We start from the raw sequence: 288,358 nt of genomic DNA on the forward strand, positions 1-288,358 counted from the left end.
CAGGGATCAAACCTGCATCCCCTGCCTTGGAAGGCGGATTCTTAACCACTGGACCACCCGGGAAGTCCCAAGATGGTAAATTTTATGTTAAACATTCTTATCACAAGAAATCTTTAAGAGGTGATGGAATGTTTATTACCATGATTGTGGTGATGGTATCAAAAGTGTAAGCATATGTCCAAACTCATCAAAATGTACACATTAAATATGTACATTTTGTGTATATTAATTACACCTCAATAAAGCTAAAAAGTAGAAATTATCTTCTAAAGTGAGTTCTTAGCAGCACTCAAAGCAGTTGGCCACCCCTACTTGAAATATTTTCCTTGTTCGATTTCTGGATAGCCCACATTTCTGGTTTCTTTCTTCCATCCTGGCTGACCTCTCTCACTTTTACTGTCTCCTCCTACACTATCTGACCTCTAAATGTTGAAATTTATTTTTTCTATGCAGATGTTCTCCCAAGGTGATCTTAAATGGTTTATAAATTCTCAGATTTATACCCGCATCCCAAATCAGAGCCAATTTGTATAGAGGGAAGACTGTGAAGACACGGGGAGAAGACAGTAATCTACAAGTCAAGGAGAGAGGCCTCAGAAGAAACCAGCCTTGCTGACACCTTGATCTTAGACATCTCACCTCCAGAACTGTGAACAAATTAATTTGTCTGTTAATCCACCCAGTCTGTGGTCCTTTGTTATGGTAGCCCTAGCAAACTAATAGAGATTTTGCTACCAGGAATTAGGGCACTGCTCTAACAAACATCTAAAATTGTGGAAGTGACTTTAGAACTGGTTAATGGGTAGAGGCTGGGAGAGTGTTGAGGGGCATGTTAGAAAAAGGAACGAAAAGAGAAGATTTGGAAATTTCTCAGCCTTTCTATGTTGCAAAAAATGAGAAAGAGTATTCTGGAGGGAACATCAAGGGTGTGACTGGACAATCATTCACTACAGGGGCACAACAGTAAGCTTGAACTGAAAGATGGAACAGTCAGAGAACTTAAATATAGATTGATAGAGGTTACACAATCTGAGGAACAGAGAAAAAGAATGAAGAAAACTGAGCAGGGCCTTACAGAATTGTGGGACACCATTAGGCATACCAGCATTTGTGTAATGGAAGTAACTGAAGGAAAGGAGGGAGAGGAGCAGAAAAATATTGACTATATAGTGGTTGAAAACTTCCCAAACACTATGAGAAACATTACGTATCCAAGAAGCTCAATAAACTCTTAGCATGACTGAAAGGAGGTCTACACCCAGACACATCATGGTCAAATGCTGAAAGCTGATGGTATATGTCCAAAGGAATTGAAAGCAGGAAGTCAAACAGATATTTGTATGCCAATGTTCATTGAAGCATTGTTCACAGAAACCAAAAGATGGAAACAACCCAAGTGTCCATCAACAGATGAATGGATAAACAAAAAGTAGTGTACACCTGCAAAGGTATTTTATTCAATCATAAAAGGGAATGAAGATATGATACATGCCACAACATGGATGAACCTTGAAAACATTATGCTAAATGAAATAAGTGAGATACAAAAGGACAAATATTGTATGAATCCACTTACATAAAATATCTGGAATAAGCAAATTCATAGAGACAGAAAGTAGATTAGACATTACAGAAGGTTAGGGAGAGGGTGGAATGGAGAGTGTTGCTTAATAGTTACAGAGTTTCTGTTTGGAGTGATGCAAAAGTTTTGGAAATAGTGGTGAAGACTGCACGACATTTTAAATGCAATTAATGCTACTGAATTGTACACTTTAAAATGGCAAAAATGGCAAATTTCATGTTAAATACATTTCACTACAATTACAAAATTAATAATGTAATGTACCAAAAATCATTGAATTGTACACTTTAATGGATGAATTATATGATTTGTAAATTATATCTCAATAAAGCTGTCAAAGTAAAAGGATGGAAAAAGATAAACAGCAACAATAAGAGAGCTGGAGCAGCTATGCTCATATCCGAAAAAATAGATTTTAAGACGAAAATTGTTAACAGGAAGCAAAAACTGACAGAATCTAAAGAAGACAATAGACAATTCAACAATAAGAGTTGGGGACTTGAATTCCCCTCATTCAATAATTGACAGAATAAATAGGCAGAAGACTGATGAGGTTATAGAACATTTGAACAACATTAAAAACTAGCTGGACATAATAGACATCTATCAAACACTCTACCCAACAACAGCAGAATACATATTCTTCTCAAATGCACATGGAACAGTCTCCAAAATAGACCATATGCTGTGACATAAAACTTGTCTCAATAGAACTAAAAATTTGAAGTCATACAAAGTATGTTTTCTGACCACAATGGAACTTGTGAAAGAAATTTGGGAAATACACAGATACATGGAAATTATTTTCAAGTATATAATTGCCTAAAACTATGGAATCTACCAAAAAAAAAAAAAGCTACTAAAACTTAAGTGAGTATAGCAAGATTTCAGATACAAGGCCAGTATGCAAAAATTAAATTCCTGTATCTAGCAATAAATAATTAAATTGAAATTTGAAATACCATTTACAATTGCATAAAATATGGATTTTCTAGGCATAAATTTGACAAAAGGTATTCCGGCCTATACAATGAAAAGTATAAAACATTACTAACAGAGGGCTTCCCTGGTGGCACAGAGGTTAAGAACGCCTGCCAATGCAGGGGATACGGGTTCGGGCCCTGGTCCGGGAAGATGCCACATGCAGTGGAGCAACTAAGCCCGTGCGCCACAACTACTGATCCTGTGCTCTAGAGCCCGCGTGCCACAACTACTGAAGCCCACCTGCCTAGAGCCCGTGCTCTGCCACAAGAGAAGCCACCGCAATGAGAAGCCCACGAACTACAACGAAGAGTAGCCCCCGCTTGCCACAACTAGAGAAAGCCCACGCACAGCAACGAAGACCCAACGCGGCCATAAATGAATAAATAAAAATTTATAAAAACAAAGAAACACTTTAAAAATAAATAAGTAAAACATTACTGACAGAAATCCAAGATTGCCTAAAAATACATACTAGTTCTTGGATCAGAAGACTCAGTTGTCAGATTTCCTCAAATTGGTCTGTAGCTTCATGAGAATCTCAGTGAAACTCCCAATAGCCTTTTTATTTTGGAGAAATCAGCACCAACTTAACATTTTTGAGAGCCCACAAAATTCTCAGCACTCAGATCCAGGATAAGAATGATTGGGGAAAAAATAAAAGAGACTATGAATAAGACCCCCAAACTTCAAGCATTCTGGCTATCATATAATTAAAATGGAGATTTTGTTGTTTTGTTTTTGTTTTTCAGATCTTTGTTCACTAGCTTCCCCTTCCCTTACACTGGACTCCCTAAGGACTGTTAAAAAACAAAACTCAACAGAGTAAATTTAAAAATCTAATTGGCTTTATGCAACGATTCATGAATGGGGCAGCACCCCATCCAGCAAGTAGAGAGGAGCTCCGGGAAGCCGCACAAACAGAAGACTGTTAAAGGCAGAAAGAGGGGGGCAACGAGGAAAGAGCAGATTACTTCATTTTTCTTTGGGGGATGGAAGGGGTCTAGACAGGCTGATTAACTCACTAACGCCGACTAGGAAATTCCAGACTGACTTTAAGATTACATTCTGCCAGAGATTGAAACTGGAATAAGTTTAGGTAGTAAGTTTCAGTTCGGGGCTGATGTGGGCTTAGCACAAGTGACTCCATTTTGGGCCTGTTATCTTCCTTTTAACAGATTGTATATATCCTCTAAGTTTCTCCACTAGATTGTGACAACTAAAAACTGTCGTTTGCCACCTGGTTCTACAAGGATGAAGTCAGTAGCCACTGCAGTCGCTGACCTTCAACACCTCCAGAAGGGAGTTCAGGGCTGAGATCAGGATGAGGTACCCTGTGCTCTGGGGAAAACTGGCAGAACGGGACTTCAGATAATTAGATACTTCCAGGTGAAAATTTTTATGAACCCAAACTCTTGCATCTTCGCACATTCAGAAAAGCACTAAAACCATTAAATCTCTTCTGACTAGCAGCAACCTTCTAGGGAGACGCGTGCTTGACTGCATGCACACTTGGACCAAAATCATCTACCCACTGACCTCGCCACCCGCCCCACCTTTTCAAAGCACGTCCTCAACGCTGAGAGGAGGTGTCCCAGGGCATAGCCCTCAGTGAGTCCCCAAATAAAACGGAACCACAGCTCTCACGGTGTGGGTTTTCTCCAGTGGTCAACTGTAACCCTCCGAAGGTCAGGGCATTTTGCCTTTAGGTGTGTCCATCTCCGCCCCTCCCAGATCCTACCAGGTATCTGATGGGCATCGGGCCACCGCTGTAGAATGGGGTCATGTGTTCTGGGGCCCAAATCAGTAGGACCTCCAGAGCCACCAATCAGCAAATTGTGGAAACTCGGTGACAACTGAGTGCTTCCCTCTCCAGTTGCAGTTTAAAGTAGGCGAGGCGCGGGCCCCCAAACTACACACCTGTGCAGACCCCAATAGAAATACCGCAGAAGCTGCCCCCCAGGTCCAGTCCTTCCCGACCTTTGCAAGCGAGTCAGGTCGGGAGTGACCACGCGGCCCCGCCCCCCCAGGCCGGCCGTCCGCACGGAGCACGCGCGGCCCGCGGGCCGGAGGTCAGCTCGGGCCGCCCTCTGCCGCGGCCAACGCGGCGTCGGGCGGCCAGGCACTGTGACGCGCGGGGCGACCGGCGGGGCGGGGCGGGGGACGGGGCGGCGCGGCGTGGGCGCGCACGCGCCTGAGCGCGCGCCCGTGGGCGGGCAGAACTCGGCGCTCGCACCGCCTTGGGCCGCGGCCCGGCGCCCGCTCCGCCTTCCGCTTCCGACGCGCGGTCGGTGGAGCCGGTGTATGTGCGGCAATAACATGTCGGCCCCGCTGCCCGCCATCGTGCCCGCCGTCCGGAAGGCCACCGCCGTGGTGAGTGCGGCGCTGGGGGCCTCGCGAGGGGTCGCGTCGCGGGCCGGTGGGCGGCGGGCCGGGGCTGGGACGGGGCGTGCGGTCCGGGGGGGTTCGGGCGGGGTGGTGGGCGCCGCCCGGTCGGGCTGTGTGCGGGGGGCGCGGGGGCGCGGCGGGCGGGCGGGCGGCCCCGAGGCCCAGCGCCCCCGGCCCCGCATCCCCCGGGCCCTGCGCGCGGATCCGCCCCGGGACCCCGGAGGCACCCGCTTGAGCTGACGGCGCCCCAACTCCAGGTGTCTCTGGAGCACGTTGCTGCCTTGTCTGTGCATGAGGGAGATGCCTTGATTGTGTCACCTTGCACGCCTGTCCTCAGTTAAAGAAGTTTGAAGATTTAGTGTCCTTTTCGATCAGAGGTGCTGTTCCTTAGGAAACTTGTGCGTGAGGATCTCAAACTTACTTTTAGCCGCCGGAAGCTCCCTTTTGGGATGGAGAAATTCTACTGCACGCGTGAGAACTTTCATGGTTTGACCTGAAAGAGAGAAAACGATTTTTCTTGGAATGTGATCATTTGCCCAGAAGCCTGTCTAACTGGGACCTCTTTCAGTGCTAAAACCCCACGTTAATTATCTTAGGAGCTGCACGGAGAGACGTTAAGTGCTTTTGCCCCTTACGCGAGGTCTGTAGAGATTGATTAATTTGCTGAAGGTAGTGTTCTGTGATTCCGGCCTCCACCTTAACTGGGGCTCTGGAGTGTGTAACAACATTCCGCTGGGTTTATTTAGGCATTGCTTACTCATTGTTCCTCTTCCGTTCTAGGTGATTTTCCTTCATGGATTGGGAGACACAGGGTAGGTACCGTTGTTAGTACCCTAATGAAACGGGTCATGCAACTCTACACGAGCAAAGAATTCTAGGATTGTATAAAAATAGATTGATAGTCATATTTCGTACAGTCCAGTCATGAGATAGAATCTTTTCTTTTTTTGAAAACCCCCAGAATTTTCCCCTCATCCTCTTATTCTGTCATTCTTCACCTCCTGCGTCTGGAACATATTAAAACTGCAAACTCCTCCTTGAGTTGCCGTGGGTAGTGGATACCAGCGATGGGAGGCATGTTTGTAGAGATGCAAGTGAGAGCTTTCCAGAGGAGGTAAAATTTCAGGGCAGCTTGAGGAGAACTAGTTGATTTTGATAAGTGAGATAATAGCAATGTGAACATTCTGAATGAGAGCTCCGATGTTCCCTGAAAAGAAAAAAATCAGTTGAAGGGCAGGGGATGAAGCTCAAAGATTTGTTTGGAGGCTTATCAAACACATTCTGTTGTGCTAACTGTAGCCACGTGGCTTATCTTTCACTCAGTCTCGTTCTATATTGAGAGCTTTTTAAAATTTAAATCAGTGGTTATCTGTTTGAAACTTCGATCAAATTGTTGTTATAACATTGTTACAAAATTGAAGAATTGGAGGAAAAGTGAAGATAAATAAATTTTGATAAGATAGCCAAGAAACTATTAAATCTTTGCAAGGAGGCACTGGGCCAGATTAATTCTTAAAAGTGATTCCTAATATCCTTTTATGCCTCCCAAGTAGAGGTACATGACACATGCCTTGCATGGAGTTATGGGAAAGGTTATAGGACTGTTTCTGGCCATCAGGTAGTCCTATGAAAAAGACAGACTTACTTTACTATTTATTTATTTATTTTACTAAACAGAGGTTTTAGAAGAGCTCTGTTTTATCACCAAACCTTTCTTGATGCTGAGACCCAGGGAGGATCTTGCTCACCTGTAACTTTCCCAATAAAGAGCTTCAAGGTCTGAAGAATCAGTCCAGGGGTTAAAAGCTTCAGTTGTAGAAAGATTCTCTGTGGTCCCCAGTTTAGCCAGATTCTTTAGACCAAAGTTAAGAGTGAAAGTGATGAAAAAAATGAACAATGTGAGATTAGAAACACCAAGAGCAGCCATGACATCTTGACTAAGAATTAAGTTTATATAAAGAATTAGAGGTCTCCAGTTCTGACAGTATTTACTTTGGGGGATGGCACGAAAGAAAGCTGACGCTAGATTGCTTCCATGAGCACATGACGAAATTCAGAACCAGCCGATGTGACAAGTGGCAATTCAATGTTTGAGATACTTTTTGGAGAACTAAAGTTCTTTTGTCAGGTTAACGTAGAGGGTGATGGGGATTAAGCAACTCAGCTATGAAAATGGGCAGCTTTGCCTTTCTTGGTTAAGGTTCTTTTTTGCAGGACCAGCCAAGGTGTGCTGTCTGGTAACTTGGGTCTTGCAGTCTGTGTTCTCATGAAAAGTCTCTGATGGCCAAATAAGATTGGGGGACCCTGTATAATCCTATATTTTCTCAATTCTAATATGTCATTTCCCCCACATTTTTATGTTACTGAGATGGGTATTCATCTTACGACACGTGTGGTTATTGTGGTGGTGATTTTTTTTTTTATTTTTTATAAAAGGCTTTTTTTCAGTGGTGCCACTTAGATTATATCTTAGTGTCTAGGAAATATGATATGGCATATTCTCCTCTAGAAGATTTACTGGGTATACACTAGCATGTTTAAAGCTCTGAAAAGTTCTGCAGGAAACACATCGGACCACAAAATTGTTTCTATGGATAACATGTATAATAAAATGTTAGTTCAAACTATATTGCATAAGATCAGTTTTCCTTCCAAAATAAAAACAGCTTGTCTTATGATTATGAAAATGTTACATTTGTCTTGTAAAAAAAAATTCAAATGCAAATATGCTTGAGAAGAGGGTGAAAAACAGTTGAACAACCCAGAGATACATATTTATTTTTGATAGCATTTTAAAACTGTTTTATTTTGAAATGCTTTCAAATTTATAGATGAGTTGCAAGAATAAAACAGATCCCTCAAAACCTTCTACTCAGACTCACTGAGCTCTATCGAATATGTTACTGTGTTTGCCAAAACTTGGGAGAGTTAATTGCCGATGCCATGATTCTTTATTTCCAGGCTTCAACATGTATCTCCTAAGAACAAGCAGAGTCTCTTGTGTAACCACAGAAAATTACCAAATTCAGGAGACTCAGTGCCATTTAACATTGTTATCCAGTCTAGTCTGTCGCCTAACAGACCTTGGCAGCTGCCCCAGTCGCGTCCTTTGCAGTAGTCCTGTCCGCCGGCGCTTCCATCCCAGCCGCGCTGCCCTGAGCTGCTGCAGCTCTTCAGCCTCTTTTAATCTGGAACATTCCCTCGGCTCTCCTTTGGCGTTCGCGACATGGACGTTTCTGCAGGGATCAGGCTGGTCCCTCCATTTAGGTTTGTTTGACATTTCCTCACGATGACGTTCAGCTTGTGCATTTTTGGTACGAACACCATGTACATGGTACGGCCTGTTAACTGCATCACGGCAGGAGGCAGGTGGGGCCGTTCATCCCATTACTGATGCCGACCTGGAGCACGCGATAAAGGTGGTCTCTTTCTTCCTCTGGGTCTCTCTGTGGCACCTGTTCTCCCTGTGTAGGTAGAGTGAGTCGTGGGGAGATGCGAATCGTACATCAGACTTTCACCTGGTATTTTTAGCGTCTGTGGATGACTCTTGCTGGAGTAGGTTGTACTGTGATGTGATTTTCTAATTCTGCCACTCCTTTGATGTCTATTAGCTTGCCCCTCCCCACTTGTGTAGTTTGGACTCGTAGATTTACTTCATGGGTTACATTCCCTCGTTGTTGTTATGTAAAATTTTTAACTACTTCTTTTAAAATAACTTCAAGTTTACATGAAAGTTGCAGAAATAGTATTTAGAGGTCCTTCTACCTGTCACTCAGATTACGCAGTTGTTAACATTTCTTACACACTTGAGAGTAAGTTGCAGACATGTTGCCTCATGACCCCATAGAGCCACTTCAGTGTGTATTTTGTAAGTACAAGGACATGGCCACTTAGCCATGGTGTAACCACCAGTCAGGCCGTCAACATTGATCTGAAGCTACCATCGCATCCAGCAGCCCCACTTGCGTTTCCCTGGGTTGACCCAGTGGTGTCCTTAATGGGTCCAGGATCTCAAGTTAGACTGAGCTGTCACGTCTCCTGGGGCTCCTTCAGTCCTGAGCAGTCCATTTTCTTGTCTTCGGTGACCTTGACACTTTTCCCCTATGGGCCAGTTCCTAGGTAGGATGTCCCTCAGTTCGGGTTTATGTGACGTCTCCCTTTTGGCAGAGACACTGCAGAGGTTGCTCTGGTGGTCCTGGGACCACACTGTGTTGATTTTTGTGCCTTTGCTGATGATACTATGTTTCATTATCTGGTTAAGGTAGTGTCTGCCAGGTTTCTCCACAGTAAAATTAATAAATATGATTGCACTTAGAAAGTGTTCTGTGGGGAGATACTTTGATTTTATGAAAATATCTGTTTCTCACCAATTTTTCACCTGTGGATTTAGCACCCATTAACGATTGCTGTCTGGATCTATTATTGTGATGGTTGCCAAATAATGATGTTTTAAAAAATTCCTTCATTCAGTATTTATTCGTTGGCAGTCTACAGTATTATTTTCAATCCTCTCCTTGTTTGACCTCTCAGTAAGATCTGACCCACTTAACCACTTCTGCCTTTGAAACTTTGTTTTATAAACTTTTACAATCTCGGCCTAGAAAAATCTCACACAGATGGGCAATACAGACCAGCGACGCCTGGAATATATGGAGGGGAAGGAGGGGTTTCCATGAAGAGGGCCCGGCTTTCTCCTTCCCTGCTCCCCTTCGTCAGAGCTGTGCTTTCCGGTGTCACAGTCAGCTGTGAGGGGAGGGAGTGTTTCCGTGCATGAAGCATGACTATGGGTGGGGCACCTGGGGGGAGGCAGGTCCCAACCTGCACTGCTGGCCCAGAACTGCCAGAGCCCAAGCCAGCTTTCCGCGGAATTACGAATACGGGCAGGGGGACGACTAGGAAGAACCCCGTGGTGTTGGGCTGGAATCGAGGAACTAGTGTAATCTCAGACTTTTTAACAAGTTCCCAGACGGTACCACATTTTTGAAAACCACTGGACTGAATGAACTGTTTGAGGCCACACTTCTAGATAGAGACAGAGTTGGGGCTAGAACCCAAGATTCCTACTCGTTTATTATTTACTAAAGTAATTTCCTTTGTTGCTTGTGCTTTTGGCTTCACGTCTAAAACACCATTGCCAAGTCCAAGGTCACAAAGATTTTCGCATGTTTTCTTCTAGGAGTTTTGTAGTTTGATCTCCTACGTTTAGGTCTTTGCTATATTTTGAGTTAATTTTTGTACATGGTGTGAGGTAGGAGTCTAACTTCATCCTGTTGCATGTGGGTTTCCACTTATTCCAGTTACTTTTGTTGAAAAGACTGTTCCTTCCCCATTGATTTGTTTTGGCACCCTGTTCAGAAATAAACTGACCATAAATGTGAGGGTTTATTTCTGTATTCTCAAATCTATTTCATTGATTTGTATGTCTTTTCAGGGTCACGATCTTTATTACTGTTGCTTTTAGAGTTAGCTTGTCGGTTTCTGCAAAGCCAGCTGTGATTCTTTAGAGATTGCGTTGACTGTGGATCCATTTGCGGAGCACTTCCATCTTAAGAATATTAAGTCTTCCAGAATGCGGGATGTCCGTTATATAGATATTTTTTCATTTCTTTCAACATGTTTTGTACTTTTCACACTAAAGTCTCACATACACACACACACACACGAACCCACATGGAAACACACATATGCACATGCATGCACCCATATATAACTTCTAGAATAGTGCCTGGCTCAGTGTCAGTGTTACATAAGTGTTAATGTTCATAATGTTATTAACTTTTCTGTATTTCCTTAACACTTTGGGGGAAGGTGGATTAAAATAGAGAAGTAGTTAATAGAAAAGCATTTAACATTTATTTCAAAACTATTTAATCCAAAAACGTGTTAAGTTACCTTTATTTTACCCTCTAATAGAGGTAATATGTGGAAAGTATCAGGTGTAATGTCAAGTGTAAAGATGCAGGGAGCTGTATGTATGTATAGTATGATCCCACTCTTGTAAAATCTGTATCTATTTCTCAAGTGATATGCATGAAAAAAATTGGAAGGAAATACGTAGAAAGATTAACTGTTTATTTCTGGCCAGAAGGATTTTGATGACGTCTCATATTATGTTTTTAACATATATATGTACATATACGCATAAGGAGAGAATGTTAATTAAAGTTATTTTTTCAACTTCTTTTTCTTTTTTTTTTTGGCTGCATTGGGTCTTCATTGCTGTGCGCGGGCTTTCTCTAGTTGGGGCGAGCGGGGGCTACTGTTCGTTGCGGTGCGTGGGCTTTTCATTGCGGTGGCTTCTCTTGTTGTGGAGCACGGGCTGTAGGCGTGCCGGGCTTCAGTAGTTGCGGCACGTGGGCTCAGTAGTTGTGGCTCACGGGCTCTAGAGCACAGGCTCAGTAGTTGTGGCGCACGGGCTTAGTTGCTCCGCGGCATGTGGGATCTTCCCGGACCAGGGCTCGAACCCGTGTCCCCTGCATTGGCAGGCAGATTCTTAACCATTGTGCCACCAGGGAAGTCCCTAAGGTTGTTATTTTTAATGGTGTACTAATCATGGAGAAATATCAGACAGCTGCTTTACTTTACTTCTCTGAGGATTTTTTCTTCATATAAAATGAATTATATCATCTGTCTTGCCTACTTTGTTAGGCACATTGTTGGGAGGTCATAAAGAGATTAAAAAAATGTATTTTATAAATTATAAAGCCCAGTGAAGTATATGAAAGAGAAAATACTGCTCTTCAGGAATCATGAGAGATCGTTTTTATCCGCAGGTAAAGCTGAAATCATAAGCTTTGGGTTATTTCTAGGTTGGTAGTGGTCTTTTAAGGGGTTGAAATTTACCCTCACAGATTTACTCTTCTGTTATTAACTTACTGGAATTTAAAGCAGTATCTAATGGCGTTATTCACATGGTTTCTCCACCAGGCATGGGTGGGCAGAAGCCTTTGCAGGTATCAGAAGCTCCCACATCAAATACATCTGCCCGCACGCGTAAGTATTTTCAGTTTTCGGGCTTGGGATTCAGAGTCTGGAGAGGAACAATCGTGATAGCTTTACTTTTCCAGCAAAGCATTTGAATATTATAATTTTTATCTTTTAAATGTTCAGCTTCAAAATAAAGATTAGTAAGTTCTGTAAAACTAAAATGTGTCCTGGTTACATTGAATATTTTTCTTATCTTTTTTGTTGCGAAATTTAAAATAAAGCTCTCTTGGAGATCAGTTGAACTCACAGCCAGAAAAATTTTTGTAGACATACAAGCGCCTGTTAAGTTCTCAGGACATCCACGAGCTGTCTCTGAAGGGGATTTACCTGTCAGGTTTGGGAGAAATCTCTACTACCTTGAAAACACGCCTAAATTTGATCAGTTAGAGACAATGTGATGCAGCATGGAAAGAACAGAGACTTTGGAGAGTGTTAGGTTTGGTTGTGAATTCTGAAAACATTTGTGGGTGTCAGAAACTAGTAAGTTTTGAGCAAACTCAGAAAATCACTAAGATGAACAAGTCTTAGGTCAAAGTGTGCTGAGAAGCAGTAGCCATGGAGAAACAGGTGGGGTGAGATACATGCTGATAGGTTAGTAATTCATCCTCGGAAGTGGTCGTAGCAGCAGAGTCGATAAATGTGAAAGAGGAAAAATATGAGATTACGTAAGAAAACATTCCCTCCTCTTTTTATCCTAAATGGGTTGCTGTGTCCTTATTAATCTGACTCATGCCAGAGACAGAATTCTTTTTTTTTTTTTTGTCTTTATTGGAGTATATTGTTTTACAATGGTGTGTTGGTTTAGTTTCTGCTTTATAACAAAGTGAATCAGGTATATGTATACATATATCCCCATATCCCCTCCCTCTTGCATCTCCCTCCCACCCTCCCGATCCCACCCCTCTAGGTGGACACAAAGCACCAAGTTGATCTCCCTGTGCTATGCGGCTGCTTCCCACTAGCTATCTGTTTTACATTTGGTAGTGTATATATGTCCATGCCACTCTCTCACTTCGTCCCAGCTTACCCTTCCCCCTCCCCATGTCCTCAAGTCCATTCTCTATGTCTGCAAGACAGAATTCTTGATGGTGTTGGAATTTCTGCTACACTGTTATTGGCTCCAGGATTGAATTTAGTTTAAGGCTATTTCCCAACCTCGGGAAGTTTATGTTCTCATGGAAATTTTACTAAGACTTTGTGACCTCTAAGGTAGACTTGTTTCATGAGTCAGGAGGATGGTGGTGAGATGTAGTTAAGAGTGTATTTGTTTTTCTTTCCTTTTGTACCTAGCTGCATTCAGGTTGTCCAGCAAGTTTTTCATCACAGAATTGAGTTGGGTAAAATGGACACTTAGGCAAGACTTATATTTCCCTTATTTATTTAGAGGTCTCTTAAACAAGCAGGTACATAGCTAAGAACTGGAAAATAAGCAAAAATGTACTTTGAGCCTATGGGAATTGATGCCACCGTTTCTGTGCAGTAAATTGCTTGTATCCTTAGCCCCTTAGTCAGAGGCTCAGAAATTTCCATCTGTCTTGGTTACTGTTTTCCTTCTCGTGTCTGGTTTGAAAGTATCAAGTAAGGATGTTGAAGAAGGGAGATGTGGTTTATTCGCCGAGCTTAGTCCACTCCAGCTGCGGCTCTGTCTTAAGAACCATCTGGAGGGCACGGAGAACAGGACTGTGCAGGTGTGCGTGCGGTGAGGCAGCTCGTCTGTTCAAACTGTAGCGTTCAGTTTTGTGAGAGCCTCGAGGAATCATCTTCAGTTGATGGAATTTATCAGGTTTTGTACTTCGGTATATTATGCTTATTCTTCCTTTTCTTTTTCTTCCCCATGTAGACCGGTTATGCCTGTAACATTAAATATGAACATGGCCATGCCTTCTTGGTAAGTAAGACTTCACTTATTCAATAAGAACTTTTTACTTATACTTTTTTTTTTTTATCAGAAGTGCTTTTGCATCTAGCAATTTTTAATTAATTATTTTTAAGTTGCAAAGTTACATATGTAACCTTTATTCGACTATTTCAGGTTTTATATGTTAGATTTGTGGTAAACTTAAGGAGCTGCACCAACAGGTAGAGAAACAGGAGAGAATGGGTGGAGAGAAATACCGTGGAGAACATCTCTTACTGCTTGATAAACCTTTGTTGATTTCAGTAACCAAACGTGTGGACGCGCCCGTGTGGCATCCACTCTGGTGAAGCCGCGGCCTCTCCACCTCCCACCTTCTTGCCTTCCTGGAGAGCTGGCCAGTTTTTAAGGAAAGCACTTCCTGTTGAGCCCTCTCAAGACATTCATGATGTCAGGCATTCCCTGTGTGCTTTACAGTTGGTTCTTTGTTCTCTGAGCCACTTCCAGACCATGCTTTCTTCCTGCTGCTCTGAGACTCTGCCATCAGGTCTGTTCAAAACTGATGACTTTGACAGCTGATTCCTATTCTCCTTTCCCCTCTAGCTCCTGCCACCGTCTTAGCTTTCGGGTGACTAGGGGATCCAATGTCAATGACCCATTCACAGCCTTGACCGGCTTGTCACTTCCTGGACTTTCCTCTTCCCGCTGACGTTTTCCTCTCTCAGCTTCAGGCACCCACAGCATCCCCTGGGCTTTGTCATCTGGAACTGTTCCATCTCTGAAGGCACTTACTTCAGACCTGATTGTCAAGCGTAGTTGTTCCTCCTGTGAGTTTGCTCCCCCGTCTCTGCGCTGCCTGTTGAGGCCTCGTGGGGCCTCCAGCCTGCCGCCACCTTGTCCTCTGCTTGTTCCCACTCACCTCTAACCCACCCTGCACCTTCGTTTTTATCTATTGGACATTCCTTGGCAACTTTTACAGGTTCTTGCCTACCTTGACCTTTGATTCTTCCACCTTCCCTCTCTGGCAAAATTCCTATCCAGAAGCAAAATTTCTACCTCACGTTGCTCGAGACCATAGCGGAAGCACCCAGCGGGTAGCGAGGTAGTCGGGGCCAAAGGAGGGCCGCCCAGCCTCTGGTCTGAGGTCGCTGCAGTGCGTGGTGACAGGTTTTGCAGAATGTGGATGGAGGTGGCCTGTGTGCAGTAGGTGTGGGCCGCGCGTGCGCAGGTGCCGTGGTGAAGTAGCTCCTTCCAGACGGCTGACTTACGATGCACTAGGAGGGAGGCGAGGGGCTGGAGTGTATTCCAAAGATCTTAGGGCTGTGGTTTGAGACTCCTGTGTGGGTGTCAGGTCGGACTAGGTCATTCTTCAGGTGTTTCTACCTTAAAATTATGTGGTACTGTGACTTTTTAATAGAATCTGTATCTAGTTGGTGTGAAGGGAACTTACAGGATATCACATTCACGCAATTAAGTTGACCGTTTGGCCTCCAGAGACAGTTTTTTTTGTTTTTTGTTTTTAATATTTATTTATTTATTTTGGCTGTGCCAGGTCTTAGTTGTGGCATGTGGAATCTTTTAGTTGCGGCATGCAGACTTCTTAGTTGCGGCATGTGGGATCTAGTTCCCCGGCCAGGGATCGAACCCAGGCCCCCTGCATTGGGAGCGCGGAGTCTTACCCACTCGACCACCAGGGAAGTCCCCAGAGACAGTTTAATTTGAGTTTAATGTTCTAGAGAATATCTTTGGTTAGCCTTTTTTCTCTAAAATTACCATCTTCTTATCAAGAGTAGATATTCTTAGAATTGAATGATTCTTTTAGAATTTTGCCTTATTTTCCAGGTTTGACATTATTGGGCTTTCACCAGATTCACAGGAAGACGAAACTGGAATTAAACAGGCAGCAGAAAGTGGTAAGTAAGAAAAGTTTTATAGTAGATTCAATCGTGGTAGTGTTGTTGATGAAATACTACATAGCTATCTAAACTCAGGTGGCGCTGTCCTTCCTTTCTGATGGCTCACTGTCTTGTTTGACTCGTTAATTATGGTCCGTGAAGGTGAGGTGGATGGGGAGGAACGGCATTTATCAGACTTGAGTGCTGTCGGATGCGTCGTTCTGCTTTGATTGACGTAGGCAAATGGAGAAAATCGCAGCGTGTTTGATGGCTGTGGCCAGTTATTGTCATTAAAGAGATTTGAAATAAGGACAAAGATAAGGCTACACATGATGTCATGATATATAATGAAAATTGTGGCAATGGTTAGTTTTAGTGAGGGGCCCCTGCTCAAACACTGCTGGACCTGCCAGGCGATTCCTGTAAATCATCTCACTGGGCACTCCTGTAACAGTGTTAGCTCTGCTTTACAGGGTCTCCGGTCACGTCCTCGCTTATGAACATGGTAACCCCGCTTACTTGTGGGGTGAAAGCATAAAGAACACTGACTTATCGGGAGAAGTCTGGTTTTAGCCCATGTACAGGAGCACGTGTGTCTGACACGTATATACTGACACACTGACAAGCAGACAGCGCCATGGCCAGGCCGGCCTCCCTCATGACCTGGGTGGTGACGCGGTGGCCTCGATGCGACAGGCCTGGCTGTGAGGCGTTCGTTACAGACGCGAGGTGATAGGTACCCAGGGAACCCTGCGCGGTCTTCCTATTTTTACATTTGTTGGAAATTTTCAAAAATCGTTTAAAAACCAAAAACGGTAGGTAGGTTCCTTTTTAAAAATCTTTTTATTTTTTAGAAGAACTCTTAACTTTAAAACAGGGAAGATGCATTCAGAACATATTGGATATTAAGGAATGTCAAACCAAGGACACTGACTTTTAGGATCATCAAAAAGTAGATCAAAGCTAGACTCCTAGAGCTAGGATTTTGTCAAAATATAATAGGTGGTAGAGCTCGTGTCGGGTCTGGGGGTGAGTTGTCAGACCCTGGGAACATAGGGAGGGTGGGCCTTGTGGCGCGGACGGCCAGGCCCAGTGGGTTGCGGGGTGAAAGTCCCGTCTGGGGTAGGGTTGGCCCGTGGCATTCTTTGTGTCTGACGTGATGTGTGATTGGAGAGAATCGGGTTGAGACCCAGAGTTAGGAATGAGGGGTGTCTCCATTTGGTGCCGGGAAGATGTGCCCATGAACAAAGAAGAAAGGGCTCGGGGTGCGTCCAGGGCCTGGAATCAGGACCCGTCACTCCACAGCTGACTGCGGTCACCATACGTGGTTTAACTTTATCTCAGCGCTTGGTGTAACCAGAGGAGTGAAGCCGTGTGAAACGGAGGGAAAGTGGCCCCAGCTCCCTGCCCCTCCCCAGCGCAGGGCTGCTGCTGCCTGCTGCATCTCCTTTCCCGCCCGGGCCCTGCGGTTCCCCCTCAGTAAAGCCTCAGGCTTCTCAGCAAGGCTTTCGCCTCTTTACCCCTCTCCTCTCCTCTAGCCCGTTTTCCCCACGCTCACCAGGGTACCCCTTGCTTTTCAGGCGATTCTAACTAAGAACTAAATTTATACAGAATGAAAAAAACATTTAATTTGGGCTTTGGGGTTTTTGCAGTGTTCTAATTAAAGCAGGTTTTAGGTTTTTGGTAAAAAGGAAATATAAAGTTGGAAAGTTTCATCTTAAGAAGATGGAACTTACACATATGTCAAAAATGAGAGGAGATAAATTTGTAAAAGGTGCAGTTATCCCCAAAACATAGTATTATAAAGAAAAAGGAAATTCTAGGAGTTAATCAAGTAATACAGTTAATGATGCGTGTCAGAGTATTTTGCAGAAACAAAAGAATTCATTTGATTTTTCTCCCGCATTGTTTACTGGCTATAGGGAAAAGTATACTGTATCTTTTCTTTTTTTTTTTTTTAACAATATAGTGAATTGTTTAAACAACGTCAGGCACAAACCATGTAAACTACTTAACTACCTACGATTTAAAAATAACAGCTTTTAGGTACAAATGCCTATGGTTCATTGAAGAGCGAGAACTGTAAAATGTATATGAGCAGAATGGACCATGGATAAAGGACTATCCGTGTCCATCTGCTGATGAGAGAAAAAACTGGTTTACAGATTATGCAACAAATCGTTGAACAGTTTAAGTAACAGCTGCAAAATCTGAGTTTTTGAAAATCCATTCTAGTTTTGTATTTTAATAGAGTGCTCCAAGTTTTTCACTTGTTTCGACCTTTAATATACTTTGTGCTTTTCTGTTATTAATTTTTTTCCTATTTAAATTATATCAATGGGCTTAACTTTGAAAGTATTGGTGATTTAACTTTTATGTTATTTTTAGTAAAAGCTTTGATAGACCAAGAGGTGAAGAATGGCATTCCTTCTAACAGAATTATTTTGGGAGGATTTTCTCAGGTAAGATAAAAGTTTGGGTGATGTGTCAGCATCATCAGTATATTTATCTAGAAGTCTGTAGTTTCAGTCGTTTTTCTATGGAGGAGTCCTGTTTTTAGGAGATGTTACAGAATCTGATATATTACTTACTGTTAATGCTGATTAAGTTTGAATGGACCAGAAATAATGATTGATTAATTAGAGAGTACGTCATGCTCTTTTCCTTTTTTAGTTTTCTCTCTTCAGTGATAGCCTTCACCCTACAGATTATGTCTTGAAAGTCAATTTATTAAGGAAACTGATTGGAACCTGGAATGTATTTTTCTAAAATAACTAGTACACATGCAGTAAGGTCTGAGTTAACACTCTGTACCTCTCTGAACAAAACTCTGCCTAAACGCAGGTGTTAAGTCCCCTTCCCAGGAGAAGACGAGCAGTGGAATAATAAGGTCGAAGAACAGAGAATTCCTTCCCTCTGTTTGTCACAGATTCCCAGCGGTCGAGCCCTGCGGACTTCCCTGTAATCGCAGTGGGGTGAGATCGGGGTGGGGACTCCCACGAAGCGACCCCAGTGCAGGGGCTGCGCCGGCCGCTCCCTGACCTCCACTGCATCTGTCCTGGTCCCCGGGTCGGGGGTGCTTCAGCCTCACCCCGTGTTCCGGGACCCCTCAGTGGTTCCCATTCCTGAGTACATGGTGGTCGTCCTTGGGAGGGGAGCGAAGTCAGTCTCGGTAGCACCACTCTGTCCTCTTCCCTCTTCTTGTCGTGTAAGATAAGTTTTAGATAGAAGTACATGATGTTTCTTTTCGGCATCTTTCTTCTCTTTCTGTACTTGTTCTCCTGCCGTCTATACGTTTTCTACAGTTACATCACACTGAGTTTACATCTTCATCTCAGCTCATCACCTGCTTGCCGTGTCACTCACCCCGAACTGCCCTCGCTGCCAGTCTGTAAATCCCCTGGGTCAACAATTTAGCGTCCAGACTGCCTGAATTAGGGCAGTGTCAGAATTATGGAGTCATTTAGAAGTTAGAATTCAGTAGAAACACAGGTCGTTGATATAATACAGTAAAAAGACGTGTTATTGATTTGGTATGTGTCGAAACTCACAGGTAATGTACGTTGTACTACACACTGTGACATAAATATGGGTACAAAAATGAATGCTTCATTCAGACAGGAGTCTGTCTATGAGATTCGTTGATTGTAGTTTGCAGAAACCAACTCCTAACACCTTAGGCAAAAAAGAGTAAGTTACGAGTCTGGGGTCACATCACGGAGGCCACGGATGAGAATGAAGCAAGGCCCCAGGAGGTACCAGGACTCGGGAAGCCATCGGGGCTGTCTCTCACCTGTTTCTCTGCCCGTCGGCTTCACTCGCCTGTCTGTCTGCAGCTGGCCGTCTGCTGCCTGTGGCTTCTCCCGTTCTTGAGTTTACATGTTATAGTTCCAGCCACACAAAGAGAGACTGACGGTCTCTGAATTTCAGTTTTAAAATCTCTCAGATGAGAAAGAATCTCAGGTCCTCTCGTGGCCCCCGTGAGCCGTGGGCACGGGTCAGCGGGCACGCAGGCCCCAGGATACGGGTGTTGTGAGCCGGCGGCCTGTGCTCCAGAGGTGTCCGCCGCGGGGTCCTTCTCGTGAGTTCTTGTTTTGGAAAGTATTACCAGTTTAAGACCAGATTCGATTTTCTACCTACAACTTTGCCGAGGAGGAGATAGTTACTCTAGGGGACTTCCCTTGTGGTCCACTGCTTAAGACTCCGCGCTCCCACTGCAGGGGGTGTGGGTTGGATCCCTGGTTGGGGAACTAAGATCCCACATGATGCACGGTGCAGCCAAAACAAAGAAAATAGTAACTGTAAGTTCAGAGCGTCCCTACAGCATTGTCAGGGCAGCAGCGGGCTCTGCCGTTGGCTGGTTGGGCAGTTGCTGTGGTCTCACGACGGTCTTCAGTGTGGAGGGTCAGGTCCTTGCGGACACGGCGGGGTGTGCATGTATTTCTACCAGTTTGCCTATTGTATTGGGCGTCAGCCACCCACTTTGATTTTTTTATGAACGGTGTTGATAACAAGAATCACTCCCGTTGCTGCCAGCAGAAGTTGTGTCCCACTGACTTTCCCTGTTGTCTTTCCAGGGAGGAGCTTTATCTCTGTACACGGCACTGACCACACAGCAGAAGCTGGCCGGCGTCACCGCTCTCAGCTGCTGGCTGCCCCTGCGGACTTCCTTTCCACAGGTGCCTGGCCCACGCCTGCAGCGCGGCAGCTGAGCTGAGGGATGGCAGATGATGTTGAGGACACCGTCACGTTATGATTATTAATAAACTTAATTTTTTAAAGCAGTTTCAGGTTCACAACAAATTGAGCGGCAGGTACAGAAGGTGTCCATGTACCCGCGTCCCCGTACACGCACAGCCCCCCATCAGCATCCCACAGCACAGGACACATTTGGTATAAGCAGTGAACCTACGGTGACACGTCAGTGTCACTCAAAGCCCGTAGCCTACATCAGTCATCCTTTTTTAAAAAGAATTGCCTTAGACTTTTGTGATGTACTATTGCTAGGCTTTATCTGTATACTACGCTGCCTTTACCGTGGGTTGCATGGAATAGAATAAGAAATGAGTCCTTAAAAAAAGAAAGGAAGAAAGGGAGGGAGAGGGAAGGAGGAAGGAAGTCTTTATTGTCATAAATTCTATATTTGAAGTCTTTGGTACATTTTAAGATATATATCAAAATTAGGGCTATTTTTTACACATAGAAATGATGTTTTTGAATGCTCAGTATGTTCATTGCTTGGTAGCAGAATTTTATTGTAGAATATAATTTCTAAATACTCAACAGTATAAAGCAAGATATAGTACACATGGGGGAGATGGACGTTACTTTATTTTCAAATTCATCCTTAAACCTAGGGGTTTTTTTCTTATCACTATATAGTAACCCTTTGGTGTCTTGCACGTAGTAAGTGCTGTTTATTAACTTTCTTATTCAAATCAAATAAGAGGGACTTCCCTGGTGGCACAGTGGTTGAGAATCCGCCTGCCAGTGCAGGGGACACGGGTTCGAGCCCTGGTCCGGGAAGATCCCACGTGCCGCGGAGCAACTAAGCCCGTGTGCTCGCTGCAACTAGAGAAAGCCCGTGTGCAGCAGCAAAGACCCAACGCGGACAAAAATTAAAATTAAGTAATTAATTAATTAATTAATTAAATACACATTCTTAAAAAAAAATTAAAAAATCAAATTAGAGCTGCAAAGAACATGACTCAGCTGAAACATACTTCTCGTGTCCAGCCGCCCGAACATACGATTAGGATACAATGTGTTTCAGGAACTGATTCATTAGGAAGACATACAGTACACGGCAGGGTAATCATATGTCCTATAAAAGTTTAAATAAAGAGATGGGGGGGGTATAAGGATGGGAGGAATTTTATTTCTGTGGCCAAATGTAACCTGTAATGTGAGTAAGCACGTGTTGTATGTGCCTAGTGTAATGCTCCACACACCTGAATAAATAATCCTGGTCCTGTTCTGGTTTTTTGCAGGGTCCCATCAGTGGCGTGAATAGAGACATTTCTATTCTTCAGTGCCATGGAGATTTGGATCCTTTGGTTCCCCTCATGTTTGGTTCTCTTACTGCTGAAAGGCTAAAGACATTGGTAAATCCAACCAATGTAACCTTCAAAACCTATGGAGGCATGATGCACAGTTCATGTCAACAGGTGAGTGTTTGGAAGCAGTGATTATAGAGACACGTCTGCAACTGTTTGCATGTGGTATTTTTAAGATAAATAACATTTGACTGCTTGGGGATTTAAAGAAGTTAATTAATGAATTCACATTGAACCATAGGTTAGTAGGACTTAGATCAAAGTTTATGCAACTTAATTCAACAGACATTCACTCATTTCTTATTACATGTAAACACTGTAAATAATTCAAGGACAAATAAAAAACATTTCTCTGTTAAAATCTAAAGTAGATTACTTAAAATGAGAATTTTTAATAGGGAGAAGGATATATATCCAAGTAACTATATAGAAAGCAGAATGCGATATGTGTTATATTAGAAGTTTTTTAAAAGTACTCTGAAAAACTGAGATGGGTGATCGTAAGAATGAGGGTTGTCAGGATAGGTTTGGAGGCTTGCAAAGGACTAGAATAAAAATCAATTGCTAAGCACTGAGACAGTCCAAGTTAACATTTTTTGCAACTGTCAGCTGGCGAAATCATTTGCTTCGGGACAGAGAAGGCAGGTAGTAATATGACTTACCCAGAAAGATGGGGAACCTGGGATTCTAGGTGTTACTGAGAACATAGTTGAGCCCCTGATGATGCGTTGAATCCTGAAAGGGCGACACGCCGGGTACCAGGAGGGAGGGGCTGAGGGTCCAGAGCAGTGGTTTTCAAAGCACACCCGGCGCCCCCGGAGCTTAACAAACACACAGATGCCAGGACTCCAGACTCGGTGCCTCTGAGTCAGCACATTGAGGCTTCAGGAGCAAACGCAGGCGGCTGTGTGTGTGTGGATGAGACTCTGTTCACCACACTGGAGAACACTGGACGGATGGTTCGGGGCAGGAAGGGACAGGAGGTGGGGCTGGAGGAGGTGGTGTCGCAGGAGCCCCTGGGGACCACACAGCGGGTGAGACAGGCCACCGCCGTGCCGTGCCTTCTTTGCCGAGTGAGGAGGTTGAAGGTCCTCTGCATGCTCATGTGTGGGTCTAGGAGGCTCAGCTGTGAAATACTAGGGGTGGCAGCAGGAAACGTGTTTGAGGGAAGTGAGAAAGCTGGGCCAGACGCAGGAGGTGTCGAGCAGTTTCCTCTGTGATGGATTCACCTCTGCGTCTCTCCAGGCCTGCCTTGGGGACCTGCTCCCCTCAGCCTCAGCTGGCTGGTTGTGTGTGAATCCTTTTGAAAGGCACAGAGCATTTGGTGCTGTTGATTTAGCATTTCATTCTAATGAGGGAGTGTTAGAAGCTGGGCGCGGACACTTGGTTGATGGCAGTTGTGTACGTGCCAAGTCTTCTCTGCGTGGTTACTGTCACTTTTAGACCCCCTTCCTCTCCCCCCGCCACCCCCAGTGTTTTATTTTGTTCAAGCAGTGCAAATGCAGACCATTTTCATAGGACGTCATAATACGTGAGAGGGATCATTGAATTACAATAATAATCATCGTAGGAAATGTTTTCTAATTTCTATCGGCGCCTCATTTCTCTTTCACCACTTTTTATGTAATTGTAGTAAAAATGTGGTTTTAGTTGTATTTAGTGGGGATTTAATTTCTGATTTGTGTAACTGCATATTAATAATCTCTTTATTCCAAACAGGAAATGATGGATATCAAGCAGTTCATTGATAAACTCCTACCTCCCATTGATTGACGTCACTAAGAGGCCTTGTGGAGAAGTGCACACCAGCATCATCGTCGTACCCGATCTTGAAACCTCTGATGTTTGCAGTGTTAAAGTGTTTTGCAAATACACACCAATGACACAGACTAAATAAATCTCCTCGTGGGAAATTTATGATCTTTTAAGTTTCTATGTATGTATTGGTATAACATGATCCAGCATATATTAGTATTAAAATAGGTGAAGCAGCTAGCTTCTTTCTCTCATATGTAATTCAGCAAAATAATAAAATACTGCAACCAGATTTTTTATTACATCACTTGAAAATTATTAGTATGCTTAATGAAAACTTGTTCAGGTATAAATGAGCAGTTAAGACATAAAAAGTCTATGCATGCTGTGACTTAGACTCTGGACTTATTCCCAAATTACTTAGTCACCATGCAGTATCTGTATTTTTATATATGTGTTCATATGTGCTTAATGATTATAATACATAATAAGAATGAGGTGTTATTACATTATTCCTAATAATAGGGATAATGCTTCTAAGTGTCAATAAAGAGAAATATTGCTGTCTTCAATTAATGGCCCTTTTATTTTGGGGACCAGGTTTTTCTTTCCTGAATATAATTTCTATTTAATACTCTTTTTTCCTCCCTAGAAAAGAAATGTGTTCTTTCTTCTTTTTTATCCTTCATAACAGACCAAATATTGCCTACTTGCCATAGACATCTGCTGTCAATACGTGCTGTAATTTGACATTCTTAATCACAGACATGACGGCACTGAAAATGTATTTATACTTGTAGAAAGAAGCCAGACATCCCTTCAAAGTTTCTACACTATTTCTTAAACTGGACCTTTGTCTGCAGTTTAGTCCTGCAGAGTTACTCGAATCTTTAGTCCAGGTAACGAGAATAATTCTGTGGTTGTATATTTCTGTAATTAACTGAAAGAATAATTAGGTCATATTCTACTATGTTCTGAAATATTTAAGACTGATCTTACAAACTGTAATTTCTAAGATGATTTGTTCTAAGATGATTCTCCTCATAGCATAGAGTTTTAGTTTACTTATTTTGCACATGTTTGAAACCGACTGCTGTAGGAAATGAACAATCCATTTGAAAAATTTGCTTTACTTTTATCTGCCAGTGGACTTATTTGAAATTTTCACTGTAGTCAGAGAGGATCTTTTTAAGTTAGTTTCTGTGCAAACATAAAAGTAGCAATTATTTGATTTTAAATAGATTTTTCAGATTATTGGTTAACATTATTTGAAAACAAGTTTATGGGTAATAAAAGTTAGTCAGAACTCAATACATGTGGTGTAGTTACCACCCAGTTTAATATGTAGCAAAAATGTACGCCTGATATTTCTGAACTGTTGTTAATTTTTCTGCTGTATTCCAACTGACTAGAACACCGTTAGGAACGCATCTTTATAAATGGGTGCTACTTGATGATGGAAATGATTTCGTATGGACAGTGTAGGATGTTAATAATGAAGCCATACGTTTATGTCTGGATTTACAGTTTTTAAACAATCATTTACTAAAAGTCATTTTGCTTTTATCTTGAAGAATATAAACTGTTGTTTCACTTACACAAATCAGCAAGATCTAATTTATGGCAAGAAATATTCCATTGAAATGTGCTGTAACGTGGGAAAATGTAAATCTTTTTCACGGTTTCTATCAATGTGAAATAAAATGTAATTCTGACTTTTCTGTGACTGGCTCTTTGGAATATTACTTTTAACATTTGGGTTTCCTTGGAATGGCTGTCTGTAAGGAAAAGGAGGAAAGCGACAGTGTAATCCCAGGAACACACATTGAGAGGGAAGTTTGATGGTGGTGTGGCCCCCGCCTGGCTCTTCTCCAGGCGGGGCCCAGGCTTCCTATTCCTCAGCGTTATGAACAAGCTGAATCAATCTTCAGTTTGATTTTCAGTGTTCCTAACCTATTTAAGAAGTTTGGTGTTTCCCTCTGTCTTCTCCTTCCATGTAGTAGTCATGGGATTTTTTAAATTAGTGTCACAAATCAGTTATCAAGTAGTTTCTTCTCCGTTTATCTCACTGCTGATTTCTGACTTTCCCCAGTAAGGAATCCCGTCTGTTCTGCCTCTTAAGCAGTCCTTCAGCTTCTGCTTTTGAATAAAGTGACAGCTCACATTTTTGCGAGGCTGCTTGTTCCATTTTGGGGTAGCCCTCGTGGTAAGAGAGTTCTGTACTGTAATGCTGTCTTCAACTTCAGCTCTTTTTTAGATTTATCCTTCTTCACAGCAGCATTGTATTTCACGTGATAATCTTTGATTTCATCATCCTTTTGAAACTCTTGGTTCACAGTCAGATGTGGTCAGAGCGTGGTATTGTTTACGTCTGTCGACAGGTAACGACAGTGTCTATGTATGTGAGTCACTGGGAGGTTTGCCTACTACTGCAGTCCTTCTTATTGCTACTTTTTAGAAGTAGATACGTGACACCCTCCTAACAACATACCATTTTATTCATAAAATTTACTAAAAAGTGAAAATTTGTTTATTCGTGAAGTACTTAATATATTCCAGGCAGGCACTGTACTAAGCATTTTATATCCTTTCCTCATATAATCTTCACATCAACCTTATCTTCATTTTACAGAAGAGGAAACTGATCCCTGGAGAGATGAACTGTTTGCCTGTGGTTACAGAGCTATTATGTGTAAGAGCCAGGGTTCAAAATGATGTGCCTTAATTACTTTGTGGTCCCCTGCCTTGCCCTGTGCCCCTGTGAGGTAATTTAAATGCTTCTAAACATAAATAAATGAATAAATAAATAAATAAATACAACACAAACTTATATTTCATATAATTCAAAACACCTAGAAATGCTAAATAAACTAGGGTAAAAATCAGCTTGCCCTAAAGAAATTGCATCCTGCGGTACCCAGAGAGAACTGAAAAGGGACCTAAAACCCACACAGCACACTTGACTCGGGGTCTCAGAAATAACTCACCGTTATGAAGCTAGCACCCTTTTAAGGGCTGCGCTCTTTGTCACAAGGTGAACTGGAAAAAAGTCTGACTGCCAGGAAGCGATGGGGAAGCTTGTCTGTTCTGGCTTGGGCTCCGAGTGAGAGAGAAGGGAGCTCTTCACTTGAATTTGTTTAACCAGAAGCTTGCCCTCATAGATATTTGGATTTTGAATTTATACTATTAATGTGGCCTGGAAACACATAAGCTTCTAAGTTAATATCAACAATTTCCTTGGGGACTTCCCTGGCAGTGCAGTGGTTAGGCCTCGGCACTTTCACTGCTGGGCTTGGGTTCGATCCCTGGTCGGGGAATTAAGATCCAGCATGCTGCAAGGCGAGGCAAAAAAAAAAAAAAGAATTTCCTCAGACTGGCTCTGCCCCTCGGGCACCTGGAAGAGGCAAACAGATTCTTTTTATTTGTTTATTTATTTAGGCGGGCTTCTCATTTCGGTGACTTATCTTGTTGCAGAGCACGGGCTCTAGGCATGTGGGCTCCGTAGTTGTGGCGCATGGGCTCAGTAGTTGTGGCTCACGGGCTTAGTTGCTCCACAGCACGTGGGATCTTCCCGGACCAGGGCTCGAACCCGTGTCCCCTGCACTGGCAGGCGGATTCTTAACCACTGTGCCACCAGGGAAGTCCCCAAACAGATTCTTTATGGAGAGTGACATTCTGAACCCAGGCTGGTTAATTTAGCCCTGCCAAAAGTGAGCTCAACACCCCCAAAGGATGAAGCCTATGAGAAAACTACCTACACAGGAACAGGAGGTGACACAAAAGGTAAAGGGATCATTGGGCTCTCAGGAACTTTAAGGGGATAGATGGTATGAGAGAGTTAACCAACCAGAGAAAAGAACAGACAAGTGAGAAGAAGGACACAGTATCAGAAAATGCAGCTTTGGGGACACGGGTTCGAGCCCTGGTCAGGGAAGATCCCACATGCCACGGAGCAACTAAGCCACAACTACTGAGCCTGCGCTCTAGAGCCCACGTGCCAACTACTGAACCCCGCGCGCCTAGAGCCCGTGCTCCGCAACAAGAGAAGCCACCGCGATGAGAAGCCCACGCACCACAACGAAGAGTAGCCCCCGCTCGCTGCAACTAGAGAAAGCCTGCGCGCAGCAACGAAGACCCAACGCAGCCAAAAACAAATAAATAAATAAATTTATATTAAAAAAAGAAAATGCAGCTTTGAAAAAGAAACGTCTAGAAGTGAAAAATAACCACTCAAGTGAAAAATCTTAATGGAGAAGCATTATTTATGATGGTAAAATATTTGAAACAACCCAACGTGGGATAAAAGTGGACCAGCTAAATAAACTGCCCTCCACCTACACAATGGATTGTTACACTGCTATAAAAAAAGAATGAGGATGCTCTGTATTAATTTGGGAAGGATTTAGAATACATTATTGATGAAGAAATAATGTAAAAAACACAGGGGAGGAAATAAGACCATATATTTGACTTGGCTAGAATTTGCATTAAAAGAAAACCTCCAATGCGAGGAGGATGCAAAGGAGAATCTCATAAAAGTGGTTATGGATCGGGGAACAGATGAGGCAGGTAAGGAAAGGAGGGGAGCAGGCCGGCCTTGGATGTGCTTTTTCTATTCTTCAGATTTTTTACTGTGGTAAAATGTAACAAAATTTACAGTTTTAACCACTTTAAAATTATACAGTTCAGTAGCATTAATTACATCCACATTGTTGTGCAACCGTCACCACCATCCACCTCCAGAACTTTATCAACTTCCCAAACTGAAACCCCATACTCCTTGTTCTTCAGATTTTTGAGTTGTAATATCTGACCTACAAAAAATATTCAAATGGATGAATTAAACTGCATATTAGGGACTTCCCTGGTGGTCCAGGGGTTAAGACGCCACGCTCCCACCACGGGGGCCTGGGTTCGATCCCTGGTCAGGGAACTAGATCCCACATGCTGCAGCTAAAGATCCCTCATGCTGCAACTAAGACCTGGCGCAGTCAAATAAATAAATATTAAAAAAAAACAACAACTGCATATTAGACACAACAGACGTGTATGTGTGTGAAATTGTGTATGAAAGAAAGCTCTGAGGAATTTACTCAGAAGAAATCCCAGCAAGCAAAAGGGGAGGGTAAGAGACTAGAAAAGTAAAATTAAGAGGTCCAATATAAAGTTTAATGGAAGTTGCAGGAGAGAAGAGAATGGGAGAGAAGCAATACATGAAGATAAAATGACTGACATTTTTCCAGACTTCAGGAAAGGTAAGAAATCTCAGGTTCAGGAAGAAAAATGAGTTACTAACAGGATAAATAAACTAAGTCCCTAAAGAGACATTTCATGGTGCAAAGCAAAACTGCATACCATAGAAAAAGATCTTAATAGCAACCAGAGAGAGCCTGCTTTCACTGTCACACAGCATACTTAAGAAAAACACCACCAGAGGTCAGAAGATAATGGAATAACATCAAAGTGGGAGAGAAAAGGACAATTGGGAACTTCTACAGAGGTCAAACTCATTTCACAGTGAGGGCAAAAGAAAACCACTTTGACATAGAAAGTTTATGAGAAAAAGAATACTGACAGAACTGTTAAAAGGTGTTCTTTCAGAAAAAAAATGAGCCAGAGGAAAGGAGAGATGCAAAGAATGGGGAAAGAGTGGTAAACATTTGGGTAACTAAACAAGCACCGACTGCATGAAACTAATACTAACTTGGGAGCTGAAACACGACAAAAATGGAGTACCTGCCAAAACCAGTTGTATTTTATATACTAGCAAGGAACATGTAAAACCAAAATTTAAAATACAATACTACTTATTATTGCCCAAAAGAAAAAATACCTAAGTGTAAACCTAACAAATCATGTATAGGATATGGAGGCTGAAAACTACAAAATGCTGATGAAAGACATCAAAGAAGATGTAAATAAATGGAGACAAACATCGTGTTCATGGATTGGAGGACTCAGTATAGTAAAGATGTTACTTCTCCCCAAATGGATAGAAAACTTAATGCAATACCTCTCAGAATCCCAGCAAGATTCTTGTAGCTATACACAAGATTATCCTAAAATTTATATGGAAAGGCGAAGAAACCAGAATAGATTAAACAGTATTGAAAAAGAAGAAAGTGGGAGAAATCCATTGGATTTCAAGACTTACTATACAGTGACAGAAATCGAAACTATGTGGTATTGGCAGAGAGAGACACATAGATGAACAAGATAAAGCAGAAATAGCCCCACACAAGCACAGCCAAATGGTTTTGGACAAAGGTACAAAAGCAATTAAACGAAGGAATGATAGTCTTTCAACAAATGGTGCTGAAGCAACTGGACATCCAAAGCCAAAGAAATGAACCTTGAACTAGACCTCATACCTTATACAGAAGTTAACTTAAAATGGATCATAGACTTAAACATCAAATATAAAACTATAAAACTTACAGAAGAAAACCCAGTAGAAAATCTTCAGGATCTAGGGCTTGAAGTGTTTCTAAATAAGACAGCAAAAGTATAATACCTCAAAGAAAAAAATTAATTGGACTTCCTCAAAATCTAAAACTTTGGCTCTTTCAAAGACCCTGTTAAGAGGATGAAAAGACAAATTAAGACCGGGAGAAAATATCTACAAACCACATACCCACATAATCCAGTACCTATAATATATAAAGAACTCTCAAAACTCAACAGTTAAAAAAAAATCCAATTAGAAAATAGGCAAAAAAACATGAAGAGATACTCACTGAAGAGGCTACATGGATGGTAATCGAGCAGATGAAAATACATTCAACATCGCTAAACCATTAGGGAAGTGAAAAATTAAAACCAAAATGAAATATCACTATATACTTATTAGAACAGCTAAAATAGAAAATAATGTCAATGCCAAATGCTGGTGAGGATGCAGAAAAATTGAGCTTTATTTCATCCCCACCCCTACAAGTTTGAAAGCTACATATCGTTGTATTCTTTTTTACTTAGCCTTACATTGTGAAAATTTAATCTAAATGGAATGACTATTTCTCATCTATTTTCCGAAAATAGGAGAACCATAGAATATTTCAACTTCTGTCATCCCTCCCATTGTATATAAGAAACCCACAACTTTCCTTTTGAAGCATTCATAGACTGACAGGGAATTATAAAGATAGTACAGAGAGGTCCTGTGTACACTTCACCCAGTTTTCTCCATTGGTTACATCTTACATATGTAAGATGAACAGAGCCTAAGAAATCTGTGGGAACCCATCAAGTATATGACATACACATCATGGAGTCCTAGGAGAGAAGAGAGAGGCAGCAAGAATATTTGAAGGAACGACGGCAAATCTCTCCCCCCACCCAAATTTTGATACCGTTACCACCAGATTTGTACTACGGTTCCACTATCTCCACATCCTTGTCAACACTTGTTTTTATCCATACTTTAATTCTAACCATCCTAGTGGATGTGAAATGGTATCTCATGCAGCTTTAATTTGCATTTCCCTAATAACTGATTGTGTTGAGCATATTTTAATGTGCTTGTTGGCCATTTATACATCTGGAGAAATGTCTAGGCCTTAGCCCAACTTTTAACCAGGTTGTCTTTTTGTTGTTGAGTTTTAAGACTGCTTTATATGTCCAGGACACTAGGTTCTTATCAGATATGATTTGCAAATATTGTTTCCCATTTGGTGGGCTGTCTTTTCTCCTCTTGATAGCAATCTTTGATGTGCAAACCTGTTTAATTTTATCAAAGTCCAGTTTATCTGTTTCCTTTTGTTCCTTGTACTTTTGGTGTCATACCTAAAAATTGCGAAATCCAAGGTCATGAAGATTTATCATTGCCATTTTAACAAAATTAAGTGTTTCCAGGTTGCCTCTTGTAAGCTCTGTAAAACTAACTCTTGCCCCCAACACCCCTGGAAAAGTGTGCCACTGCTTGTGAGGCAAGGTACTCCCCAACCCATGGATTGTTTTCCTTTGGATAAAGCACATCAGACTCACCGCTAAATTGTTTCAGTTTTGTCATTTGGCAGTGTTACGTGTATTTTACCACAGTGAAAGTATAGTAAGCTGATTCTTTGGAAAAAAAACAAAAATGACAATTATTAGAGTAAATGTACAAAACTGCAAACATAAATGGCGATTTGTACATACTCATTAACTGATGCATCAAGTGGACAACAAACTGAGGTATAAGTATTTGAACAGTAAAATTAATTTCGGGCTAATGGGCCCACATAGAACTTCACATCTGCCGTTATAGAATACACATTCTTTTTCAGGACATATAAAATATTTATAAAAATTGATAAAACAAATCTCAGTAAATACCTTAGAACCAGTAACTTTGCAATCGCATATTTTCACTGCAATTTAAGTTGGGAATCAATAATAAAAAGACAATTTTAAGATGAAAATAAATAAATAAATAAAAAGGGACATGGTTCAAGTTACTCTTTCCCCCAAATAACTGAGGTAGAACAAAACCTGACATCATAGTATAGAAAAAACATTATTAGGTGGTGAATTTTGACTAATGATGGTTAAATTGGGTGTGGGGATAGGTCTGCAAACTGCACGAGATGGTAGTCAAGGGCGTTAATTGGGCAAAGACCTATTGAAGGAGCCTATACTCTCCAGTATTGATCATTTCAATTCTCCACCTTGGCTTTATGTTGTTAGTCATAACCCTTTAGGACGTCAACTTCCTCACTGACCTTCAGAGCAGGAGAGATGCCTTCATTAACTTCTTTGATGAGAATGTTACTGTCAACTATTACTCAACTGTATTCAAGGTACTGCGTCCAACATTCTGAGTCAGGAAACAAACAAGACTGGGTCTCCGGCTTTACGGCGCTTACAAACGACTTTAAAGAGGAAGCGCTTACAATGGTCACATTCCTACGATAAAGGCCTATTTAGGGGGATGGGTAATCTGATTTCCAGGCAGCCGTCGACGGCGGGGAAAATGCTGGGGTTCCGACTGACTGCAAAAGCCGCCCACGTTCCAGCGTCCAAAGCCGCCGGGCTCGGCGCCCCGGGGCTCTCTGCGGGCGCCACAGCCCGGGGAAGGGGGACCGGGAGACGGGGAACGGGGAACAGGGGGCGGGGCGGGGCCGGAGGGAGCGCGCGCAAAGCTCGGCCGCGCCGCCCGCCCACTTTCACGACAGCCGGGGAAGGCCTGCGGCCCGGCGGGCTTGTTGCCCGGCTGGTCGGCTGTCGATTGGAGGCCCCTGCTCGGCGCGCGCGGAGCTCGATTGGCGCTGCCTGAGGGGGAGGAGCGCCGCTGCCGCCGCCGCCGCCGCCGCCGCGGGCTCCGTGAGTGAGGAAGCGCTTCGGTCAGGCCTGCTGAGGGCCGTTGCCGACGCCTGGGCTCACCCGCCTCCCCGCCAGCTCCGCTCGCTTCCCGTCCCCCGCGGCCCGGCGCGGGGCAGGCCTGCCGGGGCCATGGAGGACGAGGTGGTCCGCATTGCCAAGAAGATGGACAAGATGGTGCAGAAGAAGAACGCGGTGAGCGCGGCGGGCGGCGCGGGCCGGAGGGAGGCCGGGCGGCGGGCGGGGGCCAGTCGGCCTGAGGGGGCTCCGGGCCGCGGTGAGCGCGGCGGGTGCCGCGTGACGGCGGCGAGGCCCGCGCTCTGGGGAGGGGGTCCTGGGGAGAGGGGGGGGCTTCGTGTCCCGCGGCCGCGTCCCGGGCAGAGGTTCTGGGGGGCTTCGTGTCCCGCGGCCGCGTCCCGGGCAGAGGTTCTGGGGGGCTTCGTGTCCCGCGGCCGCGTCCCGGGCAGAGGTTCTGGGGGGCGTCCTGTCCCGCGGCCGCGTCCCGGGGAGAGGGTCCTGGGGGGGGGGTCCCGGGGAGGGCGTCCGGTCCCGCGGCCACCGGCGCTGGGACCCGCCCTGGGCGCCCGAGGCCCCTCGTGATGAGCGCAGCCCGGTAAACTCCATCGAGGCGTCCTCCTCGTTATTTTAAACGTGACGGTGGCAAAGCCTCACTGGTTTAGCTGGAGAGTGCAGAGAGCCCTCCCTGTTTGAAAGAATTGGTTCTCTTTCCCGGGCTCATCGGCCAGCAGCGAGAAAACAACATCAAACAGAGGTTTGTGATCAGTTTTAGACGTGAAACTGTTAAAGCAAAACGTGAATTTCCTGGATCTTATATTTGAGGAAGGCTGAACATTCCCTTGATAGTCTCAACTACCCTGCATGTTTGCTTAGCAATTAAAAAAGGTGAATTACTCCAGTGTACTTGGCAAGTTGCTAAACTTTTTTGAAAAAGTGGATCTTGTTAGGCCGGGGAGTGCGGGGAGCTGTGTTTAAGGCGCTGCCGCCGACGAGGCCGTGCTGCCGGCTGGATTTGGACACATGTCGTTGCTGGTCCGCTCTCAGTGGCTTGCGGTTGCTACCGGTGGCGTGTTCTGTTACTGATAACGTGTGCACGTGAACGTGTTCTCCTGTGGTTTGTATGAGGTGCTCCTGTTTCTGCATTTCTGTCCACCTGTGTGGGCCACTCTCAGTCCCTTGCTTCCGAGTCGTCTGTTTTCCGCTAAACTTCTGAAATTCTAAGTCCAACGAATGTGAAGGAGAGAAGGGCTGCTCTGGTTTGCACAGCACTTTGGAGCTACAAAGCGTCTGTGCAGAATTCTTTGGGGACTCACGACAGCTGTGTTGCATTCATTTTACAGAATAAGAAACTGAGTCAGACCAAGCAGGTCACCTCCGTAAATGAGGTGTGCGTTGTGGATTAAGCCAGGACCCGAGTTTTCTTCTGGGCAGCATGCAGAAGTAGTGTTAAACACCGAATTCGTAAGGCCTCAGACTTGGTGTGCGCCTCTGTTCCTGTAACAGGTGCATTGCCCGGCGTGCAATTTCATACCCTGTTCATCTGTATTTGCAATTTTGGCTTTTTAAAGTATTTCCTGTTTGTTTTCTGTTCCAGACGTTGCCTGTGCCACTTATTTTTTCTGTTGGTACAGGCCTTTCATTCCTCACTGCGAGTGGTGAGTTCTGTATATTTGATGGGCTGAACGTTTCTGTTATTCTGTTTAAACTGGCAAGTTTTTTTTCTTTGCCTAGAGAACCCTAGACTCCCCTAGTAGAAGCTGGCTCCTAGGGAAAAAGGCCGTTTCTTGGGTAATTTTTTTTTTGAACTCAGGCTGTAAAATGTGTACCTTTTAATCATCTAGTGCACTAGGTGTTTTTGTTTGTTTCCTTTCCTTGAAATAGACGTTTCCTAGAAATGAGGAATTCCTTAGTGAGCAGGTATGGAGAAGACCAGTTTGTATTTATCTGCAGTTCTCAAATTATAAACACATAATGAATGCGTCAGCAGGAGAATGAGGATAAGCTCCGCAGATAATCCTCAAGTCTCATTTTTCTTCTCAAATCTTATATTTCTAGTAGTGCAGAACTTTACCAGTATAAAAACTTGCCCCCCCAAAAGAAAGGTAAAATTGACTGGCTCTTTTACTTTTTTTTCCTTCTCTCTTTTCCTGTCTGTCTTACAGAAATTCAAATAGGCAAATGAAATAGAGAAAGGGAAATGGTCTGAATGACTCTCCCTCCCTGCCCTCCAGAGCACATCAGCGGCCCATAAATAGTTTTTTAAGTGTGCAGTAAGTTAACAGAAGTCATTCTGGGGGTTTTAGGACTATGGTAGATTTGTTTCTCTTCTCTGTGTGTCTGGTTTCCAGATTTTCTCTGTGAGTTATTTTTTATATTATTTTGATACTGTGAAAAAGTAAACTTTGCTTGAAAAGTAATAGTTATCCTCTGAATTGAACTTTAAGTGCTGTTATTAGATATTGTTTTAATAAAACCGTAGGTGTCACTTTTAAGTAATAATAAAACAGCTACCATTTATTGAGCTATTACTCTGAGCTAGGCATTCTACTAAGTTACCTACTTTATCTCATTTATTCCTCAGTTTATTGAGATAAGTACTATCTCTATTCTAAAAATGAGGAAATGAAGTATTTAGAAAGTTAAGTGAATTGTTTTAAGCCTAATAGCTACAAAGAGGCCAAATGAAGATGTGAATCTAAATCTATTTTGCTTCAAAGCCAGTACTACTCTGTTCAACTACAGCATCTCTAGGAGACCCTTGCATCTGTATCTGAACCTTGCCTGGGTACAGTTGTACGACCAGGGCACTTGCTGTCATGGGGCAGACGGGCTTCCCTAAATATCCCAACAATATCTTGACCTGGTACTACCCAGGGTGTTGCCTCACGTGTGTACTTGATCTTAAACAGTACACACTTTGAGGCCATGATGAACCACGTGAATTAGTGCCAAATTTTCAGGTATTAGCTTTTTTTTTTTAATAATGTATTTTTAAAATTTTATTTATGTATTCATTTTTGGCTGCATTGGGTCTTCACTGCTGTGCGTGGGCTTTCTCTAGTTGCAGCGAGCGGAGGCTGCTCTTCGTTGTGGTGCGCGGGTTTCTCATTGCGGTGGCTTTTCTTGTTGCGGAGCACCGGCTCTAGGCGCGTGGGCTTCAGTATTTGTGGCGTGTGGGCTCAGTAGTTGTGGCTCGCAGGCTCTAGAACGCAGGCTCAGTAGTTGTGGCGCACGGGCTTAGTTGCTCCGCAGCATGTGGGATCCTCCCGGACCAGGATCGAACCTGTGTCCCCTGCATCAGCAGGCGGATTCTTAACCACTGCGCCACCAGGGAAGCCCCAGGGTATTAGCTGTTTTTTACATAGCTTTTTTCTTGTCAATCTGACTTTATCAGTAAGCAAGTCTTTGACTCCTAATCTTGGTTCAAATCCTGGCTCTTCTGAACTTTAGCTGTGTGATCTTAGGCAAGCTTCTTAACATCTCTAAAATGTTTTTCTTGGTAGTAAATTGGAGATAGTTTAGTAAAGATTAGATGAATATGAAATTGTTGGCAGTGCCTAGGATATGGTAAAGGCTAAAAAAACTTCTGGGTTATCTTTGTAAAGGATTTATAGCACTAGACTGTAGAAAGAGGAGTCAGGTGAGAGCGTAGAATTTTCAAGCTCACGGACACATTTTGTGGGATGTTGAGGTTTGTGTATTTTTTCTGCACTGAAGGCTCAGGGCTGAGTAGAATTAAATTGCAGAGAGAGAAACTGAAACTAGGTGTTAGAATTTCCTAGGAGCAGGGATACCTGAAATATGTACATTTCTAAGTCTTTATTGTACCTGGGTTAGAAAGAAAACTTTGGTTTCCATATCAGGGTTAGATTAATTAGCATAAATTGAAATTTAGAATGACTGCACAATTTTTTATAACAGCTTTATTTAGCTGTACATTACAGTTCACCCTTTTAAAGTACACAATTCAGTGGTTTTTAATATATTTGCAGATTTGTGCAGCTATCACCACTATCTAATTTTAGAACATTTTCATCACTCCAGATAGAAACTGTCCATTAAGTAACCACCATATCTACCCCAACCACTAATCTACTTTAATAAAATAAAAATAAAAGCTTTTATTTTTAAATTTTTATTTATTCATTTTTTGGCCACGCTGCGTGGCTTGCAGGATCTTCATTCCCTCACCAGGGATTAAACCCAGGCCACTGCAGTGGAAGCACTGAGTCTTAACCACTGGACCGCCAGGGAATTCCCACAAGCTTTTAATTTTTATGAAGTTGAATTTATATATTTTTTCTATTGTTGCTTGTGCTTTTGGTGTAGAATAACTACAAATTTGAGGCGACATAGTAAATTTATATTTCCTAGTTTATAGTGATGTTGCTGAGCTGTAACTCACATATTTATAATTTGTTTCCTTTTTAAAAAAATAAGTAGCATCTTAATTTTTTAGACCTTAAAATCTCATCATAATTCTTAGTAAGAATTGTTTTTGAGTTGATTGGGCTTAAATAATGCTCTCTTAAAATGCTGGCTTTATGGCTCTTTGAGAATATTGTTATGGTAGAAACAGATAATTTTTATATCTTTTATACCTCTTATCAACCATCTCCTCTGTTAGGCACTCTAGATTGATACTTCATATGTGTTACATTACCTCATTTGACCATTTTAACTACTCAAGGTTGGCGTGTTATGCTCATGTACATATAAAGAAGCTGAAGCTTGAGAAGGCCAAGTAACATTCCCCATATCTTATAATTTGGAAATGACAGAACATGGATTTGAATCTAGATCAGTCATATACTTGTAGCCCGTGTTCTCAACTGTATATTCCATGTTGCTCCTTCTCTCTTACGTCCCTTTGAAGAGAAGGATTTTTGTATCCTGTACAGTCTTGTATATACTGGGTTTTCAGTATACATTTTATAAAAGTACTTCTTTCTGATGACAGGTAGGAGTACCACCTATGTCATATGGTAGTGTGGTAGCTATTTATTTTTTAGCCAGTACTATGAACTAAATTTGACTCTGGAAGTTAAGGTAGAATCTTTCTTTCTCTTGCATCATTGTCTATAGGAGATGCTGCAATCTAGTAGACTTGACCTTTAGAGGCAGGTGATGATTGGGGACTGTTTGGTAATGCTGTTCATCGGAGTTCACAGAGCAGAACTGCCACGGGGGTTGGGGGAGGGGTTATGGCATGGAAAGAGCAGTGGTGTAAGGGTCAGGAAACTGGATTCTTGTCCCTTTACATTACCCATCAGTGTGGCCTCGGGCAAGTCACTTACCTTCTCTGAGTTTAAGGTTTTTTTCTTGTATAATTGAGGGTTTGAAGCAGATGCTGAAAGGTTTCTGCCTATTTTTGAATTCGCTGAGGTCAGAAAGGGTTTCTGTTGTGCTCATTGCTGTGTCCTCAGCACAGAGCAGAGCTTGGCACATGGTGCTAGTTGGGTATTTGTTGAGAGGCAATAAGTGTCCTTTGACAGAATGGGGTAAATCTCACCTTTTCTAGTTAGTAATCATGTGACCTTGTGCAAGTTTCTTAACTTAACCTGGGCTTTAATTTCCTCCTCTGTAAAACGGGGACGATAAGATTCCCTGCTTCCGTAGGGTTTATTGTAAAGATGAAATGAGATACTGCGTGTAAAGTGTTTAACACAGCGCTTGGCACACAATGACACTCAAAAGCTTTTGTCACTGAATTAATATACGATCATCTCTTTTTTGCCCTTTCACTCACCCAGATCGTGAAAGTTGTTTATTTCTTTTTTTATAAATTTATTTATTTGTTTATTTTTGCCTGCATTGGGTCTTCGTTGCTGCGCGCGGGCTTTCTCTAGTTCCGGTGAGCGGGGGCTACTCTTTGTTGCAGTGCTTGGGCATCTCATCGCGGTGGCTTCTCTTGCTGCAGAGCATGGGCTCTAGGCACGCGGGCTTCAGTAGTTGTGGTGCGTGGGCTCAGTAGTTGTGGCTTGTGGGCTCTAGAGCGCAGGCTCAGTAGTTGTGGCGCATGGGCTTAGTTGCTCCGTGGCATGTGGGATCTTCCAGGACCAGGGCTCGAACCCGTGTCCCCTGCATTGGCAGGCGGATTCTTAACCACTGCGCCACCAGGGAAGTCCTATCTTCCTTTTTAATTGATCCTAGGTCAGAAATCCTTCAGAAAGACCATGGAGACATGGGTAGAAGAAAAACATCTATGGTAGATAAGGATACAGGCCCACAGTCTCGCCATCAAAACCTTTAGAGTCTGATATATTTGAGAATTCCAAATTTTTCAGGTTTATAAAGATGATGTAGTACAAACATCATATATTTCATGATATCCTCAGTGAGATCTGGGCAGTTCCCAGTAATCAGATATTAGCATTTCTGTAGTGAAATGCAGCATTTTCGCATTAAGTGGGGTAAGTAGAACATAAATAGCTTTATGCATCTGTTGAGATGGGATGTTGCTGCCAAGCGAGTTTACTGAAGATCTGTGAGAAATGAGAAGTCTTGGTTTTCAAGGGATTTTGGTTTGGGGATTTGCAGATACGGGATTGAAGATACTCGCTCACAAAAATGTCGTGCCTATACAAATTCTTGATTAATAGTAAATTTAAAATCAGTGTTTTATTTTTTAACAACTCTAATGTTTTACTATTTTTAGTTGCTTCTAAAGAAAAATTATGGAATTTTATGATCAGAAGGAATCTGTAAGCAATGGATCATTAACATCCTTCCTTCATAATAGTCTGTTTCATAATTTCTTTTGAACTTAAGTTTTTATTTATGAGGTACTGGGTTAAATTAAAATGATGTCTCTGTTTGTTGCCAGAAGAAAAGTTAATACTGTTTTATTCTCTACAGCCAAGTCTGTCTGTCAGCTTTAAATGGAAAAATTATCTGACTGGAAACCTCTGCTTGATTTTAAATTTAAGAAATGTACTGATACCATGAGGTTCCATGCTTGTTTCTTCCTTTGGGGTGCGTATGAGGGATGTGTTGCAGGGCTTTCTGTTTTCCCTGGGTGTGCTGTGTTTCACTGCTTCGTAGGGTGCTCGTTTTCATATTTTAACATTTCAGAAAGCAGAATGAGTTACACATGTTGCTGGCCAGATGGCCGTTGGGATGTACTTTCACAGGCGGAGCATCAAACCCAGCATTGACATTTGCGGAACGGGTGTCGGTGGCTTGGAAGCAAATCTGAGAGAGTAGTGGCGTGCTCTTCGACCCTCGAGGGACCAAATGGTAGCAGAGAAGCGGGGGCGAAGGCAGTGAGCCCCGCGCACCTCAGTGCCCACAGAGAGCTAGTGGCTCTGAGCTCTTTTATGGATTCTTTTGTGAAGTGTTGTGTTACTAGTGTTTCGATAACAACTCTTTGTGGACTAAACAGATATTATTGAATCTGAGTCAGTAAACAGTTTATAAGCATTAGACTCTGAGTGCAACGTAGTTTTAGAACCGCCTTAGCCAGTTTTGATTATATTTTTCTTTTTCTGTATGTAAATGGTGATACATGATAAAAATTCCAAGTCTAAGAGAATTGCAAAAGTAAAAAGAGGTGATAAAAAAGTTTTCCATAGTTTAATAGTTTTTTTGTTAGTGGTATGTAGAATAATGATTTGTCCAAATATAGTACATTAAGTCACTATTAGACTAAACGAAATATGACTGATTAAGTGGATGTATTAGAGGAGCTGAAATATGGCCGATGGAATGAATATCAGATTGGAACGTTGGCCACAAGCTGCAGGTGGCGCTGTTGCTTCTCCCCTTTTAACCTTAGCGCTCTCCATAAAGCTTCCAGGTTTGTTCCGTCTTCCTCAGCTACGTGGGAGCCTTTGATTCTAGGTGGCACCTGGCAGTGGACAGGCCTGCGAGCTTCACGCAGATCTTAACTGTGGATTTCCTTTCAGAATTTGCTTTTTACTGCTTTGCAAGAATCAGGTAGACAGCAGTGTTCTTGTGCCTGAGCAGCGAGGTACAGCGGCCTCGTGAGGGTTCCAGGGAAGTGATGCCCCTCTCGAATGCTGGAGGTGCTGCGGCATCCTGGGGACCCTCCCCTCCGCCGCCACTCCCACGTCCCCAGGCAGCTGCCCTCCATGAGTTTCGGGGTGTGTTGTGCCACCACAGTAAGAAACATTTTATGTTTGTAATTGGGGCACATATAGACAAATACTGCTGAAAGTAAACTTTCACAAAACAACACTTACGTGTGGTTATAACCCAGTAAATGCATTTTATGATCCTCTAGTGAGTCGCAACCCCTGTTTGGAAAACTCTTTCTCTCTCTCTCTCATCTATATATCTATATACCATTCTCCTCACATGAATAAGTGAGCCCTAGTGAATTGTAGATAGGAAAATATAAATTTAGATCTCTAGTTACTCCTTGCTTTACTATCTGGGAAATTCAATTTGAAATTATTTTATTTTACAGGCTGGAGCATTGGATTTACTGAAGGAGCTTAAGAATATTCCCATGACCTTGGAATTATTACAGGTATGTGCTAATATGTATCATAATTTTTGAATAGGTATTTTTGTATTTTCCTGTTATGGTGAAACATTATTAACTTTCGTTTTTTTAAGATCGTAACATAAATCAGTAGTCTACTAAGTTACCATTGTAGAAAAATGTTGCCTTTCTCAGGAAGAATAAAACATACCCTCTGAGGTTGACAGTAGGAGTGAAACTCACTATGAAAGGAAATTGGACTCTTGGCCCTGACTTGACGTCCCAAGATTTCCCTTTCTGGATCTGCGGTCGCCAGCTGTGCTGCGTGAAGCTGGCCTGAGGGTGAGGGTGCAAGGGTCGCTCGCTCTTCTCCCTCTCTCAGCGCCGGCCTGCCCTGTGCACAGTCGGGTGTCTGGTCGTCATTGTGTAGAGTCATTACTCAAGTCTTAATGTTGCAGCAGGACTAAAACATAAAAATACAACTTTAACACAAGTCAGAATGTTAAAAAGGAAACTGAATTGTGAGATGAATCTGGCTATTTTCTACTACACATTTCTTATTATCCATGAGTGCCGCCTTTGATATTTCCATTCCATTAAGTCAGAATTTAGGGAAGGGTGACAGGGGTGTGTACGTGGTTGAGGAAAAAAAAATCACATGTATTTTCACTAACATCTAACTGAAATCGAGCATTTCTTTCAATTATGAAGGCAGTCAACCACAGTTGAATTAGTATTTATGACTAACTGAAAGAAATCACAGATATTTTAACCTCATGTTGTAGATATACGTGTTATAGATATGTTGACGTGTGTTTTTGCCCGTTATTATGGTAGCTCTTATATGTTATGCTAGATCTTATTTAATGTTTTGATAAAGGAGCATGTGTATTACTGTATCACATTTAAGAAAACATTTTGTAACTTTATATAACTGCTTTTCTTTGTAATCCTATGTATTTAATCCATTTTGAAAGCATTCTGAGGAGGAGTCCATAAGCTTCAGTTTACCAAAGGGATCCATGGTGGGGAAAAAAGGTTAAGAATGCCTCCTCTAAGAATAGAACCAAGAGGAGAAAGGAAGCAAGCCATTAAGTCCTGTCTTCTCAGTTCAGATATCCTGTCCAAGGATCTGCAGGTCTGGCAAATCAGTTCTGAGAATGACCTTGAGTTTGTGTCAGTACCTCACCACCTAGTGTGGCCTTATCCTAGCAGTTCTGTGTGGGGATAATCACATCGAAAACAACAGTAACCTCAGTGTTTGTTTAAGAGATGTGTAGTTTTATAGAGGGTGTGGAGTTTGGGTAGGGTTATCATTTGTAATACACTTTGATTTTTTTATATGCTTCAATCCTTGGAAAGTTTATGTATTTATATAACAAACATTTGAGTTTTTATTAGGATTAGAAATTGTGTTGGGGTTATAAAGATGAATAAAATATGGTCTTTCCCCCTCATTGAGCTTAAAGTCTAGTAGAGGAAAACTGCTACGTAAACAAACAGAAAGGTATAGTTGCCCGGATAGAAGTCTGTATAGGATTTACAGTAAGTCCCCTACATAAGAAAGAGTTCCGTTCTGAGAGCTCATTCATAAGTCTAATTTGTTTGTAAGTCCCACAAAGTTAGCCTAGGTACCCAACCAATACAATTGGCTATATTGTACTGTACTGTAATAGGTTTATAATACTTCTCACACAAATAATACATAAAAAAAAAAACACAAAAAATAAAACATTTTTAATCTTACAGTACAGTACCTTGAAAAGTACAGTAGCGCAGTACAACAGCTGGCATCCAGGGGCTGGCATCGAGTGAACAGGCAGGAAGAGTTACTGACTGGAGGAGGGAGAGGAGGTGGGAGATGGTAGAGCTGAAGGATGGTCAGCAATAGGAGACGGAGGGCAAGCTGCAATGTCACTCACACCTGACGCTGATGGCACAGGTTCTGGGTCCTTGCTGGATTCAATTCTATCTACCCTCTTGAAAAAACGGTCCAGTGATGTTTGGGTAGTAGCTCTTTTTTTCTCGTCATAGATGACATGGTAGCACTGGATTGCATTCTGAACGGCCTCTGCAACCTTCGTGTACCATTCTACGTTTGGGTCCTGTGCCTCAAAAACTAACAGTGCCTCCTCAAATAGAACTAACTTATGTGATTGGACATGCGAACACCCGTTCGCATCTTTGCAAGTTCGCAACTTGAAGGTTTGTATGTGGGGGATTTATTGTATTTGTTATAGGTAGGGCAAGAAAGAAGCACAAAGAAGTTTACTTCTTAATCTGATTACTTAACCTGGGAGGCTCAGGAAAGCCTTCATATGGTGATAAAGTGTAAACTGAGTCTCAAAACATGAATAGGTTCTCCCTAGGCAGATAGGACCGGGAAGGGTGTTCCAGCAGAGAAGGCAGGATGTGGAAGCAGCACGACATGTTCAGGTGGAGGAAGTGCGGCACAGGGCTGCAGCTGCGGTCCTGAGAGCGCCCTGCCTGGCGGCGTGGCGCGGGGGGCGCGTGCCCAGGCTGGCACGGAGGAAGGGTCGGGCAGCTTGTGGACTGACGCAGGTACTCAGGGAGCAGTGATGAGGGCCTGAGCTGAGGGCGTAGCAGTGGGAGCGGAGAGAAGGGGTACTTGTTATTGAGGGACAACCTACAAGAATTGGTAGCCGACCAGGTCGGGGGGGGTGAAGGAGAAGGTGGAGTTTAGGATGATTGAGGTGTTTGCCATGGTGACTGGGTAGATGGTGCCATTTTACAGTAAAGCAAAATTCAAGAAAACCTAATGTGGTGGGGTTGGGATGGGAAGGAAATAAAGGTGGAAGGGTAAAGAGATAAAGGATAATTTTGGATCCATTGGGTTTTGAGATGCCTGTGAAACAGATGTAGATTCTGCTATGTAGCTGAGTTTATATCCTAGAGCAGTGCTGTCAGATAGCTTCATAGTCCTTTCCTCTTTCTACTTTCTTCTGCTCTTCCCAAAATACCTCCTAAAAGGAAGAAACAAACTTACTCAAATAATCTTAGTGTTTCACTCTACCTCCACAGCCTCGTTTCTTATTATTCTTGACCGGACAATCTCTCCCTTAAGTGAGCATGTTTATTACAGACCCCTGTGTTCTCCTTATGGGTTTTCTTAGGTTTTAAGCAGAGCTTAGGTTTGGTCTCTTTAGTGATCAGAACATTCTGTGATAATTAAAAAGCAGTCACCCTACAGCACACGGTTTGTTCATAATCTCCTTATACCTTTGCTCGCCTCTGACCACCTCCTAAAGTCCCATTTTCTTTGCCAATCCATGTTGATCCCAAGCTCCAGAACTGTATTAGTGACTCAAGTTATTTCCTCCACTCATTCCAAAATTGGGTTTTCTTCTAGGCGGGGGTCGGGTGCTGGGGAAGGAGGGACGCCACGGGCATCGGGGCGGTAGCAGTCAGCACGTTAGCGGCATCCTGTGGGGCAGCGCGGAGACCACGCGACTGAGCTGTGCCGTACGCCCAGGCCCCTGCCTCTGGAAGGTTTTCTACATTGAAGTGCCTGCCACACCAGCTAACAAAGTAGTGTTTTAGAGAAGTTCTAAAACATTCTAAAGTTCTAAAAGTCTTTTCTTCACTGAAAAAAGTTCTGAGAACATACTATTTTCTACAGGGAAGAAGCCACTTTCTGTGGGAAAAAAATCCCCAAAACACTAATCTCAAATCATCTTGGGGTTTTAGAGCCATGAGTCCCCTGTGTCTCTCTGCTGTGGAACCTTCATCCGCCTTGCTCAGCTCTCCAAGAGAGAACACAGGGCACTCCAGCCAGACACACATTCTAGATTCTTCAGCAACTGTCCCGATTCTCTTCGTTGAGTACATTGAATAATTTAAAAGGAAATCTTAAGGACCCATTTATTTCTCAACCTTAAAGTTTATAGCAGGGGTTCCCTTCTCTTTTTTTTTTTTCTCACTAACAATTCCTTTTGTTATTTTTTTCTTCCATATCCATATTTTGAAAGATTGTCTACTGACAACCTGAACTTACTAAATAATTTACCATTTTTTATTTATCATCCATAATTGGCCTGTCATAGCCTTTGTGTTCTTTAAGCACAATTTGAAAACTGTTGATGTGTTGGAAAGAACATGGACTTCGGAGGTGACAGACCTGGATTAAAATCCAGTTTTCCAAGTTAGTAGTGGTGTGATGCTGGGCAGTTACTTATTGATACTTCCGGTCTGTTCATCTTTAAAAACAGGGATAATGATCTCGACTTTAAAGGGCTGTTAGGAAGGGTAATGAATATGGATGCTCCCAGCATAACGCCGGGCACGTAGTGTCGCCACAAGTCAGATTATCTGTGTGTGTTCTGTGACGTCCATTCCTAATATCTGTGATTATGTGCTGGTGTTAGACCTATGTGGGTGGTGGTATTTGTTTGGGTGTCCTTATAAGTTGCAACAGGTGGTGTACAGAGTAATCTGTAGGAGAATGTAGAGAAGCAAAGTGCGTGTGTTAGCCGTGGTTGCATCAGCCTGCCTTGTGTACAAACACAGACACTTTATCTTCTGTTCTTCTCTTGTGGGAAAGACTGATTTCGTTTTGCTAGTTAACCAGCCTTACTTTAGCAGCAAGTCACATGCTGGCAGGTCTCAGTGATGAGAACCTTGATGCGTCTGATGTTTGATTTGAAGATGTCTGTGTCTTAAGTCTACAGTCTACCACTAAAAGAATTCAGATAATTGATTTTTTTTTCTGTTCTAAAATGGAAACAGGCATCTGGGAAAGAAGAAAAGGAAACAATGAATTGCCTGAAATAAAAGCGCTTATACGTATTTTTTTGTCATTGCCTTGCAGTCCACAAGAATCGGAATGTCAGTGAATGCTATTCGCAAGCAGAGCACAGATGAAGAAGTTACATCTTTAGCAAAGTCCCTCATCAAATCCTGGAAAAAGTTATTAGGTATAATAGAGCTTCCATTACATATATTTATGATGTTCGGGTTTCTTCAGACATTGGGTTGTTGAATTTTTTTTCTCTTAATGAATATAGATGTTTTGAAATCAGTGCCTTATAATACGGGAGGGGGCTTTAGTCTGACTTCCTTGAGGGTTCTACTTTTTAAACTAGTCAGATTTAGCTTTCTTGTTTTTCAACACTTAAAACTGAATTGCCTCTTTAAGAAGAAAATTTTCCTCTAAGGGGAAGGTGTGACACTTTTGGCAAAGGTTTTTGAAATAGTTTTCTAACTTACAGAAAATTTGCAAGAATAATAAAAATAACTCAACGTGTCCTTTTTCTAGATCATTAATTTTTAACATTTGTCATATTTGTTTTGTCATATTCTCTCTCCTCTGTATGTATATACTCTCACACACACATTATTTTTTCTGAACCATTTGTGAATAGGTTGCCGCTGTCATGCTTTATTTACTCTTTAGTACTTAAGTGTGTGTGTTCTTGGAACAAGTTTATTTTCTTATGTAATCATAATACAGGAAATTCAGGAAATTTAACATTGGTGCAGTACCTTACTCTGCAGTGCATGTTGCAGTTTTGTCAGTTGTCCCAGTAACCACTCTTCCAGCTTTTCTCTCCTCCCGAACAGGACCTAGTCCAGGGCCATGTAATCTAGTCTGCCAATGTGGAATAGTTCTTTTAGTACATTGACTTTTGAAGAACGCACGCCCCCTCTCCCCTCCCCCCTTTGTGGTTGTGTGTGGGTTTTTGTTTCTTTGTTTGTTTTGTTTTTTTGGTCTGCACAGCGCAGCTTGTGGGATCTTAGTTCCCTGACCAGTGATTGAACCCAGGCCCATGGCAGTGAAAACGCGGAGTCCTAACCACTGGACCACCAGCGAATTCCCCGCTTTGTTTTTAATAACATGTTCCTTATTTGGGCTTTCTCTGGCATTTTCTCATGACTAGATCTGGTTGCGCATCCACAGTTGAGGCACTGCATACGTGTGTTGTGTCTTTCCCAGGTATCGCGTGCAGAGGCAGGGTGGTGTTAAGGTTGAGACCCAGGCGAGGTGTGCACTGCATCGTTATGATTTTTCCTCTTGTGTCTAGTAGGAGTTCTGTGGCGGTCACTTTAAGACCCTCAAACCGTCTTGCTCCCCATCGGACCTTCCCCCCCGCCCCCCCGTTTAGTACCCACTGATTGTGGCCGAAACCACCCTTTACAGTGACAGTGGCAAAGTTATGATTTTCTAGCTTTTCTACTTCTTCAGTATTTATATATCATCATTCTATAAGAAAGAACCCTCCTTTTACCTCCCAGTTCTTTTTCTATTATTAGTGTGGGCACGTGGATTCTTATTCTATATAATGGATTATAATCCATTACTGCTCATATTTATTTTGGTATTTACACTGTCCCAGCTTTGACCTGTGGGCACCCCTTCAGACTGTCTCCTGTGTCCCTTTGACAAGCTCCCTTCAGTTGTGTGTGTTTTTTTTTTTTTTATCTCTTTCTTACACTCTGGCATCACAAAATATGTTGGACTTATCTAACCCAGCCCTGGAATGAGCCATTTCCCTAGCAGTTATCAGCCTTATATGGAAGAGAAAATAGAAAAAGTGAAGCTTTTAAAATTTCATAGACAGCAATAGTAATAATAAAAGACTTATTACTTACAAGAGCTTGGAAACTAGGAGCCAAAAATTGTAAAGCCTATAAAATTTAGAAAGTCTAATCTTAAGAAAACTAATGTAATATATGATCCTGTATTGGATTCCTAACCAGAAAGAAACATTGCTATAAAGATCATTATTGGGATAATTGGCAGAATTTTATAAGGTCAGTGGGTAGGTAAACGATCTTGTATCATTGCTGGATCTACTTACGGTGATTATATACATGAATTTCTTTATTCTTAGGGAATTCATAGTGAAGTATTTAGGGATAAGGGAGCATAGTATCTGCTACTTATTTTCAGATGGTTCAAAAGAGATGTCTTTGTGCACACAGTGGTGCGTGTGAGTGTGTATGTGTTTGCACATGCGTGTGTATGTACGTGGCAGGGGGTGGAGGATGAATGAGCGAGGAAGGAAGCGTGCCAAAATGTTAACAGTCGGGGGGGGCGGTCTGAGTAAAGCTGTTTGTAATGTTCTTATAACATCTGTGCAACTGTCAAGTTCTTTCCGAATAAAAAGCTTTTTAAAAAAGGCTGATCTTTAAAGACAGACTGAAACTCTGTATTTCATTTAAATTTTAAATTAATTCCACATTAAAATTAAATAATAATTAAAATTAGCAACAGAAAGTTGATTAAGGACCATATATGTACATTTTTATTTCTGGAAAGAATGGTTTACGTTTTGTGGGAGAAAAGAGTGGACATTGCAGTTATGTTCATTTAATCTTAAAGAAGTTTTACTCTTGTATACTTATTGGAGGTATCTAATATCAGTACAAGTTCCTCTTTAAAAATGTTATTTATCCTAAAAGATTTACATGTTCATTAAATAAAATTTGGAGAGTTGGAGGAGGGAAAAATCCTTATTAAATCCCTCTCTAAATACAACTGTCAGTTAATATCTTGTATTTCTCCTCTTTTTCCTCCTGGTGCATGAATTTTGCTTCAACTATAATTTTACTTATGCTGTGTATACTTATTTATATTGTCTTTTTAGTGAAATTTTTTTGTATTTTTCCATCATCGTAGCTCATTTTTATTGGCTTCAGAATAATCTACTGGGTGATGAATATCTCTCTGTTTAAAGCTTTTTCTTTAGATTGTTAGCTAGATTTCTGGAAGATCTACTACTGCTTCTAGGTGGCACAGTTTTGAATACTTAAGATATGCCAAGCATTGACCTGTATTAGTGCACTTAGTTCTCCTGACGATCCGGTGCGCTCAGTGCTATTGTAACCCGCATTTGGTGATGAGGCACCGGAGGCACTGAGAGATGAGGCACCTTGTGCGCAGTTGGATTGGTGGTGAGTCGCCAGGGTGGGATGTGATCTGCAGACAGTCTGAGCCCAGAGCTAGAGCACTTCCCCGGGGTCCTGCTGTATTACCCACGGCACTCTGTTCATGACTGGTCATACCTCTACTGCCCTGCCTTCTCAGAGGACTGCCCCAGTACACACTGCACTAGAGCTGCTTTACTGCTCCCCCATCACTGGACCCCTGTTAGTATCGCCTGGTTATATCACCTCTCCGAAGCTTTCTACCTGTTACTTTGGGAATACGTCTTAGTCCTTGCTATATTCTGTAATGTCATTATTGATCTTTGTTTTCTACCTCACAATACTGTAGCGTCTTTAGGCCTTCCAGGGGAATTATAGAATAAAGGGGGCAATAAAATTGGTGTGTGAGAACTGACGTGTGTCATAGGGACTTGAATTGTGTTTCAGGTTTGGTCACCCTAACATTTACAAGTGAAGTTCTAGAATTGTGATTGGGACCATTCTGGGTCAGTCAGCGTCATCCAGGTTGGTGTATTAGGTCATCTGGTGACACTCATGCCTCACCGCCAGAGATGTGGATGGCATGATTTGGGATGGGAGCTTGAGCACAAGGACAGGCTTAGAGTTGCCTAGGTGGTCCTGCCACACAGTTGAATGTTTGTTCTTCTGTATCCTGTACAGAGGGATGTGGAGAATGGAATTATTTATGTAGCTCTTATTTATGTAGCTCATGTAGGGATCAAAATGTAGATCAAAGTGGGTTACACAGTAGATCCAACAATTTTCTGAACCTAACTTCAAGGCTGTTTTGGTTGATTTAAACATGAATGTTTCTTTTCAGTGCTGAACTATTGCCTTGACCCAACCTATTTTACGTACTTTATTTCCCCATGTCTAATTGCTCATTTCCTTCAGTCTTAAAGCTTTTGCTTTATTAGTATTAATTATCTGTATTAGTTTACAGATTATTTAAGGTAGAGGAGGTGCTGGGTAGGCGTAACTAATAATCCTGAGGTATATTCTTTGAAAATGTTGTTTACTATCCCTGAAATATTTATTTGTATTTTGAGTACCACCTCAAACTTTTTGACTTCATGAAAAATTATCAAAACGATATTGCTGTATATGCTTTGCACTTTCAGTTTTTTAAACGACAGTGCTAATGTTTTTCCATATTCTTTCCTTCCCTTGTTCTGAATACTTTTCTCCCTTTTATGTTACCACTGGCGTATGAATTTATGGTTCCCCCCCGATGAAGGAGTTTATTTGGGAGTGCCGGCTGAGCACCCACGCACATATGCTAATAGAAGAGCTTGCATAAGCTTCATTTACTTGCGGAAAACTTAGGATTCTAGCGGGGGCTTTTTTGGTTGCATAAATAGCTTGATAACATGTAGCAGTCCCATGTTTTGTTTTGTCTTGTTTTGTTTAAACAAGTGCTGACAACTCAGGAATTTCATAAATTTTCAGATGGACCAGCAACAGATAAAGACTCTGAAGAAAAGAAAAAAGATACTGCAGTTACATCACAGAATAGCCCTGAAGCAAGAGAAGAAAGGTATTTCACTTTATGGAAACTCATTTATGTTGAAAGTCATAGTTTTACTTGACCGTCACTTCCTCCATGGTCTTATGATCCCATGTCTGTACTCCTCTTTCTTTTTTCCAGTCACACGGAATCAGTATAAATGTATATAGCCAAATATCTAAGGTTTCTTATAAGATTTCTTGGTAATTTAAAAGAGAGTTAGAAGATACTACGAAAAAGAGAAATGATTTACATTGCACTTGGCGAGTGTAGTTGGATGGGCCCTGGGGTGGCACTGGGAGAGCTGGGAGTGGGGGGACTGACTAGGTGACTAGGGTTCATGTGGTTACTTCCTTTATTTGCCACATTTCTGTTTTAGATATTTTTGTCCCTGAATCCGTTTCTCCTCTTCATGGTTCTGTGTTCCTTCCCGATTTAGCTGTTTGTTGTAAGAACTTAAAACGTGTTCAGTAATGAAGAGTTCAAGTTATTCCTTGGCCACTTAAGAGGCCTTTGCATTTATTCTTTCCTGTGACACGTAGTGAACTGTGCCGTGTCCCCGTGTTGACGCGATCAGGGATGTGCCTAGTATTCAGTAGATTAAATACAGACCCTCTGTTCTTGGGAGCCTTGACTTTGACTTAGAGCAGTAGTTCTCAAAGGGCCGTCCCCAGGAGCAGGCCTGGCAGCTTTGCGAAAAGCAGGTTCTTGGGCCCTACCCTGGAATTACAGAACCAGGGTTTCTGGTGGCGGTGCCAGCCAGTGTTGTAGCAGGCCCTCCAGGTGACTCTGGCGCACGCACACTTCAGGCCGCCGGCTTGAACTTCATTTGCTTCTCAGTATTTTCCCCAGGCTGGTAACGCGTTCCTCATGTTTTGTTAGTCAGCAGAGTGATTAAGACCCCTACGCTGTGTGTTATGTGTAAGTGCTAACTAACTTGATGCTAAAGACAGGGTTAGACACCAGTTGTTAATAAAGTTCATTCAGTTCTTTCCAACTATTTTGAGATGATCTTGGGCTTGTAGAAAGTGGAACGAATAGCGCAGAGAACTCCCAAATTGCCCCAGTGATATTTATATATGTATACGCATATGTGTGTATAAATGCATACACACACGAGTTTTATTTTGAACCAGACAAGAATAATTTACAGACATTATGCCCTTTACACCCCTACATGCTAAATACATCAATGTGTCTTTTCTAAGAACAAGGACATTTTCTCACAGATAGCCACAATACAGATATCAATATCTGAACATTAACATAAATCTGATACTTTTTCCTAATCTGCAGGCCTTATTCATATTTTAGCATGTGTCCCAATAATATCTTTTGTTGCAAAGGAAAAAGAATTTTCCAAAATATCATCTTGGGTCACATTGCATTTAGTTATCATATCTGGCTCCTTTAATCTAGAGTAATTCTTCAGTCTGTCATTGTCTTTCATGACCTTGATGTTTTTGAAAAGTACAGGCCATAATTTATGGATTTTTTAACACATGCTTTCAGCTGTGTTACATTCAAAGTAATGAATGATTTAATGCCTTGAATATAATATATAAAGGTACAGACAAATATTTTAAATAGACAGTGAAGGAGGAGTGAGTTCTTAGTATATTTTCATCAGTTTTAAGTGATTGAAGTTTAGGGATAGAGCCTTTCTACAAGAGCATAGGGTTATTTTGTGCGAAGTCTGCCGAGGTAAGTGATTGGTATTTCCATACACACACACACACTCACTCATTCAAACAGTGACGAAAAAGTATAAAATATTGAAGAAGTGAGTCTGAGGTATCATCTAAAGGAAGATAGAAGGTTAGATCTAAGTGAGTTGCAGGTGAGAAGGGTTTTACGCCTTGGTGTAAGGATTTAAGGAGAAAGTGGTGCGGTTAGCTGCTTAGAACGTCAGAAGTGGTGCCAGAGGTAGTGACGTGAGGGAAGAGAAGGCCCTTCGTCCTCCTGGCAGCTCCCAGGGGCCACGGGCACAGAGTGAGCTCGTCCTTGAAGGAGCCGAGAGTGGCGTTTTTAAACAGGGCGTGTTCATCGGTGTGCGCTGAAGGCTGGGTACTGTGCCCCGGGGCACAGAGAGGAGTGAACTGAGTGAATGCTCACCTTTGCTCGTGAGAAGCTCGGGCTGGCGGCGGGAGGCACAGACCTGTGTGTAGACGGCACTCTGGGAGACGGGCAGCAGGACTCAGGAGGCCTGCCTGCACCGTGGCCGCCCTGCCCGCGTGGGCTGTCTGCGAGCACGGCCGCTTACATCCGTGGGGTGAAGGGCTGGCTTCGTCTGGAAAGGTTTGTGGCAGAAATCTGCACTGGGATAAAGTTAACTGAAACCAGTCAGAAAGGTATTTTGCTAAGAATCTAATGTAAGAAGTTAATCAGAAGTAGTGGAAATGATTAGGTTGACTGGAAAAATTGCCCAACTGTCCTGATTGAATTGATGTTTCTGGGGAGAAGTTAAGAGACGTTGTATTTTCACAACTACTTCTCACTACACGTGGTTTTTATCCCGAAAGGGGTGTTGTACGTGTAAACCTCACTGGTTGTCTAATTGCAACAGGGTTTTTCCAGCATTTTCCCCTCTGTTTTTGGTGGAGAGCGGTCATATTCTCTGGTGCCATCCCCTTACCCCTCTCATAACCAAGATCCTTGCTTTGCAGTTGTTGTATTGAGCTGTAATGTGTATTTTCTGTATGAAAAATATTGTTTAATGTTTAAAAGGATGATCAAGGTTAAAAAAGTAAAAGGACATGAGATTTGTGTCATCTTTATTAAAATTTTAACTTCTTTTTAATCGATATGCAGGCAATTTTTTTTTCATGTAAGAGTCACTGAAATACTGTTTCATTTATTTATGCCCCAAATTTTTGTTTTTAGAGAGTGATAGTAACGATGTTCACTTTAAGAGAGTTTTCCTGACTTCTTTTTGGTGTGTGTGTGCGTGTACGTGTACTTCAGTAGCTCCAGTGGCAACGTAAGCAGCAGAAAGGATGAGACAAATGCCCGAGACACTTACGTTTCATCTTTTCCTCGGGCACCAAGCACTTCTGATTCTGTGCGGTTAAAGTGTAGGGAGATGCTCGCCGCGGCTCTCCGAACGGGAGGTGAGTTTTGCGTACGCCTCGTGAGTTTCGGCGGTCAGTCCTTTGACCACTGCCACTGCTGCCCTGTCCGCCTCCTTGTGTCTGTCCTCCCGGTGGGATCCTGATGACAGCTGCTCGCCACTGCCCAGCTCAGGGAGGGCTTGCTGTGAGGGGGTTACAGGTGGCAGAGCGGAGGGCGCAAACTGGGCCTCTGCTTTTTACTGTGTATTGCTGAGAAATGGGTTCCTTCTAATATATGGATGTTTCCCCTGATCTGTAGTAATTTAAGCTTTTCTTCGCAGTCTTTTTTCTCCTCACGTTTAATCTGCAAACTAAGTACTCTACCCTCAAGATTGGGAGTTAACAATACTGTATTTGGGTCCCATTGTTAAATGTTAGTATGACATATAGTAAGTTTTATATTCATAATTTCATTTCCTACTTTTTTTTTAAGTGGAAAAGAGATCTTGAGTTATATATGGGAGCTTTAATTTAATTTGGAGGTACTCATTCTTATGTAAAATTTTGCTTTTAAAAGTGTCATGTATAGAAATATTTATCCTCCTATACAAATTCATCCTTTCTCTTTTCTACTGTACTGAACCACAGTTAGTATGACCTAGTTTTCTCCTTACTCTGCCCTTTCTACTCTGATTCCTTTACTGCCTCTTTATATCTTTTTTCTTTTTCTTCCTAGTTTCTTTTTATTTCCTTCTATCCCTTTGAATATTTGCATAGGAGTCTTCTGATTATGTCCGTATATGTGACTGGCAGATGAAATGAATGGTTTCTTGGCATTGAAGCCTGAGTCACAGGAGACAAGACAGTTCTTTATAACTTTCTCTCCTCTCTGCTGGAGCAACCAGAATTTATGGAGTTGTGAAGTGAGGAATTGCCTGCTAGATGCATTACTTCCCCGCTCCTGAGGGATAAGGAGCCATCCCTGCAGGAGCCCTTTGGACATTAGGTGAAGCCAGAGGAGGAACATAGTGGGTAGTAGAGAGACAAGATTCCAGTGAAGCTAAACTGAAAGGATTCTTTGTGCAGGGCAAGTGGGGTTGAAGAAATAGGAATACAGTTTAATTGACCCTGTATTGAGATTTTCTTTTAATGTGTTATAATCACTTTTTCATGACAATTCTCTGTGCCTGTGTTTAGATGACTACATCGCTATTGGAGCTGATGAGGAAGAATTAGGATCTCAAATCGAGGAAGATATCCTTTGCGTGTATATTCATAATTGTTCTAAGAAATCCGCTAGATTATTTTTTCTTTCTGTAAAGAATTCAAAGTTTTATTCTTCAGTTTTTATCTTGACTGTTTTGTTGGGAAAGGGGAGGGCCGTCCGTGTCATTTTATTCTTCTTGTTTTCCTGTCATTCAAAAGTAAAACACATAGTACTGATAGTATTTTTATTTTTCTGCCTTGCAGATTGAGAACGTAGCATCTCAATTGAAGTGCAGAAGGGCATGGAAAACACACATGCTAGTAAATGGGAAGTAGGGTTTCATCTTTGGTGTTTCTCAGCAAAGCGTGTACGATCCCCTGAGCTCATTATCCTGGACAGGAGTGTGTTCATGCTGGGGGCCTTGGGAAGGGCTCTGGGAGAGGGAGGGGTCTTGCACGTGGGTCCGGAGAACAGGGAACCGCTCGGTGACAGTGTGACTGCGGGACTGTCCTGGTTGAGGAAATGGCCTTGTTAGAAAGGGAGCTGCTCTGGAGCTGGGCCCCTGCTGTCGCCTGTTCTCTTGAGAAAACCACCTGCTAAACTAGCTTCTTGCTGAGCCAAGGAGGAAATGATCCCTCAGGGCTACTGTGAAAGGTTTTCTCTCAGAAGGCCCTCCAGGGAGCTGTGTAGACTTTTTTTTTTGGATTTTATTTTATTTTATTTTTTTAATAAATTTATTTATTTGTTTGTTTTTATTTTTGGCTGTGTTGGGTCTTCATTGCAGTGCACAGGCTTTTCATTGCGGTGGCTTCTCTTGTTGCGGAGCACGGGCTCTAGGTGCGTGGGCTTCAGTAGTTGTGGATTGCGGGCCCCAGAGCGCAGGCTCAGTAGTTGTGGCGCACGGGCTTAGTTGCTCCGTGACATGTGGGATCTTCCCGGGCCAGGGATCGAACCCGTGTCCCCTGACTTGGCAGGCGGATTCTTAACCACTGCGCCGCCAGGGAAGCCCTTATTTTTTTAAATTTATTTATTTTTGACTGCGTTGGGTCTTTGTTGCTGCGTGTGGGCTTTCTCTAGTTGCAGCGAGCGGGGGCTACTCTTCGTTGCGGTGCATGGGCTTCTCATTGCAATGGCTTCTCTTGCTGCGGAGCACGGGCTCTAGGCGCACGGGCTTCAGTAGTTGTGGCACGTGGGCTCAGTAGTTGTGGCTCACGGGCTTAGTTGCTCCGCGGCATGTGGGATCTTCCTGGGCCAGGGATTGAACCCGTGTCCCCTGACTTGGCAGGCGGATTCTTAACCACTGTGCCACCAGGGAAGTCCCTGTGTAGTCTTTTTGAGACTTTGAGGATCCTTGGTAGAATGCAGATTTGCCAAGGGAAAGCATGTGTAAGTTCAAGCTCTTATTAAGTTTTCTCACTCAGATTGCATATCTGAGTTACATTTTGAAACCCTTTTACTTTGTGTCTTGCTTGGCATTAAACATTGAGAAAGTATTGCTCATTCATAGCATAAAAGTATGATCACTATTTTTTGCCAGTTACAGATCAAGAAATCAGGCAGAAACAGTGCCTTGTTAACTTAATCTAAATTGGAAACACTGCTTAGAACTTTCAGGAATTCTTATTGTGGCAGAATAGGAAAAAGTTATCTTATCTTTATAACTTAACCTTTTTTTCCTTAATGGCCTAGTACCTATCTATCAAGAAATAAGGAATACGGACATGAAATACAAAAATAGAGTACGAAGTAGGATATCAAATCTTAAGGATGCTAAGAATCCAAATTTAAGGAAAAATGTGCTGTGTGGGAATATTCCTCCTGACTTATTTGCTAGAATGACGGCAGAGGTGAGTATATTTGTACATTTCTGTGACGGTATTCCATGATATCAAGTGTCAAGTCTATGTAAATCATGAAGTACTATATAAATACTACATATTAATAAATTGTTATTAGCTATTCTAATATACTTATATATACAGTATACCAGACAAATACTTAAGGTGATTGAATCTGTTGGCATCAGTACTTTGTCCCTTTCAGAACTGTGCCGTGATCTTTGGGTGATTGCCTTAATAAATTATTGTCTAAAAACAAAAGTGTTTTTTACTTATTGTAGATTCATGTAGAATCAAAGAGTCGAATCTCTAATTGCAAACAGACTTTGTAACCTCTAAGCTCTTTTCATGGTTAAATACTAAAAAGTTGGTTATATCTTATTGACTATTCCTTATATTTATTTACAAAATGGTGGAGAAAATGGAATTCATTGTCTGCTATGTATATTTGTAGCTGTTCATAGATAATAGCTGCAGTGTGTCTGCAGTCTCACTATCTCACTAAGCATCCAAGACAGTGAATTTGTCTTTCTGTATAGCTAATAAAAATTGTTATATTTTTAAAATTCATTTTTTAAAACCTCATTAAAATAATTTAAAACTTTCACAAAGTAGAGAACAAAGTATAATGAAATCCTATATATCCATCACCCAGGCTTCAAGTATTTTAAATAATTAGTCACCTTCTTTATCTATCCCTTTTTTTGTTTTCTTTCTTTTCCCCTGAATTATTATTATTACTATTACTTTTTTAGAAACGACATCCAGGATTTATTTATTTATTTATTTATTTTAATAATTTTATTTATTTTTGGCTAGGTTGGGTCTTCGTTTCTGCGCGCGGGCTCTCTCTAGTTGTGGAGAGCAGGGGCTACTCTTCGTTGCGGTGCGCGGGCTTTTCATTGCTGTGGCTTCTCTTGCTGCAGAGCACAGGCTCTAGGCACGCAGGCTTCAGTAGTTGCAGCACGCGGGCTCAGTAGTTGTGGCTCATGGGCTCTAGAGCACAGGCTCAGTAGTTGTGGCGCACGGGCTTAGTTGCTCCGTGGCATGTGGGATCTTCCTGGACCAGGGCTCGAACCCGTGTCCCCTGCATTGGCAGGCGGATTCTTAACCACTGCGCCACCAGGGAAGCCCTCCCGTGAATTATTTTCAAGCAAATTCCAGACATTATATCCTTTTACCTTTCTATCCTTGGGAGATATCTTTAAAAATATGGTATTTTTCTTATGTAACTACATTGTCATCATGACATTTAACAAATCTAATGATAATTCCTTGGTATATCTAATACCTAGTTCATGTTCGTATTATGTTCCTGATTGTACATTTATTTTGTATCAGGATCCAAAGTCTAGATGCTACCTTAAGTTTGGTCTCTTAAGATTTTGTGTGTACATATTTAAATCTAAAGCAGTTTCTTCTGCTCCTGCCCCTTTTTTTCATAACATTGACCTGTTGAAGAATCCAGTTTATCTCTTGTATATCTCACAGTATGAATTGCCTGTTTCTTCCTCATGATGTTATTTAACTTTTCTGTCCCCTTTATTTTCTATGAACTGGAAGCTAGTTCTATAGGCTTGGTTACATGCAAGTTTAACTTTTCCTGCATAAATTCTTCATCGGTGGTCCTTCTTATTTCATATTGCATCACATCAGGAGACACATACCTTGTTGCTCTAAGGGTGCGGAAATTGATCAGGGGTTGGTGTACTGACAGTCTGATCCCTCTGTTGTAAAGTTCTGCATCAGCCTTTCATCTATGTGTTCATCCACTGAATCGGTGATTTCATTAGGAGTTGCAAAATAGAGATTTCTAAAATTGTGTCATTCCTTTCACATTTATTAGCTAGATTTCTTTGATAAGCACTTTCCCTGAGTCGAAGGCTCTTGGTTACACTGTTGGTAAGAAGAGGAAAGGCAGGGTAAATGTGTAGTTCTTTCCTTTTGGTTAATAGTTATCAGAAGGAGGGCTTGGCGCCCTACTAACTGCCAGTGGGGGCTTTTGCTGCCGTTTTTGCAAGCGTTTGTGCTCTCCTTTTTTAAGTGTCATCACAGACTTGTGACTTCTTATTTATCCAGTGGGGATTGGTCTTTTCAGTCATTCGTATTGTTGGCTGAAGAAATCATCCCCTCTGGCCAGTGGGAGCTCCTGCGTGTAGCTCCTCTGTGACTTCTTATTTATCCAGTGGGGATTGGTCTTTTCAGTCATTCGTATTGTTGGCTGAAGAACTCATCCCCTCTGGCCAGTGGGAGCTCCTGCATGTAGCTCCTCTGTGACTTCTTATTTATCCAGTGGGGATTGGTCTTTTCAGTCATTCGTATTGTTGGCTGAAGAAATCTTCCCCTCTGGCCAGTGGGAGCTCCTGCATGTAGCTCCTCTGTGACTTCTTATTTATCCAGTGGGGATTGGTCTTTTCAGTCATTCGTATTGTTGGCTGAAGAAATCATCCCCTCTGGCCAGTGGGAGCTCCTGCATGTAGCTCCTCTGTGACTTCTTATTTATCCAGTGGGGATTGGTCTTTTCAGTCATTCGTATTGTTGGCTGAAGAAATCTTCCCCTCTGGCCAGTGGGAGCTCCTGCATGTAGCTCCTCTGTCCGTGTGACTCACTCACAGTAGTCAGGTGGTTTCCGCGCTTTCTGGCACAAGATGACTCTGACTTACCTTGTGCTTTTCTTGACTCAAAACTGGAACCAGACATTCCTCCAGAGGCCTCTGGTTCCTTTTTCGGTAGTGGGCGGGGGGTGCAGTAGTAGAGACCATAGTCTGGATCCTAGAGGTGCTCATTGCTACAGGCTTACGTTGTTTATAAGCCTTTGAACAGTAATTAAATCCAGTTTTCACATGCAGACTTATAAGTGTTTGAAAAAATTTTAAGAGTAAGCAAACTCTTATGAGTTCTTTGAGGAAAAATATTAATTTTTCACTTTTAAAACTTTAAAAGTTGATTTTGATCTTGTTAGTATTAAACTAAGGGAGCGTAAAAAGCATTCCGTATATGTATAGAAGATGCCCGTAACTGAGTGGTATTGCCACCTTCCGAACAGGAGATGGCCAGCGATGAGCTCAAAGAGATGCGGAAAAACTTGACCAAAGAAGCCATCAGAGAGCATCAGATGGCCAAGACAGGTGGGACCCAGACGGACTTGTTCACATGTGGCAAATGCAAGAAGAAGAACTGCACTTACACACAGGTTTGTGATTGTTTATAGATTCTTATTTTCATACTAAGAATGCTTGCAACTCCTATTTCAAAACAAGTAGTAAAGATAATTACCAGTATTTTGATATTTTTTGAGAGGAGATATCTCTTAAGTATAACAGTGCATTCTTAATACTAGCAGATTCCAGTTAATTGAAAATAAGTTGAAATAGTTATACTTCCATAGAAATTGTTACTGTGAAAGCTGTACAAACTGAAATTGATTAAATATTATAGAATTTAATAAAATGGCCATGTTTTTTCTCTAAGAGCTAATAAGCAGTTGATTATTGGTTAGTATATAAACAGGCTACAATTCTTTTTATTTGGCACGATCATGTAATTTAGGGAAAGTTCTTTGCTCTTCCTCACTCGGAGCCTGGGTACTTTTAGGTTAACTGCTTTCCAGATATTTATTCCTTTTTTGCAACATATTGATGGCTTTTATTTTCATATATGATGTGACTGACTTTCCTTTTTGTTCTTGAACCGCTGAAAAGAGCCGCGTTATAGTTGTTTTGATTGTATGTGCATATGTGACAAAATTTTTTCTCACTGTCATTAATTTCATTTGCTAACTAGGCTGTTTGTTCTATGTCTGTAATCCGCTAAATTCAAAATGTTCCCTTTAAAGAACAACTAATTGTTTCAGGTTACTAGAGAGACTTAGGGGATTGAATTTTTTGATTGACAGAAAATTAAGCACTTTATAAAAATAATGTTTAGTTTATTTGTTATTCTGTAAGTATACCTACTTATAGAAAATTTTGAAAATACAGAAAAGTATGAACAAGAAATTTAAAGTCACTCATTAATCTGCCATCCAGAGAGGACAATGATCTATATTTTGGTGCTTGTAGTATTTTGTGGATTTTTAAAAAACCTAGTTGCAGCTAAATACTGTAAACCATTTTATATACTTTTCCTCACTTTGTGTAAGCATTTTCCTTTGTTTGTTTGTTTTTTTAAACCTTTATAAACATCTTAATAGCTGTGTATAATATTCCATCAGATGGATAGACTCTAACTTATCTCATTATTTCCCTGTTGGATGTTTAGGTTGTTTCCAGTGTTTGTGTTATTATAAAATTATACTCTTCAAACATCCTTGTACACAGATCTCCCCTCCCAACTTTATTGAAAAATAATTGACCAATATAATTGTATATATTTAAAGTGTACAATATGATGCTTTGATATACATATATATCATGGAATGCTTACCAAGATCAAGATAATTAACACATCTGTCACCTCACATTTTCTTTTTTTTTTTGGTGAGAATGCTTAAGATCTGTGCTAACAGTAGTCCCCATGCTGTATGTTAGATCCTCAGAACTTATTCTTCTTATAACTGAAAGTTTATACCCTTTGATCTACATCTTCCCATGTCCTCCCATCTATTCTGTTTCTGTGAACTCAGCTTTTTTTTTTTTTTTTAAGACGCCACATATAAGTGATATCATACAGTATTTGTCTCTCTCTGTTTGGCATATTTCATTTAGCATAATGCCTTCCAGGTTCATCCATGTTGTCTCAAATGGCAGGATTTCCTTCTTTTTTATGGCTGAATAATATTCCATCGTGTATATATGCCATTTTTTCTTTATCCATTTATCTGTTGAAGGACATTTAGGTTGTTTCCATGTCTTGGCTATTGTGAATAATTCTGCAGAGAACATGTGTGCAGATAATCTCTTTGATACACTGATTTCATTTCCTTCAGATGTGTACCAAGATGCAGAATTGCTAGATCATATGGTAGCTCTGTTTTTAATTTTTTGAGGAACCTCCACACCATTTTCCACAGCAGCCACACAAACTTACATTCTCACCAACAGTGCACAAGGGTTCCCTTTTCTCCACACCCTTGACAACACTTGCTTTTTCTTGTCTTTTTGATAATAGCCATTCTAACAGGTGTGAGGTGATATTTTCTTGTGGTGTTAATTTGCATTTCCCCAGTGATTAGTGATGTTGAGCTGCACACAGATCTTTGTGTTTCTAATTACCATCTTATGATAGATCAGATATCAAGCTCCTAGGTCACAGAAGATGGGTATTTAAGGCTCTTGTTGCTGCCTAACTTAGAAAGGTTGTGGCAGTTTATATTTGTCATAATGAAATATTTGTAATTTTTACATCCTTGCTAATTTGTAAGAGAAAATTGGTATGTCTTTTAATTAACATTTCTGTGCTTCTTAGTTATGATGAAAAATTTTCATGTTTATTAGCCATTTATCAGTAGTATAATGTGTGACTTTAGATGAACAGATAAAAGATGAAAAGACAAGGAAGGACTTAGAAAAATGAAGTTTGGAAATGTGTGTTTGTTTGACATTATTTCGCTTATCTGAGCTTGTTTCGGGCTCTTATACATTTTACTGTGGTACCGTTCTTAATTAGGTTGGACTTTTTGTAGTATTGTGAAAAGTAGTATTTTTCACCTGACTTTGCCGCAGGTCCAAACACGGAGTGCTGATGAACCGATGACAACGTTTGTTGTCTGCAACGAGTGTGGAAACCGGTGGAAGGTACGCGCCTCCTGGGGTCCCCGTCTCACCTGTTTACGTGGGGTGGTTCTCCATGGGCTGGTCTCTCCGGGTCTGCTTCGGGGGCCGCCTGGATGTCCTGGTGCGTGCACGTGCTCACGCTGCCCAGTGCTGGGGAAGGCTGTGGCTGGAGTCTGTCGTGGAACGTACTGTTTGCTGCCCTACTAGAAATAAAGAGGTTGACTTAATTTGCCAACCTTCATGTCGTCTTGTTGCAGAAATGACAGGATTGAATCTTAAATGTGCATTACAGTGTCACAGTCCTGTATATACTATATCCATTCAGTTGCTTCCACTCTTGTTCTTCCGGAAAACCTGTACAAGTGTATGGCTTGTCTTCATAGATTTTGGTTCTGGAAAAACTACTCTACCTTGTTGAAATCCAGCCCGATGGTTTTAGTGTTTATTTTAGGAAATCCAGATGAGCACCGCCGTGGTTTCGTAGGCTTTCCACTAAGCCTTCCTTTGTATGGCCTGTGTTCTCTTGAATTAGCCCCGCACAGGCAAGTTATGTTATTTGAATGATTCATTCTTGAGTGATTTTTGTGAGCCACAGAAATATAATTTAAAATTGGGAGAAGAATTACACATCATACCTGAGACAGAGTTGGGGATACTAGGAGTGTGCGACTGGGGGGGCTCACACGGTAGGAAGATACTCCCTGGAGCCAAACAGGCTTTGAACTGCTTTGCTACTTAGCGTTACCGAACTGTGATGTTCTCATGACCCACATTACAGGGTGTGGTGAGTGGTAGAAATAATATATTTAAAGTGTCTGGTCATTGTTGGTGCTCCAAAAATGCTGGCTACTTTTATTAGCTTTTGTGAAACTTGTATAAGATTCTTTTCTTTTTTAAGTTATACTTACATTAGACTTTTTAGTCTAATGCTTATTTTGAATTATTCATATAGGTTAAAGCATTTTCTGAAAATCAGAAGTGAATTAAAAGGCAGACAATGGGAGAATATCCTTCTCGAGTATAGTGTGAGACTTTGGCTCTCGGCACTCTTTCCGGGCTTGAGGACAGTACACATTTTATTACAAAGATTCGTTCTGGGCCGGGAGATTAATGGTACTGAGTGTGTCTTCATGGCTTGAAACAGTGTCTCCCTTCCTGAGTTGGCAGGTTTTTTAATTGGTCTAAGAGAGGGATGTTCATTTTTTTTCAGTCCTGTTGGGCAAATCTGGCTTTTCCAGAGCGCTCTTGGACTTGTTTACATGATGCATCGTGGTGATGAAGGTGATGATGAGGATGAGGAGGAGGAGGACTGGGTATATTGTAGTTTGTATTGAATGCAGGCAATTTGCTGCTTAAGTGCTGACGTAGTTCCTGTTGGATTTAAGAAAATTCAATTTAATGTAGAAAGCTGATGCCTACAGTGGCTTACTCTAGAAGTTCAAATTTGGAATTAATTTTTTTAACCTGAAATTAAGGAGAGAGGTACTTAAGAAAATATTTTATACTGTTTCTTTATTTATGTATTCCTAGTAATTCTAAGTTGGAAGAGCCAAACACTTAATATAGGTGACTATTCATGTCTGGAAAACACAGCATCTTTTTTAAAAATGCCTCTTTCTTTAGCAATTTAAGGTGTATGCTGTCTTAAATGTGGGAAGGGGTACACCCCATTGTCTGTATTTAAAGGTCTCACAAAATATTTCTTCTTTTTTGACAGTTCTGTTGAGTTGGAAGAATTGGCAAAACGTCTGGACCATTAAGAAAATGGATTTTGTAATTAGCTTTAAGACTAGGCCAACCAACTAGTTTGCAAATCAGATTTTTAAAGTAACATATATCCCTTGGGTTAGTCTCTGTTTTTGACATAGGATCCCTTCCTTAAATGCCTTCTGTAGTTTCAGAGCAGTAAGGAGACCACATAATAATTGTATGGTATCTGTTTCAAAACATTTTTTTTCCATTTTTATAAGTAAGTTGATATTAAACTTTTGGCAGTTTATTTTTACCTTTTTTTTTCCTTCTTAAAGGAAAATGTACCTTAACTTTTTTACAATCTGAAACATACACAGTAAAAATGGTATTCTTCTCAGTTAATACACAAATGGAAATTACATTTTTTTCCTATATTGGCATGTACCTGCAAATATTAAAAGAGGAGAAGAGGTAATGTAATTATAAGTTTATCAAACATGGTGTGTATTCAGATAATACTTGACCAGCTTATCTAAATTGTACATAATATTTCAACTAGCATATGAAATTGATTTTAATTATTATGTTCACAAGTCTGGGATAATTAGTTATTATTTTGCATTTGTAACTAACTGTGATCCTCATTTCTTGTAATTTCTTGTACATGTTTATTACTTGTTTGTAATAGATTTTACTTTTGGAAACATGACTTGACTTTGTTGAAATCAGTTTGGTTTGTTGTTTATTTACCTGTTTGACTTTGCAGTGTATTTTACTTTTGCAGAACACTGTTGTAGTTTAGTAGGCTTTTCCTAAATCCCAGCTCAGGCAAAGAATGAAAACTTTTGACTGTTTTTTCCTTTTGTAGGAAGACATACTGGGAAGAAAATGTTAGCATTTTAGGATAGTGTTGTTCTTACAAACAGTTCATGACTTAACTTTGACTTGGAAATCTGTGCTGACCAAGGACTTTAAGGTTTATATAAATCATTAACGCTGTGGCCTTTCCGTATGGACACTAATGGAGCACATTTCTGTCCTGACTCTCTTTCTGTCACACAAGAATGAGGTTGTGGAACAGACTAATACTTGGGCTGTAACGCAGCTGATTTGCAGGAAGGACCTTACAGTTAAGTGTGTGCCATCTGTTTTGTTAGGAATAAGAAAGAATGATTTTCACACTTGGTCTGGCACATCTTCAGGCCACTGTTAACGAAGTCCACGTTTCACTGTGCTCCGTCTGTGCCCGGAAACCTCTATAGGAAGAGCTGAGCGCCTGCTTTGCACTCCCCTTCGCTCCCTCTTCTCCACTGCTTACTGCAGGCCAGTTTGAGGTAACAGAGAAAACAACATCGAAAAGTCCATGCTCAGACCCCACATAGAGGAGCTGGCCCACTGGTGCCATCCCACCTCTACTTTGTCAGGTCACAGAGTAACCTTTTGTCATTTGAAAAGTAACGTGCATTTTTGAAAGAATGAATTTAATAAGAATAAAATTAAAATAGTCCCACTTTTAAATTAAGTGATCCATTTTTAAATTTGTTAATAAAGTTTCTTGTTATTAAACATGTATCACATTTTGTCATTTCTATTTAGATATTGATGCTTGCTTTACTTTTTGTTTAAAAAGTTCTACTTTCCCAACTATTAAGGTGATTTTAAAGTCCAGTTTTAATTAAGTGATGGCTGCCTGGTTGTGAGTATTAAGGGACGAGTACTGAGCAGTAGTACGGAGCACGTTTGTCTTCTCTCCTGGGCCCCTGGTGAGGGATGCAGGCTGGTTCTGAGCAGAGCACGTGAGTGCCTCCCTTGTGTGCACTGGACGTAATACGAGAGACCAAATAGTGAATCTTATAGTGGAAGATGCCAGCCAGTTATAAAGTAACTGGAAGTGAATGTTCTCAAGGGTAATATTTGCTAACGTCTATTTCCAGGACAAAGTCACTGTGTAAATGAACATATACAGGAAGTAAGTTAGAAAGGTGTAGTGCCAGTTAATGAAGCACTGTCCCAGGAAAGCAGAATATCGCCACCTTGGCTTTCCTGCTCACCTGAGGGTGATGAGCATTGGTATGAACGTTGAGAAGCCATGGCAGGAGTTCTGAAATGCTTACATACACGCAGACGTCAAACCTGTCCTCACAGATGGAAGAATGTTTAAAGTATTAACGAGACTAGACGTTGACAGTGATTGTCTACAGGTCAGAGTGATATTCGGGGATTTGAGTTGAATTATGAAAATAAAAACTAGAGTTAAAGTCATAAGATTCAAGGAGTTTTCATCAACAGTTCCTCTTTCCTGCCCCCGGCGGGCCCCACCTCCATCCCATTTAGCTGGAGCAAATTAGCTGTTTGAGAAGAATTGAATATCCCGCTGGGAAATGTAATGTGAATAGGCACGGACATAAAATCCACATACTTCTGTAAGCTTCAAAAATAAGCAGAGTGTCAATACCAACATTGAAGATGCTACCTCACAGCGAGTAGGACAGAGTTACTGCCTGATGAGTTCCTAGGTAGTAATGGAAGAATTAGGCTGAAGGAAGCTTGTAAGTGCAGTCAGTCCAGAGCAGTAGACAAGTGTGCTCGGAAGTCTCCCCATGCGGCTGTGCTGTGGCCAATAGCTGTAACTCAGGGAAGGTGGAGTCCATACGTTTTGATGGGAAACTTGTTCACTGCTGTATTTAGCCCCTCGAAGAATGGATGTCACATAGGAGGTGCGTGTGAAGTAGTTTTTCTTGGTTCTGTTTGTGTTACATTTCTTGACCGTGCGGGAGCTGGGACCTGAAGACTGTTCTACCACGATTGAGGACCTGCGGGAGGAGGGTAGGTAAATAGTGTTGGCGACGCTCTAGACTCCAGCTCCAGAGGAAGCAGTAACAAGCTCGAGTCTCGGGAGGTTTCTTTTGGTACTGAAGTTCTGCAAAGTGATGGCGACAGTTTTATTATTAATTAAAAAAGTGTTCGGATCGGACCTGTGCACTCTGGTACTTGTTCATCCAAGTGGGGGATGGAAATGAGAGCACAGGTGACTGCCTCCAATGACTTGTTCTGCTTCCTCTCGCCAGCGCTGTACAAAGACAGCTCATTATGACTATTCTTTCCTTAGTGGCCCTGACTGCGGAGAGGAACAGCATTTCATGTGTGATGTGCCCTACAGCCCGGTTAAATTAGCCCGTGTTTTCATAATTGGAAGGCTGAGCTGCTTTGACATAAAAAGGCTTTTTCACTCTTATATGTGGTTTACCGTCTGTATCCAAGTTATTTTTGTAATAATGCCATTGGAAAGTATAGCTGATAATAAAAAGGCAAAATTGTGAGAATACTGGCAAGGCAGGGCATAACTGTATCTTTCGATTTTTTGGCACTAGTTCCCAAACATCTTTCCTGATTCATTTAGGGGACACCTCGCCTCCATGTGACCCTGGTGGGTCTGTCATTCAGTGTCCCACCCCACCCCATGCTCCTTTCCTGGGGTTACTTTATGAAAGATGGGAGAAGCACTGTTTCTCCTGGACGAGCTAAGCCAGCAGGAGCTGCCCCTGGGGCTCCCTGTGCCATTTTACCAAGAGTGTGCAGAGACCCTCTCTGTGTGATGAGTCTGGGGGAGGCTGAGATGGGGGAAGGTCTGGGTCCAGCCACGTGGGTGTTGGAACTACCCTGGACTTCCTGCTAATGAAAGCCAGTCAGTTTCCTTTGTGTTTAAATTAGTTTTAGATTTCTGTGACAAGCAACAGAAAAAAGATGGTTTCATCCTAAATTGTTTTGGATGAATATTTAAGTAAATGTATGATTCTAAATGAAAGTACTGATAACAGAACATCAAAACCTATGGGAACACTACTAAGATTTCCAGTTAACTGCAGAAGCATTTTTGATCCAGAAGGAGCATTAAAGTCACAGTTCAGTATCAGGCTGATTCATCTCGGGATTGTTTCACTGATGGGTCCATCCCTGCCCCCTTAATAATTGCAGTCTTCATCCTCTTTTTAAATTCATATTTAAAAATATATCCATAAGATCAAATGCTCATTAATCCTCTCCCCGTTAAAAACTTTAAAAATTGAGGTATACAGTTGACCCTTGAACAACCCGGGTTTGAACTGCCTGGGTCCACTTATTTGTGGATTTTTTGATACGTACTGTGGTGCCATAGGACCCACGGTTGGTTAAATCCACAGATGGAGAACCTAGGATATGAGGGCCAACTAAAATTCTGTGCAGATTTTTAACCTGGTGGAGGGTTGGCTCCCCTAACCCCCCATGTAGTTCAAGGGTCAGCTGTAATTGACATATAACACTATTAGTTTTAGGTGTACAACATAATGATTTGACCTATGTGTATATTGCAAGGTGATTGTCACAATATATCCATCACCACATCTAGTTTATGATTTTTTAATTAATTTGGTTGTGCTGGGTCAGTTGCAGCAGGCGGGCTCCTTAGTTTCAGCTCGTGGGCTCCTTAGTTGCGGCATGCGTGTGGGATCTAGTTCCCTGAGCAGGGATGGAACCCAGGGCCCCTGCATTGGGAGCGTGGAATCTTAACCACTGTGCCACCAGGGAAGTCTAGTTTACAATTTTTTTTCTTGTGATGAGAACTTTTAAGACCTGCTCCCTTAGCAGCTTTCAAATATACAGTACAGTATTTTTTTAAATAGATCTTTATTGGAGTATAATTGCTTCACAATACTGTGTTAGTTTCTGTTGCACAACAAAGCGATACAGTGTTGTTATCTATAGTCACCATACTGTTAATTTAAAAAACTTTTTGTGTTTTTTAAGTAATTATTTTTTTATTCAGACTTCCCATTCTGAGGCTAATCAAGTTTTAACTGCTAGTTTTCTTATAGTTAATATTTTGATTATTTATTTGCCTTTCCAGAATGTTCCACTGGGACAGTTAATTCAAGTGGATGGATTATAATGTCAAGGCCACAATTTCATCCCCTATGAGATTAAGCTGGCATTACTCAGGAAAAACCCTGTTTGATGACTGCTGTACTTTAGATGATTCAAAATTGAAATTTTTTGATTACACATGTCAGGGAAGAAGCTTAATGGTTTAGCTCCAAATTTGGTAACTAACAGGAAAAAAAAGAACCTGACTGACTTGTGTAAGACAGTATCATCTTTATATATGAAGAATGATTTTTTTTTTAATGTTTATTTTGTCACGTTCAGTGAGAAAAACTGGCCACCTGAGCCTTTGTGAGTTCTAAAAACAGAGAGGCCTGCTGGACGCCTACTCAAATACCACCCCGGGAAAGTGGCTGGATTACCTTCGTCTTCTATGTCGAAGTCGTGAACTAGAGAAAATGATCTCCCTGGCTCTGTAGTTTTCTCTGTTACGTCGGTGTGTGTGTACGTGCTCATACCGGGCTATCTAGTCCTCTTTTCCTTGGAAATGGGCCCTGCGTAGCGGTTAAGAGCGTGGGCTTCTGGTCTGCTCAGGTTCAAACGCAGCTGCCATGTACCAGCTGTGAGACTGACCAAGTACTTCACCCCTCTCTCTGCTCATTTGTAAAGATGAGCATCCTACCGTAGAGGGTTGTAAGGACTAAACAATAATTTACAGCAATAAGACTTTGGACCAGTATCCAGTTCCATCGGTGAGAGGACTCTTTTTGGGAATGGCCATTATTAACGTTATAAATGGACACACATTATACATACCCTGCAGTTCGCTGTTTTAGCTTAGAACACTCCCTGCCAGTGCATGGAGGTGTATGCCAGCCACCTTCACCGTAGGGCAAGCAGTCTGCGGGTATATACCATTCCCTTGAAAACCTATTCCCCTGTGGGTAGATTTTGATGTTTTGTCGGGTGGATTCAGTTAGTGGGCGTGTGCATGCAGAATGATATTGCCAGATTGCTTTCCAGAAAGTCAGACCAGTTCACCCACCTGCCAACAGCGTAGGAACGCCCATTTCCTGACACCTTGCTAATGCTGGATATCAGCTATCCTTGTGACTTTCGCAAACCTAGGGGGAAACGGTAACCACTGTCATCTCGTTGTTCTGAGTTCACATGATTATCATTTTGTGTATGTTGTGTTCCTATTTTCTTGTTTTCTAGCCAGTTGATTTTTTCCATTAATGGTTTATATTGTGTTTTTCCTTTTCTGTCCTATAGAGTTGTCTAATTTGTAGACACTCCTAATACATTCTGCATAGTAATCTTGAGTGTGTTTTATAGCATAATATTTGTGTTTTCATTCTTTTATGTTTTTATGTTGTACAGAATTTAAATTTTTACATAATCCAATCTCAGTGTTTCTTTTATGATTTCTAGATTTTACGTTTTGCTTAGATGCTTTCCATCTGAAGTTACAAAAATATTGCCTACATTTTCTTCCAGTGTTCTTATAATGTTCTTTTAGACCTTTAAACCATGTGGAATTTACATTTGTTTCTATACATTTTTTCCAAATGGCGAGCCATCCATCCGAACAAGATCAGCCTGTCAGATTTTACATAAAATTTCTTTAAACCTTGGAGTTGCATTGAAAGGGAGTCCAAAGAAGCTTCCAGTGTGGGAAGAAGTCAAGGGGGATGGAATCTAAGAGCCGAGTCTAGGCAGCACCCACTCCGGGGGCTGCTGCGTCCCCAGAGGCACCCGCCGGCTCTCCCTGCACGGGTATGGGGACGAGGAGCTCCTCTAACTGTCCCTCGGGAGCGCTGGCTCCTCTGTCCACCTGGCAGGGATGTGCCCTCAGCCCTGCTCAGGCTGTAACCCTCCAGCCAGTCCCTGTGTTGACAAATCCCCCGTCAATACTCCAGCCTAAAGCCTAGGCCCCCGGCTCCAGCTCCTCCTCCACATCTTTTACATCTCCACTTACCTCCTGCTTGACAGGCCGGAACTGGACCGTGTGGGGTTTGCTCCAAGTACCAATGCCTTCCCTACACCTCCGCCCCACACACACACTCTTCTTGTCCTGTAGGCTGTAGCTCTGGTGTCACCTCCGCCCCCAAAGCTTCCCGTAGCCTCCAGGGCTTCCCGAGCTCAGCTCTTCTCTGGATGGGTACTCCCCACTGCTATCGCCACTGCCCCACACGCCTGTCATCCTTACTCGGATGTAAACAGCTGGAGGGCAGCGTTGATGCCTTGATCCCAGTGACGTCCTCTTTGTCTAAGGAAAAAAATGGGGCCCTAGAACATGAAGTCAGAATTAAGATGCAGACTCTGATACAGAGGATGGATAAACAGCAAGGTCTTGGTGCACGGCACAGGGAACTCTATTCAGTATCCTGGGATAAACCGTAACGGAAAAGAGTAGGAAAAAGAATCTATATACGTATAACTGAATCACTTTGCTGTACAGCAGAAATTAACCCAACATCATTGTAAATCAACTACTTCAATAAAATTTAAAAAAAAATAGAAGCACACGAGGCGTTGACGCCTTGAAAAGGAGGAAAGAGCACCTTCTCTGGGACTGGGCTGGGAAGGTGGGCATTGACCTCGACCCACGCGGATTTATAGGTCACGTGAGAAGGTGCAGGGTTAGCGGCACGATTTTCACAGTAAAGGGGGAGGTGAGGTGTTTTGCTGAGAATGAGGATGAGGGCTTAGGGTTGAAGAGCATAAGGAAGGAGTCATCAGGCTGAAGGGCCAGGGAGGGAGGTGGCCAAGAGGAGGGCCGTCCCATTAGGGCCTCGTGTAAATCACGTTCCAACCCACTACTCAAACTATTCCGGATTCTGGATGCCTTTCTTTCCCATTCATCCTAGTGACGGGTTTCTTCAGGACGGTTTAGGCCTACAAACCCATATTTTTACCTGTGAGCCATGAAGTTATCCTATTCACCTGTGATAAAAAGTGGGATCTAAAAAGAAAATCCTAGTCTGGGAGCTAGAAGAGAATCTTGCGTGTGTCCCCACTTACTTAATCTTATATTTCCCAAATAGTGACATGTGAAAAAAAGATTGAGATAAAACTCTTGTGCTTTATTTTTTTAGAGTGAAAATGCCCATATTTCTTTCAATAGTAAAAATGGAGATATGCTTATTTGAACGTTTTGTGATGAACACAACCTACGTGAAAATTCATTCTTCAGGTTGGCAGATTCTGGTAATAAAGGTAACTTTTCAACAACAGCATTTTCTAAGCAGTACGTCTCTTATCAAACATTTGAGGCTGATCCACTTCAGAGCCCAGGGCTTTACATTAACCGTGTAAGATACACACGCACATGATACGCATCTACGTACATGTATCCTAAGATAAAGTAGAATACCAGTTTTACAGGTAGCGGTCACATCTTTATAAAATGGGAATTTGGGTCCTGTTCCCATGGATGTACACGCTGCAGGCAGTGTGGTGTCTTCTTGTGTATCCTTTGTCACTGAGAACGTGCTACTGTCATTGTAAGTGTAAATATACTACCTTTCTACACAGCCGTACCCCATTTTTCCCAAAAGTATCACAAAAGGTGGCCGCAATGTACTTGGTGAATATACAGCCTTCTGCAGAATATAAAAATAACCCGAGCATGACCCAGCAGAAGACACTACTGGCTCTAAATCCCCTGTCCTACACGGAGTCCACGAGTTCTTTGTTTTATTAATAATAAATATTTTGAACATCCTAGGCTTCCACTGCTTTCTCAGATAAGGAGCGAAGCAGGTCTTTGTACAGAGCAGAGTTCATGAACCGGGGGTACGAGTCCCTGTGCATCAAGGTGTAGATCTGCAGCTGGGCGTCGTCGAAGATGTGCGGGGATGGCTCGGCCATGCTTCTGTTGATGGTCTCCCTCACGCGGGAGTCCAGGCTGACCTGCCGGCGGGGACACATGGGGCTGTGTCAGACAAGGGCCTCTTCGGACATACACCCCAACTCCCATACCTTGTTTGGTGTTTTAAAAATCCCAGACCCAACAAGGTCATCCCCAAACCTAAGCTGTTGAGAGAGGAACTGAACACAGTGAACAGTGGTCCCAAACTTCAGAGGCATCAGAAGCCCCTGGAAGGCTCGTTAAAAAGTACGGGGGGGCCCCCCAGAGCTCCTGACCCAGTGGATCTGGGGGCGGCTGACAGTTTATTTCTCATGAGTTCTCTTGGAGATGCCGGTGGGAATCGCACTGCTTTAGAAAACCACAACGCTGCTCTACTTCTTGAAAATGAGGGGACTTTTATATATATATAAATTTCAAAAATGTGGGAAGGGCTTCCCTGGTGGCACAGTGGTTAAGAATCTGCCTGCCAATGCAGGGGACACAGGTTCAAACCCTGGTCTGGGAAGATCCCACATGCCGCGGAGCAACGAAGCCCGTGCACCACAACTGCTGAGCCTGCGCTCTAGAGCCCGTGAGCCACAGCTACTGAGCCCACGTGCCACAACTACTGAAGCCTGCACGCCTAGAGCCCGTGCTCCACAAGAAGAGAAGCCACCAAAATGAGAAGCCAGCGCACCGCAATGAAGAGTAGCCCCTGCTCGCCACAACTAGAGAAAGCCCACGTGCAGCAACGAAGACCCAACACAGCCAAAAATAAAATTAATTAATTAAAAAAAAAAGTGGGAACTTTCTTCTACAACTTTTACACACACACATTCTATATAAAGTTTTAAAACATGCAAAGTAATATTATATAATATTCAATATTATGTTCATAAATATTTATAGTAAGCATGACAAACTCCAAATTCAGGATAGTAACTACTATCCTGGGAGAAGAAGGGGAATGTGGGAGAGGTGCTTCAATTTTATCTGTAATTTCGTTTTGTTGTATAACTAGACTATCTTACCAAATTAAATGCAAAATTTTGTATTGAAAAAAAAATAATAAAATAAACTAAAATAAAATGAGGGGACTATGGCCGCAAGGAAGAAAGGTAGCGCACATTGACTTACCCCTGGCTAACTGCCTAAGAACACTAGGGCTAAAACCTGGAGCTCCAGGCTGGGGTCAGGCAGAAGTGACCCGAAGCACCGTGGAAGGGTCGATAGCACGGGCTTGGGCGTAACTCCCGGCTCTGTCGCTGTTTAGCTGTGGGACCTCAGGCAGAGTGAACTGTGCTCTGAAGAACTGCTCCATAAGGACCTCCCCGGTGGTCCAGTGGTTAAGACTCCGAGCTCCCAGTGCAGGGGCCGTGGGTTCGAGCCTTGGTCGGGGAACTAAGATCCCACATGCCGCGTGGTGCAGCAAAAATCCCCGAAAAACCTGCTCCGTAAAGCAGGGGTGACGAAGGTGGTAGCTGGTCAGGGCTTAATGAGAATGAATTCAAAGTGTGCGGAGTCCACGACGTCCCGGGAGCTGCTGGCTCCTCGCACTCCGACGTCAGCTCGTCCTGGACGAAGCGCATCCCGGACCAGAGCGGCCCGCGGGAGGCAGACAGCCGAGAACGGACACCACCACCAAGAAGGACTCCACGGCTTCTCTGCCGCGTGCGGAGCCTCGGCTGCACCGTCTCTGCACCAGGGGGGCAGGAGAGGTACGCGCCGCACGTGCTGCTGTTTAATACAAAACCGAAAGTGTGCTTGTCCAAGTCACTGAGCACGGGCTTCAGTGATGTGTCTTTCCAGAGGCATCTCTCCACCTCCTCCTGGGAAGCCCCTGTGCCTGCCCACGTTACTCAAACCTAACCTCGGGACAGGGGCGCAGCATCTCCGGGATGCTCGGGAAGGGCTGGGACCCCTCATCCCCCAAGTCAGGGTCCTGCTCACCCTCATCCTCCCTCTGGCTCTGTAATCGGCACAGAGCCCTGCTGACGCCGCCTCTTTAACGCGGCTCGAATCCGGCCACCGCCCCCCTCCCCTCTGCCGCGACCCCCGTGGAGGTCAGCCACCCCCTCGACGGGGTTTGTTCACCAGCCTGCTGACTGGCCTCGGGCCGGCGGTCCAGGGCCTCTCCGCACCACCCCCGGACCCACCACTCGGCTCCAGACCTCGTGCTGGTGTCGGTGGGCTCAGGATCAAGCGCAAAGCTGGCAAGTTCCAAGTTTAAACGTAGGAGGCCCTTTATGACCTGCTCCCACTGGCTCCCCAGCTCCCCCTCACTGCTCCACTCAAGAAGTCAAGGAACTTGGAGTTAGCCTGGAATTTAAAGGAGGAAGGAGCGAGAACTAGCCTGCCTTTGTTCTAGGAGGCTGTCTAGGGGAACTGTCTAGAATGGCCTGGCAACGTGTACCTCTCTGTCAGGTCTTGGCTTCCACGTCGCTCCCCGGTCCTGGCCTCCCAGCTACCCTGAGCTGACCCCCACGGCTGCCCTCACCACCAGGCCATGCCCTCCTAGAAGCTTCCGGAGTGGGAGGGCCCAGGTCTTAGGAGCTCAGCTCCTGCCAGAGGGGGGACTCGGCACTCACTGTGGGCTGAGAGGAGAGAGCCTCCTGCTTGCTCTTGTTAGAAAATTAGACTAAGCCTGGGACTTCCCTGGCGGTCCAGTGGTTAAGACACCGCCTTCCAAAGCAGGGGGTGCGGGTTCGATCCCTGGTCGGGGAACTAAGATCCCACATGCCTCGCGGCCAAAAAACCAAAACATAAAACAGAAGCAGTATTGTAACAAATTCAATAAGGACTTTAAAAATGGTCCACATTAAAAAAAAGTCTTTAAAAAAAAAAGAAAGAAAATTAGACTAAGCGTTACTGCAGAAAACATCAAAAAATATTCTAGGGCACTTCCCTGGTGGCGCAGGGTTAAGAATCCGCCTGCCAACGCAGGGGACACGGGTTCAAGCCCCAGTCCGGGAAGCTCCCACATGCTGCGGAGCAACTAAACCCGTGCACCACAACTACTGAGCCTGCGCTCTAGAGCCCACGAGCCACAACTACTGAAGCCTGCGAGCCACAACTACTGAGCCCATGAGCCACAACTACTGAGCCCGCGAGCCACAACTACTGAAGCCCGCGCACCTAGAGCCTGTGCTCCGCAACAGGAGAAGCCACCGCAATGAGAAGCCCACGCACCGCAACCAAGAGTAGCCTCTGCTCGCGGCAACTAGAGAAAGCCCGCGCGCAGCAACAAAGACCCAACACAGCCAAAAATAAATAAATTTAAAAAATACATTCTAGTTCACCAACAGTTAAGGCGCAAATGGAACTGTTTCATTCTCTACAGCCTCCATCTGAAGACTGTCCCTCAGGTGCTGGTGGGGACAGTGTCTGCTCAGGACGGGAAATGGACACAGGGTTGCTGAGGGTGGTCACCCGGGGTGAGCCTGCTCTGCCCGGCGTGGGCAGGACTTCACATCGGCCCCCTGTCACTCTTCCCAAATGTTCGGGCAAGTGAGGACCTCCCCTTCCTACACAGGAGGGAACCGAGGTGCAGAGAGGCTTGGAAACACACCCGAGGTCATGCAGCTATTAAATGAGAGAACTGAGGCTCAAACCCCAGTGCATCTGACCCCAAGGTCTATGCTCTTAAACTTTTCAAGCTTTTACATTTCAAGTAATAGATGCTTATATTTGGGAGGAAAGGGTCGTCTTTTTATATCATCTTTGCTTTACAAATTTGCCAAGTTTTTTGGTTGTATAATTCTTTGAAAGACAGTGATGAAAAACCTTGCCTTAAAAAATAAAAAGGAAAGTCATGACAAAATAAAAATATGTGGAAGCCATACATTAAAGGACAAGAATTCTCTTGCTTTTTGTTAACCCCAAATGGAAAGAACTTTCTGAACTTCGTATCCGTACATCTGTCAATGGAATATCTCCAACTTACTGCAAACTTAAGGGAGCGAAATTGAGTCCCACTGTCTTTCTCCCAAGCATGGTCCCCACCCCGTCTGCCTAAACCAGACGTGCAGTCATTCCAGACTCAGATCAAAGCCATCCTCTCTGGCTTCTCTTCAGCTGGCCTGGTTGGACCATCGTCATGTCTGGGTTGGAATTCGTCCTCTAACTGGCCTCTGCTTCTGGTCTTCTTTTCCTAATCTATCATGTGGTCTTCAAAAATCCAAGTTTGATGATATTACCAGGCTAAAATCCAAGCTCTTCCCGGGATAAACCTCAGAAAGCCTCAGCCTGGTCCGCAAACCTCTCCACGCTCTCGGACCATCCTCTTTTCCTAAACGTTCCTCCCGCTGTTGGCCACCGGCCCCAGTTGTTTGGTAAGCGCTCCACACTTCAGCCACTAACCTTCCGACGCGTTCACTGTTCCGGTGACCCCATGCTCTTATCCTTGGCCCATCTAGTCCTGTCCCCTGGGATGCCTTCATCCCGCTGCGTTTCTGGTAATTTCCTCCTCATTATCCTTGGCCCATCCATGGCCTCTCCAGGTACCTCTTCCTCATTCCCCCCGCCCCCCAGGGATGGCTCGTCCCCCAGCCCGTCACGACCCCGAGACGTCGCACCCGGGGCCCCATGTCTGCTGCCCCCTTGTCTGTGAGCTCCCTGACAGGAGAGGTCCTGTTTTATGAGCTTTACATTCTGAGCGGCACATGTGGGATTCTACCATCGGAGCTACAAGGCACTTGGGTTTGAGGCCAACCTGACCTCCTCGATTTTAGATTTGGAAGAATGCAAACTGAGAGATGGAAACTTGATGATTTCACTCATCTGGTCATCTCTCTTAACGTAACAGAGGGACACTGTGGGGCGAACCTCTGCCACACCAGCATCATATTAGTGATGCTCTTTCCATCTGAAATCAGGGCACCTGTAAACGAGGTTTTGCTCAGATTAAAAGGATAATTTTATTTAAAGGAATGCTTATAGAGTGTCATTTTAAAACAGTGTTTACAGCAAAATGCATAGACGCCTCCTTCTAGAGAATCGGATGAAAGTTATAGATACTTTTCCCAGGAAAATGCACACAATCTTTGACTGATTTCGGGGGTCACTTGGCGCCCATTGGTGGGACCACCCCCCAAGGCGTTTGCACACTATGAATGGTGAAGCAGCCCTGACCAGGCCGGGTGGCCAGACACTGAAGGGGTTCCTTTCACCCACGGCCTCCTGGGGGACGTTTCTGGTGGGTACGTACCTCTTTTGGAGAAAGAATAGAAACGTAGTCTTCATATATTATTCTTGCTTTCTCTTCAATCACGGCTTTATTAGCTTCTTTCTTCAGTTCCTCACACGCCATCCAGAAGAGCATGTTCTCCTCGCTGAACTCCGTTCGGAGAAACTCCCGGAAAGCGTTGCGTCCCGCGGGCGTGAGCATGAGCTTGTCGAAGGACTGCGCCCAGGCGCTGGCCTCCTCCAGGGCGGGGGCCGGGCTGGGCGGGGGCGGGAGAAAGGGGCGAAGGGAGCAGAGCTATTGGTGGCTGATGTGAACTTCATCCCGAGCAACGTGTCCTTTTCGCTCTGAGAATGAAAATGTGCCCTTAGGCCCTTTTAGGCAGAGAAAGAGCTGCTCTCATTTCCTTGCGCCTTCGGCAGAAACACGTGTGGCACTTTCCAACTGTCTAGCAGGATGGCACCACTGCTGGCAAAGGGCCTGCAAACCAAACTGCTGGAATAACTGCCAAGAACAAGCCTGTACACCTAGGCACATCCTGGCAAAGATTTTAAACTATAAAAGTAAAACAAAAAATTCTTACAACCACCTGACCACAAACTCCCCAGGCGGCTGTGATAGACCCAAGTCAGGCCTGACCACCTGGCTTCCAGAACAGTCATGGGGCAGTGTCTGGCCAGGGTTCGAAAAGATTCAAAAGAGAATGTTAAAGAGGAAAAGAAAAGAAGATACGTTATGTCCAGTAACTGCAAGTGATGAACAGCGATGACGAAATGAGCACTTACGGATTCACCTTTCACCTGGAGACCTAGGCCATCGGCAGCACTGCACTCACCTGGGTGCCAGGTGCGCACACTGCCCTCTGGACGCCCCCCTCCATCCCCGACGGAACTGCTGTTCTTGATTTGGGGGCTTACCCTGTTTTAGTTTATTTTTACTTACCTTTTCATTATATCGAGGTCAGAAAACACAATCTGTTCAACAATGATCCTTATTAATTTCTTTTCCCTTACCCTTTTGTTCCCATAGTTTTTATGTATGGATGTATCCCTGAAGAATATATTCTTCCGTTTTTCTTTTTTAAAGACTCTGCTTTTATTTTTATTTTATTATTTATTTATTTATTATTTATTTATTGGCCGTGCCTCGAGGCTTGTGTGATCTTAGTTCCTTGACCAGGGGTTGAACCCATGCCCCCTGCAATGGAAGCGCAGAGTCCTAACCACTGGACCGCCAGGGAATTCCCCTTCCTGGACAATTCTGATAGTTGAATTCAGCCTACTCATTTTTGTGATTCCATCTTTAATTGGTTTAAACATTTCAGAGACCATTATTTTATATTTGATTGCAGATAATTCTAACATCTGAAGTCTTTTGGCCTCTAAATCCAAGTGTTGTTTCTACTGACTCTCATTTGTGGTAGGCTGTGTCCTTCTAGTTTTGTAATTTTTGTTTATTTATTTATTTTTTATTTTATTTTTTTACTTTATTTATTTTTGGCTGTGTTGGGTCTTCGTTTCTGTGCGAGGGCTTTCTCCAGTTGCAGCAAGTGGGGGCCACTCTTCATCGTGGTGCGCGGGCCTCTCACTGTCGCGGCTTCTCTTGTTGCGGAGCACAGGCTCCAGACGCGCAGGCTCAGTAGTTGTGGCGCACGGGCCTAGTTGCTCCGCAGCATGTGGGATCTTCCCAGACCAGGGCTCGAACCCGTGTCCCCTGCATTGGCAGGCAGACTCTCAACCACTGCGCCACCAGGGAAGCCCTAGTTTTGTAATTTTTGGTTGGTCTTAATCTTTGGGAAACTGAGAGTCACATTTGATGGCATTCCCTTTCCTCCAGAGAGGATGTGTGTGTGCTTCCTACTGACTGGGGGCCACTTCTGGTGCTTTCGTGGAGCAGGGCTGAATCCTGGAATCCTGGCTTTCAGCTCCTTGCCCTACCGCCTGTGCACTGGCTCTGAGAGAAAACGCTTCTGTCCTGTGCTTAGCAGTCACTGCTCAGGGCTTTACTGACTTTTTTTTTTTTTAATTTTTATTTATTTATGGCTGTGTTGGGTCTTTGTTTCTGTGCGAGGGCTCTCTCTAGTTGCGGCAAGCAGGGGCCACTCTTTATCGCAGTGCGCGGGCCTCTCACTGTCGCTGTCTCTCTTGTTGCGGAGCACAGGCTCCAGACGTGCAGGCTCAGTAATTGTGGCTCACGGGCCTAGTTGCTCCGCGGCATGTGGGATCTTCCCAGACCAGGGCTCGAACCCGTGTCCCCTGCATTGGCAGGCAGATTCTCAACCACTGCGCCACCAGGGAAGCCCTTTACTTACTTTTTATTTGGTTTTGCTTTTCAGGTGTTTTGTCCTTTTCCTTACTTTCTGTGAGCCCAGTGTTGCAAAAACTTTTAGACTTATGCAAAATCTGTTCTTCTGTCTTGGGAAGGCCCCCGGATGATCTAATCTGCCACACTGCCAAAGGCTCTCCATTTAGTTTTGGGGGGTAAACAGTGTATCGCAAAGAATTTGATATGTAGCGAACTTGTCCTAATTATACAACGATGATAGAAAAAACTCTCCCATATGCAAAGTTTACAATGTAAATTCTATGTCCTTTTCCTATCTTTAAGATGGATTATAAGTGACCCAGCAGAGAAACATCAGTGAAAAGCTGAAGACCAGAGAGTTCCCTGGTGCTCCAGTGGTTAGGATTCCGGGCTTTCATTGCCATGGCCCAGGTTCAATCCCTGGGTGGGGAACTGAGATCCCATAAGCCACGCCACACGGCCAAAAAAAATAAAAAAGCTGAAGACCAGACAAAATGGGTCATAGAAAGCGAGTAGTCAGCTGAGCCAGCAGTGAGACAGAGACAGACAAACAATCATTTCAAGTTTAGTTTCAAAGTTAGATTCAGTGTGTATAGATGAATCCTATGTAAGTACAACTGTGTGGAAATGCACAGACAGTTCCTTTGAGGATACATAAAAAAACTGTTGATGGTTTGTATTTGGAGATTGGGACAAGGTCTGGAGTAAGAGGACAATTGAGCTTTTATTGTAAAACTTTTGTATTGTCTGATTTCTGTTTTTTATAACAGGTGTTTAAGCTTTTCATCATAAAAAGAGTATTCTGTATGAAAACATAAATCTCTATCATAACCAGCAAAATTAGTTTTGAAAGAAATATATATATACATGTTTTTTGGCTATGCGGCTTGTGGGATCTCAGTTACCCCACTAGGGATTGAACCCAGGCCACAGCAGTGAAAGCCCAGAATCCTAACCACTAGGCCACCAGGGAACTCCCTGAAAGAAATATTTTAAAAGATGCTTAAAAGATAATTTAAAAATAGTAACTTAAAGCAATCTACATAAAAATACCAGATTCTTTTTAGATAGGTTAATTAAATTGGCAAGGCTTAGTAAAGAATGCTAAATTAAAAAAAAAAGAATGCTGTTATGTTCCTTAAATATGGGGATTCAAAATATATCTTCTTACTCCTTTTAATTTAAGAAATACATACAAAAGAATGACTGAAAAACTTAAGGGTAATCAGTAGTACCCTTTAAAAAAAGAGAGAGAGAGAGAGAGAGAGGGAGGGAGAAAACGTATCTTTTCCATAGTACCAAAGAACCCAGGAGCAAAGAAAGCACAGTTCATACAGTAAAAAAAAAAAAAAAAGGAAATAATTAGGGGGTATTGTAAGTAGACAATCAACAAACATTCTAGAAGATTAAACATATCTGTAATCATCAAGACAACTGACCCAATGTAATTGGATTTTAATTCCCAATTGAGTGACAAAGACTCAAACTGGGCAAAAATCCAACATAATGCTATTTTCGGGAAGCATACAAAATACTACCAAAAATTATAAACAAATAGACAGGCAAAGACATGTGAGGGAAATGCAAATGAATAAAATTAATATCTAAATAGAAATGGAAGCAAAAGGCATCAAATTGGATAAAGAGTCATTTTATATTATTGGCTATGACTGAGAACAAATAATGGCCGATATACATGGAATCCTTCCCTCTTGCCTGGCTCTGTTCTCAGTGCTTTACTGGTTACTCAGTGCTCACGACAACCCTTCTTTGGCTGAGTCACAACACACTGTTATTATCCCCATTTTACACGCAGGGAAACTGAGGCAGAATGTGGCTGCTAAGTGCCCAAGGTCATACAGGCAGGATGGACAGAGCCAGCACCAGACGAGGGCTTTCTGGTTCCAGACAGGACTCAAAGCCTCAAGCCCTGGTGCAGAACACAGTATACTGAAATACATAAGATAAAAACGGGACTTCCTTGGTGGTGCAGCGGTTAAGAATCCGCCTGCCAATGTAGGGGACATGGGTTCGAGCCCTGGTCCGGGAAGATCCCACATGCCACGGAGAAACTAAGCCCCTGCGCCACAACTACTGAGCCTGTGCTCTAGAGCCCACGTGCCACAACTACTGAAGCCCACGCACCTAGAGCCCATGCTCCTCAACATGAGAAGCCACCGCAATGAGAAGCCTGCGCACCGCAATGAAGCGTAGCCCCCGCTCGCTGCAACTAGAGAAAGCCCGCACACAGTAACGAAGACCCAACGCAGCCATAAATAAATTAATTAATTAAAAAAATAAAAGCTGTTTTTAACAGACTCATGAATTATGCAAGATTTTAATATGCATCCTAGACTTTGAAATATCTGGGTAAAAATAAATAAAGAATGAAGAAAAATATTTTAAGTAAACTTTTAGGTTACTTGTTTTTTCCCCCCTCAAAAATAAATAATTTACGACAAGACCTATTTGAACAATGCTTTTAGGATATTTGTCTATTGCCTGCAGTTATATTGGCATAACACAAAGAAAAGGAATAATAGGTAAGTGGAAGTAAATCCATAGATAATACAGGAAGGAAAAAAGACAATTTTAAAATTTGGCATTATGGAAAGTAATTTGTGTGTTTTTCCAACTTTTTTCTCAAAATACTTAAAAAATAATACATTTACTAAAGTATAAATTTATAGTTAAGAAAAAAAAATGGACCTTTAAAATTTTCCTGAAACCCTAACTTGCGTATTTCATTATGTTCTTTTATTTAAAAAAGTAAATCACATAAAAATAAAATGATGTCATATGTTTTGCCAAGAAGCATCAATTTCTATTTGTGATTAACAGGCATTAGATTAACAATGGAACTGATTTTTCTCCCTGTCACACAATGAATTACAAGGAATTCTGCAGGGACTTCCCTGGCAGTCCAGTGGTTAAGACTCCAAGCTCCCAATGCAGGGGGCCCGGGTTCAATCCCTGGTTGAGGAACTAAGATCTCGCATGCCTCACGGCGTGGCCACAAAATAAATAAATAAATAAATAACTTAAAAAAAAAAAGAATTCTGCAGAGTGAAAATGTGATGCAACATTATGATTTGATATTATTAAATTGTAGTTAGAGAAACTGTGTGTTCTATTGAAACAAAAATGCAAAAAAAAAAAATCTGGTTGAGAATCTATGAGAGGATGGAGGTTCATTAAACTTATTCTGATCATCATTTCATGACGTATACAAGTCAGATCATTATGCTGTTCTCCTTAGGCTTACACGGTGCTGGATGTCAATTGTATCTCAATAAAACTGTAAGGAAAAAATAATAAGGTTGGCATTTCTGTCGATTTAGTGAGCTAAACACTGTGAGATTTTACCTTTCTTCACAGGTGGGAAGGTCCTCTGTTCTGAGTTCATAGGAAGTACTCCTGAGTCTCTGTTCTTCTTGGTTTCTAACAGTGAGACTGCAAGAAATAAGACAAACACGTGTTAGTTGAGATCATTCTGTATCAAGGAAAGATTTTTTACAAATATTTCAGAGAACTCCAGGTTACCAAGTAGAATTAATTTCTTTTCTTGATAAAAGTGACACTTCTTTGTTTTCTTAAGAAAACCAAAAGTATGAAAATAAAGTATTAGCAAAATTAATGCTATGTATAATACCATGGTCTACACTCATTGAGAGAGTTTACATTTAGAATAATAATTCTTTTCATAAAACATGTCCATTAGAAAGTAGTAAAAAGGTCAGATTTTCAGGAATGTTTTCGGTTTTCATTTTGTTTCCTGAACCTTGAAAAAAAGGCATACATTCTCCAGACTTTGTTTCCCAGTGAAAATGGAGATTTTATGTATTTACAGGCACACATATGAAAGTATGAAAGAAAGCCAGGAAAGTGTGCAATCAAAATCTCTATTGTATCTTTCAAGAGTTTGTTTCCTTATACACATTTTGTACCTTCATTTGTAAATTTATTCCAGGTATTTCTGTTGTTATAGTAAATGGAATTTTCACTTCCATCTCATCTTCTAACTTTATTGTTTGTACGTCTGAAGGTAATTTCTTAATAGCTTTACTGAACCATCATTTTTACATCATAAAGTTGCCTCTTTAAAGTGTACAACTCAGTGGTTTTTAGCATAATCACAAGGGTGTATGACCCTCACTACTATCTAATTTCGCAACATTTTCATCACCCCGAAAAGAAGCCCAGACCTGTTGGCACCCACTGCTCATGACACACTACCTCTGACCTACACCAGCCCTCAACATACACGAATCTGCTTCCTGTCTCTAGAGATACGTCTCTTCTTTTTCACTGAATGAAAGATTCTTTAAATTCTACAGTGCTTTACAATTTTCAAAAGTTTCACACACATGATTTCATATAATCCCATAATAACCCTTTTCTCCGCCACCTCTCTATGGCCACTCCTCCTTCCCTCTCCCCAGTGGTAACCACTAGTTTGTTCTCTAAGACATGTCTATTCTGTTTTATGTTTTGTTTTTTTGGCCACGAGGCATGTGGGATCTTAGCTCCCCGACCAGGGATTGAACCTGCACCCCCTGCCTTGGAAGGCGAAGTCTTAACCACTGGACCACCAGGGAAGTCCCGACATGTCTATTCTGGATCACACCATATGTGGTCCTTGGTGGCTGGCTTCTTTCACTTGGCATACTGGTTTAAGGTTCATTCATGTTGTAGCATGTTTCACTACGTTATTCCTTTTTGTGTCTGAATAATATTCCATTGCCTGGATATATCACAATTTGTTATCCATTCATTGGCTGATGGACAGTTACGTTGTTTGCACGTCAGGGCTATTTGTAAATAATTCCACTATGAATAGTCACGTACAAGTCTTTGTGTGGCTGTCTGTTTTTATTTCTCCTGCGTAGATACCCAGGAGTGGAAATGCTGTCATGTCGTAACTCTATTTTTAACATTTTGAGGAAGGCCCAAACTGTTCTCCAAAGCAGCTGCACCATTTCACACGCCCACCAGCAAAGTTGGAGGGATCCAATTCCTCCACACCCTTGACAACACTTACTGTTGTCTGTCTTTCTTATTCTAGCCATTTAGGTGTTTATGAAGTGGTATCACATTGTGCTTTTGGTTTGCATTTTGCTAATGACTCATGACATTTGAGCATCTTTACAAGTATTTATCAGCTAGTTGTACATCTTCTTTGGAGACATATCTATTCAGATCCTTCACCCATTTTTAAATTGGTTTGTCTTTTTATTTTTGAATTGTAAGAGTTCTTTACCTTCTGAAAGCTATTATTTTTTGTTAATTTGATTTCTCTTTTGTGTTTGTGTCAGCTTAGCAACAATTCCCCTGGCATTCTCAAGGGAATTCTCATATCATCAGCAAACAGGGAGCTTTTCCTCTTCTTTCCCAATTCTTAGGCCTCCAGTTGTTTTTTCTTGTCTGATCCCTAAAGCACAGTGTTGAATAGTAGGGAAGATCCTGGACAGCCTTGCCTTGTTCTTTTTTTAAAAAATTAATTAATTAATTTATTTTTGGCTGCGTTGGGTCTTCGTTGCTGTGTGTGGGCTTTCTCTAGTTGCAGCGAGCGGGGGCTACTCTTCGTCGCAGTGTGCAGGCTTCTCACTGCAGTGGCTTCTCTTGTTGCGGAACATGGGCTCTAGGTGCGCGGGCTTCAGTAGTTGTGGCACGTGGGCTCTAGAGCGCAGGCTCAGTAGTTGTGGTGCACGGGCTTAGTTGCTCCACAGCATGTGGGATCTTCCTGGACCAGGGCTCGAACCCGTGTCCCCTGACTTGGCAGGTGGATTCTTAACCACTGTGCCACCAGGGAAGTCCCCCTTGCCTTGTTCTTGATTTTAGCAGGAATGCTTTTAGTTTCCCATTAATATCAAAATGGATTTTTACCATTGATTAGTTGAGTTTGCTTTATCTTACTATTGCCTCTGTACTGTCTTTTCTATTCTTTTATTACGCCTTTCCTTAACATTCTTTACACCATTTTATAGAAGTCTTTTATTCTATTTTCAGGCACATCTGTTTATGAATTTTCAGTAATTGTGTGTTTGTGTGTAGCTCTATTTTTCTTTAAGTGCTGTCATTAGACATGCAGGAACTCCTTTTTCTTGTTGCTTTCATGACGCCAGGGCTAACAGTTTCAGTAAACGATGGTTTCTTAAAAAAAAACAAAAACAAAAACGAATTTGAGAGGCATCTGGGTGGTACTCTCTCTGCAGGAGTATTAATACTGCCCGACATCATAGACTTCTTTTGTAAGAGAAAACAGTACTACACAGTGGGTATGAAAAAGCAAAGAGGAAAAGGAAGGATGAATTTGACACAAGATTCTTAAAAGAACTGTAAGTTGTATTATGAATAAATAATGCAATATGTACTTAAGCTTTGGCATTTTTTCCATGTCTCATATTTTTAAAAGTAGGAATATTTCTTAGGCGACAATGTGTTGTTCTTGAAAAACAGTAATATATTTTGTGTCAACTTTTTGAACCTGAATTTATTTTTATTGTTAAAGTAGAATAAGAAAATGTTGATAGAAGCCAAAATAGTTGCTCACCACTTTGAAGAACTATTCAGTAAAAGAAGACCCCTGCTTAGGTCTCTTTTGGTAAAGTTTAGAGTTGTTATAAAGAGGAAAAATTTCTTCAGTCTTCTAGAAAGGAAAACAAAAAGTTTATTTTCAAGAGATCAAGACTCTGCATGACTTCCTTTATAAAATGAAACGCCTGAAGGCCAGAAAGCAGGATTCTGAGAAAGTTAATACAAGGGCTTAGAAAACTAATTGCCATTTACCTTTCTTAAAAATGGACTCACTGTGTACTCTCAACATGGATAAATCTCAAAAGCATGTTGTGAAAAAAATCAAGGAAATCAAATATTGGAACAGTTCAAGTTTTCCACGCACTTTTCCCCCAACCTATTTCCCCCTTTCTTCTCCTGAGATAACCACCACACTTATTTTTTTGTTTTTTATCATTACCATTCAGTTACCCTACCCTCTCTAAAAATGTATAAATAAATAAATAAAAATATATAGATACGCACATATTTCCAAACTTTGTAAATATGCATTGCTTTACAAGTCGCTTTTTCTCCTTTTTCTTCTTTAAAAGCACATGCATTTAAAAGCCGGATGGTATCACATTATATAACTACACCACAAAGCATCTATTCAGATATTTTCAGTTTTTCTCAATCAGATTAATGCTGCTATGACCCCTCTCACAGGATGAATCATGATGCAATAAATGTTCATGTACAAGTCTTTGGATGAAATGTGTTTTTATTTTTCCTGCTAGCATATTTTAATATTTTAATGTAGCCAAATTTATGAATCTCTTCCTTTTACAGAGTTTCCTCTTTCTTTTTAAAAGTTAATTCTTCCCAACACCAAGATCATAAAGATATTATCTTGTGTTTTCCTCTTGGATATTCACGTTTAGGCTTTTAAGCCATCTGGAGTTGATCTTGGGAGATTAATTTTTTACATGATGCAATATAGGAATATAAATCTATTTCTATGGATTTGGATACCAGGTAGGGTGACCAACCTTCCCAGTTTGTCTGGGGCTCATGAGTTTTCTGGGACATAGGACTTTCAACGCTAAAACCAACCAGGCAACTGGGATGAGCTGGTCATCCTAATGCCAAGAATCTGGGTATTTATAGAATAGCTCATTCTTTCTTTTGCTAAAGCCACCTTTGCCATATGCTGATAAAGTTTTCAGTATTTTTTTTTTAATTTTTAAAAATTAAAAATTTTTTTGGCTGCATTGGGTCTTTGTTGCTGTGCGCGGGCTTTCTCTAGTTGTGGTGAGCGGGGGCTACTCTTTGTTGCGGTGTGCGGGCTTCTCTTGTTGCGGAGCACGGGCTCTAGGTGCGCAGGCTTCAGTAGTTGTGGCACGCGGGCTCAGTAGTTGTGGCTCACGGGCTCTAGAGCACAGGCTCAGTAGTTGTGGCGCACGGGCTTAGTTGCTCCGCGGCCTGTGGGATCTTCCCGGACCAGGGCTCGAACCCGTGTCCCCTGCACTGGCAGGCGGATTCTTAACCACTGCGCCACCAGGGAAGCCCCAGTATTTCTTTTATTGCCTTCCCTTGATGTGGAAAAATCGATGTTCCATTTCTGACTAAGCATAAATACCATTAATTTTGAAAGAAAATGTTCTTATAGTTTTTTCCTAGGAAAGACGGAGGTATTTGATTTGTTGATTGTTAACATGAGGTTGTTTGTTTATGGCTCTGGATGTACACTTTCTAACACAAAATTAAATACCAAGTTTTACAGCTGTGTTTGCTTCTTTTGTATTCATCAGTGTTACTTGTTTCCCATGACTGCCCTCTGGGTTCACTTTTTACCCTTTTTACCCTTGAATACATCCTTAGTTCTTTAGGGAGGGTCTGAAGCAGTTACCTCTCTTGGCCTTTGTGTGTCTGAAAATGACTTATTTTACCTACACTCCTGAGTTATAGTTTGACTAAGTTTTCTGTTCCTTCGCTCCCGTACTTTGAAGTCATTGTTCTCTTGTCTCTCGTAGACACACATACCACATGCTGCCCAGGTGCTGGCCGTGATGAGGAGGTCCAGTCCAGGTTGGATTTATATTTCATTCGCCCTGGTTGACGTTAGTAGGAAGAGGCTGCTCTGGGACCCGTCACCACCTGCTGCCCATACACCCTCAGCCCCAGACACTGCTCAGACCATGGTCCCCACCTCCTGTGCCACCCCAAGGCACCAGAGCCGGAAGGGGGGGTGGGGTAAACGCCAGGCGGCATCCCTCCTGCACAGGGACACCTTTGCACACCTCTCAGGCGTCATCTCGCTGAGCCTGATGAGCAGTGAAAGGGCGGAAAAGGGGCCTCAGTGCCGTCTCTTCACCCCTGGTAGGTCCCCTCCCCGACTAGCGGGGCTCCTGGACACCTCGGGGCTGCCAACGCGCCCTTTCCTCCCGTCTCCTGCCGGGTCCTCTAGACCTCTTGTCAGGGCTGAAGGCTCACTTTAAACTCCGGGCTGCTCGGCTCTGGTCAGCCACTCTCCCCCATATTCCCACTTGAGTCTGGGGTTCTGTCCCGAATGGACAGACCTCCCAGCATCAGGGTAACATCCATCCTCAGAGGCACTGGCCTGGAACTTTCTGAAAATTAACACCAGCCCGAGGCAAGCAGGAGCAGCCCAAACCGTCCCGGACTTTTCACCTTCAGCCTCCACCCCGCCCACCCCCAGTTCTAATGGTTCTACGTCACTGATCAATCCCAGTTTTCCTTCTTCTCCACTGGATAGTGAGGTCTTGGTCTAACTTGCAGTCAAGCCCAAATAAATTTACAATAATTTAATTGCCTAAAGCTATGCACACATTTGGCTGTCATGAAGCACGTTTCATATCCAAGATTTCAGAAATGCAACCTAATGTTCTTGTGATTTCTGGGTGTAACTCAGCCCCATTTCTCTAGATCTTCAACAGTGACTCAAATGCTCAAGTTGTATCTCTTTTTTTAAAGCAATGATTGTGTATCTTCCACTACTAGTAAGTGAGCCTATATTTTTAGATTTTCCTCTCTCTGTCAAGCTTAGGTTTTGACATTTTTCTTTATTAAAAAACAATATTAATAAAACAGAAGCAGCAGAATGTAAAATGCAGGCTCATTCTCCTTCATAACCCTAAACTTAAAGACCCAGATTAAATTCTAAGTCCTCCATGAAGCCTTTGTTACCAACTGGAGGGCCTTGAGTTCACTCCTTTCTGCCCAGATATTAATATTCAATCGTCAGCTGTCTTAGATTGTTCTTTAGATATTTGATATAAATTAGTTAGCCTGATTTTGGGGATTTGCATATGTCTCCCCAGAGCTAGGATGCAGCCTCCTCTTGGGTTTGTTTGTTTTTGTTGTCGTCCTTTACAGAACCTACATCAGAGGCAGGCATATAGCAGCTGCTTAAAAGCACTTACTGCATTCATCATAAACTGGCACCATGCAGGGTACCGTTTTCCTACCAGGAGCGCGTTCATGAAAAGCCGCAAACCTTACCAAGAACAGCTACAACAGCAGCACCAGCAGAAGCAGCAAGCGTTGGACCCCCGGTTCCCCACTCCGTGCTGGCCTGGGGCGGAGGCTGCGGGCCCTTGGGCTGTGCACACCTGCCGCTTTCGCATCTCCGTGCGTTCTGATCCCATCGGCTGCAACAGGGAAAGTAAAAGGGGGGCGGGGGCAGAGTTAGCACCACATAAGCTGGAGATTCCGATTCCGCTGTCGTTTGCATCATTGAGAAGATGCAGTGTGACTCTCTCCAGATCATTTCTGCGAATTCTGGCAAAATTTGGTGCTTAGCATCCATTCATTGACCAAACATTTATTCCCTGTCTAGAAGCACGGTGTTAAATTCTAGGAGTGAAAGGACGAATTGGGGGGGGGGGGTCCCTGTGCTAAGGCGCTCACAGTTGGGTCAAGGAGACAGACGCTGGCATCACATCCCTCAGACATCGCGGTGAGGACCTACTACAGGTGCGTTTCGTAGCTCGAGTCCCCCCCGCCCCCCGCTGGACCATCGTGAGGAGGGGGGGCAGTTACAGGGGCAGCTGGATCGCAGCTGCAAAGCCCTTGGAGCCGCGCCCATGCGCAGTCCTGCTCAGGGATGCCCAGGACGCGAGCCCGGCTCAGGACAGTGACCCACCCCCATCCTGCCACCTGTAGGGACGGTGCCCTGGCCTTCCTCCCTGGACACTGCGCGGTCGGAAACCGCTTCATCCCTCGCCTTGCCTGAGAACTACAGGAATGGTTGAAGGAGAAAAATATAAACGCAGCATAAGAAACGAGAAATTGCTGTGTTCGTTTTTATTTTTGATACAATGGTTTGAATTGTTGGTGAGGTAAAAGAAAAAAAAATCCAATCTGTGTTAAAGAACCTTAAATAGATCTTTGGAATCAAATTCTGAATTTGATATTCTATTCCAACATTAGATTTATCTATCCCTGCTATTACTTATCCTTATATGCTGTTGGACTTTGTTTTAATTATCATACTTTTATTATATGTTTTCATATTGGGTAAGTTAAATTCTCTTCATGAATTAAAACCAGGGAGTTCCCTGGTGGCCTAGTGGTAAGGATTCTGGGCTTTCACTGCTGTAGCCCGGGTTCAATTCCTGGCCGGGGAACTGAGATTCCACAAGCTGCCATGGCACAGCCAGGGGGGGAAAAAAAAAAAAAGGTTATGAATTAAAACCAAAAAACCTTTTTGGCTGTTCTTGCCTGTTTGTGTTCCAGTGGAATTTTGGAATCAGCTCATCAATACCATGCGGGAATTTGATAAGGACCACACTGGATTTACGAGAAACATTTGCGAGAAATGACATCTGTTTCAGCACCTATCAGGGATGACTGTGGAACATGGAAGAACCATGGTTCTATTACAAGTTCATCACTAAAGGGGTGTTGCCTAGAAGCTTAAATGATACATAACAGCCCATCTCTGAGAACCCCGCCTCCCAGGTAATGAGCGTTAAGCTAAAGTACCTTTGCTTAGCTCACAAGAAACGTCCTGACCAGGCCCACCTGTGAATGGCTGCAGGCAGGAAGAAATTCACACAGCCCGTCCGGAGGCCACCCAGAACCAGGAAGTGCTCGACTTTACTGCCTCCCCTTTGAGTATAAAAGAAGCCTGAACTCTAATTTGCGGAAGATGGTTCCTTGAGACCCTAGTCTGTCATCTTCTTGGTCTGCTGTCTCTCCGAATAAAGTCGCTGTTCCCTGCCTCAACAGCGCGTCTCTTGATTTATTGGCCTGTCCTGCGGCAAGCAGTAGGAGCTTGGATGGCAACTACTATTCAGGATTGGCCCTTGTCTTTTAATCATCCTGGGATGTAAGTCCCAAGACAGAACGAGAGACCCGTCAGAGGGATTTACTGTCCCTTCCTCCACAGCCAGAACCATGCTTACAACACCCGTCCACAGCGCCCCGCCTGGGTGGTCCAGCCTCCTGAGTGGACCCCCTTGAATGCCCCTGGGGGAGAAGCTGGGCTCCTCTGGCATCACGTTCTCACCGCATCCGCGGCATTTCAGTGGAGCCAGAGACTGACAACGGTTTCACTTCATTCAGGACACGGAGAGGCAAGGACACGCCAGCTCAGTCTCCAAAGATGCTTTCAGCCAAAGATGCTCCGGGTAACTTATTTTCTCAGAGATACTGATGCACCTTGCCTCATTAAAAACAAAATCCCCATTGCTTCTCAAAAGAAGGAAGGATTGTGACGTGGTCATGTCAGTGGGTTTCAACGTCTTTGTGAGACTGGGTCTCCCCAGTCGGTCATGAAATAGCTCTTCATTTAAACCCTGTCTTATGTACAGTTAAAGAGTTGTCCTCAAACAGGTTCTGCATATTTTTGATAGGTTTTTTCCTGAATATTTTAGAGGTCAATTTTTGCTGCTGTTGTAAATACCTCCCCACCCAACCCCCATGTTTCTAAATAGTTACTTCAGAGTCTAGGAAGGCTAATGACACTCTATCTGACCTCTCTATTGACTTCTCTTAGTTTTACGAGTCTTTCTGTTAATTCTCTTGTTAGAATCTCTTGTTTCCTAGTTAGATACTGTCTATAAATAATCACACTTTACTTTCTGTCCCTTTCCAAGGTATATACCTCTTTCCTCTCCTTGGTCTTACTTCACTGGCCAGGAAGTTCAGTAAATATTGAAAAGTAGAAATACTGTCAGGCACTTTTGTTTTCTTCATGACTTTAATGAGAAGACTGACAGTATTTTCCCTGTATGTGTGATGTGTGTCGGAGGTTTCTGGGAGAAGATAACTTTACCAAGTTAAGCAAGTTTTCTTATATTGCTTACATAGTATAAAATAAGTTGTGCCAGCCTATCTTAATAGTTAACGTATTTTATTTGTTCGTACACACCTATTTCTTTGTAAATACAGTTGTCCCTCAGCACCCGTGGGGGACTGGTTCCAGGACCCCCAGGATACCAAAGTTCACAGATGCTCAAGTCCCTTACATAAAATGATGTGGTATTTGCACATAACCTGTGCACATCCTCCTGGACGCTTTAAATTATCTCTAGATTACTTGTAATACCTAATACAATGTAAAGGCCATGTGAATAGTTGCCAGTGCAAGGCAAAATTCAAGTTTTGATTTTTGGAACTTTCTGGAGTTTTTCCCAGTATTTTTGATCTGAGGTTGGTTGAATCCACGGATGCAGAACCTGGGGATACAGAGTGCCAACCTACCTGGAAGAATCTTGATGATTTAGTGAGTAAACTCTTAGAGAACAGCACAAGGTTGCTCATGACTAAATATAGCCTTCAGAAATCACATGCAAATCTCATCAAAGTCTGCTCTTATACACTTTTGAAAACAGCTTTATTGAGGTCTAACAGACATGCAATAAATGGCACATGTTTACTGATGTTTTGACATGTATATACTCGTGACACCACGACCACAGTCAAGACCACATCATCAAGCTCAAAAGTTTCCTCACATCACTTGGGACCCCTCCCTCCTGCACCTGCCGGCCCCAGACAGTCACTGATCTGCTTTCTCTTACTATATATTAATTTACATTAACTACAATTTTATAAAAATGGAATCATACGACATCCACTCTTTTTTATCTGGCTTTCTTCATTCAGCATAGTTATTTTGTGATTGTTGTATTGTTCATTCCTTTGTATTTCTGAGCAGTATTCCATTGTATAGATGTACCACAATTTCCTTATCCACGCACGTACTGATGGACTTATACCTTTTTGATAGTTGCTGGAAAGATTTTATATATATATATCTCATTGTCTTCTTTTGAACGTGAAAGTCTTTTATCAGACAAAATGAGAGGTGTATGTTGCTGAGACTGTGTTAAAAGGTACTGCACTGTTTACAGTTGTAACGTGTTTCTCCAGTGTGTTCTTCCACATTGACTAATGCTTGATGATTCTGTTCTTTTGGCATTTGTATTGGATTAGTCCTGGGATGTTAACTATTTTCCTAATTTATAATCCCTCATTTCTTTTCCCAGTGTTCTATGTCTCAGTTCATCTTTGTAGAGTCTCAACTTGGTCTCAGAATCTATTTAATTTTTCCTCTGAATATCATTACAGTTTCTTGTATGGTTTCTTGGAATTCTTATACATGGTTCAGTAATTTTGACATCTTAAATCATTTAAAGCTTTAAATACACAAGTACATAGAAATATATGCCATTCCTATAAAATTTACTAACAAGCTATCATCTCTCAGTTCCTCAAAGTTCTAAATTAATAGGCATGGTTTTCACTCAGTCACTAGCTGTTGGAATGTTTAGTGGCGGGAGTGGTCACGATACCCAGGCCCTGCTGAGCAGTGGTGAAATATGAGAGCCTGAGAGGAAGCTAAAAATGTTAATAAAACATGAATATAAAGATAAGAAAAATGTTGATAATGGTTGAAGTTGTGTCATTGACCATGGTGTTTGTTATACTAGCCTCACTACATTTATGTATGTTTGAAAATTTTCCTTAATGAAGCTTCCAAAATGTCGAATTCTATCGCATTAAAAAAAAGATCTTTTGAGATGATCATATGAATTTCCTCCTTTGAATAGTTAATGAAGTGAATCACATTAATGCATTTCTGTTTTTTTTTTTTCGGCCGCGCTGGGTGGCGTGTGGGATCTTAGTTCCCTGACCAGGCATCGAACCTGAGCCCCCTGCAGTGGAAGCACAGAGACCTGACCACTGGACCGCCAGGGAAGTCCCAAATGCATTTCTTTTTTTCTTTTCAATTTAATTAATTAATTAATTAATTAGGCTGCGTTGGGTCTTCATTGCTGTGCGCGGGCTTTCTCTAGTTGTGGCGAGCGGGGGCTGATCTTCGTTGCGGTGCGTGGGCTTCTCATTGTGGTGGCTTCTCTTGTTGCAGAGCACAGGCTCTAGGTGTGCAGGCTTCAGTAGTTGTGGCCTGCAGACTCAGTAGTTGTGGCGCACGGGCTTAGTTGCTTCGTGGCATGTGGGATCTTCCCGGACCAGGGCTCGAACCCGTGTCCCCTGCATTGGCAGGCGGATTGTTAACCACTGTGACACCAGGGAAGCCCCCCAAATGCATTTCTTAATGTTGAATCACACTTACCTTACTAAGTAAACTCTTGCTGGGTCTAAAAGATGATTATTCTTTTATTATACTGCTGAAATTGATTTGGTAATATTTTTTAGGGAGTTTTAAAATCTATTTATCTTTCTTTTTTTCTAAGAGAATTATTTTTTCCCTGAAGATATGTAGAATCTGCCGGTAAAATTACTAGAACCTTTCAGGCGTGGCTTGCTGACGATGTTTTCAATTTACTCTTTGATTTCTGTTCTTTTCATAGTTTCTTCCCGGCTTTGAGTCAATATGGTATTTTTCATTTCCTGAAAAAAATCCATCCCTTTCATCTAGTTTTCAAATTTACTGGAACTTTTCATTATTAGTCATCTTAATTGTCAGATCGAGATGCTTCAAATTACAGCAGGCTTGTTCAAAATGCAAATAGGTTCTTGGAGCCATGGAAAGGGAAGGGAAGCCTGGATTTCCCAGAAACTATGGAAAGTGATGGAAGCCCAGCAGAGAAGAGGTGAGGAGTGTACCTTTGCACGTTTCCTGCTGTCTGGGGAGAGCGGAGGGCCTGGAAAGTGGATGCGGCATCTCAGAAGGAGCCCTTGGCAACCCCCATTCTACTTTCTCTTTCTGCGAATCAGACTACTCTAGGAACCTCAGGGATTGAACCGGGGCCCCGTCGCCGAGTCCTAACCACTGGACTGCCAGAGAAGTCCCAAGGGACACATTTTCTATCAGGGCTGCCACAAAAGTGGAAAGGTGTCATCACTCTTAACTTGGATCTTCCTGATTCTGGCCCACGGTTCCACATATACGGTCAAAATAACTTAAATGGATTTTTCAAAGCTTTTATTTACTTTTACAATAAAACCTCTTAAGGTTCCTTTCAAAAAAAAAAAGTTGCTTATGGGAGAGTTGCATATTTAGTGTCACTAAATATTTGTAGAGAATTAATTTTTCTTTTTAACATCTTTATTGGAGTATAATTGCTTTATAATGGTGTGTTTCTGCTTTATAACAAAGTGAATCAGTTATACATATACATATGTCTGAGAATTAATTTTTTAAATGTCATAGCTAGTTAATATGAAGACTAACAACATATATTAAATGAATGCTACCTATTTACAAGATTTAAAAAATATGCCATTGTCAATTATGTTAGTTCAGCTCATCCTTTCAGACATTGACATGTGGTCTGATTAGCCAAACTAGCTTGCATCTTTTTCTTCACCTCCATCATATGTGTGGGAGAACTCCACACACATTTCATTTCCATTTGCTTTTTCTAAGTAACATGGAATCAGTGCTCCTTTGCTATTGCTATTCTATTCTTCCCCTGGTGTGTGTCTGGCACAGACTGCTGGCCACCATTTCAGTGTCTGCTGGGATGACCCAAGCATGCCACATACATGAGGCCCCAGTAACTGGCTGCCTTTGCTTGAGGATCCCAAGGCTCAGAAGTTAGATGAATGTAAAACCAATGTCAGTGATCTCAGAAACATTTTCTGTAATTTATGGCAGCCTGAGGAAATGGGAAAAACAGGTTGGCAGTTTATTAAATATTCAGATCTTAGCTAAGAGACGATCCTACTCAAACATTGCTTTTCCAGTCCTAGGAACACAGCATTCAAGAGAATTCTTTCAAAGTTCAAGCAAAAGCCAAGGTAAATAAGGTAAATTCTTTTTTTTTTTTTTTTTGGCTGCACTGGGTCCTCGTTGTGGTGCGCGGGCTTCTCACTGTGGTGGCTTCTCTTGTTGCGGAGCACAGGCTCTAGGCGCGCAGACTTCAGTAGTTGTGGCTCGTGGGCTCTAGAGCGCAGGCTCAGGAGTGTGGCGCACGGGCTTAGCTGCTCCGTGGCATGTGGGATCTTCCTGGATGAGGGATCGAACCCGTGTCCCCTGCATTGGCAGGTGGATTCTTAACCACTGCGCCACCTGGGAAGTTCCCCAAGGTAAATTCTTAATCTTGATCGCAATCTTCTGGTAATTTGGAGTTGAAAGCAGTAACCAGTTAGAAAAAATTTTAACCAGACCATGATTAGCTCAGAAAAGTTATTTCTTATTTTCTGGTAAGTTTGAACTTGGTGGTTGGATTCCATGAATAGCTATTTATTTTCATTATGGTTTCCAAATTCTAAAAATAGCCATTATTGAATTACGCATTGGGAATATGATGAAACATCAAGTATTGTGTGCAAAAAATCTTATCTCTTAGAAGGGCCTGAGACCTGAGTCCATGTTCCATAAGGTGAGGAATCATAGACAAGATCCTGACGAAGGAGAACCAAGAACCTTAAAGGACATACATTCAAAACCATCCTCAGCGACCTTTAGAAACACAATCTTATCATCAGTAGGACATGATGGGCTCTGAAAGAGTTAAGCCAGAACATAAGGAAATTTGAGAGGAGAAATTCCTCTGTGTGTCCCAAGCTCTCTCTCTTTATACAGACATCCTAATCCAGTATGACTTCATCTTCACTTGATTACATCTGCAAAAGCCCTTTTTCCAAATAAGGCCACATTTACAAGTACCAGGGTTAGGACTTTGTCTTAGCCTGTTCATTTGGGCTGCCATAACAAAAGACCACAGACTGGGGCCTTATAAACAATAGATATTTACTTCTCACAGTTCCGGAGGCTGGAAGTCTGAGATCAGGGAGCCAGCAGGTCACAATATGGCGAGGGCACTCTTCCTGGTGGTTTAGAGCTGGCACCTTCCTGCTGTGTCCTCACAAGGTGAAGGGGACTAGGGATCTCTCTGGAGCCTCTTTCATGAGAGCTTTCATCCCATTCGTGAGGGCTCCCAAGGGCTCCACCACTAATACCACCATCTTTAGGGGTTAGGATTTCACCCTATGAATTTTGTTGGGGGGGCACAAACACTCAGCCATATTAGACTTCAACATATTTTGGGGGGGATACAATTTAACCCACGACAATGTCTAACATAGTCAGGGGCTCCTGTGAAGCCATTTTAATGCTTCTTTCCAGAATGAATCATCCCCATTCGCGTCCAGATGACTGGCTACTTTAATCTAGAGCTGAGCTGATGAAACAAGGTGATACTTTATTAATGATGTTATATTAAAAGTCATTTTAAAAATGAAAATAACACACGCCCATGGTAGGAAAAACCAGACAATACCGAAGGATTTGCTATGAAAACTCCTAGAGGAAATCATTATCTGTTTTTTGTATGTCCTTCCAGATAGCTACACACATTTATACACTTTTAAGAAAATGCGAGCATAGTATACACACCACCCCGTGCCTCTCTTTTTCACCTGACAAAGCACTGAGGTTCTTTTCACATTAGGACACGTGGTCTACTGCCCACACCGGAGTGAATTAGGTTTCTCCAACTTAAGTGTCTCAGAAAAGACAAAGGCACAACCCAAATGCTTTGCTTCTCGAGTAATGATTTGTTTCTATTGTGTTTGGGTATACCCAGATTATTTGTTCATTTATTCGAGAAATGAAAACAGAGGTAGAAAAGTAGGGTCTAATACCATCTTAAGGGATTCTCTTATCCCTTCTATGGGTGGGTTCAGTCATCACACTGAAGCGAGCACAGAAGGGCTGGAACCTCTGTGGTTAGAAGAGCGGATGGTAAGAAGAGGTTGGCTGAATGAATGAACACTTCAAACAAACAGATGCTTTGTTTAACATCATACCTCATATAAAATAATGACTGTACTTCTGCTGTGCTAAAGAGTTTTACTGTACCATATGTAGAAAAAGTCGTTCCATTAACATCCCACCTGAAAGGTCTGATTGGTTGAGCAGTATTCAAGGCTAATTAAGAGAATAATGCTCATATTTTTATGGGGTTTTACAGATTACAGGAGACTTTTATATGTATCACCTAATTTCTTCCTTCCCACAATTTCATTAGCCAGGAAAGACAGTTATTAATTCCTCTTTTCAGTAAAGAAACCAAGGCTTAAAGAGGCTAAACTCACCCCCTGAGGTGACACAGATGACGACCTGTAGCCCAGGTCACCGAGCCCTCAGCCAATGCTCTTTCTTCGTACCAGCCTGTCAGTCCAAGGGACTCTTTCAGAAATTTGATAGCTCAGTGCAGACACATGCATTTTAAAATACACTAATGTGATAATAATTCCAGTTATGATGCTTACTTTTACCTGAACATGATCTAATCTATTTAATTTTTAGGCCAAAGGAGCTGAAGTGACTTGTCCACAGACACATGGCTAGTTGATAGCATATGTGGGATTAGAATTCACAAACACACACACAGAGTCATTCTTTCTCTCCAATACATTATGCTGTTTCCCTTGAGACTGCACATATTTTTATTTTTTTCTTTTATTTTTAAAAAATTTTAAACCATTTTTAAAAACTGAAGTATAGTTAATTTACAATGTTGTGTTAGTTTCAAGTGTACAGCAAAGTCATTCAGATTTATATATATTTCAGATTCTTTTCCATTATAGGTATTAAAAGATATTGAGTATAGCTCCCTGTGCTATATGGTAGGTCCTTGTTGGTTATCTATTTTATATATAGTAGTGTGTATATGTTAATCCCAAACTCCTAATTTATCTCACCCCATCCCCTTTGGTAACCATAAGTTTGTTTTCTATGTCTGTGAGTCTATTTCTATTTTGTAAATAAGTTCATTTGTATCACGTTTTTTTAGATTCCACATATGAGTGATATCATATGATATTTGTCTAACTTACTTCACTTAACATGATATTTTTATAAACATTAACATGCACTTAGGTCTTTAGACATTCCAATCAGTTTTTTCATTTCTTTTGGCCCAAAATGCAGAAACCATTTGCAAATGAAATTGCAGATATAAGATTTCATCAAAGGCAAAATATTAATTTAAACCTGAGCTTGAAAATAATAAAACTAATTTTTAAAAAACAAACAAAAATCTCCAACAAAGGGCTTCCCTGGTGGCGCAGTGGTTGAGAGTCTGCCTGCCAATGCGGGGGACACGGGTTTGGGCCCTGGTCTGGGAGGATTCCACATGCCGCGGAGCAGCTGAGCCCGTGAGCCACAACTACTGAGCCTGCGCGTCTGGAGCCTGTGCTCCGCAACAAGAGAGGCCGCGATAGTGAGAGGCCCGCGCCCCACGATGAAGAGTGGCCCCCACTTGCCGCAACGAGAGAAAGCCCTCGCACAGAAACGAAGACCCAACGCAGCCAAATAAATAAAAATAAATTAAAAAAAAAAATCCCCAACAAAACATGCATACTGGTGAACATTCAACTAGGCTTCTATCCAGAACAGAGGTACATAGAGAAATCACAGCTCCTCTGAACTTTCCAATCCTTCTCCCACTCCCAGAAATAACCAGCTTTAAGGTTTGATGTGATTCTTTCCAGAACCACTTCTATGAAATTAAGAACGTGTAATTAACTTTAGTTTAAAACATAGTTTTAGTATGTTTATCTAAGTGGCCTTGGACGCTATGTGTGACTCTGTGCCTTATATTTTTTACTTTAAAAATGTCTCAGAAATCTTCCTGGACAGTACATGTAGCTCTATCTCATTCATTCAATAGTTGGCTAGTATCTCATAGTTTAGATGCCTAGATGTATCATAATGTAACTACTGTTCCCCCCAGAGACCACAAAAGATTGGCAGATTTGATTATATAAAAATGCTAAACTTCAGAGCCATGAGCAAATATAAACAAGGCTGCCGCTGCCAAGTATGAGAAAGTTTAAGTATCAATAAGAATATTAACTGCGATGAACTGAAACATCATATGTGTGTAAATCCGTGATTTCACAGTGATACTAAAACACTCACTGTTACTTTTAGAAAATGTTAGGGAACCAAATGATTTTGAAAACTGGTAAATAAGGACAGAGAATCAAGTTTTTATTCTGCCTTTTCCTACACAAACATTACTTCAGGGTAATCCAAGAGTTGATAAGAAGTTTCTCTTTAGAAAAGTTTACTATCTGATAAATGAAGGAGAATCTCCCTCCTGGACCATAAGTATCCGACCTCCTCTCACAGCACTATGCTAGGGCGGTAATTTTACCTTATTTCTTCAGTCTCGCCCTATAAAGATCCCTCCCGATGTTTTTTTGGAGCCTGTTCAAACGACCGGGTCTTTGTTGCTGCTCTGTATTAGGAACAAAGCTCCTTTCCTCCGGAGCCACGTCTGTTCATTTTCCTTTTGCTGTTTTCTGAGCTTCCCTTGACTGGTACCAACGTGCATCAAAAGAACGCTCTTCCAGGAATATTCTCTGCACAGTGTCCTCCAGAGACACTCTCATTTCCTTGTTCTCTGCAGTAATGTTTCTGAGCATTTAGCCCCATTTGCTCCTAATTTTAGCCTCCTTTTGGTCTTTCTACCTTCTAACTTTTCCCAGCCTGGGAAAGCTTTTTCTAACATACTTCCCCCCTGGAGGCAAAAGATGATTTTTCACAGATTCACGTTAGTTACAGGCTCTGCACTGACCCTGCCTGCAGGGCGAGCACATCCAGGGTGTGCTGGGTGGTGGTGGTGACATGGTGGAGGGTTGGGCGGGCCTCCTGCAGGTTCTCCTTGGGGTCTGGTGCTCACCCCGGGGGCGGGGGTGGAGGAAGCTATGATCCAGGTCCCTCTCAGCCCGAGCCCCTCACCCCTGGTAGGACTGGAAGAAGTCCAGGGCACAGGCTGGGGAAGGGACTGTTGAAAGGCACTTGTTCGTGAGGGAGGAGGGCCAATCTGGTGTGCTGGGCACGAGGCTTCCAGAACCCAGATGGGAGCTACTTCTGAGGATGAGGGGCGTTGAGGCTGATTAATCCGACAGGAAGTCTTTTTTGGCTGCTGCTTCTCTTTCATTCAAGAATCTACACAATGGGGACTTCCCTGGTGGTCCAGTGGGTAAGACTCCACGCTTCCGATGCAGGGGGTGCGGGTTCGATCCCTGGTCAGGGAACTAAGATCCCACATGCTGCACGGCGTGGCCAAAAAAAAAAAAGGAAAAAAAAAGAATCTACACAATGGATAAACAACAAGGTCCTACTGTAGAGCACAGGGAACTCTATTCAATATCCTCTGATAAACCATAATGGAAAAGAATATGAAAAAGAATATATATATGTATAATTGAATCACTTTGCTGTACAGCAGAAATTAACACAGCATAGTAAATCAACTATACTTCAATAAAATTAAAAAAGAATCTACACAATGGAGTTGGAAAAACAGACCAACTGAAAGCAGCAGGGAAGATTTCACTGTTGAACCCTCTCTGGGTTTAGCGACCTGCTCTGAAAACAGCCACAGGTGAATACATCTTTCTCTGAATCACATGCTCCAGGCATAAACACTGATCACCTGAAGCCAATTAAGTCACAAACAGGCCCTCTGCCTGCCCAAGACTCCCACCTGTTATTAGCAGCTGGGAAATGAAATGAATCCAGTCAACAGCAATGTTTCTACTGTTTCGTGGGATCTTGAAGTCAGCGGGTTTTAAGTTTGAGAATGCTGGCAGGTTATCCTGAGGCACACTCATCACCAGAAAAAATCCAACTCACTCTGGCTCATGAAATATTAAGGACGAGCTGGAATTACCTGCATTAACTTCAGCACAAATAGACCAAAAATCAAATCAAAGCTGTGTCTTCCACTTCATATGACAGAGAAAGCGAACAATTTTTAGTAGCTAGTGGGTTTTAGAGGGAGAGAGCTTAACTCTTCCTCTGTGCAAAACTATGAGTTCTCAAAATTTTCTCTTTTGGTTTTATTGTCTGAATAATTTCGGGACTATTTTAAGAAAAAGCTGGTTCACTGTTCTAGTAAGGGAAGTCAACCGAAAGCTTAATAACAATAGACTTTTTAGAATTATGATTACTCCCAGATGGATGCTCACCCATGTCCTTACCTTTTAAAAAACTACTGACGTATGTGACCATCTGTTTTTCAGTGACTTTGAGTGGAAATCTTTACTATTTTGTTGATCTCGCTGTCGCCAAGTTTGTAACTTGAACCACCAAAGGTTTTAAGGCTATGACAGTAATGTCTTTTTCTTCTGTTGTTACTAAATGAACATATTGTATGACTCAACTTTTACAACTGCCTTCGGGAATTATTAGAAATAATAAGAAAGTATGATTGGAAGAAAATTAATAAATTATGCATGCTTTTACTTGTTCTTTCTCTTTATTTTATTATTATTTTTATGGCTGTGTTGGGTCTTCGTTTCTGTGCGAGGGCTTTCTCTAGTTGTGGCAAGCGGGGGCCACTCTTCATCGCGGTGCGCGGGCCTCTCACTATCGCGGCCTCTCTTGTTGCGGAGCACAGGCTCCAGACGCGCAGGCTCAGTAATTGTGGCTCACGGGCCTAGTTGCTCCGCGGCATGTGGGATCTTCCCAGACCAGGGCTCGAATCTGTGTCCCCTGCATCGGCAGACAGACTCTCAACCACTGCTCCACCAGGGAAGCCCTACTTGTTCTTTCTTAATACCAATCAACAATTACAGAGTATTTTGCCAAGTAGTGATGGAAATCTTGACCATGGGCTTTCCGTACCCCAGGAGGCCACGGGAGTTTCTCAAGGAGACTGTAGGTGGCTGCTTTCCCGATGACCGCTTAGCCCAGGGCACCTCTGAAAGAACTGCACACTTACTAAATCTTTGCTGTGGGGCTGTTTCAGGCAATCTTCAAGTCGCTAAAGAACATGAATTCTCAGGTTTGGGTGAGAATTTCTGCTACCTTTATAGTATTTCAAGGAAATAAAGTAAAGCAAGGAATAGGCTCTCTAAGAAGAATTTCTGAGCCATCATTGCAAATTACAGAAAAAACAGGACAAAATATCTGCAACGTGGAAAAATTAATGTCCGGGCACACCCACCCATCCTTTCCCTCCTTCTACCTTGGTGAGCAGTGTTACTATCCATCTAGTTGAAGTTACCCTCGACTTGCAACTCACAGCAAAACCAGATGAAGTCTGTCTCCTGGATGTCCTTCCCGTCTGCCCCCTGTTCTCTCTCCACGTGCCGCAGCCCGGGTCCACATCGCAGGGCCTTCCTTGGATTAGGAAGGAAGGTTCCATATCAATCACTCTGCCTCTTTGCTTGCCCCGGGTCACTAGAAAACGGGTTAAATTGTGTAAGGATGTCCTTTCTCCCTCTGAGGTTTTTCTTTTTTACTCTGCCTTCTGAAGCATCATTGTAGGTGGTGAGACTTGTTAGGGAGGAAGTTGACCTTTGGATGAATGTGCTTTGGCTTGGGAAATACATTTTCATTTTGGACAGCTGAGAAGGGGAGGCTGAGGGACAGAGGGACAGGCTGCCTGACGCTGCTCTGGCTTGGGCTCTGAAGAAGCACGGAGAGGGCCAGGTTGTCAGCCCGGGTCATTGGGTTACAGACCTTGCCAACATCACAGGCACAAGCCAGTCGGGAATGTGGTTTGCTTCTCGCAGTTTCTTGTGTGCTATGGCTCAGGGACCTAACCGTTGTGGAAGGTGGCTTGCTGGAGTGCAGATGTAGCCAAGGTTAAAATGATAATCTGTATATTCTCTATATATTTACAGAGAATACAGACCCTGGCAAAGCTGTTCTCTGCTTTTGGGAAGTCAGAAGAGTGCTTGCCTTGAGGAGGGAGTTCGGGGAGCTGGTAACGTGCTGTTGTACAGTGCGGGCGTTCGTTACACAGGTGTGTTTGGTTTGTGAAAATGTACCAAACCTTATGTGCGCTTTTCTATTTGTAGGGCATCATTTTAAAGAAAGCTAAAAACGCAATCGGGAAAGGCTAGCAGGAGACAGGGTAATGGAAGAAGTGGGGGGGACCCCGCTTTTATCATCACCGGGATACCTGTCCCCGGCCAGGGCACTGACCGCATGAGCCTCGCAAGGGCCACGGGGCAGTGAACACGGGCCTGGGAAGCCCTCCCAGCTCGAAGCAAGCACGACGGACTCCAGATGCCTGCTTGCGCCTCTCCTATTTAGTTGTTCCTTCGTGATTTTCCTCCGCTGCAAGGTGTTTTCCTTGTCCTCCCAGCGTTGTTGACCCTTGTGTCACAGAACTAGAAAGCATTATGAGGAGGAAGCTTTCAAAGAAAACTAATGACTGAGGTGGTGTCTGTCTGATGCAGAAACCCTACACAGGTCTTCGCCTAAATCTGGTGTCCAGTAGGCACAATCACGCTTACTGCAAAGGACTTTCGTATTGTCCAGCATCCTGGGATACTGTCAGCAAGACATTGGGAGAAGTGGTAGAGGGGATCCCTTCTAAACATCCTTCCTGGCTGCTCCGTTTCATGGTTTCCCAAAGGTTGAAAACATGCCAAGTCTGTGTTTGACGGCTTCTCAGGAGGTTCAGGTAAAGAGCGACCCAGTTATAAATCTAGCGTAAGGAGGCTAAAAATAGGACTTGCGTTTGTTTTCAAAGTGTTCTCCTGTTGAACTGATCACAAACGTGTACTGAGCACCCCCTGTGTGCATTACCGCTGCAGGCGCTGGACCGCGGGGGTGAACTAGACTGCTTCTGCCAAGGGTTCCAGTGAGAGAAACAGACACAAGCCATGAAAACAGATAGGCTGGAGAACTCCGGGTCTGAGAAGTGTTGCCAAGATGGGAAATGGTTGAGACCCTAGAGCATGACGTGGGGACGACAGTCACAGTCAGGGCCTCGGGGGGTCTCTGAAGAGCGGGGGGTCTCTGAGGAGGGGGCACCTGAGGAGAGGACTGTGGCGTGGCGTGTGGGGCGTGAGGCTTCTAAGAAGGAAGTGCAGCCACGAATGAGATGGGCATGTCCCTGGACCACGCGGGAAGTGCGGAGGAGGAGGAAGGATGGAGGCTGCTGAGGACAGGTGAGCACAGGTGAGGGCCAGGGAGGGGGGAATGGGCTGGAGGCCTCAGAGACCAGGGAGCTTGTGCAGGAAAGGATCAGAGCGGGCGAGCGGGCGGGAAGGGCGGTGCGGTCCTGGCGCGGGGATGGGGTCTGAGGATGAGGTTTCCCAGGAGGTGCGGGCGGTCATCGCCGACTCCAGGGATGGCTGAGGTGTGGGCTGACGTGGGGGAGGGCAGTGGACTTCTGGGGTCGAGAAATCAAGGCGCTGGGAGACCAGAGTACAGCACAGGTCATTGCCAAGGATGCTGAAGAAATAGGAGAATGATGACAGGAACGGCGCTGGAGAGGAAATGATAGCCACACGCTAGAGTCTTCTACGTGAGGGGCAGGGACCCGAGGGCGAGCAGGTACTGGAGGGAGCGGTACTGGGGCTTCGGTCTAGGACATGCATTCGGAAGAAGTGTTTTCTGTATTGTGGTAAACGCACGTGACAGAAAACACACCACTTTAACCATTGTTAGGTGTACGGCTCAGTGGCGCTAAGCGCGTTCACTCTGTTTTCCAACAACCCTCACCTCCATCCACCTCCAGAGCTCTTCTTCTTCCCAAACTGAAACTCTGTCCCCATTAAACACTGACTTCCCCCCTCCCCCAGCCCCAGGCACCCACTGTTCTACTCCCTGTCTCTGTGAATGCGACTCTTCTAGGTTCCTCAGATAAGAAGAATCGTAAAATATGTGTCTTTTTGTGACTGGCCTACGTCACTTAGCATGATGTCTTCAAGGTTCCTCATGTTGTGTCCCGGGTCAGACCTAAGAGGGAGGGTTTTGGGGGAAGATAGTGAGGAAGTGTCTTGGAAATGGCAACGGGAGCAAAGAGACACCCATGTGACTTCTAGGAGTGGACGTAAATGGTGCAATTTCAGCAGAAAAATGTCCCTGATTACCAGGGCCGTGGGAGAAGCACTGTCCTCGGAAGAGTTGCCACACTTCAGGGAGAGACAAGAGGGGAGGGACATCGGGGGACAATGTGGAGAACTAGGGGTGTCTTGCTGATGACTGACTGGGTCCCGGGGAGCACAGCGGGCGGGGTGGAGGGGCACCTGATGAGGTCAGATCACGGGACGAGCAGCCCTGCGCTGACCAGGACCAGAGACGCCCAAGGGGGTTTAACTGGGGGCTCCTGCATGTCTCGGGCTTCCAGCCCACAGTGGGACTTACAGAAGGATCGCTGGAAAACGTGAGTGATCGATCAAGAATTTTAAAAAGTCTGTGTAGTGGGAACGTAGGAAAAGCCATCGTGGGCTTTCAAGTCAGAGGTCCTTCCAGGCTGACCTTTGCACTTGTGAGGCCTGGACCAAATTCCCTCACCTTTCTAAGCCCCCCGCCTCCTCATTTGTATGATATGAGCCACACTGAGATTTGATAAAAGTAGTGAATGAGAGAATGTACACGAAAGGTCTCTGAAACCATGAAGTGCTAATCCAATGCCATAATTATTCCTCTGACTTAGTACTTACTGATGACACTTAATGTAAAAGACTATGGTAAGTCCTTAAATTGTGTTCTAAGATCATAAACAAATTGATCCTATGCCTTTGGGTCTCTATTTGGTGGCGTCAACTAGCCAGGCCCCTACCTGTTCACTCTCAGACATCTGGCACCTTGACCATTCACCAGCCTACAAGCAACCTAAACTGCCTCTGAGGGAAGGCAAGCAATGACCAAAATAGCGGAGAAAAGCTAAGGATGGGAGGACTAGAGAAGAGGGGTGTAAATTTGTTGGCTTGTCAATCAGAGCAAAAGAGCAGTTTTGTGCTTTCACTGGGGAAGCCCGAGGAAGGCCCGCTGGGGACGGAGCAGGAAGAGGTGTGGGTCCAGCCCTGGCTTGCCCACCGTCAGTCTTTGTGACCTCAGCAATCGGCCACCTCCCTGGGCCTCGGCTTTCTCACCTGCAAACTGAAGGAGCAAGATGCTCACTAAGCTCTTCTTGTTATTCTACGATGCTGTCATTCCCTGGGTGAACTATGAAAACATTACCAAATGAAAAAAGCCAGATAAAAAAGTCCACATATTATATGATTCTATTTATATGAAATGTCCAGAACAGGCAAATCTGTAGAAACAAAAAGTAGATCAGTGGTTGCCAGGGGCTGCAGGAGAAAGAGACTTGGTGAGTGACAATTAACGTGGGTAGGTTTCTTCTTAGAATGATGAAAATGGGAAAATGTTCTAAAGTGGATTACAGTGATAGTTACACACTGTGAATATACTAAAAGCCCCTGAGCTCTGCATGTCTAATGGGTGTGACCTTACATAAATCACTTGCCTGAGCTGAGCTTCTGTTGGCCAAGTCATTCCCACTTTCTGTTTCATGAAGTTCATTTGAGTCGGGTACAGTAGCTAATTGGGCATTGTTCATTTTGTTGGGTGTGACAGTGGCATTCCATGACTGACAGCTGAGACACATCAGAAGAGGAAAGAAAAATACCCAAGGAAGAAGGGAGAGAGAAGACAGCGGGGACCAGCGGCCGTGCTGGGCTGGTGTGCCCGAGCACAGAGACAATGCTGGGGAGACAGGGATAATAAGAGCATCCCACAGCACTGGGGCGTGGTCCATAAGGGGACCGGTGCCCGGCTCCGGAGGGAAATGCTACGTCATAGCCCAGAACCACGGTATTTATCAGAAATCTTAAAGTGTGTATTTGGGGGGGAAAAGTGCCACGGAAATCCTTTCCCCGCACGTCCCAGCGCGGAATGCAGATGAACATGCCGGGCGTGTTACGTAGCATCCCAGGGCTTAGCACCGAGGTCAGGAATGCAAGCTCTTTCCCTGGTGAAAAGCACTTGAGTGCTCTTCGGCCCAGCGAATTACAATATTTATAGTCTTTCCTACAATCAGCAGGGGAGAAGTGGGTTCCCAAAGTGCATCCCGAGAAACAGAAATGCGTAAAAGGTAACTACTTACATTTCAGGTTTTATTTAATGGAGAAGACAATGGGTAAGCGCAATTAATGCCACGTAAGCCCTGTGTTCAGTCTCGAACGTATTTTATCTCTACCTCTGCCTTGAAAATCTAAGTAAAACTAGAGCCTGCAGGGTATCGTGTATTACGCATGCTTCAATGAAACCCTAAGAATGTGAATTGAAATTTCATGTAAACACAGTGAGAAGGCGGCCATCTGCAAGCCAAGGAGAGGGGCCTCAGGAAGAACCAAACCTGCCCACACCTGGAGCTTGAACTTCCAGCCCCCAGAACCATGAGAAAATAAACGTCTGCTGTTTAAGCCACCCCGGCCTGTGGTATTTTGTTATGGCAGTCCTAGAATACTAATATAGTCAGGCATTAAATGATGTTAAAATATTGTTCATTTTGTTGGGTGTGACAAAGGTATTGCTATAATTATATGGATATCATATTTTAAAGTGTGCTTACTATAAGGTTATCATGTTTCTTTTTTTTTAAATTAATTAATTAATTAATTATTTATTTATTTATTTTTGGCTGTGTTGGGTCTTCGTTTCTGTGCGAGGGCTTTCTCTAGTTGCGGCAAGCGGGGGCCACTCTTCATCGCGGGGCGCGGGCCTCTCACTATCGCGGCCTCTCTTGTTGCAGAGCACAGGCTCCAGACGCGCAGGCTCAGTAGTTGTGGCTCACGGGCCCAGTTGCTCCGCAGCATGTGGGATCTTCCCAGACCAGGGCTCGAACCCGCGTCCCCCGCATCGGCAGGCAGATTCTCAACCACTGCGCCACCAGGAAAGCCCCTATCATGTTTCTTAAAAGTAACATTCGTTTTTGTTTTAACTGTCTTTAATAAATAACATTTATAATGAAGCTTCCTATCCTTGCCCCTAAATTATGAGCTGGAGCTACGGAAACTCTTATGGATGAGGCGGCCTTTCCTTCTCACAGGTGAGAGCAGGAACTCAGCCGGTGCTCCAGAAGCTCGCTGCACCCTGGCCCAGTCTGCTGGGGCGCTCCCGACCCACACTGTCTGCGGAGCACAAATCTCACGCACGGCAGGCCTGGATGAATATTTGTTGGTTGAAGAACTTCTTTTCCACCAGTTACAGCAGATGGGTTATGAAATGTATTAGTGTATATGCAAATTAAGGATAATAAAAAGGTACAAAAAGGCATGTTCAGAAGTAACTAACTAGCCTTTTCTACTCTTTTCAGGTCTGTCTGGGCAAGTTTTCTCTCTTTGTCTCTTTTTTCACAGATTCTACTTTTCCCCACAGAAAATTCTCCATTATCCCTTACTGAATGGTAGCGTTGGGCTATTCAGACTTTGCCTCACGTACATTATTAGTTAGAATTTTCAACTGTGACGATGATCCTATTATAAATGATATGAGATATCCAGCTCCCATCCTATTTAAAGCTTTTAGGCTGTGAGTAATTTGAATCCCTAAAAGCCTTCAGCATCTGAGCTCTCATCCCCAAAACCTTTGTGTGTATCACTTCTCTCTGGCCCTTCTTCATTGGTACTTTTGGGGCTTGTTAACTGTCATTAAATTTTCCTGTTAGCATGAAAATGCGAAATGCTGAAATGGTGGATACCAAAAGGAAACTTGTTAGATCCTTCGATTTTATTTCCTATAGGAGATTATCTTTAATTGGATCTTTGGCCTGTCCTTCTGAATTTTTACTTTTTTTTTCCTTGAGAGTACATTATTTTTCTAAGAAATGTCATTGTTATTGGTTGAACTTATTTTCACACAGGCGGTTTCCTACAAGAACCTGGTAATACTCCACACTGACATCTAGGTTACAGATCAGAGGCAGGCCCACATATTCTGTAAAGGACCGGAGAGTAAATACGGTAGCCTCCGTGGGCTCATTACAGCTGTCAATTGCCCCATCAGCCCCAAAACTGTCACAGACATCACCCACATGAACGCGTGGGGCTGGGTGTCAATAAAACCTTATTCATGGACACCGAAATTTGAACTACATAAAATTTCTGTGTCACGAAACGTTCTTCTTCGATTTCCTTCCCCCAACGATTAAGAAAGCTAAGAACTACTGAGCTTCCGCGTTAGTGAACACCTGGAGGAGCTGGGAGGGTGGGGCACCCAGGGAGGGGGGCAGCTCCTCGCCCCTCCCCCAGGCCTTGCCCTCAGACTCCTTCCATTTGGCCGTTCCTGAGTTACTGATACCCTCCTCCCCGCCCAGCAAGAAGGGAACCTGCCAGGGCTGCCACTTTTCCCTGTGTCCCCAGCCTGCAGGCCCACTCCATCAAGATTTTGGACTTGCTAAGTTTTGTGAGCCAATTCCTCAAAAGCAATCTCTCTCTCCCTATATATATATATATATATATATATATATATATATATAAAATAAGTAAATAAACAATGTTTAAAAATATAAAAACCTTTCTTAGTGCACAGCCCACAGAAGGACAGGCCGTGTTCTGGCTTTGGACATGGGCCTTAGTTAGCTGTAATAAATACACAGAAATGCTCAGCAGACTGTTTACAGCGTGAGAAAAGGAGGTGCAGGTTCTGTGGCAGAAATAGCCACTGATTAGGCTCCAGAATTTCCCCCCACGAGCCCCCAAAGTTTAGCGCCACAGCACAGACTCACGTTTCCGCCTCTAGCCCCCCGCCAGCCCCTGCTTTCAAAACACTCCAATCCAGCTGTCCCCTGGCATCACAACTGGAGCTCTCGTGGACGTCTCAGACTCCGGCGTCTAAACGGGCTCAAGTCCCACCCCCTGCCCCCGCTGTTTCCTCCCCCGTGGGCTTCGAGCCCATCCACGGTGCCCCAGCCACTCACATCCCAGGAGTCGCCTAGACTCTTCTTTTCACCTCACTCATTGGTAAGCTTGCGCCCTCCTCTCCAAACCCACTGCACACCCTCCAAAATGCATCTCCCTCTGCTCTATCCCCCCCAGATTTTTGGCTACAGTGGCAGAGATGAGTAGTTGCAATAGAGACCACATGGCCCTCAAGGCCTAAAATAGTTTTAAAATAGAATCCAGACTTTGTTAGTCCCCTCCTGTGCCCGTCAATGGTAACGCATGACACCAAAATAAAATCTCAACTCTTTATCAGAGCCTGCTTTTTCCCCTAACAATCTCCAACGAATGCACAACTTCCCCTCGGCCTAAATGCGCAAAGGTAGCGGTAACCACACCTTCTGACTCCATTTACTCTGTGGAGCTGTCCCCACGCGGACCCAAACCCGCGCCGTCTGGCTCCAGGCACGGGTCCCTCTCAACACCCGCACAGCAGCACCCTTCGCGCCACAGCTGTGCACAGGCTACGGTCACACAGACTGGGGTTGTTCTGGGACGCCCGTCGGTGGTCTGCTGCCGATCAGAACGGGCTAAGGGACAGGCCAGCACACGGTCACCCTGGTTCCACGCTGCCTTCGTGTTCCCAAGACAGCTCCCGGCGGCCGGGCCCATGGGACGTTTTTGTCTGCTGTTCCCAGGGGGTGTGTGACAGGATCTCTGTTCCTCAAGGTTTTGGTTTTCTACAATTTGCACCAAAATATCTCCTGAATTTTAGGGCCCCACGCCCTCGGCATGAAGGGTTCGATGGCTAGTGTGCTGAACAAGCAGATATAAAATTGAAATGGATTGAAATGTTTAATGGTGATGCATTTTGGGCTCTTTGTAGGGAACCACAGCCATTCGATTCTCCTTTGGTGAGACCACATAAGGCAGTCAGACGCGGGGATTTAGGAATAAAACCCCCATCCTAAGGGATGCATAAAAAGGCTCATAAAGGACCAATTTCCATTAAAAAATAATCTCTATGCAGTCTCCTGATTCTCAGACTACTTTTGATAGATTTTAACAAATATGTGCTCTAAGTTAGAATTTATAGTTTTATTTCCTTCATGATTTTGAACAGATCATTAGAAGATAAGGGAAAAAATAATATGCCTTTTGGGGGTTAGTTTATGAGATGTGTTTACCACGAACAGGTGAGTTATGCACGTTACTAGATTTTGCATACTTTTTTCATACCTCTTTGTGCCATTGTATTCACCCTCCTTTAACCCAAATTTATTCCACCTGGTCTGGTACGCTGTTCAGTCGTTTTTGTTAATAAGTACTTCATTTTGCCAAAAGAACAGTACAGAACTTCCCAGTCATTTAAAGGTCTAGAAATAACTTACTTGCTTTAGCGGAAACTTAGCTCTAATGAGAATTTGATAAATTCTAGGTTGTTGTAAACTAGACCCCATAATTCTTTTTTTTTTTGGCCTCGCTGCACGGCATGCAGGATCTTAATTCCCTGACCAGGGATCGAACCCGTGCCCCCTGCAGTGGAAATGCGGAGTCCTAACCACTGGACCGCCAGGGAGGTCCCGAGACCCCATAATTCTTGTGCCTTGATTTAAACCTGCGTACAGATTGTAAAGAGTGCAGTCAGATGCTAGACCCGCAAAGCTGGCTCTTATCACGCTACAGAACTAAACACAGATGCATCTTGGGCCTCAGGGATGCAGGCCGGGATGCGGGCCGGAACGCTGTCCCACTGGCTGGGGAGCGGGCGGGCGATCAGGAGAGGCCTGCTACTCTAGAACCATCCAACTGCCCCCGGGACTACTATTTCCATTCTAAATTTAGAGCAGAACTTAATTGTTTCCATATATTAGTGAGGTCTTTTTTTAAAAAGAAACAAATGCTGAAGTCAAAATAAAAGAGCAGAGGGGTAACAGGAAATATACTGTAAAAATATTTAAATAACATGGAGATAATATTAAAATTACTCACAAACCCCACAGACTCTCCTCTTTAAAGATCAACTAGCTGTCCTTTCCAGAAAATATTGTTAGCCTTTTCTTCATATTTCCTAATATGGTTTTCTTGTTGCCAACATCTTATAATAAACCCTAGTGGATATAACACCAAGTAGCTAGATGTGAATTTTGCTGAGAGCAGACTACTTTGGATGTAATTCTTCCTGCCATTAAAATTTATTTATTTATTTATTTGGATTTATTTGGTCTAAAAAAACAAAGATTTTGGCAAAATATGAATGCATAAACTTATTTAGTAATATTTTCATAGATATTAAGTCATAGGTATAGGCATTTCATATCAAAGAACTTTTTTCAGCACCTTGTTTGAATGGTAAAAGTTTTAGAATCTGTACCAGATATAAATATACCAAAATATGTGTTTAAAATCAGATTATCCATGTTCAGGGGCCTAAAATAATGATGGATAAATATTAGAGGAATAATGATAACAGCTACCACTTAACTGAATACTCTCGTAAACGCTCTACTGTACATTTCTTGTTATAAAGTAAGTGTAATTATCCCCGTTGTACATATTTGGAATCCGAGGCTCACAGAACTAGCAAGCAAAGTCAAAATTCAAACCCAGTTCTCTTTCATTCCAGTGCTCATGCTTTTTACATCACACAACTGCAATCTGAAGCAGGAAGAGTTGCAAGGATTATAATGTACTTCTTTTCCTTCTTTAAACTCACAAAACATGTATTGCATTTTATATTCATACACAGCAAAATTTTGAATGTTCGTTTTCTAAATTGCATTGGAAACAAATGATACTATAGAAAGATAAAAAATGTGATTCCAAGATAGAAGAAAAAGAAACTTAATTCAAGAAAAATGGTAATAGGTCAGCTCCTGAGCAACAACTAAAAATGTTAGATGGATAACTGAAATCCCATTTCTAAAGACATCAAAGAGCTGTGGAGGCAAAAAGGCTGAATTACCTAAAGTGTCTGAGGGAGAGCTCCTCCCCAGGGAGCAGTCTGTCACCGTGTGTCTCCTTCCCTGAGGGCGTATGTGGACTCTGGGCATGGGCTGAGGCTAGAGTCTCAGATGGGAGAGCACATCTCCCTTCAATAACAAGGTCTCCCCCAGACACACAGCTGCCCTCCTCGTGACCTTTACCAGACCGTGGAAGCCACCTGGGGAAGGCAGGGGCAGAAAGAAGCCTCTGAAGGTGAGACCGAGTCTCCTAGTCTTTCAAGACTGAGGAGATAGAAACCCGTTAGGCTCTAAATCCGAAGCCCAGGAGAAAACACTTGAGGAATGGGAAGTAACCGAGGTTACGTAAGTCTTACTAAAATTGCAACCCGTCCCAACCCATTTCAATACCTGTTAGGACTGAAGTCATCAGCTACTCATTCTCACAGAGCAAATCCCTCCAAGGGAGATTCCTTGCTGGTGGAAGATGTAATCCAAACCTATACGGTTTCTTTATATATGATGTCTACATACAACAAAAATTACTAGATACGTGAAGAGACAGAAAAATGTGATCAATGATTAAAAAACAAACAACAGGTACAGGCTCATAAAAACCTCAACACTGGATTTAGTAGGTAAGAATTAGATGGAAAAACTGATGAAAACATGGAGAATTTCATCAGAAAATTGAAATGTATTAACAAGCATCAAATGGACATACTACATTTAGAATAAAACAGTTTTTGAAATTAATGATCACTAGATGGTTTAACAGAAGACTGGGCACAGCAGAAGACAGGTCACGTGAACTAAAACACACGTTAAAAGAAAGTATTCAAGTTGAAGGAGAGACAAAAAATGGACAAAACCTAGGATCGAATAAAAGACATACGTATGATTTGAGTCTCAGAAGCAGGAGAGAAAGGGAGAAAACTGCTAAGAAGCAATATCTGAAGAGATATTGAGTGAAAAATTTCCAAAGCTGATGAAAGAGATCAGTTCACAGATACAAGGAGCCCAGTGAATCCAAAGCAGGACAAATATAAAACCACACCTAGGCACATTGTGTTCCAACAGTGGCAAGCCAAAAACAAAGAGAAAAATTTTAAATGAGCCAGAGAAAGAAGATATGTCACCTTCATAGAAGCATGACTTTTCAGCAGAAACTACAGAAGTCGAAAGGTAATGGAATGAGAGTGTAAAGGCAAGGCACAGATTGGGATTTGCAACACACACACAGATAGACAAACAGATACACACACACATTTTTGACAATAACTTATATCCAGCATATATTAAAAACTCTTACAAATCAATAAGAAAAACACAGACCATACAACAGAAAAATAGGTCAAAAACTTGTAGAGGCAGTTTACAAGAGAAGATATACAAATGGCTGAAAAAGATGTTCAGCATCATTAGTAATCAGGGAAATACAAATTAAAACCACAATGCTAAACCTCTATGGACACCAGAATGACTACCATTAAATCAGTGGACAATACTAAATGCTGGTGAGGATGTGAAGCAATATATGTTGCTGGTAGGGGTGTAAGTTGGTTTGGCGTGTAAAAACCGCCAGTATCTAATAAAGCTACACATATACTGGATCTATTACCCAGCAATTTCATTCCTGAGCATCCAATGGAAATCAGGGCTTAATGTTTATCAAAAGACATGAATAAGAATGTTCACATTAGCATTATTCACGGTGGAAACAACTCAGATGTCCTTTAGGAGTGGAATGGAGGGACTTCCCTGGTGGCGTAGTGGTTAAGGATCTGCCTGCCAAGGCAGTGGACACGGGTTCGAGACCTGGTCCGGGAAGATCCCACATGCCGCGGAGCAACTAAGCCTGCGAGCCACAACTACTGAGCCTGCGCTCTAGAGCCCGTGAGCCACAACTACCAAGCCCGTGTGCCACAAATACTGAAGCCCGCGTGCCTAGAGCCCGTGCTTTGCAACGAGAGAAGCCTGCACACTGCAATGAAGAGCAGCCCCCGCTCTCCGCAACTAGAGAAAGCCCGCGCACAGCAATGAAGACCCAACATAGCCAAAAACAAATAAATTAAAACAAAAAAAAAAAGAGAGTGGAATGGATACGTGAACTGGTGTGTATTCACACAAAGGAACACTGCATTGAAAAATAACAATATATGCAACAGTGAATGAATCTCAAAAACATAATGCTGAGCTAAAGAACCAGCTGCAAAGAATATGTACTGTCTAATTCTAGAAGAGGTTCAACACCAGGCACAACTAATATGTGGTTTGGGAACTTACAACAGTGGATACCTGTGAGTATTGGCTGGGAGGAAGCAAGAGGGGATGTTACGGATACAGGTTGAGAATATCCGGTATCTTGATCTAGAGCAGTGGCGAGCCCCCAGGGCACATTTGGCAATGCCTAGAGACATTTTTGGTTGTCATTTCCAGGGATGGTATGCTACTGGCACCCAGAGGTAGAGGACAGGGGTGCTGTTAAACATCCTGCAACGCACAGTTCAGCCTCCCACTGGGAGGCCGTCAACCCAAAACGTCCACAGTGCTGAGGTTGAGAAATCCTGATGCAGATAATGGTAACACGAGGGTAACTGAGAACGTGTACACTTGACTATAATTTATAACAAACGAAGTTAAAAAAATCAGGACTCTCAAAAAAATAGCTATAGTTCCTCACTGAGATTTAGAAAATGTACATGAAACTTCGTTTCCATTTTATAAATAGTCTTAATTTATTAAAGAGTCCTAACCACCTGAACTTGCCAGGAATTGCATTAAGCCTGGAAGAACTAGACTCTTTGTGTGCAGTCCCTATTAAATGGAAAAAAGTATCTAATCTACACCTTTCTATATAGCAGGAGATGCACAAATTAGAATCTGGGTTATCACAGAAATGGATATTTGTAGAAACACAATAAGGGTATATGGTAAAGTCCATACATCTGGGTTTCTCTTGCAACCACTACAATACAAATAGAGAAAAACATACATGTACTTTTAAAAACAATAGTCTCATAACCTTGATTCCAAGGATAATAACTTCTTGCCATTAATTATCAACAAGACTTTTACATAAATTAAGGAATCTACTGGTCCCTTAAATCTTATTATCACCACACCCTGAGACACAAAAGTCACTTAGAAGGGTTGCGTAGGGCATGGGTTGCACAATTCTTTCCAGTGTCTTGCATAAATGGAACAGCTATACAAGCCTGTGTGGATCTAGCCAAACAGCCCCAGAAGGGCTGGAACTGCTGGGAGTGTTGCAGCCTTAGAACGACGGGCACCACAAACTCGTGTTCTAGCTCTGGAGCAAATACCGTCCAGTTAACATCAGAGGTGATAGGGGCATAAACAGAGACAAACCAGAGAAAAAGATGTTTCCCTCCACTTCACCGTTGGGCTGAGGTGCACGTGGTCAACCCAGGACCTCAGGAAGTCCAACTGCTGGGTGACTTTGCATGAGATGCTGTCGTCTAAAATCCAAACACCGATACGTACTTGAGAAGGATTTTACAATGTAAAGTAAAATTAATTAATAACTAGAAATCGAGCATTCCCAAACCATCAAGGTCAACTGGCTGTAATAATCACTGAAATAACTCGAGTGAAATATCACTGCTGGGCAGCAGAGCATATTACTGATTCTTCACAGATGACTCCTCATGCAAATAGCTGGAATCTAATCAGCAGGAGTCTGTGAATTCATAATCACGGAATATCACCTTGGGCACTCAGTCATATCAGGCTTGGCTGTGAAGAGCTGCTGCAGAAGCCCATTCAATGGTACTGGGAACTGACTCACCCCGTGCAGCGCTGTCTAAACTCTCGAACTGGCTGCTCAAGGTAACATTCAGGGACCATCTCAGCAGCGCTGGGTCGTCAGTGACTCACTTGTACTGTACTAAATGCTAGGCTCTGACTCGGCGTGAACCCTGTTAGTTGCTGCTGACACTACAGGTATTTGAATAGACGCTCACACTGTGAGTCACCTGTTTGCTGTACAGAACACCAATCGGCAATGTTGCCAGTTGAACAGTGATTCACGTTAGAATCGTAATGGGACCTGACTTGATACGTGTGATTTCAAAACTCAGTTCTGCTGGACTGGCTTGGGAGCCTGCTAGAAATTAAGCCCGCTTAATGCCCTGGATTTCTGTCTAAGAACATGTGTCCAGAGAGGCAAAATCAAGGGTAAGACGTCGCGCTCACGACTGGAGAGGACCATGGCTTCCTTCTTCAAGGACGCAGGCACGGTTCCTATAAGTGCCTTCCCTGGCAGATACAGCATTCCTGTAAATAACTTTGCAAGGCCAGACACGCACGTGAAAGGCTCTGCCATGTAATTTCTAAACCGCTTATGTGAGGTCTGGACCTTTAAGCCACCAGCTGCGTCTGTTCATGAAAGGTGAATGTCATTAGACGGCCACATGCAGAAATGAAAAAACAGCAGAACTTTCGGAAGTGCTGTTCAAGTGTCTGGAACGAAACCAGTCACCTGGCAATTGCATTAAAATAAGAAAGCTTTTTTTCCTTTTTCATGCTTGCTTGTCTACAAAATCTGGAATAATAAAATCTCCTGGTATGTAATCTTGAAAGACTTTCCTAAAAAGCTCTCTTACAGGAACCTTCAATTTTTAAACATTTAAGAAAAGCTCAAAACTGATTTCTAATGTAAAACCGCTGCAAGGGATTAACAGAATATGCAGCCAAATGTGGGACCTTAAATTCTAACGCTGGCTCTACCTCTTGCTTGATCTGGGACCTTCCCATACCTCAAACAAGTCATGTGGTCATATCTTCTGATGTGAGGGACTGTGATAAAGTGGTCGGCCAGCAGTAGCCACATTACAGCCCGGCCTTTCTTATGTCGCTGATATCACATGCTTGTATATTTTTTCCTTATATCATACCTTCTGGTTTCCTATTTGTTAAAGGTTCATAAATCTGCAGTAAACAGGAAATCACCTGTGTGGTGTGTAAGAGGCCCGGGCAGTCAGAAGACCTAATTCTAATCCCATTTAGGCCTCTATTTAGCTGCAGATATCTGACCTTTAACCTCTCTGAATGTTTCCTCACCGGTAAAGTGAAGGAGGTACATAAGTAATCTGACTTTTATCATTCTATATTTTTGATATCAAGGGCATTTTGGCTAAAATGTTTACAATGATCTTAGAGAAGTTAGCATGTCTAGCTCCTAAGTTTCCACACTCTCTTAAGTAAAACTGACTCAGGGCAATATTTTAATGCAGACATCGGATTTTCTGTATATACCATGACCTAATACGTAGTTTTAATGCGTATCTGTTTTACAAAGTGAAATATTTTTAAGGTTAAAGATAATTTTCTTAAAATGCTATTTGAATCATTGTATATACTTCATAATTATTTGAAATAAAAGGGCCCAGATGGGGCTTCCCTGGTGGCGCAGTGGTTGAGAATCTGCCTGCTAATGCAGGGGACACGGGTTCGGGCCCTGGTCTGGGAGGATCCCACATGCCGCGGAGCAACTGGGCCCGTGAGCCACAATTACTGAGCCTGCGCGTCTGGAGCCTGTGCTCTGCAACAAGAGAGGCCGCGATGATGAGGGGCCCGCGCACCGCGATGAAGAGTGGCCCCCACTTGCCGCAACTGGAGGAAGCCCTCGCACAGAAACGAAGACCCAACACAGCCATAAATAAATAAATAAATAAATAAACCCAAAAAAGTTAAAAACGAAAAAAAAAAAGGGTGGGAGCCTTTAAAAAAAAAAAAAAAAAAAAAAAAAAAAAAAAAAAGGGCCCAGATGATGTAGAAATGTATTGTTTTTAAATTTAGATACTGACATAGAAAACATTTTCTATTTTTCTAATTTTGACGGACATCTTCTATTTCATCACGTATACTCTTTATAACAAACAAAATGTGCATTTTGTTCCTGATCTTTTAATTTTGAAGTCTACTTAGCCAATTTAGCACCAATACAATAACAATAGTAATAGTAACTTTTGTTTGGTATGTGTCAGAGCTCTGCTGTATTAATTTACTGAATGCTGGCAGCCAACCTGTGAGGCAGGTATTTTTCTTATCCCCATTTTACAGATGATAAAACTACGGCACCGAGAGGTTAAGCAACTTGCCCGAGGTCACACCGCTAGGCTGAGATTTTAATCTAGACAGTTACTGAGTCCAGGGCTCTTACCCATTACGCAATATTGCCCCTCATGTGCGATACTGATACTGATACAAAAGACGCCACTTAAGGAACAGGAGATAAACCGGACGAAACCCAGTAGAAAATCAGGTTGTGAGCAAAAAACTAAGAGTTTACAGATAGAGTCTTTCCATGACACAACTCCTTTGCCAAGTCTGGGGAGGAATTCACACTATTTCGTGAACTCGGACCCCTGTTTGGTCAGTTCCACAATCTGGAACCACCAGAAGTGAAAGAAGCCAAGCCACGCAGGGGCCCTGCGACCTGCGCTCCAGAGGAGAGGGGGACTGACCCAGGACGGTAACGAGACCGTGCAGAAGCTCCCCGCCTCCGGGGCCACCGCGAGCTCCCCCGGGCGAGTGACTGCTGCTGGCCGCCCGTGGACGAGGGGCGCTCCGCCCGCGCTGCGGGCACCGGCTGCGGTCGCCGCAACCCGCGCCCTCCGGCCGATCGGCTAGGCGGGGGCGGACAAAGAGCGCTCGGCCTCGGCCGGATTCTCCCGAGGAAGGGATGTGGGAGCGAGTTCCCGCGGAGCGCCCGCCCCCTCCCGGCCAGAAACTCGGCCTCGGCGCTCACTCCTCCACCCGGCCCGCCTAGGGGGCGCGGGGGGCTGAGCTGCTGGCGGGGCCGCGTCCCCCGCCCCGCGCCCGCGTCCTTCGCCGCCGCCGAGCTCGCTCCGCGCCGCGGCCGCCCGCCCGGGCTCTCTCTCCTCGGGCGCTGGCGACTCCCGGAGGCTCGCAAAGCCGCTCGAGTCCCCGCGCGCTGCCCCTCCCCAGACCCCTCCCCCGCCGCCCCAGCCAAGCCGGCCGGAAGCCCGCCGCCTCCGCGACCCCTCCCCCGCCCACTCCGCCCACCCCTGGGGGAGGGGGAGTCGCCGCGCCCGCCGAAGCCGAGTCCCTGCCGCGCGCCGCCGTCCCGGAGGTCCCCGCAGCCCGGGCGCCACACTCGTTCCAACTTCCGAGCGCAGCCCCGAGAGCGCGGAAGACTCAGTCGCCGGGTTCCCGCAAGAAAAATACCCGCGGCGCCCGCCCCCCTCGGCTCGGGCAGAGTGTGGGGACGGTTCTGTCCATTCGGTTTTCCGAGCTTCAGTGGCGACACCGAGTCAGGCCCCCGGGGTCCGCGGCGGGCGCCCGCTTCCCGCCCGACTCCTCGGGTCCCCGCCGTAGTGGCGCGTCTCCGCGGCGATTCCGGGAGCGTCTCCGCTTCCTTCCCACCTGCGCTCAGACCGCCCGCCTCCGGCGCCCGGGGTTTCCCAGGTCTGCTTCGGGTGTCAGTAGCCCACCCACTCGCTGGCGCCCGGCCACAGAGGTCGAACCGTGCGGACGCCCCGGCGGAGCCCCTTGAGACACGGTCACACCCCAAGCCCCGCACGCCCTGCACGCTGACCCGCTCCCGCCACCGTGGTCCAGCCCAGCGTGCGCGCCCCGCCCGGCCCCGGCCACCTCCCGGCCCGAGGCCACAGGGCGAGTCCGGGAGGGAGAAGGGGGCGTTGAGGAAGTGGCTACTCACGCTTCCACGGTCAGCCCCGCGAGCCCGAGGGGGAGCTGCGGCCCGCGCGCCTCCGTCCGCCGTGCGCATGCGTCCCGCGAGTGCCTTATTTTTATGATAATTCTAGGTGCTGCCCTCGCTACGCCCGCGGTCGCTCTCCCCGGCTTTCCTCTTTCTCTGGCTCTCCGTCTTTCCTGTCGCCTTCTTCTCCCCCCCGCCTCCCTCGCCTCTGCCTCTCCCCGCCCCTCCCTCCCCCCTCCCCGGCCGGGCCACCCAGGGCTCGCTTCCCTCCCGCGGCGGCGCGCTCCTCTGCGGCGGGGCTTGGGGCGGGGGTCCCCATCCATGCCGGGACCGTGGTTCCTTTCTTCAGCCCCGGGTTAGGAAGTACCGAGAGTGTGGGCGCCGCAGAGGCCCCTCGGCTCTCCCTATGCTTGGCGCGCGGGGGCCGAGCGGACCCCCGGCGTGCGGGAGAGCGCGCTGGGATCTTGTGAATGGAGCGGGCGGGGGGAGGCACCCGTGTGTGCGCGCGGGGTGCGCGGCGCGCCGGGGTGCTCGTACCCGGAGGGTCCGGCCGTGGACTCTCCGCCTCTGGAGGCCGGTCCCCACCATCTCCCTTTCCCCGGGGTGCTTCTCCAGCTCTACCCCCGCCCCACCCGGCTGCAGCCTCCGCCTCCGGAGGTACCAAACTGGAAAGGGGTTCCTTGCCCCCTCCCCGCCTGCCGGAGCCGAAGGTCCCACCTGGCTGGGTGGCGGGGGGGGTTGGCTAACTCCCGACTCCGGAGTCCGGGGAAGGGGGAGACCCGGAGGGTGGCGGGAACCCCGCCGCCGCCCAGCTCTGCGGGCACGGAGCCCTGGAGCCCCCGGTGTGCCCTCGGGAGACGCGGTCTGACCTCCGGGCCGTGCGCCCGAGCTCGGCGGGCTAAACTGAAGCTGGAAGCCGACCTGACACTAAAATAACATCACGTCATTTCCTCCCTGGCCTCCCAAGCGCGCCGTAGCCGGGGGCTGGGGAGTGGGAGCGCGAGGAGGGGGCGGAGGCTCGTCTGGGGGAGGCTTGGAGGAGGGGCAGGAGAGCGATGCGTGAGTTCGAGAAGCGGCTTCGGGGAGGACGGGGGCTCCCCCCGCCCCGTTCCGTAGGCTCTGGGAGGAAGTGGCCAGAGAAGAGTAGCTTCGAGGGTCTCCTGGGGGGAGGGGTGTCCGGCGGGCCGCCGGCGCCTTTTCCGTGAGCGTTCTCGGCCGGGTCTCGACCTTCCCACCCGCCCCCCTCCCCTTCTCCCCTTGCTGGCGGGATCCCCTGCTCGCCGCACGTGGAGTGGGTCAGTCGGGGTTAGGGAGGAACCCGGGAAACTGGCGTCCCGCTGAGGCCGCGGATTGGGCGGCGGAGACCACAGTACTCACGGGCATGGGCGAGCTCTGCCCGGCGCCGGCGTCCTCTTCCCGGGGCAGGCGTCCCCCTGGGGGTCGGCCGGGCAGTGCCAGAGCTGCCCTGAGCAGGAGCGAGAGGCGGCCCGGCCGCTCCTCCTGGCCCGGCGCGAGCCCAGCGGCTGGCAGGGCGGGGAGCAGGAAAGAGAAGTCCGGGCGCCGCCGGGGAGCCCCAGGAAGGGGTCGCTGGAGAAGGTGAGCGAAGAAGCGCGCGAGGCCGGAGAGCGTGCCGGAGAGGAGGCCGAGCAGCTTCGGGGCAGCGGGCGAGCCTGGGAGCTGTGCAGGGCCGGCGGCGGGCAGGGCGAGAGGAGGGGGAGGAGAGAAACAAAATCACACACCGTCACTGTCGGGTCTCGCTACAGACTGAAGAGAAGGTGCAGAGTGCCAGTTACTGCGGCATTTCGAGGCATTACTTTCGGGGTGCAAGAGAAGGTCGGTGAGAGCAAAAGAACAGGCCTCTGCTTAGAAGGGGAGATCCCCTTCTCTCCTTCCTCCCCTCTCTTCCCTGCTTCCCCTCCCTCCCATTCTCCCCCCACCCCTTTCAAACTCCTTGCTACTCAGAGTGTGGTCCCTGGGCCAACAGCTTGGATAATACCCAGGAACTTGTTGGGAATGCAGAACCTCAGACCCTATCCTGACCTGGTAGTGCCCAGAGCTCTACCAGAAGTTGGTATGAGGTTACTAGGTACTTGTGATAGGTGTCCAGGGGAGGCTTGGATACAGGCAGAAGACTGAGGGGTCCTCAGGCTGGCGGAAAAGGGACTGGCGATGTGACTTTGGTTGTGCTGGGTGCGGGGGTCAGGGGAGACCAGGACTTAAGAGCACAGTCTGCAGGCCCCCTTTCCATACTCGCTGTGTCCATCTTATTTCCACGAACACAGGCCTTTCCACCCTCCACTTGTTGCTTGGGAGAGCTAAGCAGCCGAGGTTAAGATAAAAGTATTATTTTCTTGGAAAGCATAGGGAAACATTAATTTAGAAGTCAGAGGCCCAGGGGTCTAGACTCATCCTTGAAATGAACTCCATGGCAAACCTTGGGAGATTCTTTATTCTTTGAGTTGGTCTGATTCATTTACGAAGTAAAAGATTGAACTGAGTGGCTTATTAATTTATTAATTAATTAATTTATTTATGGCTGTGTTGGGTCTTCGTTGCTGCGCTCGGGCTTTCCCTAGTTGTGGCGAGCGGAGGCTACTCTTTGTTGCGGAGCGTGGGCTTCTCATTGCTGTGGCTTCTCTTGTTGCGGAGCACAGGCTCTAGGTGCGGGGGCTTCAGTAGCTGTGGCACGTGGGCTCAGTAGTTGTGGCGCGCAGGCTCCGTAGTTGTGGCTTGCGGGCTCTAGAGCGCAGGCTCAGTAGTTGTGGCTCGCGGGCTCTAGAGTGCAGACTCAGTAGTTGTGGCGCACGGGCTTAGTTGCTCCGCGGCATGTGGGATCTTCCCTGACCAGGGCTCGAATGCGTGTCCCCTGCACTGGCAGGCAGATTCTTCACCCCTGCGCCACCAGGGAAGTCCCTCAGTGGCTTTTTAAGCTCAACCGCCTCGTTCAGGCTCTCGTTTTGGAGCTCTCAGGGCTTCTTGGTCCACTAATACTTAGTGAAGTTACAAACCGGAACCTAACTCAGCCAATCCAAACAGCCCCCTCAAGCAAAACAAAAAGGCAATTTAAGCTGTTGGTGAAGAGCGAGAGAAGTGGTTGCCAAGAAAAATGAAGGTGGAGGCGGGAAGCCGCGAAGGCGAGGGACCGGGCGGCGAGGCGCGGGTCCCCGGGGCGCGGCTGCCGCTCTCCAGGGTCCTGACGGCGGGAGCGGCCTCGGGGGCTTGGCGCGGCCCTCGGCCGTGGCCGGGCCCGGCCTGCTTTCTTCCGCCGGTGGATGTCTTGTGGGAAGCGGGTGTCGGAGGGAACAAGGCAACCTAGCAACCCATTCTCATGCATGAGGCCCTTCCTGGGCCGCCGCCGGCCGCGTCGGCTGATTCGTCGTTCCCTCGTTTGTATGCTCCCGGCGAGAGTGGAGCTCGCTTTGCATTTCCGAGTAAGTTCACACTCTTTCGCTTCCCCTCATTACCCTTTCCTAGAGAACGGGGTCGTTCGCCCGGTATGTTCTTTCTCCGCGTGCAGACGGGCCTCTCCCCTCCCCCGCTCTCTGGACAGGCGCCGCGTTTATTTCAGGGGTTGGAGCTGGGAGCCCGGGAGGCTCCTGGATAAGCGCCAGCAGCTCGCTCGAGGGGGAAATGAGCGATTCGGAAAACGCTCGGAGCGGCACTCGGCGCCCAGCGGCTGTCTCCCGGGGAGGGCCGCCCACGCCGCGCCCCTGGCCGGGGGTGGGTGGGAAGGGGGGCTCGGCCGCGGCGGCGCCCCTGGACGCGGGCTGGCCGCTGCTGACCCCGTGCGCACCTGCGGGGAGCGTGGGCCGTCGGCCGCGTCCGCTCCAGCGCGGCGTCCGTGGCCGCAGGCACCCCAGCGGACGCGGCCCCCGGCCGGAAGGACCGTATGCTAAGGAGGCCCAGAGAGAAGCGCCGCGGTCCCCGGCGGCCCGGAGTTTGACCGCTCCGCCCGCGGCCTTCCCGACCGGCTTCAGGCACGCGCTGCACGAGGCGGAGAGCGCACGCCCGGCTGCCGGGGCCCGAAGGGCACGCCCCCGGCCCTGCGTGGGTCCCGGCATTTGCGTCTCCAGCTCAGGTTTCCGAATGGTTTTCCGAGAACGTGTGAACCTGTAACCTGACTCTCCCCCTCCCGCCCCAGCCCTGCTTCCCGAGCCGCTTGATGCCCCTTGCTGGGCACGCTTCATTAGTCATCCCGCTGCGCTGCTGCGCTCCGAGACAGAGACGCTTGGGAGGGAAGCCGGGGAAATGTTCCGGCAGAAGGGAAGTCCCAGACTCAGCCCCAGAAACGCCAAGCCCGGCTCCTGTGCGTCTCCGGAGAAGTCCACCTTTCCCTCTTCCCTGGCGTGGTCTTTTCCCTCCGGATGAGTAGCCGGCTGCCCAGTTCTGTCTCCTGTCTCTGCGAGGGACGGAGGCTTCTCTGACTGGCGGGGCTGTGAAGCATGACAGGTGTCGGGTGCTGAAACGCGTCCACTTCCTTCGGTCGTTCTAGCAAGGTCAGAGCACGGAGTGTCAATGTAGCCCCAAAATTCGGTCTGAGCAGAGGACTTCAGCCGCCGGCGGTACTGATCACTCCAGAAAGCCCTGCCTTCCCTTCAGGCCAGATTCTAGTTGACGGTCTGAAGGTTTCAAAAACTTAGCCACCAAAGGGAATCATCTTGGCATCCGTATTCCTGAAAGCACTGCTCCTTAGGGATCCGGAAGACTTAGGGAGTACCTTATTCTGATCGAGTGTCCACTCGCCTAATTGATCATGTTGGTTATTGAACCATGCAGAGGAGAAAATCACCACACCCCTAATCAATACCAACAAAGTCTCACCCCTTTAAAAGGCAAATTGAAAATTTTTCATTCACCCCTAAATAGTACCCTTTCATAAAGGAAACCTCCATGGCAGAATTAACCCACTTTATTACCAAAACATTCTGAGAACTTTAGAATTAAAATCACAGTCAGAATGGAAATTGAAATTAGATTTAATTTTATGAGATGACCTATTTTTTCCTGAACTTTATTTTTATTTTTTATTTTTTAAATTATTTATTTATTTATTTATTTATTTTATTTTTGGCTGTGTTGGGTCTTCGTTTCTGTGCGAGGGTTTTCTCTAGTTGCGGCAAGTGGGGGCCACTCTTCATTGCGGTGCGCGGGCCTCTCACTATCGCGGCCTCTCTTGTTGCGGAGCACAGGCTCCAGACACACAGGCTCAGTAGTTGGGGCTCACGGGCCTAGTTGCTCCGCGGCATGTGGGATCTTCCCAGACCAGGGCTCGAACCCGTGTCCCCTGCATTGGCAGGCAGATTCTCAACCACTGCCGCCACCAGGGAAGCCCCTGAACTTTATTTTTAAAAATTCTATTTTGCTGTGGTTTAGCCGTACTATACATTTTAATTTTCTATTGTTTGGAGAGTCATTTTTCCACTTGGATCTAAGAATCTAATTCAGAGTGATTGAAAACTATAGAGGCAAATCTTTGCTTGTGCTGACTGTAAATCATGCAGATTGGAAAAGCAACAATAAATAAGACAAACAGACCATGGATACTAGAGTCACAGGTTAATATTAATTTGAGGCCAACTGAACAATTAATCAAACGTTTCTATTAAGGTTCACTTAGAATTTTAATGTTGCTAGTGAAAGTACAGCTGGTGAAAAGAGTACCTCTGCAGCTCTTAATTACTTCTGACTTCATTCTCTTAATAACTTTCTAAGGCTTATGGGGAGGTGTCATAAGGAGATGTGGAATGATGAAGCAAAGGTAATGAGGAAGGTGGGCCATGAACAGAAGTGGAGTGAACCAGAAATGAGGGCCACTTAGGTGACATGTGTGTGTGGGGAAGGGAAACACTCCCAAGCTCTATCTCCTCTATTTTTGCTGAGATAACGGGGCCTTCTGCCACTCTGCTGGTATTCCAAACCAAGTGAGGAGCTCAGGACAGGAGGTGGGTCTTTATTTGAATATATCCATATATTTATTTGAATTATATCCCAAACTGAACTCTGATTTTCCCCTCCAAACTTTCTCCTCCTGCAGTCTTCACCGTCTCAGTAAATGGCAACTTGATTATTTTAATTCAGGTCAAAAACATTGGAGTATCCCTGACTCCTTTCTTTCCTTCATACTCTTCAGTCAAATCCAACTGCTTCTCATATTGTCTTTTTTTTTTTAATCTACTTTTTAAAAAGATAAATTTATTTATTTATTTATGGCTGCGTTGGGTCTTTGTTGCTGTGCGCGGGCTTTCTCTAGTTGCGGCAAGCGGAGGCTACTCTTGGTTGCGGTGCACGGGCTTCTCATTGCAGTGGCTTCTCTTGTTGCGGAGCACGGGCTCTAGGCGCGCAGGCTTCAGTAGTTGTGGCACGCGGGCTCAGTAGTTGTGGCTCGCGGGCTCTAGAGCGCAGGCTCAGTAGTTGTGGCACACGGGCTTAGTTGCTCCGCGGCATGTGGGATCTTCCCGGACCAGGGCTCGAACCCGTGTCCCTTGCACTGGCAGGTGGATTCTTAACCACTATGCCACCAGGGAAGTCCTGCTTCTCATATTCTCTTAACACAGCTGTCACTCTGTGTTATAGGCTGAATTGGGTCTCCCTCAAATTTGTATGTTGAAGTCCTGGAACCCCCAACACCTCAGAATATCACCTTATTTGGAAGTAGGGTCGCTGCAGATGTAATTAGTTAGGATGAGGTCTTGCTGGAGTAGGATGAGTCCCTAATCCAGTATGACTGGTGTCCTTATAAAAAGGGAAAGTTTGGACACAGGCAGGTGGCATCTTGAGGATTCTCTATGTATAGTATCATGTCATCTGCAAACAGTGACAGTTTTACTTCTTCTTTTCCAATTTGTATTCCTTTTATTTCTTTTTCTTCCCTGATTGCCATGGCTAGGACTTCCAAAACTATGTTGAATAATAGTGGTGAGAGTGGAAATCCTTGTCTCGTTCCTGATCTTAGAGGAAATGGTTTCAGTTTTTCACCATTGAGAATGATGTTTGCTGTGGGTTTGTCATATATGGCCTTTATTACGTTGAGGTAGGTTCCCTCTATGCCCACTTTCTGGAGAGTTTTTATCATAAATGGGTGTTGAATTTTGTCAAAAGCTTTTTCTGCATCTATTGAGATGATCATATGGTTTTTCTTCTTCAGTTTGTTAATATGGTGTATCACATTGATTGATTTGCGTATATTGAAGAATACTTGCATCCCTGGGATAAATCCCTCTTGATCATGGTGTATGATCCTTTTAATGTGTTGTTGCATTCTGTTTCCTAGTATTTTGTTGAGGATTTTTGCATCTATATTCATCAGTGATATTGGTCTGTAATTTTCTTTTTTTGTAGTATCTCTGTCTATTTTTGGTATCAGGGTGATGGTGGCCTCATAGAATGAGTTTGGGAGTGTTCCTTTCTCTGCAATTTTTTGGAAGAGTTTGAGAAGGATGAGTGTTAACTCTTCTCTAAATGTTTAATAGAATTCACCTGTGAAGCCATCTGGTTCTGGACTTTTTTTTGTTGGAAGATTTTTAATCACAGTTTCAACTTCATTACTTGTGATTGGTCTGTTCATATTTTCTATTTCTTCCTGGTTCAGTCTTGGAAGGTTATACCTTTCTAAGAATTTGTCCATTTCTTCCAGGTTGTCCCATTTTATTGGCATAGAGTTGCTTGTAGTAGTCTCTCATGATGCTTTGTATTTCTGTGGTGTCTGTTATAACTTCTCCTTTTTCATTTCTAATTTTATTGATTTGAGTCCTCTCCCTCTTTTTCTTGATGAGTCTGGCTAAAGGTTTATCAATTTTGTTTATCTTCTCAAAGAACCACCTTTTAGTTTTATTGATCTTTGCTATTGTTTTCTTTGTTTCTATTTCATTTATTTCTGCTCTGATCTTTATGATTTCTTTCCTTCTACTAACTTTGGGTTTTGTTTGTTCTTCTTTCTCTAGTTCCTTTAGGTGTAAGGTTAGGTTGTTTATTTGAGATTTTTCTTGTTTCTTTTTTTTTTTTAATAGATTTATTTAATTAATTAATTTATTTATTTTTGGCTGTGTTGGGTCTTTCTTGCTGTGTGGGCTTTCTCTAGATGTGGCGAGCAGGGGCTGCTCTTTGTTAGGGTGCGAGGGCTTCTCACCGCAATGGCCTCTCTTGTTGCGGAGCACAGGCTCTAGGTGCGCAGGCTTCAGTAGTTGTGGCCTGCAGGCTCCTGAGCGCAGCCTCAGTAGTTGTGGCACATGGGCTTAGTTGCTCTGCAGCATGTGGGATCCTCCCGGACCAGGGCTCGAACCCATATCCCCTGTATTGTCAGGCGGATTCTTAACCACTGCGCCAGCAGGGAAGCCCCTTTTCTTGTTTCTTTAGGTAGGATTGTATTGCTATACACTTCCCTCTTAGAACTGCTTTTGCTGCATCCCATAGGTTTTGGATTGTTGTGTTTTCGTTGTCATTTGTCTCTAGGTATTTTTTGATTTCCTCTTTGATTTCTTCAGTCATCTCTTGGTTATTTAGTAACGTATTGTTTAGCCTCCATGTGTTTGTGTTTTTTACCTTTTTTTCCCTGTAATTGATTTGTAATCTCATAGTGTTGTGGTCAGAAAAGATGCGTGATATGATTTCAATTATCTTAAATTTACTGAGGCTTGATTTGTGACCGAAGAAGTGATCTATCCTGGAGAATGTTCTGTGTACACTTGAGAAGAAAATGTAATCTGCTCTTCAGATGGAATGTCCTGTAAATATCAATTAAATCTATCTGGTCTATTGTGTCATTTAAAGCTTGTGTTTCCTTATTAATTTTCTGTCTGGATGATCTGTCCATTGGTGTAGATGAGGTGTTAAAGTTCCCCACTTTTATTGTGTTACTGTCAGTTTCCTCTTTTATAGCTGTTAGCATTTTCCTCATGTACTGAGGTGCTCCTATGTTGGGTGCATGTATACTTATAATTGTTATATCTTCTTCTTGGATTGATCCCTTGACCATTATGTAGTGTCCTTCCTTGTCTCTTGTAACATTTTTTATTTTAAAGTCTATTTTATCTGATATGAGTAGAGCTACTCCAGCTTTCTTTTGATTTCCATTTGCATGGAATATCTTTTTCCATCCTCTCACTTTCAGTCTGTATGTGTCCCTAGGTCTGAAGTGGGTCTCTTGTAGACAGCATATATATGGGTCTTGTTTTTGTATCCATTCAGCAAGCCTGTGTCTTTTGGTTGGAGCATTTAATGCATTCACGTTTAAGGTAATTATCGATATGTATGTTCCTGTGACCATTTTCTTAATTGTTTTGGGTTTGTTTTTGTAGGTCCTTTTCTTCTCTTGTGTTTCCCACTTAGAGAAGTTCCTTTAGCATTTGTTGTAGAGCTGGTTTGGTGGTGTGAATTCTCTTAGCTTTTGCTTGTCTGTAAAGCTTTTGATTTCTCTGTCGAATCTGAATGAGATCCTTGCTGGGTAGAGTAATCTTGGTTGTAGTTTCTTCCCTTTCATCACTTTAAGTATATCATGCCACTCCCTTCTGGCTTGCAGAGTTTCTGCTGAGAAATCAGCTGTTAACCTTATGGGAGTTCCCTTGTATGTTATTTGGCGTTTTTCCCGTGTTGCTTTTAATAATTTTTCTTTGTTTTTAATTTTTGTCAATTTGATTACTATGTGTCTCGGCGTGTTTCTCCTTGGGTTTATCCTGCCTGGGACTCTGCGCTTCCTGGACTTGGGTGGCTATTTCCTTTCCCAAGTTAGGGAAGTTTTCAACTATTATCTCTTCAAATATTTTCTTGGGTCCTTTATCTCTCTCCTCCTTCTGGGACCCTTATAATGCAAATGTTGGTGCGTTTAATGTAGTCCCAGAGGTCTCTTAGGCTGTCTTCATTTCTTCTCATTCTTTATTTGTTCTGTTCTGTGGCAGTGAATTCCACCATTCTGTCTTCCAGGTCACTTATCCGTTCTTCTGCCTCAGTTATTCTGCTCTTGATTCCTTCTAATGTATTTTTCATTTCAGTTATTGCATTGTTCATCTCTGTTTGTTTGTTCTTTAATTCTTCTAGGTGTTCTTCAATTTTTCTAGGTCTTTGTTAAACATTTCTTTCATCTTCTCGATCTTTGCCTCCATTCTTTATCCGAGGTCCTATATCATCTTCACTATCATTATTCTGAATTCTTTTTCTGGAAGGGTGCCTATCTTCACTTCATTTAGTTGTTTTTCTGAGGTTTTATTTTGTTCTTTGATTTGGTGCATAGTCCTCTGCCTTTTCATTTTGTCTTTCTGTGAATGTGGTTTTCGTTCCACAGGCTGCAGAATTGTAGTTCTTCTTGCTTCTGCTCTCTGCCTTCTGGTGGATGAGGCTGTCTAAGAGGCTTATGCAAGCTTCCTGATGGGAGGGACTGGTGGTGGGTAGAGCTGGGTGTTGCCCTGGTGGGCAGAGCTGAGTAAAACTTTAATCCGCTTGTCTGCTGATGGGTGGGGCTGGGTTCTGTCCCTGTTAGTTGTTTGGCCTGAGGCAACCCAACACTGGCGCTTACAGGCTCTTTGGTAGGGCTAAAGGTGAGTCAGGGAGGGCTCATGCCAAGGAGTACTTCCCAGAACTTCTGCTGCCAGTGTCCTTGTCCTCATGGTGAGCCACAGCCACCCCCCGCCTCTGCAGGAGACCCTCCAACACTAGCAGGCAGGTCTGGGTCAGTCTCCCCTGGGGTCACTGCTCCTTCCCCTGGGTCCTGATGTGCACACTACTTTGTGTGTGCCCTCCAAGAGTGGAGTCTCTGTTTCCCCCAGTCCTGTCGAAGTCCTGCAATCAAATCCCGCTAGCCTTCAAAGTCTGATTTCCTGGGAATTCCTCCTCCTGTTGCCGAAACCCCAGGTTGGGAAGCCTGACGTGGGGCTCAGAACCTTCACTCCAGTGGGTGGACTTCCGTGGTGTAAGTGTTCTCTGGTTGGGAGTCACCCAGCCAGCAGTTATGGGATTTGATTTTATTGTGATTGCGCCCCTCCTGCCGTCTCCTTGCAGCTTCTCCTTTGTCTTGGATGTGGGGTATCTGTTTTGGTGAGTTCCAGTGTCTTCCTGTTGATGATGGTTCAGCACTTAGTTGTGATTCTGGTGCTCTTGCAAGAGGGAGTGAGAGCACGTCCTTCTACTCCGCCATCTTGAACCAATCTCCAGAAATAGAATTCTGACACAGGCTACAACATGGACGAACCTTGAAAACCCTATGCTAAGTGAAAGAAGCTGGACACAAAAGGACAAATACTGACTGAGTCCATTGATATGAGGTACCAAAAATAGTCAGACATACAGATAGAAAGTAGAAGAGAGGTTACTTGGGGCAGGGGGGAGAGGATAATGGGGAGTTATTGTTTAGTGGGTCCAGAGTGTTTGGGCTGATGAAAAAGCTCTGGAAATAGATCGTAATAGTGGTTCCACAACCTTGTGAATGTATTTAATGCTACTGCATTATACACTTTAAAGTGGTTAAAATGGTAAATTTTACGTTTTTTATATTTTAGCACAATTGAAAAAACACTCAAAACTCTTCAAGATGTGAGAGGAGAGGAGCCTGAGAAAGCCCACCAGGGGTGAGGGTGCGGGCAGCTAAGTTAATCAATCGTGGTTCTGCTGTAGAGTTGTCACCTACTCTTGCGGTTCTCTCATTTTGATTTCTGCTGCCAAATAGACCTTGCCAACTCTCATCCTCTTCCTGGCATTTAGTGAAGCCTAGGTTGTGATTTGGGAAAGTAGAAAAGGAATAGCAGACGCAAGGATTAGACCAAGAAGGGTCTTGTAAGCCACTCATTTATTCATTCTTTCAACAAACATTAATTACCTGCTTAGTATATTCTTCAGTTCCAGGCAATGTCTTAGATGCCCTGGATTCAAGGTGAGTGGGGAAGAAAATGACCTTCTCTTGTATGTACTGAATGAGGGGGTGTGAGAGTCTAGGTAGACTGAATAGGGCAAGCAAGTCATAGTAAGGATTTTGGATTTTATTTTATTTTTTCTTTATTTTTTTTTTTGGCCACGCCATGTGACATGCGGAATCTTAGCTCCCCAACCAGGGATTGAACCTGGGATCAAACCCATGCCCCCTGCATTGGGAGTGCAGAGTCTTAACCACTAGACTGCCAGGGAAGTCCCTGGATTTTATTTTAAAAGCAGTGATAATCAGTGAAAGGTTTTAAGCAAGAGAGTGACATCATGTGATTTATGTATTTTAAAGACTCCTTTGGCTGCTTTGCATAAGAGTGGATTGGAAGAGAGCAAGCATGGGAACAGTGAAACAGGCGGCTTTGCACTGGTCCAGGTGAGAGAGGAGGATGACTTGGGCAGGTAATGGGAATAAAATAGAGAGAAGTGGACAGATATGACATACATTTTAGAGAGAATTAACGGGACGTCGTTGGGTGGATTCAATGTACAGGCTGAGAAAAAGGGACTCAAGGAAAATTCCTAGGTTTTCTGCCTTGAGCAGTTGGGTGACTTGCTGAAATGAGGAAGGCGGGGAGGGAAATCAAGAATCCAGGTAAACACATGTTTTGGATGCCTATGAGTCACTCAAATGGAGCCGTTCAAAAGGCTGTTGTGAAAGAGCCTGAAGCTCAGGGTAGAGGTGGGAGTCTTGGAGATGTAAATTTAGGAATCATTAGCATAAAATGATATTGAAAGCTATTGGGATTGGGTCAGATCCCTAGAAAGAGATGAAAAGATAGAACAAGGTTGAGTCCGCTTAAGGAGTTTGACACGTCCAGATGGAAACGGGGAGCACGGACAAAGTTGAATCAGGGAGTTAACACAGTCAGTTTTGTGTTTTAGGAAGATCTCTGACTTCTGGTGTCACTTAGAGGCAGGCATGACTCGAAAGAGGAGACCAGAGAAGAGGCTGCTGCGATAAATTTTTTGGGAGATGATAGTAACTTTATCTAGGAAAGTGTTAAAAGGGATGGAGATAACTAAATAAACGGATCAAGAGATAATTCTGAATAGTGTGGACAAAACTTGAAGACTGATTAGGGGTGTGAAATGAGGATAAGATTAAGGTCAAGGGTTATGCCTCTAAATTTCTAGTTCAAAACCAGGCAGATCATGGTACCCTTTCACCATCATGAAAAAGTTTGGGGAACGGTAAAGACAGATTGCCAATTTTGACATGCCTAGACATTTCAAGCTAGATGGTGAGTAAACATTTGTATATTCATGTGTGGACTGCAGGAGAGAGAGCTGAATCATCACCCGTAAGCTGTCTCAAAGCTGTCGACACAGCCAAGATTAGCCAGGGAGAACGAGTGGAGTGAGAAAAAGGCCTAGGATGAAAACCTAGGGAATTTCCAATACGTCAGAGTCAATAAAGGGAGAGGGATTTGCAAAAGAGGCTGAAAAAGAGCAGCCGGCGAAGTAGAAGGAAAGCAAGGTAAAGGGGACGTCGTGTACCCTGTTCCAGGCATTGGTCGTATGACACGTCGTTCATTCCTTGTCACAGGCCGGCAAGCAGGTATGTCTCATCTCCGTGTAACAGAAGGCTGCACTGAGACTCAGAAAGGTGAAATGGCCTCGCCAAAGACTCTTGTCTAGAAAACAACAGAACAAGTGTGAAGGCATTCAAGCAAACCCTGGGCTATCTGCTTTCCATCCTTTGGTCTTTAGTAAAAGGAATGACGTTTGTGTGTGTGTGTGTGTGTGTGTGTGTGTGTGTGTACATGTTTTTATATACATAAGACCATCTCTGCAGGATACGTAGAAGCTGATAAGAGTGGAGAGCGTTTGCCTTTATGGGGGAATGGAGGTTGCTGTCTGGCCAGATGGAGACTTACTGTATTGTATGCGCTTCTGGGCTCTGTGTTATTGTAACAGAGAGTGGGTAATAAAGAGTTTGACTTCGTTTTTAATGCCCGACTGCTGACAGCTTCCAGGTGCCACCACTCTCCCCCTTCTACCCCACATCTGGGCGGCTGATACGGGACACCAGGTGCCCGCTCCCTTGGCTTCCGCGGGAAGGTCCAACCAGGTAAGCCAAGGAGACCCTTGCCAAGGAGAACCCTTGGCCCGGCCCGGCCATGGAAACCCCAAGCAGATCCCCTGTCTCTGCTCTCTCAAGCTGTTTCTGGACCTGCTTCCATGCTGCCCTCCTCAGAGGCTTCATCGTGTGAGTAATAACCCTTTCTATGCTCTCTGGTGTGCGTGTGACCTCACTGGTCTGGGCATTGGAACCACAGCTTGGGCAGGTGCCGGGCGGGGGCGGGGGGGGGGGTCCATCCTGCCTATGTGGGGTGACCACAGCAATCACATCCGTTCACAGCTGTGGGGTTGCACGATTCTCATTCCGAATATTTTAATTAAAAATGTAAACTAATGAAAACATTTTTAAATGGTAAGAATAAAAAAGATCAGTGTACCAAAGTCCTAAGACTTCAAAATCTTCCTCCCCCATGTTTCATATTTGTTAGTTCCTTTAAGAGGCTGAAAAAGAAAAGAAAGGAAAATAAAAGTAAACTAAACTAAAGCCTGTGCTCTGTCTTCTGAAATATTCTGTATCTCCAGAGATCAGGAAGGGAATTCTTATTACGTAAAATATCAGAAATTTAAAGAGAAAAATTCAAAACTCATATTTAAAGCTTTAGTGATGTTTTTCTGGGATCTCCAGCTCTATAAAAATTACCTCTGTATAAACTAGTATAGTCTTTTAAAATCATGGATGATTACAATTCAAAAAATTATATATATATATATTTACCAAACAAGCTATTCCTAGGAAATAGTAGGCAGTCCCCTAACAAAATCCCCACTATATTTTACATACTTATTTTTATCATAAAAATAAGTGACATTTTTTACCCTGATATATGAACAGTTAGAAAATGTTCTCCTATACGTTACTAGACTAATCACTGCCCCCTGCCCCATCTCCCCGCCCCCCTCCCCCGGCTGTTTAATGAGGAAACTGCAGACCAGTGAGGTTAGATGATGTCTGCTAGGACAAGTAAAAAGCAGAGCTGGGCCACCAGCCTATAACTCCTGGCTGTGATGCTTTGTGACTCCACACCCAGGACATAGGGTCATTATTTACTGACGCCCATGACAGTAATCAACGACAGAGATACTGTTCACTCGTATTCCCCACATGCCTCTGGTAGTTTCCAGTTGTAATTAAGTACCTTTGACCACAATGATTCTCTTAGACCAAAATTCCCATTTACCTTTCTTCTCACACTCAGCGAGTAATGAGAATTCCAGGACTAGTTATGTTTCTAAACCTGCAGAGGAGATTGAATTACTAAGTTCAACTCTACAGGTACTAGGTCAGTTAACCACATGCCTGTTAATTCTACATTTCCTTACTAAATTAATAGTCTGATTTACCTAAACTTAAGGAACAGTATTTTAGGCACTAATAGAGAAGCCCCTGACATATTAGATAGTAAGGGATACACACCAAAGTGAAGGCTTTAGGAGAATCTGCCTCATAACGTCAGACACCTTTGGTGAATTAAATCTATGGAGTCCATAATATTGTTATTCTAAACTGAAATGCAGTACAGTTGAAACTCAGTGTAATGTCCAAAGTTTCTATTTAATTATCTATTTTTTGCAAGAAAGCTTGCAATCTTAGCACAGCAAAGCTTTCCAAAATGATTGACCGTCATAGTCTAACATAATTTTAAATCACGGATTTCTTTTTCACTACATATACAGTTTCTCTTAAGAAGATAAAGGAACAGGTCAACAAGGATTCAGATTGTGATATTTCATCCCAAGGCTTTTCAAGGCTTGATGTCAGTAACTTTGAGAAATGAAAAACCCTTTTGTTAAAATCCTAAGAGCCAGTGGAGGCAAGTGTAAGGTTGACAAGTGCAGGGGAGAGAGACGTTCACAATCATCAGAGTCTTCTGTTTCTTCAGTTGTGTACATGTATATAAAAGTTTCTAACACCACTGTTGTTTGAATCCTAAGCACACATACACCAACCCCACGCCCACACCTTGGCCCTGCCTTGGAGTGGAGACACAGCAGAATCCACAGAGAAAGCTCTAGAGCGCCCCAAGCGTGCACTTCAGCGTCCCCGCTGGGCTTATTAAATTACAGCAGACTCTCCTTCACAGGTCCCGCCTTGGCGTCTACACCGCGCCTCTGTCTAGTCTAATCCGTTCCCCACCCTGCAGAACAGGTGACCTTTCTAAGAGCCAAACATGATCGTGTTACTTCCCTCCCTCTAACCATTCGGTGGCCCCTCATGTCTCTACAGGACTTAATGTGGCATAAAAGACCTTTCGTGATTTGCTGATACTCCGTTCACTCACCCAACTTTCTCACTGTTCCTTTGTACTCCAGGCTGCAATCACATTAAGCATCCTTCGGTTCCTAAAATCCCCTTGTTCACTTGCATTCCTGCTCTCCGTATAAACTGTTCCCTCTGCCGGCATCACGCCCCTTTCCCAGTCGGGGCCTCTTCTTCTCTTCCTGGGCGATCTCCCAGTTAGCCTTCAAGGCTCAGCTTAGATGCCGTTTCCCCGGGGATCTCACCAGGGCTCGGTCAGCTGCCCGTCTCCTTTCTCTGACCACAGCACTTCCTGCCCTCGGTGGCGACAGTGACAGTCCGTTGCCCTGTGTGGCTCCCAGCCCAGTGTGTGTCAGAACTGTGCCTTATTCAGACCCGTGCCTGAAAAGCCTAAAGCAGTCCTGGGACATAATGTGTATTCAATCAGTATTTGTTAAATGAACGAACTTAGAAATGACATGACCTGGATTTGGTGATTGTGGAGGCTGTGTCAGGGGTACCTAGGGTTTTATCATGCTGTTTTTCTCTGCTTTTGTGTATATTTGACATTTTCTGTAATAAAAAGATTTTTTAAAAGTCACGGTTTTTAACCTCTAGATGATGTGTCTCATGTCTTGTTAAATTGCAAAAGACAAGAAACGGTGGGACAGAATCTGCCCCAATTCCGTACACATGCCTCGAGGGTATGAGTTTATTAAAATGGGTGTTCTGAGAAGGCCTGACGCCGAAGGGGACACCTGCACTCCATTTGTCCCCATCGTTGGGCTGGATCCACAAGTGTCACATTGGAGGAGCACAAAAATCAACAAACAGGATGGCAAGAACAAGGGGAGCCATTGTTCTGTCCAAAGCGGACAGCCTGTGACGGGCCGGGAGGGCCGTGTGGGCTCTGTGCTCCCCCAGTGGTTCCTTATGAACCGGGCTCTGTGCGATCCTCACCGGGCTGCCCGAGGACTTGTCAGAGGGCCCTGATTTCTTTGAGCTGGACTTGGCTGAATTGGATGGCTTTGCCTGGCTTTTATTATTATTATTTTATTATTATTATTATTTTATTATTATTATTTTTTAAAATTTTTGGTTGCGTTGGGTCTTCATTGCTGTGCGTGGGCTTTCTCTAGTTGCGGCAAGCGGGGGCTACTCTTCCTTGAGGTGCGCGGGCGTCTCACTGCGGTGGCTTCTCTTGTTGCAGAGCACGGGCTCTAGGCCCACGGGCTTCAGTAGTTGTGGCTTGTGGGCTCGCAGTTGTGGCTCGCGGGCTCTAGAGCGCAGGCTCAGTAGTTGTGGCTTGCAGGCTCTAGAGCGCAGGCTCAGTAGTTGTGGCTCGCAGGCTCTAGAGCGCAGGCTCAGTAGTTGTGGCTCGCGGGCTCTAGAGCGCAGGCTCAGTAGTTGTGGCTCGCGGGCTTAGTTGCTCCGTGGCATGTGGGATCTTCCCTGACCAGGGCTCGAACCCGTGTCCCCTGCATTGGCAGGTGGATTCTTAACCACTGCGCCACCAGGGAAGCCCAGCCTGGCATTTTACAAGGAGTGTTTTCCTTGAGGAAGCTGGAGGCTGGCACCGACTTGAAATGACACATTTTGGGGCCGTTCAGGATTCATAAGTGTCATTAATTTCCTTCGGGACATGAGACATTTGGCTGAAGAAAGATTTTAACAGTGACCTCAGGTTAAAGAGGTCAAGAGAAAACTTTATATCTCTGATTAGGGTTTCACCCACGTGGTGGGAAGGAAGCAGGGCAATAATGCATTTCTATCTGCTAATCAATCGGCCGATCAATATTGACTGGGCTCTTACCACGTGCCCAGCAGGTGTGAGGCCCCACCTGTAGAGGGGGATCACTAGGTTAATAACTGTGCTGGGAGAAACGGGCTACAGATCAAGCACGGGGGTCCTGGGGGTTCCCCAGGGAAGCCTGGGTCCTTGGATGCACGTTTTTTAATATTCAAAGTATCTGATAAAAAAAAAAACAACCAAATGAAATTATATGTGACAGGTATAACTGTTGTGATTTCATAGATGATAAAACCAAGACTCAGAGAATTAAACCCAACTTGGACCTGAATTCAAAGCCCATGCTTGCCATTCCAAAGACATTGCTTTATGTCATCGCACTGCCTGGTGGCGGTTTGGACCTGGGCGGGCCGGACGGATGTGCGTAACCGAACTCCTGTAGCTGGGATAAAGGACGTCTTGGAGTCATCAGACTTCGATTAGTTACAACCCAGCCTCAGGTTTTACTAGTTTGAAACCCTGCAGTGCTTGCCTTTCCACCAGATGCCACCATTGACCGGCCCTCACTCCCTCCGGTCTTTAAAAAACAAGGGAGCATTGTCTTGCCGTTGGAATCCTCAGCGTGGTGATTGCATTTGCGCCTGAGATGGAGGGCCCTGTGACAAGAAGGCCGCCGGGCGCTGTATCTTGACTCAGCGAGGAGGAATTTGAAAATGTAGTCAGCCTTCCACTTCCCCGATTTCCTACAATCCAAAGACATTCTTTTTTTTTCTCTCCCCCTTGTGATTTCATGTCTGTAAAAAACAGCCCATTTCTGATGGACGAGCCAAGCAGAGTTATCTGGCCTTTGGCCGAGACTGCATGGGACAGAGGAGGCTCTGGGGTGAGGGGAGGACACAGGGAGGATGCAGGGGGCTGGGGGCGGGACCAGGCCACAGCGTGTCTTCTGGGGAGAGGCCAGAGGCCGCCAAACACCGGGTCTCTCTCCTGCTCAGAGTTTATTCACCCCCGATTACACTCTTCCATGGAAGAGTTCATGCTCGGGGATCTAATATTAGCATTCCCTGCAGATTTTGTGAGCAGGAACGATACATTAGTTCATTTACATCTAAGTGCCAAATGAACTTGAGCTTTCTTTGTTTCCTAATAGGAGAAACCAGGCCAGAATGAGAGGCTGAGATGCCCAGGGTACACCTGGGGATATTGGGGAAGGTGTGGGCGGGGGGGAGAAGGAGGAGAACTTCTCATCTCCCGGTTGGACCCAGGCTGATGGCTGTGGTGCCGGGGAGACCTTCTTTGCTTCCTTCCCTCATACCTTGCCTCTCTCAATGTTGTCAGAATATACATGGGGCAATGACGGGCCCCCAAAGCCTGGGCTCCCCCAGGGGCCAACAAATGACAGACATGCCTGGCTTTCTTCTCCGAGACAGAAACTCTGGGAAAGGGGAGCCCTGCAGACTTTGCTGACACTAGTGAGTTGTTAAAAACAGTCACTTTGCAGCTATTTTTAGGAAAAGACAAAAACAGAAAAAGGCAGTGATAGGACCTGGCTCTTGTTTGCTGATCATACGCTTATTTGTCAATCCAGCAAACTTGTTCTGCAGCAAAAGTGTCCATATAATTAAGTACATGTCCTCCTAGGATGGTGCTGGCAGAACAACACTCTCTTCCACTGAAAACTTCAAAAAATACATCCTTGAGAACATGTGACCTTCTGGGCAAATGGTCACAGATCAGAGTCTCAAATAAACAGGACTAAATCTAACTTGCAGAAGCAGAGAGAGCAGATTTATTACAGAACTGGGAAATGTGGAGCGAAATTGGTAATATCAAATGCTTTTGATCATTTCTTTCTAGCCATGTTTTATTCATTCCATTTGGCCATATTTTGCTCAGCGATTTTTTACATAACCTCAAGCAACCTTTCCTGATAACTTATAGGTAAAAATAGTCATGTCCCCATGTGTCTGAGTGATCAGGTGACCCACACTGGATCCATCCGGTCTGACTCAAGAGAGCAGAGAGGGTCACACGAAAACTTCAGTGTCCACCCGTGTCCCCTCGGGGAGGGGATGTATGGGGACTATACTTCAGTTGTGGAGGGCCTATCCACGGATATCTGCTAAATAGGGATAAACAGAGGAGAAGGATGGATTTATCTCTGAGATGTGATCATAAAGCTCTTGAGCGATAGATGTCAAGATGCCAGAACTCAAACATCGAAATCGGGGCTCTCTCCTTTGAGTATGTGGTTGCCTTGGGGGTCCACACGCTGCTTCAAAGTTGCAGCCCCTCAAAACTCGTGCTGGACAGCTATTTAAGGCTGTCTCACGGCCGACGGGATGGCCAGGGCTGTTGACCCAGGCGTAGGCACCAGACCCCCCTGGGTTGGACTCTCTCTCCTGGGCACTGGCAGTGAGGACGTGGAGAGGCAGCGACTTGGTCTGAGCCTTTTCCACCAGCTTCCACAGACCCCCGGGGTCAGGTTCCGGAGCTGCTTGGCTCCTACCCCCCTGCTGTTTACTCTTCTCTTCTAGTCAGGTGCAGCTTGAACGGGCAGCTACAAAACTGTGTCGAGACTACGCTTGTGATATTTAATTCATTCTCAGTCTGTTTTTGAATAACAGTCCTTAGAATGGTCTCTCACTGGAAAATGAATCCTTATAATTTTTCGTGTTGAGAATTCAAAATCACATCAGCGAAATAGATTCTTATGGAAAAACGTATTTGGTTACATCGACGTCAAATTAAATTGCTTACGTAGTCTGCCATTTGGGTTTTACTCTTGACTATTTGAATATATGCCAGTTGTCACTGCATAGTTTAAACTATTATCTTTCAACATAGTTGCTTCATTTTAAAACTACTTTTTTTCAGTCATTTAAAATGCAGTAACTGTAAAACCATTTTGCAGAGGTTTCTAAAATAAGCTCTCAAATGATACAAGCCTAATCTGAATTGCTTTATGCACGGAATGGAAATAAACGGTTCGTACGGAACCTATAACACAAGATTACTATCTAAGATTCCCAGTAAATTGCATCTACATCTTTACCCTGCAAGAAGGCAAAACTTTAAATTTTCTAGCATGTTTGCAGTGGTTTTATGGTTTGGTGAAGGCTGGCTTGATTTTGGCAGGAAAGCCAACAACATGATGTTATGAGATCTTTTGCACAGTGGAAATGAGACTTAGATATATTTCTTCCTAACCATAAATTTAAAATCTGAGAGCGATAAAATTTATGACTAAAAGTCTAAACAGCACGCCGAGGCCAACAAGGATTTTTTACAGTATACTTTTTAGACTTCCAGACAGGATCTTTTGCCATTTAAAATTTTTTCTGAAAGGTTAAGTTCAATCTTGCTATCCAGTGAAAATCTAAAGCATATACTAGCTGGTCCCACTGTGGTATATAAATAGAATATGGAAAGCTGTAATTATGTATTTATTTAATTTGTTATTTAATTTTAAAGGGTAAATTCTAAGCTCTAGTCTTCGTGATTTTTAACAAAAATGTTTTTATTATGTTAGTTTTCAAAATTAAAAAAATAATAAACTGAGCAAATATATTAACAAACCCTCATATCCCTCACTGTTTCAACAGTTATCACCATATTGCCAGTTTTGCTTCGCCTCCTACCTGCCCTACCTTCCTCTCCTCCTGGATTATCTTAAAGCAAGTTGAAAGTCACAGTCATTTGTTCTGCAGACACTTCCGCGTGCCTCTTGGGACTTTTTCAAAAGCATAACTGCAGTCCCATTTGAGCTGGACATTCTTTAGACAGTCAAGGGGACATCACTGCCTTTCCCTTTGCTGGCACCTGGCTCCACCCCCTCAAAGGCGCCCCTCCCTCCGCTTTAGAGATGCTGTCCAGGCAGAATTCTTCCAACTTTCTTCCACCAGACACGAGGAGTGAGGCCCGATGTCTCCTCCCTCCCTTGCTCTGCCAGTTAATCTGGAGAGGTAAGCCTCTTCCCTCATTCTTTTCCCCTTTCTTATAATGATATAACCAGACTTCTAAAGAACAGTCACACTTTACAGTCACTTTTTACCTCTATTAGTTCCATCTGATTAACTGTTTCAGTAGTTACCACCAATCCCTCTGAACCGTGACTCTCTCATTCTTGGGTTCTCATTTTGCCCTATCTTTTGTTGCTCTGACAAGAATTTTCATGTGATTAACAGGAAGTGCAGTTGTGTCATGTGTCATCCACATCCTGGCATATCTTAAAATATCTTTCTCTTGTGTTAAGGCATGAATGACACCTGGCTATGAATAAGTGTTGAGACACAGTTTTTTCTCTTTTTTTTTTGAAAGCTCTCTAGTTATAAGTCTATTGTTTTCAGTTATTGAGTGCTTCAGAGAATTATGAGGCAAAGTTTCTTTTTTGTTTCCTTGTAGGTAATCTCATTTTCCCCCTTTTGGATATTTATAGAAATAGTGTCTTAATTTTTGAAATTTGAACATTCTATGAAGATATTTCTAGATGTAGTTTTCATTGTCTGACGGAATACAATATGTATTCTCAAATTATTATATGAAATCTTTATATCAGGAGTATAAAATTGTGTTTTTTTAAAAAATTGATTATTGCTGTTTCACTGCTCAGATCCGCTTTTAATCTGTTCCTTTTATCTATCCCTAAGGTGAATTTCCAAGATCTGTCCTCCATATCCCTTATTTCCTCTCCTCCCTCGTAATTTTAATTTATCTTTCTTCTCTGTTCTGATAGACTTTTTCAAACATTTCTTTATTTTGATATTTCCTACTTTGATAATTTTAATTTTTGTGGTGTCCAATCTGCTATTAAAAATCTCCCTCCTTTTCAAAATTGATAACAGAATGTCTTATCTCCATGCAAAACTTCCTTTTCTACAGTTTTTGGTGATGTCTCACTCATTTCAGAAATGCAACATCTGCTTGAATATTATAATGAATATAACACGGGCACGAGTTATTAAGACGTGTCTTCTGTGTCCTACGTGAGTATGCCGTGGTGGTTCAATGTCAACCGACAACAAAGCTACCAGTGGCAGCAGAAAGCACCTGGCGCCGTAGGCTGAATCTCCAGGCAGCGATGCTGGTTGGGCTTCAGAGAAGCCCTGTGTGGCTCTTGTCACACACCCTGGAAATCAAGCCGTGTGTGAGAATCCGGAGACACCAAAGAATGAGAGGCTTCTTACCATGTGCCCTGAGCCTGGTGTGACTGGTAACATACACGAAGCACTTCAGAGCCTTCACTTTTAGAAATACTGCCATTCGTTTGTGTGTCCAGAAACTCTACGTGTACAGTCTCAAGAACAAAAGCTAAGGGCTTCCCTGGTGGTGCAGTGGTTAAGAATCCGCCTGCCAATGCAGGGGACACGGGTTCGAGCCCTGGTCCAGGAAGATCCCACATGCCGCGGAGCAACTAAGCCCGTGCGCCACAACTACTGAAGCCTGTGCTCCAGAGCCTGCGAGCCACAACTACTGAGCCCATGAGCCACAACTACTGAACCTGTGCTCCACAACAGGAGAAGCCACCGCAATGAGAAGCCCGCGCACCGCAACGAAGAGTAACCCCTGCTTGCTGCAACTGGAGAAAGCCCACACGCAGCAACGAAGACCCAACACAGCCAAAAATAAATAAATATATTTATTTAAAAAAGAAAGAAAGTATAAAAGCTAAGTTTCAAACTCAAGCTAAGTTAGAAAACTACCTAATGCTATATATCCTCTAACCCATTCTCATTCAGAAAAACTTCAGACGAGCAAAGAAGCCCATAAAACTAGTCTACCTTTGCTAAACCAAATTATTTGGTGGCGCTGGTGGAGATGTTTGCCTCTAAAAATATAATCCAGCGGCGAAAACCCAATCTTTAATGTAAAACCCTGAAAGACAATTATTTAAATGTTAAAAAAAGTTGGTAAACATGATCAAAACTTGTATTTAAAAGTTTTCATCTAAAACTTTGAAGAACAGGACTGATGTGGATCTTTTTTGTACAGTTATTTTCAGAGTCGAAAAATCTTGTGGAGAATGAAGACGCTGACACTGCGTTTTACACGCTATTCCCACTGGCGGGAAGAATCACATTTTCCCAGAAGCCCCTGAGTCTGGAGCTTGGTGAGCTCTCCTGCCTTTGCTCACCTGGAAACACCTGCAGTAGGAACCCAGGGATTCCCGGCTAGCCTGTGCGCGCCCAGGACGGAAGATGTAACCACGACAGACTTGCAGACGAGCCTTTCCCTAAGCAGGTTTGTGAGCCTCTCAGGTGTTAAGCAAATTAGTACAGAGTTCTTTTCAGAGGGTCTTCGGAAAGATAAGAACCATCTTTGTCCTTCTCAGCGAACTTACCCTTTCACAACTGGAGGCAGGACAGAACAATTTTGTCGTCTGAATACGTTCATGTGAAGGTGCTGGATACTAGAAGCATAATTCCTTTCTCACTAAGATATTTTTTCCTCTCTTCTTTCTTCTATCCTTTTTGCCACACAAATCTCCGTTGTCTTCATAGGTACCCTTTGGGGCCTTGGAATTGATTTCTCTCCTTTTAGTGTGTAATGTCTCAAAACAAGTGCTTTGATCAGATGCTCAAGGGGTCACACATCTGGAACAGGAGAGCACTTAGGAGTCTGTACTCTTAGAGGCGCATCGACATTGAAATGATATGAACAATAATTTTGTGTAGAACGCTTTCTTGTCTAAGCTCTGACCACTTTTATTACTGCGAAAGAATGCACACACATATACGTATGTTTCTGTATTGATAGATGGATGGGTAGATGACTTGACTTATTGCCAGTGTGGCTGGAAAGTGTCCGCTCTCTCTCTCTCCCGTTTATTATTAGAAAGAGTGACTGGTCCAGGGGGCACCCCCCCTCCCTCTTGTACTTTGTGCCCTGAATGGAAGGAAGCAAAAATCCTTGTGGAGAAAAAATAATTCTGACGAAGCCAAGTTCGTGAGTGTGTGTGCGTGTGTGTGCATGTTTGGGGAATATTAATTTATCTTGTAGTAAATGAGTGGCCGTGTTGGGCTGCTTTGGGCAGAATGCACAGAGAAATCACTATTGAGGCTACTGGCTTCAAGCCCACGAGGTTATAGCCTGCTTCTAAAGCACTGCCAGAATCTATCGAATTAGTAATGAAATCAGTGTCAGAAAAACCTAGGTTCAAATCACCACTCAGCTGACTTCACACGTGTAACCAAAAGTTTTTCCAAACCTGTTTTCTCATCTCTAAAACAGGTCTAACGACATCAGTGCTACTGACCTAATGAAATTGGTTAAGAATCCAAATAAAAAGAACAACAGGAAGAACCACAATAAATGTAGGCAACACATTTATGCAACACATAAATGTATTGTTATTTTCAGTCTAACCTGCCTTTGGAGGGCTTTTACTTTTTTTTTTTATTTTTAATTTTGAAATAATTATAGATTCACCGGAAGTTCCAAAAAAGGATGCACACAATGGTCCCACGCACTCTTCATCCAGTTTCGCCCAATGGGAACTTCATAAGTCGTACAACATCAAAACCGGGAGACTGACATTGGTACAGTTCTAAGAGCTTGCTCAGATTTCACAAGTGTGTGTGTGAGTGTAGTTCTATGCGGTTCTATCACACGTGTAGGTTTGTGTAACCACGGAAATCAAGATAAAGAAGTGTTTCATCCCTGCAAAGCTCCCTCAAACCACCCCTTTGTAGCTGCATCCACCACCCTCTCGCCATCCTAGTCTTTGGTAATCACGAATCTATGCTCCATTGCTATAATTTTATTTTAACAATGTTATATAAATGGCATCATACAGAATGTGACCTTTTGGGATTGGCTTTTTTCACTCAGCCTCATTCCCTTGAGATTGATCCCAGGGGCAATGTCCGTAGTTCATTCCTTTTGCGTATCAGTAGTTGATTCCTCTTAGTTGGTTCATCGTGTTCCAGGGCACGGATGTACCATAGTTTATTTAATCCTTTATCCCTTGAAGGACTTTTGGGTTGTTTCTAGTTTTTGGCTATTATGAATAAAGCTGCTGTGAACATTAGCATATGGAGTCTGTGTGAACACAGGTTTTCATTTCTCTGGGATAAATGCCCAATAGTGACATTGCTGGACCATACGATAGTTGCATGTTTAGTTTTGTAAGAAACTGCCAGATTGTTCTCCAGACTGCCTGTACCATTTTGCCGTCCTACCAGCAAGCTTTGAGTGATCTAGCATCTCTTCATCCTTGCCAGGAATTGGTTTTGTCACTGTGTTTCATTTTAGCCATTCTGATAGGTGAGTAGTGATAGTTCATTGTGTTTTTAGCTTGCATTTCCCTAGTGGTAATGATGTTGACTATCTTTTCATGTGTTTATTTGCCATCTGTGTATGCTGTTTGATGAAATGCCTGTTCACGTCTTTTGCCCATATCCTACTTGGAATGTTTGGGTTTTTTATTCTTGAGTTTTGAGAGGTCTTTATATTTCTAGTTACAAGGTCTTTGTCAGATATGGGGGGTCTGCAAATATTTTCTCAAAGTCTGTAACTTGTCTCTACGTCCTCTTAAATAGGGTCTTTGGCGGAGCAAAATTTTTATTTTTGATGGGATCCAGTTTATCAATTTTTCTTCCATGAACTATGCTTTTGCTATATAAGAACTCTGCCTGCCTTAGGTTATAAAGATTTCTTATCATTTTTTCCTATAAGTTTTACAGTTTTACATATAGTTGTGCATTTAAGACCGTGGCCTCTGGGCATCTAGACACATTTCAGCCCATGTTTTGCTTACTTCTCTCCATTTCTAGACATTATTTCATGTCTACCTTAAATGTCACCTTTCCCACTCTTTCATTAGACCTTTTTCAGTTATTTTACTCCATATCAATCATATTCCATCTCAGTGTCTTACTGCCTTACTGATTGAAAGGGTGTAATCACACAGCTAGCCTCTAGTATTGACAGGACTAATGCTGATAGGATGCTATTTTGATAATACTGTGAGTCTGTAGAGAGGAAAGACAATATCTTTCTCTTTCTCAAAACTTAGCTCAAGGTTTTGCAGATAGTAAGGACTCAGTGATATTTGTAGAATTAAATGCATTGAGTTCTACCATCCTGATCCTTGCTAGATGAGGGACATGGCCGCCTAAATGTGCATCTATATTCAGACGCAATAGAAAAAGGCAACACTGAGTGGAGAGGCCAGTAGCACCCCAACTGGATCGCTCCTGACTGCTTGCACCTGCTGCTGCACAGGCTGGGACCTGATTACCTGGGTTAATGAGGTCAGGATGGCAGCTCGGAGGGCCCAGCGCCCCAGGGCTGTCGATTCCAGGATGCTGTCGGAATGTGTACTGCACGTTCATAGATACTTTCCAATCCTTTGCCTATGACTCTGCTTAAAGCATACTCTCCAAGGCAGTTAGAACTTTGAAATTATATGTGTGTATGCACATATTATATATATACATACATGTATGTTATATATATGCACACACGACATATACTGTTATTGCTGCCTGTGTCCTCATAGTTGTCTCCAAATTCTACCTTTTAGAAATCTCTTTTGTGTGTGTTGCCTACATTTAGATGCCCATTAATTAAGGACTTCTGGCCGTTCTATCCCATTTCATTCTAGTTTCCTAAAGATCTAGTGTTTCGGTGATAGGAGGAGGTGTGGAAATTCATGTATTATTTGTCTGAAAGCTCAAAAGTAAAGGTCAGTACATTCCTACAGAAAAAGGTTCCTAATGACTAAAAAACCCCACAATTTTTCTTCTCCTTGTGCCAATTGGTTAAAATAACACTGGGGAAAGGGCAGATCCAGATAATTAGAGTCTACAAATAAATAATGATTATTGTGAGGATATGAGCATAGGGACAGATAGATTTTCTAGTGCTACAGGATTTGGACAGGTTTGCTGTCGTAGGATTTGCAGCATTTAATTCTGAGTTCTGATCATTATTTGTCAGAGGTATTAACACATGCCCATCTCCCTCCACATGAATAACCTTTGAAGAGGTGGTTCTATTTATAGTTAAGAGGATTTACAGCCTTAAACTGTACTTTCTGCAAAGATACACACAATACTGAGCAGGAAAATGGTTACTCTTTAGGGAAATCATGTTATCTAGTGGCAGAAATTCACGCTTAGGAAATTCACCTAGGAAACTATGACTTTAGGAAAAAAACCCCTTAGCTCCTTAATGTTCTTATGTGCCTGTATTAGTTTATCAGTTTGTTTTCTCGAACAATTTTTGTAGAAAGCTTTTCATTACTATATGGGATATAATTTTTGTATCAGAGAAAAATATCTAAGGGTTAGTATCAATAACCACAAAAATCTATGTCTAGGTTTTTTGCTTTTTAAAACATTACCTCCTGAAACATACAAACAAACAACATGTAATTGTTTGCCTTGGTAAAGGGAAGTTGTTTAGATTGGAGAAGCCTGGAAGGATCAGGTAATTATTATCAAGGTTCTAGTTTTTCTCTTGGGTTTGGTTTGGAAGCATTTTTGATAAATCATCAATAAGATAAAGTGAGCCCTGGCACTAAAGCTTGCTTATGGTTTTGTATTCTTTCTGGATAAACTCTTTCCTTGTCAACAGAGGTCACGGACTGTGGAGACGGTCTTACCTTGACATTGTGCCTGGCCATGGTGCCTCCTTCATTCTCCACGGTTTGATGAATGTTCGCATTATATTCCTCAGCCCTAGGCGGGAGCAGAAATCGTATCCGCATAGATGGTCTGGAGAAATGTTTCTGGACGTCTTCTTGGTTGTCTGGGGAAAGCCTAGGCATGTTTTTACAATAAAGCCTCCAAACGAGTCCTGTAGCTTGATTTTAACACCACCAGCCCAGGGTCCACTCTATTTCTCTTCCTTTGTCTGGTGCTGGTCTGTCGCTCAGTCTGCTGGGGGCCTCCCTGCAAAGTTACATCAACTGAAGCAAAAGGATTATCTGTGTTGTGGGTCAGCAGTTTATCCACAGACCGTTAGCCTCTGACTTTGAGCATCCAGGTATGTTCTGACTGCCCTCTACAGGCAGCAATGTATTCCTAATTCAAATTTAATGCTAAATCAAAACTGGAAGACATGATTCAAGGGATATATTGCTTAGTATATCATGATAAAGGAAATAGATTGCGTGGCAAAATTCTGTGTTCGTAGTGTGTGATACTTCACAATTTGGGGCTATACACTCAAGAGGCAGAGGAGCCACCTGATCTATCTAGGTCTCCTAAAAGGTCACTTTAGTAGCAGTCAGCTTTGCGGCTGGATATGTGTGCTAAACTCATACCCAAACTTAAGCCCAAGGATTATTACACTTTTTACTTAGGTCATATAGAATTAATTGAAGTGATTTTCTTAGGCGGTAACTAGTCCTCTAATGATTAAGCCAAGACTTGGCTTCTACATCATACTTCCTATTTGTAAAGTGCTTTATAAATATAAGATTATTAAACAGAGTGCAAATAGATAGACCGTAATACCTTTTTCTCAAACGGTATCTAATGCCCAAGTAGCCTTTGCTGGCTCTGGGGGTGCACAGAGGCAAGGATCCCAGGTATGTATTACTGGGGACAACGAACTGGAGAAGTTTCCTTTATAAAATGATCCCAGGCCCCCAAAACTGACACACAAAACTAACACAATCCCCAGCAACATCCCAGCTCCCTTTCTTGCAGAAACTGACCAAGTTGATTCTAAAATTTGTATGAGATTGTAAGGGACCCAGAATATCCAAAACAGTCTCAAAAAATAAGAACAGAGTTAGAGAATTCATACTTCTCAATTTGAAAAATTACTACAAAGCTACAGTAACTAAGACTGGGGTGCTGGCATAAGGATAGACACATAGATCAACATAATAGAATTGAGAGTCCAGAAATGAACCCACACATTTATGGTCAGTTGATTTTTGACAAAGGGTGCCAAGACAATTCAATTGGGAAAGAACTGTCTTTTCTGCAAATGGTGCTGGAACAACGGGACGGCCTCAGGCATAAAAATTAAGTTGGACCTCACACCACATTAAAAACTGAACTTGGACTTCCCTGGTGGTGCAGTGGTTAAGAATCTGCCTGCCAATGCAGGGCACATGGGTTCGAGCCCTGGTCCGGGAAGATCCCACACGCTGCGGAGCAACTAAGCCCGTGCAACACAACTACCGAGCCTGTGCTCTACAGCCTGCAAGCCACAGCTACTGAGCCCATGTGCCACAACTACTGAAGCCTGCGCACCTAGAGCCCATGCTCTGCAACAAGAGAAGCCACCACAATGAGAAGCCCGCACACCGCAATGAAGAGTAGCCCCCGCTTGCCGCAACTAGAGAAAGCCTGTGAGCAGCAACGAAGACCCAACACAACCAAAAATAAATAAATAAATTATTTTAAAAAAAAACTGAAGTCAAAATGAATCATAGACCAAAATGTAAGAGTTAAGACTATAACACCCTTAAACGAAAACATAGGAGAAAATATTTGTGACCTTGGATTAGGCAAAGCCTTCTTAGGTTCAATACCAAAAGCACAAGTGACAAAAGAAAAAAATAGGTAAATTTGACTTCATCAAAATAAAAACTTTTGCTCTTCAAAGGACATCATGAAGAAAGTGAAAAGACACCCACAAAATAGGGGAAAATATGGCAAATCATACATACATAAGGGACTTGTATCCAGAATATAAAAAGAGCTCTTAAAAAAAAAACTAGAAATGGGTGAATCGTCTAAATAGACATTTCTCAAAAGAAGACATGCAAATGGCCAAAAAGCGTATGAAAAGATGCTCAACATCTTTAGCCATTGGGGAAATGCAAGTCAAAATCACTAATGGGATACCACGTCACACCCAACAGGTTGGCTTTAATAAAAAAGACAGACCATCACAAGTGTTAGTGAGGATGCGGAGCAACTGGGACCCTCATACACTGCTGGTGGGAGTGTAGAATGACGCAACCACTTTGGAAGACAGTTTGGCGGCAGCAATTCCCTTGTAGATATCCACCGAAGCAAGAGAAGTGAAACATATGTTCACCAAAGACACGCAAATGTCCAGTAATTGGAATCAACCCACATGCCCATCAACTGGTGAGCAGATAGACAAAGTGAGGTATATCCACACAACGGAATGTTATTCAGCCATAAAAAGGAATGAAGTACTGATACATACTGCCACATGAATGAACCTTGAACATTATGTTAAGTGGGAAAAGCCAGTCACAAAAGACCACATATTGTATAACTCCATGTATAAAAAATGTCCAGAACAGGCAAATCTATAGATACAGAACGTATTGATAGATTAGTGGTTGCCTAGGGTAGGAGGGTCTGGGGAGAGATGGAGAATGATTGGTAATGAGTAAGAGGATTCTCTTAGGGGAGATGAAAATGTTATTACACTGATTGCAGTGATGGTTGCCCAGCCCTGGGAATATACTGAATATCTGAGGGTCTAAGGACCTGGTGTTTGGTTCTGGATTCTCAGAACGAAAATGGAATAGGTGGTATCAATAGACTCAAATTGACCTGTGCGATTTCCGGAGCTGGAAGGGACCATCAAGAGTGTCTTGTCCTCCTTCCCATCATCTTCTTCATTTTGTGAATGGGGAAACATGCATGGGATATCAGGTGATATGTCCAAGGGCTACATGTGATAGTACAGTTGGGACTAGCCTCCACATCTCCGTACCCTGGGGCCAGAAACCATGGCTCTGCACCACCCTGCAAACCAAATTGTTTGTGTTTCTCTTTAAGGATGCCATTTAGGTCCACCAGCCTTTTCCTCACTTCCCTACTCTCATTTCTGCATCTTCTATTCTGGTGTCAAACATTGGAGGAAACATTTCCTTTGAACATTTGTTAATCTCTCTTAGCACTTTCCCCACACTTGTAAACATTCTCCCTCTCAGAAACTTCTACTTAAAAATTATTTCTATGAACATTCTTTCATCTTCTTAAGTTTAATTTGTTAATGATTTTTATCTAAGTAAGTCTCCTAATGAAACGTTGCACACACAGTGCTCCTGAGATCCTAGTAAACATTTTTTCATATTTGAGGGTGTGTGTGTGTGTGTGTGTGTTTACATCTAGTGGAACTGCAGCACTGACTGGCATTCCCTGGAATTCTGTGTAAAGCAAGTGTCCTGGAGATTGCAGGAAGGAGAGTTTCTATGAGAAAAGAATTTTAAAGTTTGTTCAAGGTGAGTAAAGTACTTACTGACAAATATGTATTTATTTTGCATTATTCCCAAGTATAAGGACATTTCCTACAGGGTCAGTGTAACAGGCAGGATGGAGAGACTTGCATCTGAGAGCATAAACATCTCAGAGTGCGTGGAAGCTGATGGACGTGTAATCCACGCATCTCCTAGAAGCAGCTGAAGAAGGCAAGGAAATGGATTCTCCTCTAGAGCCTGGGGGGCGGCGCGGAGGACTCAGCCCAGCCAAACATCCGCAGCCCAGCGACACCCACCTCAGACTTCTGCCCTAGAGAACTGTAAGATAATACATTTGTGTTGCTTTAAGCCAGCAAATCTGTGGCAATTTGTTACAGCAGCAATAGAAAAATAATACAATATTATATACTATTCCTACTGTGTTTCTTTGTAATCAGTGTATAATATTAGTTTTGTTTTCAAAACTTGACCTAAATTTAACATTTGTAGGAGAAATGTATTGGTTATACCTATAAATCCCTTTCAGCAGTTATCAAAAACAATATGCTATTATATTATACCCGCTAACTAGTTGCAGTGTAGCGTTACTCATTATTATCTTAAGACAAAGAGGGAAGCTGAGGCCTGGACTGGGGAAAACTTCGGCTCAAAACGGGGTTTTCAGAAAAATACAAGGTGCTATTAAATTTGAATTTTAATTAAACAGGAATAGTTTTGTTGTTGTTTTGTTTTTTTAGTATAATTGCAGCTGTGGCATGGAACATCCACCGTTCGCTAAATCTGCAGCCCTAGGGCAAGATAACTTTTGTGACCCACGTCTCAGCATCAGTTTCATGCTGAGACTCGGAATAAGAACGCCTGCTTCACTGACTTGTGAAACCCAAGTGAAAGTCAACCGATTTCAAAGCACTAAATTAAACTTTTCAGAAAGACGGCTAAGCTAGATGACTTTTGGCCCGGCCCTCCCCCTGGGACTCCGTCCCCGGGGGAGCCGGGTGTCGGGGTGCGGGGTCCCCGCGTGTCCGGCCCGCCCCCAGCCCCGCGCTCAGCGAAAGCCTCTCGCGCGCAGGGCGCTCCTCTGGCTGTTTTGGGCCCTCCCGGCTTCCGCCTTCCGGGCGGTCACGTGCCTCTGCCCACGTGACCGGCGCTCCTGTCATTCCCCCGCGGCCGCTGCGGCTTCCTCCTGCCTGTAAGGCCCTTCACGTCCGCTCGGTGCCGAGTCGCGCTCGCGTTCTGGCGCCGCGTCCCCGCCGCCGCTCAGGCCTCCGGACTCGGCAGGAGACCCGACTCGGCGCCCCAGCACGGCGGCGGTCCCGACTCCGGACCGCCGCATCTTCTCGCCGCCTTGGGGTGCGTTGGAGGGTCCCGCGGGTTCGCTGGGTGAGGCCGCGCTCGGGTCGTGCCGTCTGCGGCCCCGGCCCCGGTCCCCGACTCCTACCCCGACCCCGGCGAGGCGAGCTTGCGGTTTCTCCGCTTCCCTGGAGCGCGCTGGGTTCTGCCGCCCAGGCGCCGCCTGCCCTCCTCCGGCCCCGGTTCCCCGATTTCTTGCCTTCCGGGCCTCAGCGGGGTTTTCGAAACTGCGGAGCCTTCCCCGCAGGGAAGGGCAGGGGAGAGAGGGTGGGCGGGTGAAAGGTGTGCTTTCCCCAGGATTGGGCCGCGGCCCTGGCCGGCTGGGGGTCCGAGTTGTTCAGGGACCTAGGTGACCGCCCTGAGGCACCTTCAGCCGCCGCAGGAGGGGCCGCTGGGGCTGAGCCCGCTTGATTCCAGGTTCCAGCCTGGCCCGGACGGAGGCTGTTTCCACCTGGGCCCAGCCAGTCCGCATTGCCCGTGTTTGTTCATGCAGCACATCCTCAGATGTAGAGGTTACTTCCAAACTGACTAAGGTCATTGGGCTCCTGGAGTAGAATTTGGGGTGTGGTTTAAGCTTCTTTGTGGTCATAACTCTGAGCTTATATTTTGTAAACCGGAACTTATAGTTTGTGTCGTGATAAAATCAAGCTTAAGCTTTTATCTTTAAGTTTAGGAGTGAGAATTACTTAAAAGCTCATTAATGTAGGATCATATTATCAGACCTGTCTCTCGTGTTGGCTGAGCCTAAACTGTAATCTTTATCTGTTTCAAAAAATTCTCCCAATATTGATTTTGAAGCTGCTATGAATTTTGATTGAAAAAAGAAAGCTGTGTCTTCTAAGATACTGCATTCCCACTTTGGGTGTTTTAATTTGAGTAAATAATGTTAGAAAGGACATGTAGGTTTTTCATATGCCACTTTAAAATGATGCTTAGTAAATGTGAATAAAATAATTGGTCCTATCTGTACTATGCAGGTTCTTATTTTTTCTCTGTCAGAAGAGGAAAGTTGATCTCAACGGTATACATTTAAAATACTTTCCTATTTTGTATGTCTATTCTAAGCATGGTTTCTTAATTCAATTTCTTAAATGGTTACTTTAGAAATCTTACTGCGATATTGGTGCCAATAATTAGAAAACCTTTCCTGGAAAAGTAAAAACCTACAGAGAACACTTCTGTGGAACAGTGCATAATGGGACAAGATTTGAAATATAATGGCATAACTATTTAATATTTAGGATATTTAGTATTTGAGTTGAATGCTTGTAGAGACTAAGGTGATAATGATGCTATTGCTAATAATAATAATAGTAGTAGTTGTTAAAAAAACAGTCACACCTTGTATTCTGGTTTTACCTTGCATCAGAATCGAAGGTCTGCAGAAAAACATTCAAGATCATAAATTTAGATGACCAAGATGGATATCCGGGGCGCCGTGGATGCTGCCGTTCCAACCAACATCATTGCTGCCAAGGCTGCAGAAGTTCGTGCGAACAAAGTGAACTGGCAGTCCTACCTTCAGTGAGTGCTGGTTTGCTGTGAATCATGGGTAATCATGTGCCTTTGCTGCAGACTTTTTCATGGTCATGCTTCTGTGAGAGGAATACTGGAAAAATACTAATAAATGTGGAAGAAAACACTTCCTCCTTAGACTAATTAGCTGTCACAGGGAGACAGCTTCGTGTGATGGAAGCAGCTTGGGGCTCTAGTTGGGAGGCAGCACTGGCCCAGCACTTTTGACCTTCTCTGCCTGGAAAGTGGTACTGTTTGGATGAATGGGGAGCACAGGAGGAGTGTTCAGGCCCTGGAGGGAGGAAGAGGATGATGGGCAGAGCCTGCCCGACCCCCCCCCCGCACCCCCCCCCCCCCGCCCCGTATGCCTTGGTGATCAGCGTGGGGACGGGTGGGGTTGCAGAAGGGCTCAGACAACCAGCAAAGAGAGCAGGCGTTTGAGTTTCAAGACTTAGGTTTGAATTCTGGTTCTTGCGTCTACTAGTTTGCTGGTCTTCGGCAAATCCCTGAACTCCTCTGAGGTTCACTAAAGTAAATGTGAAATGGGGATACATATCCCATGGGAGCGTTGCTGAAATCGTGTATTTAAAGCATTAGCACAGTTGAATACAAGCATTGGTGTGTTGAATACATTCAATAAATTTTAGTTCTTTCCCCCTCCTTGTGTGTGTTAAGATTTAGCATGTGGGTGTTCTGTACTTATCTTAAAGTGAGTGTTCATTTATCCTTGACCATACTTTATCGTGTTGACTTTACTTCATATCTGTTTATTTTGGTATATTCATAACGGTGAGTTATTAAGGAAATTCAGTTAAGATTTGCATGCATATTTTGAAAAGCAAATTGGGAAAGCTCTAGTTTTATATTTAGCAGTTTGCTTTGTTCTAAGAGGTATATGCAGTGTACCAAAATGATCCCATTTATTTCTGTTAATTTAGTTACTCCTCACACGTTTAATAACCACCTGCCAAGTTTGAGGCATTTTTTCCAGTCTTTGGGGCTACTAAAAGATAAACTTGTAATCTAGTAAGGAGGTCAGGTATATAAACTGATCATTTGGAGATCAGTTGACCATATGTTTAGGGGTCTATTTCTGGGCCCAAGGAACACAGTTTTAAATTCACTGTTGGAGGAATTAGAAATACCTGATAGTTCTATGCAGGAATTAGATAATCACATTTGCCTTTTGGTTGGATTGTTCTTCCCTCAGTGAGGAGGGTAGATTTGTGGATAATAAGCCTGGAGCTAGGGACAGGTTAGAGCAGTATTCCTGTTGTGGGAATGGCTAGAATTGGGGAGATTGGAGAAAATCTTGGTGATCAGTTTGATGTATGAGGGTGAAAAAGCATCTAGGATGACTTCTGGTTTCCCTGTCTAAGGGCATGGATTATGGTGAGGCCACAGATTCAACGGCAGGAGCCAGAGGGGCTTTCTGCTGTTTTCTCTGGTCATCTGTGTCTGTGTAATTGTTTAAGTCCCCTGTGAAATGAGGATTTTGAGCTCTGTTTCCTAATCTTAGTCCAGAGTGTGTTTAGACTGGAAGGCAAGGAGTTTCATGTTTATAAAGCCCGACTGTTTATAACCTAAATAGAATAATGTTGAACTTGATCATAAAGCACTGGCTGACGGGCAGGTGTTCCCTCGCGTTGGCATTTGGAACGTTCGTAGTTACAGGGAGATTTTTAATTGCTTTCTCTTCTGTTCCTCCTGTTCCAAGGCCTCCCCACTACGTACGTCATAGTCTCCCTTTTTTCCTACTTCTGCCCTTTATTCTGCTGTCCAGCTCGTGGTTTCCTTTATAGAAGCCATCTACTCTGTACGTCTGTACACAGATGCTCCCCACATGTCAGCCGTGTGCCTCTGTTGAGCTGGCTGTGGGGACACCAGTGGGTGTGAGATGTGCTCCCCCCACCCCCAGAGCGCTCACAGCTTGTTGGGGGCTGGACGGGACCCGTGAGTTATCAGTGAATCTGATGCCACATTGTTTTCTGATAGAGTAAAACCCGTGGGACAATCGCCCAGTGTCAAAGGCCAGTACCTCTCACACATTAACATGTTACTGTGGAAGTCCTGTGCCTTAAAGTGTATTTACACGTGATTAAACTTCTTAATCATTCAGGTAGGCAGTCCATAAACGAATGGGCGTGGCTATTCCGGTCAAACTGGAATCCAGTAAAACTGTCCTGAGGATGCAAGAGTTAAAAATACTGTCGGGACTTCCCTCATGGTCCAGTGGCTAAGCCTCTGTGCTCCCAGTGCAGGGGGCCCGGGTTCAATCCCTGGTCAGGGAACTAGATCCCACATGCATGCCACAACTGAGAGTTTGAATGCTGCAATTAAAGATCCCGTAACTAAGAACTAACTAAGATGCCGTAACTAAGACCTGGCACAGCCTAAATAAATAAATTAATTAATTAAAAAAAAAAAATACTGTCCTTCCTCTCGAGTTTAAAGTTTAATGAGGAAGCAAACCTTTAACTAAAAAATTAAATAACGAATTGTGGTAAGCGTTAAAATGGAGACATATGTCAAGTTTTCCCAGATAACAAAAGGAGGGAGTGAATCATCACCCAGCAGCACTGGGGACGTCCTCAGGGAGCACATGAAGATGCCTGTGGGAGTCATGGGCAGAGCTGCCGGGAGGGAAGGAGCCTCCGGGCGGGCGGTGGAGACTCAGAAGGATGCGCAGGGCTCGGGGAGCTTCAGGTCGGCTGGTGGGGCCCCGCCCAGGCTGCTGCGGGCCGGAGTGTGGCGCCCACACGTGCCAGCTGTGCAGAGGCCGTCCCCCCCCCTCTTGTCCCTGACAGTCCGCACCCCGCCCAGGCACAGGTCTGCACACCCAGGCCCTGTCCCCAGTCTGACCGCCTCTCTCCAGGTGCCCCGTGCCGCCTGGCGCAGGCTGCCCGCGTCTCACGCGGCCGGGGGTCTCTACGGTCACTGTGCCCCGGAGGTACAGTTTTAACAGGGCAGTGAGAGTCATTTCAGACAATGTGGATCAGACCCGCACGGACCTGCTGTGTAGCACAGGGAACTATGCTCCATATTTTGTAAAAACCTATAAGGGAAAAGAAGCTGAAAGAGAATCTCTCTCTCTCTCTCCCTCTCTCTCTCTCTATATATATATAGATAGAGATTTTAGTCTCTCTATATATATAGATATAGATTTTATACATATATACCTGAGTCACTTTGCTGTGCACCTGAAACTAACGTGACATTGTAAGTCAGCTCTAGTTCAGTTAAGCCGCAGCGGAGGTCAGGTCACGCCCCGCTGCCCCCAGCCCTGCAGCTGCTCTGCGTTCCTATAGATTTTATATCTATATACCTGAGTCACTTTGCTGTACACCTGAAACTAACGTGACATTGTTAAGTCAGCTCTGGTTCAATTGAGCCGCAGCGGAGGTCACGTCACGCCCCGCTGCCCCCAGCCCTGCAGCTGCTCTACGTTCCTGCTCTCACAGCCAGCTCACTGCTGCCCCAGCGTCCTTGCACTTGCACTTCTATCTGTGGAAGTTCCTCCTGGATCACTTGGTTCGTTAACTCCCTTCATTCAGGTGTCTGTGCAGGTGACCTCAGGAAGGCCTTCTCTAATCCAGCTAAAATATGTCCTTTCCTCCCTACCTAGCTTTAGGTTTTTTTTTTTAATAAACTTTTAGAATCCTGGCATTATGATGATATGTGTGTGTGTATTTTTTTTAAAAGTATTTGCTTTTGTGCTTGTGTATTTTCTGGTTTCTGCGCTGGAATGTGAGCTCACGGAGGGAGGGGTGTCTAGTTCATTGCTGTGTGGCCTGTTCCTTAAGGTGTCTGGCACATAGCTGGCTGGCAGCTAATACTGGCTGATCAGATCATGAATGAGCAGAGGACTTGGAGGGGTGCGGTGGAGACAAGCTTTTGGGAAAAGAAGTAACGTACTTGGTAAGTCACATATTGTTCCATGGTAATTTCGTAGCAATTCTGTGAAGTAAGTTTTCTATCCTCATTTTAAAGATGAGTAGACAGCTGCTCACGTAGGTTAAGTACCATGGACGTTCTCATAGATTTTAGTGAGTCAACTGATTGAAAAGGTTTTTGTTGAAAGCCTCTGCCTAGGTGCTAGGTAGAGCCGCCTTTCAAATTCACAGTCTGACCAAATGAAAGGAGTAAAACAGTCGGGGGGGGGGGTGTTTGACAAAGCTGCCTGGCCGTGTAGGTCAGAGGGATGTGGAGGAGGGTTGGATTGGAAGCAGGAAACCCGTTGGACCGTGGCCATCGGGCTGAGCCACCCCAGAGGCAGGGAAGTGGGGAGGAGACTGATGCCAGGGGGAGGAATTGTGAGGACGGGGCCCGCCCAGACTTGGCTCATCGCAGGAGGGGCCGGAGTCCATGACCTGTTAGATTGTGGGACTGTCAAAGGAAGATTACAGGTGAAATAAGTTAAACACAGAAAGCAAAAACAGGTTCCTTGGGACAAATGCAAGGAAGTTAGACTTCAGAAGGAATGGCTTGCCAAATAAAAACACAAAAGAAAGCTGCAAAATTTCAAGATTACCAAGTATAACCTTCATAGTACACTTTCTCAACGGTAGAAAAACTGCATCTTTTTCATATGATTATCCTATTTAAAAAGGTGTGGCATGCTTTTACATGTCAGCATAGCCAAATTTGGGGGTAAAATTGTTTGAGCTAGGGAGTTCAGGTTTATGAAAAAAGACTTCATTTATTTGGGGGCTGGAACCAGACAGGGTGGCGTCGTTATCTTGGTCTAGCCTGGGGTGCAGAGTGCGTTTTCTCCTGACCAGCTGTGGTACGTGAAGTGCTGAGTCTTAATGGAAACAGGGCACAGTGTCTGTTTTTGCTTCCATCGTCCCATCAGCCTGGCTGGGGGATAGAGTGTGTGTGGGGTATACATTCACGACCTCAGTTCTGCCCCTGTAGGGTGTGGAGTGCCTGTGTCATACGTGTGATCTGTGAGTGGGGCTGGGAGTGGTCAGCCTGGAGTTCAGATCGAGAGTTAGCACTTCGGGTGGGGGAAGAAGACGGAGTGCGGGCTGACTGCTGGGAGGAGGGGGATGTTTTCAGAGAGGATTTGCTCACATTTTTCTGGGTCTGAAGGGAAAGAATATGCTGGAGGAAATGACTGCAGAAAGTTGTATACAGGGGGTTTGGTCTTGATAACTTAGATGGCCAAGTAAATTGGCTTGGGACGGGGATAGGCTGAGACTTGGATGAGGCCCAGAGGTGGCATTTTAGTGAGTGTTTCCTGTGGACCAGGCCCTGTGCTAACCACCTCATGTGAATTATTTCATCCTCAGTTCCGCCCCTTCAAGGCATGTGGTTCTTGTTCCCATTTTGCAGGTAAGTTAGCTCTGGTCGGGGCCTGGGAGGCCCGTGAGCAGTAGATAGTGCGGCTGGACTCAGACGGCAGGGCCGTGGGACGCCAGGGTCTGGTGTCAACCCTCGCAGCGAGAGGAGAGAGGCAGGGCGTCCTGTATCGCTTGCTCCCAGTGGCTCTTCAACTCTTGCTGAACGAAAACCTTGTTCTTTCTTTCCAGGGGGCAGATGATTTCTTCCGAAGACTGTGAATTCATTCAAAGATTTGAAATGAAAAGAAGTCCTGAGGAGAAGCAGGAGATGCTTCAGACTGAAGGCAGTCAGGTGATCAGTTCAGATATTAGACCATGAACCTGCCCCGTGTCATTAGACATTCTAGAAATCTTCTCAATGACCATGTGATAGTCCACTGTAGGTAGGCGTCATAATTTAACTAAAGATTCTTTTTTATTGGAAGACATTTGAGGGATCTCTAGTTTTCTTTGTTAATTTTGGAAAAAATGTCCTATTGAGTATGTTTGTTCCTCCATCCTTTTCTGCATTTCTGAAAAATTTTTTCGAATTAGAATAGATTCCTAGCATGGAAATTACTGTTTCAAAGTATACAGTATTTTCACAGTTGCTTAACTTTTCTGTTTTTTTAGACAATTTTTTTTCTACTTTGTATTCTCACTAGAATAACATCTAACTCCGCTGTCCATCAGATTTTCTGATACAGTGCCCTGATTGGCTGAAGGAGCCCGTATACAAATTCAGCCTGATTCTCACAACAATCCTGGGAAATTTGGGAGGAAACATGTCGTGGGTGCCAGTTTTGTTGAATTCTAGAGAGACAGTGACATTGGTGTTAAATCATAGGATGGAGACTGCTCAGAGCCTTCTGATTCCAGTGATTGTACCGAATTCCTGTACTTGTGCTGCTCTGGTATTCTGTTTCCTAGTAAAAGCAAAAAAACCCCCAAAACCAAAAAAACAAACAAAAAAAGCCCCAAAACCAATGATAATATTAGATTTGTCTACGTAACTTAGTCTTTACGGTGTTAAGAGTTGATAGTGGCGAGATCTATTTAAAAATAGTAAACATTTTGACGTCACTAGAAATTATTAAAAAACTGATGCAAACCCTAGTATGGTCCTCCCATACTTCATCACAGTATTTGTAAAAGGCAGGCATTTTCTATAACTGCATCCTAATTTAGGCAAGAGAAATAATATTTTAATGAAATTCCATTAAAATGTCATGTTTGCACATTTGAAAGCAGTGGTTAATGTTCATTTCATCTTTTCTAGTGTGCTAAGACATTTATAAATCTGATGACTCACATCTCCAAAGAGCAGACAGTTCAGTACATACTCACTGTGGTCGACGACACGCTGCAGGTGGGTGTGCTCTTCACCTGACACGTTTGGTCCTCACCTTTTTGTGTTCTCCCAGTAACAGCACTTCTGTAAGGTTTCACCTAGAGCACTTGTTCCCTTCCAGAGTGTGAGAGTATATTTTTCTTCATTGTGTGAGTTGTCATTTGCTGATAGTGGTAAAGATGGGACTGCCCACACACTGGCTATTTTGTTGTCTTTAGGATGTCGGGGAATCAGTATGTCTTTCCGTATTTCCTCAGAGTTCTGCGTTGGACAGCAGCGGTGCTCGGTGCATCCCTTGAGGCTTTCCGGATGCTCTGCCTACTCACAGATGATGCGGCTCTTTTCTTTCAGTCGTTCAGCAGATTTCAGTGCCCCTGTGTCCCGGGCCAGGGCCAGGCCCTGGGGGTTTAGTGCTGACTGTAGGCACGGTGCTTGCCCTCAAAAGCGTGGTGTTCTTGGAGAGCATTTTGGTTCTCATCTGAGACTTTTCCAGTGACGTGAAGTTTCTATTTACTGCTTTGTTGTCCCTAAACAGAGGGCCTCCCTTATTCACAGTATTGTATTTTATACTGGAGTATAGTCTAGGTTTAGATTGTTGGTATTGAGAGCAGTCTTTCTGAAACAGGCCAACTGGCTGCAAAATCCAAGGCCTGTCTGCACGTCTCAGGGAAAAGAGTCTTGAAGACTCAAGAGTCTGCCTGTCTCTTGAAGAAAAGAGTCAGTCTGGCTGCTTGGAGGGCGTCCGTCTGTCAGTTTACGAGGAAGAGCATTTATCGCTGGCCTACTGTGTGCAACCACTGGGCGAACTGTTCCTGAGCACCCGGAGGTTAGGAGGAAGGGTGCTGCCCGTCTAGGGGCCATCGTGTCCCTTACAGGGATGTTGTGATTTTATCAGCTCAGGATGGCTGTCCAGCCTGGGCTGACGCAAGCCTGTCGGAGAATGATCTCTGTCTTTCTCGGCACTTTTTCCTTTAGGAAAGTAAGGTCAGGATAAATGGGGGAGTGCTGTGGTCTGCCTTGGTAATCCGCGTTCCTATGACTGGACTAGAATGAGGAGGCCGTGAGCTGGCCTGCAGACCCTTGTTTTGTTGATACGTAACACCCACCCACCCACACTCACACATGCACAGATTCCCTCGATTTTTATACACATTTACAAACCCGTAAATTAAAAACCGTGAGTTCACACAGACCATCTCCAGTTTGTGCCCTCTACCGCCCCGCCCCCGAGTTCATGCCAGCCCCCCGTTCCATGCTGGATTGTCTTCTGTGCCGGCGAGGGGGCACAGTCATCTCGTCCTCTGTTACTCACTTGTTCCACCCATGATACAGAGGAAGTCGGCTCAGAATTGCTGACCCGCATGCCCGAAAAAAGCCCTTTGCCTGGAGTTCAGTATTTGTCTGCAGTACTTTGTCTTTAAACGAGGTTGTGCAGAGTATTGTGTTCAAGTTTGTTTTAGTGTGGTTATATTATTTTTCCAGAAATAGTCAGCTTCATTTATTTTTGTTTGTAATCTACTTCAGTTTTTTTCCTCATCCCTGTTGGTTTTATTTTACTATTTTTTATTATGTAAAACGTTTATATGCTTCCAGAAGTCAAAACTATACAGAAAGGTATGTCCCCAGTCCCCCTTGCCCACACTCCCACCTACCTCTTGTAGGTCATAATATTGTAGACTTCTGTTTGTCCTTCCTGTTTTTCTTATTGCAAACAGGTACACATGTACAGGTACACATGTATTTTCTTATTTCCCTCTCTTTCTTATACAGAAATACATACTAGACATAGTCTGTTGTATTTTGTTTGTTTCACTTAGCAATATGCCAGAAATCATTCCATTTCAGTTCAATCTCCCATATTTTTTTTGACAGCTACAGAGGACATTAGTAGATATACCATATTTTACTTAATTGGCCTCTGATGTAATAGCCATTGAGGTTGGTTCAGGTACATATATATTGGGTTTAATAAAGTTTTATTTTTCAAAACATGCAGTTGGTGGGACCGCTCATGCATCTTCCCAGCAGCTGGGGCATCTCCACCTCTGGTGTTTCTGGTGTAGGTTACTTGAGCTGTTTCAAAAGCCGTCACTAGGTCTTTTCCTGTGGAGCTGCTGACAGGCTGGCCTGGCCAGGGAAGCATGAATCTTCCGTCTCTCAGAGGCGACAGCTGGGGTTGCGAGCTTCCTACCGAGTTGGCCGCCTGTGGCTTTGTTACGAAGACCAGGTTCCTGAGCCTGTCCCAAATTCTGCCTTTGGACCACTTCTTCTTTTTGGCTTTGCCCGTAGATCATTCTCCGGGTCTTTGTCCTTAGTGGCCGACTTTCTGACATCTTTCTTCTTGCCGTCTTTGGGGGCATCTCAAGCTCGGAGGGCAGCTGCTACCACTGAGGCCTCGCTAAGATGTCGGGCAAAAAGCGGTTACCGTATTTTGTAATTAGAAATAATGAAGGTAATAACCTTATGCAAATGTATTTTCTATTGTTGGGAGTGTACTTCACGGTAAGTTCTTAGAAATGGGATTTCTGGATAAAAGAGAACGACATACGCAGCTTTGTTAAGATATCGCCAAATACTCCATTTTGCGTTCCCGCCAGCGTGTGAGAATGCCTGTTTCCCTACAGCCTTGCCAACAGAAGGCGCTGTCAGGTTGTTACATTTTTGCCAATCAAGGCGGTGTCCGCAGTAGGACATCTTCAAGTGTATCGTTTTATTTGTTCTTGTTGACCTGTGTTTATGAAGGATCTGTGGAGAGATTTAGACTTAGGTAGCTGCCATTATCCTTAGCTACTGATTAAACGTATTCTGACAATTGATTTTATTGGTAAAATTTTAACTTTGAAAATAGTCCACCAGTGGAGTTAATGATGACCTACCTGAACTTCAAGTTCTTTGATGAAGTCGTTATCGGAACTATTTCAATTGTTAGTCTAGACTATAATGATTTGTTAACTTAAAGAGATAGTAGTCTACTCCTCAAATAGGTAATTGCTAGCACAGACCAAAGTTAAAACCATTGTATTTAAAAAGATTTGAATGTTGATCCGAGAGTTAAAATTATTGTTTATGTGGTTATTTGTGCTGTTTACCAAATATTGCTACTTAACCACCATGTTTTAGTGAACCAGATAGTGGATTTCAGCCAGCGATATGCAGAGAAAATTTCAGTGACAGAGTTTGCATGATTTCAGCTAAGAATTAATTGTTCCTCTGATGTACCTGCTGGTGTGCTATGCTGTTTTTTGCTGTCTTCATCTGCCCCGATTTTTCTATCACCGTGTGCTAAGGGTCACCTAGAACATCTGAGGTGTCTCCAGTTCCCTGTTTCCCTGGCCTGTTTGTAAGTAGCTTGAAGTGCTTCCTGCTGATCCTCCCGTCTAGGGCTGAATTGGGATCTCTCTGCCCTTCCCGATTTTGTTTGTGTGGAAGGAGGGTGGAGGTGTCCAGACAGCACTGAGAGGGCAGGCTGAGGAGAGTTGTAACTCGGGTGCTACACTTGCAGGGGGTCTGTTATCGTGGCTCACCTGATTTAAACTAATCATAATAATTCAAGGTGATTTTACTTAAAACTATCTACCCCGGCCCCCATTGTCACCCCCTGCCCCATTGTAATAATAACAGGGAGACAAATCTCATATCGACTGGAAAGAGAAAACACCGGGGCTTCCTTGGTGGCGCAGTGGTTAAGAATCCGCCTGCCAATGCAGGGGACACGGGTTCAAGTCCTGGTCCGGGAAGATCCCACATGCCGCGGAGCAACTAAGCCCGTGCGCCACAACTACTGAGCCTGTGCTCTAGAGCCCGCGAGCCGCAATTACTGAGCCCGCATGCCACAACTACTGTAGCCCATGCGCCTGGAGCTGGTGCTCTGCAACAAGAGAAGCCACTGCAGTGAGAAGCCCGCGCACCGCAGCGAGGAGTGGCCCCCGCTCGCCGCAACTAGAGAAAGCCCGCGCGCAGCAACAAAGACCCAGTGTGGCCAAAAATAAATAAATAAAATAAATAAATTTAAAAAAAAATAGAGAAAACATGGATTGAGGGGACATAAAATGAAAGGCTGAGAAGCAGTGCACAATTGTTAACGTTCTTTAGGAAAATGCATTCTGATCAGTGATGTTTCTTTCTTTCTTTCTGGTTTTTTTTTTTTTTTTTTTTTCTTTTAGGAAAATCACCAGCGCGTTAGCATTTTCTTTGACTATGCTAAACGTAGCAAGAACACCGCCTGGTCCTACTTTCTGCCGATGTTGAATCGCCAGGATCTCTTCACTGTTCATATGGTAAGTTTTGAATTGGTCACATTTCTGATTCAGGGAAGAAATGCACCCGGGCCGGTTGTGACTTGGTAACGTCCAGTACCCAGAGGAGTGACTGCTCTGACGTTGACTTTTCAAAGCAGCGCTTCCTTACTGGTTAGTAATGTGGGGTGTTGGGAGGTCAGAGGAGTCAGGGTTGCTTTGACACAGTTCAAGTTTGTAGAGCATTTGATGAACTCATTGAGATAAAAGCCTTTGGTAGGGCTTCCCTGGTGGCACAGTGGTCAAGAATCACCTGCCAGTGCAGGGGACACAGGTTCGAGCCCTGGTCTGGGAAGATCCCACATGCCACAGAGCAGCTAAGCCCATGTGCCACAACTACTGAGCCCGCGTGCCACAACTACTGAAGCCCGCGTGCCACAACTACTGAAGCCCGCGTGCCTAGAGCCCATGCTCTACAACAAGAGAAGCCACCACAATGAGAAGCCCGCGCACCGCAACGAAGAGTAGCCCCTGCTCGCTGCAACTAGAGAAAGCCCGCGCATAGCAACGAAGACCCAACACAGCCATAAACAAACAAACAACAAACAAATAAATAAAAATTTTAAAATAAAGCCTGTGGTAAATTCACATGTGCAAACAGCTTTAGGTGGTCTGTGACAGAATTAACTGCATTTTACTATAGAAATTAAATTTTGCTTTGAAGCAGCTGTTGTGTTTAATTTTTATTTTAATTAAGTAGTTAATTAATTGCTTTTTAATATCTTAGATACACTCCTGTTTTAAACTTAGCCTGAAAGGCTATCTTTGGAAGTGTTAACACTGAGCAGAAGGTCTGAGAGGACGATCAGAGAATCAATCCTTGTACAGGCCTTTTCTGTTCCTAGCGCATTGTGGGCTGCAGGGGGCGCTCCTGAGGCTGCATTTCGTTGATGTCTTTACATTTTCACAGCAAGATCCACTGTCAGTGAAACAGTTTTGAGCACACGCTTTCTCTTTCTCTCCATATATATCTATATTCATGTATGTTCGTATATTGTATGGAACATTCGTAAAAAGAAATTAAAAAGGAGGACTCATGAAATAAACTATTTTAAAGAGTACTTTTAAAAAAAAAAACTAATATATTTTCTTCTTTCAAATCGTGTAGAGGCTTATTTTCACTGTCTGGAAACATGATTTAAACATTTTCCTAATTTTGATGGTCTTATAATAAAATTGACAAATATGTTAAAGACCAAATACACATTTAGGGTAAGATTCATCATTATTCATGGTGTAGCCAAGTCTGTGTTTCAGTTTCTCTATGATTTCAGTTACTTTTGGCTAATCTTTCAGATTTTGAGTGTCAGATGGCCGCTGGTTCACCCCGTGCTGGTGAAGAGCTTGTGCTGGGAGGGGAAGCGCCGGGCCTCGCGTCCCTCTGTCTTTGCCCTTTTTGCCTGTGCTTACACTGCTGGTCATCTTTTCAATTTCCCGTTTCCTTACAGGGATCCTTTCGTGTCACCTACCTGTTTTGTGACAGGTCAGTTTAAGTTAGATAGCGTGTCCGTGAACTCACTTAGCGAGGCACGTGAAGACGACCGCGTGTCACTGCAAAGTGAGGGAGTCGGGGTGCTGGGCTCTGCCCCCACCCCCGTGGTGCAGGCTCCCGAATATGCCACGACACACACTGCCCTCTGTCACCTCGCTCGCTGTGTGCACATCTGGGAACAGACCTCAGTGTATTTTTGCCTTAGCTAATCAGCCTTCACGGTCTCTACTAGGATTAACTCCTGTTGAATGATTAGAGCTTTGAAACACTAACTTGCTTATAGAAAGTACTGAAAGAATATTTATTAAATTGGGTTTGTGGGTGGAGAAGTAGTATTTTATACTGCCTTTCCCTCCACCCCCCAGGTATATCTATATCTATATATATTTCCGGATTTATTGAGGTGTAAAGTATACAACATGATGATTTGATAAAATACACTTATACTGCCTATTTAATTAAAAAAATTCATGATTCATTTTTTTTTAACATCTTTATTGGAGTATAATTGCTTTACAATGATGTGTTAGTTTCTGCTGTATAACAGAGTGAATCAGCTACACATATACATATATCCCCATATCTCCTCCCTTCGTGATTCATTTTATAGCTTGGAGAAAATTGAGAAGTTTTTGAGTGAGGAGAAAAAGGTGTTTGTTTCTATTGAGAGAGATGACTATTCAATACCCAGGATATATTTTATACCAAGATACAGATTTGTAACTGTGAGAACTCACAAGGGCTTGAATGACCGAGGTAGTGGCTGGCAGTTTGTTGGAGCGATTGCTCAGAACTCTGGCAAGTGATTTGGTGAAAGTCGCTAAGAAGGATTTTTGTGTTCTTTTGATTTTTGCTGGTCTTATAATGAATCCTAATCTTACTTTTGAAACTCAGAATAATGCAGGGAATGTCGTGAAATTCTTAAAACACAACTGATTTTGGTTCACTTTAATGGAAATATTTAGAACTACATTTGACCATATTAGAAATATTTTTAAAAATGAAATATAATCTATTATCTTTGGAGGAGTTGAGTGCTAAAAGAAATCCTGCAGCAAAATGGTTATGAGTCCTGTTTCTTAGGGTCTATGGTGTGATTTTTAGAATCAGTATAATATTCAAATGTATTTCTTATTTTTCAGGCAGCAAGAATTATTGCCAAGTTAGCAGCTTGGGGAAAAGAATTGATGGAAGGCAGTGACTTAAATTACTATTTCAATTGGATAAAGACTCAGCTGAGTTCACAGGTAAAAGACATTCCTTTTCGTATCTTTGAAAGGAATATAACGTCCATGTTCTTTAAAGCTATTTATGGTAATTATGTGAAATTACAGAAACTCTATGTTAAAAAGGAGGCATTCTGAGCTTGATGAGTCAGCCGTGCTGCTTGCAGGTCGGGTAGGGGCTTCACCTTTTCTGCCTGTGACTGGCTTCAGCTCAGACCTTCCTGTCTCCACTTCCTGTCTGCCACTCGGGATTTTCCCTTCATTTCAGCAGGTAGGGAGGATTTCCCTTCCAGGACGGCAGCTGCCGAGATCACACGGGTTGGAGGATTGGAAGGCCGCACACAGCTCCAAGGGTGCACTCGTGTGAGGCTCACGAGAGAGGAGGGTGCACTCGTGTGAGGCTCACGAGAGAGGAGGGCGCGCCCGTGGGAGGCTCACGAGAGAGGAGGAGAGACGGTGCGATGGGCGAGCATCTCTGCCCTGGGACCCTGGACCACCCAGATCGGTGCCAGGAGTCTTGGTTTGGAGAGAGTTCTTTGAAAGTGTGCAGTGGGTCCTTTATGCCCTGTGGTCACATACCCAGGCCAAACTGTCTGACCAGTCACACCGATAAACAAACTGGCCCTGGCTGCCGCCAGGAGGGTTTCAGACTGCAGACAGCACGGGACGGCTCATTAGTCAGCCCGCCTGTAGTCCTGGCCAGGGGTCCGTCCCAGGCACCACTGGGTGGCCTGGGGCCGCTCTCTGCAGCCCGAGAGGACGTCTCCCTCAGTGACTCCCTCTCAGGATCTCACCGTGTCCTCGTGGGGTTGAGTTCAAGGCCAAAGGGGAACACGGAGCCTGCTTGCTGTGGTCTCGCTGCCGTCAGGGCCCTCGAGCCCGCTTCTTCGTGGAGGAGGACAGCTTTCGGGGTGACGGCTGGCAGATGACGAGTTTTCCCTTTTGTCTTCTGGGTTCCCCAGCACAGGGCGGATGGCAGGACACTCCCGACGGCTCAGTGGAGGGTTTCTTTTCCTTTAGGCGTCCGATGACCAAGTGAGAGGTGGTGAGGGGGCTTGGAGGGAGTGAGCCGCGGAGAAGGAGTGAGCTGAGCTGGGTGGGGAGGCGTATCTGTATCCGGAAGGAAAGGCAGGAGGGAGTGAGCTTTGGTGTGGGCGGGACATGGAGGATGGGCCAGGAGAAGCCCTGCTGGGAGGCATGGTGGCCTCAGGGCTAGATGACAAGCAAGGGCCTATTTGAAATGAAGGTTTGGAAAGTTGTAATTTAGATTGCTGGTGACTTTATGATTTTAGTAGATTTTAATTTGAAGTATGAGAGAGACACCATGACATTTTGCTTCGATTTATTTTTTGTCTTATCATTGCCTGCCTTTTTGTGGGGGGAGCCTAATAACCTTTTCTGTTTGGATAGAGAGAGTTTGAAGTGTCTTGAACAAAAGCAATTATTTTCTCTGTCAACAGCATACATTTTAACACTCTTTTGGGCTTAGTTTTTAAAAGTATTTTTACAAGAGCCACAAGTTTTGCAGATTTTACTGAGTTTGTGAGGTATTTCAAAAAGAAGATACTTAGAACATGAAAAATACGTATGTGAAGATGAGATGTATTTATTTCTACATGTGTATCATTTGGGATCAGAGCGCTTAGTTAAAGAGGTAACCCGCCCCCCCCTTTCTTTTGTCCTCTTATGAGATTAGTTCTCCCTTTGAGGAAACTTCATTCTGCTTTAGTGTTAGGCATGGTCTGGTGGTAATAAGGCTCTATGCTAGCTGGACTCATAAAATGACATCTGGTAGCAAAGAATGCACGCTGCAGTGTGCCGCTAACATTTTGGGTTGTTTCATCTTAGACTTTTCCTCGTAGGAGTAACATTTATGTTGTGCCTCACAGATGATTGGTCAGTTTTAGAATGATTAGCTGTGGTTGTAACCACGTCCAGCAGTCGGGGGGATATTTCTCCGGTCACTAGTGGAAGCAGAGATTTCAGTGTCTGGAACACTTTTCATTAGACTTGGTGTGAGACACACGCTCTTAAAGACCTTTCTGTATCTTTCCAGCGCGCTTGCTCTTTTTATCGCCGAGCCTTTGGCCTCGTTCAGTTACTGTCCGGCGTTGCTGCTTTGCACGTCCTGCCCCAGGGAGAGGCTTCAGGCCCGTCCAGCGTGCCTCAGAGTCTGGTCACTGCTTCCGCTGGGCTCTGGCTGGCTACCACCCTTGCTGTGGGCAGACACTTGTCCACAGCCTTTGATCAGGGTGCAGTGACAGGCATGAAGCAGAGGCTTGTTCGGGCTTTTATTTTCTACTTTGCTTAAATGCCACGTGATAGCACTGTTTCTGCAAGGTCTCTTTTTCTCTATCATAAGCGTTTTCTCCCTCATAAAAAGGACCACATTTTCATGATTCTAATAGAAATAGACTTTCAAAAGTCTGAATTAGGTGCCAATTTGGATATTTTGTTCTTTGACTTTATAGAGACATTTAGGAGCCTTTTTCCCAATAGTTTAACTGTTATACCTGGGTTATAGGGGCTTATGCCTGGCACTTAGTAGATAAGTTATTGAATAAAACAAAATAAAAATTTCCTTTCAGAAATTCATGATCACTTTTCTCTTGCATATTCAGCTTCTGACTTTCTACCTTAAATTTTCTTTGGTCATTTCTGTGTAACAGGTGAGGTTCTGATTGTCATGACAATGTGTTAGCACTGCTGTGGATAACCTAATTTTTTAAGTTCCATGTAGTACCTTCCCATCATCAGGCACCTGTTTGGAAAGCTTTGCCACAGAATATAGTGTAGATGGTTCAGCTTAAGACAGTTGTCTCATTGGAAAAATGACCCAGGAAGTAAATCCTGAGACTTGGAAATGTGCACTAGCTTCACTTATGAAATGTAATTGGAACTTAGTATTCAGTTTATTATTGTTCCTTTTAAAATAATTTATTGATGAAGATATGATCCGGAAGAGTGTAACAGCGTTTAGAATATTTCGTATCATCCCCACGTTTTTTATTAGCGGATGATACTCCGTTCAGTAGGGTTAGGAAAACAGTGATAAAATTTGCTTAGCTCTCTTTCGTAAGCTGATGAAGTAGGATAAAGTTAAAAGCAAAACTAAGTAATAAGTTATTTATTTCGTAATAGAAACTGCGTGGCAGCGGCGTCGCTGTTGAAGCAGGGACGGTCTCCTCAAGCGATGTAAGTACCTTCCTTCCTCGTTCACTGGCCTCCTAACACCCTGAATTTAAGTTATTTTGAGTCACAGACATTTAACGTCTTGAAGGTGTTCACTAGTCCCCCGGATGTAAATCCGTGGATTTGGTGTCACCTCCAGTTGGGTTAATGGTGTTGTGAAAGCTGTGTGTAAAGTAAGCCTCTCTGGGCTGTGCGGTTGCTTTCTGCTGTTGGTGGGCGTGGGACTTCCTCTTCCTGTTGCTCTTCTCTTCAGGCGGCTTTTTCTCAGGCCTGAGAATCAGAGCAAGTCTGGACTCAGGCGCACAAGTCGAGTGAGTAAGCAGAGCTCCTCTCTTAAGACTTTAGCTGTCTCATGAACGCGAACGTCTGACAGGTACACGAACCCTGCGCCAGGCAGCTGAAAACAGTTCCGTTCCCCGCTGGCACGAAAACCCACTACTTGCCTGAGTCGCTCAGGGTTTAATGGGGCCCTACGTGGTGGCCAGACTCTCCCTCCCCCTTTTTCGGGCCGATCCTGCCCCACATTTATGTAGAGCCAAAAGGTTAAAGGTTAAAGCTAATCATGCCCCCCCCAGTTCCTCTCCTGGTTAGGGTTATCTCCCCCGGTTGGGAGTGGTTTAACTTTGCTGTCTTGAGACTAGTTCAAGAATTGCCAACAGATTTGGACAAGTATGGGTTGGCCTGGATAGCGCCAGCCGAGAGCGAGGTGGGGGGAGAGTTAGAAAGGTAGGTGAGGCGTATTCAGCTTCCTTTGCTGGAAGTATCTCTGGGAAACCGGAAAGCACCTTCCGAGGATGGTGTCTCCCACCTGCCCGTGCTAGACCTCAGCGAAGCTGTGTGGGGGCCACGCAGGGTCCGTGTCCACAACCCGCAGGCCGCGCCCTGTGTGTGCTCGTAGACTGGAGAGGGCGACACAGTCCCTCTCAAAGCCAGGAGTGGGGCTGCTCTTGGGGCACGGGTCGAGGGACTTGGCAAATAGTGCGCCAGGCCGGAAAATGGCCGCGCGTCTTCTGAAATCAGAACAGGGTACAGAACTAAGTGAGCAGTGTTGGGGCCAGGGTGGGGGAAGGAGGCGGTAGGTTCGAAGTCTGGATAGTCAGCCATAAGCAGATGTTTAAATTGGGAATCCTTATTTTACATGACTTGAGTTTCTTTCTACCAGTTTGAAATTTTGAAAAATTGTTTGATTTGAAAAATTGTCTAATTAGACTTATTTGTAAAATTTTTGAAAGGTGTTTTTGGAATAAACTTAAGTGGTTATTAAAGTGTTTGGAAGTTAGTAAAGCTCACGCAGTGAGGTGCGAGCTCTGGTGAAGTGACATTCTTCTTTTGCTCTTTTCTGTCCGGTGTGTGGGAAAAACAACGCTGATCTATTGAATTGGCAGTGGTTAGTCAAAGTGGTTTATCTGGTCGACTCAGACACGTATATCCCAAACGGAATTAGCATCAGGGGTGATTCTGAGTGAAGAAAAGCTGGCTTTTGGTGTCCCCCTCTCTTCCGTTTAGTGCCCTTCACACCTGAACATACCCCCTGTCTCTTGCTGGAGGTTCCTGCTTTTTCAGAAGGCTGTCAGCTTGGAAGGCAGACTTAACGAAGTTGACAGAGAGGTGTTAGCACTTCCTTTGATACTTGTATTTCAGTAGGGGGATCAGAATTGGTAGCTGGTATGTGTGGAGCTCTTCCTGTGTGCCTGGCAGTGTTTTAGTCGTTTTGCATTTACATCTCCTTGAATGTTCACACCCCGTCTTTGACATCGGTCTCACCATAAGCCACGTTTTAGGGATGCGCAGTGAGGCTGGAAAGGCACTCCGCTTGCCCAAGGTCATCGCTCATGGTGACAGAACCCCCAAGGAGACGAATTCCTTGCCTAGAGGATTCTGAGGCACCTGGACTGGACTTGGAGCTTCAGGCATTCTCCAAGTTGCCTCACCTACTCAGACTTGTAAAGAATATCCATGTTATATCTTAAAATCCCTTTAGGTTTTCAGGCAGCATAGAAAAGCAGTTTGGTAAACTGCATTCTGTGCTGTTGCCACTTGATGTCAGTATAAAACAAACAGAACAAAGCTTTACACAGCAAAATGAGAAATTCGCAGGATGCAACAGTCTTGACTTTTAAAATGGCACAGAATCATCATCATAAGTTACGAGTGGATCATTACAGACATTTTAATTTAAATGACATTATATAAATGAAATGTTCTAAAAATGATTTGTGTTGTTTTTACCTAAATGTAAAAATAATAAACTATATCACATGACATGTACTTGCCCTAACTTACCTTCAACTGTCTGTTCAGTTCTTTGTTGGCTCTTGCACGGGAATTATCAATCTTCTGCGTTTCCAAGGACGTCGCCCAGCTTAGATGTTGATTGCTGGGCTGCTGCCCTGACAAAAAGAGGAACACCGTGATCTCTCCCAGCCTTTGGAGGAGTCAGGAGAATCTGGGCATTCTGTTCCCTCTGTCCAGCTTCTTTCATACCTGTGTGTAGGGGACCGTGGTAACTCTCCGCTCCCGCGTCCTGTTCTCTGTTGTAGACCTGCTCCGGCCCTGGTTATTGCTGGATGGACATGGTCTCGTTGGTAGTAAGTAACGTGATTAGGTTGCCAGGTTCTCCATATCGCTCGTCTTGTCTTGCCTTTTAATGTTCTGGAGCAGTTCTGTCCAGTAGAACTCTCTGGGGTGACGGCAGTGTTCTTTATATCTGCGGTGTCCACTCTGGTAGCCCCACCTGGCTCTTGAGCACCTGGAAACCTGGCATGTGTGAGTGAGCAAGTAAACTTGCAGTTTTTTGTAGGCTTTTTGGTTTGCTTGTTTACAGCTTTATTGAAATCTGTTTCTCATACCATAAAATCTTTCCATTTGCCATTGGTTTTAGTATATTTACAGAGTTGGGCAACAACTGCCACCATCTGATTTTGTAGCGCTTTCAACACCCCAGAAAGAAACCGTGTCCACCGAAACAGTCACCCCCATTCCTAACCCCCTTGCCTAAACTCTGGCATCCACTCACTTACTTTCCGTCTCTGCATTCACCTCTTCTGGCCACTATCTGTACACAAGTCACGTAATATGTGGTCATCCGTGACTGGCTTCTCTCACTTAGCTTATGTTTTCAGGATTCATCCATGTTTTAGCATGTAATAACAACATTTTAGAATGAAAGGGGGAAAAAAAAACAACCTTAGCTTTTTTGGCTTTTGGCCACACTCCTTAAATTGTTTTCTCTGACAGTTCTAATATCCTTGTTAATGTGAAGGTAGTTTTACTGCTTTGACTCTTTTAAATTTAAGGCTCTGTTTTTAATTTAAGACTTTTCAGTCTTTCAGAAGAGTTGGAGGACTTTAACGATTTGGTTCTTCACTGTTTGTCCGTAAGTGCATCAAAAGTGCTACCCGAGTAGCAGAAATGAGGGGCTGCGTCAGGAATTCGCATAGTGCAGCCCTCTTAATTAACTCTGGTCCCCTCTAGCCTGTGATTTGTAAAGTCTGTGAGGACCCAGAGAAGTTCACAATCAATTACGTGTCTTGGTGCAGGTTTCCAGAGCATTGCTGTTTACCTGAAGCAGTTTTTGGATGATCTTCATTGTATCACAAAATTATCACAAAATTAGTACGTTTTAAACATTGTGGATCATTAAAATATATGCAAAGAATAAATGTTAAGAAAAGGAGAACAGATAAGAACCTGTCAGTTTTGCTTTTCTGATTAGGAAGGATTGCGTAAATTCTGGCAATGCAAAGGAAAATTAAATGGTAAAGTATTTCAGTACCAGACTTTCTTTTACATATCATTTTCAAACTATAACATCAATAACAATAATAAGGTAACCTAATATTGTACATTGGATGTGTTCTCGGAAGTTGCATACAAAGCAGTGATTTATAAAGTAAATCATATTTTCTTAAGTCTGCAATAATTTTTTCCTACAATAAAGAATCCCAGTAGTCATGTAATTAAATTATACACCTAAGAAAATTAGATTGAAAGCAATACTTGAAGGAGATTTATAAATTTGTAAATTAACAGTGAAATTACTTTCTTGGTAAGACTTAAGTCTAAAATGAAATTATGTTAAGTTAATTTAGGTATTAATTTAATATAGGTATTTTATGAGTATTGACTAGAGGGTAGAGGGTCTCTTTTAATAAGCCAACTTCAAGAGAATTCTTACACTATATGTGTTTTAGTTCCTGAATATGAAGTAATAATAACAACAAGAACAATAATGATGATAATGTTCCTTAGAGTTGTTTTGTGTTTAACTGATGTGAGTTCAGATTTGAGTAGCAGAGGTTTTTGTTTTGTTTTTTAATTTAAGGCTATTTTTTTACAATTGGGCTGGTATTGCTTTCCTTTATTGATGAGACAACAATTTTGAAGAGTTTAAAGTGATTTGCCAAAGATAAATTGGCAGAACTTCTGACTGACAAAACCTCTCTCCCTCCCCTCTTTGCCTCCCTTCCTTTCTTTGGTCACTTATTTTTATGTCATAACTTTGTTGGGGAGGAAAAAATTACGCTCTGCTCCTTCTGGGTTCTTCTGTCTGGCCAAAGAATTAAATTGACGTGAGACAGATTAACAGGAGAAAATCAGATTTAATTACGTATGTACAGGGGCCCCGTAATATGAGGCCGCAGATGTGGCGCCTGAGAGAGAAGAAGGGGGTGCCGGGGCGGGGGGGACTTCAGCGGGGAGAAGGCAGTTCACATGGAGATGGGAAGGAAAGCAGATGTTTGGTGACAGATGTTTGCTGGGCCCCCAGGGACAGTGGGACACACAGAGGACTCTGGTCTCCCAGCCCTGTGCAGCTCCCCCCAGCGCCGACCCGTGTGTTTTGTAGATCTCCGGTGACAGTGCCCTTCCTGGACCAGGGCCTTTGTCTGAGTTCTTTAGGCAGTTAAGGGGCAGGTAAAAAGACAGACTTCTTGAATCCTCTGCTTTCAAAAAAATAATCACCCTAAAATAATCCTCATGCCAAAGGGACCCATTTAAGATGGCAAATCTTGTTCCCCTACAGCTTACATAGAGTAAAATAGATTTTTAAATGTTCAGCTGAATGCATTTATACATCGTGTGTCCTACTGAATACTTTCCTTTGCCTCGGCTCCCACAAAGGTTTTCGTTATTATGCATTAGTTTTGCCTGACCTTGAACTCCATAAAAGTGGAATCATACACAGTGTGAACTCTTGTGTGTCCGAATTCTTGTGCAGTATTGTGTCAGTGAGAGTCACTCACGTTGCACCTGGCAGTAATTCATCTCTTTATTGCCGTGTAGTAATCTATTAAATGAATATTATCCATACTCTTATTGACGGATGTTTGAGTTAGTTCTGGTTCTTGGCTGTTGTGAATATCTTGCTATGAACATCCTGTACATGGCCTTTGGTAGATGTAACCACTTACTCCTGGAGCACTTCTAGAATGGAGTTGCCGGGCTACAGGTTACATGTGAGCTTAGGTCCAGCAGTCCAATCACTTTTCTAAACCAGTTTACACGTTGTCAACAAAGTAGGAGAGTTCCCGTTGTTCCCGTTTCCTCCTGGCACTGATGTTGTCCTGCGTTAGTGTCTAAAGTGGACGTCATGATAGAAGCAAAAATCACACATAAGATGTGCACACTCACTTTTTAGTTCTATGAGAAAAGATTCATTTAATAGTCATGACACGTTGAATACTTTTGGGATTGGTTAATCACCAGTCCTGGAGGATTTCATGTAGAACTGGCTTCTGGGGTTTATTTTGGTCGATGGTGTGTTCTACAAACTCAGCTTTGTGCTTCGCTGATACCACTGGACACACGTGTGTTTCCACTGCGTCTGAGACAGGTGCTCTTCTCTGCATTGCAGACGTCTTTTTTTTTTTTTTACGCCCTTGATTCCAAAATTTAGAGGAATATTATCTTTACTTTTTCTCATTTAGTTTGTACTTAAATCCCAGCATTATGGAGGTGGATATTGAAAATTGGTCTGTAAACATTGTTATGGCATGAGTTTTACTCTGGTACATTGTCGCTGCAGTTTTTATGTTTATCTTTCGTTGCCTACTTGCTTTGTAATTCCTCACTTCTTGAATTACTTTGTAATTCTGCAGAATATGGATCTGGGAGACCCTCTTCACCAGGAAGGTGAATTCTGTCAGTTGCTGTTTTCCTTATGTCATTATTCCACCATAATATAGGAGAATTTGCATTTTCAGCAATATTGGAAAATTTATCTAATGATGTTCTCTTAATATGTTGAGAAGTAAAGTTAGTTTTTCTCTACCAGGGAGGTTTGTGTGTTTGAGAGTACATACTGTAGCTGGTTCTCAGCCCAGCCTGTCATATATTAGTTAATGAGGTTATCCCCGCGCCCCATGGGATGTGCCCTGTTATCCCCATTTTATAGGTGGGAAGCTCATTCAAGGGCACACGGCTTGGAAGTGGCTGAGCCTGGCAGGCTGGTTCCAGAGCCTTTGTTCGTAACTGTTATGCTACGTTACTGCCTTTCTTTCATGGTGGTGGAGTTAACATTGGAGCCGTGAGTCAGTTCAGCTGGAGAGAGGAGGAGTGAGAGCTTTCCCGGAAGCAGCTGGAGGTAGAGGTCTGGTTCTCTGGGGGAGAGTAACTGTTGGACCTGACACTTTAAGGTCACTGCTGATCCTAGCGTTTGCCATGTTAGTGGAGTGATAAGGTATCAGAGAGGTAAGAACCTGGTGATGATTCTCTCAAGAAAACTTCCTGCGTTGGGAGGAAGAAAGATGCTGAGATTGGTACAAGGTTTAGGGATAATTTTAAGACGGGAAAGATTGAGTATATTTAGGAGCTGAGGAGAGGAAACCTATCAAACAGAGGTTGGAGCCGCAGGGAGGGGTCTGAGTGATGGAACGCTGTGTGGGAGGAATGGGACGCGGGCCTTGCTGGGCCCGTGGGTCCTGAACGGGAAGAACGGTCTGCCTCTGCTTGGTGGGAGGGAGTGCGAAGGGCCAGCGACGTGCAGTTGGGGGGCGCGAGGTTGGCAGCTCAGTGACTCGCTAGCTCATTGTCTCCGTTTCTTCCCTTAGTGCTGAGGTGAGGGAAGAGAGCAGGACAGGAGGGTAGAGGTGAAGGTGTGAGCATGGCCCTGGGGACGGCAGCGAGAGCAGCGTGAAACTGCCCGATGGCTGTGCGTGGCTGTGTGGCGCTCTCCAGCAGTGTTTGAATGACCTCTGTGTGGGGGAAGACTCGGTGGGTGGCTCGTTGGGTTGATTGAAGGCTGACTGTTTTCTTCTAAAAAACTCATTGAATAACTTTGTACATGAGACTAACAGGACAATGTGAGAGAAAGGTAAGGAAGTGATACAATTTACTTTGTTTAATTGAAGGCAGTAACTCAGTCATTCATCAGTGTTGCCTTCACTGTATACTTTGAAAATAATTTCTGGACTGGTATTGGACTGCCTCATGGTGCATCACAGGAGAGAGTGCAGTTTTAGAAGCAGCATCTTTTTAAAAAATTTTTTAATAGATCTTTATTGGAGTATAGTTGCTTCACAATACCGTGTTAGTTTCTGTTGCACAACAAAGCGAATCGGCCATATGCATACACATATCCCCATATCCCCTCCCTCTTGAGCCTCCCTCCCACCCTCCCTTTCCCACCCCTCTAGGTCATCGCAAAGCACCGAGCTGACCTCCCTGTGCTATGCGGCTGCTTCCCACCAGCCAGCTATTTTACATTCGGTAGTGTGTATATGGCGATGCTACCCTCACTTCGCCCCAGCTTCCCCCTCCCACCCCAAGTCCTCAAGTCCATTTTCTATGTCTACTTCTTTATTCCTGCCCTGCAGCTATGTTCGTCAGTACCATTAGAAGCAGCGTCTTTTTTTTATTTTTTAATAGATCTTTATTGGAGTATAATTGCTTTGCAATGGTGTGTTAGTTTCTGCTTTATAACAAAGTGAACCAGCTATACATATACATATATCCCCATATCTCCTCCCTCTTGCATCTCCCTCCCTCCCACCCTCCCTATCCCACCCCTCTAGGTGGTCACAAAGCACCGAGCTGATCTCCCTGTGCTATGCGGCTGCTTCCCACTAGCTATCGATTTTACATTTGGTAGTGTATATATGTCCATGCCACTCTCTCACTTCATCCCAGCTTACCCTTCCCCCTCCCCATGTCCTCAAGTCCATTCTCTACATCTGCGTCTTTATTCCTGTCCTGCCCCTAGGTTCTTGAGAACCTTTTTTTTTTTTTTAAGATTCCATATATATGTGTTAGCATTCAGTATTTGTTTTTGTCTTTCTGACTTACTTCACTCTATATGACAGTCTCTAGGTCCATCCACTTCACTACAAATAACTCAATTTCATTTCTTTTTATGGCTGAGTAATATTCCATTGTATATCTGTGCCACATCTTCTTTATCCATTCATCTGTTGATGGACACTTAGGTTGCTTCCATGTCCTGGCGATTGTAAATAGTGCTGAAGCAGCATCTTTTATATGCTCGTTTATACGTGAGTCCTGAAGCTGTAACTAGCAACGAAGAATCCATTTTTTAAATGTGTCATGTATTTCAACATAGTAGGGTAAATGGACACAGACAAGAAAAAGACTTACAGTGAACCAAGAAATTCTCGTGTTGAGAGGAAATTGATGATAAATGGAAGAGGAGAGAGTGCCCTAGGCTGCCTTTTATTCATTATTGTAGAAACCTTGCTTAGGCGCTCTCTCTAAACAAGGCAGATGGAATTCTCCTTTTCACAAAGAGTTACTTAGCTGCTGACCTAATTGGAAAAATACATTTTTTTTTTTCCTATTATGGAAGATTGTTTTTGAGCTGAAAATTCACTTTTTTTTTTTTTTTGTCATTAATTTCTGCGAATGTTTTGGGTTTTCAGGCAAATTAAGTTACTGGATACAGTGTGCTTTTGGGCAACTATGTTCACTACTTTCTAGGTAAAATCTAAGATAACCTTTTCATGATAACTTTTGATTATTCCACTAAGTATATCATTGTGTTTTTGTATTTGAGTGCCTGGAATTCTTTGAAGTGTTAGGTTTTAACAAACTTAGTTTAAATTAAAACATAGAGCTGAAGTGGCATCATGTCTATTAGGTTTTGTGACTTTATATGGCATCCACGATCCTCTCCTTTCTTTCTTTTTTCTTTTTGTTAGCATGTTCTTTAAGGCTGGAGTCTGAAATTTCCCCTTGTCCCTCCATTTCTTATAGATGTAAGGCTCATGGTAAATATTTAGGGAGGCGCCCAGGCCAGGTGTTACTCCCAGCTTTCCTAACATGGAGGAGCGTGCAACTTCTTGGGGATATTTATTCTATTTATTTCAAGCTTCAGATTTCACCTCAATTTCTCTAACATAGTGCCTGTTGAACTGATAGTTTAAAAATAAATCAGTCTTTTTCAAGTGTTTAAGTAGACTTTTTATATGCTGTATAGTTTTTTTTTTTTTTTAAGTTCTTATTTATTGAGTTTCTGTGACATGTCCAGCTCTGTGCGAAATGAATTACTTTACTTAATCCTAAGAGCACCCTTTCAGGGTGCTTGGGGTATCCTCATTAAGGATGAAGAAATTGAGCATTGACAAGGTTCGGAAACTTGCGCAAGATCATTCAAATATGGGCCTGTCTCAAAGCATACACTTTTATCTCTTTCATTTTATTGTTGTTCTTTGATACTTGTATAATTATGAAGGGCAGTAGTCTCTGTATCGTGCCTCTATTCGGGGCTAAGTGAAACATTGCAAGGTAATAAGCTGTTTATCAAACCATATCAGAGGCATAATTACTTTGTTCCTTGATTTCCCTGACTGGATGTGTTCAGTGGGCTTGAACCATGTAGGCTTAATTTGGCAAAAGAAGTCAGCTTCATTTCTAGGAGGAAGAGAGAAGAGCAACAAGGATTGACTTTTGAAAAAATATTTGAGACTTTTGGACTTTTCAGATGATACGAAACTCTAGTAAAAACCACTCCAGAGTTTGCTATCTGCATGACCTTGTGACTTGAAGTGCTTTCCGGGTTTAAACGCTGTGCTTCTCCCCGCACAGAGCTCTCAGTATGTGCAGTGTGTGGCCGGGTGTCTGCAGCTGATGCTCCGAGTCAACGAGTACCGCTTTGCCTGGGTGGAAGCAGATGGGGTGAACTGGTGAGCGCCCTTTATTTTGACTGTGGAGTAACATTTAAAAGCATCTCTCCTTGAGAATTTCAAAGAAATGAATACATTTAATCATCTAAAAGAAGGTTTTTTTAAAAAAAAAGTCTTGTGTGAGGTTTCTGTGCAGGAGACTCTCTCTAGCGACTCAGAGCCCCCGGTTTCCCTGGAGGGGTGTCAGGTCGGCTCCCTCTGCCTCGTATGGAACGGTCCAGACTCCAGCAGGAGAGCAGGCGCTCAGCACAAGCATCTTGTTTGTGCACACGGTTTAGTTTTCCCTGTCATTTAGGAGAACTTTGGGTTCCGTGTAGGGAACAGATTACCAGTCAAATTCCCACAAGTCAGCCAAGGGCCAGCTTTGCAGGCAGCCCTTTCTGAGGATAGCTGTCTCCGGACCATGACGTTAACGCTTTTCCGCACAGACACTTAAAGGTGGACTACACAGGTGGTGTTTCCAGTCTTTTTACTTTCTTAAAAGTGATGCAGTATTTTGGGCAATACAATAAGAAAGGATAATTATTTCTTTCACTATTATATCATCTTCCTAGGTGATTCCGTCATTCTCCAATTTTCTTATAATTTTAGTCTTCAATATTTATTAGCATAGTTGAGAATAATGGATGAATAATGATGAAATAAGATCTAGGATGATGAAATAGTGTGATTCTTCAAATTATAGTGAACAAACTCACCAAGATCACATAGTGTGTCTTAGGTTTATAAATAGGTCCAATGGACCTGTATTGTAATTGCAAGATAAATTGAATTTTATTCTGTTAAACACAAAGTAGATTTTCTTTTTTGTTCTTTGGAAGACCTGTAAGAGAGAATAAAAGTCATGAAACAGCAGTTTATACAAATAGTTATAATTGCTCAAAAAATAAACTCAAATACTAGAATTTGGTCCAGTGGACCGAGGCTAACAAAATACTGCTGTTCAAAATATTGTTGGCACTAATATTTTGGAGGATGGTAAGCAGTTTTAACTATTCAGTTTAGCAACAAGAGCAGGCATAAGTACAATCTAGAATATTCCATGTTCAACCTACACACTTTGATATGCTAATGCCCACTAACAAGGTTAGTAGTAATCAAATTAATACAGAGACTTTTAGGTTGAGAACAGGCATTAATAAGGGTAGAATATGTTAACTTGCTGATAGTAGGGCAATTTAGAAAAGTCATTGAATTTTTTCACTTTTTTAGAAAGAAATCACGTACTTTTTACTCTGCCATTTCTTTTGTTTAGGGTCGAAAGTTTTCTTTTTTTCCTTTTTGGTGCTCCTCAAATCACAAGCAGGGATCCTGAGAGGAGAAAAAATTGTAAGCATAGCCTGTTTGAGGAGAGTGGAAGAGGACTGATGGTTTAAGACCCCAGGACATTTTTATCTCTGCATAGTTTCCTTTCTTTCCTTCTTGGTTACACGAATGACACACACTCTTTCTGAATGTTTCTGGGCCCGTGTAAGACCAAGAGTAGTATGCTTTGACTTCACTAGAAAGTCTGAAGATTAGCACTGATTTTTTAAATACTGGAGCTAAAAGGGGGCTTTTGCTGGGGTAATTGCTTCCCCAAATCCAACGGCCATTTATGAACATTTATATCCTGACATTTGAAGTATTTTGAAAGTATAAAGTAGTATATAAATGAAAAGTAAGATTAAAAAAATATATTGCGTGGTGAGATGCGAGGGGCCCATGGGTCTGACGAACAGCAGGGAGTGTGCCCGTCAGCCAGTGGTCAGCTGTTTGTCTCCCTAGTCCCTGCGTTGGCATGATTTGAAAAGAAAAATCTTAATTAAAAAGCAGAGCACAAAATAGTTATTTTGGCATCATGGACCTTAACCTTTCTAATCTTGGATTTGACAGTTTGTGTTTTTTGCGCTCTCTGCGTGATGTTATACCATATATTATGGGGAGTAAAGGAAACATATGTGGTCCGTTCCTTTAAGAGATATACAGCCTAGCTGGAAAGTATGAAACACCTAACAAAGGTAGCACATAGGATGCCACAGCATCTTTTAGAAACTTTTCCAGCGACTTTAAAAGTAACACTAAACTCAGCAGTTTGCGAGGCAGAGCAGAGACCTACAAGGTAATTAGCACCCGCTGGTTCTTCAGGCCCAGCTCGAGGGCCACGGCCTCTGGGAATCCTCCCTCCCCCTGCGCTGGGCTCTCAAGGAATGTGGACAGTGTCTTGTTTTTGCCCGTTTTATCCCCGTGCCTTGCGCTGTACCTGCCACATAGACCCTCAACAGATACTTGTTAAATGACCGTGTTTGGGTTTCTGTTGGGCCTCTGTGTCCTTTGTCCCCCTTAGCTCGCTCTTCCTGCCTCACTGGGTTCAGAGTTAGGGTTCTTGCCCCTAAGGGAATACCTGCCTTATTCCAGTGAACAGGGGCCTTATTTTGCTTCATTAGGGCGTTTCTGTGGTTGATATTTGGGTGTAGAAGACCACCTTGTCTGTGCAGTAGCATCCCGTCTGTTGTGGGCCCACTTTAACTCTGTTCAGCTTCTCTGCGGGGTCCGCGTCGCTGAGCACGCCTCCCCTTGAGACCTTCCGTCTGGGTCTGAGCACCAGTGTATTGGCCTTGAACTCTCCTTCGCCCCTCTCATCGTTAAAAATTTTTCCTTTTCACACAGAGAATTTAATGTGAAGAAATTAAATTCTCCCTAGGTATAAACTAGGTATAAATTTGTGAACTGGGTTTCTGAAAACAGATAAAGGGACTCTCAAGTGTCAGAGATCCTACTACCCCTAAAGCGGGGAGCAAAGGTAAGAGGTTGGAGTTGCCAGGGTCCACGGGCTGCAGGAGGGGCTGCATGAAGTGAAGCTCAGGCCTGGAGGGGACAGTACAGCTCAGCTGGGGCTGGGTCCCCACGCTCGAGGTCGGGGACCCAGACGGCGGGTGCTGGTGTCTCGAGGGTGCAGGGACGCTCGTTCTGCCAGAGCCCGTGCAGGATGAATTCAGCCGCTGCCGCAGGTGAAGAAGCGTGCCGAAGCGATGCTGGCAGGAACAGGAGGTCGACAGGAGAGGTCCCTTCTTCCTCCGTCCCTGAGTCAGCCGCGAGCACCTCCTGTCGCCGAGCCAGCGGGGAAAGCGGAGATGGGGAACGCGGAAAGTGAATTGTCAGCCTCAGCATCCCAGAGTGTGGCAGGCTGAGCTTAACAAGTGGAACAGTCAGAGCGCACAGGAAGCCAGGTCAGGGTGCTGATAGCGTAAAATGCTGTGCTCTGACCGCTGTTGAATGCTGACGTCAATATTAAATAAAAGCAGGCCTTACGTACCAACCAAAAGTAGATTCAAGGGAGAAATCATGCATGAGAAAATTAAGGGCGATTCAGCGAATTTACGTGTATACAAATCAGAAAAATGGGGAAATGGCACAAATATAAGCCTTCCACTAAGTTAGTAGTTGTAAATCGTAAAATTAGATTTAAAATGTATTTAATTTTGTTAATAGACTTTTATTTTTTAGAGCAATTTTAGGTTTACAGAAAAATTGGAAGCACAGAGAGTGCCCGTATGTGCCTGCCCTCCCAAAGTCTTCCCTGTTACTAGCAGCTGCTGTTCGTGTGATACCTTTGTTTCAGTTGATGAACCAATGCTGATATGTGCTTACTGACTAAGTTTACACTAGTGCGCGCTCTGTGTTGTGCGTTCTGTGGATTTTGGGTTCTCTTTAACCCCTCTGGTCGCTGTTTAGCCGTCTGATTTGATGCTTTCTGTCCCTTGTGTGAATGCAGGCATGCCCCGGGGAAATTTCCTTAGCGCTTTCCTTGGTGTAACCTGTCATTTCCACACCGCTTTCCCAGTTTCCTTATCAGTAAGACGGGAGGCTGAACTAGAAGCTTCTGAGGTTCTGACCCCAAATTTGATGATTGGCTGTGTGTCAAATTCAGACACATGACAGGCTTTTTCCAAACTCATTTCCTTTTTTCTCTGTCGAGTTTCCTAAATATTTTTCAAGCTATAAATGATCCTCTTGGATCATTTTCAGTCCAGACTGAAAATCTTGATTATACCGTCTGGCTTCACTGAAATGTACATCCGCTGTGTCACCATGTCCTGAGGCTTTTACTTCTTGAATGTCCGTCAGGGTCCTCCTACTGTTCCCTCTGTGGGCCGTGCTCCCTGCAGCGAGGGCGGTGGTGTCCTTGAGACTCTGGAGAGAGGCTTACGTGACGCCGTGCAGGACTGGCCCTCTGTGAGCAGGGGTCTGGCTTGCTCGTTCCTTCGGGGGAAAAAAGAGGACGTGATTCAGAGAGACTGATCCATTAGCGCAAAAAGAACAGTTATTTCTTCTCTCCTGTTGTGCTGTCATGTTAAATGTTTTCTCAACGTGTGTTCCTTTTCAGCATCATGGGAGTTCTGAGTAACAAGTGTGGCTTTCAGCTCCAGTATCAGATGATTTTTTCTATATGGCTCCTGGCGTTCAGTCCTCAGATGTGTGAACACCTGCGACGCTACAACATCATTCCTGTTCTGTCCGACATCCTGCAAGAATCGGTCAAAGAGAAAGTGACAAGAATCATTCTTGCAGCATTCCGGGTACGTGTTTTGTGTGTGTGTGTGTGTGTGTGTGTGTGTGTGTGTGTGTGTATAAGGCATTTTTTTTACTGTGGAGTATATTTCAGGGCTTTTAGCAGGTGGGAAAAACTTGCTTGTTCCCCATGTAGTTATGGAACTGTGGCATCTTGGTGAGCTTGGAGTAAAATATCACAGTTTGTACTCATAGCAGGGGGAGTGGACAGGTGGGGGGAAGCCATCTAAATGGATGACACGTAAGAGTGGCTGGGAGATGGTAGACCTACAAATCCAAGCTATTGGCTTTAGAATTTGTGTTTTTAACCATTGTTTGTTCTTACGCTTTCTTTAAACAAACAACGACAAATCAAAAATAAAAGGTTGTGCAGATGTATTGCAAAACCGTAAATAGCGTAGACACCACATTTGCCAAATATAGTCACTAACATCTTTCAGATTTTTCTAAGCAAATAGAGATAAATATATAAATAGGTGTCTAATTTTGTTTTGTATTTAAAAATAAGAGTGGTGTCATGTTATAAATACTGTTCTATAACTTTATTCTTAACAATATATAATAAATGTGTTTTCATTTTCCTGTAGTAGATCCAGTATTCTTTTCAGTGGCTATATTATACTGTGTTGATGTAAAGTGGTTTATTTAATCAGTGTCCTATTGATGGAAATGTGAGGTGTTTCCAGTTTCTTTTACATATGTTTTCCCACTTTGATGAGTATTTCGGTTGGGTAAGTTCCAGAGATGGAATTGCTGAGTCAAAGAATATACTTTTTACCAGTTCTGATAGATGATGTCAAATCACCTGTCAAAAATGTGCAAATTTATGTTTCCAGTAATTATGTATCGGGCGAGAATACAGAGAGTCCCTACTTTCTCTTAGTGCGTGGACTTTTTTCTAAATTGGAAGCTGTTCATGAAGTTGGCGTGAAAACTCTTTTAAAAAAATAGATTTTCTTAATTGGTGAACTGTTAGGAAAGATAGTCATCCTTGATTCAATATCTTTGCAATTAGATTATCCTAGAAAGATGTTTTGGATTATTATTATTTTTTCCCTTTGTATGACTTTAACTTCTGGGAAATAGAAAGATCAACAGTTGCCTGAGTGATAAACATGGAAGTGAATTTTATTTTATCAGCTCATATCTACCTACCCTTTTCTGTATGTTAGTGACATATTTTTTACGTTAAAATATCTATCTTTCCAAATGTTGAAGATTGTAAACATTTAGCACAAAATTATTTCTTTTGATAGTTTGTTAATAAGGTGACTTGTTTGTTTAAGGTGAAATATAGGTGTGGGAAGAACTGCTGTAGAACTCAGGGTCTTATTTCAGCTGTTCTCTTGTTTCATAGACTATATCTCTACACTTGTATCTTTCCCCCTCAGTTTTGATAAACTTACATGGTTTTTTATAAGTGTCATTTAGATAATATAGTGAGTGCTGTGAGTTTTAGGAAGAAATCAGATACTAATAATTTATAGTAATGGACTGAGATTTAATCTAAAGCTCAGCATAAGCTGCTTTATTTTTTGTTTTTTTTAAAATAAATTTATTTATTTATTTATTTATGTATTTTGGCTGCGTTGGGTCTTTGTTGCTGTGTGTGGGCTTTCTCTAGTTGCGGCGAGCGGGGGCTACTCTTCCTTGCGGTGCGTGGGCTTCTCATTGCGGTGTCTTCTCTTGTTGTGGAGCACGGGCTCAGTAGTCGTGGTTTGCGGGCTCTAGAGCGCAGGCTCAGTAGTCGTGGCGCACGGGCTTAGTTGCTCCGTGGCATGTGGGATCTTCCCGGACCAGGGCTCGAACCCGTGCCCCCTGCGTTGGCAGGCGGATGCTTAACCACTGCGCCACCAGGGAAGCCCGTTTTTGGTTTTTTTTGAGACAAGCCATTTGTCTTATCAAATCATTTATTTATTTATGTATTTATGTATGTATTTATTTATTTATTATCACAGTTGATTTATAATATTACATTAGTTTCAGGTGTATAACGTTGATTCAGTATTTTTATAGAGTATACGCCATTGAAAGTTATTACACAACAATGGCTGTCGTTCCCTGTGCCGTACAGTATGTCCTTGCTGCTCATCTGTTTCACACACAGGAGCTCGTATCTGTTAACCCTGACCCCTGTCTTGTCCCTCCCCCTACACCCCCAGCATAAACTGCTTTGCACATAATGTATGTGGCAGCTGTTCTAGCTGAGCTTCCCACAGACCTTGCTTAGCATTTTGTCCCTTCTCTAGTTCCTCCTCCCATTGATTTTCATGTTAAGTCATTATTATGTTAGATAAAAGGGTCATTGGAAGCAGGTACCTCTAATATGGGTATATGGTAGGTGAGAGGTGTTTGTTGATATTAGCTGGATCGTACCTTTGAGCTGTTCCCTCCCCCTCTCCCTCCCTCCCCCTTCCCTATCCTATTCTATCCTATCCTATCCTTTCTTTTTCCTGTTCCTCCCCCCACCCCCCATTTCATGTATTATCTGTCCACCTCTCAATGCATCAGATGTGGACTTTGTATTTTGTTTGAATCTGTCTTTGATGGAGAGACTTCATGAAGTCACCATGATGAATGTTTACGGTATACAAAGTTCAAAAAGTCACAAGAAGTATAAAGCCAGACTGAGATTCTTAGTTTTCTTTTGACCTGATTTGGGAGCTCTCCAGATTGATTATCTGCTTTTTATGGAAATTTGAGGGGTACAATAGCACAGCCCTTTTCTAAGTTTCCTTTCCACGTGGTGTGTTAGCGAGAGTGTAGGCTCTGGAGTAGACACGCCTAGGGGTGAATCCCAGCACCAGGTTGCTGGGAGAGTGGCTTGAACTCTCAGAGCTGATTTCTCCACTTGTGAAAGGTGGTTAGTGATACTTAACTCACTTCAAGATTGGGTAAGAATTCAACGAAATAACAGACGAAGTGCCTGGCAATAGTAAATATACAATCTGTATTTATTTTCCTGCCTTTTCGCTCCATAAAAGCATAAAATACTAGCAATTTGCCTCTTTAACGCCCACCTCTAGAAATTGCATTCTAAGTTAATGTGGAACCTAGGCAAAGATCAAGTGCTGTTCTGTTTGATTTAGAAAAGACAGCATGAATATTTTACTAATGTTTAGCAAGATTTTAAAATCTTATTTATACTTCATTTGCAGTTTCAATTTTTTACCCGCAATGTGTCGAACTTATGCTAATTTCTCGGCTTCTGTTGTCTAATTTGGATTTCAGATTATTTAAAATACACCCAACCTATTGACAGGTATATTAGTTTTTTGGACTCTCCTTGATAAATTGGGACAGTATAATCATTGCATGGTTATACTGAAGACTGAATATCAGAAGAACATCTTTAGACATCCAGAACTTTGATGTACACAACTGAGTTAAAATCGAGCCATTAGTAAGGACATAGTAAAGCCATTTGATTTAGACCATCGAATAGGTGTAAAAAATGACGTGTTCTTTTTTTTCTTCGTTATTCTCAAATTCCTGTAACCTTTAATAAAGATTTCACCAATGAGGTTGTTTGAGGATTGTCTAATTATGCACTTTTCCCCACATCCTGAAACTCAGGAAGGGAATTTTTGTGCTTTTGGAAGCTTGGTGAGCTGCTGTGAGCTGAAGAAATCTAGCAGCTGTTAATTTTTTTTTTTTTTCCATTTGGCTGGGTGAATTTATTTTTGAAAATGTCTGTCTCACTTATTCATAGCAGGTGCTGAACTCCAGGTCTCCATGAATGTTATTCCATTGGTTAACTTGATATGTCAATCTTTCGTTTCTAAAATAAATTAGAATGTTTTTTGAGGCTGTGACTGAGAAAGACATTCAAGCCCATATTTGTTGTGTAGAGTTTTTCTCTTTTTGGCTCTTTTTAGTCAAGAGCCTCCGTAATATGTCAGATAATAAGATAAATTGTATTTTACAACTGCATCGTTTTCAGCATAAAGGCTTAGAAAGAAATACCACCAAATTGAATTTGGATCTACATTAGCTGTACTAACCATGATGTTTAACTCACACCCACACACATATGCACACACAGACACAGGCAAACACAGACTTACATCTTCCTGCGCAGACAGTTCACAGTCATAACCTCTTCAGAGAGACCTGCTCTGGTTTGGGTGTGTGGGGACTGTTTTGCCCACTGCTTTCACATAGAAGTGTTGCTATCAAGAAATTTCATTCCTAGGTCTACCCCTCATTCCTTATTTCAGGAATTTATCTCTCTTGTTTATTAGATACCAGGTTTGGAAGAGGTTTGGTAAGACTGAGACATTTGTAGTCTTGGGGTGAGTCCCGTAATGCAGCGCTGCTTCGGGTGTGGTCTGCACGTCAGTGCAGTTCTGTCAGCTGTTGGTTAGCCGCTTGCGAGGGATAAGTACAGAAAGGGAGAGCAAGCATTTAGAAACTTACGGTAATTTGACGTGTCTGTCAAATTTAATGATAAAGATTTGAGCTTGTATTTTGCACGTCTTTTAAAGTTCATTTTTCTAGAAATTCATTTTTATTGTATTTTTTACTAAAAGTATTCCTGACTGATTGGAAATTGAAAATCAAACAGAACTGGTCTTCACCACAGACGGTTTGAGAAGCACTGCTTTAACGTGTATGTTACAAGGTTAGCAGTTTTGGTGAAGGAAGGATCTGAATTGTCACTTGGTTCCACCTTGTTCTTAGTGAAGTCAAGGTCGCTCTGCACCGTTACTTGGACACAGACCAAAATGATATTTACGCTTTTGATTTTGTTGAGGTGAAGATGCCATTGAGTTTAGTGTCTTTAAAGAGTACACTGCTGCCAGATGATCTAGGTTTGTTTCTGGTAAATTCATTTTCCAAAGTATTTTTCACAACCTTTTTATTCTTTGTAATGAGATGGAGAGATGAAATTAAAACATGTTTTGAGGGAAAAACAGGTAAGGTTTATTGATTGATTTGACATAGGCTTGAAGGAAAGGGGAACATCAAACATGACTAAGTTTCGAAGTGCTGTTGTCTTAGAGAATTGAGAGGAGAGATGGTTTCAGAAGAGTGCCATCAGGCTGTTCTTTACCAGTTACACTGACTGGGTTGAGGTTATAGTTGAAACTGTTAGTTATGATAATATCTTAAATATGAAGTGTAACTCTCCAGGCAACAAATATGTAGGACCATATGAACAGAAGAGTTTTGATATGTTTCTAAATTTAGGAGAGATAATAGTAAGAAAAGTAACTGGAAAAGGTAACAGAGAAAACTAAGTAGACTAATAAGTAAAATCTCACAAAAGCGAGGGGTGAAGGGAGGAGTTTCATAAAGGGAGACGTTACCAGAATTCAAGCCGCCCTACAGTTAAAGGTTTTTATTTGAATTCCATTATGGTCAGAGAACATGTTCTATATGGTTCTAATTCTTTGAAATTTGAGATTTGTCTTATGCTCATCTTATGGTCTGTCATGGTGAATGTAGCATGTGTACTTGAAAAGAATGCATGTTTTGCAGATGTATCATGTTCTATAAATGTCAGTTAAATCAGGGTGGTTCATAGTATCGTTTGGATCATCTCTGTACTGATTCTGTTGTTCAGTGGTTCTATCAATGATCAATTGCTAAGAGAGAGAGTTGTTAAAATTTCCAGCTGTTAAGTGTGGATTTGTCTGTTTCTCCTTTCAGTTCTGCCAGTTATTGTTTCATGTATTTTGAAACTCTGTTTTTTTTTTAAACTTTTTATTTTTTTAAAATTTATTTATATTTATTTATTTTTGGCTGCGTTGGGTCTTCGTTGCTGCGCGCGGGCTTTCTCTAGTTGTGGTGAGTGGGGGCTACTCCTCATCGTGGTGCATGGGCTTCTCATTACGGTGGCTTCTCTTGTTGCGGAGCGTGGTCTCTAAGTGCGTGGGCTTCAGTAGTTGTGGCACACGGGCTCAGTAGTTGTGGCGTACAGGCTCTAGAGCGCAGGCTCAGTAGTCGTGGCTCACGGGCTTAGTTGCTCCGCGGCATGTGGGATCTTCCTGGGCCAGGGCTCGAACCCATGTCCCCTGCATTGGCAGGTGGATTCTTAACCACTGTGCCACCAGGGAAGTCCCAATGCTCTTGGTCTTGCTACCTACTTTATTTGAAATTAATATAGACATGCCAGCTTTCTTCCACTTATGGTTTTCCATCTTTTAGTTTCAACCTGTGTCTTATATTTAAAATTTGTCTCTTTGAGACAACATATACTTGGGTCTTGAATTTTTATCTGTTCTAATAATCTCTGCCTCTTAATTGGAGTGTTTAGTTCACTGACATTTAGAGTAATTATTGGTATGGTTGGATTTAGGTCTGCCATTTTATTATTTTCTTCTGTTTGTTTCATCTGTTTTTTGTTCTGTCTTTCATTCCTGCCTTCTCTTATGTTAACTGAGTTCTTTTTAGAATTTCAGTTTAATTTTTCTATTGGCTTTTTAACTGTTCTGCTTTGTAGTATTTTATTTCTTATAGGTTGTTTTGGTGTCACAATATTTATCCTTAACCTTTTCCATTATACTTGAAGTTAATATTACATTCTCACCAGTAGTGCACAGATGTTCTCTTTTCTCCACAATGTGGACAACACTGGCTGTCTTTTGTTTTTTGATAATAGCTGTCCTAACAAGTGCGAAGTGATATTTAATTGTGGTTTTGACTTGAATTTCCCTGATGATCAGTGATGTTGAGCACTGTTTCATGATCTGTTGGCCATCTTTATGTCTTCTTTGGGAGAGTGTCTATACAGATCCTCTGCCCATTTTTTAATTGGCTTGTGCTTTTTTGTTGTTGTTGTTGCTAGTGAGTTAAATGAGTTCTTTATACATTTTCGATATTGCCCTCCTATCAGATATATGGTTTGCAAATGTTTTCTCCCATTTTGTAGGATGCCTTTTCATTTTGCTTTTTTTGTTTCTTTGGCTGTGCAGAAGCTTTTGAGTTTGATATAGTCCCAGTTGTTGATTTTTACTTTTGCTGTGCTTTTGGTGTCATATCCAAAAAATCATTCCCAAAGCTAATGTCAAGGAGATTTTCCCCTGTGTTTTCTTCTATGAGTCTGACAGTTTCTGGTCTTATGTTTAAGTCTTTAATCCCTTTTGAGTTAGTTTTTGTGACTGGTATAAAGATACGGGTCCAATTTCATTTTTTTGCATGTGGTTATCCAGTTTCCCTGATGACATTATTGAAGAGACTATCCTTTCCACAATAGGTTTTCTTAGCTCCCTCGTCAAATATTAGTTGACTGAATATGTACGGGCTTATTTTTGGGCTCTCTATTCTGTTCCATTGGACTGTGTGTCTGTTTTAAGCCATTACCATACTGTTTTGATCATTGTAGCCTTGTAGTTTAGTTTGAAATCAGTAAGTGTGATTTCTCCGGCTTTATTCTTCTTTCTCAGGATTGCTTTGGATATTTGGAGTCTTTTATATTTCTATACAAGTTTTAGGATTGTTTTTCCTATTTCTGTGAAAATTGGAATTTTGGTAGGGATCGATCTCACTAATTTCCATATGCTAAGCTAAATCTCTCTCTGCATTTATTTAACATAATTATTAGAAATATAACTTCCTTGCAAAAATAAAGAAATTTAAAATTTTGGTACAGTTGATTTAGAATTGTTATTCCAGGATTTTTTTGACTGTGGGAGATTTGACAGGCCTTCTTTACCAACTTTGTGAAGGTGGCTTTCTTGAGAGCTTGTTTGTCCTTGTTCTAGACCTCAGCATGAGCATGGTGTTTGCTCTGAAATATTGGTTAATTCAGTGAACAGTTTATCTTCAGAATTACTTAGATTCCTTTGCTGATTTCATAAGTACTCTTAAAAATTGCAGAAGAAAACTGAGGAATTTGCTTGAATGTCACAAAACTTTTCTGATAATTACTGAAGCAAGAGTTTTTTTAATTGCCGTCCTTTGTGCACTTACAGGTTGAATGGACGGAGAAAAAGGTCAGTGACTGGAAACTAGAGAGATACTTGAGGAAACAGTCTTTCTTAGCATCCTAGGGGCTCCATGTGGCCAAGAAATGGAGTGTTCATGGTGGTGACCTCAAGAGCAGGGCTGTGAGGAAGGATGGTGATGGACCTCATTGTAAATGTGTTCAGTGTTTGAGGCTTGTCTAGGTCAATAATTTAAAATGTTTAGTAAGCCAGTAAGTAAGGAAGGAATCAGAAGGATGCTCCTGATATGGGGCAGATGCTTAGGAAAAAAGTCAGGATTTGTGATCCAGTCATCCACTTAAGGTGATAGTTAACCTGAGAACAGGAGGAGGAGAGAGGATGTGAAAGCAGGTGCAGAGAACATCACATAACAAACTATATCATTTCTTGTCGTGTCTTTGCCTAACCCAGAACTTCTTAGAAAAATCAACTGAAAGAGAAACTCGCCAAGAGTATGCTCTGGCTATGATTCAGTGCAAAGTTCTGAAACAGTTGGAGAACTTGGAACAGCAGAAGTACGACGACGAAGATATCAGTGAAGATATAAAATTTCTCTTGGAGAAACTTGGTGAGAGTGTCCAGGATCTTAGGTATGTTATTCTTTTTAATTCTCACAGGCTGGGTATATTGGGCCTTGTTTGACTTGCCTCATATTTTAAGGAAATTTAAATTTGTTACGAACTATAAACTCAAAAGATTGCAGTAAAACATCATGTCTTCTATTGAAAATTGAGGGGTTGGAAACACTGGCTCATCATCATGGTAACCATTGGTCAGAGCTGTGTGTTATCTCTCCTCTTTAGGGTAGATCCCCACTGTTCTCTGTTGTCTAAAATCTGACCTGGTGTTCTACCACGGGTTGTGGGTGCCACCCTTTGAGAATCTCCCCCTGGTTTAAAATCTTTTTTAAGCAGCAGTCATTGTTAATTTGTGGAGGAGGTTTGCTCAGATATGGAAAGAGTATTTTTTCCTGCTTTTTTGAAGTCCCTATTGGTTTTATTTATTTTTTATATTAAAAATTATGCAAGTGATGTACATGCAGTAAAGAAAAAAAAATCCCTTTTTTTTATACAGTACAGAATACAGTACAGTACAGAATACAGAATACAGTACAGTACAGAATACAATACAGTACAGAAGAGGCAACACGCCAGTCCCCCCATCTTCCCCACCTACTTCCCCCTGCCCCTCTGGTTTCTTGTGTTCATTCCCAAAAAAACCTAGCCCCCCTCCCCCTAGCATGCATGCATGTGCGTGCGCACACATGCGTACACACAGACACACACACACACAGACACACACAGACACACACAAATAGGGTTCTACGTATTCTTCTGGTCGTGGTTCTTTTTTGTTTAATAATAGCTCGATGATTTTTCCCATTAACCCATGCATTCTTTGTTTTTGAACTATTGATAGATTTTAAAAAGAGAGCTACTCACTAGAAATAGATGGGGTTTGGGCGCCAGGATGACTCCAGTCTGAATTGTTGGGCCACTTTGTCCGCGTGCGGCCTTGAGCAAGCCTCTTGACATTTTAAAGTCTCAATTTTCCTTTTGGTAAAATAGTGATAAAAATTCTAACCTTGTAGGATTTTCTGTGAGGTGTCCAGCAAGTGCCTTTAGTATAGTATGTGTTCCACAAATGTATTTACCAGGTAATTCAGTGCAGCCCATAAGCTCAAGGCCCAAAAGCTTTTATAGAGATGGGAGCTGTCACCCATATCAGTGGTTTGTATGGAGTTTTGTGGAGGAAGGCGGATGATTTTTGTGTTTTAATGATTTCAGATATGAGTAAGTTGTTTGTAATATAATAGGCCAGCAATAGGCTTGCAATTTATACAAATTCTATTTTATTATGTTTATTTTAAAAAATTATCATTAGTTCTTCTGTAATAATGATTTGAGATCCTTTTAAAAAATAAATAAGATTAGTGATAGCTTTCTAAATTATTTAATCCATGCTAGCCAATTGTTATTATTTACTGATTTTTCATGTTGAATTTGGTAATTTGAAAAATACTGCTGTTTATCTAAAGCTAACAGGGTGATGGGAGCAGATGAAATAGATTTGTCTCTTTATGTTGTTACACGTTTAGCATATTAACTTAAACAATATTAGGTTACGTCTTATATTAAGTAGCCTTTCATTAAATTACTACTTTATTTAGCAGGTTACTATGATCAACTTAACCAGTGAATCTTTGTTATACTGAATTATCAATCAGTATTAAATGGCTACTTCTTTTTGAAAATTTTACTTGAAAGAAAGTACAAGCATGTCTTGTCACTTTGTTCACTGGCTAACCACATTAAAACAGTTTTATATTATGAAGATTTGAATAATTGTTGCTTGATACATAGTGAATAATTTTTGAATTAAAGTGCATTTTAGTTTGTTACATGTACAGAGGTTTTTGTTTTTAATTAATCTGTAGTGGGCTAATTCAGTTAATGAATTACCTCTGCATTGTTGGTAGTCACGTTTAAAAATATTGTACTGAGGTGTGTGTTTTTATTTTTGTAGCGCAGTATCATGGTTTGTCATTTAAAGTATGATAGAATATACTATTTTATTTTGTGTTAAAGTAATATACTTTTACATAAATTTATCTTTATGTATCTAGTGGTCTGGCAAATACAGTGTTTTAAGAGGCATGGTAGAAACAATGCTAGATTATCAGATATTTAATTTATTTTTATTTTTATTTATTTATTTATTTATTTATTTATTTATTTATTTATTTTTGGCTGCGTTAGGTCCTCGTTGCTGCGCACGGGCTTTTGCTCGTGGCGAGCGGGGGCTACTCTTCGTTGCTGTGTGCGGGCTTCTCACTGCGGTGGCTTCTCTTGTTGCAGAGCACAGGCTCTAGGCGCGTGGGTTTCAGTAGTTGTGGCATGCAGGCTCAGTAGTTGTGGCTCTTGGGCTCTAGAGCACAGGCTCAGTAGTTGTGGCGCACAAGCTTAGTTGCTCTGTGGCATGTTGGGTCTTCCTGGACCAGGGCTTGAACCCATGTCCCCTGCATTGGCAGGCGGATTCTTAACCACTGTGCCACCAGGGAAGTCCCCATCAGATATTTTAGTGATGTACATACATTTATGTGTATATTAAGGTTAGAATTTTGAAAACAAGTGCTCCTTTTAATATCTCATGGTGAACATTCAAATTTGACAGGAGTACTGGACCGTAGTACCCTGAATAAGTTTCACATGATTTATTGAAGATTAAGCCATTTAAACTTGTTTAGAGGTAATTTTTGAATGTACAAAGGATGATCAGTCTTTGTAGTTAAATAATTAGTGAAGATGTTTTATTTTTTTTAATTTTGGACTATCTATCTCTCAGATTCTTATAAACTTTGAATTCTTTTTACAGCTCATTTGATGAATATAGTTCAGAACTTAAATCTGGAAGATTGGAATGGAGTCCTGTGCACAAATCTGAGAAATTTTGGAGAGAAAATGCTGTGAGGTTAAATGAGAAGAATTATGAGCTCTTGAAGTAAGTTTTAAATTCCAGTTTACACTCTGAATAAACCCCCATCCTTCCACATACTCGTGGACACATTTTTGTCCCTCTTAAAATTTTTAGATATTCCATGGTTTTAATTTCTATTTTCTTGCTTACTCATGTGGTTGAATACCTTTTCGTGTGCTTATTGGCCATTTGGATATCTTTTTTCCCAGGAGAAGTGCCTGTTCAAGTTTTTGTTTCTGTGGGAATTCTGTAGGTTTCTTGGTCATATGTATTCATCACAGCTCTTCTTCTACCACGTCAAATGCCACTAACTCTTTACTTTTGATGTAGCTCAGTTTATTATTTATGGCTAGTGCTTTCTTGTGTCTGGTTAAGAAGTTTTTGCCTACCCAAGGTCTTGAAGATATACTTCTGTGTTATCTGCTAGCAGCTTTATCGTTTAACCTCTCACATTTAGATTTCCATTCCGTGTGGAATTGGTTTTTGGGTAAGGTGTATAAGGTAGGTCAAGATTTGTTTTTTTCATTACATGGATATAGAATTGAACTAGCAACATTTATTGAAAATAACATTTTCCCCACTGCTTTGCACGGTTCCCTTTGTTATAATAAAGATGACCTAATATGTGCAAGTGTCTTTCTTTCTTTTTTACTGAGATATAAGTCACATACCACACAATTCACCCATTTAAAGTGTATAAATCAGTATATTCATGAGGATGTGTAACCATCAACACAGTCAATTATAGAGCATTTTCCATCACTTCAAAAAGAAACCCTGTATCCTTTAGCTGTCACTTCTCTGTCCAACCATCCCCTCAGCCCTAAGCTTTTACTTTCTGTCTCTATGGATTTGCCTATTAGGAAAATTTCATGTAAATGGAATCATATAATATTTGTCCTTTTGTGACCAGCTTCTTTCATTTACCATAAGGTGTTCAAAGTTCATTCATGTTGTAGCATTTAGCAGTACTTTGTTCCTTTTTATGGTCATATAATATTCCATCATAAGGATATATTACATTTTATTTATCCACTCATTAGGTGATGGGCATTTGGGTTATTATGAAAAATGCTGGTAATAAACATTTGTGTACAGGTTTTTATGTGGACATACGTTTTTATTTCTCTTCCTTGGGTAGACACCTATGAATAGAATTGCTGAATCATATGGTAACTCTGTTTAACCATTTCAGGAACTACTCAACTATTTTCCAAAGTGGCTGCACAATTTCATATTCCCACCAGCAGTGTATGAGGATTCTGATTTCTCCATCTCCATGTCAGCACTTACTATTGTCTGACTTCTTGATTCTAGCCATTTTAGTGAGTGTGAAGTGATATCTCATCATGGTTTTGATTTGTATTTCCTTGATGGCTAACGAGTCAGGCATCTTTTCATGTCCTTATTGGCCATTTTATATCTTTGGAGAAATGTCTGTTCAGATTCTTAGTTCATTTTTTAAATGCGTTGTCTTTTTAGTATTTAGTTGTAAGAGTTTTTTTAATATATTTTGGATGTAAATCCCTGATCAGACAATATACTTTGCAAATGTTATCTCCCATTTTTGGGTTATCTTCTCAGTTTTTGGATAGAATTACTACATATATACCTTACTATAACTGTTAAAATTAATAGACTTTAATTTTTAGAATAACTTTAGGTTTACAGAAAAATTGAAGGGAGTACAGAGAGTACTCATATACCCTCTCTTCCCCCACCAGGCACAGTTTCCCCTATTTTTAACGTCTTGCCTAAGTGTGGCACGTTTGTTAATTGATGAACCAATATTTGTACATTATTTTAACTGAAGTCCATAGTTTACGTTCAGGTTCATGGCTTTCTGTTGTACAGTTCCTGCTGTGTCACAGTATCACACAGAATAGTTTCACTGCCCTAAGAACTCCCTATGTTTTCCCTTCTTCCCTTTCCCTGATATTGTGGGAATTGTGGGTGGTGGACGTTGTGAATCTGAAAGTGACCTGTTAATGTGTGTATAAAGGTTTGAAAGCTGCTAACTTACGTGCAGTAAATCATGTGTAGTGTATTGCGTGTAGCAGTGAAACCTGTAGAAAATACAGTTATATTTGTAAGTGTCTATTTTCAGGAAAGTATCGGCATTATACCTTTGCTCTGTTGTGCTCTAGAAAAGAATTAGAAATCAATCTCTCTTTGGATTAAATTTATTTCAGAATTTTGACCAAACTTCTGGAGGTGTCCGATGACCCACAAGTCTTAGCTGTTGCTGCCCATGACATTGGCGAGTACGTTCGGCATTACCCGCGAGGCAAGCGGTAAATGAGGAACCTTGGTTTCATTGGGGTGTCCTGAGATGTTCAGCATAGGGGTCCTAGTTCATATACTCCTGTAAAGTAGACTCGTTCAGCCGAGGAGCTGATGGAGTGAGCGGAATCAAGATGACCATAGTACTGGGAATCACGATAAATGATAAACCTAATTAAAGATGGGAAGTATGAAAACATAAGCACACGTGTATAATACTGTTGTGCAGTAGCCAACAGAGATCACACCAGAAATTTCATGTTCAGGGTTTTCTTTGGTTTGTATGATTTAATTCAAAAGCCATTTTGTTAGCACTGGTGATTTTTAAATTATTATTTGTAGTTACATTGTTATTGACCTGAGTAGGTTCCAAGTATAAAAGGAAATATAACACGTGTAAGAAGAGTCACAGTAGATATATAGTAATGGAAGGATGTGTTTCCAAGTACTGAAGAGTGAGGAATTCCCTCTGGGAGGAGACAGGTAAGGCTTTGCAGAGGAGGTGAGGCTGGCTCGGTAATGTGAAATCACTTAGGTACGCTAACAGTGAAAGGACAGGAGTTGAGGGAGAAAGCATTAAATGAGACTGAGGCTGTTGTATGCTGTTTGGAGAAGCTTGTTACATACCTGGCATGTATCAAGCACTCATAAAGTTTGGGTATAATTATACTGCATTTTTTTCCCTCAATTCAGTACGTTTTTTAAAAAAAGATGCTTTAAAAAATAAAATATAAAAAGGCATACAGATAAAGCCTCTCCCTCACCCCTGACCCCATGTGCTCATCTGCAAGGTTGTCTTAAAGCACCAGAAGCCCTACTGCACTAAGGTGCCTCTTGTCACGGGCTGTGTGGTGGCGATGTCATTCCCCAGGCGGCGCCGACCGCAGCTCCCACACTCCCAGGCTGGGGTTAAAGACGCTCGCCGGCTCCTTGCACGCCCCCGCTCCCCCCCAGAGGAGCAGAGGACCTCCTTCCATTCGTGAGGCAAATAACCATTTTCACTTCGCTTTTGTGTCTGTAGTAACTGGATTTTTCAGGGGGTTGAGGGGACAGTGACAGAAAGCAGTGCTGGTTGTCAGTCTTCCTGGTGTTCTTGACAACAGGAATTTTCTCATTTGTTTCACTGCCCAGCAGGTCATGTGGCATGTTCCATCATTACAGGAAAGGGCAGATATCTTAACAAATCACGTCTTTTTCAGGAAATTAACATGGCTCCTACGGGGTGCTTTTTAACCTCATGTTCTCTGCTGTCTGCATCTGAGCCCGTATCTGGTTCACAGCATGGCCACTGCTGGGCTTAATATTGATCTGATATTACTTCAGACATAAGGTGGTATTCAGTATACTGGTTTTTAAGCAAGCCACAAATACTGGTAATAAAGAAGTTAATACTCAACTGCCTAGAACACTGTCATCTAGATTACTGCAACAGTCCAGGTTGATGATATTTGCCCAGACTAGGAAATGAGAATAACAATTGGATTTATCATTAGGGATTCAAGAGAAAATATATAAAAACTTTAAATCTGTGATTTGGAGAAAATGATATTTAAAAAAAGACACGTGTGTTGGTTTACTTACCTGTATGGTTACTTTTCTTTGTAAAACCACTGGGCAGTTCGGAGTTGGGGCTTTCTGCTAACAGCTTGCATTTGAAAGTAGCGGCAGCATCTTCACCATGTGGCTTCTGGCCCCCAGGGTCATCGAGCAGCTCGGCGGGAAGCAGCTGGTGATGAACCACATGCACCACGAGGACCAGCAGGTGCGCTACAACGCCCTCCTGGCCGTGCAGAAGCTCATGGTGCACAACTGGTAGGTGCCGCCCGCCCCCCGCTGCCCTGTTGGGCCTCGCGTCCCCGTCCAGAAGTTCTTGTGGAAAGGCTCCGATGAGTGGTGGCTTTTAACAGCAGTGATTTTGATTAATACCTAGAACTACATTTTAGCCGTTCAGAGCAGTGATGTGATAATTTAGAAAAAACAGCTGCATTAATGTTCTGAAGAAATGTATATTCAAAGTACTAGTATCAGAAACAACTCCAGAAGTAACTAAAAGGACCATTACGACATAGGTGAATACGTTTTTTGAGAGTTGAATGGAATTCAGCTGGACTATTGATTAGAGACGCTACAATTTTGCAGGGTTTAACTGTTCAGCGTACAGTTAACCTGAATGGATTTTTACCAGTTCACATGAAAACAGTAAAAGCTGATTGATCAGTTAAGATTCAGCTCTCACATTTCATCTGTTACAGCCTTTTGCTTTTGAAATAGTAGCCAGAGTCCTATTTTTTCTCTTGCTTTTATTTTTTAAATCAAAATGATTGACCTTTTTGTACTCAAAACAAGATAAATTAGAGTGACTACTTAGGTACAATGGTGAGCCATCTGTGTCTGTGAGCGGACAACCCTGGACTCGGCCGTGGCTGTTTTAGCAGTAGGTTGGCTGTTCCGCGATCTTCTGAGTTCAGATGCCTCTCTATTCCCCATTCTTGGGAAAGATGCGCTAACTGACGGTAATGCTACTGATAGTTCCAAAGGACAGATTAATGGCACATCCAAATGCTTACATGTGAAAGATGCAGGCAGATACAGGATAGGAGAGGATCCAGGATTGCCGTCATGACATCATGTATTAAATATTAGGATCCTGCCACTTACGCACTTTTCTCGTGAATACTGACATTTATGCCTTCTTCCAGCAGCTGCTCTCTGAGCACTTAATTTGTACCCTGTTACCCTAGGCTCCAGGTGACAGATGTGATGCAAGTGGGTGATGAGAGATGGCCTTTCTGAGTAGTCCCAGCAGCCAGGCTGAGACAGTGATGGAAAGGAACCAGTCACCCGCCGCCAGTGTTGGGGGTTGGATTTCAGGTGGAGGGAACGGGAGGGGAAAGGACCAGGAAGCAGGAGGGAGCTTGGCTCCTTTCAGAGCAGCGCCTGGAGCCCTGTTTGGCTGTGACAGCTGGGGGCCGGGAGGCGGCGCTAATGGCAGCTGGTGGGCCGCATGGCACCCAGTCCTCACCGCAGACAGCCGCCCGCCGCGCTGGGGCTCAGAGCGGAAGCTGAAGGAGCGGCTGAGGCCAGCATGAAAGGAGGCGGGCGAGGCGAGGTGGCCGCCATCTGATCGCCGAGGGTCTGCTGGGTCCTTCTGCTGGATGAGTTGAAAGCCATGGTTAAGGTTTTAACAGGGGAGTGACAGGATTTGATTTGTATTTTGAAAGGTCTCACAGGCTCCTCTGCGGAGAGTGGATGGTTGGGGGCGAGTGTGGCAGCAGGAAGACCGTTTCCGTAGATTCTTGTTGTGGCCATGGGGAGGGATGGCTCGTGCCGTGGACTAGAATGGTGACAGTTGGTACCAAGTGGTAGATGGACTGGGGATCGATTTCAGAGCTGGTGCTCACGGCGCTCGATGGACTGAAAGTGTTTTTACTCTTTTCATATTGTCTGTGCAAGAAGAATGGGATCAAGGCAGAGGGCACTCCAAATGGTTTTTTATCTACTATTTAGCAGAGGAAAATCTTCCAAGTCTGTCAGGAAACTAGAGAATACTCCACTGGATTCCCTCCTTCTTTTACTTTACCCTGAGCCACATTTTTCAACGTAAATTATTTAGTAATTTTCTCTCTCTTGGTTTGTTTCTGTTTCTTTCATGAAGTTCGTTTACAGAATGTTGGCATTTAATAGAGTTGGAGGCTGTTGCAGTCAGTGAGCTTGTATTTGACAGATATTTTCCTGAAGTTTCCATTAAATACAGTTTTATTTTCCCCTTTTGTTGAAAGTAGGGCTGTTGAAGCATAATTCTTCTTTTGTTAATAAAAAACAACTTCATTTTAATAGTTCTTTCTCTTGAAGAATTTATTGTTAGTTTTTTTTTAAATTAATTAATTAATTAATTTTTGGCTGCCTTGGGTCTTCGTTGCTGCGTGCAGGCTTTCTCTAGTTGCGGCGAGCGGGGGCTACTCTTTGTTGCGGTGCGCGGGCTTCTCATTGCAGTGGCTTCTCTTGTTGCAGAGCACGGGCTCTAGGTGCGCGGGCTTCAGTAGCTGTGGCACGTGGGCTCAGTAGTTGTGGCTTGCAGGCTCAGTAGCTGTGGCTTGCGGGCTCAGTAGTTGTGGCTTGCAGGCTCTAGAGCGCAGGCTCAGTAGTCGTGGCACACGGGCTTAGTTGCTCCGCGACATGTGGCATCTTCCCGGACCAGGGCTCGAACCCACGTCCCCTGCATTGGCAGGCGGATTCTTAACCACTGCACCATCAGGGAAGCCCCCCCCTTTTTTTTCTGTAATGTATATTTCTAATGTGGAAAAAGCTGGGTGTGGAATAGGATGTTGACTGGGAATTTTCCCTTTGCCGGTGGAGAAAATTTTTTGGTTAAGAATTTTTATTGTGCAAATGATCATGCATTAAAGATGAAACATTTAAAATTTGAAAACTTTTCCTTGAATTTAGGAATCTGATTTGGTCTCAGTAAATTTTTTGATGTACGATTACAAAAGGAAAAGTAAATTGTCTTTATAGCCAGACTCTGGTTTATTTGCTCTTTGTCATTGACTAGCTGATGAGAGAATATCCTTTTCCCCCCTTCTCTCTAATTATGTGCCAAGCTATTTTAGCTTTAATGTTTTAGTTATGATAAATCCCCTTTAATGGAGAAGCTTAGTGTCAGCATTTTCCTATACTTTCTTTAAAAAAGGAATTTTCATATAAAGATGAGAATTCACATGTGACCTGTATCTTTTGTTGTGACATATGCATTTCTCTGGCACTTTGTGCCAGAGAATGAAAATTGCTCAAGTAATAGCAATTTATTTCAACATCAGATTAGTGTGAGACCAAATAGAATGCCATTGGAAAGTCAATCTTCAGCAGAGTTATCCCCAAATGTAAAAGGATTTTGAATCAGTATCTTTATGCATGTAACCAAGTTGCCTTCAGTAAATCATGCTGGTAAAGTCTGCCTTTCTACTTTCCTGAAATAGAGGCTTTTTAACCTAAACCATGGTACTGGTGTCTGAAAGATGTTTCACACTAAATAAAACCTGAAAACACAGTTGACTTGGTTTCCTTTCAACATTTTGTTTGTTTTGATTTAATTAAAACAAAATTTTAGAAAAGGGTATATTTTAGTACAACACGGTGAAATAAATTAGTTGAAGATAATGAAAATACAACCATGGGTAAAAGTAGAATAAAAGTCTGTCTGAATGGCAGCAGCAACTTTTCCTGAAAGTTTTGCACGTTTTCTCTGTTGTTGTTTTGCTCTGAGGCCCTCCCTGGCTATTTCCAGATTTCCAGCACACTCTTGACTTTTTTACTTTTTTCTACCATAAATGATTTTTAGATTTTTGGCATTGCATTATTACCAGTTTCTGTTGATTAGACTAAATCGTAATTTTGGATATCGTAAAGTTAACATTTCTTTTTTACTGAGGAGAATTTTTTTTTTTGGTTTTAAGTTAAAAATTACATATTAAGTATAAATTGGATACTCACAATATCATGGAACTGGGTCTTGATTTAGACTCTGCTCTAGGGAGTTAAATATTACTTTTCTTGATAATGTAGAGAAGGATTTATCCCTGGTTTATAGAACATGGAGTATAGAGTTATATATCATGTGAAAATGCTACTTAATTCTTTTTCACGATTTTATGACTGATTGCGGAATTATTTCCGTGAACTGCAGGACTTAGAGTAGCCAGTGTTTCTCCCTTCCACTTAACACCTGTGTTTACGTGGAATGACGGGTGGGTTACATGTAACCCTGACTGATGTGGGTGGGGCATGGGGGGCTGAATGGAGTTGCTGGGGTGTGCAGTGGGCACACACCGGGGTCTCCTCAGTTCAGAGGGCCTCGAGCGGGTCAGTCCTAGCCACAGCTCTGCTAAGTGGCACGTGCAGGCTCTGATCCTCCCGTCCCCATGTGCAGTTCCTGGTATGTCCCTCGTTCTTTTGAGCAGGGCTGGATTTTTATATTCTTAAATTTGTCAAAATATGTAAACAGTGACAGCTTACTTTAGAGAACTTTTATATAGACCCTCAGTTTATACATTATAATTTAACATCATAAAATGTCATCATTTTTCTCCTACCGAATGATGTTAAATGTCATCAGCCTCTAATTCAGAAGCAGCAATATGTGCATATGGACAGCTCAGGACCTCAGGAAAGAAACACTGAATTTTGTAGGTAGAGGATCTCCTGTAGAATTTTCTCTTTGTTTCTAGCTTCTTTTTCAACCTATTTTCAAGCAGAATAATAAGTTATAAGAGTGTCACCCTCTCTAGGTTTTTCACGTGTAGGTAAATAGAGAGGAACGCAGCAAGCCGAGGGTGTGGGTGATACTACTTTATTCTCGGATCTTTACATCTGCTTAGGATATTTTAGTTGTTCTGTAAGTAGTACATAGCCATAAATGCAGTGATTAAAACAGTTACTTATGAACAGAATTGAAGGAAAAAAACCCTTATGTAAGTTTTAACTTTTTAGCATTAATAATCATGTTACCAAAACATTCCATGTGATTTTAAATAAACATATGACATTTCTGGGTTTAACATTTTCCAAAACTAATTTAGAAAATTGTGGTCTCTCTTTGGGTACCTGGAGTTTTCCACATTATTCTTATGATATTTTTAGTGGAGGAATTCTCATGTAAGAATCTTACATTCTAAATATAATTAAAGAAAAAGGAGTCTATAATAAGTGTTAAACATGGACTTTGCTTATTGCATACTATCTTCTTAAGAGTCCTTCTAACAGCACAGACATTTCTCCCACACAGCACATTAACCAGATTTGCACGTAGTGTGGTCATTTAGGGGCGTACTCTGCATTGTACAGATCGCTTTTTGTTGTAACTACTTGCTGATCTGGAACCAGCATTTAAAATGAAAAGGAGGGACTTCTGGTTTCCGGTTATGCATGTAAGGAGTTTGGAAGTTGCCACTACATCTGAACAACAAGTAAATAGCTGAACAGACTGAAAAAATCAACAATCCTTCTTGGATCCATAGGGGAGAAGGTAGGGCGAGACTGGAGAGGCAGGTGAATACAGGGAGTTGTGGCTTACCTGAGCAGGACTCACACGTGGAGCCCAGCGGGGGACCGGTGCCTGGCAGGAGAGCTGGACTGTGCTTGGTGAATTGCAGGAGGCTCAGTGTGCACAAGTCTGAGGATTAAAAACTCCAGGGGAGCCAGTCATGGGGGGCCCCCACCACATGGGGAGATTTCTCTCCAGAAGCCAGACCAGGTTTCCACGAGAAATATCTGAGAAAAATTCCCTTGGCCTTCTGGCAGGGGGAGGGGAAAGGAACCATTTTGATATAGTTCTAACTATTGTTCCATTCTAAAAAGGCCTGCACTCAGGGGAAACTAGTTAACCAGAGCCCAGCCTGCTGGGGTGTCATCAGAGTCCGACTGACCTGGGGAAGGGAAATAACCAACTCTAGCTGGCTCTAATCATCCTGTCCCACCCAAAGGGGTAGAAAAAACCCTGAGGAACACTCATGAAGTTCACGATCCCGAGGCCCAGGTTCAAGAAAGACTGAGACCCAATCAAAGGACTCCAGAAAGCTTCCTCTCCCTCACCTCACCACCAGGTTACAGAAGGTTCATTTACAGCAGTTTCTTTTACCTAGCACACCATGTCCAGCTATCAAGAAAATAGTACAAGGCATACCAAAAAGCAAAAAAAAAAAAAAAAAGAAGAGACATAGTAAGCATCAGAACCAGCCATGGCAGTAATGTTGGAAGATCAGACTGGGAACTTTAAACAACTAGGATTAATATGCTGAGGACTCTAGTGGATAAAGTAGGCAGCAAGCAAGAACAGATGGGCAAGTTAAGCAGAGAGACAGAAATCCTAAGAAAGAACCGAAAAGAAATGTTAGAGCTCAAAAACACTGTAAAAGAAATGAAGAATGCCTTTGATGGACTTATTAGTTAGACTGGACACGGCTGAGGAAAGACTCTCTGAGGTTGAGGATATATCAATAGAAACCTCCAAAACTGAAAAGCAAAGAGAACAAAGACTAAAAAAATGGGACAGAATATCCAAGGACTATGGGACAACTACAAAAGAGGTAAAATACATCTGGTGGGAATATCAGAAAAAGAAAGAGAGAAAGGAACAGAAGAAATACTTGAAACAGTAATGACTGAGGATTTCCCAAGTTAATGTCAGACACCAAACCACAGATCCAGAAAGCTCAGAGAACACCAAGCAGGATAAAAACTAAAAAAAAACTACACCTGAACATGCAATTTTCAAATTACAGAAAATCGAAGGTGAAAAAAAAAAAAATCCTGAAAGAAGCCAGGGGGAAAAAACACCTTACCTATAGAGGAACAAAGATAAGAATTACATCCAACTTCTCAGAAACCATGTCAGCAAAAAGAGAGTGGAGTGAAATATTTAACATGTTGAGAGAAGAAACTCACCAAATTCTGTACCCTTTGAAGTTATCCTTCAAAAGTGAAGGAGGAATAAAGATTTCCTCAGATAAACAAAAAATTGAGGGAGTTTGTTGCCAGTAGACCTGCCATACAGGGAATATGAAAAAAAGTTCTTTAGAGAGAAGGAAAATAATATAGGTCAGAAACTCAGACCTATGTAAAGAAAGGAAGAGCATCAAAGAAGGAACAACTGAAGGTAAAATAAAAACTTTTATTTTTCTTATTCCTAACTAATATAACATAGAAGTTTGTTCAAAAACTAATAGCAACAATATCCTTGAGTATGTACGCTTATATGTATTTTATACACATTGCTTGCGTATGTTTATATATAAGTGAAATAAGTGGCAGCAATGATTCAAGGGACGAGAGGAAGGAATTAAGATTATTTGGTTATTACAAGCTACTCACACTATCCATGAAGTGGTATAGTGCTATTTGAAAATATACATGGATTAATTGTAAATTAATATATTGCAAACTCTAGGGCAGTCACTAAAAAAAGTAAAAAAAGAAGTATAACTGACATGCTGAGTAAGAAAGGAGAGAAAATAGAATCATATAAAATGCTGAATTAAAACCACAAAAGGCAGAAAAAGAGTGGAAGACAAAAATAGGAGCAAAAAAACAAGGGCAACAAATAGGAAACAGAAATGAATATGGTAGATATTAATCCAACTGTATCAGTAATCACTCTGAATGTCAATGGTCTAACTGCACCAAGCAAAAGATAGATCATCAGAGCAGATCAAAAAGCATGACCCAACTACATGTAGCCTATAAGAAACCCACTTTAAATATAAAGACACATATAGATTAGAAGTAAATGAAAGGGGAAAAATATATCATGCTAACACTAATCAAAAGAAAGCAGAAGTAGCTATATTGCTTTCAGAGAAAGCAGACTTATAAGTAAGGAAAGTTTATCAGGGATAAGAAAGGTCATTCTGGGGCTTCCCTGGTGGCGCGGTGGTTGAGAGTCTGCCTGCCGATGCAGGGAACACGGGTTCGAGCCCTGGTCTGGGAGGATCCCACGTGCCGCGGAGCAACTGGGCCCGTGAGCCACAATTGCTGAGCCTGCGCGTCTGGAGCCTGTGCTCCACAGCAGGAGAGGCCGCGATAGTGAGAGGCCCGCGCACCGTGATGAAGAGTGGCCCCTGCTTGCCACAACTAGAGAAAGCCCTCGCACAGAAACGAAGACCCAACACAGCCATAAATAAATAAATAAATAAAAATAAATTAAAAAGCTTTAAAAAAAAAAAAAAAGGTCATTCTGCAAAGATAAAGGGGTTAGTTCTCCAAAAGGACATTATAATTCTTAACATGTATATGCCTAACAACAGAGCATCAAACTATGTGGGGCAAAAACTGATAGAACTGTAAGGAGAAATAGATGAATTCTATCATAGTTGAAGATTTCAGCACCCCCCTTTCAGAAATGGACAGATCCTGCAGGCAGAAAATCAATAAGGACACAGTTAAGTCAACAACACTATCAATCAACTGAATAGAATTGACATCTATAGACTACCTCATCCAATACCAGCAGAATACACATTTCTCTCAAGCCCACATGGAACATTCACCAAGACAGACCACATTCTGGGCCATAAAACTCACCTTAACAAATTTAAAAAAATAGGAATCATGCAGTGTCAGCTGTCAGACCACAGTGGAATTAAAGTAGAAATCAGTAACAGGAAGATAACTGGAAAATCCCCAAATATGTGGGGATTAAACAACACACTTCTAAATAACACATAGGTCAAAGAAGAAATCTCAAGAGAAATATAAACATATTTTGAACTAAGTGAAAATGAAAATACAGCTTTTCAAAATTTGTGAGATGCAGTGCAAGCAGTGCTTAGAGGGAAATTTATAGCACCGAATGCATATATTAGAAAAGAAGAAAGTTCAAAAGTCAGTAATCTAAGTTTCCAGCTTAGGAAATGAGAAGAAAAGAGCAAATTAAATCAAAGTAAGCAGAAGAAAAGGAATAAGAACAAAAAAACAAGGAAACTGAAAATAGATTTGTAGAGAAAATCAAGGAAACCAAAAGCTGGTTTTTTGAAAAAATTAATGATACTGATAAGCCTATAGCCAGACTAATGAAGGAAAAAAGAGAAGACACAAATTAACTAGTCAGAAATGAAAAAGGGAACATCACTACAGATCCCATGGAAAGTAAAAGGATAATAAGGGAATACTATGATCCCCTCTCACAACTCCTTTGTACTGGAAGTTCTAGCTAATGCATTAAGACAAGAAAAGAAAATAAATGGTATACAGATTGGGAAGGAGGACATAAAACTGCCTTTGCTTGCAGATGACATGATCATGTACATAGAAAATCCTAAAGATTTGATAAAAACAAACAAATGTCCTGGAACTAATAAGCAATTACAGCAAGGTTGTAGGATATGAGGTTAATACAGAAAAGTCAATCACTTTCCTATATACCAGCAATGAACAGGTGGAATTTGAAATTAAAAACACAATACCATTTATATTAGCACTTCCCCAAAATGGAATATTTAGGTATAAATTCAACAAAATATGTATAAGATCTACATGAGGAAAACTGTTAAACTCTGTGAATGAAATCACGGAAGAACTAAGTAAATGGAGAGAGATTCCATGTTCATGGATAGGAAGATTCAATACTGTCAAGATGTTAGTTCTCAACTTGATCTATTGATATAAATTTAATGCAATCCCAGTCAAAATCCCAGCAAGTTATTTATTTATTTTTTTTGGACATCGACAAACTGATACTAAAGTTTGCATGGAGAAGCAAAAGACGCAGCATAGCCCACACAATATTGAAGGAGAAGAACAAAGTTGGAAAACTGACACCACCTGACTTGAAGACTTATTATAAAGCTAAGTAATCAAGATAGTGTGGGTATGGGTGAAAGAGTAAACAAATAGATCAATGGAACAGGACAGAGAGCCCAGAAATAGGGCCCCATAAATATAGTCAACTGATCTTTGCCAAAGGAGTAAAGGCAATACAATGGAGCAAAAGTAGTCTCTTCAACAAATGGTGCTGGAACAACTGGACATCCACAAAAACTAACTCAAAATGGATCATGAACCTAAATGTAAAACACAGAACTCCTAGAAGAAAACATAGGAGAAAATCCAGATGACCTTGGAGCACTGTGATTTTTACGTGGTTCGTGGCTTTACATAGGAAAATCGGTTCATAAAAACAAAATTTGCTTTGTGTGTAATACTCAGAATCATGATAAAAGCTGGAGGAATAACTCAACTTTAAACTATATGACATCTGAGAGAAGGAGAAGGGGGTGCAGGGGGGTACTTCAGCGGGGAGAAGGCAGTTCACACGGAGGTGGGAAAGTGGATGTTTGGTGACAGATGCTTGCTGGGCCCGCAGGGACAGTGGGACACACAGAGGACTCTGGTCTCCCGGCCCTGTGTAGCTCCCCCCAGCGCTGACCCGTGTGCTTTGTAGATCTCCGGTGACAGTGCCCTTCCTGGACCAAGGCCTTTGTCTGAGTTCTTTAGGCAGTTAAGGGGCAGGTAAGAAGCGAACTTGCCAAGGCTTTTGTTTTTTAAAAAAATAATCAGCCTAAAATAATCCTCATGTTGAAGAAACACATACTGGGTGGCAAATTCTGTTCCCCTACAAAGTCATGGATGAAGATTAAAGAGAAGAAAATATTACACTTCTCAAATTTTGCTTCTTAGGTAGTAGAAGCAAAGAATTAATGTCCAGCTCCTGTAGATTGCTGGTACAAATCGGATACCCTTTGAGTGAATTATGAGTTGAATTTTTATTGTATTGATCTTCGTGTTTAGCGAGACTGACTCAGTACTCAGATTAACTCACTTAAGTAGCTCTTCTGGAGTCCTATTAGGGACACATTGTCATCCCCTGAAGAAAAGTCCATAGTCGCTTTTCCTCTTGCCTGACAGTGACGTAACCTTAACCTGAAGAAATTATTCACACCTGTTATTATTTCCTACTCTAAAGATAGGCACAGTGTCTGCTTTCTGCACCTTTCTGGCCTCTTTTTGGAGGCCTGGCAGCCTCACAGTAGAGAGAGGAATGGACCTGAGCCCCGGCCCGTGCACCTGCCCGCTTTGCTCCTGAGCAGGTGATTGCAGCTTTCCCTCCCCTGTCGATGGAGATGAGAATGCCCACTCCCAGGACGCTGCAGAGGTGAGAGGATAAGGGTGGGCACCCCTGTACTCAGGTTTCCCCGGTGGCCGGTACCAAAGTGCAGACATAGCCGCCTTTGTGTGTTCCCAGCCCCAGGCCCCTGGTGTCCGGACTGCCCCGTGCCTGGGGTCACACAGGACTCAGAGGCAGCTTGGGTGAATCTCGGGAATGTTTTAATTGACCACATTTGATGTCAGGGCAGCAGACCACAACCCTTTACAAGACGAACCCAGGAGTAGATTTTCTCCAAAGCTTCGTGCAGGCTGGGTCCTCTCTCTGTAGGACAGGATCTTTTTCAGTTGCTCCTCGGTTCGGCTCCCTCTGAATTTAACAACCCACATGCCATAGCAAACAACAATTTCAGGAAAGCCTGAGGAGGAATTTGATTCTTCTGTCCGTGGGTCCCATCTGGGCTCTTCTCCCAGTAGACTTGGTATCCTGTGACCTACCTCAAGTAGGGCTCACAGAGTTCCATCTGGGATTCTTGATGTGCGGGTTTTTAGTTGAACCCTTTACATCTATGTGTGTTCTTGTCCTTCGCTTAAATCCTAGCTTGCATAAACCCTACTTAGCAGACAAGGAAAGGGGGCCCTGGTTTTTGTACTCCCCAAGCGGTAAGGTTGTGAGGAGGGGAATGCCCCGTGGCCACCTTGTATGCAGGGAGAAAATGAGAGTGTAGTGGGTGGAGCATTATTATCTACCTGTAATAAAGACCTTTGACCAGGAAAACAAGAGCAGAAGACATTGGGGAGGAAGCTATGGCTGGGCGTGTTTTTATTTTTATTTTTTTGATTTTTGTTTTTAAATTTTTTTTTTTTAATGTGGACCATTTTTAAAGTCTTTATTGAATTTGTTACAGTACTGCTTCTGTTTTATGTTTTGGTTTTTTTGGCCGCGAGGCATGTGGGATCTTAGCTCCCCGACCAGGGATGGAACCCGCGCCCCCTGCAGTGGAAGGCGGTGTCTTAACCACTGGACCGCCAGGGAAGCCCTCTGGGTGTGTTTTTAAATTCTCTGCGGGAACAGCTCTTCTTCCCTCTGTTTTAATCCTCCTGCTGTGACCCTACTTCTGCAACGCCTCCTGTGTGAGGAAATCAGGTACCTTCCCCACGTCCCGGTATTCACTGTTGTCCCCTGAGTATTAGTTGGGTCCTGGCACAGGAGATGAACCACAGCCCCAAGGGACTAGACCCACCTGGTGGTTCACGGCGTGAGCTCCGGGCAGCTTTGCCAGGCTCCGGAATGTAAACCCGGTCCCTATTCCAAAACTCAAGCTTTTCCCTTTTAACAGGAGGGGATCTTTTAAATATTCTTAAAAGATCTCTTTTTTCTGGTCCTTATTAGGTAGTTCAAAAACAAAAGTTTAGGCAAATCCTTCATAGGAAAATAGGGAAAAGGTTGTTTTCTGTCCTGGAATCAACAGTGGTATCTGTATGCAATTTAGAGCGAAGTATACACAGACCATTCGAATAATTTTCTGAAGTAGAATGTCACCTGAAACGTTTGGAGACCACTGCTCTAAGCCACAGTTGCCCATCTGTAAAATGAGAATACTGCTTCTCGGCTCTCGTGATTGTTCTGTGGTTTCAGTAGGACCATCTTGGTGAAGGTTTCAGACTCTGCCAGTGCAGAGTAAGTGCTGCGTAACTAGTAGCTCTGATTAAGTGTCGTGATTCTGGATGTTATTTTCAGTGATTGTTTTCATGTGCTCTTGGGTAAATCCTTAGAGATAAACACTTGTACTTTCTAACGTCAGGAAATTTGTTTCTTATGTATCGGGCCACTTACTTGGAATCCTCTGTACGTTGATTTTGAACTTGTTAGATTGCAGAAGTGGTGACAGCAGACACGACTCTCTAAACAGGAAAGCAGACGTTGCCGGTGATCGAATGCAGAATTACTTGTTTGTGTGTGTCATGCCTTGTTTGTCTGTGGTTCATGGAGTGTTTAAAATTCATACAGTACAGGTACTTTTGAAATTTGGACAAGATTAGTTTTCTGGGGCTATTTTACTAGTTTTTAGATGTTAAAGTAAGCATAGACAACAGTGTATATAGTTCTTCAATTTTGAAAGAGATTCTTTGTTGTTTCGGTTCTAATCTCCCTTGCTATTTCCTTCCTGTGTTTCAGGGAATATCTTGGTAAACAGCTCCAGTCTGAGCAACCGCAGACTGCAGCTGCCCGGAGCTGAACGGGCGCTCAGCCTCGGGGTCTCCAGCTGCCCCTTCCCCCGGGGCAGAAGACCTGGAGTGTGAGTCGCAGTGATTAGGGTCGAGAGCAATCAATTTCTCATTTTACGTGTCATTTTTTTCTGTTGTGTAGCTTTCCCCAGTGCTGATTTCAATACGAGTGTTTGCCCATTACTTTGTATTAAAGTGGGTGCTTTCTGTATCTAAGGAAAATATTACTGTTAGATATACTGCTTGTAATTTCTGTATTTATTGTTCTCTGGGAATGCATATGGAATTATTAAAGGATTCTCACTCCAAATATGTTTTTGTCTTTCCTTGTTCCTGACTTGGCCTTTTACACAAATACCTCTTGTCCCAACCAAATTGGGAGAATTGTATTTGCAAAAATAGTGAATGGTAAATAAATGTTTTGAAATTATATGTATCTCTGTCTTCCATCTGTCCATCCATCCATCCGTCCGTCCATCCACACATACACGTTGCGGCAATCCTCTGCTAACATTCAGAGAACTTTAAAATGTTAAATTAACTCGACGTGCTGCTGTGGTCTAGAAGATTTGCTTATGGAACACAGTGAGGGATTTTAGCTTTAGATTATTTTCATTGGTTTCCTGTACTTTTATTCTTGGACTTTGGTACCTCAAGTCTATTTTCTTTTAATACGCTTTGGTTTAAATGTTGCCAGTAGACATTTTATCCCAGCCCCAGCGCCAGCCCTTGTTCTGGAACGCCAGGCCTTGAGCGGGGCATCCACGGCCTGTACGTTCACCTCCCCCAGATCTGAGCCTTTTGTTTTTAACCTTATCGCCTGGTCTCTCTGAGTCTCGTTTTTCATTCATTTTCATTTTATTTTCACTTTTCATTCCTAGCAGTTCTCTGAATGTTGAGTTGTTGAGTAAAGGTTGTAAGGCTAATAGACAGTTTATTTGATAAGTTTTTCTTCTACAGAAAGACACTCATAGGATCCATCTCCTGTTTAAGGATGAAAGATTGTCTCATTTTCAACGTAGAGATCTTGTGGGAAAAGTTAGTTGAAATGATGGTCGTCAGTGGGTTCATGTGACTCAGTGATTTTTCTTAGAGTTGACTTCCTATTTTCCAAGAAAATAGGTAGTCTGATCAAACCAATTTTTTCTTGACTGAAAGTTCTAAATTTTTAAAAGTGCTTAGACCTAGACATTTTTACTTCTTAAACATGGAAGAATACTAGCCAGTGGAATTACAGATTCTGCATTAGCAAAGGATCAGTTTTCATGTTAAGGTATTAATGGTTTGCAAAGTTATTAGGTTCTTAAGACACTCAATTTCTAGAAGTTCTGGTAACCAGAGACAGTGAAATCTTCCGAATTTCATAAGAACACATTGATTGTCTGATGTCATACTTTCTGATTTTAGTTTCATTTTGCATAGCCCTGTAGTTATAAAGTAGACAGTCATCCTGGTGGAAATCATTGGTGCTCTAATCCCCGAGAAGTGCTTTTGTACATGGGGAGCAATACTCCCATGCCCATGTTTTAATTATTATCCCAATTATTAAAATTAACTATCTCTAGGCACTTTTTTCCTTTTAAATCTTTACACTCAGCTTATAGAACTTATAACAGTTACAAAACAATCACTTTCATTTTTTTCTGTGCTTAATGTTTTTAACATTCAGTGATTAAATCCTCCTGTAAATATAATGCCACTTACACTTTCAAGTAAACTGCAAACACTAACAGAGTGGAGTTCTAACTCTGACAAACAAAATCCAAGTAGGTAACCCTTTTTTTGAAAAAAGACCAGCTAATCATTTATTCTATCCATTGACAAGCTATAAACCATATTTGGGTACCCAAGTATCAAATTCCAAATCTGTTCCGAGAATCACCTCTTTTTTTCTTTTCCTTCCAGTTTTATTGAGATATAATTGACATGCAGCACTGTGTAAGTTTCAGGTGTGCAGCATAATGACCTGACTTAACATGCATCATGGAATGATCATAGTAGGTTTAATGAACATCTATCATCTCGTATAGATACAAGATTAAAGAAACAGAAAAAATATTTCTTCCCTGTGATGAGAACCCTCAGGATTTACCCTCTTAACAACTTTCATATATAACATACAGCGGTGTTAGTTAAATTTATCATATTGTGTATTATAGCCTAGTGCTTATTTATCTTATAACTGGAAGTTTGTACCTTTGACCACCTTCATCCAACCCCCCTCCTTCCACCCCCTACCTCTGGCGACCAGACGTCTGATCTCTTTTTCTATGAGCTTGTTTGTTTGTTTTGAAGTACAATTGACCTACGATACTGTGTTAGATTCTGTTACACAACATAGTGATTTGATATTTCCATACATTTCAAAGTGATCACCACAATAAGTCTAGTTACCATCCGTCACCATATAAAGATATTACATAATTATTGACTCTATTCCCCACACTGTACACATCATACCTGTGGCTCACTTATTTTGCAACTGGAAGTTTGTACCTCTCTCACCTGTTTCTCTCCTCCCCCATCCCCTCCCCTCTGGCAACCACCTGTTGGTTCTCTGTACCTATGACTCTTGTTTCTATTTTGTTACATTTATTTGTTGTTTTTTAGATTCCACGTATAAGTGAAATAATACAGTATTTGTCTTTCTCTGCCAGACTTATTTCACTTAGCATAATACTCTCTAGGTCCATCTGTGTCATCACAAATGGCAAGATTTTCTTCTTTTTTTATGGATGAGTAATATTCCACTGTATGTATACACCACATCTTTATCCATTCGTCTATTGACGGGCACTTTGGTTGCTTCCATATCTTGGCAATTGTAAATAGTGCTGCTGTGAACACTGGGGTGCAGGTATCTTTTTGAATTAATGTTTTCATTTCCTTTGGTTAAATACCCAGAAGTGAAATTGCTGGATTGTATGGCAATTCTGTTGTTAACTTTCTGAGGAAACTCCGTACTGTTTCCCATAGTGGCTTCACCTATTTATACTCCCACCAACACTGCATAACGGTTCTCTTTTTCTCCACATCCTCGCCAGCACTTGTTTTCTCTTGTCTTATTGATAATAACCATTCTAGCAGGTGTGAAGTAATAGCTCATTGTGGTTGTGATTTGCATTTACTTGATGATTAGTGTTGTTGAGCATCTTTTCCTGTGTCTCTTGGCCATCTGTATGTCTTCTCTGGAAAAATATCTATTCAAGTCCTCTACCCATTTAAAAATTATTTTTAACTTGTTTTATTGTTTAAAAACAAATTTTTTTTTGTGGAAAACTTCTTTTTTGGGTTTTATTGACCCTTATATTTTAAAAGATGTGTGAAAGGGACATCTCACTGGCAGGTAAAGCTTGTTCCCACACATTGTACCTGGACAGTCATGAATACCAGATTTATAGAACATACCCAATTGAAAAAAATCTTCACACTTCCTGTTTAGCCACATGGGAGTAATTGAGGTTAGTTTTTATATAGTTAAAATGTAAAAAATTTTGTACCTTCTAGGTGTCAAATCTTGGAAAGCACTGAGCCAGGTTTTGATGCTTTTGATTTATTTGATAATTGCTTAAAAGGTGCTCCATTCTCATCCTTTGCCTTTGAAAATAGAGAATATTTGAGACTAAAATTTGAAACCATTCAAAGTTAGTAGGTGTCAGTCACTTTCCAAATCTGAACCTTGTGATGAAATCACTTTTGAGTTTGAAATTTCTCCCTTACTTTGCTGTACACAGTGTTCGTTCTGATTAAGAGATGTGGCTCCTTTAACTTTCTGAACAAGTTTCCAGTGGAAAAGTCAGTTGGAAAGAAGACCGACTTTTACTGCAAATGTTATGTTACTTCAACATTTATGCAAGTCCGACCCTGAGGACACATTCTCTTTCAATTCTTAGAAGAGAAAGAGAGTTGATAACTCTTCCAAAAATAGAAAAAAAGTGGAAGAAACATTTCTATGATTGAAGGGACGCTGGTTCTAAGATGCTTTACCTTCTGGTAACTGTCTGTGCCTTTGTCTCTTTCCCCTCTCAAAGGAAGAAAGAAAATATCAGGGAGCTTAGCTGAAAGAACCAATGTACAAAAACTATTGAATAACCATGTATCAGGTAGAAATAACATATTTGCAACAATATCACAAACGTTGCAAGGAGGAGGAAATGGAATTATATACTCTCATGAGGTTTTTACATGATACATGACGGGGTATAACATGTAGCCTGTGATGAACTAAGGATGCACAATTAATTCCCTAGAGCAACCATTAAAACAATAAACCAGGAGGTCCAGCCAAAGAACCATTAGCGAAGATAAAATGGAACACTAGAAATACTTGATTAACCCAAAAGAGGGCGGGGGAAGAGAAACAAAGAAGAGAGGGGCCACATAGAAAACAAATTGCAAGAAAATAGATGTAACCCAACAGTAATAACTACATTACGGGAGGGGTCTGGGAATCCCACTGTTACGCATCCAGAATTTTAACTTCAGGACACCCGTTGGCTCCAGTTCCTGAGACTGGGGAAGAGGGGGTAGGTGATCTGGAGTGCTAAGTGGCTTGCTTCTATCACCTTCTCCCCGCCTACCCCTTGGCAGGCTGTTATTAAAGGAGAAAAGCAGAAACCTAAGTCAGTTGCCATTTGTCCATCTGCTGTCCTGTATTTGCTGTCATCTCTCTTGTTCTCTTTGTGGGTTTATTCCTTTTGATTTGTTTTTGTTTGTTTATTTCTTTTTTTATCCATTGTAGCATTTTGAGTGGGGTTGGATAGGAAGCAGAGAGAAATGCGTGTGTTTAGTTCACCATGTTTAACCTGAACTCCCAAAATTTAATCAAAGTTGGCATGTAAGATCCATATTAGAATAAGCCTAGATTAAACCTGGGAGTAAGGGGGCAGGTGTGCCAGCGTGTATGGCCTCAGAGTTGGAGGGGTTTTTGAGTCTGTCCGTTCTAACAATGTTTAACATTTGAGGTTGTGAGAATTAAAATTAGTACGTGTAAAGGAGTGAGAACAGATTGTAATCATTACATGTGACTATTTTATGTACCATGATAGACAGATATCCTGCCTCAATGTATACCAGTGACAGGCTACCTGTTGTATTGCAAACAGCTCTAGTTAGTGTGTTTTCTTGCTTTGAGACAGTATCAGTTTCTAGTAAATTTCAACATTTGGGGCAAGGTCTACCTTTGGAATAACACAGAACAAGTCTTGTCCTTAAGATTCTATTTTCTTCTAAAACGTTTCTTCTACAATAATGATTCTTTATTCTTGGCATTTAAAATGTCTCTATTTGAATGCTAATACCTGAGACCGCATTCTGATGGAGCAGGTGAAGCAAACGTGTCACGTGATGTGTTAGTGGGTGAGGCTGGGACCCTCCCCCCGGGCGGCACAGACATCAGGAGAAGCAGTCGGGAGAAAAGATTGAAAAAGTGAGGTTTTTTGCTCTGAAGAGAGCGGCCGTGCCCATAATCCCCCCAGAGCAGTGGTCCTGCCTGCGGCTTTGTGCAGGGGTGCTGCCTTAGTGGCCCTCTGCACCCGCACAGCTGACGGCTCGGAATGGGGGCCTGACCCAAAGGCAGCAAATCAGGAGATGGCCGTGGCCGGGCCGGGGTGCCGTCCAGTCTGGGTGCGGGCCCGGGAGGACAGTCGTGCTGACCCAGACCTCTCCTTTGAGATGTTGGCATGAGGCTCAGATGAAAGTAATAGGCAGTGAGATGATACACACGGGAGAATACCTAGAAAACCCTCAGCAAAAGTCCCTGAGGCAGAGAGGAGAGGGGGGAGGTGAGCTGGGTGACAGCGGGGCGGGAAGAGGGGGGTCATCGGTGCCCGTCATCAGCCTGGCAGAAGGCCAGCATCCCTGAGGCCCAGGTGGGTGGTCCTGGGTGATCACAGGACATAAGGTCCCTATGTAAACACACATTTCTCTGTGCCGGCAACCAACAACAGGAAACTGAAATTAAAAATAGTGTAAAAACAGTAACTGGCAATGTTAGAGACCATGGCTAATCTGCTATCCTGTGTCCCTTAGTAAGTACTCTGAGAAGAGACCTCTTCTAATCCTTGAAGTCGTGGTGAAAACAAGAAATAAATATTTGTTATTTAAAAAAAAAAAAAAGGAAAGTAATGTAAAAATACTTCAAAAATTTAACAAAATATGTGTAAGATCTGTGCACTAAAAGCTGTAACATTGCTGAGGCGAATGAAAGAGGATAAACTTAATGAGGAGATCTATTACGATCATGGATTTGGAGACGCAGTAGGGTTACCGTGTCAGTTCTCCCCAGTTGGTCCATAGATTCCATACAATCCCAACAGCAATACCAGCAGGCTTTGCTGTAGAAATAGACAAACTGATTTTAAAGTTTACGTGGAAATGCAAAAGACCTAGAAGAGCTGAAACAATTTTGAAAGAATTGAAAGTTGGAGGCATTAACAGTACTTGGCTTTCAATAGAGCCAGGATGGTACTGGCATAAAAATCAGTGTATAAAACCAGGGGCAGGATAGAGTCTGGAAACAGAGCTTGCTGGAATAAAACTAAACAAATGAGGCCTAATTTGGGAGATTAAAATAAAAACAAAGTAGAATGAAAATACTGCACGTAATAGAACGTGATTTGTGAGGCTCGTGATCCGAGTTTGTGTCCTTGCTTTACTTGGGAGGAGGGAAAAAGGTATTGCTTAACTTTCAAGTTTTATAAGTTAAATATTTGTGGTGATATATTTAGGGTAACTCATGTTACTGGAGCAACTGGATATCCGTGTGCAAAACGGTAAACTTCCGTCTATACCTTGCACTGTATAAAAAGGTGATCTCAAGCTGGATCATAGACCGAAATGTAAAACCTAAGCTCCAGAGCTTATGTCCCTGAGTGGCTGGTGTCTGTGAGTTGAAGGGAGGGACACAGATCTCAAGGGGAGTGAATCCAGCTCAGTAGATCTTTATTGACAACTGCTCTGGGTGTGACCTGCACTAGACAATAGGCATTGTCTTCAAGCAGCTTACAGTTAGTTCAGTGAGAGAGGAGAGCCAGCACTAGGTGAAGATGTTCGCTAGCTTTGCTAAGTGCTAGAGGGAAGTGAAAGGGAGCATTTCCTGCACATTCCCCCCATCCCGCACGTGCCCTCTGTCTCGTGACGTGCCCTTGAGCGCAGAGGGCTCCAGCATGTAACCCACCCGGCCTCTCGGGTCCCTCCCTCACTTTGTCCAGAGAGGGCGTGATTGAGCTCATGGGGAGTTTGGGAGGAGGAACTTGGGCCGTGGATCACGGTCCTTCCTCTCCACTTCCACAGGGCGTGAGCTGCCTGCAGGAGGGTCTGCCCCTGCTGGGAGGAGCCTGGCTGGTGCCCACCCCTGCCGTGACGGGGCTGCAGGGTGAGTCTGCCAAGATTTGGGGTTCAGGATGGTGGAACTGACTTGCTTGAAGCCTCCAGCGGCAGCTGTATCAGTCACAAAGATTCCACTGGGCCTTATGCTCGTGGGTTCACGTTCAGGTGGGGAAAAAGAATAGCATTTATCAAGGTCCTCAAAGATACCTACGGTAAGAATAGATAGATTAGGGGCACAGATTGGGTCCCAGATTAGGACCCCTAACCTAGCCTGGGGCTTCAGGGAAGACATCTTAAAGGAAATGATCCTGGAGCCGGATGTCCAAGGCTGAGTAGAGGTTCACCAGCCGGCAGGAGAGGAGAGGGTGTGAAGACTGTCGTTACCTGCGAGAGCACTGTTGTGAAAAGGCCTGGGCTCAAGAAACAGCGCTATTTGTTTGAGGAACAAACACAGCACGATTTCTAGAGGGCAAGGTGGACACAGGGGTGAGAGAAGTATGAGGAGTGGGCTTCGTTTTCCAATGTAACTGTTGTCCCTTTCTTTTTAAAAAAAAATATTTATTTATTTATTTTGACTGCACTGGGTCTTAGTTGTGGCATGCATGCGGGATGTAGCTCCCCGACCAGGGATCGAACCCGGACCCCCTGCGTTGGGAGCGCAGAGTCTTACCCACTGGACCACCAGGGAAGTCCCCATAACTATTGTCACCTTTGAAACTCATAGTCCTGAAAATCCCAATTCCTTAAGTAACCGGGCAGGTGCATCTTGACAGTAAGATGTGTGATACAGGCTTGGGGCTTCCACGAAGGACATTCCTGCTATGGGTCCACAGGCCACGTGGCCGTCAACCCTAGCGCCGTCTGTGTTCCCTTACAGCAGTAGAGCATGTGTGACGAGGGAGGTGGGCAGCCCTGGGACGCTGGCGTGGGAATAGCTAGAGCATCATGCTCAGGCTTGGGCATCACGATTTGTGAGAAACAGCGGAAAACCAGAGAACATCCAGTGATGTGTGAGCAGCACTTCAAAGTAGGTCATTCAAAAAGGCACTGAAGAAAGCGGGGTAAGTCGGACCCATCCTGCGTTGTCTGGTGATAGATTTTTTTTTTTTTTTCATATAAGAATATGGGACTTGACTTCAAAGTTAGAGAAATTGAGAAACTTAGTTGGCCATGAACTTTTTTTTTTTTTTAAGATCTATTTATTGATTGGTTGATTGATTGATTGATTGCTATGTTGGGTCTTCGCTTCTGTGCTAGGGCTTTTTGTAGTTGCGGCAAGCGGGGGCCACTCTTCATCGCAGTGCGCGGGCCTCTCACTATCGTGGCCTCTCTTGTTGCGGAGCACAGGCTCCAGACGCGCAGGCTCAGTAGTTGTGGCTCACGGGCCTAGTTGCTCCGCGGCATGTGGGATCCTCCCAGACCAGGGCGCGAACCCGTGTCCCCTGCATTAGCAGGCAGACTCCCAACCACTGTGCCACGAGGGAAGCCCCTGGTGATAGATTTTTGGCTCTGGATAAAGAAGGAACTTTCTATTAGAGTTGTGTAGAATAAAATGTTGCTGAGAGGTAGTGATTCTAGAATTAGTGAGTGTGCCTACTTTGTGGAAGGCCTGTGCTAAGTGCTTTAAATGTTTTACCTCTCCTGAAGCTTAGAACAGCCCTCTTGTGAGGCTACGACTGTCACCCCTCTTTTAGAGAAGAGGAGGCCCTGAGGGAGGTTAAGTGACTTACCCAAGCTTATGGGATTTGCACTCAGCTTGAACAACTACTTGGTTGAGACAAGGAAAATCAGGGGTAGCCACCTATCAAAGATATTCTAAAGTCAAAACGAGCCCCAGATTTTACTAGATAAGCAACTAGATGACCATGCAGTAGAACCCTATTTAAAATGAGTGGAACCCCACTATTTATCACGGATAAAAGTGGACTTGCTCTGTATTAAAGTGGAGATACATCGGCACACCTTCCCCGTGTTAATGCAAGTCCGTGTGCCCGACACACAGTGAGGCCAAACAAACCGGAACATAGGAATTTGGAGCAGAGAAAGGTTTACTTCAGGGCCGTGCAAGGAGACAATGTGGCTTATGCCCTAAAAAGCCCCGAGCTCCCCGAAGGGTTTTGGCAAAGCACTTTTAAAAGCCAGGTGAGGCAGCAATCAGAAACGAAAAAGAAATAAAAGGAATTGGCAAAGAAGAAGTAAAACTGTCACTGTTTGCAGATGACATGATAGTATACATAGAGAATCCTAAAGAGGCTACCAGAAAACTACTAGAACTAATCAATGAATTTGGTAAAGTAGCAGGATTCAAAATTAATGCACAGAAATCTCTTGCATTCCTATACACCAATGATGAAAAAATCTGGAAGAGAAATTAAGGAAACACTCCCATTTACCATTGCAACAAAAAGAATAAAATACCTAGGAATAAACCCACCTAAGGAGACAAAAGACCTGTATGCAGAAAACTATAAGACACTGATGAAAGAAATTAAAGATGATACCAACCGATGGAGAGATATACCATGTTCCTAGATTGGAAGAATCAACATTGTGAAAATGACTATACTACCCAAAGCAATCTACAGATTCAGTGCAATCCCTATCAAACTACCAATGGCATTTTTCACAGAACTAGAACAAAAAATTTCACAATTTGTATGGAAATACAAAAGACCTCGAATAGCCAAAGCAATCTTGAGAAAGAAAAACGGAGCTGGAGGAATCAGGCTCCCTGACTTCAGACTATACTACAAAGGTACAGTAGTCAAGACAGTATGTATGGTACTGGCACAAAAACAGAAATATAGATCAATGGAACAGGACAGAAAGCCCAGAGATAAACCCACGCACATATGGTCACCTTATTTTTGATAAAGGAGGCAAGAATATGCAATAGAGAAAGAGAGCCTCTTCAATAAGTGGTGCTGGGAAAACTGGACAGCTACATGTAAAAGAATGAAATTAGAACACTCCCTAACACCATACACAAAAATAAACTCAAAGTGGATTAAAGACCTAAATGTAAGGCCAAACACTATCAAACTCTTAGAGGAAAACATAGGCGAACACTCTATGACATAAATCACAGCAAGATCCTCTTTGACCCAGCTCCTAGAGAAATGGAAATAAGAACAAAAATAAACAAATGGGACGTAATGAAACTTAACTTTTTGCACAGCAAAGGAAAACATAAGACGAAAAGACAACCCTCAGAATGGGAGAAAATATTTGGAAATGAAGCAACTGACAAAGGAGTAATCTCCAAAATTTACAAGCAGCTCATGCAGCTCAATATCAAAAAAACAAAAAACCCAATCCAAAAATGGGCAGAAGACCTAAACAGACATTTCTCCAAAGAAGACATACAGATTGCCAACAAACACATGAAAGGATGCTCAACATCACTAATCATTAGAGAAATGCAAATCAAAACTACAATGCAATATCATCTCACACTGGTCAGAATGGCCATCATCAAAAAATCTACAAACAATAAATGCTGGAGAGGGTGTGGAGAAAAGGGAACCCTCTTGCACTCTTGGTGGGAATGTAAATTGATACAGCCACTATGGAGGACAGTATGGAGGGGCCTTAAAAAACTAAAAATAGAACTACCATATGACCCAGCAATCCCACTACTGGGCATATACCCTGAGAAAACCATAATTCAAAAAGAGTCATGTACCACAATGTTCATTGCAGCTCTATTTACAATAGCCAGGACATGGAAGCAACCTAAGTGTCCATCGACAGATGAATGGATAAAGAAGATGTGGCACGTATATACAATGGAATATTACTCAGGCATAAAAAGGAACCAAATTGAGTTATTTGTAGTGAGGTGGATGGACCTAGAGTCTGTCATACAGAGTGAGGTAAGTCAGAAAGAGAAAAACAAATGCTGTCTGCTAACACATATATATGGTATATAAAAAAAAAAAAAATGGTTCTGAAGAACCTAGGGGCAGGACAGGAATAAAGATGCAGACGTAGAGAATGGACTTGAGGACACAGGGAGGGGGAAGGGTAAGCTGGGATGAAGTGAGAGAGTGGCATGGACATATATACACTACCAAATGTAAAATAGATAGCTAGTGGGAAGCAGCCGCATAGCACAGGGAGATCAGCTCAGTGCTTTGTGACCACCTAGAGGGGTGGGATAGGGAGGATGGGAGGGAGATGCAAGAGGGAGGAGATATGGGGATATATGTATATGTATAGCTGATTCACTTTGTTATAAAGCAGAAACTAACACACCATTGTAAAGCAATTATACTCCAATAAAGATGTTAGAAAAGAAGAAAAAACTGCTATGTGCAAGACTGACCTAAGTACTTACTGTGTCCAGGTGTGTGTGTGTGTGTGTGTGTGTGTGTGTGTGTGTGTGTATCCAGGTGTGTGTCCAGGTGTCTGTGTGTGCATGTCCAGGTGTGTGTGTGTGTGTATGTGTGTGTAAAAGAATGTGTAAGAGATGCTACTTTCTATCTTTGAAGAGTTTATAATATAGGAAGAGAGAGGAATCATAGCTTTAATATAAGGCGGATGTGATGAATCCTGTAAGAAAAATTAAAACTGTTTCATGTGGTTGCCAAGAATGATGTATTGCTTTGGTTTGGAGAAATGGGGAAAAGAATCACAGAGGAAAAGCTGAGACTTGAGGTCTGTGTAGCTTTTCCACAGGGCCTTTTCTCAGTCTTCAGTCACCTGGCGTCCTCCCTCACTCCCCCCGTGTGACTGCTCTCATCACCTGACCGCCCACATCCCTGTTGCTGGATGGGGCAGGTACCTGTCAGTCCTCACCTAACAGATTCACAGCATTGGTCATTCTTAACCAGCCCTGCTATCTCTGAGGATGACCCGTTCTCTGCTTTGACTGATCCCGGCGGGATGAGACCTTTCCCACCCACTCAGGAGACAGGGAGCCACCATGCTTAGGTGGAAGAGCCACCGTGTGGTCTCCCACACCCACCCTCAGGATCATCTTGCAAAGATGCACCTATTGAACATGGCGCCTGGAAAGAGTGCATCAGCTAGACATGGGTGTTCCAGAGAAGAGATCAGATGGTCTGGGCCAGGCCACCGTGGAACCCACAGAGAGGACCGCACCGAGCCGGCCTCGCAGCTGATGACGGGTCACCACCGGTCTGTGGGGAAGGAAGCGGACGGCGGTCTCAGCATCCACCTGCATCTTTTGTCACAGTGTCCTCCACACGGGCCGCACCTTGAGGTCATGCCTCTTCTCACTTCCTCTTTCTCCCACTTCACAAAACAAGAAGAATCTGAGATCTTGGTCTTGGAGAAGCTCTTTTCATCAAAGTTCCATAAACCCGTGTGGGGTTTTCTGCATCTTAACTAGATTGCTGTTGAGTGAATGTGACATTAGAAACAGTATTTTGGTCAATCCTGGGATATTCTGAATTCAGATACACTGCAGAGTGGGGCAGGGTGAGAATGCCACTTTTTATTTTGTGCCCTCATCTTTCATGTCCTGACCACTGGGAGCAGTGCATCCCTCTTTAGGGAGAGCTCCCTGAGAGCTGGGCTTGGGAGTGTCATCACGGATTGAGGCCATGGCATTTTATCCATCCAGATACAAGCTCACGGCAAAGCTGCAGGTCTTATTCGAAGTGTCCGCGGAATCAGGTAGTAAAGGTTTGTGGAGAGCATCCTGGGACGCATCATCCGTTCCCAAACAAACCCTCCACATTTCAGGAACGAGACAGACCCCTCTCATTGGCCCATTTCATGGACCATGTTGCAGTTCCCAAGATGGTAGCGTTTCAAGGAGGAAGAGGTGAAAAGATTCGTGTTTACTTCTGGCAGATAAATGCTACATGTTTGCAAAAAAAAGGCATATCCAGCAGAGATACATAATGGTTTTACATTTTCACAAACCTTTATTCAGACTCAAAGGGCAAAAAAACTATTTTCATTCACGCTTGCCAGATTGTTGAAGACCGGGAGTACACTGTACTTAATAACAATCACTAATACGTCTCCTGTAAGCTCCATACCTGCTAGCCACACAGTACAATCTCTTCTTTTTGCTGTTTGTTTCTAAAGAGAAGATTATCTTATACTGTTACAAGCAGAGAATGTTAAGCATGAATAGAGACAAAATATCCCCCATACCCAGTCAATACCCTGAAGGTAAGAAAACCAGTTTAATTTACTTACAGTTAATTCGTGATATAGTTAAAGTCTTGGCATGCTGTTGTAATCCTGTCAAATTCATGATTCTAAATTTAACCATTTAAAATTATTAGCTATTGTTAATTTATTTCTATATAATAATTCATATTTTCTGTACGAGTCACGTCTTTTTAAGGCAGACAGACACAACCAAGAATATTGAAATTTAGTATGAAGCTCTCTATGTTTTAGTTTATAGTAAATGGGAAAAATCCTAAAATATTCAATATTCAATATTATACATTTTGTTTTTACTCCAGTCGTATATCAACTTGGTAAACTAGGTATTTCTAAGTTAAAGACGATCAAGTTTAATGAGCAGCATTTGGAAGTCTAGGAAAAGCCTTTTTTTTTTTTTTTTTGGCTGCACCGCGCAGCTTGTGGGATCTTAGTTCCCCAACCAGGGACTGAACCCAGGCCCTCGGCAGTGAGAGCGCCGGGTCTTAACCACTGGACCGCCAGGGAATTCTGGAAAAGCCTATTTTTGAAATGCCTTCCCCACATTGAGAAAGAGGATTGACTTCGTAACAAATCAAAGTCACATTGATTTTCACATCTTTGCTGTCGACACGATTGAAACAGGACCTAAGTGAATTGTCAGCCAATAGATCATTTAAAATATTTTTTTCAAGCTAAGTCAGTATGTGCTTTTTTTGAGGGGGCATATAAGTCAGAAGCAGTTCAAACAATTCAGTGACAGTGCTATAACAAAACTCCTTCCTTTCCCATGTGCTCATTATGGGCACAATTACTTCTTAACACTGAGGGCCATGTGAATGACAAACAGGTGTACAATTAAAACTTACCCCTGTCTTATTTTAGCAATCAACAATCTTCATGAATGGATACATGAAAAGACCCAACTTTTAGCCCCATTAATCTAATAAAAAGTTACCCGTTCATGTTTAGTAATTATTAAAATTTGTAAGACATTGATGTGAATAACTCAATCCAGGAGACATTGCTTTTTTATATTTGGAAAATAAGACTGCTAAGAAATTAGAAAGAATATCTATCTGTCTATCTATCCATTTATCTTTATCTATCTTGCAGAAAAGTGATCGGTAAAAATTTTTAGGCATAAGAATATATTTAAATAGGGTACATTTCTGTGGAGGGAAAGACTGTAAGTGTGAATTTCAGAGGAAAAAGAATGATATAAATTTTCTGTTAAATAATAGGACTTGTTTTCCCAAAGTTCCTTTAGTATGTAAACAAAGAAAGCTTGTGTGTGATTCTGGCTTCTCAGTATATTCTTCTGCTTCTTCAATAAGATCTACACCAAGGGAACCATTTAGGGATTATTTTAATATTTGTATGCAGACTGTGGACAGGCACAGATCCTTCCTGAATTTTAAAGCTAGGATTCTGGTTCCTAGCCTTCCAAATGAAGAGCATTGTCTTTTAGGGTGCTCTCTTAATAAACTGTAGCTTTATCTGGATGAATTACACGTTATACTTTTTGTGAGTAGTCTCACCCCATGTTTCCAACAGATAATATTCATACCAACCTCATGGAGTTTCAGGGCAAGTCTTATTTTTATCTCCTTTTATAGTACAAGTGATGAAACTAGAGAGAGACATATTCTCAGTTGTGGAAATTCTTAACGTGATTCTCAACTCTAACATATAGTTTATAATTGATAAGTTTTACTTATAGCGTTATATTTTTAACTCTATAATATCCCCAGGGATGGTACAAATCCGAGAATAAAACATTATCAGAGAAAATGACTTGAAGTTGAGGTTACTACCCATATGAAAACAGAGAAGCGAGCAGAGATTAGCCTGCTTTGTTTTCCCTCCGGGGAGGCAGCTTTGCACCAGCATCAAACCGTCCAGCCCTCTGGAGACCATATCGCTGCCCCTGTGCCCAGCCTGGTGCCTCAGGTTGCAGGGGGACCTTGCTGCTTTGACATCTCTGGGGCGCAGTATTTTTGTTCTTTCTCAGCTCAGCAAACTAGAAGTAGGTTTGAGTTTCTGTGTTCTCTGAGGTGTCAGCTTCTTCAAGGTAATAGGCATTTAAGCAGCTTATCAAGTTTAAAAATAAAAATTAAACTGTGCAGTTAAAAATAATTAAGATGGTAAATTTTACATTATATGTATTATCATAATCAGAAAAATATAGATTCTAATCCCTTCTTACACGATGCAGTCAAGTCCTAGTTCTCTGTGTCAAGGCCGCAGAGCCCTGGTGTGGACTGCTCAATCTATTTGTGAGGTTATAGCTCCTCCCCACTAGGAATAGTTGTGGCTCTGAGCCCGAAGGCCAGCAGCTGCAAGGGGTCCTGTAGGGCAGATAATCCACGGCATCAGAACTGAGCATGTGTCAGAATGGCCTTGACCGTAACGTAACTTTTGTTAAATTAATTAATTAATTAATTACTTTTTGGCTGCATTGGGTCTTTGTTGCTGCATGCGGGCTTTCTCTAGTTGTGGCGAGCGTGGGCTACTCTTCATTGTGGTGCACGGGCTTCTCATTGCGGTGGCTTCTCTTGTTGCGGAGCATGGGCTCTAGGCACGCAGGCTTCAGTAGTTGTGGCTTGCGGGCTCAGTAGTTGTGGCACATGGGCTCAGTAGTTGTGGCTTGCGGGCTCTAGAGCGCAGGCTCAGTAGTTGTGGCTTGCGGGCTTCAGTAGTTGTGGCACATGGGCTCAGTAGTTGTGGCTTGCGGGCTTTAGAGTGCAGGCTCAGTAGTTGTGGTGCATGGGCTTAGTTGCTCCGCGGCATGTGGGATCTTCCCGGACCAGGACTCAAACCCGTGTCCCCTGCATTGGCAGGCGGATTCTTAAGCACTGCACCACCCGGGAAGTCCCCGTAATGTAATTTCAGAAGCTCCAAATGAGGTCCCTTTGGGTCACTATGACAAAATGCCACATTTCTTATAAATAGTAGAAATGTATTGCTCACAGTTCTGGAGGCTGGAAGTCAAGGTCAGGGTGGCAGCATGGCCGGGTGAGAGCCCTCTTCTGGGTTGCCAACTCCTGATCTCTCGCTGTGTCCTCACCTGAAGGAAAGGGTGAGGGAGCTCTGTGGGGTCTCTTTTATAAGAACACTAATCCCGTTCATGGGGGCTCCACCCTCATGACCTAATAACCTCCCAAGGCCCCCCCTCCCAATATCATCGCCTCTGGGGCTTGGGATTCAACAGATGAATTTGGAGCAGGGGGGCACAAACATTCAGACCGTAGCAAGATGGAGCCCGGAGTGGGGCTTTCAGAAATAGACTGACCTGAGTCTCCCCGTGGCACCCCACAGGCTGTGTGACCTTGGGTTACGGAAATTTATTGGATATTTGTTTTCTCTCCTATAACTTGTGTCACGGTAATAGTACTTACCTCAGAGGGCGGTGGTGAGAATCAGTGTGCACACTGCCATGGTAAGTGGGTCACCACCATGACCTCAATACTGGAGACCTTCTGACCGCTCTGTGGCATTTTGGAACTGCCACCACATTTGGAAATCAACCAGCTTGCAGTGTAGATTGACATTAAGATACCAGTGCCGTGTATGGGATTAAGGTCTGAGAAGAGGACAATTATACTAAAGATAATATATGAAATGTATTCACTTATTCATTAAAACATTTAGTGAATGTCTGCTAAATGCCAGACTCTGATAGACAATCAAACCACAATCTGTAGATTGAACTTTTGTTAGGTTTTTGGTCTCGTTAACGATGCTGAGAGAAGCATGGTGTAACAAGGCGCATCTCTGAATGAGGAGATAGGATGTATTTGGCGTGCACCGGGGAGGGTATGAATTCTCTTGCAGAGAGCATGCGTTAGGCAATTATTTTTCCAGTTTTCTTGCTGTGTCATTAAACGTACCTGGGGCAAATCATTTGACATTCTCAGGGTTCACCTTTCTCTCGCACGATGAGAAGCTGATTCAGATTTGGGTTGCTGATTGTTTAGCTGTGAGGATGGGACGGGGGTGGGTGGTAGGTGAAGAGCTGCACCACCTAAGGTCACTTGGAGGACACGAACTCAGGGTGCCAATTCTGCATTTTTGAAAGAACTTGACTTAGTTCTGGCTTCAGACTGTCTGCTGATGGCAGAAAGTTGAATGCAGGCTTAGTCAGTTGATTTAGGCTTTTCTCGGTCAGTTCCGGGTTTCTTTCCTCTTTTTCTCCTCGGAGCTGCAGCCGCCTGGGCAGAGCCCTGGTGTTGGTGTCGGCCCTTGGGCATCTCTGTCTGGCGTCTGCTGGAATGTCCTGTCTCTGTCCAGCATCTCAAACAGCCACGCCATGTCCCCTTGGTCCTGATGAGAAGGCCGCCCCAGCCCCCGCCCTTGCTGAGTCCGGTGGTGGAGGCCCAGCTTCGGTGCTAATTTGTTCTTCACTGCTTCGCACACACCTCCCCTCTTGGGGTGAGAGGGGGGCTGTGAGAAGCTTAGGTGCTTTCCTTACCGCTCAGGGGCTGTGGACGTGGGGACAGGGACCCTCTCTGGACTCAGCAGTGTCTCCCCTCTCCCCCCGCCCTGATTTTTCTTCCGCAAAGTATAGAATCTTTATTATTTAATCTCTCTTCATCTGTGATGCCTAAATCTGTTGTTTACCTGCCACACCTATTTAAGGCAAATCATCACATTTAGTAAAGACAAAGAATTTATGGCTCTAAATCAGAGCTTTTCAATGTTTTGTGGTTTCAGAGACCCCTGTAAGAATGTTATGAATTTCATGAATCTTCGGACCAGAAAAATGCAAAGAAAATGCAAAGAAAATGCACACACTCATGATTGGGTGTTTTGTGGACTTTCTGAAGCTGAGGTTTTCATGTCCTTGATGCCAGCTGCTGGCCTTGCATCAGGCAGAAATTCCATTACCCGAATTTCTGGAACAGACTCTCTGAAGTAGAATGTACTAAAAACAGTACATTAGAATCAGAGAGCTTAGAACAGAAAGTAATAGGAAAGCCTTCAGGTGCCTTTACTTCAACCATGAAGAAACCGGGGCCCCCAGACAATGGGCGATTGGCCCGGGTCACTCAGCCGCTGCGGGTGAGGATGCAGATGTGTGAGCTCCTGTCACTGTCACGTGTGCTGATGTGTGCTTCTGAGCCTCCAGTCGGGAGCAACCTGGTCTCTGGTCAGACAGTGGGGCTGGACTGTCACGAACTAGGTCACCTGGACTGGATATGAGCCTAGCCAGCCTGTAGGTTTTCTCTTCTGAGAGAAATACAACTGAAAAACCAACCAACTAACCAACATAACTAACGAACCAAATAACTAGCCAACTAACCAACCAACTAGCCAACCAGCTAACTAACTTCCTAACCAACCAAATAACTAGCCAACTAGCCAGCCAGCCAACTAACTAGCCAACTAGCCACCAGCTAACCAACCAACCAAATAACTAGCCAACTAACCCACCACCCAACTAACTAGCCAACTAGCCACCAGCTAACCAACCAACTAACCAAATAACTAGCCAACTAGCCACCAGCTAACTAACCAACCAACTAACCAAATAACTAGCCAACTAACCAACCAACTAGACAACTAACCAACCAACCAAATAGCTAGCCAACTAACCAACCAGCCAACTAACTAGCCAGCTAGCCAACCAGCCAAGTAACTAACTAACTGAGTCTTTCCTTTCCTCCCTCCTCCCTTTCTCTTAAGTCTCTCTTCCTGGTTTTCTTGCCCTCTTTTTGTTCCCTGCTTTCGGGTCTCCGCAGGCGGAGCGTGGCTCCGGCCCGGGTGATTTCCCACTGTTAGGGTGTCTGGGGGGAGGCAGAGTTGCTGAGACAGGCTTTGGGGTGAAGGACATTCACTATGGGTCACCGGCTCTGGGAGCCGGCGGGAGGAGGCAGTTCGGGCGGAGACGGACGGCGAGCCGTGGCTCGGTGCCCCCAGGAGCCTGCAGCGAGCCTGTCCACGTGGCAGGGCCTCCTTCCTCCGCCTCGCCCTGTGTGTCCCGGGACGCTGTGACGCCGCTGGTCTCCGCAGCCCAGCCAGGCCCTGCAGGAGGACGTTGTCTGCCGAGCGCACTCCCCGAAGCCTGGCCGCGCACCGTCCCCAAAGGAGAACCGGGCAGGTCACCCTGCGCCCGCCGCAGGCTGCCCCGCGCCGCCCGGCTCCCCTGTCCCGCGCGTGTAGGGACCGGATTCCCCGCTGGCTCTTGCCGAGCAGCGGCTGAACGAGGCGGGTCTCGGAGCACGGTTGTTACTTGTCATCCCCTCCTCCGTTACCCCTCCTAGAGGCTCCGCACGCTCGGAGGCCCCCTCTGCTGGCCTCAGCTGTGCGCCTGCTTACGTGGCTCAGACCCTCACCCGGGGGACCCCAGTCCCTCTCAGGTCCTTCTCCTGTCCGTTTGCGTCAAACCCCACATCTGCCACTGAGAATAACGTGAGCTGGGCGGCGGCGGGTTTGGGGCCAGCGTATCGGGACGTTTTAGGACAAGATGAGGCCCGTGGACCAGTCGGCCTCAGAAACCTCTCCCCCCGTACCGTCTGTGCTGAGAACGGCTCCAGTGATGGGGGCGGGTGAGGGGCGCTCCCGGGAAGGCCCTCGCTGTTTGCGCAGGCGGGGCTGGTTTGGGACTTGGGCCGACTCCCGGGGTGCGGTGACGTCGTGCCCTGAGAGCCTGTCCTGTAGGCCGACAAGGGGCTACGGTGCTGGAGGGCTGGATGCAGGCTGCGCGGTGAGCGCTTTCAGCCACCCCAGAAAGCACCCGCATCCCTGCCTCAGGGCACCTAATAATTGATTCCAGGGAGGTGCGGAGGGTTGGTGGGACGTCAGGAAAGAAGCCGAAGCCGGTGTGAGGAAAGGTAGCTAGATTTTACCACGTCTGAGCACAGCTGTCAGGGGCCCTGGAAGGGGCAGACTGGCTGATCTGGACGCTGTTGGTGTGGAGAGAGCAGTGCTGGCGAGCGATGGCGCCACTCGGGGTCCAGCTGGAGTAAAGAAAGCCTGAGACACAGGATGAAGAGCACGCCTCAGCCTTCTCAGGAACGGAAAGTGCTGGCCCGGCGGAGGAAGAAGCGAAGGCAAGAGGAAGGTGAACAGCTACTGACCGCTGGGGTGGGGTGGGGCTAATCAGTGACGCTTTTTAGAAGGCAGCGTAGCAATAAGTTTTCAAGATCCTTAAAAATACTCCCCTGGAGGCACAGTGGTTAAGCATCCGCCTGCCAATGCAGGGGACACGGGTTCAAGCCCTGGTCCGGGAAGATCCCACATACTGCAGAGCAACTAAGCCCATGCGCCACAACTACTGAGCCCATGAGCCACAACTACTGAAGCCCACGCGCCTAGAGCCCGTGCTCCGCAACAAGAGAAGCCACCGCAATGAGAAGCCCGCACACTGCAACCAAGAGCAGCCCCCGCTCGCTGCAACTAGAGGAAGCCCACATGCAGCAATAAAGACCCAACGCAGCCAAAAACAAACAAACAAATAAATAAATATTGTTAAAAATACAGGGCTGAAAGTAAGATATAAAGTTATAAAAGTAATACATATAATAATGTAAAAAAAGTATTAAAAAAAGAATACTGACACCCTTGGATTCTGTCACTCCTTTTATAGGAGTCTATTTTAAGGAAATCGTAACTGATGCTTGCAGAGATTCATCATAGCTATTCATGGAGTAGCTATTCTAATGGTTTAAAAAAATCTAAATCATTAATGGGGAAGTTATACATCAGTCAGGAGACATCTATGCACTAGGATACCACATAGCCACTCATAACTTGTTGAAGAATTCTTAATGATACAAGGCAACTTTTCATGATATTTTAGGTAAAAAAATAAGAATAAAAATATAGATTATAATTTCAGTTATGTGAGTTGATACATGCCTATATACATATATTTATTAAAAACAAGCTCAGATTTTGCATTGTATTTAAAATTTGGATCTGCTATGATCACAATTTATTTTTATATAACTTATGTTACAAAGAAAGAAACCTTACAAATGATTTTTCATAACTCTAAGAAACGTTTTACATTTTATACTGTTATTTGAGTCAATTAAAACAAAGCCCATTTTGTCAAAGTTGAATTAGCTACCACATGTTTGGTTAGAAACTTAAGTTTTGGTAACACCCATACAATAAATAAATAAAATTTCTCACAACAAGTAGAACAGTATTAGTCTCAGGACCAAAGGTTTTTATAACAATTAACCGTTTTGATTAGACTATAAGCTCACAGGAGTATTTATTGTCAGTGAGTTACTCCATTTCATGGTAACTCAAAAATACAAAATAAACCTGACTTCAAAGAATCTTCACCTGCCTTGGCCCACTGTGGGAGGATCTACTGCTCTGTTCCCCGGAGTTCTTTCTCTCTTCTCTTTATTTATTTATTTATTTTTTTCTCCTTTTTTTTTCTCTTCTCTTTAAACCTGGCGGACTGCTCAGCCAGGAAATCCCCGAGGCTATAAAGTGCCCCCTTAATTGCTTCTGGAACTTGTGGCCCTTCGTTTGTTAAAACATAAACTGGGGCATAGTGGATGGGGAATCGGGCAGCACGGGGCAGGAGGTGCTGGAGGTCAGGGGGCCGGTAGAGCTGGGAGAGATGCACACGCAGGAGGTGGGAAAGGAGGCTGTTCATTGGCTGGGGCTCCACCTGCTTGGCGCTTTGTGGTGGATGGTCCTTAGGCGTTGAGGCGTTTACAGGCTGAGGTTTCGGTTCGCTTTCCTCTGCTGCTAAGGCGCTAGAGCCTCCTTAGTCCGCTGGCCTCCTTGTTGAGTTAATTTACAGCTTTATTAAAAGCTGGTTTTAATTAAGGCTGAAAAGAGTATTGGAGCGCATACCTCCCTCTGTAGACACATCTGCGTCCCTCCCAGCTTTACCTCCACACTGCCTCCTGGATCCGGGGCTTCTCTTGACGCCCGAGCCCACTGCCTCCGTCGCATGCAGGGTGAGGCCAGGTGGAGGGGCTGGGGCGCTCCCCCTGCACCTTAGGGTCCAGTCCCAAAGCCAACCTGGCCCCAGCCTGGCCCCCAGAGCTTCCTCCTGGTGCCCCTCTGGCTTCTCTCCGGGCACAATCCTGGTTCCTTCAGTTCTCCTACTAGACTCCTCAGAGCCGCAGCATTTCCTCCAGGAGGCCTCCCTGGCCCCAGTCTTGCTGGCCTCTCCCCAAGGCTGCGAGCTCTTGAAAGCAGAGAGGGTGTCTGACTCACTGCCCTGCACCCAGCCCCTCATGCAGCGCTGGGTAAGCAAAGGTGCTCAATTTGCACGTGAACGATTTACACCGGAAGTGGAATGACGGTCCCTAAAAGAAGCCTATGGACGAGTAGATGGCCACGTTCAACAGCATTTACTCTGTCGGTAGAGGGGGGAGGGATTCCTGGACCCAACTCCTGGCCGAACCTCAGGGAGGTCCTGGCGGGGGTGGTCCCTGTAGAGACGGGGGCTCCGATGTGCAGTGAGGGGCGCCAGGCTGTGCCGAGCTGCCTCGGTGGCCCCCAGCCCTTGGCCTTGGAGAACAGGCAGTGTTCAGCTGTCGAATGGCAGAGACTGAGCCATGAAAGGAAGGGACACTTGGGGATGAAATCGGCCTCGTTTTTAAGTGTCAAGAGGTCGGCAATGAATTGCTTTCTTCCTTCCTCAGGCAGGAGGGCTGGGAGGACCTGCGGTGGGTGAGCAGGAGACCTCCTACGAAGGATGATAATTGGCATTGTGCTTCCTGGGGCTGAACACTTTTTGGAGGTGCAGTTTTCCATCAATAGAATGGGGTCAATAATGCCTATTTGATAGCGTTGTTATGAAGATGAAATGAGATCATGAATTTGGGTTATTACAGGTCCTGACACAGAGTTGGTGCTCAATTGCTAACTCCAATAAGCAATTGTCTCCTTGTAAGAGAGATGCTCGCCAAGTTGGATGACCCTTCACAACTATCATGTACAATTCAGTTTAGAATCAGGTTTGGGAACCATTATCTGAAGCACTCAGGGGTCTGTAATTGTCCATCCTATGCTTGCTCATGACCTACATTTTCAAGCTGAGTGATTGTTTTCCTAGTTACCTGCCAACATCCGCTTTTTCAATACCACTCGGCCATTACAGTGGCTACGCTAATTTAGGTGAATAAAACGTAGATGGATTCTTTTTAAAATTTCCATGAATGCAAATGGGTTTCTGGACTCGAATATCATGGCCTCGTTTTTGTCACTGATTTGTGGGTGGAGGTCGTGAGATGTCATTTCCAATAGCACGTTTGTTTTTTTCTGGAACCTTTACCCCGCAGACGAAGTCTCTGCTCTCCCTTTCAGGGAAGGGGACAATGGAAATGACACTCTGTACTCTTGCTTGCTGGCTTTTATGTGCGCATCTGGACAAATTGAAAGCAGAGCAGAAAGCAGCACTCTCTTACACGTTTCAAAGGTGTGGGGAAGATAAACATCATTGGAATTGTCAAGTCACTCTTCACAATAGAGGAAGAGAAATTGTGAGCAGCATAGAAGGAAAACTGGGGCAAACAGACAAAAGAGCGTGGTGAGGCTGAGTCGTGGCCCTGCCCTTCAGGTTTTCACTTGAGAGACGCGAGGACAGACAAAAGTGGAGGGAAAGGCCGCGGGTTCTGGGCTGAATTCTGTGGTTCTGGCTTGGGACTCTTGACTAATGACGACTCCCTGTTCTTCAGTTTCACAGATAAGCAAACTCATCAAGACAGTTATTTGTGCTGGTAAATTATACAGATAATTAAGGCCAATGAGTAAGCACACATTATATTTTAGTAATAATCTCTAGCATAAATAACATTGCGCCATCACACGCATGCTTGGCATTGGGGAGCGTTGGAGCATCGGTGGTAGCTGGCGGTCCATTTACCGTCTCTCTTAAACAGGGGAAGGGGGTGACCCCAGGCCAGCGGTGGGAGGGCCGGAGGTGTGGATGGGTGTGTCCTACCCAGTTCGGTAGGTGCCACTGTAGTTAAGAGATTAGGTAAAGTTGGGGTGTGTGGGGGGCATGGGAGACGGATCACAAAAGCCAGGGAATGGAGTCTAAATGGATCTTAAAAAAAGGCCAGGGAACTGTGTAGAAAATTCAGCTTTTGAAGCTAAGAGTCTGAGAATCAGGGAAGAGAGACAGGACACCTGGGATCAGGAATTGCCCGTGGGGTTTGCTACGGGCTCCCAGCAGGGGGTGGTGAGTGGTTAAAAGGCCGGGATGGAGTCCGGGGCCCTTCCCAGGGCACAGCAGCCGGAAGGCCAAAAATTCTGCAGGCTCACGATCACGGTCTTCCTGGCCAGCTGAGTGAGGCTGACCGGCTGTGCTGTCCGTGCCCTGTGTAGGGGTTTCCGTACTGGTAACCCGCCAGGGGGCACACTCTGGAGCAGTCGTGGGCACCAGGGAGGCATTCTGCTCCCCCCGCTCGTGGTCCTGCAGCGGCTGGCATTTTACTTGTATCAGCCCCAGTGACGTTGCCCAGAGAACTGGTTCCCCACCCTCCTCCTCACCATGCATCATCACACTTTTTGTCCTTTGCCAAAGTGGGCCGTGGAGCAAGTCAGCTTGGGCCTGAGTCCTGGACCTGCCACTCGCGAGCTCTGTGACCTTGGGCAAGTGACTTAACATCTCTGTGCCACTGTTTCTGCTTCTATAAAATGGTGAGAGTAAGGGTACCCAACTCATAGGACTGTGATTAGGAACATGCGCCATAATATTTACATGACCTCGGATAAAGCTCGTGTTAAATAAATCCCATCCATTAGTGCTTGATGACTCTGCCAGTTTTCCGATTCTTTGAAGTGTAACCAAACACACAACATCCTCAGTAATCCGACACTTGCAGCGCGCATGGCGTGTCAGGGTCCAGGGCTGAAAAATCTGAGAACTTGAACTAGGAGGTAAGACTTTGTTCTTTTTTCATTCAGCCCCACACGACGCAGCGCTGAATTCCCATCAGCCGTTGATTTGGTCCTCGGCTTTCTTTCTTTCTTTCTTTCTTTTTTTTAAAGTAAGAAAACAATATTTATTCATTCATTCACTCACTCAATGAACATATAAGTGCCTACCATCTGAGGGATGGTATGATCTGGAATCTAAAATTAAATGATGTAGTCTGTGCCCTCAAGAGTTTTTAAGAGAGTCAATAAATAAGTGATTAAAATGCATTGTGGCAAAGGTTAGTACGAGGCGCTACTAACCTTTGGCATGGAAGGGGTATAAGGCAGGGGATCGGAGGGGCCTCCGAGAGGAGATGCCGTCTGAATGGGATGCAGGAGAGGTACTGCAGGTACTTCACTATGGCTGCAGTGCCAGTGTGGAAAGATGGGGCGGAGCTGAGCGTGGAGCATAGAGCAGAGGTCGTGTGAAAGAGCTCTGCCTCTGTTCTGAGACCCATGTCAACCTCCTGAAAGACTGAAGGAAGTTGGTCCCCTGCTTTCAAGCCCACAGCGACAATCTGTCTCCACGAGGGAGATGCCCTGCTTCCTCCCATGATCGTTCCTTCTAATCTCATTGGCTGGCATGGGTTCTCCACTGCTAGGCAACACTTACTTTTCTGTGTCCTTTTTGTCCTTCCCATCCAGCGTGGTAAGGAGCTCAGGAGCTCCGCAGCCCGCAGAGCTCACAAAGGCAAATGAAAGAGGGAACCGGGGGGGCAAGGGGAGTGAGCTGTCCTGGCCCCTCTGGGAGGCCCTGAGCTCCTGGCTATCCAGGCAGCACCCCGCTGGGCCAGGCAGCTGCCCATGACCCTGGCGATGCCCAGGGCTGTCCAGAGCCCCGCTCTGTCCCCACTGCCACCTCCTCTCCTGTCCTGGGACTCACTGTGAGCCTTCCTGGTGGGGCAGCATGGGCTGGAAGTCCCTAGAATTTGCCCAGTAGAATGTGTGGTAAAGGTCATTTGAAGAGCGTGTAAAAAGCTTTTCGGCCCAGGAGCTGGTGTGGCCTCAGCTCAGATGCTTCGAGGCAATTGTCTTCTTCCCGTTCTGCCCAAGCTCTGAGCCAGCCCTGCTCCAGGCTGGGCTCTCCAGGCTTGTCCACCTGCAGGGGGGCCGGCTCCACCCACCTCCTTCCGCAGCAGCCGTGGGACTGCTTTCTCTGCAGAAGGAGGCTGCTTGGAGGTTCTAATTGTTCTAACGTTTGTCTTCTGTAAAGCACAGGGGAGGCCCCTCTCAGGAGCCACCCTAGGACACTCACTCAGCACTCTGTTCCTGGCCAGATGGGTTTGCACCCCCAGGCTGACCTTGTTCACGGAGGGAGCACCGCCTGACCCATCCCACTCAGCCGTGAAGCCAGAGGCCGGAAAGGTCCGCTGTCCCACAGCCAAGCGGAGGCACCGGCGTTCTCTGCCTTTCCAGTCATGTGGCTGGAGTTCCGGGAACCGAGGGAGCCCCTGTACCTGCCTGGGTCTGGTGTCTGCCTCTCTGATTCTCTCTTCTGTTTTTGAGCTGTAAACAGATTTGTTTCTCAAATATTAGATACTTAAAAAAAAAACTTACACATACTTTAAAGATACAAGTACTACGGCAATAATGATAATAATCACACCACCCGGACCGCCCGGATACTCGCCACCCCCCCACTTCCCCTCCAGCTAAGGAAGGTGCATCACCAGGCCCTTCCAGGACTCCTGAGTCTCCCTGTGGCCCCTCCCCTCCCTCGCCTTTGAGGTGACCAGGATCTTGAATAGTATGTTTAGCACCCCTTGCTTTTCTTCCTGGTTTACTTCAGGTGAATCCCTAATCGGTATATTCAGTTTTCCACGCTTTCACATTTTATATAAATAGAGTCACATGGTAAGAATTCTCCTGCAACGTATTTTTCAAATGTCAATCTTTTCCAAAGATTCATCCACGTTGATGGGTATAGCTGCTGCGTTCCTTCTTTTTTAGCCTCTGCTGTATAAGGACGCCCTGGGTGAGTGAACCACAATGTGCTTACCTTTTCTCATTGGTCTTTGGGTCTGGCTATGTTTTCTTGCCCCTTCAGCCAGTGTGTCCATAGACTTTACTTCCAGAACTCGGGTGCTCAGGGCAGTAGTTTCCCCAAGGTGGCAGTTCTCAAACTTTCTGTTCTAGGACCCTTTACATTCTTAAAAACTGTTGATGAAAGGGCTTTTGTTTGGATGGGTTGTATCTATCGATATTTAATATATCAAAAATTAACAGCGAGGACTTCCCTGGCGGTCCAGTGGTTAAGACTCCGCACTTCCACCGCAAGGGGGCACGGGTTTGATCCCTGGTTGGGGAACTAAGATCCCTCATGCCACATGGCGAGGCCAAAAAAAAAAAAAAAAAACTTAACAGTGAATGATTTTTTAAAAAAATAAATTTATTTATTTATTTATTTTTGGCTGCGTTGGGTCTTTGTTGCTGCACGTGGGCTTTCTCTAGTTGCAGCGAGCGGGGGCTACTCTTTGTTGTGGTGCGCGGGCTTCTCATTGCGGTGGCTTCTCTTGTTGAGGAGCACGGCCTCTAGGCGCGCGGGCTTCATTAGTTGTGGCTCACGGGCTCTAGAGCGCAGGCTCAGTAGTTGTGGCACGTGGGCTTAGCTGCTCCGCGGCATGTGGGATCTTCCCGGACCAGGGCTTGAACCCGTGTCCCCTGCATTGGCAGGCGGATTCTCAACCACTGCACCACCAGGGAAGCCCAGGAGGACAGTTTTTAAACAAGGGCTTGGGCCTTGACCACGTTTGTCTTAAACAGGGCAGACATGGATCTAGGGAAAACAGGAGAGCAGGAAACTTGGATATGATGTGAAGGGGCATCCAGCAGCAAATGAGAAAAACAGTGAAGCTGTCTCTTCCATTAAATCTGGGATCATTCATCCTCCAATACCTTGTCATGTCCTGTTTCAAAGACCTTCCCACATGAAGATTTATCACTTTTCTAGAAGCTGTATGGAGTGTTCCAAGTGATTGCATGGTAACACTGTGAGGGACATTTGCCTATTTACTCAGGCATGCAAGATATGCCCTCTGAAATGCAGGGTTTTGTTTCTAATCATTTCTCTTTTTCTCTCCCTTTTCTGTACTTTAACACCCAGAACCTCCCAATTTAAAAGGACATTGGGTGAGCTGCCCATTATTTAAATCATCCTCTCCATGGCAAAGCCCTTGAGTGATTTGGGGTTGGGAGGAGATAAGACAAAGAGTCCATCAATTTCTTATTTGCACATAGTGTCTGGACACGTTAATAAACCAATCCAGAATGACTAATCATAATCTTTTCACGTTATAAAGTATATATCTCATAGCTGTAGTCATTAATGCCAAATGAAATGAGGGCTAAATGGGGATTTTAGCCGTAATCCTATTGTAGAGTTCCTCAGGGATATACATTATACTTTAACAAACCAGTAACTTACGAGAATTTGTCATTGTAGTCAATTTTGATGTAGTATTATTTCTTTAGAGAAAATCCAATTCTAAAAATCTTATTTCCCATTCACACATCGGCAAATATGTTTAGACTTATTGCTTTTATTCTCAAATTTGGTTATCAGATCTTAATTATTACCTTTATTAGCCCTCTTGCTAAAAACATGTGCTTTATATGTATCTCGGTATCTCTGTCCTTGAATTCTTCAGCCCTTGGGAGTGACCTTCCCCTTTAATATCCAAACAAAATAATTGAGCCCTTATCTAACACGACTGCAGCAAGTTCCGTCCTCAGGTCCCAAAGTGTGTCTCTGAAGGTTCTGGGTTGTGGTTATGTTTTCTCCTGGTTGTTACTTATTCCCTGTTACTGCAAGTGACTTCTAGCTGTTTGCCTTCCATCTCTGGCCACGCGCCATGTCGCTGTCTCTGTGAATCCCTCAATCCATTTTATCCCCACCCCAAATGCTGAACTGGTCCCATCCCCTTCGTCCACAAAACAGAGCAGGTGAGTGTAAGGCTGGTGTGAAGGCTGGGAGGTGACAGAGCTCAGTTATAACCTGGAACAGGAGACGGTTTATACCTCTCAATCCCACAGTCATTTCCGCACCTCACAATCCTTCCCCACCAACTCCCCCTTCCCCCGAACGCCTCCTCAGGGGTGGCAGGGGTGGGGGACAAGTCTCCTAACCATGTCATCACCCCACAGACCACCAGGACCCCAGACTCCCTGATCACAGGCCTGTCAGTGGGAACCCAAAATCTCTCACCTCATAGCCATCCCTGTGGAGATGCAGTCCACCACCACAGAGGTAATTTTTTCCATATTTAATTGTAATAAAATGAACACAGTTGGAAGCATCTGCATTTGGATTACTTCACCAACGTTCAAGACCAGCCTATACCTGTGTGAGCAAAACTGCTCATAAAAATGGTCCCTCTCAGGACAGAGATAAAGTCTCCCCAGGGATAAATTTCAGCTTCTAGCCTTGATACATAAATGACTGGCGTTTTAAAAGTAGCACATTTTGGAGGGTTATCTACCTGTTTATCTATCTACCTACCTACCCGTCCACGTAGTGAAGCATAGCTATATACAAGTAGTAAGGATATACCTATAATGGTAGACATCGTTGATGGCAGAGTGTCAGTATCCACTAAGTGTGGAATGTATCTTTTGCATATGCCAAGAAGTGTTGCATGAACTACATATGACTTGGGATTAAAGCTTAAATAGTGAACGTTGAAGTTAACTTGAATAGTAGTGATTTTTTTGATTAAATAAAAGTTTGTTTTTTTTTTAAATCTAAATCCTCCATTTTCTGCCTCTAAACTATGACTGATCTCACTACTAGACCTCATCTTTTTCATCAACAACCTAAAAGTTGACTTTCTTTTGGAGGCTATTTCATAAGGAAATCAAATCTCCCTTCACAAGAGCTGCTAAATCTGGTGACTTGCAAAGAACAATGGGCCAACACTGAGGTGTCCTCATCTGCCAGGTCCATGCTCCCCACCTGCTGAATGAACCCTGCAGCCTTGTGGCAATTTAAATCCATGCTTCAAGAAAGATGACAGGTCTCCATTTTTGGATACTCAAGAAACTTTTTTTTTTTTTTTTTTTTAATTTATTTTTGGCTGTGTTGGGTCTTTGTTTCTGTGCGAGGGCTTTCTCCAGCTGTGGCGAGCAGGGGCCACTCTTCATCGCGGTGTGCGGGCCTCTCACTGTCGCGGCCTCTCCCGTTGCGGAGCACAGGCTCCAGACGCGCAGGCTCAGTAGATGTGGCTCACGGGCTTAGTTGCTCCGCGGCATGTGGGATCTTCCCAGACCAGGGCTCGAACCCGTGTCCCCTGCATTGGCAGGCAGATTCTTAACCACTGCACCACCAGGGAAGCCCCGAAACTTTGTTAATAGTTACAGCTGCAAACTTTTCAAGGTGGAAGACCCTTAGTTATTTTTTTTTGCATATAAAATTTATATGAGAATAAAAGTGTAATTTGCTATTTTCTCTGGCTGCTTAGCACATTCTTCTAGAATCTTGGTGGGAGAATACATATATACATACGTGTGTGTACACAGGGAGGAGAGAGAAAGAGAAAAACAAAGAGAGAGGGACGGAGAGTGAGAGGAAGTGACAGGGAGGTGGAGGGAGCCATTATTTTAAGGAATTGGCTCTGTGATTGCAGAGGTTGGCAAGCTCAAAATTCACAGACTGGCTAGAGATTCAGGTAAGAGTTGGTGTTACAGTCTGGAGCCCAAAGGCTACAAACTTCAGCAGGATTTCTCTGTTGCAGTCTGGAGACAGGATTCCCTCTTCCTTAGGGGACCGCTATCTTTTCGTTGAAGACCTTCAACTGATTGGATGAGGCCCACCGTTATGGAGGTTAATCTGCTTCACTCAACGTCTACTGATGTAAATGTTAATCACATCTAGGGACTTCCCTGGCGGTCCAGTGGTTAAGACTTCGCCTTCCAATGCAGGGGGCGTGGGTTCGATCCCTGGTTGGGGAGCTAAGATCCCACCTGCCTTGTGGCCTAAAAACCAAAACATAAAACAGAAGCAATATTGTAACAAATTCAATAAAGACTTTAAAAATGGTCCACATCAAAAAAAAATCTTTAAAAAAAATGTTAATCACATCTAAAAATACCTTCAAAGCAACAACTAGATTGACGTTTGACCAAACAACTTGGCACTGTTGCCTGGGCCAGGTTGACAAAATTAAGCATCACGATGACTTCAGCTCTCTCCATCACAAGCACATGGACCAATATTTGGTTCAGAATTTGGTGTCCCAAAGAAGCAGGGTCAACAGGATCTCTTCCTGGTGAAGACAGCAGCATGGGCAGTGCCCACTGCCAAGGATAGACGTGGCGGGTTCCCAGCAGAGGGTCCCGAGCCTGTTGTGCAGATGGCAGCTGGGCAGGCAGTGGCCGTGGGGAGGTGTCCACAGGGACAGTTGGTGGCCTAATTTTGAACTGTTTAGCTGCGTAACCTCAGCCACTGGTTCTCCAGCCCCCAAGAGTTACTTTGAACAACTCAATATCATTTACTAAATTCCTGCTGAATTATCAAAGTTTATTTCTGTAATTTCCAACTGATTCAGGAGGTCATACAAAAGTGAGCCTGTAAATTGTGATGTACTGGATTTGCTTCTACGGGTGTCTCTGTATTGGGTAAGGAAGGCATTTCAGAGGCGTTCTGGTGTCTTGGGGAAGAACGCGTAGATGAAGACAGATGTGTGAGCTCACAGAGGTGTAGCCACGGAACCACACACAGGGGGTCTGTGCGGTCATGGGGGGCAGACAGCCCAGGCGCTGGGAGTGATTGATGATGGAAATATAAAAGCAGGAGTCTGGTCTCCGATTGGAGGCACACTCGAGGGTTATACATTCTCTCGGCAACCTCTTGATGCAGGACAGACCACCTCCTACATTGAGAGTAAGTTTTGCATTTCAACAGAAGCAGTGGAGAGGAAATTCCAGCATGTAGCAGTTTATGTGGTACTGGCTTCTGCACAAAGCAGATGTGATTTCTGACTGAAAAATCCAGAGGGAGGGAGGGAGGGAGAGAGAGAAGGCTCTTTTAAAATCGATAAGCTGAACATTTTCATTGCCTTGAAGCATACAAGATCATCCTCTCTTCCTGCAGATATATTTTCTCTTTTGATTGCTCTCGTCACAATAGTCCTTTAGCTGCTTATCTTCAACTACTCACGTGGCCCTGATATTCTAGCTGTGAGCTTTTCCATCTTTTGTGAGTTTATCAGAGTTCACAAGGTTAATTATTTCTTCAGAGACCACGGAGAGGACAATGGGAGACGATAGCAGAAGAATAATTGTAATGCTCGCAACGGCTCGGCGCTTTGCATTTCATGTAACTCTGCAATAAATTTTGCTTGCTCTTCCTCCCAATTTCTGTAGTGAACTTCATTTTTCCCATGTGGAGTCAACCAGAGAAAGTGCTAGCTGTCTAGGTCTACGTGGTAACATAATCAAATATTAAAATGAAAACTTGTCGACCCTGAGCTTGGCTGACGTGTGTCCTCTCTCACGTAGGATTGATAATTGACTTAGACAGAATTTAGCTTGCTTCTGTTGGACACAGAAAACAGCAAGAAACAATAAACGCTGATAACCAGATAAATCAAACTCAAAAGAACGAGAACAACAGGACTGAAACACAGTGTATCAACAAGGAACCTCTGCGAGTGGATAACCAAGCCAGAGGACAGCGTTTGAACCAGTTACCATGAAAACAGCGGAATCATCACCGCCGTGCCAGGCCGTGTTTCAGGTCCAGGCGGGGTGGGAGGGAGGTACTGTCCTGGCAGGTGGACGCAGGGGGCAGCTGTGCTTTTGCTGAGACGTGGTGAGGGATGGAAGGAGTGGGGGGCGCACAGCAGAGCGGCTGAAATACGGACACAGATGGACTAAGAAGGAAGCAGAGCTGGGAGCGCATTCAGAGACTGGATTAAGTCAAGGGAAGGGGTCAGCAGCCTGGAGGTTGTAGTGAGGCAATCAAGTGGGCGGAGAGGAGATAACAGGAGGAATAGCGGTGCAGGTGAAGCCCACACAGTCAGCCAGGTATGGTCCAACTTAGGTTTCAAGCGGTGACAATCCTCAGGCATCTTCACGGGCGTAAGGGTGACGGGGAGGAAGGGCAAAGGGCGCGGGAAGTAGGAGGCTGGTGTTCTGAGGAGCAGCTTGTTGGGTGGCCGGCCTCACGCACACATGCAGAGCAGCAAGATGACAGGTGGGGTAGGGCGTCTCAGCCTTTGGGGTGGAACCAGCAGTGGCATCGCCGAAGGGCAGGAACCTAAAAGAAACGGGGCTTTTCACTTGAGGGCAGGGAGCCGGAACCAGGAGAGGGATGGGGCCAGGAGGGACCCAGAGTCGCACCTGCCCCTGAGGTTTACGGGGTCCTGGAGCCCAAGCAGGAGTGATTCAAGAGCTTCTCAGCTGGTGTGAAGCTCAGGATGGCTGGGTCCAGTAGAGACAAGGAGTGGATGGGAGAATCTGGAGAACAGATTTGCTGGGGTTTATTTGCCATGGAGCAGGGAGAGGCTCAGTGGAAAGGTCTTGGAGAAAAGGGGGAAGGCTGAGTTAAGAGCAAAAGATTCAGGATTTCCAAGACCTGTGGCAAACCGTAGGCCCAGCGAATGCCGCCAGGGATCACAGCGGTTGCTTACATCTGTACCACGTGGTGATGGTTAACTTTGTGTTTACTTAGCTAGGCTGTGGCTCCCAGTTCTTGGTCAAACATCAGTCTAGATGTCACGCGAACTTATTTTTGATGAGATTAACATTTAAATCAGTAGCTTTTGTGTAAAACGGATGACCCTGCATCGTGAGGGCAGGCAACACTCAGTCAGCTGAAGGCCTGAAGAGCCAAGACAGAGGTCCTGAGGAAGAGGGAGTTCTGCCAGCGAATGGCCTTCAGACTGAGCTGCAGCACCAGCTCTTTCCTGCATCTCCAGCCAGCTGGCCTGCCTTACAGATTTCAGACTTAGTTCTTGTGCTCTCCTGAATCAGTTCCTTAAAGCCTCTCTTGCTCTGTCTCTCTCTGACCCTTTCTCTTCACACTCACACACACCCACACACACACACTCACCTCTCTCTACATGTAAACCTTTATTTATATATAAATACATCCTATAGTTTCTGTTTTTCGTTGAGACTAATACACATGCTGAATATTTTCCAGTCATTTTTTTAGAATAAATTTATTTTATTTATTTTTGGCTGTGTTGGGTCTTTGTTGCTGCACGTGGGCTTTCTCTAGTTGCGGTGAGCGGGGGCTACCCTTCGTTGCGGTGCACGGGCATCTCATTGCAGTGGCTTCTCTTGTTGCGGAGCGCGGGCTCTAGGCGCAGGCTTCAGTAGTTGTGGCACGTGGGCTCAGTAGTTGTGGCTCGCAGGCTGTAGAGCACAGGCTCAGTAGTTGTGGTGCACGGGCTTAGCTGCTCTGCGGCATGTGGGATCTTCCTGGACTGGGGCTCCAACCCGTGTCCCCTGCATTGGCAGGCGGATTCTTAACCACTGCGCCACCAGGGAAGCCCTTTCCAGTCATTTTTCTAAGTGCTTTTCACTTACTAACTCATCTCACTTTCACAGGGACCTGAAATCTTCCGGGACGGGTGGTGAGTCGGAGGACACAGGCCTCCTTGGAAGGGGTTAGAGCATCCTGGGAAGAGCTTGCCTCAGATGAACTCCTGGCCTGGCGTTTAGCCACTCAGATTAATCAGAGGTTCAAGTCCCTGGGCAAAAATCAGATTGTGCATCCAATTATCTGCATCTCCTTTCTCTTCTTTCAAAGATCTGTGAGTCTGGCACTGTGATTAACATTTTATGTCTGAAGTCACAGAGGCTCAGAGTTTTCACATGGATGGATCCTGGTTTAGGTAACAAGGCAGACTGAACGGATGCTCATCAATTATGCTCTGCTCTCCTGCCCAGCTCCTTTTTTTCCCTTGTGGCAAACAATGTAAAATTTACCATTTTAACCATTTTTAAGTACACATTTCTCCATATGTACATATGGAGTGATATATGGTGATGTTGAATTTTTTCTTTGGAAATATAAAACTGTCTCCTAACGTGAAAAAGAACTTAATAACATAAAATAGGATTTGAAAGTCCAAGCAGTAATTGTGTGAGAAATCAGTAGTGTTCGGGACTATTATTAAGCAGTTAAACCAGGTTATTAGTTAGAGCCTGTGTCTGGTGTTTAAACATTGCAGGTGAACATGTGACTATATTTATATTGTCTCTGCGTCTATAAGTGTAATAAAGAGTTGATTTCCTCATGGCAAGTGAAATGAGGTAGACAAGCCACTTGCTCTTCCAGAAGACATTAATTCATCAGCATGTATACTATTCGGAAATACTTAAAAGACATGAATTCATGTCAGCCACAGTGAGTGTTGCCTTCTCGTTGACTTAGGCTTACTGATTGCCAGGTGGTGAAGAGATTTCAACTCCTGCGTCAACTTTAATTGGTTGGTAAAGGCTGCCTGGGGTACTGTATTGAATGGGCTTTTGAGACTGGGGCTGCCCATTCAACCTCACGTATTTAACTGAGCACCTACTGTGTGCAGGCAGCGCGTTAGATACTGAGGATGGGACGGCAGATGAGACATCCCAGTTCCTGCCTCAGAGAATTGAGGGCCTCGCAAGGAAGACAGTGAACCCGGTGACTGTAATGGGGATGGCGAAACTGTGGGAGGACAGGTGTGGGCACAGGTGAAGCAGCCACCTGGGCGGGGGGGTCTTGGGCAGCTCCCTGTAGGAGGCAGTGGTTGAAGGTTTGTGAGGGGTGGAGGGGAGACGGACAGAGGGTGTTTGCAGTGGGCAAGCAGGAGCGGGAATGTACCGTGTTCTCTACGTGGTTTAACTTCTTTAGAGGCAGCCTTCTAACCACTTAGGCGAGTTTTCAAGGTGTGTAACATGGTTTGGAGGCGTCTTGTAATGACCTCTATCAGTCAGCCCAAGTGGGAATCCGGGGTAATAAAAAATCAATAGCAGGAGAAACTGAATCACTCACACACTGCTGATGGGAGTGTGAAATGGTGGAGCCATCCTGGAAAACACTTTGGCAGCTTCTTAACAAACTAAACATGCAACTGCCACCCGACCCAGCAATTGCACTGCTGGGCTTTTATTGCAGAGACATGAAAACTTATTTTTACACCAGAGCCTGTACATAAATGTTTATAGCAGCTTTATTTGTAAGGGCCCAAACTGGAACTCGGCCTGGGTGCCCTTCAACAGGCGATTGGATAAAGGCACTGTGGTACAGACACCCCGCAGAATACTCCCCCGCGAGGAAAAGGAAAAAAGTACCGATGCACTCAGCAACCCGGAGGAACCTCCAGGGAATTACAGTGAGCGAAAAGTCCGATCTCCAAAGGTCACATACGGAACATTTTTGAAACGGCAGAATTTTAGAAATGGAAACCAGATTCGTGGTTGCCACAGGAAGGGATTGTGGATGGCTAGAAAGGATAACGTGAGGGATCCTTGCAAAGTTGGAACCGTTTGGCATCTTGACTATGGCAGTGGAAACACAAACTGACCTAGATGATACAGTTGTACGGGACTTCATACACACACAGCAAGCAGATGAAACTGGGGATATCTGAATAAGGCTGTGGAGTCTATCAACGTCAAGATACTGGTGGTGATACTGTGCTGTAGTCTTATAAAATGTTACTGCTGAGGAAACAATACGGGGGATGAAGGATTCTTCTGCATTATTGCTCACAACTGCACACAAATATATTCTCTAAAAAAAAGAGAGAGAAAGACACAAGACCTACAACTCAACAACACAACGTTCAGAAGTTAATAAATAGTATTCCACAAAGTCCAGACGGGTGAGAAAAATGTAGATGGAGCAAGGGAATCCACAAGGGGAGGGCTCGGAGGGAATCCCTCACGTGGTGAATAAAGGATCAGAGGGTTTGCTTCACAATTATTCTTTAAACTGTGATTCAGCTATGTGCTTGTCGGCATGTATGTTACATTCAACGACAAAAAGAAAAGGAAGTAGAAGGGAAAGGTAGTCTTTCTTTTTGGCTTATAGTTAGCAGTCAATATCTTCAGTATTGTCTTGCCCTGGTCTCTCCCCCTTCCTGTTAGGAGCATGGTACATTTAATTTCAATCCACTCTTAATTGAAAGCCTGCTGGCAAATACAGAGAACGTGGGAGAAGACCATGCCGTGATCAGGCTAGTTTTAGAGGTGGTTAGTATTCTCATCAAGTTCTGGAACAATTACGATGCCAGGTGAGTGCACGTTAAATTCAGAAATTGGCAAGCAGGCACACGGCCGTCTCACTGGACTTCTTGTCACAGCAAGTGTCACTTGTTGTCTCTGAACCCCACCATTGCTACTGACAGTGGAGAGAATGAAGTGTCAAATAGCCTGGCGTCGCGGCCTGGGGCAGGACCGGTTCCGCAGGGTCTGGGGTGTAGAATAGGAAACAGGCCTCCTTGGAGAAAGGTATGAGCCTCAGGTGTCTTCTCACATAGATTCCCTGGCTGTATGTTGTGTTTTAATTTTATTTTCCAAATTGATTACAAGTTCTTTCTATCTGATACCCAAATTTCATTCCCTCCAAATACGTAGCGAAAACACCAAATGCCACTGGTTCATTTATTTGATTAATAAATATGTGTTGAGTGCTCACTGTGCCGCGTAAGCAAAATAAACCTTTTGCTCAGTGGATAGCCGGGCTTGACAGCAGGCGAGGAAACTGCTGGATGGGCGGGAACTTTGGGACCATGGACGGATTCCCTGACATCTAAGGCTGCTTTGGGCGCTGAGCCTGCGTGGATGTACGTCCTGTTTCTTTATCTGGAACACTCTAGAACTAATGGCTCAGACCAATTTTTATCCCCCTCAGGAGCATCTGGGGCATTTTCCTGATGGCTGACTCTTCCGGGAACGGGGTAAGATAAAATCGCAGCAGCCCACGACAAACCGTTCCCACTTCTTCTCAGTGGCGCTCGGAGCCCCCTCCTTCCTGGCTGTCCCCCCGACAGGCCCACCAAGCCTCAGCTAACCCGCCTTGAGCATCTTCTATGTCCCAGACTCCGTTCCAGCCACCTTCCACGTATCACAGTATTTAACGGACAGCGACCCAGTGAGGTAGGAATGTTAAGATTCCCGTTTCACGGATGGGGAAGCTGAGGCACACAGCTACACAGCCTCCCCAATGTCTGTAGCTGGTAAGGGACGAAGTGCGGACGCCTGGTTCCCTGGTGCCATCTGAGCCCGAGCAGGGTCACTGCAATCGTCTCGTCTTGGCGGTCAGCGGCCTGAGCGGCTTCTTGCTTGGACGTCGGGACTCTCTCCTGTTGCTCACCCGGCTGGCCCTGAGGCTCCTGTTGTGGCCCAGCTGATGTGGGTGGGTCCTGGGCTGGGGACTGGCTCTGTGTCGCTGGGGATCAGCAAGAGCCCGAGATTCCTCGTCCCTCACTGTCCGGGACACCTGGGGGCTCCCAGGCCTTGAGGGGTTCAGTCTCGGGGGCCTGTCTTTTACTGTGAATGTTTCCAGAGCTGCAGTTGGGGGTTTGGGGGTTCAGGGTGGAGGTCCCCTCCCAGCTCCTTGGAGGTGGGGCCTGAGCTTCTCTCTGTGACACTAGGATTCTCCCTCAAGAGCAAATCGGTGATGTGTGCGTGTCACTGGTGCCGAGTCCCTTGGGGATGTACAGCAATGAGTGTCCACCACGTGCTAGAAACTTCTGGCACCCCCTCTGCCCCATCCTTAAGCCCCCTCTTGTGTGGGTGATACCCAGGGCTGGCATCTCCTGATCTCCGGAGGGTTAGGAGTCTAGAGTCTGCTCGACTGGGCCCTTTCTTTGAATTCATACAATCGCATTTTACTAATTCTTGAGAAAAAGCAATTCCAATTATTTGGAAGGACACACAGCATTTCTGAAGAAAGGGCAAGCTTGTTTATTTCTTCCAGCCTGGAAGTGGGTATTATGCTTGTGTTTTCCAAGTCCTAACTGCCCGGAGGGAGTTAACCTCCAGCAAGTCACAAACGGTCTTATTTTTAAATGGTGAAATGGATTGAAAAGGATTGCCGAGGTTAGTCAGTTTACCTGGTCTCCGGAGCAGAAGTAAACCCGGCACCGTCTCGTCTCCCTCAGCCCCTCAGGCCACAGGTGCCGGGGAGCTCAGTGGAGAATCGGGGTCCTGCAGTTTGTGTGGGGTCTTTGCAGCATTTTCTAGAACTCCCCGCCGTCTCATGAGGGTCCTTCATCAGGAACCTGAAGAAGGTGAGCCAGTGCTCAGGGGAAGCCCCAGGGCACAGCAGACTCAGTAAACGTGTCCGAAAGGAATGACTCCTAGACGAAGTAGTGACGTGTCTGAAGGCATTTTACATAAGACAAGACTTTCCTCCAAAGATGCTGAACCACTGTCTACCAGATAAGGCGTCGGGACTGAAGGTAAGTCAGATGGATTCCTGCTGGGGGCCTCCTTCCCTTCTTCTGTCCTCACACCCACCCCCGCCCAGCCCTGGGGGAGACGAGGTGGGCGCCTCCCGCGGGGTCTCAGGTGAATCCCAGCCTAGTGTTAGATTTGGGGTTGCCAGATTCCCTGCGAGAATTCAGAGTAGAAGAAATCAGTAGTTTCCAGGATGGTGTGTGTAATCAGGCATTTCTGAGGGAAGAGACTGCCTTTGAGGCAACCAAATGTACCATTTGAAATGGATTAAAAACATTTGTTTTTGGATGAGAGTTTGGTCAGCGACAGTTCTCCAGCCTGCCCATCCCCACTTCTGCTGTGAGCCTCTTTGTCCCAGGTCACCACACCCCCACAAGACAGGACAGCTGCTGCTCCCAGGGAGAAGTTTCTGGAGCCCAAAGCTGGATTTCTACATGTTTGCTTGGAGGTGGAATCAGGACCCCCTGGGGGCTCCCCTCTGCTGCCCGAAGTTCTCTCTGACCTTGACCCTCCGCCAGGCTCTGAGCAGGAGGTGTGGAAAGACGGAGAAATCCAGACCAAATATGAGTTCTGATTCCACCAAGAGCAAATCACTTAAACTGAGCTTCAGTTTCCTTGCTTGTGAAATGGAGGTAACAATGCTTATTGTACAGGGATGTTACGAGGATTTGAAGTGTGGCACACATACATTCAATGCATCTCCCTTCTCTTGGCTAAAAATTTCAGTGGAAACAATGGCTAAAATTGTTCTGGTATGTAAGTTACTTTAGGCTGATGTTAGGTGCTGACAAAACCTAAACCTTGATTTTCGTTATCAATAAAACAACTCTTTGATGGGATTGGCAAATCTACAGATATCTTCCTTAGGAGAAGCAGAAAGCTGTAAAGAGAGTAAACTGATAGAAATCCAACTTTGTAAGCCTCCCCTCTCTTCCTTCTCTGGACAGGGGAAGCCGTGACTGGACCAGCAGGGGGTGGTTGTAGCCGTGTGCTTCGTGCCCCCTCCTGGGTGTGGAGCACCGTGGTAGGCCCCCGGGGTTGCTAACGCGAATAGTCTGTGAGCTCTGCTGTGGCGGGAGAATGCCGTGCCTGAGGATTTTTATTACACGTGTGCTATAGGAGACAGCGAACAGGCCTCTGTCTGAGCCCCAGGTGCTGGGGAAACACAGAGCAGAGCGGAGACACCAGTGATGGTAGGGTTCGGCCCCGTGGCTGGTGGGCTCCTGGTGTTCACGCCCCTGGGTAGCCGCTCCTCTTGAGTGTGGGCAGGACCTGTGACTTGCCTTCAGCCAACAGGATACGCAGAATGACGGGCCATCACTTCCACGGTCGTGTTACACAGGACTTTGACTTGAGTCTTGCCAGCCTCTCCCTTGCTGGCTCTGATGAAGCAAGCTGCCGTGCTGGGGGTTACCCTGTGGGGAGGCTCTTGTGGCCAGGAGCTGAGGGCGGCTTCTAGCAGCTAACCAGCGAGAAAGTGAGGCTCGCATCCAACACTCTGCCGGGGACTGGATTCTGCCAATAAGCCCAGGAGCTTGGAAACAGACCCTTCCCCTGTCGAGCCAGAAGATGAGACCACAGCCCTGGCTGACACCTTGACTTCAGCCTGGGAGACCCTGAACCAGAGGACACAGCTGAGTGTCCATGCCTGGACTCCTGTTCACAGAAACTGGGAGTTTATACCTGTGTGCTCTTTAAGCTGCTAAATGTGTGGTAGCTTGTTAAGCCATTGAGTGTATACAGGTCGCAAGGGAGTTGCGGTTGGTGGGGTTTTAGAAAGAGAGTTAAAGCAAGGATATTCCAAAGAAAGAGCAGAAAAAGCAAATGACATGGCCTGAGAGGGTGTATGCCTTTCAGAAAACAGGGCGGGTTCAGTGTGGCTTTTTGTGAAGGTGGTGGTTGCATCAGGAGGTGAGGCTGGGAAGGAGTGTGGTGCTGGGTATAAAAGGCCTTTGCTACATACTGAGGCGCTTGGTCTGCATCCTGAAGTCTTTGGGAAACTATCAAAGGGTTTTAGGCTGGGGAGGGAAAGCACCAGATTTTTACGTAGGAAAAAATACTGGCGGTGGTGTAGAAGATGCATGGAAGTGGGGAGACTGGTCCAGCTGACGCTGAGGAGTGATGCTCTATGAGGTTCCTGCCATACCTCCTTCCCTATAAGCTGGACCCCTTAGTCTGAGGTGATGTTTTGCAGGATGTTATATTGATAAAGGGGTACCTGTAAGCCTTCAAATAATGCTGCTGACAGCAGAACAGCATGCAGGGAAAGGAAACCAAGATCTGGAGTCAGTGTTGTAAGGATGCATGGCTACTCCCTCCAGGGTGGAAACATACAGCACGTTAACCTAGTTGCAGGTTAATTACCAGTGCAGGTTAATAACCTAGTTGCAGGTTAGTTACCAGTGGCCACCTGCTCTGCCCAAAGTCTCTGTGCTGACAGCTGGGTCCCTGGAACAGCCATAGTGAGTGGAGGCCATGCGATTGGGCCAATGAACAGCTCCCCCCCTGCCATCAGGCTGCCATCCACTCAATATTTCATTCTTTTTTATGGCTGAGTAATATTCCGTCATATATATACCACCTCTTCTTTATCCAGCCATCTGGTGATGGACACTTAGGTTGCTTCCATATCTATGTAAGTCAGACAGAGAAAGACAAACACTATACACTTATATGTGGAATCTAAAAAATAAAACGAATGAATGAATATAACAAAACAGAAACAGACTCACAGATACAGAGAACAAACTAGTGGTTACCAGAGGGGAGAGGGGTGAGGGTGGGACGAGATAAAGGAAGGGGATTAAGAGGTACCAACTACCAGGTGTAAAGTAAATAAGACACAAAGACATAATGTGCGGCACAGGGAATATAACTGATATTTTATAATAACTTTAAATGGAGAATAATCTATAAAAATAAAAAAATACGTATATATTGATTTAAAAACCCCCAGTAGGGTCTATTTGCTGTTCCCATAGATTCTCGCAGCTCAAGGGGCCCTGTTTGCAGCTCTGGCCTTGACACCAGCGACAGCAGTTATGTCCACCTTGGCCCCTGAGGATGGCACGTTGTCTCAGGGACTCTCTCACCAGGGCTCCCATGGTCCCCACTGACTCGAGGTGACCCCCTCTCCTGGTAGAACCTCAGCCCCCGTTTACTGAGGGCCCCGAGCTTCTTGAGCGCTGCTCTGCTTTCACCAGAGCATTTCTTAGGAGAAGGGAGTGTCCCTGTGCCCTCTTAGGGGACACACCGGGCGAGGGGCTCTCTGGTCTCGTGTGACGAAGCCACCTGAACACGCCCTCAGGACCCCACCAAGGAGGTCCGGCGTCTCGTCCTGTTCCCTGGAGGCTGTCACGAGGTCCTCTTTCAAGGGGCCGTTCCCCAGCTCCACAGGGTGGGCTCCAGTCACCCCTGCCAGACAGTAAACGTGGACCCGAAGAGAAAGCAGACCCCCCCCCCCCCCGTGCAGCCTCGTGCCCTCTCCCTGCCCCACACCCTCGCCCCCGGCGCCCGTACCTGCCCCCCTGGGTCCTCCGGGAGGTATTCGCAAGGTCTGGCGCGTTGCGGTGAGGTGTCTCTTTCCCTTTGCTCAGCCTGTGTGGACACCTGCACTCACGATTGCTCTGGAGGCACCTCAGAGGAGCAGAGAGGGCCGGTGTCACTTTACCTGCGCCCGCGCGAGGTCTCCTGCAGCTGGAGGCTCCCTCTAGGCTCTTCTCCAGAGACAGGAAAGGGGGGGGGTCAGCTGTCCTGGAGGCGCCAGGGGAAGCATCTTCTGGGGCTGCACACTCCTTTGCTGTTCCCCCACCCCCATGAGCACGCCCTCAGCCGAGTGTTGGTACCATTCGCTCTCAGACTGTAGGCTGTGGAGGGCGCAGGGGTCTTTGAGCCGTTACAGAGGCTCTGCCTTGGAGTTGGCGACTTGAGCCTTTGCTCAAGGCTTCCAGGATGGGCCGGGCTGGAATCAGGGTGAGGTGCACACCCTAGAGGACGTCCCGAGTTCAGGTGTTTACAGGGGCTTCTGGACGCGATGGCAGAGGCACTTCTGGAAAAGGGGAGCCTTTCTCTGGAACTGGAAGGGCGAGCATCATTTAGCTGAGCAGAGCAGAGGGGGGACTGTTCTAGAGAGGGCGCTGGCTGGTGACCCCTCCTTTGCAGGGCTGGGGACAGGCGTGATGCCAGCGCTGGGTGGCTCCTTGGGAAGGTAACCGAGACGGACTGGGGTTTAGCACGTGGCCAGTGACCCACTGTTTATTCAGAAAAATACGCATCTTCACTGAAATGACAAACGTTAATCGAACGCAGCTTTCTGATGAGCCTGATGGACACCTTGTCAGCCCATCCTCTCCTGACACTGAGCTCAAGTCACTCATTAAAGCGAGAATGTCCACTGCCTCCTCAAGGCTCCGTGTCTAACTCTGAGATTTTTCTATCCTTTCTTCCCCACCATCCTTTTAATTTCTCCAGGAATATTGCAACTTGGCTTGCCACACTCTGGGCTTTCAATCCCCGTGTCCTTTCTTGTAGCTCTGTGGATTGAAGCCCAAAGCAGCCACAGAAACTAATCACCGTGGCTCCTGGTTTTGGGGGATGCATCTTTCTAATTAAGGTTTCCTTTGTCCGCTCACTTCTGATTCATTCATTCTGTCATTTCATCTTTATCTTGACTCTTTTAATTAATTAATTTATTTATTTTTGGCTGTGTTGGGTCTTCGTTTCCGTGCGAGGGCTTTCTCTAGTTGCGGCAAGCGGGGGCCACTCTTCATCGCGGTGCGCGGGCCTCTCACTATCGCGGCCTCTCTTGTTGCGGAGCACAGGCTCCAGACGCGCAGGCTCAGTAGTTGTGGCACACGGGCCTAGTCGCTCCGCGGCATGTGGGATCTTCCCAGACCAGGGCTCGAACCCGTGTGCCCTGCATTAGCAGGCAGACTCTCAACCACTGCGCCACCAGGGAAGCCCCTATCTTGACTCTTTATAAAGCCACTTATTGGAGATGAAAGTGTTCGAATTTTATCTTTTTTTCTGCATGTTTAAAAATACAATTAAGGGAGCATTCCTGGTGGTGCAGGGGTTAAGAATCCTCCTGCCAATGCAGGGGACACGGGTTCGAGCCCTGGTCCGGGAAGATCCCACATGCCGCGCAGCAACTAAGCCCGTGCGCCACAACTACTGAGCCTGCGCTCTAGAGCCCACGAGCCACAACTACTGAAGCCCGCACACCTAGAGCCCGTGCTCCGCAACAAGAGAAGCCACTGCAAGGAGAAGCCTGCGCACCGCAACGAAGACCCAACGCAGCCAAAAATAAATAAATAAATAAGTAAAATAAATAGAAAGTACTCAAGAAATTGTTATAGTTTAAAAAAAAATGCAATCAAGGAAAATAGAACTTATTGTGTTATATTATTGTTTCTCACCAAGGAATGGAGTGTGTGTGTGTGTGTGTGTGTGTGACAGACAGACAGACAGACAGAGGCAGAGAGAGGGCGAGGCTCAGTTCGCAGTGCTGAGCAGGGAGCTGGTCACAGCGACCTGGCCTCTAGAGGCCTTCAGGGCTGAGCTGCCCGGCGTGGCAGGATCTCTGGTCTGGGTGGGAACAGTGGGGCTGAGAGCCCAGCCTCCTGCCTCTCGAGTCCCCATCCTCATGCAACCTTAGAGCCTCGGGGTTTAGAAAATCAGGGTAGTAGTTTCAAAGCCACTGCAGCAGCCAGTTTAAAAACCACTGTAACAGACAAGGGCTGCAGCTCCAACTCTAGTGCACGTTCCTTCCTCATGTCGATTGCTATTTCTTTTCACATCTCTTTTTCTCCGTAGAGTGAGACATGGCTGCTCGTTATCACCCACAACACCCCCTAGGGACATTTACTGGACCCTCCTTGAGCTCCCTATGCTCCTGGATTGTCCCCAGCCAGCCCGTTCCCTTCCACTTGTGACTGTCCCTCTCCTCTGGCCACTGCAGGGCTTCAGGTGTCAGTCCTTTCTGGACCCCCGGTCAGGGTGCTGCCCAACACACGAGGGTGTCTCAGAGTCCCAAATGCCCTCACCTCCTTCCTCCACGCCTGTGTGCTGAGTGGTCCAGGAAAGATGCTGGGATCCAGCTGACAGACTCAAGGACTCCGCTGCGGGGAATTAAAAAGGAGAGAGGTAAAATACAGCGCGTATCAGGAAGACAGCAGGTCAAACAGTGGGTGTCTGAAAAAAAAAAAAGAAAAACAGGTGCGATCTTCTGGGCTCTGTTCTCTGTCTTTCTGAGAACTTGGCTGACCTTGGCTGGTCGGGGTGTGACCAGAGTCTCTGCCAAGTTCTCTGTTTCTCCCGGGCACTACCATGTGCCTTCTAGCTGGGCTGAAGCTCCACTGAAATTAACTCTGTTTGGCAAAGATTAGATGGGAGGTTCTTCCAACAACTCTCGTACAAGTGAAACCACATCTGTAGTCTGTTCTAATTGATTCTGTGACCTTGAACAAGTCCCCTTACCTCTCTGGGCTTCAGTTTCCCCATCAGTAAAATCAAGGATTTGAATAGATGGTCTTTTTAAAAAACTTTTTTATTTAAAATAGATAACCAACAAGGACCTACTGGATAGCACAGGGAATTCTGATCAATACTCTGCAATAACCTAAATGGGAAAAGAATTTGAATGGATGGTCTCTAAATGCTTGACTTTTAGAAGCTGTTGCTGTGTGCGTGCCCTGAAAGTGCCCTGAAGGACCTAGGGGCCCTGAAGCAGCCCGTCCGGGGCAGCTTTAGCTGCGTGTGGGTTTTATAAACAAGGGGCTTGGAAGAATCCTTTCCTACAGATCTGCCCTTCGGCCTCACTGCCCTTCTTTCCCTAACATCTCCGAGTGCAAAACAGTCTGCAACCCTAAGAAAAATCTCTAAATCACTATTAGCTGACATTTCCCTTTTAAGGCAGCTGTAGTAGACTTTTCCTGCAAAATCCTCAGAAGTAGAGCTTTGCTGTTTAAGGCTGTTTTATGGAGAGCAGGGATGAGGACGAAAGACAGGGCTGGCCCGGGATCGGGAAGCCGCAAGCTGACAAAGACATCTGCATGTGACACGTGAAGCCACCACCCTTTCTCAGGAGCTGAGAACGGTTCTTCCAGAACAGTAGAGTACCTGAGGCTGAGGGCGTGAACCTGGGCGCGAATGTGCATTACAAGACGTGTTCCAGCGCATCCTGCCGTCTGCTACCCAAAGGTGCTGAGTTTCAGCTGTCAGAGGGTGTGGTATTTGGACGGAGGTGGGGGGAGAGCGGTGAACCCTGCCTTCCTCAGCGGAGGTGGGGTCAGCAGCCGTCCCCCACGCTTACTTCTCCACGAGAGATGAGAAACCATGTCTCAGGTCCCTCTGCTCCCGCTGGAAAGGGCCCAGGATTTGTGCTGTGGCACTGAGGCGCGTGGGTACCTTGCAGCGTCCGGGCTCCGCGCGACGGCAGCGCGAGGTGCTCGAGGATGGATGAGGTCTAGCCCGACCCAGGCACGCTAAGCAAAATCTCACCCTGTGTCCTTCCGGCTTGACTTCGGACACACCTCTGCCCGCCCTCCCGTGACACCCCGGGGGCCGCGCAGCTCCCTCTGCACAGAGACGCTTCCCGCCCAGGGTCCTGTGGTCTGGAAGGACGCGGTTGTACTTCCTCGCGTCTGTGCAGGGATGGCCAGCTTGAGGAAGAAGTTGTACTTGTGGCCTGTGGTGAGTGTCAAGTGTGCATGTCACCACCATGGGGGTGAAGCGGGGGGGGGGGGCACTGGCCAGGTGTTTTGCTGTGACATCTTGGGAACTTGTCTCATCTGCTTGGTGAGTCTTGTTTTTTTAATTGGAGTATAGTTGATTTACAATAGTGTGTTAGTTTCACGTGTACAGCAAAGTGATTCAGTTAAATATATATTTTTTCAGATTATTTTCCATTATAGGTCATTACAAGATATTGAATATTGTTCCCTGAGTTATATAGTAAATCCTTGTTGTTTATTTTATACATAGTAGTGTGCACCTGTTAATCCCCATTCCCAATTTATCCCCCCTTCCCCTTTGGTAACCATAAGTTTGTTTTCTATGACTGTGTGTTTCTGTTTGTAAATAAGTTCATTTGTACTATTTTTGGATTCCACATATAAGTGGTATCATAATATTTGTCTTTGTCTGACTTACCTCACTTAATATGATAATCTCTAGGTCCATCCATGTTGCTGCAAATGGCATGATTTCATTCTTTTTTATGGCTAATATTCCATTGTATGTATGTACCACATCTTCTTTATCCATTCACCTTTCAAATTAGAGCTTTCATCTTTTCCGGATATATGTCCAGGAGTGGGATTGCTGGATCATATGGTAGCTCTATTTTTATTTTTTAAGGAACCTCCGAATTGTTTTCCATAGCGGCTGCAGCAATTTACATTTCCTGCTAGGTGGATCCTTTGTTTTGTCTTTTGCCATTCAAGGGTGAAACAATATTGAAAGAAGTCTGAAACTGATGGTTGCAGCAGAAGGAAATGGGACAAGTTCAGCCACACATAAAGCCTGGAGGGGGGAGAACACTGCATTGCCAGCTCATCTGGATTTGGGAAACTGAAGTAAGAAAATTTACAATCCTCCCTTCACCCTCCAAAATGCTTTCAGAAAGGTGCTCAACTTCAGGCAACGTTTAAGGGCTTAGAGGCGTGCCATTTATTACTGCAGAGCTGGTGAAAGCTAGTCGCTTGATTTATGTTTATCACAGGAGCACAGGGTAACACAGTGAGGACACAGACTTGGAACAGTGGGCACTGAAGCACCTTAACCTTCATGCGTCTTCTGCTGTTCTTACGGGAATGTCTCGGTTGAGAAGAAAAACGTCCTTGGCGTCGTGACAATGCAAACACGCTGGCCCCCGACCCAGACTCTGGGCTGCAGTGTGAGTCTCGGCCGGGCCCTTCCAGCTCTGAGCTGTCAGCCACAGTGGCCACTCCGGGACCCCGGTGGGGACGGTACATGGTCCGCCTCTCGCTCACGATTGTCCTGAAAGCTGTGAGGTCCTAGGCTATCCAAGCCAAGTATATTAGTAGAATTTTTTTTAATTACAAAAAATTTACTTGTCCTATGCCTCATAAAATCTTTTTTTTCTAAAATTCTGGAAATGGTGCCAGAGCATTTGCTAATAGCTGTGGGACTATTGTTTAATAAATAGTCTCTCCACGGTCTGCAATAGCTCTCTGCTCATTTTTGGATGATACTGTGAAGAACATTTCAGTGTAGTTTTCTCCGAAGTTGAGAAACATTTTTTTCCTTCTCTGTTTATTCATGTTATCCTACTAACTAGCTGATAGGCACTAAGGATCTAAAATATACTTTAAATAGTTTTATCATATTTCATGTGTTATATACACTGATTTAAAATAATTAATCCTCATAAAATACAAAGATAAATAGGTTTTTAAAAATCTGCTATTTTGCATATTCTAAGCCATTACCTGAAGCCCATTACTTGGATTATTGAGAGTTGATTTGAAATTACTTCTCTACCTCTGAAAATTAATTTAAAAAAATTTTTTTTCTTTGGGACGTCCCTGGCGGTCCAGTGGTTAAGACTCTGCACTTCCACTGCAGGGGGCACGGGTTCAATCCCTGGTCAGGGAACTAAGATCCCACGTGCTGCATGGTGCAGCCAAAACACAATTTTTTTTCGTCTATAAAATTAGGATGAAGTCTGATAGTATGTAAGTGAACAAGGATTTTTTTTTAAAGCCTTTAACATAGGCTCAAAATGATCACGATGATTCCTAATGACATGTTTGTCATCAGACATTAGAGTTTTATTCTTCTCTAAGAAGCATTTATGTGGAGTTTGGGGATTTATGAACTTGAAAGGGCTTGGTGACTGGGCAGGTTTTTCATCGGAAAGCTGGGAGGGAGAATGAAAGTGATGAGACGTAGCATGTGGTAGGAAGGGCGACTGGCTCAAGTCCTTTCTGCACCTGGGGGGGCCTGCACGCGAACCTGAGCGAGGAACGCACGCCAGCTCCTGTTGGACCTGAGCGAGGAACACACGCCAGCTCCTGTTGGTGCACCTGCACGGTTGGCATCACCCGTTACTCCTGTGGCTGCTTATCTGCCATGAGCGATTAGAAAATTATCAGGTCTGGTTTTCCATGCCTTATCGTCTAAACCTACCTTAAATCGAGGCAGACCATCTTCTGTGGTTCTTCCAGAACGACCTCCCCATTCACTCAATAGGGGAAATTGCTTCAGAGATACCTTTGAATAACTCTCCAGGGACATTTTGAAGGCTACAAAATATTAACGGGGGCCTTAGGCAAAGAAACCAGGTGACGCTGCACCTCTATGCAGATCCTGGGTCTTTTCATCTGGCTAACGGGAAAGAACGCCGGAGGACCACCTGTGATTTCGGAGTCGGCTTTGTCCCAAGAGCTACTCTGTTCTGCCGTAAATACTTTGACCTTCCCGCACCCATCTGGAAAGCTCAGTAGCTATACATCTTCTCCAGGGCATATCTTCTGGACCTGATGTTCAGAGAGAGAACAGGCAAAGGGTGAAAGCTTATAAATTTAGGTCAGCCCATTAAAGTGGCTGCTGTCGCCTCTGCTCAGACGGAGATCACTCATCTTTCTCTGGAGACTTCAGCGCTCCCTTGGGCCGCCCACTGGGCAACATTTACTTCCTGTCGTGACGGCAGACATGGAAATGTGGGCTATGATTTATGAGTCTCTTTGGGTTTCCAACCAAAATTCCATGCATGGTTATCTGTAACACACTCGCGGTCTGTGGAGGCCAGCAGAGTTGTAGAGGTCTCTCTTATCATGTATTTAATTTTGAAATCGTTTTTTCCTGTGATGTAGCATTTCTGGATTTTCAGTTCACTGTTTATTCTCAATTGGCTGCATTTGTTAATCTGGGAGAAAGAGGGAAAACTAGGAAGGTCTAGAAAACTGTTCACATCCTCTTGGACAAGCTCACAGATGAAACTTCAGAGCAGAAAGCATTTTGTACACTTGGACAAAGACTGCCAAGGCAAGTTACTCTGGGGGAAGTCCTTGATTATCCCTCTGCAAAAGGGTGACAGACAGCAAGGAGGGTAACCAGGACCATTGGAAATCCTTGATTGCCATTTGGGACTTATTCATCCTGTGCTGCAATTAGACCACGGGTTCCAGAGTGGAGCGCACCCAAGAATGAGGAAACTGATTGAAAATGCACATTCCTGTACCCACCCTTGAAATTCTGAAACCTGACATCTGGGTGCCACCTGGGATTCTGCACGTTTTGTTTGTTTGTTTGTTTTTGCCATGCCACGTGGCTTGTGGGATCTTAGTTCCCCAACCAGGAATTGAACCTGGGCCACAGCAGTGAAAGCGCCAAGTCCTAACCACTGGACTCAAATTCCCACTGGAATTCCCTGGGATTTTGCATGTTTAACAAACACACCAGATGATTCTGTAGACCACCCTCTGGGAAACCTTGGTCTAGAGAACCGTGTACAAAATATCCTGATACAGAGCAGCGGCTCGTGATTTAAGAGTTTCCAGATTTTCTAGAGCAGCTTTTTTTTTTTTTATAAATTTATTTATTTTATTATTTTATTTTATTTATTTATTGTTTCTGGCTGCGTTGGGTCTTCGTTGCTGCACGCAGGCTTTCTCTAGTTGCGGCGAGCAGGGGCTACTCTTCGTTGTGGTGCGCGGGCTTCTCATTGCGGTGGCTTCTCTTGTTGCGGAGCACCGGCTCTAGGCACACGGGCTTCAGTAGTTGTGGCACGCAAGCTCAGTAGTTGTGGCTCTTGGGCTCTAGAGCGCAGGCTCAGTAGTTGTGGTGCACGGGCTTAGTTGCTCTGCAGCATGTGGGATCTTCCCGTACCAGGGCTCAAACCTGTGTCCCCTGCATTGGCAGGCAGATTCTCAACCACTGCGCCATGAGGGAAGCCCCAGCTTTTATTTTTATTTTGTTTTTTCATTTTTACCAAATCTTTAAGTTAAACTGAACGAGATATTCAAATTCTCCACTCCTTCAATGTCGTAGATAATCAAGAACATTTGTACAGTGTTGAGGGGAGCTCGGTCAGGTTCAAGGTCAGGGTGCTGACTTTCACTTTGTGCTGCTTCCCTTACCTCCACCACCCTCATCACCATTCACCCAGCCTCAGGTTCATTCTAATTCCTCCGTTCCTCTGCAAAACATCTATTTTCAAATACTCACTGCTTCTCACACTATTTTGTTTCAAGTCTGCTGTGTGACAGTTGGCCTGGCCTTGGGACAGATTTACATCCTGCACACCTGTCCTAACAGCAAGCTACAAATTGCTTAATTGTTATCCCCAATTTATAGAGCAAGGCATTGAGGCTGAGGGGCTCCAGGTTACAAAGCTGGGAAGCAGGAGAGTGAGAATTCTCAGCCAGGTCTGGAACTCAACCTCACACACGTTCCTTCCCCCAGGAAAGGTCACGTCAACATCTCGGGAGAGAATCTCCGAATTCCAGGGCCGGGAGACCCCTGAGACCCTCAATCCAAGCCTTTTACTCCATATGGGAAAACTGAGGCACAGGTTGGTGAAACTACTTCCTAATCCACACAGATTTTAAATATTAGACTCAAAACCAAACTCCACATTTCTTTCCGCAGTATTGCTTTGTTGCCTCTTAAACACTTTAATGTTTATCCGTTAGGAACAGTGGAGTTGAGGGTAAGTAACAACTCGGGTTTACTTCATTTCTTCAACTCTCTGTATTTAGGGCCAAGGAGATAGGATAATTTTGTGGATGATAAACGTTGTGTTCTATATCAAGATTGTGCAACATATGAAAGTTAGCCTGTCAACAGCTTTAACCTAAGAGAGAAATTGGGGTTATTTCTATAATGGTAGAGACCAGGGCTAGATCAGGCGGGGAGCTGTTTACTTCCAACAGTTCTATGGAGAAAATGTATCACGTCTCTGTCAAGAGCTCAATTTCCCTCCTACACACTTTACATTTCTGGTTGCACACCTCATTTTTTCTGTCTGAACCTGCGGTTTTGGTAGCCCTGACACCTCTGAAGCCGGGCTCACTCCCATGAGTTGTAGTTAGATGCGCAAGTGGGGTTACGTACGGGGGCCTCCTTCTTCTTCTGTGTGCAGGAAGCTCTGGTGCTGGCAACTCTCACCTGGAAGCAAGGGATTTTTCGGGGGTAAGATTGGTCCTCCATTAAAAACAAAAAGCAACATAAAATGAAAAAACCCTGAAAGCCCTATTAATCCTCCAGGGTCCAGCGCATCCATCAGTGTAACGGAAAGTGGTTCAGCTGAAGGTGACGGGGGTGCCCTGCCCACTGCTGTCTGCTGTCCCCTCCCCAACCCGACACCAAGGTCTGCGTGCACTTTGTCCCCAACGGTGTCGCCCTCCGGACCCAGAGCCTTAACAGCCTTCTCAAGCTGCTGTGATCGCCCAGTTCGGTTCTGGCCACGAGGTGAGCCAGGTATGCATGTGTGTGTGTGTTTACCCATGTGTACGTGCATGTGCATGTGTGCTTGTATACTTATGTGTATGTATGCCCAAAGCCGCCCCTCCAAAAGCCAGGAACGCCTTCAAAATGTGGCATCTCCTGGGGGCTGTCGCTGATTGCCTTTCATCGTACTCGTGGACTTGCATCTGCCAGGAAGGCTGTGTTGGCTGACGGTTGTGGGCTTGGGCTCCGGAGCCGGACCGTCTGGAATCAGATATCTGCTCGCAACTTACTTGCGCTATGACCTTGGGAAAATGGCTTACCCCTCACTTCCTCACTTTCCCCAGCTGTGAAGTCGGGGTGTTACAGTACCTCCCCAGCAGGGTTATTGTGAGGATGGATTGAACGAATCAGTGACTAATTATAAAATATTGGGAACAATGTGTGGCACATAGTAAGTTCTCAGAAATATAAGCCGACAATATTATTTTTACTGAGGAATATCAGCCGTGGATGCGGGCAGCTAGGACGAGAGATAAAGCTCAGAGCAGACATTCAGCCTAACATCCAAGGGAAGTGTCATGTATTCTCTTGGGCAGGCACCATCATGAAATGTAACCGGGTAGCAGAAAACATCAACGTTGATGGAACTTCCCAAGGGCAAGGGAAGAAGGAGGAAGAGATGGTGGCTTTATACCAAGATGACGTTGACAACGGCTGAAGAACTTCCCTTGTCTCCTGTGGATGGAGTTGGTTATTTATGGTGGTTTTATTTCAAGCGTCAGCTAATGTAGTTGAAACAGGGGATTAACTATAAAAACTGGGGATGACTTATGGAACCCAAGGGCAGGAATCCAGCTGGGTCTCAGGAGAGGCTGGAACAGGGAATGTGGGGGGCTCTTTCTCCATCTCCCGTCTGCCCCTTTCTCTGCTTTTGCTCAGGACGCTCGCTCTGCACAAGGACCTCTTCTGCTTCTCAGCTGACTTGTTGGGTGAAAGTGGCCACCAGAGGCTCCTGAGGCCATATGTTACTCTTCTGCCCTTTGGTGAATCTCACATCCTCACCCTCAGTCACAGGCACTCACCGTCAGCAAGAGTGAGGGTCACCCGAGAGCAACACGGCAGCAAGGAACCAGACTCATGTCTTGGAGGAGATGTGCTGGGCAGAAAGGACCACCTCCTGGGAGCACCATTCACATGGTCCACGATGGCCACCTGAACGGTAACACCCACTTCTTTACTGAGTCAGTATGTGTTTATATCAATATACAATTCACCGTATTAAAAAGATCATTTACACTTTTGGGGGTAAAGTCGTTTGATTCAGCAGGTCAGTCCTATGGAAAATAAACGTCGTTGTCTGGCCAGCATGTCTTTGTCTTTTCCTCACTGTCCTGGAAGTGTGTATATATTTTTTTTCCTTCTTTTTTATTTTAAGGTAGCAGATGTACTTTTCGGCTATGGAAGCTCTCTGATCTCTAACACTGGATTCCTGTGAGTGTGTCTGCCATCCATCCTTCCTATAACTTGCGGTAAAGTGAATTGAGGCTCTCACTTCTTGTTTGGGTGCCTTACTGTGTCTTAGACGTTATCCTACCTGATATTACAGTGTCCTCAGCTTATTGTCACTTGGGGACTTCAATTTTCAAGTGAATGAGATTTCTGGCAGAATGGCTCCATCATTCATGATCACTATGGCAACAGTGGGACTGCTTTTCATGGGTGGTTGCAGCTTCTATAAACAGCCAAGATGGTCCCCCACATTTTTGGAATATGTATCAAAAGGAAAGAATAAGAAACTTTTTTTTTTCTGACCATCTTTTTTTTTTTTTAACATCTTTATGGGAGTATAATTGCTTTACAATGGTGTGTTAGTTTCAAGAAACTTTAAAAATATATTTTCATCACCTCCCCTTCAGATGGGGATCATGTGATACGGCCAGGTGCTCAGATAAATTATGGTAACATCTGCATTCCTTTTCCAGATATAGCATAAGTCTCTTGCCAAATGTGCTAAGAACATATGGGTTGTAATGATAAAGTTTTAATGCTTAGATTTTAATTTTCTTACTAGGGTTACAGAAGAGAAATTTAGCAGCCTTTAAAAATCACCGATAGATCCTTAAAGATTTAGAAATTTTGCCTTTTCGATGAGCTAGGAATCAGCAGTAAGGTGATGGTGTGACTAACTTGCCCACTCACATCCTTTTCTATGTTTTGTATTCCCTTCCCTGTCACACCGACAACCAGCACAGTGACCGCTGAACGATAAGTTAACCAGCTTCTGTCAATACCTATCGGTATTTTGCCTCTAAATCTCCATCCTCTTGCTCATCCTCATTGGTTACCCTCAGGGATTCACCCGGATGAAAAAGGAGAGACAAGGTCTGAGGTTGAAGCAGCAAAAGCAGAAAGGACGTGAAGCTTGAAGGAAAGAAGATCAACTCCTACCCGGTCGGTCCTCTGCGTGCCTTTCCCTGGGCTTCCGATTCTGTGCCGTGTGGATGTAGTAACAGCAATTCCCTAGGCTCTTTCCAAATCTCACTTTCAGAGTCTGTTTCAACATTTCCACTAGTCCACAGGAGATGTAATTGCACTCACGATCAGTTACTCTGCGGGCCTATTTCAGCTTCTTTCCTGCCTTTATTTTATGTCTGGAACGTTGTTTTTCTTTCTCTTTTTGCCTCCTGTTTTGATTTATACTCTCTGGTTAGGTTTTTTTTTTTTTTTTTTAGTTTCTTAGATGTTTTTATTCAGCAATATATCAACATTGCCTCTCACCTTATACTGTACATAACTGGTGGCAAATGGATAATAATAGAGTGCTACTTCACTTGTTAATCATCCAATAAAGAGAATGTGACTTAGTGATCAGTGGCAATTACCTTAGAATTGCAACATATGGTAAATTGAATCTTTTTGTACAGTGGCATTTAGTTGTTTGGGACCGTGTACCAAATTAATGGGAACATCAGGTAAATTTAACATCTTTACTGCTTTAATTGATCCTAAGTGGGTAATTATGTTATCTATGAAGTCAATTTGTCCTTTTCCATTATTTATGATGTGCAGTTGTACACCAGGCACACACCAGTCACAATGCAATTGCAACATATATGTTTGGAGGCTGCTCCAAATGCGGGGCAAAACACGAAAGAGGAATAACCTTGGAGTTGTTGTATTGCACTGAAAGACTGTCTTATTATTTCTGCTTTAGTTGTCATACTGGTGAAGTAAACATACAGCATTGTATTAACCTTTAAGATTTCTAATAACTGGAGAATAACCTAAAGAGTTTTTCTTTTGGATTGATTTGTTTTAAAGTCATTCAGACTGTTCTGAGTCTTCAGTATCCCAAAGTCTACCTTGGTAAACTCAAAGCATTTGCATAATTAACAGTTGCTGAAGTTTTTTGATTACCCCTTGGAAGGAAAAGCAGGCTTTTCAATTGTCCCTTCATCAGCAGTTCTCAACTCTGGCAGCACATTTGGATTAACTTATATCTAACCCACGGATAGAGAGCCTCCCTGGCTGTGTGCCCTTGCAGAGCCTCTGGTCGTCCTTCACTCTGTATGACAGTCTCTGTGTCCATCCACATCTCTACAAATGACCCAATTTCATTCCCTTTTATGAGTAATATTCCATTGTATATATGTACCACATCTTCTTTATCCATTTTTCTGTCGATAGGCATTTAGGTTGCTTCCATGACCTGGCTATTGTAAATAGTGCTGCAATGAACATTGGGGTGCATGTGTCTTTTTGAATTATGGTTTTCTCTGGGTATATGCCCAGTAGTGGGATTGCTGGGTCATATGGTAATTCTATTTTTAGTTTTTTGTGGAGCCTCCATACTGTTCGCCATAGTGGCTGTATCAATTTACATTCCCACCGACAGTGCAAGAGGGTTCCCTTTTCTCCACACCGTCTCCAGCATTTGTTGTTTGTAGAATTTCTGATGATGCCCATTCTAACCAGTGTGAGGTGATACCTCATTGTAGTTTTGATTTGCATTTCTCTAATAATTAGTGATGTTGAGCAGCTTTTCATGTGCCTCTTGGCCATCTGTATGTCTTCTTTGGAGAAATGTCTATTTTGATCTTCTGCCCATTTTTGGATTGGGTTGTTTGTTTTTTAATATTGAGCTGCATGAGCTGTTTATATATCTTGGAGATTAATCCTTTCTCTGTGATTTGTTTGCAAATATTTTCTCCCATTCTGAGGGTTGTCTTTTTGTCTTGTTTATGGTTTCCTTTGCTGTGCAAAAGCTTTTAAGTTTCATTAGGTTCCATTTGTTTATTTTTGTTTTTATTTCCATTACTCTAGGAGGTGGGTCAAAAAAGATCTTGTTGTGATTTATGTCATAGAGTGTTCTGCCTATGTTTTCCTCTAAGAGTTTTATAGTGTCCGGTCTTACATTTAGGTCTCTAATCCATTTGGAGTTTATTTTTGTGTATGGTGTTAGGGAGTGTTCTAATTTCATTCTTTTACATGTAGCTGTCCAGTTTTCCCAGCCCCACTTATTGAAGAGACTGTCTTTTCTCCATTGTATATCCTTGCCTCCTTTGTTATAGATTAGGTGACCATAGGTGCGTGGGTTTATCTCTGGGCTTTCTATCTTGTTCCATTGATCTATATTTCTGTTTTTGTGCCAGTACCATACTGTCTTGATTACTGTAGCTTTGTAGTATAGTCCGAAGTCAGGGAGCCTGATTCCTCTAGCTCCGTTTTTTTCCCTCAAGACTGCTTTGGCTATTCGGGGTCTTTTGTATCTCCATACAAATTTTTAAGATTTTTTGTTCTAGTTCTATAAAAAATGCCACTGGGGGGCTTCCCTGGTGGCGCAGTGGTTGAGAATCTGCCTGCCAATGCAGGGGACATGGGATCGAGCCCTGGTCTGGGAAGATCCCACATGCCGCGGAGCAACTGGGCCCGTGAGCCACAACTACTGAGCCTGTGCATCTGGAGCCTGTGCTCCGCAACAAGAGAGGCCGCGATAATGAGAGGCCTGTGCACCATGATGAAGGGTGGCCCCCGCTCGCCGCAACAAGAGAAAGCACATGCACAGAAATGGAGACCCAACACAGCCATAAATAAATAAATAAATAAATAATTTAAAAACAAAAAAAAAATGCCATTGGTAATTTGATAGGGTTCGCATTGAATCTGTAGATTGCTTTGGGTAGTATAGTCATTTTCACAATATTGATTCTTCCAATCTAAGAGCATGGTATATCTCTCCATCTGTTTGTGTCATCTTTGATTTCTTTCATCAGTGTCTTATAGTTTTCTGAGTACAAGTCTTTTACCTACTTAGGTAAGTTTATTCCTAGGTATTTTATTCTTCTTGTTGCAATGGTGAAGGGGATTGTTGCCGTAATTTCTCTTTCTGATCTTTCATTGTTAGTGTATAGGAATGCAAGAGATTTCTGTACATTAATTTTGTATCCTGTAACTTTACCAGATTCATTGATTAGCTCTAGCAGTTTTCTGGTGGCATCTTTAGGATTCTCTATGTATAGTATCCTGTCATCTGCAAACAGTGACAGTTTAACTTCTTCTTTTCCAATTTGTATTCCTTTTATTTATTTTTCTTCTCTGATTGCAGTGGCTAGGACTTCCAAAACTATGTTGAATAATAGTGGCGAGAGTGGACATCCTTGTCTTGTTCCTGATCTTAGAGGAAATGCTTTCAGTTTTTCACCATTGAGAATGATGTTAGCTGTGGGTTTGTCATATATGGCCTTTATTATGTTGAGGTAGGTTCCCTCTATGCCCACTTTCTGGAGAGTTTTTATCATAAATGGGTGTTGAATTTTGTCAAAAGCTTTTCTGCATCTATTGAGATAATCATATGATTTTTATCTTTCAATTTGTTAATATGGTGTATCACATTGATTGATTTGCATATACTGAAGAATCCTTGTATCCCTGGGATAAAGCCCACTTGATCATGGTTTATGATCCTTTTAATGTGTTGTTGGATTCTGTTTGCTAGTATCTTGTTGAGGATTTTTGCATCTGTATTCATCAGTGATGTTGGTCTGTAATTTTCTTTTTTTGTAGTATCTTTGTCTTGTTTTGGTATCAAGGTGATGGTGGCCTTGTAGCATGAGTTTGGGAGTGTTCCTTCTTCTGCAATTTTTTGGAAGAGTTTGAGAAGGATGGGTGTTAGCTCTTCTCTAAATGTTTGATAGAATTCACCTGTGAAGCCATGTGGTCCTGGACTTTTGTTTGTTGGAAGATTTTTAATCACAGTTTCAATTTCATTACTTGTGATTGGTCTGTTCATATTTTCTATTTCTTCCTGGTTCAGTGTTGGAAAGTTATACCTTTCTAAGAATTTGTCCATTTCTTCCAGGTTGTCCATTTTATTGGCATAGAGTTGCTTGTAGTAGTCTCTTAGGATGCTTTGTATTTCTGCAGTGTCCATTGTAACTTCTCCTTTTTCATTTCTAATTTTATTGATTTGAGTCCTCTCCCTCTTTTTCTTGATGAGTCTGGCTAAATGTTTATCAATTTTGTTTATCTTCTCAAAGAAATGGCTTTTAGTTTTATTGATCTTTTCTATTGTCTTCTTTGTTTCTATTTCATTTATTTCTGCTGTGATCTTTCTACTAACTTTGGGTTTTGTTTCTTCTTCTTTCTTTAGTTCCTTAGGTGTAAAGTTAGATTGTTTATTTGAGATTTTTCTTGTTTCTTGACGTAGCATTGTATTGCTATCAACTTCCCTCTTGGAACTACTTTTGCTGCATCCCATAAGTTTTGGATCATCGTGTTTTTATTGTCATTTGTCTCTAGGTATTTTTTGATTTCCTCTTTGATTTCTTCTGTGATCTCTTGGTTATTTAGCAATGTATTGTTTAGCTTCCATGTGTTTCTGTTCTTTATGGTTTTTTTCCCTGTAATTTGTTTCTAATCTCATAGTGTTGTGGTCAGTAAAGATGCTTGATATGATTTCAATTTTCTTAAATTTACTGAGGCTTGATTTGTGACCCAAGATGTGATCTATCCTGGAGGATGTTCCGTGTACACTTGAGAAGAAAATGTAATCTGCTGTTGGGATGGAATGTCCTATAAATATCAATTAAATCAATCTGGTCTATTGTGTCATTTAAAGCTTGTGTTTCCTTATTAATTTTCTGTCTGGATGATCTGTCCATTGATGTAAGTGAGGTGTTAAAGTCCCCCACTGTTATTGTGCTACTGTCTATTTCCTCTTTTATAGCTGTTAGTAATTGCCTTATGTATTGAGGTGCTCCTATGTTGGGTGCATATATACTTATAATTGTTATATCTTCTTCTTGGATTGATCCCTTGATCATTATGTAGTGTCCTTCCATGCCTCTTGTAACATTCTTTATTTTAAAGTCTATTTTATCTGATATGAGTATTGCTACTCCAGCTTTCTTTTGATTTCCATTTGCATGGAATATCTTTTTCCATCCCCTCACTTTCAGTCTGTATGTGTCCCTAGGTCTGAAATGGGTCTCTTGTAGACAGCATATATATGGGTCTTGTTTTTGTATCCATTCAGTGAGCCTGTGTCTTTTGGTTGGAGCATTTAATCCATTCACGTTTAAGGTAATTATCGATATGTATGTTCCTATGACCATTTTCTGAATTGTTTTGGGTTTGCTTTTGTAGGTCCTTTTCTTCTCTTGTGTTTCGCACTTAGAGAAGTTCCTTTAGCATTTGCTCTAGAGCTGGTTTGGTGGTGCTGAATTCTCTTAGCTTTTGCTTGTCTGTAAAGCTTTGGATTTCTCCATTGAATCTGAATGAGATCCTTGCCAGGTAGAGTAATCTTGGCTGTAGTTCTTCCCTTTCATCACTGTAAATATATCGTGCCACTCCCTTCTGGCTTGTAGAGTTTCTGCTGAGAAATCAGCTGTTAACCTTGTGGGAGTTCCCTTGTATGTTATTTGTTTTTTTTCCATTGTTGCTTTTAATAATTTTTCTTTGTTTTTAATTTTTGTCAATTTGATTACTATGTGTCTCGGTGTGTTTCTTCTTGGGTTTATCCTGCCTGGGATTCTCTGAGTTTCCTGGACTTGGGTGGCTATTTCTTTTCCCATGTTAGGGAACTTTTCAACTATTATCTCTTCAAATATTTTCTCGGGTCCTTTCTCTCTCTTTTCTCCTTCTGGGACCCCTATAAAGTGAATGTTGGTGCATTTAGTGTTGTCCCAGACGTCTCTTAGGTTGTCTTCATTTCTTTTCATTCTTTTTTCTTTATTCTGTTCTGTGGCGGTGAATTCCACCATTCTGTCTTCCAGGTCACTTATCCGTTCTTCTTCCTCAGTTATTCTGCTTTTGATTCCTTCTAGTGTATTTTTCATTTCAGCTATTGTATTGTTCATCTCTGTTTGTTTGTTCTTTAATTCTTCTAGGTGTTTGTTCTTCAGTTCTTCTAGGTCTTTGTTAAACATTTCTTGCATCTTCTCGATCTTTGCCTCCATTCTTTTTTCCAAGGTCCTGAATCATTTTCACTATCATTATTCTGAATTCTTTTTGTGGAAGGTTGCCTATCTCCACTTCATTTAGTTGTTTTCTGGGGTTTTATCTTTTTCCTTCATCTGGTGCACTGTCCTCTGCCTTTTCATCTTGTCTATTTTTCTGTGAATGTGGTTTTCGTTCCACAGGCTGCAGGATTGTAGTTCTTGCTACTGCTGTCTGGCCTCTGGTGGATGAGGCTATCTAAGAGGCTTATGCAAGCTTCCTAATGGGAGGGACTCATGGTGGGTAGAGCTGGGTGTTGCTCTGGTGAGCAGAGCTCAGTAAAACTTTAATCTGCTTGTCTGCTGAAGGGTGGGGCTGAGTTCCCTCCCTGGTGGTTGTTTGGCCTGAGGTGACCCACCACTGGAGCCTAGAGGCTCTTCAGTGGGGCTAATGGTGGACGCTGGGAGGGCTCACACTGAGGAGTACTTCTCAGAACTTCTGCTGCCAGTGTCCTTGTCCCCATGGTGAGCCACAGCCACCTCCTGCCTCTGCAGGAGACCCTCCAGCACTAGCAGGTAGGTCTGGTTCAGTCTCCTATGGGGTCACTGCTCCTTCCCCTGGGTCCTGATGTGCACACTACTTTGTGTGTGCCCTCCAAGAGTGGAGTCTCTGTTTCCCCCAGTCGTGTTGAAGTCCTGCAATCAAATCCCACCAGCCTTCAAAGTCTGATTCTCTAGGAATTCCTTCCCCCATTGCTGGACCCCCAGGTTGGGAAGCCTGACATGGGGCTCAGAACCTTCACTCCAGTGGGTGGACTTCTGTGGTATAAGTGTTCTCTGGTTGGGAGTCACCAAGCCAGCAGTTATGGGATTTGATTTTATTGTGATTGCGCCCCTCCTGCCATCTCCTTGCAGCTTCTCCTTTGTCTTTGGATGTGGGGTATCTTTTTTGCTGAGTTCCAGTGTCTTCCTGTCGATGATGGTTCAGCAGTTAGTTGTGATTCCGGTGCTCTCACAAGAGGGAGTTATCTGGTTAGATTTTATGCTTCCTTTTAAGTCATCTCAAATCCTTTCTGGCAAGGGATAATTTTTAAAATATACGTAGAGATTACCGTGTCCTGAATCATCACCTAATCTCTCTGTACTTGAATATCTTCTATTTCTTCTGTTTCTGAAGCTAATTTTATTGTCACACACTGTTGTTGCCATGGATATGTGTATCCCTCAGAGAGGGATTTCTGGTTTTATGAAGGCTCTTTCTAAGTTTCTTGGGGGGAAAAAAGATATTTCACTTGAGAAAAAGCTTGTTTCATGAAGACCATTTTTCCTTTGAGGTATACAGTATTTTAAAACACCTTACTCTAAACATATAATTTCTTTAGCCTCATCTTTTTTGACAGAAGCTATTGGCCATTCTCTTCCCCTGTTTATTTTCTGCTTGTAATTTTTAAAAGTTTTTATTTGCAAAGCAGTTACCAGAGTAATTAGAATGCAGTGAACCCTTGGGCTTGAACACGTTTGAAGAGCTAAATGCTTTTTGAATGATTTTTTTTCCCCATGAGCCTTTTAAAATGTAACTTCAAATACCGCTGACTTGGAATGTCAGCCGGTGGAGCTGATGGGCTCTAACATTTTTACTGCTGTCAGGAAGCTGTGAGCTTCATCGGGAGAAAAGCATTTTCTGGAAGGAGAAGTTAATTGGGGAGTTAGCAGTTTAACAGAGATAAAAATAAGTTGTCATTCACAACTGACTGATTTTGGCTCTGAGTTACTTCCTGGACTCAATTTCCATCGGCCAGAAAAGTATGAACGCTGCCCTGGACATGGGAGCAGGGCCCCAGGGCACCGATGATCTTCCACGAATCTGGACAGTCTGCCTCCGGATGCCTAATCAGGTAAACCCAAAGTCAGAAAACACTCTCTCAGGAGGAGTGATTTTGTAAGTTCCTGTCACATATTTGAGAAAAATAAAGTAATATTCTGCTCCGTTGGAAGGAAAGGAAATCTGTAGAAATAAGTAACAACCCTCAGAAATTTCCCTGAGTCCAAGCTCCCCGACCCGAGGCTTGGATGAACCTTGGGAAGAAGCAACCACAAGGCCAGAGGGGCTTCAGATGTTGGCTTGTCCGCCCAGGACCAGGGGGGTGAGTGAGGCACTTACCTTGAGAGCAAAACCTAAGGAGACACCCCCCACCCCAAATGCTGTCATCAAGATAAATCCTATTTTAATGCAGTATTTAAAAAATCAAGTCAATGCAAAGAAACAGAACATTGAGTGTGCCAGTGGGGACTTACATGGACGAATGAATTGGTGAGGCCCCCCTGAGATGGGCTGCCACCTCATCACCCCCTGACTCGAGCCGGCAGAAGGATGAGAGAAAATCCCCCACGTGACTGAGGTTTGTTTCTTTTGCCTATTTTGTAGGGATGGGGGTCAAAATAGAAATTAAATGCATTTATTGAAAAATGAATTTGTGTAATGTTTCCCACACACTTTAGTTTGTAAACTAAGGGTCTTAGTCATTAGGTTGCATAACTGTTATTTTGCCAATATAGAGTTTTACATAATTGTCTGTATTCTTTTTTAAAAAATTTATTTTGTTGAAGAATAGTTGATTTACAATGTTGTGTTAATTTCTGCTGGACAGCAAAGTGATTCAGTTATACATATATATATATATTCTTTTTCATATTCTTTTCCATTATGGTTAATTAGAGGATATTGAATATAGTCCCCTGTGCTATACAATAGGACCTTGTTGTTTATCCATTCTATATATACTAGTTTGCATCTCCTTAATTGTCTGTATTCTTATCACCAGAATACATGCTGTAGGTGGGCAGGGCTTTGTAGGTCTATGCACTGCTGTTCCCTCTTGCATCGAGTACCTGCTTAATCAATGACGTGAAAAACAAATAACTCTATGTAAGGTAGAGGTTTAGACCCTTCTAAATAGCAGGAGAGATGGCAAGCTTCTGGTTTACATTTTTAAGAATTAAATAATGTCTAATATCAATATATTCCTCTATGTGTGCATATACCATAATTACAGTAATAATAGTATTTGCTATAATTTATTCAACGAGACAAGTTGCTGTGGACTGAATGTTCGTGTTCCCCCAAATTCATATGTTGAAGCCCCAATGTGGTGGTGTTTGGAGGAGGGTGACAGGTCATGAGAATGGAGCCCCCCAGATGGGATTAGCATCCTTACAAGAAAAGGACAGGGGTGAGCCCTTTCTTTGTCTCTGGGCCATGTGAGGTGTCGGGCTGCACCCCGCAGGCCTGCAAGCCCTGTACTTGCCCAGCCCCAAGACCAAAGGAAGAGCCCAGAGTCAGTGACAGAGACATCAGTGGTTTAATGGGTGGGGCAGCTTACGTGTCTGAAACAAGGTCCTGGAGCGACACCCCATCGTGTGCGGCAGACAGCCGGCAGGACTTGGTGGCATACTTAGCTCCTGGGGGAAGGGGAAGGTTACCAGTTATAGGGGGAATTAACCTCAGGTTAGCCCATCGGTTACCAGGGAAACTAGCAGGGGGGCATGCCCCTCACCGCCCCTTTGATAAGCTATCATGGTGAAGATGTTCTGATCTAAAGAGTAGACATGCCTTTATTCGATATAATATCAATAAAAATTTTCTTGAGTTTATACTGATATTTCCAAGTCAGATTTAGAACTACACATTTTTATTCAACCTCATTGATCTTCAGTGTCTGTTTCTCTTCGCCTATACCAAAAATGTCAATTCCCAATGACGTTAATGGAATAGCACATTTGCTTTTTCTCACAATACACACAACACTGTCTCAGAAAAAGAATAACTTTATCACCAGCCATATGATTATCAGAAACAGTTGAAGATTTTGTTTGGCTAATCTTTTTTCTTTTGGATGTATCCTAAGGATAATGACTGTAAAGTCCCTTGAAATAAAATCTCTATGTGTGATTATGCCACTTACTTGCTACACAACTAGGTTCATTTATTTCATTTTGTTTTAAGTTTTTAGGAATCCTCTTTTCCCCTTTAATTAAAAAAATCTTTTTATTTTGACATAATTATAGATTCACAGGAATTTACAAATATAGTATAAGGAGGTTGCATATACCCGTTACCCAGTTTCCTCCAGTGGTTTCATCTTACATAATCATTGTACAATATCAAAGCCAAGAATATGACACTGGTAAAAAGTATGCATATAGGTTTATGTTATTCTATCTTATGGGTAGATTTGTGTAACCATCACCACAATCAAGATATAGAACTAGTCCATCCATAAAGATCTCCCTCACCGTACTCCTTTATAATTATACCCCCTCCCCCTCCCCCTCCCACCATCCCTGGCAACCACTAATCTGCTTTCTACCTCTAGAAATTTTTTATTTTGAGAATGTTGTACAAATGGAATTAATTACACCTCTTACGACCTTTTGGATTAGGCTTTTTTCTTTAGCAACATAATGTTCTTGAAATACATCCAAATTGGGTATATCAATAGTTGGTTTCTTTTTATTCCATGGTATCGATATTCCTCAGTTTGTTTAACCATCCATTTACTGTGGGACATTTTGGTTATTTTCAGGTTTTGGTCACTACTAATAAAGCTGCTATAAACAATTATGTACAGGTTTGTGTGGATCCGTTTCTCTGGGATAGATAACCAGGAGTGCAACTGACAGGTTGTCTGGTAAGCGTATTTTTAGTTTTTTAAGAAAGCAAAGTTGTTTTCCAGAATGTCTGTACCACTTTACATTGCCACCAGCAATTTGTGAGAAATCCAGTTTCTCTGCATCCTCCAGCATTTGGTATTGTCACTGCTTTTTATTTAACTGTTCTAATAAGTGTGTAGTGATAGTTCACTGTGGTCTTAATTTTCATTTCCCTAAGGGCTAGTGATGTTGAACATCTTTTTATGTGCCTATTTGCCATTTGTATACCATCTTTGGTGAGATGTCGTTTGCCCATTTTCTAATTGGATTATGGCTTTACTGTTGAGGTTTGAAGGTTCTAGATATGAGTCCTTTTTCAGCTACATAGTTTTCAAATATTTTTTCCCAGTAGCTAGCTTGGCTTTTCATGTTGTAACAGAACATTTCATAGAACAAATGTTTTTCAAGTCCAATTTACCAAGCTTTTGTTTTAGGGATCATGCTTTTGGTGTTATGTCTAAAAAACTCTTTAACAAAGATCTAGGTCCTGAAGATTTTCTCCTATATTATCTTCTAAAATTTTTATAGTTTTATATACATTTAAGTTTATGATCAATTTTGAGTTAATTTTTGTGTAAAGTGTGAAGTGTAGTTTGAAGTTCTTTTTTTTTTTTTTTTTTGGTCTGTGGGTATCTAGTTACTCTAGCTCTGTTGGTTGAAAAGACTATCTTCTTCCATTGAATTGCTTTTACATCTTTGTCAAAAATTAGTTGGTTGTATTTGTGTGGCTTTCTCTCTGGATTTTCTTTTCTATTCCGTTGATTTTTTTGTCTCCCCTCAGCCAGAACTACACTATTTAATTTCCGTGGCTATACAAGTCTTGAAATCAAGGAGAGTGATTCCTCCCACTTTGTTTTCCAATTTTCAGAATTGTTTGAACGATTCTAGTTCAGTTGCCTTTCCATATAAGTTTGTCTACATCTCCATAAAAATCTTGCTGGCATTCTGAAAGAAAGGATGTTAAACCAGGATATCAATTTGGGGAAAATCGACATCTTTACTTTGTTGAGTACTTCAATTAATCAATCTGGTAGGTCTCTCCATTTATTTAGATGTTCTCTTTCATTAGTTTTCAGCATAAAATCCCTGTTCGTGTTTTACTAGATTTCATTTTTCTTGAGCTATTATGAATGGTATTGTGCTTTTAATTTCCGTTCCCATATGGTCACTGATGGTGTATAGAGGTACAGTTGCTTTCAGTATATTGATGCTGTGTCCTCTGACACCGCCCTGCCTGGAGAGGGTGGGGAACCTCGTTCTCACTGGTGTGGCTTGAAGTCCAGGCTCCCCACCTGTCCTGCTCTAACGCCACCTGGAGGAGGGGGGACACGGGGCACTTTGCCTGCACTCAGCCTTGGCTGGGGGTGTGGGAGGCAGGTGGGTCTGCAGCTGTCTGTGGTGTTTGTCTGGAGTACGGTGGTTATTGTCGAAACATCCTCTTTCTTGTTAGGCTGCCCTTTCCTGGTCCTCTGAGTTGAGAGAGCAGGTTTCTCTCGGGGATTTTTTTTTTTTTTGTCTGTGTCCATTGGCATTTCCGAGTAACCTGCTTTTCCAGTATTCATTCAGGGCATTTGAGGCAAAAAAAGAAAACTCACCTTGTCATTCCTAAGGTCCTGAGGTCTCTTTCTAGTCTGTGTGCCTCTCTCTGTCTTTCAGAGTCTTTGTATGTTTGTTTTACATACACTGTCCGGGGTTTTCAGTTGCAGTTAGCAGGAGCAGTAGGGAAAAGGAGGTTTACTCTGTTTTCTTGGAAGCAGAATTCACTAATTCTGTTTTATAACTACATAAAACATTTACGTATTTCTGAAGTCCAATCTTCAAAATATATTCAGATATGTCTAGCCTTCATCCTAATTCTTTCATCCTCATGTCTCCTTCCCCTTTAGACAATATGTTTTCAGTTTCTGGTTTATATTTTTGTTTTTAATGTAGGCAAATATAAATACATATTTTTCAAATATATACACACGTATATATAAATATGTAAAGTATATATATTCATTGAGAGTGGAGATATATATATCTTCTATTTCTTAGAAGGTGATAGCCTACCATACGCACTTTTCTTCACCTTGCTTTTTTTCACCTCGTATACCCTGTGGGTAGCTTTATTTGCGTATATAAGGATATTCTTCATTCTTTTACAGCTGCCTGGTATACTCTGTATGGATGTGTAGAGTTTATTCAACTAGTCTCCTACTGATGGACTTTTGTGTGGTTTGCTGTCTTTTGCTAGTTTGGCACTTTTCCAAACTCAATAAATTGATTTAAAGAGAAAATAATATCACTATTATAAAATGGAAAACAAAGTATTCTTAATATGCAAATAAAGTAAATATACAAATGAAAGGGGTAAAAACATAACATTTAAACTAAATTCTCTCCTGTTACTATTACCTGTTAATACTTTCACATATAGCTTGATCTTTGTTAAAAAAAGAGACCAACAAGTGATCGTGTTAAAAGTGAATGGTAACATTCTTTTTGGTCTGATTATATGAACGAAAAGATCATTAAAAGGGGACTAGCTCTTGCAGTTGTGATTCAGTGTTACTAACGCTTGTCTTTGTACCATCAACATCCAACTTGTGTGCCACTAGTGACCCGAGCTTCCAATTTTGGGAGGCTCTGTTTTGCAGCAAAAAGAGTATATAAAATATTCGGTCACGTATATTGAGTCCCTTACTCTGTGCTTGGATGCTAGTGTATTATCTCATATGATGCTCCAAACAGTCCTGTAAGGTGGGTGCTTCTGTTTTTCTCATTTCACAGATGAGGAGTCTTAAGGCTTATTGCTCTAGATCCCATCACTCATAAGTAGGGATTTGGGTCTTGATCAGAGTTTGTGCTGACACCAAAGTCCATCCGCATCACCACTCTGCTGCATGGCCTCTCTGAGCCAGGCTTTCTGATCTCTCTGTCTGCAATGCAGGACAATGGGATGCAGGGCAGACAGAACTGATTCTGGGGATAAAAGACCTGGTGTGACTCTCAAACCTACCAGTTACTAGTTGTTCTTAACTGTGTTGGCTTTTGAGGCTTGGTTTCCTCACCTGCAAAGTTGGGGTGGTACTCCTTCTTTGTATATCCCAGGTGTGTTTTGAGAATTTCTATATTATATATTCCCACATAACTTTATCTTGCAAGCACTTTCTTATTCCTTCATTGATGCAATCAGACAGTATTCAGCTCCACTACTTGCTGGATGCAGTACCCGTGGGTTGTGATACAAAGGTGGGTCACGCAGTTGCTCTACTTAAAGAGGCTTTCATCAGAGCTGTGATGAAAAAGTGTGAGCTCTGGAATCAGAAAGGCATGAGTTCAAATCCTTATTCTACCACTTCTGGTGTTTGAACTTGGGAAAGTTCTCTAATCTCACTTGCCTTCCTTTTTATTTTCCATCTATAAAATGCAGATAATGACACTTAATCCTATAAGGGGTATTGCACGGTGATTAAGTGAAATAATGAATGTAGAACCTAACCAATAATAGTATAGTTATGTAGGGAGCAAATGAGACCTAAACAGCAACAAAAGGGAGCAGGGATATTTACCGAAATGTCTGCTACAGTCTTGAGGTGATGAATTTTAAGAAATCAGTATATGTACAACTGCCAAGTTAAGATTCATGGTAATTATAAATGCATTAGAAGTTCATAATTAAACAAACTCAGGAGAAATTAAGCATCATGAAACTCACCCTGAATGATTAAGTGATAAACCCATCCAAAATTTAATTTGATGTTTCTGTAATAATCTGACTTCATGGAACAAATTCTTAATTTGTTAAAGCCCAGAATAATTTGTAAATGTCCTCCTATGAAGCAGACCTCCATAACATGCTTAATTAAATTCATTAAGTGATATATCTGAGAGGAGAAACACAGTCCTTACCCATACAATTAACAGTTCTTCATTAAATGTTGAACAATGAACTCTAGAAAGAAATAGATGTAAATGGAATAAAAGTAGAATATTTCCTATTCAAGAGGTCCAATATTATGGTAAAATAGTCAGTCTGTATAAGTAAATTTCTGACTCAAAGAAAATAGCTCTTTCAAAGTAAGCAGGCAGAATGAGTTTCACAACTTCAGAGCCCCAGGAAACCTTGTAATTTATATCCTCTCATAGAGTAGTTGACTTAAAAACTAGTTACTCACTGAGAGAATAACTACATTTTTAGAGAAGAAGCATGACGTGGTAAACTTGTTTTCAAAGGTGAGTTTTGATTATATCTATACATTTGCTGGAATAATAAGGCAAATGTCTTTATTACTGCATCAGATTCTAATCCTAGAAGATGGGCAAAATATTGCAGAGCTTAGAAACATTCTGAGAAAGTCTGATCAT

At 43.7% G+C, this 288,358-nt stretch overlaps 4 protein-coding genes and 1 long non-coding RNA gene across 24 annotated transcripts; 4 read left to right on the plus strand and 1 right to left on the minus strand.

Moving 5' to 3' along the window:
- Positions 1–4,729: 4,729 nt before the first annotated feature.
- LOC309615324 (transcription elongation factor A protein 1) lies at positions 4,730–65,751 on the plus strand. 5 transcript variants are annotated; one of them, XM_082364793.1, is made up of 17 exons: positions 4,745–4,936; positions 5,732–5,763; positions 11,879–11,944; positions 13,779–13,826; positions 15,636–15,706; positions 18,077–18,150; positions 20,266–20,367; positions 21,679–21,855; positions 41,246–41,308; positions 46,092–46,197; positions 50,621–50,708; positions 53,643–53,788; positions 54,926–54,982; positions 56,628–56,782; positions 59,820–59,966; positions 62,437–62,508; positions 64,205–65,751. In XM_082364793.1, exons 1-17 carry the CDS (start codon positions 4,868–4,870, stop codon positions 64,211–64,213), a joined length of 1,482 nt encoding a protein of 493 aa, XP_082220919.1. In that variant the 5' UTR covers positions 4,745–4,867; the 3' UTR covers positions 64,214–65,751. The 5 variants fall into 5 exon arrangements, with proteins under 5 accessions (XP_082220918.1, XP_082220915.1, XP_082220919.1 ...); XM_082364791.1 differs by lacking the exons at positions 4,745–4,936; positions 5,732–5,763; positions 11,879–11,944; ... (3 more) ...; positions 20,266–20,367; positions 21,679–21,855 and adding an exon at positions 32,750–32,991; XM_082364789.1 differs by lacking the exons at positions 41,246–41,308; positions 46,092–46,197; positions 50,621–50,708; ... (4 more) ...; positions 62,437–62,508; positions 64,205–65,751 and adding an exon at positions 23,464–25,214 and having other exon boundaries at positions 4,732–4,936.
- A 6,973-nt stretch (positions 65,752–72,724) lies between these two features.
- On the minus strand, positions 72,725–154,823 carry RGS20 (regulator of G protein signaling 20). Of its 7 annotated transcripts, none has more exons than XM_082364762.1 (6): positions 151,203–154,823; positions 123,999–124,298; positions 90,402–90,550; positions 83,748–83,834; positions 78,102–78,336; positions 72,725–72,957 (listed from the first exon to the last, which is right to left on the minus strand). In XM_082364762.1, exons 1-6 carry the CDS (start codon positions 151,365–151,367, stop codon positions 72,769–72,771), a joined length of 1,125 nt encoding a protein of 374 aa, XP_082220888.1. In that variant the 5' UTR covers positions 151,368–154,823; the 3' UTR covers positions 72,725–72,768. The 7 variants fall into 7 exon arrangements, with proteins under 7 accessions (XP_082220888.1, XP_082220890.1, XP_082220894.1 ...); XM_082364764.1 differs by lacking the exons at positions 123,999–124,298; positions 151,203–154,823 and adding exons at positions 104,366–104,459; positions 105,809–109,022; XM_082364768.1 differs by lacking the exons at positions 123,999–124,298; positions 151,203–154,823 and adding an exon at positions 123,339–123,537.
- LOC309615330 (uncharacterized protein) lies at positions 124,463–139,901 on the plus strand. The gene is made up of 4 exons (XM_082364808.1): positions 124,463–126,052; positions 136,495–136,596; positions 136,687–136,734; positions 138,918–139,901. The coding sequence occupies exons 1-4, from the start codon at positions 125,894–125,896 to the stop codon at positions 138,987–138,989; spliced, it is 381 nt and encodes a 126-aa protein (XP_082220934.1). The 5' UTR covers positions 124,463–125,893; the 3' UTR covers positions 138,990–139,901.
- A 128-nt stretch (positions 154,824–154,951) lies between the features above and the next one.
- ATP6V1H (ATPase H+ transporting V1 subunit H) lies at positions 154,952–217,998 on the plus strand. 9 transcript variants are annotated; one of them, XM_082364754.1, is made up of 14 exons: positions 154,952–155,062; positions 157,462–157,616; positions 163,142–163,244; positions 164,211–164,300; positions 168,446–168,559; positions 171,212–171,316; positions 174,437–174,490; positions 184,526–184,623; positions 188,990–189,182; positions 197,517–197,695; positions 200,481–200,606; positions 202,775–202,876; positions 204,525–204,677; positions 217,639–217,998. In XM_082364754.1, the coding sequence occupies exons 2-14, from the start codon at positions 157,504–157,506 to the stop codon at positions 217,697–217,699; spliced, it is 1,491 nt and encodes a 496-aa protein (XP_082220880.1). In that variant the 5' UTR covers positions 154,952–155,062; positions 157,462–157,503; the 3' UTR covers positions 217,700–217,998. The 9 variants fall into 9 exon arrangements, 8 of the variants coding, with proteins under 8 accessions (XP_082220880.1, XP_082220884.1, XP_082220883.1 ...); XR_014236721.1 differs by lacking the exon at positions 154,952–155,062 and adding an exon at positions 155,745–156,092 and having other exon boundaries at positions 204,484–204,677; XM_082364753.1 differs by lacking the exon at positions 154,952–155,062 and adding an exon at positions 155,810–156,092.
- A 52,909-nt stretch (positions 217,999–270,907) lies between these two features.
- On the plus strand, positions 270,908–273,633 carry LOC309615044. 2 transcript variants are annotated; one of them, XR_014236518.1, is made up of 2 exons: positions 270,908–272,082; positions 272,299–273,633. It is a non-coding gene; the product is annotated as an uncharacterized lncRNA (long non-coding RNA). The 2 variants fall into 2 exon arrangements; XR_014236519.1 differs by having other exon boundaries at positions 272,303–273,633.
- The last annotated feature ends 14,725 nt before the right edge of the window (positions 273,634–288,358 follow it).

The sequence above is a fragment of the Balaenoptera borealis genome (genome assembly GCF_965194805.1).
Source record: "Balaenoptera borealis genome assembly, chromosome: 17".
NCBI classification, from domain to species: Eukaryota; Metazoa; Chordata; class Mammalia; order Artiodactyla; family Balaenopteridae; genus Balaenoptera; species Balaenoptera borealis.

Bases quoted from the DNA above. Each gene is read 5' to 3' on its own strand.
- LOC309615324 (XM_082364793.1), top strand. From the start codon at position 4,868: ATGTGCGGCAATAACATGTCGGCCCCGCTGCCCGCCATCGTGCCCGCC. The intron at 15,707-18,076 runs GTAAGTAAGAAA...TGTTATTTTTAG, and splicing joins TAAACAGGCAGCAGAAAGTG to TAAAAGCTTTGATAGACCAA. The intron at 46,198-50,620 runs GTATAATAGAGC...ATAAATTTTCAG, and splicing joins ATCCTGGAAAAAGTTATTAG to ATGGACCAGCAACAGATAAA.
- RGS20 (XM_082364762.1), bottom strand. From the start codon at position 151,367: ATGCCTAGGCTTTCCCCAGACAACCAAGAAGACGTCCAGAAACATTTC. The intron at 90,551-123,998 runs GTGAGTACTGTG...TCCCTGTTGCAG, and splicing joins GGCAGAGCTCGCCCATGCCC to CCGATGGGATCAGAACGCAC. The intron at 78,337-83,747 runs GTAAAATCTCAC...GCCCCCGCCCAG, and splicing joins CTTCCCACCTGTGAAGAAAG to CCCGGCCCCCGCCCTGGAGG.
- LOC309615330 (XM_082364808.1), top strand. From the start codon at position 125,894: ATGTCTTGTGGGAAGCGGGTGTCGGAGGGAACAAGGCAACCTAGCAAC. The intron at 126,053-136,494 runs GTAAGTTCACAC...GACTGCTGACAG, and splicing joins AGCTCGCTTTGCATTTCCGA to CTTCCAGGTGCCACCACTCT. The intron at 136,597-136,686 runs GTAAGCCAAGGA...TGCTCTCTCAAG, and splicing joins CCGCGGGAAGGTCCAACCAG to CTGTTTCTGGACCTGCTTCC.
- ATP6V1H (XM_082364754.1), top strand. From the start codon at position 157,504: ATGACCAAGATGGATATCCGGGGCGCCGTGGATGCTGCCGTTCCAACC. The intron at 163,245-164,210 runs GTGATCAGTTCA...CATCTTTTCTAG, and splicing joins TTCAGACTGAAGGCAGTCAG to TGTGCTAAGACATTTATAAA. The intron at 202,877-204,524 runs GTAAATGAGGAA...TGCATTTGAAAG, and splicing joins CATTACCCGCGAGGCAAGCG to TAGCGGCAGCATCTTCACCA.